This window comes from Agelaius tricolor, unplaced genomic scaffold (assembly GCF_023055355.1).
Source record: "Agelaius tricolor isolate 1412-34295 unplaced genomic scaffold, bAgeTri1.0.p SCAF_9, whole genome shotgun sequence".
Taxonomy (NCBI): Eukaryota; Metazoa; Chordata; class Aves; order Passeriformes; family Icteridae; genus Agelaius; species Agelaius tricolor.
This window is the reverse complement of record NW_027269269.1, coordinates 3,842,192-4,130,549: the sequence shown is the minus strand read 5'-3', so window position 1 is coordinate 4,130,549 and position 288,358 is coordinate 3,842,192. Positions and strand designations below refer to the sequence as shown.

General features: G+C 37.5%; 2 protein-coding genes across 8 annotated transcripts; one reads left to right on the top strand and one right to left on the bottom strand.

Annotated features, from left to right (window-relative positions):
- Positions 1–97,524: 97,524 nt before the first annotated feature.
- SGCG (sarcoglycan gamma) lies at positions 97,525–202,249 on the top strand. 5 transcript variants are annotated; one of them, XM_071434072.1, is made up of 10 exons: positions 97,525–97,827; positions 128,806–128,897; positions 130,703–130,831; positions 149,885–150,079; positions 162,257–162,358; positions 165,976–166,063; positions 176,353–176,472; positions 182,184–182,256; positions 199,288–199,411; positions 200,934–202,249. In XM_071434072.1, the coding sequence occupies exons 4-10, from the start codon at positions 149,885–149,887 to the stop codon at positions 201,105–201,107; spliced, it is 876 nt and encodes a 291-aa protein (XP_071290173.1). In that variant the 5' UTR covers positions 97,525–97,827; positions 128,806–128,897; positions 130,703–130,831; the 3' UTR covers positions 201,108–202,249. The 5 variants fall into 5 exon arrangements, with proteins under 5 accessions (XP_071290173.1, XP_071290170.1, XP_071290172.1 ...); XM_071434069.1 differs by having other exon boundaries at positions 149,882–150,079; XM_071434071.1 differs by having other exon boundaries at positions 130,648–130,831; positions 149,882–150,079.
- A 1,897-nt stretch (positions 202,250–204,146) lies between these two features.
- Positions 204,147–262,179, bottom strand: SACS (sacsin molecular chaperone). Of its 3 annotated transcripts, XM_071434066.1 has the most exons (11): positions 261,924–262,179; positions 261,065–261,105; positions 245,713–246,251; positions 239,096–239,246; positions 236,343–236,430; positions 233,282–233,367; positions 230,849–230,960; positions 229,586–229,732; positions 226,838–228,320; positions 223,821–223,912; positions 204,147–219,891 (listed from the first exon to the last, which is right to left on the bottom strand). In XM_071434066.1, the coding sequence occupies exons 3-11, from the start codon at positions 245,733–245,735 to the stop codon at positions 208,331–208,333; spliced, it is 13,743 nt and encodes a 4,580-aa protein (XP_071290167.1). In that variant the 5' UTR covers positions 245,736–246,251; positions 261,065–261,105; positions 261,924–262,179; the 3' UTR covers positions 204,147–208,330. The 3 variants fall into 3 exon arrangements, with proteins under 3 accessions (XP_071290167.1, XP_071290166.1, XP_071290168.1); XM_071434065.1 differs by lacking the exon at positions 261,065–261,105; XM_071434067.1 differs by lacking the exons at positions 245,713–246,251; positions 261,065–261,105; positions 261,924–262,179 and adding an exon at positions 239,503–239,610.
- Between the last annotated feature and the right edge of the window lie 26,179 nt (positions 262,180–288,358).

Here is a 288,358-nt window from a genome sequence, read left to right as displayed (position 1 = left end):
GCTGTGGGTAGGGACACCTTCCACTAGACCAGGTTGCTGAAAGGTCCATCTAACCTGGCACTGAACGCTTCCAGGGATGGGGCATTCACAGCTTCCCTGAGCAGCCCATTCCAATCCTTCACTACTCTCTCAATAAAGAATGTGTTCCTATCATCCAGTCTGTTTTCCCCTGTCCTATCACTATCTGCCTGTGTAAAAATTTGCTCTCCCAAGTACTGGAAAGTTGAAATAAGGTCATCCAGGAGCCATCTCTTTTCCAGGGTGAACAACTCCAGCTTTGTCCATTTTTTTTTTTTGTAGGAGAGGAACCCCATCATTCTGCTCATCTTGGTGTAGATAATGAAGGAGAAGATTGTCTACAAAAATGAGTAAATAACAACCCTAAAATTGTAAAGGCTAAAATGAAGAAAAGTGTCAGGAAAATCAATATCTAATTAACACCTCTATAATACATATAGTGTAAGAGAAGGTTCTGTCATGTATTAATTACCCATGCAACCTTAGCAGATGAGTTAGCATAAACACTTCACCTAAGGAACCTAGGCTAAATACAAAGTAATTGTGTGAAAATTAGGATAAAAAGAAGACCAAAGTGGGGTTAAATCTTGTGTTTCCAGTTCTAAAAATTGAGCCAGATTATTTACTTTTGAGAGAGACTGAGAAGAGGATAAGGCAAGCAAACTTTCAGGCAAAATCTGGGTTTTCTCCTGTATAAATTATACCTTCAAATTCTAGGCTTTCTCCTGAGCATATTAATTTACAAAGGGGAAATGAAATGGCAGCAAGAAATAGATATTTAATGAAGAAATACTGTTTTGTCTGTAAAGACTCAATGTTATTGTCTTGTGCTGTTTTCTGGGATGGTTGTGCTAGGCTTTTTCTTTTAAGTATCAGAAGTCACTAGGTGTGAGTTTTTTAATTGTAAGTTTTACTATTATTCATTATATTTCATTACTGGAAAGCTCTAGTTTATAACCCCAGTGGGATGTGGCAAATTGAAAGGAAATCATGCAGTTTTACACAATATACCACTACAGCAAATTGATATACACAAAACACTCTCACACTAATTGAAGTTAGTGGAAACACACCTTGTTATTTCCTTGGCTAGTGGAGAAGTCACAAAAAATATGTGAGAAAAACAAGAAAATGTAAATGGTTATTCTCTTGAACCTACTTATGAGGGTCTGGGATGCTGTCACATGTAAAGATTTGGTGACCAAAGTGCTCAAAGCCTGCATGCACTTCCCAAAACCTAAAGTAAACTAGGGTTGTTTGCTTAGTGAAAGATCAGATTTGTACATAGTATTGTCATGCTAGTTTCAGTTTCAAGAACAGAAAAAATAATTTTGCTTTAAGTTTGGCTTTCAATTAAGGCTTAATATAGACACACTCTTGGGTGTTACTGGGGTTACTACTCTTACAATACTTAACTTGCACTTGTCTTCACTTTCTTTGCTCAGTTTTCCACCCACTCTCAAAGATGCACCTGCTTTTTTACTCACACCAAACAGGATCATTGCTCCATATTTTTTGCAGTCTCTTCTCACAGGAAAAGGGTAAGAGGAAGCTATACAAACCAAGCATATACAAAGTAAGGTAATTTGAAAACACAAACAAAGGTGGGAAAAGTGCTTTTTGAAATTTGAGCCTCATTTCGCAATTTTTGCTGCCACAAGTTTTACATAATTCAGGTGGTCTGGACATGCTGGGGAGAAGTTCTGTACTCTTGCAGCTTCAAGTTCAGTGCTAGGGTAATGTGACAACTCTAAACCTCCAGAGTTCCAATGTCTTTAAACCAATAAACATTTTTTGTATTTTTTTTAATAATCTTGCTTTCCACTTCTCTCATTGTGGATTTTTAATCAGCCACTTTTGGGATGTTACCATGGCCAGACGCTCTTTGTGCAATCTTTTATTTGTTGCTAACTGGAAGTGAGTTTTATGTATCCTAACTGACCTCTGGCTGGGTTATTTTTTGACTTTTGTTATTCTATTGTTTGATAGTTGCTTTCCTTGTAATCCAAAATCCTTATACTACTTTTTCCTCCGCAACAAGAGATTACCATATTGCATTCGTATAGTTCCTGCTCCTTCTTTAAATGTTTTTTTTCCTCTATGAGAAAAAAACTTGGAGTGTTTGCTCCTTTAACTGGAATTTACTCTCTGATTATGCCATCACCTTCCTACTATGAGTCCATGTCTAAAGAAAATTACATAGAAAAATGTCAAGTCTATCAACATGAGAAGCTTTAGCACTGAATAATTTAGTTCAGATATTCAGATAATTCACCCCCAAACATCCTCAGCTGCTGCTGCTGCTTTTTGTCACATTTTCAAAAGATGGTAGGAACTGGCATTTAAGAGCATCCAGAAGAACAAAAAAAATATATCTGCATCCTCATCTGTACTTAGGGCAATATGTAAAGCAAAAGGAACATGCAATTTCGAGAAGAATTTGTGACCAAGCAGATAACACAGAGTAATTAATTGTATTAATTCAGCTCTTGCAGCACATTCAAAAGCACAAGTTGACTGTCACATTCTTCAGTTGTTCACATTTTGCAGACATAATATATATATAATTACACAGGTACACTTCAGCAGCACTGCTTAGTTCAAGATTGATCACTCTGGTCACATAAAAGCACTTTTGTTCCACAAAAGCATGAGTGCTACAGGAATTCCAGCACAAATCCTTCCAGTTAGAAAAAAAAATATTAGTTATCTCAGGTTAATTTACATCTTTCATAAACAATCTCATATAGTCTGTCACATCACACTTTCTGAACTTGAGAGTGTGGTGTTCCAGTGAAGTTGATGCTAAATTTTGAACAAGTTTCCTTTTACGCCAGTTGTCTCCAGTCCTTGCTATGCACCCCTGATGATCACCATGTTTAGGACATTTTTCCATGCATGCAGATGAACTCACTGATGCAACACAAAAATAACCCGTTTAATACATGTGTTTTCCTGCCTTGAATGCATTGCCAACCTGCTAGTAATACACTAAAGCAGGCCACTTCTGCAAACAAACCTGGGGGGCCTAAAACTATCAATTAGTAGCATCCCATTATCCCAAACTTCTGAAAGAAAATAGGCTTTTTAGTGACTTGCCTTAAACTGTGCTCATTACAAATTATTAGTATTATTTTAATTACATAAATGGCCTTTTCTTAAAAAATTCCCTCCACTTTTTAATAGCAAAGCTACAGGAAGATGCCAGTGTTGATTGATCAGAAATGTTTATAGTAGAGTCCAGCAGGATCTGTTATTGCAGTAGTCACAGAACACAGCAGGCAAAGCACTCGAGCAGTAAATACAACCCCAAAACCCTGCTGGGGAAATGAGCCTTTACCTGGAATGGCTCAGATTGTCCATTCTCAGTAGTGCACTATTAGTTTTTATCATCTCCTTAGCTGTCTTACCAGCAAAGCTTTTAGTCTGTTGAAAAAAAATCATCACATTTATATATATATATATATATATATATATATATATATATATATATATATGTATATATGTATATATGTATATATGTATAACATTTCATTTTGTTTTAAATCTTTTATGCTGAAACTTATCTAAAAGTTTTAGCCCACATCTAAAGAATTCTGATTATAGTTGAAGAATTCTATAAGCTTGATTTAGAGTTTACTCATTTAAGCTATTGACTGTGTCAATAGGAATTATGTCCTTTGGTATTACATTATGTGTCCTCGGATTACCTGGTTATAAACATAGTAGCTCCCAGAGACCAGAAAAAAAGTCACCAGTGGTTGGAGCAAGGGAAGTGCCACACCAATTTTTAGAAAGGGTAAAAAGGAGGCTTCTGGGAGCTAGCAACCACTCAGCCTCACCACCATGCCCAGTAAGATCATGGAAGAAATCCTCTTGGAAGCTAGGCGGAAAGATGTTGAAGACGGGGAGGTAATTAGACAGCCAACAGGGCTTTGCTAAGGGAAAATTGTTCCAAAAAAAGTTATGACCTCGTATGACAAAGTGATTGCAACAGAGGACAGAGAAGAGCTGTGGATGTTATCTACCTGGACTTCTGTAAGGCCTTTGATACAGTCCCTCCCAGCATTCTTGCCAATAAATTGGAGATTATAAGGGTTTGATAGATGGACTGTTGATGGATAAAAAATTGGCTGGATGGCCACATCCAAAGATTTACAGTTGGTGCTTCAACATCCAAGTGGAAACCACTAACAAGTGGTGCCCTTTGAAAGTCCCCACTGTGACAAATATTATTTAAAATGTTCATCAGTGACATAGTAGGATGGAGTGCCCCTTCAGCAAGGCTGCACATGACACCAAGCAAAGAGGTGCAGTTGATTCACACGATGAAAGGGAGCCTGAACCAACACACATTTCCCACAGAGTCACTGCCTCCTTCAGGCACTCACCTGTGCTGGTGTGGGGTCCCTCAGAGATTGCAGGTGGATATCTGGTCCACCATGGATCATCATGGGCTGTAAGGGGGCACCTTGCCTCACCATGGTCTTCACCGTGTGCTGCAGAGGAATCTTTGCTCTGGCACCCAAAGCACATCCTCCTCCTTCTTTACAGGCCTTGGTGTCTGCAGCGCAGCTTCTCTCACACATTCTTTCTCCTCTCCATGTACATTCCCCCACACCCCTGTCCTGTTCTTAAATCTGTGATTCCAGTGGTGCTGCCAGCATCACTGATCAACATGGCCTTGGCCAGGGGCTTGGTCTGTCCTGGAGCCACCTGATGTTGGCTCTGTCTGACACAGGGGAAGCTCCTGGCAGCTTCTTTTGTCCCCTGCAACCAAAACCATGTCATGCAAATTGAATGCACAACTGTCCAAACATCTTCAAATATGAAAGTGTGCTGTGCTGAACTCACTGGAATATGACACATTTTTACAAGCTTAAAATAAATATGCAGCATCCACAGAAAGAAATGTTTATTTTTTTTAGAAAAAACTTATTTTTAAGCATTAGAAGATATTTTCAGTTTAAAAGTCTCATATCCTGGCTAAAAGCAAGAGCTTGGGCTGACACATAAGTTAGGGAAAAATAATTTCTCATCAATGCTGCTATTGAAATGCTTCCCTTGATTTCCCGGGGAACATGAAGACAAAACTTCACTGTGTGTATTCCAGGGAGATCTCTACCTATTGTCCACCAAGTACTTCTGCAGGGGATTGATGCCATATGACCTGATTTACAGGACTAGTGCACAAGGACTAGTGCTGCCAATAAGCTTGAATACATGAAGGTTACCTCATTTTACAGCTTTATCTTGGAAAAAATTTAAGAAAAAAGTGAAACTGGTGGGCTAAAGCAAGGGTCAGTGGAGGAAAGATCTCTGTTCATCCTCTCAGTGGTGAGTTAAGGCTACAGGCTGTACTTCTGGAGTGTCCAGATTAGAAAGCAATCTTATTATTTCACTGCTGAAGGCAAAAGAGGGAGTCAGTTCACTTCATGCCTGAAGGACTCCACAGATCCAGCTCCTAGTCCAAAAAATTGTGTCTCTGTCAGTGTCAAAAAGTGAGGAAGAATGCTAATAGCAAAAGGTTTGAGAGACTTCTAAAGGTGATCTTTCTCTGCAAATACTTAGGTGAATGCCCATAGGTCCCTTGAAGAGCCATAGGGCCTGCAAAACCTGTATCAAAGTGTGTATCACCTTCAATGGGCTCTGAAACTAATATCACAAGCCCCTTTACAGAGTCTTCAGGCCCTTTCCTATGGGTCCATGGTGTTTGGGGGACCTACTGGCCCTTGCTGGGTCCTGTGGGATAGGCTTTGATGGGTGGGAGCAGGAGGAGAGGTTCAGTTGGAGTTCCCTCTTACTTGAGTGAATTCTCAAAAGGAGGCCATGGGTCACCTTCCAACCTTTTTGCCCCCTCTGGGCAGCACAAGAGCAGAGTTTAGCCACACTTGGTGGCCTCCTGCCTTCTCATGGTCTCACGTGGGCCAGGCTCTCCTTTGGGTGGGTTGCTTCCACAGCTGCCTGACAAGACAAATATGCACAGTTTGAGGAAATGGCATTCAGTGCCTCTTCTCAGTGCACAGCATAAGTGCATGGTAAGGGTCCTTCCACCAGGGAGAATGTTCCCAGCCTTGGTAAGCTGAGTTCTCCTCTATGCCCACAGTGTCACCCACTGCTTGTTTTGGAGTCAGAAGACTTTTCTCCCTGCTGGGTAGAGAGGTGTCTGTTGCCTTCCCTCCAGCCCCTGGACCTGGAGCAGATGTCTGATGGGATGAAACATGGCTAACTCTTGTATGTTTCTGGTCTCAGCCCTCCTCCAAGAAATTCCTTCAGGCTCTTGTCCCTTATGCAGAAAGCCCAGTAGGGCTCAGCCAGGCCGTGCTTAAACCTTTGGTAGGGCATTAGACTCTTCTTAGGTCCTCCTACTGCTATCAGGGTCCTCCAGGCTTCATCCAAGCTTCTAACCACATCTTTCTTGTACCTTGCTTCTCTCTGCTCTCCATGTGGGATTCAGAAATACTGATTCATGTCTCTTTGGACCTCCTCAAGGTCATTCCACTAGTCTTTTATCTGCAAGTAGCTTCAGTGTGAAATAAGCCTTTCACAATTTCCTCATTTTTAATCTGCTCTTTCAATCTATTTTTTTTTTTTACTGGTTCATTTTAAGAACCATTTTGATTCATCATTTTATGCTATGTTCTAGGTCTGCTCCTCAGCTCCCAAAATCAAGGACAGCCTTTTATTCAACCTATCATCTTTATGAGGAAGTCAGGAATGTCAATGTCTAGCTTAGAGAGAAGAAATCTCTGGCAGGTCTGTAGAGGACAAAGTTTGCATTAGAAACCTTTGTAGCTTATGTCAATCCGAGCTCCAGAGTACTGCAGACAATTATTTCCTCTACCTGGTCACATTTCACACCCACTTACAAAAGCCTTCTCCATAAATTTGTCTGCTTTCTTTGTGTATCTATTTAATTTTGGACTGGCTACTGTTTGTTGACAACAATCTCTGTAAATTCGCATATATTCTATGAAAACACTTTTGGTTTTAGCCTCATATCACTGCAGTTCACTGAGTTCCTCTGCTGTGATATTACCTATTCACCTTTTCCTTAACATAAAAGATTTTATAGACTTCCAAGCTGCAATGGACTCACTGCTTTCCTAGAGAAACCATTCCAGATGTTTCTATTGTACTGGGCTGAATCCAACACTTCCTCTCTTGTCATTTATGGACCTTAGGATGCATGAAATGTGTGTAAATGTAGCACATATGATGCAGGACCAGAAAGAACCTACCTCCTATGGGAACCAGACATTTCATGAATCCTCACTTTCCCAGAAAGAGTGTCCTTCTTCATGCCTTCTTACATTTCAGCAGTGCCTGTCTGCTGTTATTAATTTGGGTTCTATTTTTCCCTCATTTTTTTTTTTTTTTCCCTGGTTAGAGATTTTCTTTAATTTTCTAATTCCCTTTGTACATCTTCTGAGTAACACATGCAAGATAAAATTTAAAAATGTTTTTTCTGGCCAGTGGCGTAGGGAAGGAGTTATGCATAAATGGCCTGGCAACTCTAGTAATTATTATGAGACCATCTGCTGGTAAGCACATATATGGAATCACCCTAGACAACTGGCCAGTAGTAAAGAGATATGGATAGTCTTTCCAAGCAGTAGACAGGCTGACACCAAATTGATAACCAAGGGGAGGGAGGAGTGGATGTTTTAGCTACTTCTCAAGAAATGTGATTCCTCACCATCCTCTGTTTCATTAGAATAATTCACAATTTGATTACCTGTTGGAAGCTCAGAGTAAAGCTTATTATATTTATTATCAGACTTTACTTTTCCAGGTTAGGATTGCTTTAGCCTACAATGATTATTTATGATAGCAATAATGTTATTGCCCAGATCTGAGGGAACTGTTTGATTTCTTCAGACAAGAGGTCCAGAGTTTAAAATTTCCATTCAAAGGTTAGTGTCATGTTCCAGAAATCATACAAAGGAGAACACTTCATAAATCAATTCTTACATATATGACAAAATAAGCTGTGCGACAATTTTTAAAAGGCATCCTTTAGTCTATGAACTCTTCTAAACCAGAAATCTATTTTTTTTCAGAAATTAAAACTACAAATATGTTAGTGAAAGAGCAAAATGCTTGAATTCTCATACCAATTTTCCATTAGCATTCGAAGTCCTATAGAAGTGCTTAATGGCCTCTTGAACACTGTACTAATTTGAGTCCATTAGTGTAATAGGCAGGAATTAAAAGCAGAAACAAAGAGATCATTAGCCATGAAAGTTAAACACATCTGTTCATATTCCATCATCAAAATGACAAATATCTAATGAAAAAGAAATATAGATCTCTGTATAGGAAGATTCAGTATAAAATCAACTCAACATAATGTTCTGCCAAACTTGCACGTTGCTCCGAGGAGGAATTTTATAGCATCCTCCATCTTAGATGCCAAGCAAAAGTCCTAGTACAGTTTCACCTACCGGGTACCACAAAGGAGCCACAGAAGTCTGCAGTACTTTGGAAATGAAACCATGAGTTCAGAAGAGTCTGTTCTGCATCTTCTTGCTGTGTTGACAAAGTAAGAAAAAGCTGATGTCCCATTTACAGTCCCTGAAGGCACAAGCTGCTGGTCTGCAATATAAGACATTGATGTGCTCGTGATGTGGAGGAGCCTATTGCACTGACCTAGCCTCTTGGATCAGCAGCTCCTAAACTGATTCTTTCAGCCTGGGAGAAACAGCCCATCCCAGCCTCTGTGAACCACCAAAACTTTCACAGCAATGAAACACCAAAAAATACTCTAAATTTTTCTATTCTTCGAGGATGGTGTACTCCACGCTCATCCTTTCACCTTGGAACTATATGTAAATGGATGAGGTTGTAGAAAATGATAAATGTAGGCTTCTGTAGAAAAACTGAAGGTTTGTGCAATCAATGCTACCAAATGGAAAAAATACAATGCGTAATCAGGTCGTCTCTAAAGTTAGTGCATAGTTTTATATTTCAGCTTGTGTCACAACAACTTTTACTGAGAGTCCAAGCAACATCCTAGCATCACTTCCCAGAACCAGTTCTTTTATGGTTTAGTTTCTCAGTCATTAGTTACTCAGTCCTACGTCTTAACTGTTCCCTTTCCCCTTCAGTCTTCCCCATACAACTATTTATAAAACTTTTTTAACACTCTTCCTTCATCCATATTTCCTGTCATCTAGTAGGAATCTGTATTTAATAGGATAAATAACTTATTAATTAATTAATGATCAACTAATATATAAACAATTACTAAATCCTAGAAAATGATACTTCTATTTATTTTCCCTGTAAACTTGGGAGCTGAAGTCCATAATTCTCCAACTCCTTGGTAGCTTTAGTGAATTTAATCTTTTATTGTAAATAGAGAAGACCAGCAGGTTGGAAGGGTTGCATTAATTAGGAGTACATTGTCAAGGCTGTAAAAATCATGGGTTAAGTAAACACTTAACGTAAATTTTAATCCATGACCTCATTAGCAGGACACCAGCCTTGTGACACAGACTTAAAAAAAGGTTCTAAAAGTCTGTAACTCTCTTGTATTTCATTTCTTTACTTTTTCATGCCAGCAATATTAGGGGACTCTATTACAGAATGGGAAAATCATATTCATTAAAATTACTCTGAACACTAAATTTATTCATTCTAATTTAAATTCTGAAGGACTTTTCCCATTGCATCAAGTGCTTTGCAAATGTTAAAGAGTGCAATAGAATAAAACCTGTTTATTGTACTTGGCTTAAAGCAATCTCTTAATTCCTAACATGTGACTAGCTGTACCTTTCAAGCCTGAGCACATGAAACACAGCTCATCACACAGCTGGGCAACAAAGTTCAAAGCTGGAAACCTTCTGCCATTGTCCTCTTGGGTGAAGTGTCGTCCGCTGCATGGGAATTCATCTGTCCATAGTGGAGAGTAATCCTCACTTTTAAAGTGATGCTGCTCCCTTCATGAAGTAGGTATCTGAGTAAGTGCCTTTTTGTCTTCACTGAATGTATAAGGAGCTCACAGTCTCTGGCTGAGGTGTGGAAATCTTTTCATTAGATGTCAGAATCTTCATTTCCAGCTGACTGGTGACAGTTGTCCTGACCACCCTTCCTTGGGCAGCATCCCTTTGGAAAGAGGTAATTGCCTGACATTGCTTTGCCTGTTGGTTAAAGCTGCTAGGAGAGAACCATCCGTGTTGAATAGCCTCGTCATTCTGTTAGCTGATGGAGTGAGTGATGAGGATTAACAAAATGCTATTAAAAAGGTTGATGCACCTCCATTTTAAAACACATTGTGACTAAGGATTGTGTTTAGATAAACAATGAGAATTTCAACCTTTACAAAGCTCACAAGGAATAGCAGGTCCCTTGCTCACTTTTGTCACCACTCTTCTGGCTATCTCTGGTGACCCTTGCTCCCAGATAAACTTTCTTTGTGGAATATCTTGTTTCTGGAAACAAAAAGCAGCTGAAATCTTATTAGATTATGTTTACATGAATTTTCCAGTCCAGTAATGCATATCCAAGTACCTTGGATAATTCAGATAAGTGTCTGTACTAAAATCTAAATTAAAACAAAGTTAAAATTGCTTTGAAGGGTTATCAATCATTAGACAGATATGTAGCCAAAGGATATAACATAGAAAGCCATAATAAATACAAATATCCACTGTTCTTTTTATTGTATTTCTGTTCTTTTTAGCCAGATAACTCTGCAGTAGGCTGATGTGCAACACCTGTATTATTTTCTATATCTTTTCTCCTAAACAGTTTCAGCTGTTAGACTTTTTGTGTTATATCAATAACACAAAAAGGCTAACAGCTGAAACTGCAGAAGGTGAATGCCTTTTGGGAACAGGTTTATGGGGTTTTTTCTTTCTCTTTAAAATATAAATCCACCAGGCCTTCTCCCAACATTGAGGAAGGCTTAATTTATGATTTTAAAAGACCTGTCCCTTTAGAAACAAAACTATACACTGATACAGAGGATAGGACCCAAAAGAATCTTGTGATACAATCCCAGTTATCATAAAATCATAGAATCATAGAAAGGGTTAATTTAGAAAGGACCTTTAAGTTCATCTAGATCCAACTTCTTGGCCATGGGCAGGGACACCTTCCACTAGACCAGATTGCTCAGAATCCCATCCTGCCTGGTCTTGAACACTTCCAGAGATGGGATGTCACAACTTCGCTGGGAAAACTGTCCCAGTGTCTCACCACCCTCAAGGAAGGATTTCTTCCTTATAGGTAAACCTGCCTTCCTTCAGTTTAAAGACATTCCCCCTTGTCCTATCTCTCCATGCCCTTACAAAACTATTCAACAGTTTTATAGGCCCCCTTCAAGTACTGGAAAGCTGCTCTAAGGTCACCTTGAAGCCTTCTCTCCCGACTGAATATCTCCAGCTCTCTCAGACTGTCTTCATAAGAAAGGTGTTCAAGCCTTCTGATCCTCTGGACCTAATCCGACAGGTCTGTGTCCTTTCTTTGCTGAGGGCCCCAGAACAGAACACCACCCAGACACTTCTCTAAAGAGCCTCTCCCAAGCTCCTCAAATGATAACTTGAAAGTAACTCCATTGCTGACTACAGATCTCAAATCATTTCCACCCTGACCATATTTATGACCAGTTTCTTTTTACACCAGTCCTGTTCTTTAACTTTAGGGGACACTTCTTTTCTACATGTATTTCCCATGTATTTAAAGACCACATTCCAGTTTGCCTTGCCACTTAATCCATGTTCTTTCTCCCTCCTGGCTTCCTAAAGTTTTCCACTCCACCTTTTGTCACAGTATATAATTTCTGTACTAATTCAAATATGAATACAACTTTTGGGAAGGAACTGGGAATTTACCTAGGAGTCCAGGTGTAGTCTCATCAACATCATTGAGCCTTCCACAGATTAATTTTACTCTCCAGAAGGTGATTTGCAAATAGTATATCTTTCAGCCTTTGGCTTCCTCAGTCACTTCTAAATAAGGACCTAATTTTTCATTATCTTGTTATTAATCTTCAGATACTTATCCTTAAAACCATTTTTTCTTGGATCCCTCTTCTGGAATTCCTGCAAATACAGCAGTAGTCCATTCATTTGATATCTCAATCTTCCTTTTGTGTTTATGATACTCCAATTTTATGCATGAACTACTTGGTTTTAAGTCAAGGTCAATAAAAAAATTAATCCAAAAATTAATCTTTGAGAAAGTCCAATAGCAGCTTCCCTTCCATCTGGAGTCTTATTTTCTGACACTGTCATCTACTGTCTCCCTTTAGTCATGGTGATACATTTATACTTTTATTAGAAGTAGAAGTGTACAGGGTATTTCATTAGAATCTAGATATTGAAATCAAAAAAAAATATGGAACTGCCCAGTGTTTCTTCTCAGGAAAATTGATTGCTTTTTCAAAGAAAGTTTCTTGGTCTGATCTCATCTATATTTGGTGGGTAATGCTCCCTTCTAGGGAGCTCAGATCTGGTGGTATGCTTATGGTGGAAGCTTTGTCTCTCAGAAAAGTCAGAAAAACCTGTGCATGTGAGTAGATGTGTACCTAGCATAAAGATGAAGGGAAAACTTCTGTAGGTGTTTTTCTCACTGAATTCCAGCTGAATTCATTCAGTGTTGACTCTATTTATCTGCAGGGACTGTTGAGCACTATCACATCTGAAGATTTTTTAAAGTGTTTCCTTTCTTACTTCAATTGACACAAGAAAATCAAGGCAAGTTATGGAAAATTAAAATGTTAGTGATATGTATGAAGACTTCAGTAATCAAATTGAAATGCTGTGGCATCTGTAATAATTCTGCTGCAAAGAAAACCCCAGTATTTGGGTTAAAGTTTAAGTCCTTTTAGTCATGTTGTTCTTCATCCCTTCTCAGACAGTGATTTGTTACTAAGGAGACATCCTTCAGAAAACAGTATCTTCTTTTGCTGTAGAAATGGCATCTTCCCAGACCATTTGTTCCATCTTCGGCCTTCATTTGTCTAACTCAAGGATAGAGAGAATGTCTCCTTGGAAATCATTATTCTTTATCCATTTATCAACATGCAAATACTTTTCAGAATAAAACAAAATGGACAATTTAAATGCAGTCTGCTTAAATAGGACATTGTGTTTCTCTCCAAATGAACATTACATTGCAATAACATGAGCAATAAAACTATAATTTCTAACTAATTCCTAAATGTCAACTATCTTTTGGAAAACTAATGAGAAATTTAATTTTTCAAGGCCAACTTAGACAAAACTTGAGGGAAAAAAATGTCTCTATGGGCTGTAAGTTGTGAATCTTATTGAAATAAATTATTTTGTATACTAAAATACATTAAAATTATTAGGCAGATGGCAAAACACCTGAGTTTTACTCAGAGTTTGAAATAGACTATTTTGCCTGCTTCTGAAACTACTTGGAGGATCCAAAATTCAAGAAAGGAACTTGACCTTTTACAACATTCATTTCGGTTATCTTGCTCATTTACCTTTCGTCTCAGTTTTCTGTCTCCCTCCCATGCCTAGATTTCTCCCCAGCACGCCCACACTCAAGAACAGAGGACTCCGTGGTTTTGCAATGCCAGCATGAATGAGATAATTCATGATATCACATGGTAATGTCTGCCTGGAGCTGGAATTCATTAGTGTCACCGGGACTCTTGTAATATAATTTTTCATATAATCAGTTAATTCTCCAAAAGACTAGCAAATACTATAAAGTAGGATATGCAGACCTGAACTAGAACTCAGACATGCTTGGCATGTGAGTTTTGCCCTTTATATCAGTTTGACTATAACCAATTCTTATTATTGTAAGTACATGCAGGTTTTGTTCTAATATCTCATATCTTTGCTAAAGTCCTCCAGCCTCTAATGAGTATGCTCAGGTACTTGAAATTCTGTGGTGATAATAGAGAGTGCACCTTTTCCACTCAAGTACCCTTTTCCTTGTGACAAGATGTGAAAAAATCCTCTTGACCTATACAAAGAAAATTGAGCCACTAAATGTTAAATGGAAGTATATTGAAAGTTCATGAGGAAATAAGTATTCTTCAGCTGTTAGAAATTACTACTTTGAGATTTCTATGAAGTTTATAATGTATGAGATGGTTAAAAATAAGATAAATGATTGGCATATGCATTTATTGCTTTTTCCTATTTCAGCCTTCTCCCTAAGCCCATGCAAATTTAGTATGGCACTGTTTTTTTGTACAAGCCATAAAAGAACACAGACATTATGTAAATAGTTTCAGTGAAGAAATGAAGTGGAAAAACTCATTTTGCCATAAAAAGAATAAGTGGCATTACTTATCATTCCATGGGGCTTTAAACTACTGAGCTTTAGAAATGTCTGATAATTTCCCTAGGCTTTTAGGTAAAAAAGGAGCTATGAATTTTAGCCAGTCCCTTCCTGGACACAGCATCTCACCCCAAAGGAAGTAAAAGCAGATGGTGAAAGCTGGCTCCAACTCCTGGTATACAGGAGCTGGCTCCAACATGTAATACACCTGTAATACATAATGAAGACAAAGAAAACAATCATCTTCAGCAGAACTTGTCTAGGTTTTCATCAGAGTAAATAGAATAGAATAGAATAGAATAGAATAGAATAGAATAGAATAGAATAGAATAGACCAGACCTACAGCAATCATCCAGTTCAACTGTCTGACCACTCCAGTGCTGAAGAAAAATTAAAGTATATTGCTAAGTGCATTGTCCAAAAACTTAAACATTTTCAGGGTTGGGACATCCACCACCTCTTTAGGAAGCCTGTTACAGTGTTTGACCCCCTCTCTTGGTAAAGAAATGCTTGCTAATGTTCAATCTGAACCTATCCTGGTGCAGCTTTGAGCTATTCCCACACATCCTGTCACTGCACACCAGGGAGAAGAGTTCAGAGCTTTTCTCTCCCTACCCCCTCCTCGGGAAGCTGTAATTGAGAACAAAGACCTGATTCCAGTACTATTTCAAGTTTATGTGTGCTAAATGCTGAATTTTTCAAGAAGTTTTTGTACAAATTTGTACTAATTTGAAATAAGGTCTCTATTTCAATTTAGGAATTTAAGATCTCTTTTCTTTTTTGCCTCTGGAATGTCAACATTCACAGGAATTATCAATAAACAATGAATAATTTGCAAACATTTAGATTTTTTCAAGGTCTGGTTGTGCCCTCATAAGTAGTCTGGGGTGATTTTCATTGACAACATTGGATGTTGGACTAAATCTGAGTGGAAATACAGGTGGAATTAATTACTGACAGTACAAATATTGAAAAACACAGCTGTGAATGACCAGCTGGTACCATGTGATAGAACTGTTCTACTCCCATCAAAACTACAGGAAAGTTAAAGAATCCTAGCTGGGATGCAAAGCTGGCTTGAGGTGGTGGCAGAGGTACCAGCACCAGTTACAACATCAGTGCCTCTTGGGCACTTCTGATTTCAGCTTGAAGAGGTGTCTGTCCGCTGGGGATTTCTATTCTGTGAATATGTGGCCAACTGTCCCCTTGATAAAAATTTGTTGTTATAACACTGACACTTAATTGGATTTGTGTGCAACTTTAGAAGGGGAATACCTATGTAAAAAATGTAATCTGAAAGATGTCTTCATGCAGAAGGTTGTTCCATCAGTTTTAACAACATCTATGATTCAATAATTTAGTCTCTACTCATTTTACTCATTGTACTGATATTTTTTAACATTTCTCAATTAGTGTTAAAAACGCTCAGTAGGAAAATTCATTCCAAAAAGGTAAAAAAAAATTCATACAGCAGAGTCATTATTTTTATTATGTTTCCACTTCTAAGGTGCAATGATGTTTCATATTATTTTCCATGTACAGCTAATTTTAAAACCAAGTACTTACAAATATTCCATAAACCAGTGTTAAAGTTACATCAATCAAAAATCAGACAGTAACAAAGCCAAGGAAAACCAGATGGAGTATGGAAGGGGTTATGAGAGGCAAAAAAAGATTGAAGGAAATAAAATTAGAGCACGAGCCATTTCTGCCACTTTAACTTGCTGTGAAGAATTGCTAAGATAATTAAAAACTCTGCCTGAAATCACTTCTACCCTGAATTATACAGATCAAATCAATTCTTCAACTGAAAACTGAGGAAAATAAAGAATAACGTAAGAAAATTCACCTGACTTTTCACTGATAACATCCCCAAAAGCTCTTAAATTTTATTTCTTTTCAATATCTATTATTTCTCACACAAACATAATCATTTGCTGTCAGAGGACTGATTTTTAGTGACAGAACTAAGGACCAACATGGCCAGTTGCTTTTAGAAAGAAAAAGTGCCTATTTTAATTTAAAATCAAAGGAAAATGCAAAATAGTTAACATATAATAAAAATTAATGTTAGAAAGACCTGCTCCACTAACCTTTCAGAGTCTCTTTAATTACACTGAAAATTTTCATATGCTCCATGCAAAGGACAGGGAATTTGGGTATAAGTTCCTCTGACCTGTATTTGCACTTGGTTGTCTTATCAGAAAGGAGTCAAGGAGGTGGGACTCATAATAAGGAGCATTGTCAGGATATGAATTGCTAAATAAAACACAAGATGTTCAGCTTCTCAAAAGGGATTGAAAATTTTCTGAGTTATCCAAGAAATTAGGAAATAATAATAAAAATTGTACCATCACTTGTAAGACACCCTAGACAATTTAGACAGTCCAGTGGTTGAAAATAGGATTTAGCAATAAAAAAATCTATGAAGGGGAAAGTACATGTTTGTACTGGTTTCTCTTGTTTATCTATCACCCAAAGATTCTTTGCCTCTTAGAAGGAATAAAAATAGAGCTGATAAAATACAGCATAGTTTGAATCATTATGCCTCACAGTTGTGACCTATCAGGAAAAGAAAAGAATGTTCTAGGGATTTTTGAGTCTCCTGGGAATATTCATGGTGTCAAATCAACAAATCACTTTTAGTAACCCAGCATTATTTTACACCTACACGGAAATGATACTTACCCAAACTAGATTTGAACATGGAGGCTCCAGATTCCCTCATACCACCTTGGCAGTTTAAAGGGTTTAAAGTTGGTTTAAGGTGCTGTACATCCATGTCAAAACCCCTAAGGAATGCCAGCGATAGGTGAAATATCTCCAGTGCAAGTGCCAGACCTTGTGCTGGGAAGCTGCACTCTCTGTCCCTTTCCCTGAGGAGTTAAGCATTTCCTCAGAGCAGTAGGAGTTGAACATACCCAATATTTTACAGGATCACACTTCACCTTGGGTGAATTCTATCAATTCTGCAGACAATTCAATAATGCAGGATTCAGTGATGCCCAAAGATAATCAGGTATGCAAAAATTAAAATACTCAGAGCTAACTTCCAATTCTATTCCTCGGGGATGGTGTCTAATATATGTTAAATCCAATCAGTGCCTTTTAGCTTTCTTCCCTGTCACAGGGTTTCAGTTTACTAATTATAAATGTTCAGCTGCAATTCCTTTACATCACTTTCTCACAGGGTAGAATTCAGCACCCTCTGAGAATCAAAAAAGATTACACCACCATTTGTCAAGGTCACAGCAAGAAAGGTTTTTCATTAATTTTAGATTGGCAAAGAATAAGAAATACTGTAATTGCTGCATTTAAACCATTCACTGCAGCGGGTCTCTTTCTACTTCACAGCCAGCCAATTAGGGACTTTAAAATGTATGAATTGCACAACTGTCATTAAAGCTATGATTCTGAAGAGCTTATTTGCTTTCTTTGATGAAAGTATTACAGAAGTACAATCATTTTTCAGGACAGTGACTCAATCATTCAACATTTGGTAAATAAAAATGGCTCTCAATAGATTTGACCACAGGTGGAGCCTCCATTAAAATGAGTGCTTTGAAGGTACATTTCTGCAAGGCTCTGACTGGCCACCGTGCCAACACTGACCATCTGCCTCCTCAGCTTGACCTGGAAAACTCCCCAGAATGTTACACACTTTTGGAAGCAAAAAAACCCAAAACCACAATCAAATGCTCTTCGTTTGTGAAAACTGCATCTCCAAGGAATGATGCTGTTAGTGCAGCAAAACTGTGACTCACTTTCAACCAAGCCAGAGCCAGAGCAGTGAGAAGACCACTGGGCTTCCCCAAAGATGGTTTTGGCTGTCTCTAGTATCATGCATGATTTCTGGAATTAATGTCCTCCTCACAACAAACAGCTACACTTCACATATTCCATCTTTTGGACATTTATTGAAAATAAGAGGTATGGTTTTATTTGTTGAATCCTTTCCTTTTTGTGAACCTTGTCTCAAAAACTAAGTGTTAGAATCTGGGTGACATGATGCTGCCTTCAGTAGCATTTTTTCATGGTTGTTCTTCATCAGTAAATGCATCTTTCAGGTGGGAATGCTGCTGTAGACTGTAAGAGAACAAGAAGTTTATCTTCCTCAGGACTGTGGGACTTTGCACTGGAAACATAATTTTCTGTCCTGATTTTGTCAAGAAAGATTTGCTTTGTCATGTGATAATATGCTGATCCTCAAGCTTTCCTTAGGATACACAAAATCATCCATCATTTTATTTCCTCATTGAAAATATTTTTGTTTATTTCTTTGGGGGTTTTTTTGAGAACAAAAACCCCCTTTGTTCTACTTGTACTGCTAGCCATATATTAATCACACCACATGGACACCTGCTCTCATAACATAGTAAATGTGTTTTTCCTGATTCCCAAAAGCAGGTGTGTAAATGAGAAGCTTTCTTACCACCTCATCTCTCTCCTCTTCTCCGGTCATTAGGACTACAGGATGAGATATTCAAAACACAAAAGACTACATGTATAGAAAGATAAGCTATTTCTTTCTCCCTCCACCTGTTTCATATGAGTTTTATTTTCCAATGCAAGCATGTGGAAAATACAGACGCTCAAAAATCCTGTGTGAAGAAAAGAAGTTCTCACAAATGCATCAATTGAAATTTTTTATTGCAATTCACTATTGTGCCTCTTTGGTTATTGGATATAGAACAAGGTTCATTTCCTGATCATTGTGGCCTTTTTGGATTAGCATCTGATACTGCATACAAAGGAGCTATGTTAATCAGATTTTTGATTTTCCAGGTCCATGTTCATCAGTCCATATCCAAACTCCACATTGAGTAGAAGTTCAGATGTAACAGAAGGTATCACTGGCTGCATTTCCTCAGATGTCACTTCTCAGGGATTTAAACTGGATAGTCAGAGGACAAAGGGACCTGTGCAATCCAGTAACAGCCAGCAACAGACTGGCATGAACAGAAGGGAACTCGTGCCCAAACAACCTGATACCCTTCTCTCATGAATTGGCTGGCTTGGTCAATGGGTGGAGAGCAGTGGACATTGACTATCAGGACTTGAGAGTTTACTGAAAACAGGCCAGTAAAGACTATAGACCAGATAATGAACACTGCCCACTGTAAGATCCTCATAGAGAGGATGATAAAGAGGTTGGTGATTTGTGGCACAAAGTTTGGTTGGAGGTCAGTAACTAGCAGTGCACCACAGAACTCATTACTGGGTCCAATCCTGTTTAGCATCTTCAAGGTGATAGGACAAGATGACCTTCAAAGGTCCTTTGCAATTTTTACCAATCTGTGAACAGCATAGGATCCCAGTGCAACCCAGGATCCAGCAGGAAAGGTAATCCTACTGTACTTTAAAGTTCATGGAACAAAATTACCAATATAGAAATATAGAACTTTAATGTAAGTAGAATTCCATTGAACTCTTCATTCACTACTGTGTGGTCTGTCAAGAATTACGTATGTTCCTCAGAAGGCACACTGAAGGAAAATTTAAACTCTCTTAGACTAAAAGTCAAAATTCAGAACCATAAAATATAAAAATATTGCCTGAATTTCTTTTTTTTTTCACCTCATAGCTTTAGGCTGTGATGGAAGGACAGACTCAAGGTTTTGAACATTCGAGCTAACAAGACTAATACAGGAGGTCTTTTTCTGACAAGCTTCAGCACACCTAACAAAATCACCTCTCAGAGTCCCCTGTCTGCACTATTATACAATTAAACTGATAATCAGTATTATAATTGTCAGATATTGTGAAACAAATGATCCCTATGTCAGTTAATGGAACGCATAGCATGAAAACTAAGACAATTTTAATAACTTTTGCCTTTCAGAGCGTTGGTGACTAAAACTTTGCTAAAAAAAGGTGAAAGTACAGAATGGTTGTCCTAGGTGTGACCTTGGGGAAGACTGTCCTACTGTTTCCCACCAAGATCCTGACAACCTTGTCATAAGCAAGAGAAGACTGAATCATAGAGGCAGCAGTACTGAGAAAAAAAGCTGTGATACCTCCCAGGAGAGAGGCTCTGAGGAGGCAAGAGAAACCAAAGGTGGTCATGGATGGAAAGCTCACACTGCTGTCCAGGGGCAGAGTGGTTTCATGCCCCTGGTTCTGAAGACAATGGAAGGGAAAACAAATACTTGCAAGGAGGGGAGGATATTTGACCCATTGCCCAAGATTAGGCTAATTATGAATGCTGATGACCATAGCACTGGCTGCAAGGGACATTTATTTCTAAAGTAAGAGCAAAGAAATGTGTATCAGAGAGAGACTATGTTCCTTCTCAACCCAGGAATTCCTATTTTTGATGACTGCTTTTGATTATGAAATCTCACCCATACTACTCAAATTGCAACCAATTTTGAGTAGCTTTTAGAAACACCACTTGTCTCATTTTGGTTTTCCTAAACATAGTTACTCACTTGATTAGGCTATTCTTGCAAGAGCAGTAGTGGCAAAGTAAAACACACATACATGCAAGTTTTCTTCCAGGATGTAACTGACATCAGCAAAGTCAGGGTCAGATTGAAGTGGATTGCCAGTAACACAGTGGGTGTAGCCTCTCTGTGGAACATTGTGCAAATTAAACTAGCTAAAATAATTTTCCCCTTTCTCAAACAGGAATCAACTGTATTTACAAATAGTACTTTAGGCATGAACAATAAGGTAGAAAAATAGACCAATCTCAATAGATAATTTTAAAGAGAATAGAATAGAATAGAATAGAATAGAATAGAATAGAATAGATAGAATAGAATAAATAGAATATTTTCACTTGGAAGGGACCTACAGGGATTTTCTAGACCACTTCAAGGCTGACCAAAAGTTAAAGCATGTTGTTAAGTGCATTGTCCAAATACCTTTTAAACATTGACAGTCTTGGAGCATCCACCACTCTTCTAGGACTCTCACAGCATTTGGCCATCCTCTCAGTAAATAAGAACTCCCTAATGTCCAGGCTGTACCCACTCTGGTGCAGTTTTAAACCACTCCCACGTGTTCTGCCACAGAGTCCCAGGAGGAGGGCTAAGCACTTCCCTCTCCACTTCCCCTCCTCAGGAAGCTGAACAACAAAGTTTCCCCTCAACCTCCTTTACTCCAACTAAGACAAGCTCAAAGTCACAGGACAAGGACAGTCCTTCCAGCCTTGTTGCCCTCCTCTGGATGCATTCAAAGGCCTTCTTCAACTGCAGGGCCCAGAAATGCACACAGTTTCTTGAGGTGACACCACACCAACACTGAATACAGCAGAACAATCCCCTCTTTTGCCCAGGTCGTGATGCACCTCAGGATAGGATTTGGCCTCTGGGCTGCCAGGGCTTGCTTCTGATTCACTGAGTGACTCCCCACCAGCACCCCCAGATTCCTCTGTGCAGGGCTGTTCTCTAGCCATTCCACTTGAAGTATATGTTTGTGCCTGGTGCTACTTTGCCCTAGGAGCAGAATCCAGCACTTGGACTTGTTAAATTCCATTCCAGTAATCATCGCCCAAAGCACAGCTGTAAGAATTGCAGGGTAGTGCTCTGTGGTCACAGACAAATGTCACTACCTGCCATGTAGGAAGGCTCATTTCTCCTTGCTTTGGTTCTGTGAGCCTTTTTTTTTGGTGCATTCTGCTCTCCTAGCTCCTGGGTTGACTGTTCCTATGATTTCAGTGCTTGGCAAGCATGCTTATATCACTGAGGGCTTGTGCGGGGCTTGCCTAAAGAAGATTCTGAAACAGCTTCATCTTTTTTGAAGATGACAGATGACCCTTGGTTTTAGTCTCAGGCTATAGTTCTTGCACCTAAGTGCTGGTGGCTGTGATCACCTATGTCAGATTCATTTAAGCAAAATTAACTGATGTTAATTTCCTTGTGCTGTTGCAATAAGAAACCTTTCTACACTTCTTTTATGTTTCCTTTAACAGAAATGTCTCTCAGGTAACAAAGCTGAACATGCTTTATGTCTAGCAGGATTCCCTTTCATTTGTTCCCCATTCTCCTACAATTTTTTTTGTGGGCTGCCCAGCCATCCATGAACAGAGTGGAAATGTTTCACTCTTGCTTTAGGCCAAGGCAACTACACTTAACATAAAGATCTAAAAAGCAGTAAAAAAAATTAGCAGCCCTGTAAGGAATCAAGACTTCAGCTATTTCTGAGTAATACCATTTTCTTAAGATGCCTGAATGACACAGGTTCCTTTGGTTTTTCAGCTAACAAAGACACTGTGGGTGAATGCTGCGAGCCAAATAATTGTGCTTTAGCTGGCCAAAGATATCTATTCATTGCACCTGCAAAAGAAATAGGCAGAAAGAAGCAACTGGTTTGCCCTTTGGTCAAATTAAAGTACCCAACAGAAGATTTGGTTTCTATCTTCTATATTTTAAAAATAAATTTGACAAAGAAAAGAGACTAAAATGTGGAATCTCACTGAGGTATATTTCTGCTCAAAGCTACTTTCTTGTGAATGATGAGTAACCATTTACACTACTTGAGTAAATGGCATCATTTACATCAGAATCAGGTCTCAGTTATTTCAATACATTCCCAGTAATATATCTTCGAAGTTCAAATAAGTCCAGTGAACTGAATAATATTCTGCTCAACTTCTATAATAATGCATACACTGCTTCTGCTTCCTATCAAAACCTGAAGGATACAAGTATTTGACTTTAGAGGTTGTTATGAAAAATTGTGTAATGAATTTCTGAGTCTTCCAGGTGGAACACCTTATCTCCTCTACTGCTTATTTTAAAGGTTTGCTAAATATGGCAGATGGCTCTGGGTGTAGCTAACAAATTCTTATGCTACCAACAAGTATTAGGGATTATTTCCTTGCATTATAAAATATTTCTATGGAACTTTTCTAACCATCTCTACAAGGAAGTATTAAGAAAGAAAATATCTAATTAGTTAAGAGGATTTTAGTTTTGAGAGGTGCCTCCAGTGACTTAATCTTTGACATTGGTTACATTTTTTTAGACTTAAAAATATATATTTAAACATTGTATCTAGTACACATTATATATATATACACCAAAAAAACCCTTCAATTTTTCAATATATATCACTTCTCATGCTCAATACACCAAAAATATACCTCTCAGTTTGCTTTCACACACTGTTTGTTGCTCAGGTAGAAAAGGGAGAGGCAACAGTATGAATGGCAGTATTCTTTAAATCCATATGCATTACTCTTATCTTCAGGTAGGTTATTAGTATGACTACAGATTTTGAAATCTCCTTTTCCTTATGAACATATGGCATTTCATTCATTCTATAAAGCACTGAGATACTCAGCTGAGTATTCTTAAATACTCTTAAGAAAGGTTCTTTTACATGATGTTGCAATTTTTAGGACGTGAACATTTGGCTACCACTTCCCCATAGGCTCATTTTGAAAGATTTTTCATGTGGGAGGCTTAAAAGATGTTTTATGTTTGCTGGGATTCTCTGCAACCTTAAAACCCAAGATTTACAAATGTAGGTGATACAGAAAATGTGTTTATGATGTCAACACACTCATAAAAATGCTTTCTGCTTTTATTTTTTCTGTGAGGAAAAAAAGGGGGAAAATGTACTTAAAATATCTCTTTCCTTTCTTTATAAGGGAACAATTTAAAAAAAGGCTCAAATGCTTCAGTCTGAGCAGGATGAGCATATACTCCTAAAAATGTGGATCATACTTATCTCACCAGTGACAGTACCATTTCTTCCAACCTGTATGTAATTTATGATCATTGCTGCTTGTGCCCAGGAGCAATATGCTATTTAAAACGATAGTGTGTGATTCCATGACAACTGGCAGGTGCCTTACAAAGCCTTTCTTTGTTCAAAATGTGCAGGTGAGTTATTATACTTTAAAATAGGAGAAACAGAGCTCTGGTGGATTTTACTCAGTGCATGTGCAACCTGCAAATAAAGTCAAATATTATTTTTATACCTATCTATAGGCTTCAAATTGCAACAGCTGCAATGGAAAGTCAAATAAAATACACTGCCCCACATGCTGTTGTATAAATATAACAAGCTCAAATTTTTAGCCAAACTGCTTTCTTCTTTTAGATGTTGCTGACTACAGCAGAATCATGAGTCTGTGTACTGTCCTTTTCTCTTTGCTAACAAGTCAGGGAAATGTTTTTTGAAAAACAAAAAAAAAAACTAACTTGCAGAAACTTTTCTCTCCTTTTCCATTTAGCTAGTTCATTTGTTTTAAATTGTCTCATTTGATAAATAGTGAAGAATCACTTGGTGTTATTAGATATTTGAATGTATATGGAATCTAATTTTCCAATTAGCAGAAAGAACTCAGAGACTGTCTTGTGTTTGTCTGGCTCCTGGGATCACTGGTAAAAACTGATGTCCCTGTTGCCTTTGCCCTCTCAGGAGCACAAAAACCAGTGGCAACATCTTCAATTAGCATCTATTTCAGCTTCTGAAGCAGATCTGTTTCCACCCAAACAGCTGAAAATGTAGCCCCACCAAGACTGGATTCTACATATGCAGAAAGCCTAATTTCTTTAGATCAAAAAAAAGAAGTTGTGATCTTTTGCAACCTGAAGTATCAGATCTGAATATAGCACCATCATCCTTGGCTGTAAGAATTTAAAGCTTGATTTAGTGTTCCCTGAAGCCAGTGGGAAGACTCTTATTGTCTTTGGCTTCCTTTGGATCACTCCAAAATCTCACAGTCTGATTCTGCAAGCCACAAAATTTAAAGCACTCCAGTAGCACCTTTTGCTCCCTTTGAAGGTTGGTCAAGCTTGGGGAGTAAGAGAGAAATGACAAAATGACAAATTGGACAGATGATTTAAAAAAAAATAAAAACAGCTTCTTTCATCTCTCCATTTAAATTTTGCAGCACAAAAGAAAGTTTATTTTTGTCATTGAAATGTTGATGTATTTTTACAAAGACTTCACCTGTCTGGAGTTGAACAGACACCACGATTTGAAGTGAGCAGTTCAAAAGTTTCTTGGCAAAAATCAGAAGGATGGAAGAGCTTGATCTCTTCAGTATATTGATAAGGGTTGTCATAAATGGGAGCAGTTACTTAGCTCCTGCTCATGCCTGATAAGGACAGTCTCATCACCTGCTAGCAATAACCTGAGTTTTCATAAGCTGTATTAGCACTGCTTCTGTGTTTGTTCACTGTGTGACTCCACAAGGATGCCACTACCTTTGAAAATACATGTTGACATTGGGAACATTTCTGTAATTGTGTTTTCAGATCTTTCTGTGTCTTACCTACATCCTGCTGACAAAGGTTCAGCCACCTGGTACAAAATAGCTTAAGTCATTACTGGATACCAGTGTCTCTGTGCAGGAAAGCACACAGGTTAATCATGGGCAGAGACCCCTCTGCTTGGAATGAGAAATCCATAGCAGCTCCTCTTGCATGAGCAGAGAAAGTCATCAGAGGTCAGGGCTTCAGCTTGTCTATCATGAGACATGCAGGGATGTTTTGCTTGATTGTAATGGCAGGAAGCCTTAAATTTAACTCGGGTTGAGAAAGGAGGGCCTCAGCTCCAGTACCACTTCATAAGCATTGTGGTTCTTTCCTTGTTCTTTAGGGGAAATTTGCACAATCCTATTCTAGCTCTGCTTGTCTGCCTGTCCTCCCAAATAACATCTCCCCCAAAGCCACTGGCCAGTGGCACCCAAACAAGTGGAAGTTTTCTGGTTTCTAATGCAATCTGCTTCTTACTAGTGCCAAGCAAAAAAAAAAGGCACCTGAGGCAGCCTGTTAAGGACCTGCACTGATGAATTTGGAGGTTTAACCTTGATTAGACATCAGAGGATCCACATAGGGTGAGCCATTATTAACATTGTCAAGAAGTGAAAAGCTCCATTCATAGATCTTGCCTGCTTAGACATCAAAGTGAACCAACCTCAAAAGAAATCTGTGGGGAACCAGGCATCCTTAGTTCTCATATTGATCATACTACTTGTTCTGAAAGTTTCACCCAAGCTCTGGCAGTGCTTGACCTTGCAGAGGGAACATCATGTACAAACAATGCAAAAGCCTGTGCCTGCTTTCTTGTTCTTAAAGTTAGCACCAGGTGAATAATTGATATAAAATCATATATTCTGTAAATAATCTAGTTTTCTGCAAATAACATCCCTAAACAATTACATTGGAGAAAATTATATTTAGTTTTCTAATATGAGTCACAAAATCTTGGATTAATCATTTCTGTGTCTTGCAAAATGTTTAGTGTCTGCTGTTCATATATCAGAATAAAAGCTGGACACAAGGTATAAATTTTTTCACTGTGGAAAACAAATCTATGGATCCAGCCAAAATAAATTTTTAAATTCAAATGAATCTTCCAGGCAGTTTCTAGGCAATATATTCCCAGACCTTATCACAGACTAATAAAAGGGCCTCAATGATACCACCTTTCTCTTCAAGGTACACTCTGTCTCAGAAGGCATCTGTCAGAAAAGGCATTTATTTTGTTTGTGGAATTCCTATGGCTATCACTGGGAATTCTTGTAAAGGTGGGAGAACCAATCATACAATGAAATTATCCATTGCAGTCCTTTAACTATATCAGATAATTTAAAAATTATATTATGTTTTCTTAAAGGTTGAGATAGGGTTTTCCATCAACTGTTTTTAGGATTTCAAATAATAAACTCTAGCTGGAAGAAGACAAAAAGCTGCTCCGGGAAATATGGTGTGAAATGTGCATTTCTATTTTTTAAAATTCTACCCAAAGTTTTGATCCTAAATGCAAAGCTGAGAACTACTGATAGCGTGGGAAAAATAAATAGAAAATATATTGAAAATATTTTTTTGTATTCAGAAGTCTTTTACACAGGTTAAATTTTAGAAATCATCCAGAGAGACTCTTCACATTGTTTTAAAATACTGACTTAAAGAAATAAAACTACCTGCAATAACAATTATTTTCTTTTAAACTAGGCAAAAGAAAGAAAGTAGGGGAAATGACAAAGAAGCCTTCAGATGAGGAGAAATGGCTATGTAAAGAAGTAATCCAAAGTGTGGGAGGAGACACAGTTGGGAGCCCAGCTGACCAAGGGGATATTCCATACCATATACAGTCATGCTCAGCATATAAAGCTGGGGGAAGAAGGAGGAAGGAGGGAAGACTTTTGGAATAGTGGGTGTTTGTCTCCCCAAATCCCCATTAAGCAGGGTAGAACCCTGCTCTCCTGTGCATGGCTGAACACCTGCCTGGACACGGGAAGGGGTGAATGAAATCCACATGTCACTTTGCTTGTGTGTGTGGCTTTTGTTTTCCCTATTCCAGTGTCTTTATCTCAGCATCTGAGTTTTCTCCCTTTTACCTTTTCTGTTCTCTCCTCCTCCCACCATGGTTGGATAAGTGAATGACTGTCTGGGCCTTGATTGCCAGCTGGGGTTAAACCACAACACTGTTTTGTTCAGTCTAATCTGGAATGCTTGAAGAAGAGATCAGGACTTGCATGATAAAAGATAAACTTTTAGTCATGGGATTTTATCAGCAAATGCATGTAATTTTCTAAAACTTACAAAAGTGGGAACTGAAGAACCAAGGTGAGCCCACCCAGCTCCCTCAGGCAGGGTGAAAAGAATCACTGCAGCTTTTCCCAACCCCACGGGGCAGCCGCACCCATGGGGAGCCACTGGAGATGCCAGCCCCAGGGGCTGGAGCCACAGCAGAGCATGGTGGGACACCAAACTACAGAAGGCTTCTCCACCTCAGGAGGCAAGACAGCTGCTCCAGCCAGGAATGTTTTGACCAGCAGATTTGTGTTTAGATGCTGGTCAGGCAGTGACTCCTTTCTTTCAGAGGGCACTGACCTTTCTCACACAGAGCACTGGGCAAGTGCCTCCTGCTCCAGAACAGGAACGGTGCATTGTGCGTTTGGCTTTAAGTCATAAAAGATAGAGGTGGAAAATTTATAGAAGCACAGGGCTGTGACCTTATCCATTTGTGCTTTTATGAGGCACCTAACTTGGTATTTACAAGATGGTAATTATATTATTTTAATGTTGATGGCTAATGGTTACAAGAATGCAGCTATTTGATTAATATAAAGTGAGAGATTAAATAGCCCGTTTACTGTAACCTAAATGCCTAATTAAATAGCAAGAGAATATTCTTTGGATATTATGGTCTAACAAATGTGAGCATTATATATTAATACTTTAAAATACACTATTGATGTTGTACCTCATTAGTTAAACAGTCCCTCTGTTAATATGGTTTAACAAATATGTGAGCATTATATATTAATACTTTAAAGTACACTATTGACGTTGTACCTCATTAGTTAAACCATCCCTCTTTTAATAGCACTTTAAAAGTACTTACACTGTCAACAGTCCTGATTCCTAATTTATATTACCTCAGTGCTGGTTTATTTTACCCTGTTTACAGATCCCCAGACATTTACTCAAAAACCCAACAAAATATAACATTCAGTTCCTGGCTGTCTAACTTTGTGGAAATAAAATGCAAAATCATTCATTTCATGGGCTTTTGAAGTTACAGTCTAAGATACAAAAGCTGATCTTGAAGTTATCTGAAAATTTCCAATGAGAATAAATATGGAATTCCAGAATCTAATTGAAATCTAATAAAAACACTTCTTTGAGATAGATATTTTTCTAAAACAATTTCTGCTTTACTAGTTGAGGTGCTGCAGTTAATTAAATTTCTTCACTAAAACCCTCTTAAAATATATTTTATTCTTTGTTCTCTAATATTACTGGGAAGAAAAGGGGGAAATGCTTGATGCTTTCATTTTTATATAGGATGCCTTGGCATGAGTTAGGGAATTACTACATTCATATACTCAATACATTGTGCTTATATCTTTGGAATAAATGAGATCCACAAATATTATATGTCCTTACCTCCCTACATCATCACACTTTTAAGCAATACTTGAGGTCTTGAAAAAAAAATCTCTTTCTTAATACCTTGACTAATATATGTTAATAAACCTTTAGCATTTTTTGCTAAAGGTGTTGTGAAAAGAGAAGGTAGTAGTTACAAATGTGAAATATGAGGCATTTAAGTATTTCAATTGTATTTTTTTCCCCATTAACTCTAAGGTGATTTTATGAGTTAGGATTTTCTTTTCCACCCTGTGACAGATTTCCAAGATGATGATTCCTGCACAGATTATTTTCATATGAGGACACCATTTTACAGATTATCTTTTTCAGTAGAAGTAGAAGAAGAAAAGCAAAGATTTGCTGGTGATTTCATACAAGTCCGCTTTGTATGAGGCTTCTTGACCTTCTCTGATTGATGGCTTTTTTAAGAACTATGACATTCAGTTTACAATCAGAATATTTACTCCTGAGAACCAGTTACCGATAATATAACAATGATAGTATTTATATCTGGCAAAGTGTTCAGCCCATGTGCTGAAATTGGTATCATAGTTCTTTTGCTTTGATAAATATTCAATATTAAAATCCCTAAAGATTTTATTGAAAGCATTGTCACTCTAAAGCATTTCTATCTTGTTTGCATTTAAACAAATCCTACCTCTCCAGATCTTTTCAGGTTTAACAAGTTCTAATACCATTAGGGAAAATTTCACTTCTGACTTATTTTTCACATTCTCCTTTTTTCTTAAGGCTACACTGAAGCATTTCCCTCTAGTCACTTGTGGTCTAAATTTCTTAGTATCAAGATTTCCTTATGTTTTAACTTGTCTGCCTCAACAGCTAAACTATGTAAATATTTCTGACATTCCTGCTTATTTCAGTGATGTTAAATTATCAGTATAGCACTGCCTACAAGGCAGAGGTTGCAGAACTTTCCACCTGCCACTAATGCTGTGCTTACCAAACCCTGTATTTCATACAACATAATGTTGTTACCTCAACACCAGGTAATTGGCCTGATAGTCCTCTTTTATCTTCCTGGGAACCAATCATCCAGTTAATTGCAACTTCAGTCTTGTCATGAATTTTCACTCCTCTTTCCCTGGAGGATGTACCTGCTGTAGAGAGAAGTGCAAGTTCTGTCATCTCTTCCACCAGAAAAAAAAAAAAAAAATAAAACAACAAACCCAAAAAGAACCAACCCTGGTAATTTAATCTATTCATAAGCAAATATATCCTGTCTGGTGAGTGACTAAGTTAATGATATAGTAATATTTGCACTGATAAAAGTTTCCTTAGGTCACGATAACTTATGACATGAACAACTCATCAATTCCCCCTGGAAAAGTCATGAGAAAAGAGTGGGATTGATAGAGCCTGAGATTTTTCATCACAATCATAAAGACCAATAAACCATGCAATAAACCAGAAATCCTTGGGTAGGGTGGGAGATTCCCACCTTAATTCCACAAGCTAATTTTCTTGACAGATGACAGCACCTGGATCCCACACTTATCAGCTTTCAGAAGAAACTATGGGGTGGCCATGTGACACCTCCACTTTACAGAGGCAAAGTTTTATTCTTTCTCTACCCTCTCCTATAATGTTGAGTTTATGCTTGAGATTTGGGCTTAGTATCCATGTTTACCCAACGCTATACTAAAAATAAAGCTTAATTGGGATAATTCACTTACTCAGTGCCTGCTCATTTTTCTTGCCTAAGACACAAACCAACCACTTGCCAAGTCCAAGTCTACCCAGCTGCTCAAAGTTACTCCCTATCAGAGGAGAACTTCACATTAAGCAGTACAGCCGTATGTTCAAAGAGCATTAGTCCTTTTTTGCCTGGTTAAGTCCAACAGGGTAAGCTCCAGAGGAGTCTGCTGCCCTAGGCACACTGCCCAGCCAACCTTGCCAGCTCGTGGAAACAGTACCTGTGCAATTGTGTTGCCCCTGGAAACTGGCTGCCCAAAGCATCCCCCATTCCCTCCCTGAGGAGGGTGCTTGCTCCCAGATCAAATGTAATTTGGCAGTATTGTGAAAATCTCTGGGTGAAAAAAAATGCATCTTCTCAGGGCTCATTAACTATTTCGCAAATGGGAAATAGAACAAAAAAAGACCAGCAAGCAATCACTGTATAACTCGTTTGTCCCAATGAATGTTTCCAGATAAAATGATTTCCTACCAAATTCTCAAAATGTCAATGCAGATGCGCACCAACACTAATTATATGACAAGCTGTGGAAAGGATTAGTCCTACAAAATATTTCATGCTGGGAAACTAAAGGACCACAAAGAAGAGTAATTTTTATCTAACCACAGAAATTTATGTGGGCTAATGAGCCTCGTATCAAAAAACCAAAACAAATCAACAGACACAACAACTGTGAAAATTAACTTTTATGTGAAGTTATAGAAGAACTTTCTGCACAGTCCACAATATTTTTAATTGGTTTTTGTTTTTCTTCTGTTACATAACCTGGTTTCATCATCCTGATGTTACCATTTAAATTACATTTCTTATTCATTTAAAGTACTTTCAGGGCTACAATTGTGCTACTTACCAGACTTCTGTGTCCAACATAATTAGATGCTGTTGCCCTACAAATTATTTCTAGATATGTTTCAAGCACTCCAATTACGCTCAGTGCACCGCATTGCAAGGAAAACCATTGCTGCTTTAATGTCTAGGATACTGTCCATGGATAACACCACCTGCACTGAGGGTGTTTAACTGCAGATTCAAGAAAGTGACTGCACAATAAACTCTCCTAAACTAAAACAGAGAAAATGAACTTTTTTAAAAAAATTTCAGTGTCATTTTTCACCAAGATAAAGAATTCAAACAAATGTGTAGTGACTATATAACTTACTGGCTAAATAACTCTGGCCATCTTCTTATGTGTGTTTTGTTCCAGATATTTTCAGGAGGAATGCCAAATTAGACCATTGCTCCATAAAAGTTTATAAAGGTGGTGTCACATCTCTCTGCCTCTCCTCTATTTGCACTGGAAAAGAGAAATATCATTTTAATATCAAGCTGCTGAAAAATTGCTTGTGCATCTCCCACCATTGGAAGTGTTCAAGGTCAGGTTGCCCAACATTTGAGCAACCTGTTCTGGTTGAAGATGCCCCTGCCTGTGGCACCTCCCACTAGACCAGGTTTCTCAGAGCTTCATCCAACATGGCCTTGAACATTTTAGGGATAGAGCAAACACAGCTCCTCAGGACAACTTGTTCCAGTGCCTCACTGCCATCATAGTAAAGAATTTATTCCTAATATCCAATCTAAACCTGCATTCTTTCAGTTTGAAGCCATTCACCTTTGTTCTATCACTACAAGCTCTCTCTGTAAATAGTCTCTCTTCAACTTTTTTGTGGGCTCCCTCCAGGTACCAAAAGGATCCAACCCTAAACCCATTCTATGTTTGTATCAAATTCAAGCCTCACCTGTTTTCTCCATTTAGAAAAATATTGCCCATAAATCAGTCAGTACCACTGGTCCCATCTCTCCATATATCTGCCAAACTTCTGTGACTGTTCTACTAGTGAACAGTTCCATTTATATCCCATCTCTCATGCTCGTTGTCATGAATGGACAATAACAAAATTTCAGATACTTCAGATGTCCTCACTTAGTGACAAAGTAGTTGATACCATCTATTTTAATTCTTTTTACTCTCTCTGGGTGGGATTCTCATTTCTGTGTCCAAAGAGTAGCTGTCTGGATTCAAACTAATCATCCTTTTTATAGCCAGCCAAAAGAAAGAGGTACTTTCAGGGTAGCCTTTATCTGACCTATTTTAAAGGCTTTTTAAAGGAAGAAGTGTTCCATGCCTTAGAACTGTTTATTTGTTGCTCAGGTAAATCGTACCTTGTGCATCTAATCAAGTTCTTACTGCCATCAGTGACTTTGTTTTTCTAATGCATCTAACACTTATCTCCAAAGTAACAAGACTAGAAGTCCTGATTGTTCAAGATTGTTCAAATTTGTTCAAAGTAAATCTATGCAAAAGATCTTCAAAACTAGACCTGGGACTATCAGGTTGAGCTTTCCATCCTGCAAGGTTTTGAAAATTTTATCTCTAACGAAATAGAACAAAAAGTTGAAATGTTGACATTTTACCTGACTCAACTATATTAAAAGAACAGTAAAGCTCAGCTACAAAAAAGTTGTTCTTAATATATCTGAAAAATTCTTTCTCGTTTTCCCTCTACTTAAAAAACCCTTCAAATCTTCAGGAAAGTATTATATAAAATTTGGATATGTATTGAAATTTTTATTTTAAAAGTTGAAAGGGCTTTCAACCATGCCAGTGCGACATCAGAAGGCTTCAAAGCCCACTCCGCTCTCCTACTGAGTTTTGCTTTTGACAGATAATTATTTTCTGACCTCAGAGTCTCGCCTGAAAATTCCTGATGGATTGAAGGTAAAGCAAATTTAAATTGAAAAAAAAGTCTTAACATAGATCAAGGTAGGTAAAGCCCACATTTCATATTAGTCCTAGCATGTCTGTATTTATTTCATACTCATTTTTACTTAATGTAGTAAAACTGAGAAACTCAGCTTGGTTAGCAGTTATCACAGATGTTTCCAGATTGAGGTGTTATGAGCTTGGTTCAAAGCCAAAACTCACTTCAAAGGCGTGCTGGAGTAAAGCCATCTGTCTTTCTAAGGCCAGCACCTGTTCCAGGCAGCTTTCTAAACTTCACAAGATTGCCTACATAAACGTGCTCCTCAGAGGCCCCTAACAGCACAGGAACACTGGGCAGGACAAACATTGCCTTTGTGGTGTCCTGGTGGTTGGATGCCCACAGACATCACACCTCTTGGAAGTGTCATGGAGCATCTAGGAAAAACCTACGTAGTAGGGAATGTGATCTTGTTGCTGCAGCATTCAGCAGTGTTGGGACCTAATCTGATTTTATTCTGCACTGTCTAAAATGAGTTTAGAAATATAAAAGTAATTACTTCCCATTTCAGTTTGGCAAGAGCTGAATTTTTGATAATTTCAACAGGACTCACCTGGCCATCTGTATCTTCCTCAGCTTTCATTCTGGAGAAATGGCTGGCTCTGAGCACAGACCCTGCTAAATCTAATTCATACTAGACTACAAAAGATCTAACTGAGGCACTAGCAGGCCAACCTCTTCAGTTATTCTAAAAACTACAGCTCTGAAATTACTATGGAAAGACTTCACTACCAGAAAATTAGGTCATCTGTTTCCCACCATATCAGCATTTTTTTTCACTGCTTTTAAATGCAAGAGTATATCTTCAGTGGCTCAAAAAAACCAATGTGGCCAATTTGAGTAAATGTCTTTGTTCAATCTGTGCTATAACTTTTCATTTTTGAGTTAATTCCCTGGTCCCATCAACTACAGGGTGGTCTCAAGCTTCTAGAAATGCCTTTCTTGTAGTGCCACTATTTCAAACTAAAAATTCCTTCCTGAATCAAAGGATCTTTAGGCTGAAGTTTCTCATGTTTTCACTTGGCTCAAATAACAGGTTTGGAAATATTAGTCAATTCCATTTTACTGCTTGAGATGGAGAAGTAAAAAAAATAAAAATCTCATGTTTTAAGAACTTTCAGATGCTATACTTATATGTGAATAATTGAAAGCTAGTATCTGCAAAAGCACATATACAATTCTCTGTAACTGTGGACTTAAACTTGTTACATTTGATTACAGTTTGTTACTAAAAAGAAGAATAAAAGTATAAGTGTCAAAATTCTGAAGAATTTGGTGTACATATGCAACTACATATGTACATATATACACATGAAAAATAACATTTGTTAATTGGATCCAACTATTCTGTGTTCTTTATGCTGCAGTAGAAGAGCTATTGCCTTCTTATATTGGTATTGTCATTCAAGAGTAAACAACTCTATCACTTCTAGAGTTAGAAGGGGTTCACTTGAGAGCTCCTTGTTGACATTTAGATCAAAGCAAAGCCATAATTGCTGGTAAAAGCTGGGATCTACCTGCAGGATGCTGTGTCACGATAAACTGGAGGAGTTCCTCCCTGAGCCCGGGGATTTGGCAGCCCAGCACAGGGCTGAAAGCTGTGGCTGTGCTTGGGGTGACTGCTCTGTGCACCTCAAACTGCTCCAGGTGTGACAGTCTTCTGGTCAGGGTCACTACAATGGGGCAGGACAAAGCCTTGTTTTGTCACTTACCTGCAGTTTCCGCAGGTGTTTCTCTATTTCAAAGGGCAGAGAAATGACAGAAGAAATTCACACTCTTTTAAGATAATATGTGACACAGTTGGGATGAATTGCACTAAGGAGATATCTCCTGCAAACAGAGCAGAGACAACCAGCTTATATGAAACACTGAAACACCCCGTGTCTAGACAGAGAGAGATAGGCATGGTGAATGTCATGTCACGTGTCAAACACTTGAAAATTAGAGTAAAGCTGTGGAAAAACCTGTAGAAATTTTGATTTAATGATGGCATGGCAGAGCTGCAATAACGCTGTTTGCTCTTACAGGTTTAGAGTGATTGTCAAACACTACCAATTGCATACTAACTGTGACTTCATACATCCTTACAGCTGTTTAAACAGGTCTCTGTGTGCTAAAACAGAGAAAAGATAGGCTAAAAAGAAAGAACCAGCATGACCAGTGATGAGTCATGATCCAGTATGAGAGTAGAGAAATAAAAAGAGGAAAACCACCCAGAACAACTTGGTGGTACTTTGTCCCTAACACAGGTGACACCATAGGTAGGAAATTTACCTCTTCTATAATGCGAAAGAAACAGTTCACACATCCAGGCATAATGACTAGAAAGTTATAGCTCTTCAGCCATTTTGAGTTCATTTAGGTATTTTCTTTTTTTCTTTTTTTTCTTTTTTTTTTCTACTTGAAGAGGCTGCAGAAGAGGCAGAGATTGGAACAGAGTACTCTAATGTAATTCAAAATCAGTATTCTAATGTTACAGCCAAGCCATATTCATGTGTACTCTGTACGTACATACACACAAAAATCCTCAATCTCTTTGCTAATACTGGCTAATTGTATTAAACATCCAAAGGCTTTCCAGGCTTTTTGATAAACTGAATGTGTCTCCTTCTTTTAATGGAATGGCTTCTAATTAGCAATATTAAAGGGAAGAAAACACTGGAAACACTAAAATATCCTTACTTAAATTATTTCACCATTTTTCAAGGGATGTGAAAGAGACTTTTCAGTGGACATTTATTGCTTTAGGGGGGAAAAGAAGACACACTTGTCAAATGTATATTTTTAAAAGCAATATGTTTAAGAAAAAGATATAATTGGTCTTATTAATAGGGACATATGTCAGTTATTAGCAACAATAAAGTACACTCCACATTAAAAAGAAAGTCCATATTAGGCGTTTCATTGAATTACTGCAATACTGCAATCATGTCTATAGAAGGATTTCAGTTGTGAATCTTTTTATTATGAAAAGACAGGAAGCAAAAATATATAGATAATGAAGCATTTAACATTTTTTTTTTCATAGCTTGATCAATCATTCATACTAGAGGAATAATAATGTTTAATTTATTCACACTATACATTTATTCCATACTAGCTTCTGAATTTGTTAATGAAGTGGTAAAGATCCCCCTATTTTAGCATGCTTGGATCACATTGTAAGTGAGATCTCATTTTTAAGAAGCTCCATCTTCTCCAGGATTGAGATTCACTTGTAAAAAACTAGAGGACATTGCTTCCAAATAAATCATAAGAAGAAGAGAAAGAAGAGAAGATCTTCTAAAGGATGTTGTAAAACAGGCTTTGACAGTCAGCTGATAAACAGAGCTGAAGACAAGTGAAAACTAGGACAAAAGATAAAATGTGCAAGGGGTTCACAGGAATACTGATGCAAAACAATATATTGAGAAGTCACTAAAACTGGAAGGAAACAGCATATGATGACAGAGACCATTAGAAAACCCCTTAGGCATACAAAACACTTTCTGAAAAAGGAAATTAAATTTGCAAGTTATTGATGGTACAGCCTAAAACTACTCAGGAGCTATCTCTGATTTTATATACAAAACCAACTGCTAAGGGTTATTTACAATCTCTAACAGAGTATATGCTACTTTTGTAACTTTTTAAGGAGAAAATTCTATATATCATTATTCCAAGAAATGAGAAGAAAATTCTAGAAATAACAAACTTGCCAAAGCAATGTGAAACTTGGAAAGGAGTAATACAAAAGAAGATCTCCTGAGTAAGACTAAGTATTCCCCTAGCCCAGTTTCTTGTCCCTGGCAATGACTAATGGTGAATGCCTAGGAAAGAGCAAAAAAGAGGACAAGCAAACAGTGATATCTCCTGTATATATTCTTCTCACATCCAAAAATAATGGATTAAAGGTTTCCTGAGCCAAAGGTTTGATGTATTTTATTGCTGTTTTTATTTAATAGTCCTGTGTAACTTTTTCTTCCTTGCATTTGTCTCACTTTTTTTTCTTTACTCAGTGTAAGCCTCTGCAAGTTGTGTTCCACTCTTTCTTGCACCAGAGGAATTGCACAGCTCTACCACCACTTGTGTTTGCTTGTGTGAACAAATACTTCTTTCTTGCAATAATCACCTTCTGATTTCACTTTTCTTCAAAAATGCAGAAAATATTTCTTTCTCCATTTTTGGCATCTTTGCCACTCATTATTTGAAAGAACCTAATGGTATTTTAACTTGGCCAAACCTTTTACAAGGGGTAGAGTCCTAGTTGGTGTTGTTCCCTCTATAGAAGCTTCTCTATATCTTTGATCATCCTTGTTTCCTCTTCTATGCTTTCACTAACAGTAATTATTAACTTGAATCAAAGCTGTCTTCACTATTGCTGAGCAATGAGCTAACCAAGGAAGCCTTGAAGGAGGATTCAATACAAAGCCTGGCAAAATCCCAGAAACCTGTTTGTTTTCCAAGTACATTTTAAAGTACTCTAAGTAAAACTTAGTCCATATATGGGGTTAATGGTATTATTATACTAGTGAAAAAAATTCTAGTTTTGGACCCCTCATGCCACTGGGAAAAGCCTGAGACACTACTTGAAAATGTCCTTGAATTAATCTCTCTGTTCAAAGACAAGATGACATAATTTGGGATAAGAGAGTTTAGTATAATCAATCATACCAAGTATACCAAGCCATCTCATCTGGTCCTACTGTGGTTTGATTGCAAAAGAAAAATTCCTGTAAACCAATTGGTTAGTCTAGAATTTCTCTAATCTGATTTAAATCATATTCTCAGAGTGCAGAAAACATGACTGAATCAAAATCATGAGGATCAGAAAAGGTAAGATCACATTGAATGATTATTAGAAACTTGGAGAATGACAGACCAAATAGAAATAAAATTTTGTTTAATAAATGAAGAAGCAATTTAAAAAAGAAAGTTTTCTCAAGGACATTTTTTCCTTTTACAGTCTCTTCAAAATTATTCCAGATAAAGCAAAGGATGCCATTGGGCTACTTAAAGGAACACTGACACTGACCGAATAGAGAAGAGGATTTAAATACTATCTGACATTATCAAATCAACCGCTTTAAAGCAAAAGTGAATTGAAAGTACTTTAATCCATCTCTTAAATTTACGAGAAAGGTTATGTAAAACTTGCAATATGAATTTTATTTTTTAAAATGGATTCTTCAAATGTATCAACACATTATTAGACAAAAGTTATCTCTTCAATGTCAGTAAGAAATAGAGAAAAGAGGTATTATTCCAAGTGGTTTACCTCAAGCTATAATCCCAGTATTTAAAAATGAGAGTAGGACATTGAATAGCATGGGTCTGTGAGCTGTTCCAGGAGGAATATTGGGAGCAAAACAATTAATTCTCTTGTGGTAGAGAGGAGTAATTTTGCTATCATTAGACTTTTTTTGCTATGCCCTATCCTTGTCTGAGTTTTTGAGGTCAGTCTCAGTAGTCAAACTTCTCTTGGCATGGCCAAAATAAGGAAAAGATAACCATTTTCTTGCCCTCAATAGATGCAGGACACCCAGGCAAATCCCCTTCAGCTGCAATTAATGCAGCTGTACCTGGTAGAACTGAGTCTGTGCCTGGCCACAACACTTTCTCCTGGGGTGACAGAGGCCCAGCAGTGTTTGCCAAGGCCATGGGGAAACTCTGGCCTTTCAGTTTACATCTGCTTCTTTTCAGTGTGTCACTGTCATCCAGCTTGGGGTTCTACCTTGCCAAGTCTGTATCTGGCTGCTCTTGCTGGCCTGTCCCACACCAAAGTCATCATTTCACTGCCTACTTGATCCTTCAGAAGCCTCTTTCTGTGTAACACCAAAGCAACTAGTTCAGCAGGAAGAGAAACAAGTCATAGAAATAATGCAGGTGTTTCTCACCTGTTATGGGGCAAAATAATACAGCCTATTCATACAGTTGAATCACTGCTGTTCTTGACATTGAAGTCAACAATTTGCTGGGCAGATAAGCACATCTTCAATGAAAGATGTTACCATCTGTGTCAGCAAAGAATTTTCCTCTCAATCTAGGAAGACAAAAGTGGAGCCAGCAAATAACTGATAAGAAATGAAGCTATCTATTAGCAGAACAACCAAGAAATTAGTATAGAAGAGTTACATTATACTGCACCCTCTATTCAGTCTGATCCTTTATTATGCTGGGGTTCTCAATTACTATTCACTTCAATAAGAATCTTGTAGCACATTCACAGCTCACAAAATCAGCATTGTGATAATGTGACTGGTATGCAAATTGGTAATATGCGAGTATATTAAACATAAATTAAACTGTAAGGGGTTTAATCTTTGGTTTGGAAGTGCAATGAGTGGGAGTACCTATTAATAGAGGTACAATTCTTATCAGATGCATACATGTATGCAAATACCTTCTTTTTTTCTTGCCTTGAGCCAACATAAGATTAAAAAATTCTATAAACCATTTTGTTTCCCAGAAGAGAGCTGGAGGAACACAATCTTCTCATCATCAAGTTTCCAAAGTGTTTCAGTAGGATTACAGGCTGGACAATGGGTAATGCTTGTCTTGTAACAGAGTGATGCTGCTATTCCCCACATCATTGTGAGGCTGGAATGCCCAGCCTTTTTAGTCAACATTATTGCAACATTTCCAGACAAGAAGAAAACCTATGAATAATACTTTGGAATTAAGATAGATTTCAGAAAGATATTTTTATGATTAATGTAATTCAGAACATAAAGTGTTCACAAAATTAAAGTCAACTGCTCTTGTGAGCTTCAGTGGACCTGACATTTCAAGCTCTGAGATGAAGAACTTTCTTGCTAGTTTCCAGTTTATTGAGCATAATGTGCTTTATTCCCTGCTATAGCCATGTGGGTAAACACTTGAGTGGGCTTGTTGGAACAAATTCTGATAGAATGGAGATAAGATTCATTCAGATTCCAGTGAGATCAGACTGAAATTGTTACATCTAATTCAGTCCTGATCCAGCTGAACATCTAAGAGTGTTCTTGTGCTTAAGGCTTACAACCATGGACATAGGTGACTTTTTCTGATCATGTGAGTGCCCTGGACTTGGAATTCCCTAAGAAAATCCTGGAGAAGGACTTTTCTCAAGGCCAGACCACCTTTCTATTCTTTCTTAGCCATCTGGTCTGCTGATGTAAGTACCAGTGCTGTACTAAGACCACATCACTTAATGGTCTTCCATATTTAACTACAGTCACCCCCAGTTTTACATCTTTCTGCTGCACAAAAACTGACAACTTTAGCTGTTCATTTATCTTGGTGTAAATGTGAACTTTATAGTATTACAGTTGTGAATATGGAAATAAATACACACATCATCCAGAGCCTTACATTTTCTAGACCTTCAGCCACCAGCCAGGAAGGCTGCTCCTTAGGTTTACAGTGAAATTATAGAGTAATACCAACCTGTTCTACTGAGTAAGGAAAATACTGGGAAATACTTAAAACCAGCCATTTCTTTGAGTCATCTTAGCTATATTACTGGTTTGCCAAAAATATATTCAGCATTTAATTTCTACTGTATATTGCATCAGTGTTTATACTATAAAGCAAATCTTTGAGGAATGATGTTTAAATTACCTCTGTATCCATTTGTACAAGTAGCATAATCTTGATTTAAAGTTCCTCCAGCATTCTGACAGGCAAAAAGCAGAGTTACAAGCACCACAAGAATATTTACAAGGTAATACCCATTTTTGTTCCATTGTATTTCGGAAGTCCCTAACAACAAAATACCCTCATTTAGTATTGAGCGAAAATTAGCAAGGCCTTGGAGCAAGGAAGTAGCAGCAGCAGCAGGTGTACTTCTCTCTCTCCTTACTCCCTGTCCTTTGGCTTTTAAAGCCAACGTGCCTGAATCACCTCCACTGCCTTTCCAGGGCTGGGCAGATGACTCCAAGCCAGATCTGCCTACAGCCCCTGGCATCAGAGCCTAGGGTGGCATTTTGGCCCTGTTTTGTACTCAAGCCTCTACACTGTGCACTCACAGACCTTCACACTACCTCCCACCACTGAACACACACAACTGCACAGAAACACAGGCACAGACCTGGCACTAGGAAAAAATGCACCAAACCACTCTTCCTGTGAAGAGAAAACATATAGCTACTGTCCTGGTAATAAGTCTGTGCTGAAGTAAGAGATAAAAGGGAAATGCAAGACAAAACAAGTTTAATGTGATGCCCCAAAAATAGCACCTGTATCCTCCAAAGTGACACAAAAAAACCCCCAGAGATCTTGTCAGAGAAAGCAGTTCCACCCACCTGGGAATGATTTTTCAATATTAATAAGAGATGGAGACATAGAAATCAAAAGAGAAAATACAGAGATATGCAGAGGGACTTTGCTGAAAATCATTTAAAAAGAAAAAAAATAGGTTTAGGAATTGGCTTAGCTTTATCTCAAGGAAATGTGGAGGCTGTAAATACATTGACTGGAAAAATACCCTGAATAAATCTACTTTTCCTGCTATTCTGGCTTGCTGAGAATGACAAATTGCTTGATATAACCCTTATTCAATTTAATACACCTTGAAGAACCTAATAAAATCTTTTAAGCAGAGGAGAAGCTTTGAAACCTTTTCTGCAATTAGAGGGGAGGATGCCCCTATTATGCTTAGAGATGAGCTGGACAAGTTTAATTTCCCTTTATGATTAAAGAAAATACTTGGATATGTTGCTGCAATGAGAGACCTAAAGTCTACTGTATATCACAATGGCATATTTATGAGTAACACAATGTGATTCTCTCATTTGCTTACAAAGGGAATTACATACACAAGCCAACAGCAATCCCAGACCTCAGGGGAATCACACACTACTTCAGCTTCCAGTTTGGTGAAAATAAATCATTTTAATCTGTAAAAAGTGTTACAAAAATTTAAATAAGTGAACAATAAATACATAATATTAGGACTAATTATTCCTTTTCTCTGCCAAGATTCTCAGTTATGATAGAACTCAACCAGGCTTTTAAAATAAAACTATACTAAATACTTACTACCATAAATTTCCTTGAAAAAACTAAAAAATAAAGAGGACTAAAGCCCATAGTGAAAATAAACGGACCAGATACTGTCTTCGACTCCAACCCTTTATACAATCCTGTCAGTGTATAAGGCTTGCCACCTGTGGAGTCCTTGTTCCCACATGATTCACTCAATCTGCTCTAGAGGATTTCCTCAAGCATCCCTTTCCTTAAACACCTCCACCCCCCGAGCTGTATATCCTGTTCTCTCACTCTCACGAGAAGCAGCAAAGAATTTAATTCAATGTTTCTTTGCTCCCAAACTCCTGATGAGAATAGGATTGATGACCCAATCAGGATTTTCCCTGCTTTCCCCTACTATCAACAATTCGATAAGTTACACTCAGAACGAAGGTTGGAATCAGCAAAGTTCCCATCCTGCAGCTCAGCCCAGCCAAGCCTTGGCTGTCTGGCCTGCTGGGGCTTGCTGATGTGCAGGTCTTTTAAGGGTCTGTCACCAATGTGCTCCTGTCCTCAGACAAGTACAGCCCATACATTGGGTCATTTAATGTGGTTTCAGCTCACATATCACAATTTAAATTCCCTTATATAGTACACATTCCTCAAAGTAATAGATTTTACAATGGAAATGGCACTTGTAGACATCCTAACAGAACACTCTATTTTTGCTATGATTGCTTTGGAGGACACCAGTGGATATGGGAAATGGAATGAAACACAGCACTCAAAAAAGCGGTGAACTTCTGAAATCTGTTACCTTAACTTTGGAAATAAATTTCTTTGGAAAACTTGTCAAGGCCGCTGCTTTTTAAAACTCATTTTCCACTTCTGTATCCTTGAAACACTTTAAAAATGTTTACTTGATTAAAAACTGACCACTCAAGCTTGTCAAATGCTTTTCCTGCATGTAAAGACAAAGGAATGCATTGAGCTAGTAAATTATAATAATCCCATAATCCTAAGAGCATGTTTACAGAGTTTTCATATTGCTAATTGCCAAGGGAGTTGGCATTTAATTACTTTCTACAATCTTCACACAATATTTCTCTTTTGTGCTAGCTTTTTAGAATATGCAGTTACCCTAAATAACAAAAGAGGTTTTTTGTCCAGTGTGATGAAAGATTTTATTTATCTGTCATATCTGAAATTTAAATACAGTTTTAATTTATTTTACATGTTGAGATTTCATACAAGTTTGCTTTTTGACAATCTTATTATTTATTTTGTATTTTTTTTGTTTTCTTTCAAATTTATGCAAGATTAATCAATATATCTCTCACAGTATTGGCAACTTTCCAGATGATTTTATTAATTTTCATTCTTACACCCCATAGTAGCAGAAAGTTGACCTTTTCTTTCCTCCTCCTTGGACCCTTTCCCAAATTTATATTCAAACAAAACTCACATTAAAGCTAAGAAAGAACTGCTGCGATGATTTTAAAGATAAAGTCAAAACTCTTCAAGGCATAAATAAACTGCCTGCACCAATATTGCTTCTCTGTTTACACATTTATTTCAAAAATAATGGTATGAAATACCTTTTCACATAAAATGTGAGAAATATGAAAAACTGTTTAAATGGCTGAAAGGGAAAATGAAGCAACAACACTACATGAAAAAGTGTTCCCTGCACCATTTGGGAACATTTTCTTCTGAAAAGCTGGAATTTAAAATAAAAAAAGTAACTTTGCTGATGAAAAAGTAGAGCATTTTATTTTCCAAATTAATGCCTGTGATATTTAATGAAAGCACATAAACACACAAACAAAACCACCAAACCAGATTTCAGTGTAGGGTCACATACCGAGGAAAAAAACTGCTTTGGTACTAATTCCTTACAATCCTGTGCTCTGTGTAAAGATTTTTATGATTTTACAAAGTGTTCAACAGATCTCAGCAAAATATTAGTTTGAAGTACACAAGTAATAATTGTGTACAATTATACAAAGAGTTACCAAAACTGATAATGCTACAAACAGTGTTTGCTTAGTATTTTCAGATAAAAAAAAAAAGAAACAGATACTTCAAAAATCTTAGCTATTTTGTTTTGTATAATGTTTCTAACTTTGATGTCAACCTAAGAAATTCTTTAAAGACAAGAATTTCAGAGTAAAGAATTTTTACTTCAACTCCTAACACAAAATATTTTTTGATCTTATTTTTGTTGTCTGTTTGTTTATTTGTTTGTTTCTTTGGAGGGGGTTGTTCTTTTGTTGTTTTTTGTTGTTTTGTTTGGTCACAGCTGCAAATTCTGTGGTCTGCACAGCTCAACTGGCCACATTTTGCCTAAAGCAGTAGGGAAGCTGCAAGGAAAGCCAGGAGTGTCTCCAATTCGGAATACTTTTGGTTTGATCTGTAATGGATAGGGCACATCTTTGATTAAAAACATTAATGGCAGCAGTTAGTAAGATTCAATCACCAAGGAATATACACTATTCTCTTCAGAGAGTCTCCAAAAATTGTAGAAGTTAAATGAAAAATGAAATATTAAATTTTTCTTCTATAACTTTACCCTCAATTAATTTCAACAATCCTTAATGCATTCATGGTTTGGGGGTGAATGTTAACAATTAGCTATTTAATCGAATTGTGGGGTGTACATGTATAAACAGTTAACCCAAAATTTTGAATAGATCTTCTTTAAAGTATTTTTTCCAAATGACACTGATCAAAATAGTATCCTTTCTTGCTATGATGTCATTTGGAAAAAAAAATTGTGCAACTGCCTCATCACTGAACACGGCCATGAAAAATCCTCAGACAGATTAGAATTAAAATTCCTTTTAAACTTTTCTCCCCTTCTTTAGTAACAGCCTTCTCAGCATGTTGAGCTTCAGCTGGCCAGTTCCTCACTCCTGTGCAGTTCCTGCCACCTTTACTTTGGAGCAAAGCAGAGCCGTCGTGTACGATGGCAGTACCTGTGGCACTGATGTGACTTGGTCTCCAGACATCAGGGATGAGGGCCACCTTTATGAGCTGATAATTTTTGAGTAAGACATACCATTTTCAAAAAGAGGAGGAGAGGGCTCGAGGGCTTCTTCTCCTGTGCATCCCTGCAGGGATGAGATGCTGCTGGGGCAGCCCCTGCGGTCACTGCATCGCTCCTCACTGCAAGGATGGAAGAGAGATGAAGCCATCATCTTCCAGTATTTCCTTAGAAGTCTGATTTATTGATCTGTAATGATTTCCTGCTTCACAGGAACACGGAGCTGACAGCAATAACAGCTGTTGTTGTAGCAGATCACCAGAGATTTACAGAGTTCCTTATTTCCAAGGAGTATTGGCGCAGTGTGGAGGTCACGGGCCTGACAGAGAGCCGGCGCACGATGTTATACGACTTTCACTGCCGTAAAACTTCAAATCTAAACAAATAAATGTGCCCAATGCAATATAGTTCTCTTTTATGTCCTGGGCAAGACTGCAGTTTCCATGGTTACCAAGGGGCAGCCTAGTAGAGAAACAATCCACATCTTCTTTCAACAGTTATTTTTGGGACTATCCTTTTGAAAAGTTGTACAGAATAAATCGGTTGTAACACATATCCACATCTCTTGAATTTGCTGTTTATTTAGAAATTTATGCAAAAATCAATTGTACAACTTAAAACATATTAGACAGGGCAACTTTGAATATTCCTTATTCAAAACCAGTATGTCTTACAATGTGCATAGTCTTTATTTACATAGCTTACTGTGTCATTCCTTTTAGAACTTTTAAAAAATTATTGTTTGTTATTTCACATTATTTTTACATTATTTAAATAAATCAAAACTATAGTTTTAGAAATACTTCTGTCCACCAGGATCTGTCTTCATCTGGAAGACAAATGTAATTACACGTGCCCCCCACTCTCTTTTTTCTTGATTTTTATTGCTGGGCAAATGCCACAAGTGGTGTAACATACACTTTGAATAGATCTTCTTTGATGGATTTTTTCCAAATGACACTGGACAAAAATTGGTAATCAAAATACTATTCCTTTTTGCTATGATGTCATTTGGAAAAAAAAAAAATTGTGCAACTGCCTCATCATTGCATCATCATCATGTACTTTGAGTCCTAAGACTTTGGGCTCACTATCCCATGTCTGTTTAACAATCATGTTGAATCACAATCTTACTATACCAATACCAACACCAACACTAATAGTAACAGTGATAATGAAGGATGTTCATTTTACAAACATCAGGTATTGACATTAAATGTTGTCATCAAAGATTACCAACAGCATTCAAATATATAATTTCAAAGTGACAACATCTTCATTGTTGCATCTGATCTCTCCAGATTGTTTGGAAATCTCAGACTGGATTGTAGTCACATGTAGGTTGCAGTTTTGACTTCCCAACATATACTTTCCTTTTCATATGTATTGCTTTTCTTTTTCTCTCAGATGCCCATTTTAAAAAACCATCTCCATTCTTAGAGAGCTCAGAGTGCTTCCCAGTGTTCAGAGGGTTGTTGAGGGGTTACCAGGACAGAAAACGTCAGATTCTACCTCAGCCTCATCCTGGTTCTTGCAAATCAGAGCAGGAGTAGAGCCCCCCACCAGATGAGAGCTGGTCTCACTAGATTAAGCAGTTTGTAGCAAGGCATCCCAGGCCTCTGGGCTAACCAATGAAATCTCACAGAGTCTTTGACACCTTCTTTAACACTCTCTAGTGGGAGAGGTGCTGGGCCCTACCCTCTGCAACATCATGCCCCACATTCAGCTGTCCAGCTTGGGGAAGCTACTAGCTGTGTCAGGTGCAGGGAACTGGAAAAGGAATTAATGTTGTGCAGGAACCTAAATTTTCCATATGTAGCTGTCTGGAGCCCTTAAAAAGCCACATGCACAGATTCACATGTGTTAGAGTGACCATGTGTGGCTTTACTCCACTGAGCCAGGACCTAACACAGCACTGCAGACCCTGACTCAGTAACCACCTGGCCAGAAAGAGCATAGTGAGCTCTTCCAGCAGCTCCTGTTGTAACAGTCTTTGCTCACAGTTATTTCTGAATTCATTCTATTTTTTTTTACTTTATTTGTTTAAAGAAAGCCCCTAAAATAAAGGCAGAACTTGAGGGACTGCTCTGATAGAGCTGTGTAGCATGAGGCCATCACCAGCTTACTGCAGGCTTACTGCAGCGGCACGGAAAATCTTCATCTATTTTCTAGGTGTATTGTGTTACAAATTAACATATCATTTGATGCCCTCTACTTCCTCTGCTTTTCATGTTTCTCTCATATTAACTATCACAGGCAATTTTCAAGCAGATCTGTTAGCTCACATTTCTCTAATAAGAATTCTAGATTTTCATTTACTGAACATATTACTACTTCTGTATTCTCATGTCATTTTTGCTTTCTTCTCTAAAAGTAAGAAAAGCTCTGAGATTGGTATCATCTTCACATTTAATTAATGAGATTTCTATTCCCTGAATAAGCTTCCCTGGCACATTTGCAGTTGATGCAAACTACATTCACATTGAGTAGACATTATTGTTAATGTACTAAGTGACCATATACTATTTTAATAATAGTACTAATAATTATTACACTGTTTGCTGCCTACACAAACACGGGTATACAGAAGAATATATTCAGTGTTCCCAATTCCTTAATACTGCCCAAAATATGTCTTCTTCTTTGCTTCTGAGAATTATTAGCTTTGGCTGTTTTATCTTCATTATAGTTGTCACTTTTAGCTCAGCCAAAAACACCTTTACTCAAAAGCTCTGATAGCTACTTTTGAACTATGAATCCAATTAGGTGGAGAATATGAAGTTTGATTTTAAAGAAATCAAACTACTATTAAGTGTTTATTTGGAAGGACCTTATTGCCACTGTTTACTTCATGGAAGTAAAACATTGATTTTAAAATTATAATGAACAATTAATAATGCAGTAAAAAATAAAACCAACCAATATGCTCACAGATTTAAATGCCAAAACTTCTATTATCTCATTATGAGAGCTCAGGTATGAGAAACTGTTCTGAATCTTTTTCAGCCAATTTGAAATATCACCATTCCCTTCTTCCTGCCAGGAAAGCAGCTGAATAAACTGCCAGGTAAACTCCCCAACCAAAGGGTATTTCCAGCATTTCTGGCAATGTAAGACATACTGCTTGATATTTTCATCAAGATGTTCACATTCTGTGTTGGTGTTCTTCAACATAGAATGTACACAACACTGAGATCTGCAGAATATCAGTTGCTTTCTGATCACGGAAGAAGGCTACTCTACTTCCTTTTTTCCTGGAGCTTCTCAATTTTCAAATCAAGACTAATTTCAAGAGATAATGCACTTATTAAAGCTTATTAAAAGGGCCCCAACTGGGTGTCTTTTTTGGTGTCCAAGGCACCTCCAAAATTATATAAGGGTTCAGGGGTTTTGTGTCACCTTTTTGGACATGATCCCCACACAACATTTTGAAGTAGAGGACATTTGACTGTACTTGGATTATGAGTGGTGTCAGCTGCAGGGGGGATCCTAGATGTACAGGACCCTCTGGAGAGTGGCTGTGTGCCTGTGGACAGCCTCACCTCCTTCAGTTCTCCTGTGAACTAGGAGCTGGCTTGGCTCAGGCCTCCCCTCGGGAAATGGCCACAGGGATCCAAGACATCTGCAAGGCTTGAAATGAGTTGCACATGTCACTTTCCAAGCAGTTGTTTGAGGACATAAATGTTGGAGTTTAGATGTGGTACGATTCTCAGTCTGTGATCACAGAACAAAAGGTAAATTGCACCTTCAATTGTTATAGAGTTATAGAGTTATAGAGTTATAGAGTTATAGAGTACAGCATCTATTTTTTCGTGCCAACAATTAATATTTAATATTACTGGTGAGAATATAATTAAAGGCCAAGCTAAGGCCCTTCTGGTATGTTAGCTTATAAATTCATTTATGTATTTAGATCTGTGTAAGGATTTCAGGGTAAAATGTTTCTCTGCTGATGGACACAGCACTAAAAAGAGACACTATTTGGGATCCTCCCTTCAGCAAATGAAACCAGCCCTTTTGAAGTTAACTATGCTAACAGCTTTTCATTAGCAATTTATTACAATTAAAGAGCCAAGAGCAGAGAGTATCTCAAAATGCCCTGTAAAATCTGAGATGGGACAAACTCTTGGATTAAACATCTAGAGCAGTGGGAGCACAATTTCCAAGTATTTTAACTCTGGAAATTTTTGTGAGATTTACCCAATATCCTGAATTAAAAATAAAAAAAACCCCAAAAACAATTCTGCTGAGTTTAAGAGGAAACCTGGAGAAAGGAAGCCTAGGGGTGGTCTTATCAATGTGTACTGATACCTGTTGGGAGGGAATTAAGATATGGGAGCTGGAATCTGTTCAGTAGTTCCCAGTGCCATTTCCCTCTGTATTCAAAACCCAACAAGGCACAGTCCTGGCACCTTAATTTAGCTGACTCTGCTTGAGCAGGTGGGGATGGGCTAGAAATCTCAGGAGGTCTCTTCCAACCTCTCCTACTTCGTGATTTTTTGGAAACAATCTTTGAAATAAGCATCTTCTCTGAAGCGACTTCTCCTTATTTTATTCTAAACACTGTGCAGGTTTTGAAGTAAACCCTAACACCATAAAAGAAAAGCATGGGAGATTTAAGTAATTTAGGGAATTTCTTTATCAGATTTTAAAACTTCATTTTTGGCAACTTATGATAACATCTTTCTATCTAAAAATATTCTGTATTAGAGAGAACACTTTATTAACCCAATACCAATTTCAATATCTGCATCTGACTATCAAATATATCTTTGCTTTAATGCTTCTTTGATTTGTCTTTTAATGATGAGTTTATTTGATCTGCAAGCTCACATTTCATTATACTTATAATGAAACTGTGAATTATAATTTTTTAAGATGATTCCACTGTTTTACAGGAAGATGGATTCCACAACTCTTTCCCATTTTATAACTAAAAGCTACTTATTCAGTGAGAATTTTTTTTATAGCTCCTAGTCATTAACATACAGTGTATTTACATTTTCTTTGAACTAAGGTTTCATTTTTAAACCTCTAACTCTACAAAAGAGAAAATTTCTTTAATCTTCAGCCTTAAAAGCTTTGTATAACTGTCCATTTCCCAGTTGTCCTGTTTACTTGTCCAGCTGATGCTGATGGATGTGCTGTCCTGGGTCAGGCTGTTATTTCTGTTGCAATGATCTCTCTCTGTCTTTTCTACTGATAGTTGTAAAATGCTTCCATATTATCACTTACTATACTGCTAATACAATTACTAATGTAACTTTAATGTTCCAAGATTTTGATTTATGGCTCCCCATTGCATTATCCTTGCCTCTCCTCATGACTGATATTTTTTGATCCTAAGATAACAGATGTTCATAGAGAAATATATTTCTTTATTTGATTGCTTTAGTAAGTATCATTTTTGCCAGCATATTCAATGGTAATAGGATAAGCATGTACCATAACTGGCCTTAGCCTGGCTGAAGTGTTATTAATCAGGTACACATAAAATAACTTTTTAAAGACCAGTGATCTGAAGCTGCTCATAGCCTTGAATGAGTCCCTCAAGGATAAATTCTAGAATTGTTGCTCCTTGGGGTCATATATTAGTGATGCTGATTTTGTCTTTTTTAACTCAGGTCCCAAGTGTCATCCATCTGTAGAAGAAACTGTTATTTATGGGTTCATGAATACCTTTAAATGACTTTGATCTTTTTCTCTCAGTATTGTTTTCAGAACTTTCGAGATTAGCTTAAAATTAATCTGGTAGCTATAATGTCACAAAAATACAGAGACTCAGATTATCTCTGAAGAGCAATGTTTGGGTGCAGTGGCAGATAGCACTTGTTTTGAAGGGCCTTGCCCTGAGGCTGCTCTGTATCCTGAGTGCTTAGATGATGTGTCTAAATGAAATCAATCTTTGACACTTGAACTTAGGTCTTGTGCTCCATTATGGCAGGAGTACTCTGCAGCACTCAGATCTCCTTCTGTTTCTCTCTGACTCTGCAGTACATTGCTCATTGCACAGCCCTGCAACCCAGTGGGAGAATTTTATTTATCCACAGGAGGAGCCTGGGCAGCACATCCCACTGTGGAGCAGGCAGGAGGCTGAGTACCCCAGTAGTGATCACACTTTGCCTGCAAAGAGCACTCTGTCCTCATTAGTACAAAGGCTTTCAAGTGTTTCAAAATGCTTTTGTAATTTGAGATAGAGATATCCTGACACTTGATGACATTTTCCAGATTTGAATGCTACTTGCTGACACCACATAAGAAAAAAATTGATCAGTGCTTCTTTTAATGAATCATGTAGGCCAAATTCTCAATGTACTCATCTAATGGGAGATGTCCAGAGTTTGTTTAAAGCTGGCTACTGTAGTGAATGAAAATAAACAGAGAAAACAACTCTGCTGGTGAACTTGATGCAATTTGCATTAAGTTTTGAATTAATTATTTTCCAGGAATGCCTACAAGCAAACTGGCAGTTTGTCTGTAGTTGATTGATTGATTGATTGATTGATGGATTAATTGATAGGAAGAGCATGATTTATAATAGTCCAATGGCAGTTGCAGATTGTATTTTTTATTATTTAGAAATATTATGTACATATTCCCATATCATATTTTTAAATGAGAAGCAAGTCTAGCAGAAATTTATTGTGATGAAGAGGAGTTGAACTCTTAACATCAGAGTTTCAAATGTACACAGAAACACACACCCTCCCCCTTCGAATTGGTTTTGTCTGTGACTAGAAGTAAAATTTATATGCAGTGCTGTAATACTTGCTCCATGCATGCACAGAGCCTGAAATAACTACCTAGAGATATGTCCAGGTAGACAGAGACTAAGACTCAGCTGAACTCAACTCAATTTTCAAGGTAGTGTGAACACTTGGAGGTAAATGAGTTGTGTTGACTTCAATGGACAGGCCCACAGCTAAAGCGCCGTGCCGTACTTTGTAACCATGAAGTTTCAAATTGCTTTATCTTTCACTGCACAATCCTATCATTTTTCATTATATTTCTGTGCATTCCTTTCATGAGAATTATTACATTATCAAGCAGAGCAGAAAAATGAGACATAGGAGTTACAGTTTCCTGCAAAAGAAGTGCCAGATATAATAGTTTTCTCTTTATCACATTCCCATTTTTAGGCAGCCTGCCAGCTATTGTCTTTGAATGAACAAAGCTCTGGAAAGGCTTCAGAACCTGAATAGATCATTTCCAAACAACTTTGTTCATTTAAACTCTTTCTGAACATTATCTATTGCATTAACAATAATGCACTTTCAGATATTCTTCTGAGCATCTCATTAGGCTGTACCTAATATCTAGGTGCTTGGTAAATGATCTAATTTTTCCCATATTCATAAGGCTACTAGTGCTTTAAGCATGATGCAAGACCTATATCACAGCTCCCCGGTGAAAAAAGTATTTTAAAACAGACTTCTTCTTCTTCTCATTGGCTGTTTTAATCTGCTTGGTTAGGGGAAATTATTGCATCCACACACAACAAGTCACTTTTGCTCCACTAGAATATTTTTAGGAGGTGAGGTTCTCATTGCTAGTTCTCTGCATGGACTTGTTCTTATTTATTAGATGTAGTAATTAATAAAGTATCTCTACTTCATTAATAGGATCAGTTTTTCATTTATCTATTTAATGGGAGAAAACAAAGGCTCTAATAACATAGGAAAGCATCCTGTTAGAGATTTGGATTCCTGGCTGCAGCAAAGCACACAATGCACTAGGCAGGATGTTTTCTGGATCGGTTACACTGCAGATGACTAGCAAAATATTCCCAAACAGCATCAAAATCCTTAGTCTCCCCACTTTCTGCTTTTCTCTGAGGCATCTGAGTCTGTTCTTTGTCCACACAAAGCAGTTCTGAATACAGCAACACACTTGCTATGAGTTAAAAGCACCCCAGACCTTCAGCAGCTGAAGTACTGATGGGAATGACAAGGGGAATGTGTGGCTCTTCACACCAGGTGCAAAGATTTCCTGGTAAAGCAGCTGTATCGATCTTTCCCTTGATTGTGGAGCTAGGGAGATCTCTGCAGTTCCTGCGCTGATAGGCAGCCCAAGAGGGAGAGGATTGTGAGGGGGAAAAAAGGTAATTTTTTATGGGTTTTTTTCCAAATTATTAAGTAGCTTTAGCTGAATCTGATAAAGCTGCATACATTCACAGCTGTTTAGGAAGATTCCACTGTGGAGTCTGAAAGATCCCTCAGATGAGGCTGGTCTGAAACTTATATAGGTTTTCCAGCCTGCATTATCAGATTCTTCTAAATTTTTGTTGGTCAATAGAAGAAAATGTCACTTCCAAACTGTGTCTTGAATTGTGAAAATTGTTCTATGCAGAAGAATTCTTAAGAATATGTAAAGCAAAATCCAGGAACGTTTGAAAACAAGTCTTTACATAATAGCATACATTGAATAATCTATTTCAAAGATGTGGTGTGTTTTCATTTACAGCAATTGCTAGAGATCATTTGCAGCAACAAAAATACTTATTTCTTGGTTTGGAACATAAGAGATGTTACTTAAAACACTTGTTCTGAGGAAATATTTCTTGGTGAGTTGGATCTAAAACAAGAACGCTGAGAAAAGAACTACTCAGTATTAGGAAGGAATTACTTATCAGGCAGATTTTCAGAACCAGTCAGGCACAACCTGTTCCTTTGTGAATGCTTTTTATGTCTCTATTGGGTTTGCATGGCAAGGTTTTGGTAGTGGGTGGCTTCTGTGAGAAGCTGCCAGAAGCTTCCCCCATAACCTAGAGAGCCAATGCCAGCTGCCTCTGAGACAGAACAGTCACAGACCAAGGCCAAAGCCATCAGTGATGGTGGTAGCACCTCTGGGATAACAGACTTAAGAAACAGGGGAGAAGTAGCAGCAGAAGCTGGAGAGGGGAGTGAGAATATGTGAGAGAAACAGCCCTGCAGACAACATCATGAATAAAGAGGGGCAGGAGGTGCTCCAGGCACCAGAGCTGAGATTCCCCTGCAGCCCTTGGTGCAGAACCATGGTGAGGCAGCTGTGCCCCTGCAGCCCATGGAAGACCATGGTAGAGAAGAGATCCACCTGCAGCCCATGGAGGATCCCATGCTGGAGCAAGTGGATGTCTGAAAAAGCTGTGTCCCCCACGGAAAGCCCACAGCGGAGCAGGCTCCTGGTAGGGCTTGTTAGCCTAGGACTTGCTAGCCTAGACCCACACTGGGCAGCCTGCTCCTGAAGAACCCACATTGGAGCAGTTAGTGATTGGAGCAGATCTGCAGCCTACGGGAAGGGCTCAAGTGGGAGAAGTTCATGGAGTTGGCAGTTTCCTATGGGAGGGACCCCAGGCTGGAGCAGAGGAGTGTGAGGAGTTCTTCCCTGAGGAGTAAGGAGCAGCAGAGACAACATGTGATTAACTGACTGCAGCCACTACTCCTGGCACTCCCATTCCCCCTGCACCACTGCTGGGAGGAGGTAGAGAAGTCAGGAGTGAAGTCTGTGAATAAGGAAGGGGTAATGGAAAGATATTGTAAAATTTGGTTTTCTTTCTCATTATCCTACTCTGACTTGATTGGTAATAAATCAAATTAATTTTCCCCAGTTCTGTCCATCATGGTAATTGGTGAGTGATTTCTTCCTGCCCTTATCTCAACCTATAAGATTTTTCTTTTATTTTCCCTCTGCTGTCCATCTGAGGAGGTCAGCGACAGAGCGGCTTTGGTTGGCACCAGGCATCCAGTCAGGGTCAATCCACCACACTGTGACTTCACAGTGCAGTGATTTGAACAAAACAGATGTTTTATAGCCAGCATTGTGAAAGATCTTTAGCTAAATTTGGGGCCCTAACGCTATTTTTGTAATTTTAGAGATATACTGGTTTCTTGCATATTTGCGTTTGAAAGTATTGTTTTTAATTAGTCAGGGAAATAAAAATTAGATAATGTAGGTAAAAGTAATATTAATATTTAAACCCTTTAAGTGGACACTTTATTCCACTTATATTATACTTGAGCCAAGTTTTTATAACAAGGAGAAAGTTTTTTCTGTCAACATTTATTTTAATTTAAGCTATTTCATAATTATAAACCATATTAAGTTCTGTTTATTTTCATGTTGTTCTTCTACTTCTGAGAGATCCTTTTATTTTCTCTACATCATCCCTGATTTTGGAACCTTAGGCTGATACTTACCTTCAAAGTGTGCTGATGCTGCCACTGAGTGACATAATCAAGCATTCCATAATTATTTTCTCTTAACAGGTTTACAGGCTTCACTACCCCTTTTTTATCCTTTTAGTTGATGTTTCTTAGCACAAAGAAGACTCAAGTGGCGTGAAATATTTCCAGAAATTCAGGCTGGCTAAAAAGAACAACACTTCAGGTATTTTGGTCTGAATAGCAAAAAGTGTAATTTTTTCCATATACCGACTTCATATGGAGCAAAACAACATATCTGGGCAGTGGGAGATGAGGCATCATTAGGAAATAATTTCACTACAAGAAGCAGAGATAAGACAGTTGCTTTTTTAAACATTGTAATGTACACAGGGTAACTTTGACATTCATCTTTACTAAAGTAGGTCAAGACTAAGAGCACAGGACTATGTTTTTAACCCTAAATACTTACTAGTATTTTTAAAGCGTATTTCAGAGTGCATCCTAAAAGTGCATTAGATATGTTCAACTGGCCAGCAGAACAACGTGTCTGTGATCACCACAGAAGAAAACACTATCCAGTAATCCACCTGAAAGAATTGTGTTTGTATTCACTTGAAAACTAAATCCATTAATGTGGAGGTCATTCAATGTTGTTACATTTCCCTTCAGTGGTTGGTAGTTATATGGCCATTTCTAGTAATTTCTTACAGGCAGAGGCTGCCTCTGTTAAGCAGGACTGTAGTCAGCAAGATGCTGGGCTGCAGTCTCAGGAAAAGCAATGTCTCAATGTGTGACCTTGGAGGGTCAATTGCCACCCACTCAGCATCCATCAGTCCCCTTGGAAAATTGATTGAACAGTCTCAGGGAAAATCACATTGTGTAAGCACTGAATTTTCATGGACAAAATTACAATATTTTTAGGAAGTAGAAGAATATATAATTTCAATTTTGTTGATTGTCCCTATGTACAATCAGTATTTTATTTTTGTACATATATAAATATATATAAGTGATAGCTCCTCCAAGAAGAGAGGAATTTAGTTCTAATACCCAGGGTATGTTTATGCAAGTACCTAATTTTGCACTTAAGGGGTGGATTAATAGACCAAAAGAGGTAGTGCTGAGCCCCCTAACCCCACACAACTCATGGCTCATAGATATTACCTGGTTAGATATAGTCTAGTCTCCTGGATTGAATATGGTTATGAAACATGCAGATTGAAGCTGTTTGAAGATCTTTTTGAAGAGTTTGAAACTTCTTGGTTTCATATGCCTGTGTGCATTTGTGATTGCAGTGCATGTGATGTGCCCTGGATAGGAGATTCCTACTGAGTTTCCACCAAAAGACATCCAGTTCTCACTCCCAGAACTTCTTTGTAAGTTCTGAGCTGTAGGAAATGAGGATATTCAGGACTTCCCTACAAGCTCACACTGTAGTTCCAACCTGAAGGCCTAATGGAGATGAAGCCACATCATCTGAGTGGGATGAAGGCCACTGGAAGTATCTCCCTTAGCTTTGAAAATAACAGAGAGACACTTTATTGGGTTATTACTCAGAGTGACAATACTATGTTTTGCATAACTGTAAATCTTGAAAGTGTAAAAGATGCCATAGTCAATAAATATGCTAGCACTACCAGTGAGTCAAAGGTGAAAGGGAAGAGTTAATCCAACCACCAAGAAATATTTCACAGAATTCAATATTTTTGCTGAAATGCTTTCCAATTTCTTGCATACAGACACCTACAGAGGAGGAATGCTGGGCTCCATGGGCAGGGAAAGGAGTCTGGTAAGAAAACATTTCACAGTTAACTCCTACAGTCCTGTTTCTTTCTTGTGACAGCAGACGAGCACATACATGGACTCTTCCACCCATCCTCTGGTCCTCCATCCTTCCTTCTACCTCTTCTCAGCAAACACATGAAGGAGCCTAAGGCTGACTTTCTGCTGGGAGAGATATTGAGACCTTCAATTACCACCATAGCTATTCCTCACCCATGGCTTAAAACATGAGACTGTGACCATGGTCACAAGGGTTTTCAGGATGAAGAAGAGACGAGAATGTTGACTCCATGATCAGAAGGCTTGATTTATTATTTTATGATATATGTTACATTAAGACTATGCTAAAAAGAAATAGAAAGGAAAAGGTTTCTTCAGAAGCTAGCTAAGCTAAGAATAGACAAGAATGAGTAACAAAGATCTGTGTCTCAGACAGAGCAAGAGCCAGCTCTGCCATGAGTGGTCAGGAAATCTCAACATCTACAGGAGACCAATCACAGGTCTACCTGTTGCATTCTACAGCAGCAGATAACTATTGTTTACTTTTGGTTGCTGAAACTGCAGCTTCTCACAAGGAAAAATCCTAAGAAAGGATTTTTCATGAAAGATATCTGCGACAGAGAGACAATATTTAGGACTATTCCTTTTGAACTGAGACTGAAAGGTTTGGTAAAAGGAATCAATTATTTTCTGCTTTTTAAGATTGATTTTAAGAGTTATATTCATGTTTACCACTGTTACGGTTCCCACATAATACTGCCAGGACAGTCATTATAACAAAGAGTATGATATCATCTTAATGAAAATAGAGTTGCCAAAGGAAAAGGAGATTGGAGTTGAAGCTTCAGGGGCAGTTTTCTTCATGTGTTTACAGAGCAGAATTGACTGCTTACCTTATTTTTTTTCTCCAAGTCCTACCATGCTTAAGGAAAATTACATATATTCACATTCTAAATTACTGTTCAATGAGGTGAGACAGTATAGCATTTTCCAGTGCTTCATACTAGTTTTTCAGAGAAAAATACCAGAAGGAATTAAATACTTACTCTATTGCTGATTTTCTGTCTTTCCATGGTTATTTCACTTAAAAAAAGGAATGATTCTTAAAGAGTAAAAAAAGAAGTCATTCTTAAAGAGTAAAAAAATTAGCCTAGAATTTTAAATCACAAAATAAAGAATAAGACCAAGGTAAACTGGTACCAAACTTCTCATTCCTGTGCAGACATAGGAGAGAGAGGGACACTACTTGAATTTAATGGTGTACATGAGGCTACTTCTAGGTGTCAGAATTTAAATTTTCAACCAGGATAAATCATCAGGTCTTACTTATTTAGTAATCTTATTTAGAGATAATCTCAAATTTGTCCCTCTGAGTGTTTTAGTATCTTCTTTACAGAGCTTTCTCTTGCACTTAAAAACAGAGGTTTTGTTGGCAAAAGAAGATCAGTTACCTCTGAGGAGATTTGTATTCAATCCTGAAGTTCCCCAATGAACTTGGACCATCTTTCTGTACTGTCAGTAGCCAAATGTGATTCAGTGACTGGACAGTAATACTTGCCCAGGTTTGTTGAGCATCCCAGCTACAAAGCCACTGAGACACACGACATCACACCCCACATGCCTAAGGCAAATGATCAGGCCACCAGAAATAACTTTCCATTTAAAGCTGCTTTGCTATCAAGTTTCCCTGTCAAGGTATGTTGTGTCATTTGGAACTGCTGAGTCTAGAATTGTGCTTATTTGTGCAGATGACAAGTTACCAAACTTACCCTGTCTGTCAGACATTGGTGGCTTGGCATGTCTGGGCATTTGAAGGTCAGAGGAGCCACCCAGAGCTGACCTCTCCAATACAGAAGATATATTGGTCAGTGCTGTATTTTTCTTGTCATCCCCCCTTCCCTGCAACGGTTGCTACAGACTACTGAACTCAGCATAACACTACAATTAGTTTAAGAGAGTTTTGGGTTTGTACTTTGGTTATATTCAAGCAAATGAGAGTTTTCCTCATCTTAATCTGAGGAAGTGAACCAATGAGAGTGGCTGTGCAGTGCAGCACCACAGTGACCTTCTGGACAAAGGAAATGGGGCCTCAGAAGTTGTTCTGGTGCTGTTGGGCAATTGCTGAATATTTGCAGGGATCTGGGAATGTGGGTTCCTTACAGTGAAGAGGGTAAGAGGATACGTCCAGTTGCCCTGTACCTATGGAACAGTCCCTTGCAGCCCCCTGCCAAAGCTTCACCTGTGTGTGGGTAAAGTGGAGTAGGAACACAGCCATGGCCTTGACTGGGACTTTGGAGAGGGTTGAAGAGGAGCACACAGGTGGGACCCCCACACCTTACCTCTGGGAGCAGTATGAGATCCCTCACTCTGGCTTGGGGCAGAAGCACAGTGCCTAGCTCTCCCACTTGCTGTGAGATGCAGAAGCTCCAAACAGCCCTGGTCCATGCAAAGCCAGACCCCAGGTCTGCACCTTCAGGTGCAGCTGGAGGCAGAAGGACATCAGTGAAGGATGAGGGACTGATTGTGCCAGGCTCACTCAGCCATGGATGGGGCATGCCAGTGCCACCACAGAGTGTGACACAGCCTCTCAGGGGAGGATCTGTTAAAAGGAATCAGAGTTGTCATGGCACAGCACTACAGGACAGACAAAGCAGAGACACCCACTCCTGTCATGTGTCGTAGAAGCAGGCTGTACCTTACCAAGCAGACTGAGGGTGTCAGAAGTGTACACAGAGAACACATCCAATGGCTTGTGAATGACAGGACATCTCCCTGCAGAATAGGGCAGTTCTCCCATATGTCGTATTTACATAATGCCAAAAAAACCCCAGAACTACACATGAAACTTATATCTCTGCTTGTGCATAAATTATTTGCTTTTAATAAAATAACCATTTCAGTCCTGAGTTTGATTCCCAGACAAGATGGAAGTTGTTGAACTAATGTCTTCTTTTCTGTATCACTCTTATTCTATGCCAATGGATGGAGGATCAGTAACACAAACTGCAGAGATTTGCTCCTGCTGTAAGGGCGATACTTTAGCATCTCCTACATGAGTGTTGGTACTGGCAGAATAGTAATCTGTGCTCTTCATCCCAGCGTATGCAGAGACAGTAATCTTCCCTTTGTGTATACAGTCTTGGTAGTTAATCACTTTGTCTTTATATAACCTTGAGAGTATGTCAGATTCTAACTTTCTAATTTCTATACAATTATTGCATTCTAGGAAAAGTCTATTTAGTGTTTATCCAGCTGTCAGAACCATCAAGGTATATATACTTGATGAGAAATACTGAGAAACTTCTTAAAAAGCATTTTAAATATTCAGTTTACTGCTAGCATTTATATATGAAACATATGTAAAAAATATTGCCAGTATTAAAAGAGACAGGACATTTGCTGTTGCTTCCCCAGGAATAATCCAGAATGTAGAATCATGAAGCAGTATCTCATTTTACAAGATGCCTCAAAATAGTTTGATGGAATAGTCTTATAATTGTTAGTACAAACCCCCAAAAGATTAGGTAGACAGCTTTGATCTTTTCATTTCTTGATCCTAAAATATGACAATTTTTACTAATTTGTAATAAAAAAATTAACGAATTTTAGATAAACCAGCGTGTGAAAAGGTTACAAGCTGATACATTGTAATTTTTGTATTAACACAAAACAAAAAAAAAAGTGTGAAAATGGTAAATAAAGAAAACGTGCAGTGAACTTACAGTGATCATAAGTACATACGGAAAGCTGCTTCTGAAAAAAATCGACTTTTCTACACTTGAAAATGCAGAAGGTATAAATTAGTAGTTCTTCATTGTATACAAAATGAGCCAACTACAAAAGATTTGTATGATGTGACTGACACTTTTTATACCTTTGAAAAGAATTTCAAAAATATCTAAATTACTTACATGAAGTCACTGGTAATTAACCTTCATCATTTCTTGCATGCTTTTGAAAATACTTAAGGATTCAGGCTAGAATTTTTATGAGCTTAGAACTCATTCCTGGAGCTAGATTCTCTGAAGAGGTCAACATTCAACTCTCACAGAAATGCTAGAATAAACAACCATATATCAAGAGTTCAAGAGGACAGCAAGTCAAGCTCTGCTAGAGCTTTCAAAGGTTATTTGAAGCAGTGGCAAATATTTCTCAAACATTTTAATTAAAATAAAGCAAGGAAAAAGAAATTTGTTGGGAAGGTCAAGATTAAAGATAATCTTGAAAGGTCCTCAAAACTAAATGAACACTTGCTTCACTTGTCAGCACAGTTAATTATGTTGAATTTGGGGGCAAAGTAGGACCATAATGGGAATGGAAATTATCTCAATATAAGTGGAGACAGAACTCCAACATACTAGTGAATTTTGTCCAAAGCTTTGTTAGAGCTGCCATATCAACTTGTAGTTTCTGCAGTCAGGTTTTACCAACATTTTATTGCTCACCTTGTTTAACAAATGTTTACTATGTTTAAAAAAAAAAGAAAACCCAGAAAAATCATTGTTTCATCTGATTTGTTTCGTTGCACTTGAAAAACACTAACTTTTTGCCTTTACTACAGATCGTAACATTGTTATAGAGAATTATTCTGAGGAACGGTGGTACCGATGGCATGGTCACAAGTGGAGCAACAGTTCTTCACCTCCTTCTGAAACGTCTCCCATGCTACTAACCAAAATTAGAAGTACTGATAGTGTTAACCATGTAGCCCAGTGTTTCATATCCATTGTCTGGAGAGCGATGTCCTAGATTTCTGTAGGGCACTAAAGGTACTACCCATACTTAAGAGAGAATTATGCCCCTCCCTGTCTCCTTTTATTGACTCTGGGCGACAGACTTCCTCAGTAACTGAAGTGAGGTGCCTGAGCTGAAGGTGGTAAATACAGACCTGTGTACTGAGTTCATTCCCTGTGATCCTTATCACAGTATCACAGAATCAACTAGGTTGGAAAAGATCTCTGAGGTCATTGAGTCCAACATGTGGGTGAACACCTGCCTGACAACCAGACCATGGCACTGAGTGCTACATCCAGCCTTCCCTTAAACACCTCCAGGGATGATGACTTCACCACCTCCCAGGGAAGTCATTCCAGTGTCTAATGACCCTTTGTGTGAAGAAATTCTTCCTGATGTCAAACCTAAACCTCCCCTGGTACAACATGAGACTGTGTCCTCTCATCCTGTCACTTGTTACCTGGCAGAAGAGGTCAACCCCCACCTGCCTACTCCTCCTTTCAGGCAGCTGGAGAGAGCAGTGAGGTCCTCCCTGAGCCTCCTTTTTTCCAGGATAAATAGTTTGGAGATACTCTCTCAAGAGAAACTTATGCTATTAGTTAGAAGGTAATGAATGCAAATTATCATGAGGGGAGGTAAAAATAGTTATTTTTTATTTGTGAAACAACAAAATACAACACCAGGAAGCATTACCTTCCTAGTACAGGTAGTGAAGCATCATTCCTGTTGTAGAAAGAGCTCATGACACTTCGTCTTCAATACGACACAAAACTTACCACCAATGCTCAAGAAGAGTGACTTTGACTTGAAAAAAGTAAATAGCATCATCCAGAGCATGAAAGCCTTTACTTGCTTGGTTTGACAAAATACAGGCTCATAAAATTTATGGCTGCTAATGACACATATTGGGTTAAACGCTAAGAGGAAGTAAAACTGTTTATGTTGAATAATAACACTTGAACAAGAACCACTGGGGGTGATAAACTGATCACAAGTGTCTTTTAACTCTGACCCTGCAGAAATAAACCTACCCACTGACCTGTCTGGAATAACTTTCCAGAAATGGTAACAGGAACAAAATATTTTTTCTCATTTAGAATTGAATTAAAGAACTTTACGAAGGGAATTTGTGCATCCTGTTTGTCTGCAAGGGCAGAGAAATGTCTACAATGACTAAGGAGATCATACCTTCGGTGCTAAGCTCTTCTGAATGTCAGTGAACATGTGAATGAGGGTTGCTGGTTGCTGAAATGTCTAGGAAATCTATTCAAGCTGAGTTGCTGAGCTGATTTGAAAAATCAGCCTGCAATTTAAAAATGAAAGCCTGTATGTCCTTTGATACTGAACTAAGATCAGACAAAAATGACAGTAAAAAGCATAAAACCTCCTGTGCATGAAGGTCAGGATTTCTGTCTGGATTTGCCATTCTAAGGATTGCCTCTCATTCAAACTTGGGAACAGAGACAGTTTATCATGCCATTGCTGTAATGTCACTACCAGACGGCTAACCTGTGATCTGCTTTGGCAGGAGTGCATGTGAGGAGAAAACTTCTAATTCTTAGGTCTCTGGGAAATGAATCATATCATCCAGGGATAACAAAAATCTCCATCATTTATGGGCAGCCGCTCTGCTTCCCATACTTACTGCCCTCCAAAAAATCCATGCATCCTTCATGGCATATGGCTACCATGTGAAGAAATTAGATTAATTTGAATTATTAGATGATAAAATACTTTCCATGTTCAGAATAAAAATTGGTGTTGTGGTCTCTCTCTGATGGCGTTTTCTGGTTTTGCTTTTTTTATTTAAAAGCCAGGACAATGTAGGGAAGATAGGATTTAAGGGAGTTGGAAAGCTGGGGATACATCTTGGGGAATAAGTCTGCGCTAGAAGTAGAGGAGAGGTGCAGTCAAAATATTTAGGATACATAAAAAACCAGAAAAAACTGGGAATGAGGTATAGTGTTAATCACACAGAAATCTGCTTTAATTTAAAGAGGTGCTTTAATCCTCTTTGTAGTGTTCTGCCTTTTAGACCATAAACTCTTCAGGGCAGGGCTTTGTCTTTCTAGTGCTGCAGTCAGATTTTTTCAGAGTAATTGAATGTATACAAAATGGGGAAAAATAGCAGGAAACTTCATACTTGCCAAATAAATTGCACAGACAACAGTTCTTTTATTATGACTTCATGATGTATGAGATCTCTCAATACTATTAGGGGATATACACTAATAACATGTTTCTTCTAAAAAAACATTGTGTTCTATGAGTTCGACAAGGAAATTTCATTCCAACATTGATTTCATCTAGTAACTACAGCATGAGACAGTTGAGAGCCTTTTTTGCATGAGTGAACAATTTAAAAAGCATAAACAAAATATTGTCTTGAGGTTTCTTTGAAAGAAAAGAAAATAAATATCTGTAATTTCTAAATTTGATAACTTTATAGCTTAAGCTTTGGCATTGAAGACTTTGTATTTATATTATGTTGTTGCTATTTCATATTAGCATCAAAACAAAAGCTCCTCTACTTATCTGGCCTTATGAGAAAACTTTGTGCTCTGCATGTTGATGTTTTTCTGTATGAAATCCTGCCTAGGACTGGTAGCTGAAGTGCTAAGCTAATGTCCCTTTTTCTGCAGAGATAATAACACGCTAATAGAAACTCCTGACAAGTGACTTGTATTATTTAGCAATTAGCAACTTCCACTGTAATAGAATTGAAACATCAGCAAGGACAAAATGTGAAAAACAGTACTTTTTTTTCTTCCTGGAACCATTGTTCTGTTGGAGTGTTGTGCTCCTGTGAAGTAAAACCTTTGCAGGGTTGATTTAATGAAGACATTTTGAAATATACAAATGCATTCATTTTATCTTTCCTCATCAGTAGCTTCAGATAGCCCAGGAACATGACTGAATTTCTCCAAAATCTGTGCTTGTTAGGAAATACAACAAAGGAGATCATAAATATAACTTTGTGGCATAGAAAGCACTGTTTAGCTGCAAACTGTCTTTCTTTTGCTCAGCATGGAAATTCAGCATTTTTCTCCCTTTTGCAGGTATGTTAGTTTAAATTAACCAGTACAAATGAATGGAGGCACAAGCACAGCACAAGAACACAAACCAAGTAATTAATTTCCCTCAAGTTCATCTCATATTCCAGAGCATTTTTTCGTGCTGAAAGAAACATGGCACACCAGCAGGACTTGACAAGAAGAACAGAGACATCATGGAGAAAGCTTCTACTTCAGCCAGTCACACAGGGAGGAGAAGCTGCTGCCTCCCAGCAGCTTCGTGCTGCTCTGGGTCTGGGTGTGAAGCACCAGCTGCAAATGGCACAGAGCAGCACCACTGCACCAGAGTGCACCAAGCCCAGCAGGAACATGAGGTCAGCTCAACATAATGTGATAGAAGCCTTTCATCTCTTCTTTTTAAATTGTCCAGTTAAATACATATGCCTTTTCTCAAATAACAATGCAGAATTTGGTCTCTGTTGCTCATGTCAGCAGGGGGACCAGAACAAACAGGATCTTTGTCCCTATGGTAACTTAAATAATGACAGATCAGTTCAACATTTCCCTTCAAAAAGATTTAGGCTTCTGATCAAGAAAATAAAAAATCCTGTTAAACTCTCAATGTGCTTTTATCCTGACCCATCTGATCTACACATGTTTTTGCAAACTCTGCCACTATTTATGTATCTATGTATCTTAGACCTTACTTTAAATATTTCATAGTAGCAGCAGATCAGCCTTTTGCTGACCAATGTGCTTTAAACTGGCTGCAGACTTTTGCAAATTGAACATCTTTCTTTCTCCTGCATGGAAGGAGCTCCATGTAAAAAGCCACAAAATCACCTCCTTGTTCTCCAACAAATCCTCCCTTCAGTGCCATGTTTACACATTGAAAGTTCCAGACATGAATTAGACTGCCAATGCATTTGATGCCTGCTAAGGTCTATGATGAAGCAAGAGAGCCCCAATGTTTCTGTACTGCTCTTTTAATTGCACTCATCTGTTGCATTTCCTCCTATTCTCATAGAAATCTAGGGGTGGAGAAGAGATTTTTTTTTATATTTGTGTTTATGGAGGGCCTAATGTATGCAGGTGTCTGCTTATGGATACAGATACTAAGTGGTATAGAAATAGAAGTAATTTATGGGATTAAAAAGAATACTTGATATCAAACCAATTTTTATCATTAATGAAAAATTTCTATCCATAATTGCCAGTTTCACAAGCTAAAAAGGGAGCTCTGCTGTGAGGAAGGTAGATCCTCTGTTCTCTACTACATAATCTAAAGGTATTATCTTCAGAGGCACAGGTTTTCTGGTGCTTTCTGCGCTGCCCTGTTTGGGAGAAAACACAGTGGTAACTGCTGAAATGAAGCAGGGCTTGAGTCACAGTGTCTCAAAGGATAGGGCTCATATATATATATATGTATATATACACACACATATAAATAACCCCAAGAAGAGGCATTCTATCAGGTTTCACTAACACCAGCTGGAATGAGCCTTTCCAAATAAAGCTTGTGAAAAGGAAAGATGATGACAAGGCCTACGTGCACTGAGGCATCACTGCTGCTTATGGGAGTACTTATAAAGAAAACTTCCAAACAAATGGACGCTGGGAAAAACAAATTAAGGCTCTTCTCCTTTTCTTATCCAAGCAGAGACATTAAGAAAGGAACCCCTGTGTTCTAGTTTGTGAGAAAGATTTTCCTAGTTACCAATAATTTAGTGCTGCCAGAGTAATGGCAAAAATGGAGATAAATGATGTGATATAAACTGACACGATATTAAAAACAGTTGATTATATGTAGGCAAAAAAATAAAGGACTAAAGAGATCTTAAAACAAATAAATGTAATAGTTTGCAAACAGATATAAAAGAGAAACAAATTTAACAGGTTTATTATGTTGGTTCTTTGATTTTAAAATCAGTAAAAATGCTTCAATAATTATAACACATTTTGCTGTCGCTCCCTAATAATTTTAATATCAGTAATTTTTCCCAGTGGTTGAAATTTTATGATGGTAGGGACACTAAAAATTTTCTTTACTAATAAGATATAAAAAGATAATTGGAAAGGCAACAAGAAAGGGAAATATGTTATGTACAATCGTATCTTTGGAATTTAAATTGCTCAGAATTAACTATGCCATAGACTACTCACTCATAAATAGCAAATAAATTTGCTAAGAGGTACAAAACTTCTTCTGGCTTGCAGATAACCAAGGGGGAAATCTCAATTTTGAAATATTACATATCTATATGATTTCTATATTAGAAAACTATCAAATTTACAATGAAGCTGTATCTAGAGGATTTTTAGAAGTGACCAAGAGGGAGACAAAACTGTATTGTATATAGAAGTCCTTGGAGAAAAATATGGAGAATCTGTTAATTAGAAAATGCTTAATCTATCCTGATGAACATAGACTATTTTGATGACTAAATTGTTTCAAGGGAGAAGGCTGTTAATTCCCATATGACAACTATAAAAAAGGAAGAATTTTGAGGGACTGTGCTGTCACAGCAATACCCATCAGCTCAGAAAGCCTCAGATGTCCAAGTTTGTGGTGAGCAGGCTGGAATTTAATGTAGGTGGGACAGAATGAATGACATTCACATTGCTCAACTTTAAATTACTAAAACATACACACTTACTTCTGAACTACTTGCTTTCAGATCATTTAAAGTCATGAGGAAGAACTAAGGGCATTTAAATCACCCCAGATCAGCCCAGTCCATGTTTCTTCTTTGACAGCGAAGAAGGACCTCTGTGGCCAGCTCAGCTAGAGCCACCTGCATTTTATCACAGGAATCTATCCTGCTCTGTGTCCCTTTTACTTTGTTTTAAATCCATTTAAAACTCTGAGTCACATTTAAAAGTTTGAGTCACATCCTTTGGCAAGTAAACTTTCTTCAGTTTTGAGAATTCAGTGCTCCGTAGTTCCTAGGAAATCTATGCAGATGCTGATGTTAAGATTGCTAGGTCTACAACTAAGAAGAGGAGCCCAAAGTTTTGGTCAGGTCAGATGGATTTCTGGATTTCTGTATCAACTGAAAGGGGTCCACTTGAGGGCTAGAAAGGATCTGGAGAAGGCAACACCCTGTTAGGAGAAAAGCTGACCTATACAGCAGGAAAAGATGGCACAGATATCTCCTGGTGTATGAGTTTCCTTGCTAACAAAATTCCTGCCTTCCTCCTAGATCTCCAGTGAGTCAAGCAGAGCCACTGGGATGAATTAACAGTTTAGCTACTGGTACAGACAGCAACTGCATAACTGTCAAGAAGAGATGTGAAAACAAGCACCAAATTGTGGCATGAAGTCAGAATTCCTTATTTAGAACTCTGAGGCTGCCCCCCATGCAATGAGGTTAAAACCAGACCTTTGTCTCTGTATCCCATTTTAATATTTCATTATTATATTTGTATTTGCTTTTTTATTGTGTACATTAGTGTCTTATGAGTAGCATGACGCATCCTCTGAAAATTTGTTTCTAGATTTCAGTTGCTTTTTGTTCTTTTTGGACAGAAATACTGAAGTAGTGCAAGACACTAAACAGTCCAGTGAAATAAAGGAGTTCATTTGTCACTGATCCAATTTCCAGGAGCAGGCAGCAGCCTGCTCACAACTCTTGAGCAACCAGACTAATCATCAAAGCAAATGAATGCAGAGATCACTCCACAGACCATTCCCCCACCCTATGCTGTCCCCGAAGAACTGAATATCAGGGGGAAAAACCACAAAGAAGCATCAGCATCCTTTAGAAGAAGCATCATGTCTAGCAAATAGATCACAATACATAAAACTATCCTCTGCCAGAGAGGAAACAGCAAGCCCTGCAGAGTCCCTCTGCTCCTGACTGTAATGTAATGTCGTTCGAAGCTGCAGAGGCATTTTCACAGGATAGACAGGGAAATTAACATATTGCCTAGGGCTACTCATGTTTAACACCTCTCTTATTTCCCTGCTATAAATAAAGGATGGCAAACACACACTGCAGCAAGTTATCATGTGAACACACTCTCATATGTTTATAAAAATTTTAAACTGTAGAAAGATCCTAATTATCTGTTTCAAATTCCAGTCAGTGTCACAGAAAGAGCACTGAGTCACAGGGCAGAGGACTCTGACACTCAGGTCACTTTCCTCCTCTCAAGAAAATTTACGCTGGCTGGCGCAGGTTCTTCATCTCAGTGAGACCAGAAAGAAACCAAGCAATACAGGAGCAGTAGGGAAAAAATCTCCCCTTGTAGAGGTACAAATAATGCTGTGTTTACTAGACATTTTGCTTAAATCTTTTCCCTATCAGTGTGAGAATATTATTTAGCAGAGATGAGCAATCCATGTTGAATATAATCAGTCCAGCTTGCACAGGTGGTTCTTCTTTTTTGGTCAACTTCTCTGATTCATTTTAGCCCCTCTATACTCATCTTTGAGAATTGCATTCATACTTTTTCCTTTGATTTTCCATTAAAACGGAAATCTGCTTCACTTTTGGACCCCATTGTAAGACTACAGAAGACATGAAAAACTTTGTGACATGGTAATAAAATAAGATGTTGTTCATTCACTTCAACATCAGAGTCTTTGAAAATAGCAATGATATCAAAGCAGCATAGTGTGGAATTATAATTGGGAAAAATTGATGACAATTCCAAACTTTCTTTCTTCTTTCTAGAGGAAGGAGATTAATACAGAGGCATTGATACCTTAAAATAGTTCATTGTAAAAATTTTCATTCATAGAAGAATGACTGTGATGATAAGAGAGATAAAGTACCTATTTTTTTGCCATTAAAAAAAAGATGCAGTTTTTAATTTTATTTCTGATGCCTGTAAATTTTTCTTTACTTGCCAATTTGTCCACTTGTAATGCAAAATAATTTTCAGGTCTTCAGCTTTTCTTAATCTCTATGTGAAAGAGGGTGTTTTATAATTGAGGTTTTGTGGTGGTTGCTGTTGCCAGGTAAACTGCCTGATAAACTAATTTAGAGACCCATCCTGCAATTAATAATGTGTGAACAGACTGATGCACCCTTACAGAGCTCCACACATGTCTGCAGGACTTCTTGATGCTTTATCATTCTACAGCATGCTGTTAGATCAAGACCTTGAAAGGTTAAGCTGGAGCCCAACCCATGTTATTTTGATAATGTGGACTACTTTAAAAACTGTGTTGAAAACCTGAAAAAGGCTGAGTTTGGGTCAGTTGCTGTATTTAATTGTCATTTGGAAGGGATAGCATATCAGTTTTGATTTCTTGGGGGTTTGGTTTGGTTTGGTTTGGTTTGGTTTGGTTTGGTTTGGTTTGGTGGAGGGGCTGTTGCTCTTGTTTTTTGTTTTTTAATTTAAACATTAGAAGGGGAAAAAAGTGCAGTATGAATAACACCTTGAATATGAAAAAGACTAAACTAGGAATATAGAATGCTAAATGTTCATACATTCACAGGAACCTTCCAAAAATGGAAAGGCTGCTACCAGAGCATTACGGTACTGCAAGAGGTAAAGCTAACAGATCCTTGAAGGTTACCAAGATTCCCTGGGTTTTGAAGTGGTGGGAAAAGCAACACTGTATGAAAAAAGGAACAGATTTTATTGTTTCACTGAAGTTATTAGTCATTACTGCATTTGAAATCTGCAAACTATTTTTTTTTTTGCTAGCAAAATATCTTTGATTTGTCTATGGTACAGATCTGGAAACTTACTTGATTCTTGTAAAGAGCTGTTAAAACTTTGTTTTCTTCTGTTTAATTAAAACAGTAAATTTGGTCTCATGTCTGTTTCAAAACTTACAACAGAAGATAACAGATTTTCTTTAGTAAAGGAAGAAAATTTAAAATCTATGATTAAAAAATGTGAAGGAAAGGGAGATGAGGCTAGCACTTTCTATTAGTGTATCTTTTATAATTAATTAGTCCTATTTTGTTTACAAATATTTTATATTTCTGGCAATATTTTCCTTGTCCAACTGGCATTCTTCTCTTTTTTACTGAGCAACCCACCAGCTTTTTAAAAAAACACTTTCTCACTTCATGAAACTCTCATCTGCTAACTGTAAATATAAATTCACATTAAATGTAGCTATAATATTACAAGCTGGCACTATTCTCTGGAGACCATTTTCCCATATCTTGAACTTTAGAACACATTTCCAATATCTGTAATCCTACAGAAAGTCAAAATTATCTGAAGTGCAGAAAAAAAAAATCATTTTGACTTCCTTTGGGTTTTGTTCATCACACATGACCAAAGCCTCAAATACTGACTGTAGACTTGCTTCCTATGTTATCAAACCCGAAGATAATTAGCAAGTCCGAATAAGTGTTTTCAGGGGTGGATCTCTGTTACTTGAATTTTGGAGATTGAGGCTGGTGATCTCTCTGGAAGGGATCTGTTTCCAATGAGAAGTTATCAGTTTGAAGCAGGACTTCAGGTGCTGCTTCAGAACTGCATGATGTGGGTTGGGCAGTCAGATCAGTGCAAAACATTGTCTCATGTGCCATTGGAATCTGTGGGGGAAAACCCAAACTTTATTAAAAAACAGTCAGAGTTATATACTATCTACTTAGTTTACTAAATCAGACAATTTAAAATATTTGAAAATTCTCTATTAAACTATTATTAGATTTCTTGCTATTTACACATCTCTTAATAATATATAAGTTGCTCTGCTCTCAGTATGTGGTATTATCAATATAAGAATGTTCTGTCTGGATGACAAACTTAGACACACTGCTTTGTTTTGCAATGGTACAGAATTAGCATTTTCACAATCAGAATTGGTTCTGTGGAAGTCAGTTCTGACTCAGGTTATTTCATACGACATCAAGACATTTAAATCACAACTTCCTGCAAAAAAAATTATCACTTTCTCCTTGAGAACAAGGACATGCAGTGTTTGATTTCTCCTGTCTTTATTCACATTCTATTTCTTAAGGAGTAGCAAAAGCTATTTATTCTTCTAACCCCTGTGTAAGCATCATGATGATTCAAGTGTGGCTTCAGCTCAAAAAAAACAGGGAGAAAGAGAGGTGACAGGCCAGGTTCAGGGAAATATGTTGTTCTCTTGTATTTGTATTCTACTGATCCATCAGTAGACAACAATACCACATCTCTTTGTGTGGACTTGAGACAGTACAGCTGGCATCAATAAATGCTGCACTTCTAACAGCAAACAGAGCAGGAGATAAGTTTAGGTGAGAAAACACATTTCATCTGCAGAAGCAGAGCCAGAGACCCTCGGGAGATGCTACACAGAGCACAATTTAAATTTTGAGGGATTCAAATAGCTTCATATAACTTTCTCATGCTAAACCTGCAGTTTCTGTTCTGTCCTATTCTGAGCAAGATTCCTGGTCTCGCTCTTGGTACATAGGTAGATACAGGCAGTACAAGGGCCAATCCTTATATTCTAGCCATGACAGCTGCCTTTCTACTCTACAGAAAGAGGCAGGACAACTATTTTAGGGTAGAGTTGAGGGGCTAAAGAACTGGTCTCAGAACTCCCTGCTCCTAAGCACAGCAACATCTCGGAACGTAACTCTCCAGCTATAATTAATATAAACCTCACAGATGAAATGATAAAGAATCAGTAAGAACTGCAGTGAGAATAATTTAGCTATTTGAAAGCTTTGAAACAGTTTCACTTCATCTTTGAAGTCTAAGGAAGCAAGACTGTGTGAAGTCCTGCTTTTTAATTTAATTTTCCTTTTGTTCAATGAGTCATCTTTTCATAAGCCTTTACCATCATTCTGTAGCAAAAATAATGTATCAGACATCAACATATGAGGTCAAAGATGAGCTCTGATGACATTTGAAATTTGAAAGCAGTCTTCAGTAATTACAGTTTCCATTTGGATTAGCAGTTTATTATATAACGCTTCATATTTCAGAAAAAAAACTACACTTGATAATTATCATATTTAGCGACAGCATATTTCAGAGAACTTTTAGCAAATTTTTCAAGCACATTTGTAACTTTCAAGTTTAAATCCCACAGAATATTTATAGCTCTTATGCTACTAAATTAGAGATACTTAGTTTGAATTCCTCATGTTTATTCCAATAGAAATTGAAAAACCCAGCTGGTTTTAGGTGACCACAGATTTATTCATGCATAGGGTATTTTGGTAATTTATTGTTGGGTTAGATACCTTTTCTAAATGCAAAGGTTTTTTCTGTTGAAGGCCAGCTAAGACCTATGCACCATGTTAAAAAACTCAAATTAGGATTGCTTTGGTAAAAGTATGACTTTCACCCAGAAATATTTTAGCATTTATTAGTTAGGATTTAAAATTAATGCAAGCAGCATACAAAAATGCAGTAGGTCTAATCAAAAAGGAAAAAAATCCCAATTATAATCTATTATTTCTCTACAGTCACATACATTAGGCAGTCTACAGACATACAGCATGAAAGCAAAAGGCCAGTTCTGTCAGAAATGTGCTGGTAATTTGATAAATCAGACCATAAAAGGGAGTAAAAGCAACTTCACTGGGATTATGCTAGAGGTAGCTTTTTTGGCGGATGAAATTTTCATTAGCTAGAACAAAAATAAACACTTAAGCTGCTGAACAGACTCCTCTAAATAAGTTTTCTAAGTAGACTTGTCAAGGGTGATTGTCTGGAATAAGACTGGACTGGCCTCAGTTCAGTGGGTCTCTCCCACCTCCTAACTCAGGTGTACCAACTCAGCAATGTACAAACAAAGATTCTTCCTGTTTTTTTCTGTCAGGTCCTCAGAGTATCCCTACTGGCAACACAGCCTGCCACTGCAGTTTTTTGTAATGATACTGTGAAATACTGCTCCTTTGCTGCTTGAGACTACAGCTCAGGCACTCAAACCACCTTTTCTGGCATGCTCAGAGGAAAATGCACGATTTGTACATCTGCTTAGTTACACAATAATATCACAATTACCTTTTCTCCCTCTTAGACCATTGTACCTAAAGCCTCCAAGCAATAGACCCGTTAGAATGAATCAGTTTCTTTTTCATGTATAGCTAGCACACATATGTAGACATAACATACATGTAGAATTTGTTCTAAAAGTTGGTCTCAAAATGGAACCAAAGCTGCATAATTGACTTGATTTTCTCTTCAGAGAGTATTTTCACACAAAGGTCTTCTTTTTCATTTTAAATTATACAGACTACAGTGAAGTCATTATGTACAATTTCAGTGCACTGCACGAAGAAAAATAGTCTTTTTCAGGAAAGAAGAAAAGCCATGACATTGTTTTGATGATTTTGAATATTGCAGAATTTATTTGAATAAAGGCTTTATTTGAATAAAACCTTTGTATAAATCTACAGTCAGATAGTTGGAAAATGATTGAATAAAATAATAATAAAACACAAAAACTAATTAGAGTATTTTAAGAAAGTTACTGATTAGCATGTTTCCAGGATTATCTTGTTATTTGGAAATATTTGGGGCCTGAAGAACCTGACCAGCACATGTAGGCAAAGTCAACAAGAAAAAAGCACTATTTTTTCCTCATTCAGTTCTTTGTACAGACTTGGGAACTGCTCCTCTGAGAGAAAGAGAATTGCTTACCAATAGTGCTAAAGAGACTTGGATGACTGTCCTATCTGACCTCCTGGAAGTAGAACTATGACTCTGGTGGGTATCATCAACAAAGGCAGAAATCATCCCCTGATTTCCCACCACACCTCTGCTCCCATGACACGCAGGAACTACAACAGCCTCTATTTCTATGTGTTTCTTTTCCATTGCCAAATTAGCACTTTGTACTCAAATATTTACATAATATTATGATTACACAATCATTTCTGAAGGAAAAAAGGATTTCTTTTTCTTACCAACTTTTATGGTTTGGACTCTACCCACAGAAAATCTTATTATAAACGAAAAAGCTGTGACTGCTTTCTTTGTGGAATGTTGGCCATTTAATGGCAGTGAACTAATTTTTAAACAAGATCTACCTTAGCCTTTTTATCTATTAGATAAAAGGGTCATATCTAAAGTCAGTTTCAACCCTTTCTTAAAACTGATGATAAATTACACAGTTGTATTGGGTTTGCATGGCCAAGCTTTCATAGTGAGGGTGGGCTTCAAGGGTGGCCTCTGTGAGAAGCTGCCCGAAGCTTCCCCCATGTCCAGAAGAGCCAATCCCTGTTAGTTCCAAAGACAGATCCATTGCTGGTCAAGGTTGGGCTGATTAGAAATCGTGGTAATGCCTCTGTAATAACATATTTAGGAAGAAGAAGAAAAATAAAAGTTACTGCACAGATGTAATTGTGGTCAGAGAAGAGCAGGGTGAGAACACATGAGAGGGACAGCCCTGCAGACACCAAGGTCAGTGCAGAAGGAGGGGCAGGAGGGGCTCCAGGCACTGGAGCTGAGATTCCCCTGCAGCCCTTGGTGCAGAGTGTGGTGAGGCAGCTGTGACCCTGCAGCCCATGGAGATCCACAGGGATGCAGAGATCCACCTGGAGCCCATGGAGGAGCCCATGCTGGAGCAGGTGATGCCTGAGGGGAGGCTGTGGCCCGTGGGAGGCCCCTGGGGAGAGGAGCCCATGCTGGAGCAGCCTGTCCTGGAAGGGGCTGCACCCTGGGGAAGAGTGACCCACGCTGCAGCAGTTTGAGGGGAACTGTTGCTTGTGAGATGGACTCACACTGGACAAGTTCATGGAGAACTGTCTCCCATGGTGCGGCAGGGGAACAACTCCTCTCCCTGAACAATGGCAGAAACAACATGTGATGAACTGGCAATAACCCCATTCACTGAGCCACTGGGGGAAGAGGTAGGGCTCAGGAAGGATGAAGGGTTTGGGGGACGGTGTTTTGAAGGTTTTATTTTTCATCTCATTATACTGCTCTGCTTTTGTTGGCAATAAATTAAATTAATGTCTCTAATTCAAACCTGTTTTGCCCATGACAGAATTTGGTGAGTTACCTCTCTTGATCCTTAGTTCATGAACCCTTTGTTATATCTTCTCCCCACTGTCCAGCTGTGGACAGGAGCATTAGAAAGGCTTTGGGGGTCAGCCATGGTCAAGCCACTACAGCAGTTTATAATTTCCTGTTACATATCCCTAGGACACTTAATAAATTGCTTGTGTTTGGACTTCTTCCAAAGTTTGAAAATCCCTTCCTCCAAAATGGACATTCTAGATGTTTTTAAAATATTCATTTACCTTTTCACTCTATTTGCCTCTTCCCAGAACCACACATTTTGTTCTCTTTCGAAATCCAGATGACATACAACCTAAGTTCCATAGAAAGTCTTGCAGGTTTTCCAAGGATACCAAAAAGAAAATTCTTAGCAATAAGATTAAATTTGAATTATCCAAGAAACTTCTGTACTACAATATTTAAATAGTCTATTTAATCCTACTTAGAAGTACATTAATAAAATAAAAACTTATTTGCAAATAGTTTTCCTGAAAAATATTAAGTAACTATTTTATATATGTTACTTATCTTACTTTTAGATAACATATGCATATGTTATCTAAAAAGGCCATGAATTTTTGAAGGGTTTTTTTTCTGAAGTCTCTGAGTTTTAAATGGAAAACTGTACACTCTATAAGCATGTATTTTGAAGTATGAGGCACTTTTTTTTCTTCCTGCTAAAAAAATTCAAATTTGAAGCATTGGTTAAAAAAATATCAAAAGAACAATATTCTAAATAGTCAAAGTATGAATGTAAAGTTTAAGAAGATATTATAAGCTAGTTTATATTTTTCTACCCTGTTCAGATCTGACCTCTTGCAAGAATAATATGAAACTGCATTTTTCACCCAGGGGTGGTCTTCTATGTCTGAACTAATCAGAAGGTTGAAAACCTGGTCATCACACTGATTTCTAACACTTTGATTTCAGACAAAAGGGCACTGTCTATAGGCCATCAATATTCCTATTTGGAAACAAAGTTTTCCATGACAGATACATACATTCCTAGATTGTGTACCAGTCAAGTGTGAGTCCATCTATCAAAAGCATAGGCCAAGGCCAAACACCCACAGGTAGCTCAGAAACTTCATGGAAAACACCATTATAATAATAAATGAAAGGGTTTTCCAAGTTCATACCTTCTTACCAGTGATTGGCTTTAATTACTTTTCTCCTTTAACTAGATAAAAACTGATGAAGAAAAAAGTGTTTCTTTGATTGGAGACTAAGCAAAATCCATCAGAGACCTTTATTCTGAATTTCAGATTTCAACAAATTATATTTCACCTTCTCTTATACTAAGATGAGATTATTATAATTTATGGTTAAAGAAAAAAAGAAAAAAATGAAAATAATTTATTTTCTCTTCCTTAGCCTGCACCACTGATCCCACCCAGAATTGTGTTTCTTAGCCCTCCTGTGAGGTACCTGCAGGGTGGACAGGAGGACAGCTAGACAATGCACTCCAGCTCTGGTGTGGGCAAAACTGACCGGGTAGGCATACAAGGAGTATCACATATATTCAGAAAACTGCTGCTTTTTGTACTTGCTTTGCATTTATAACTCTTCAGCAGTAGTCAAGCTTCATCACTGGGTTGTAAATTACTTTATTACAATATTAACAAAGGCACTAGCATGTGGCAAATCCAGAGGTTTGTTTTCATTGTATGCTGTAATCAAATGAGAACTGCTTGCATACAGTTAACAAAGCAGACAAGAAAATTCTGAGACCTTGAACAACTATGTTAGGTGATTTTTATAATGCAGGTAGCAAACAATTTAAAACTCTTTGACTACAGTAAGGACTTTGGGATGGTTATTATTTCATTGTTTCAAATTGTAAAGATTTAACATCTTATTCTAGAGCAAGATAATGGGAGTGAAAACACTGAAAGGCAAAAAGCTATTTTTATCAATTACTTCTTCTCCTCTGAGTATGTAATCCTCATTTGAAAGAAACTCATAAGTGGAAAATAAATCCTTCAAAACAATTTTTATAGCTACTCTCACTAGAATAATTTAGACTAAATACCTCATTATATTAATGCAAATTAGTTTTTACCATACAATGGATACCTTTAAATAAATCCTTGTCATTTAAATAAATTCAGGAACTATCAGAACACTTCAGGAATGTACAAGTACCCTACACACAGGAAAGGAAAAATGAGCTTCATAAATCTTTGGAACTGAGCAAAAATATATACATAAGTGTAGTTTAAATTTTGAATGTAGGTTGTGTTATTAATGCAGATAACAGGGCAATGGCTGTGGAGCTTCTGAGATTTTCCTCAGCTCATGCTTTAACATGGATGTTTAATATTCATTGCCAGTCTAATTTTTAATTTCTATTTGACCATTAAAATATTGAAGGTCCGGTGTAACCTTAAATATATGTACAGCCCTGTTCTGAAGAGCTTGCTATAGAAGAGGTCTTGTTTGTCACACATGCATTTTACCCCTAAATGAAATGCATTTGAAATGTTCATTTTTGTTCCAAGGGCTTCTCATTTGTCTTCTGTTAAGGACTGATATCCATAAGAAACAAAATAACCTTCTATGTCTTCCATGAACCCCTCAGGAATTTTCTTCTTGTATTGCACATGGGGATAATAGGAATAGCTTAAATCCACTGCAATTATAATGTTTAATTCCAACACCATATCTATTCCCCTAGTTTATTACTTTTTTTCAGTATTCCTGCTATATGATATAATCTCAAGTCTTTAATGAATTGCCAAACTACAATGTAAGTGCTAAGTATACTATATTTTCTGTCTTCAAGAATAGACATCTTCAAATACAGTTAACAGTCTTCCAGTACTTTAAAAATAATTACAGCATAATTGAACTTTAGGAGCCATATAATACTGTTCTGTAAAAACAGACAAATAGGCAACGGAACTTTTTTATTATTGCTTTAAGAGAGAGGATTCCTCCTGAGAAGAGGAAAATAGACAATTAAAAGACCACAGTCCTGAACTTCAGAAGAGCAGATTTTAATCTGTTCAGGAATTTGCTTGGAAGGATTCCCATGTGAGACCATCCTGGAGACATGAGGGGTCCTGAAGAGCTGATTGAATTTCAGGAATTGCCTCTTCCATGCTCAGAAGTGGTCCATCCACATGCACAAAAACTCACACAACTGTGGCAGGAGCAACTTGATCTCTTTGAAGAAGTTCCTGCTCACAGAAGGGGCATTGGGCTAAATGACCTTGAAAGGTTCCTTCCAACACAAACTATTCTATGGTTCTATGGTTCTATAGTTCTTTGATTGAAGAGCCACTAGTGAGCTTTGAATGGTGCTTAGAGGAGGCTCATGAGGTCTGTAGAAAGGAAAAGTCTTTCCTATCATTCCTCCTCTCAAATCCCTAGAAAAGTACTCCTGGCAGCCAGTTCCTAACATATGAGAGGCAAGATCATGACTGGGAGAAGTCAGCATGGATTTGTGAAGGAAAAACCTGGCTAACCAATGTAAGAGTATTCTATCATAAAATTCTATCATAAAACATATTGAATGTTTTTTACCTTGGCCGTAGCAAGCATTTTGTTGCTGTATGTTATAACATCCTCGTGGATAATGAAGTACAGGATAGGGAAGTAGAACTGAGGTGGACTGAAACCTGGCTCAACTGCCACTCTAAAAGCTTTGTGATCAGTGACAGAAAATCCATCTGGGTGCCAGCCACTTACAGAGTACCCCAGGGGTCAGTGCTGAGCCAATGTTGTTTAACAATTTCATTAATGAGCTGGAGAACCGGACAGAGTGCACCCTCAGGTATAAAACTGGAAGAAAATCTCGATACACCAGATGGCTGTGCTGCTATTCAGAGGGACCTCAACAGGCAGGAGAAATGGGCCATTGATGCTTTCTTCCATCAAAGCAGATAAGAAGCATCCTGGCTGCTATTAGGAAGAATGCGGCCAGCAAGGTGACCACAGATGAGACCACCTCTGGAGTGCTGTGTCTACCTCTGGGTTCTCCAGCACAAGGAAGGCATGGCCATACTGGAGTAAGTCCCTTGATTCACCATGAAGACAGTTGAAGGGATTTTTAGAGATTGCAGCATCTAACCCACAAGTGACTGAGAAAGGATGCTCAACTTCTAGAAGAGGATGTTCATTGAGAATCTTATCCATGTTTATAAGGACTTGATGGAGAGTAGTAAAAAAGGCATAGCCAGATTCTACTCAGTGACAGGACAAGAATCAATGGGTGTAAATTAAATTCAACAAAGTCTATTTGCATTTATGAAGAAGCTTTCTAATTATGAAAGTGGTCAAGTACTGGCACAGGTTGTCCAGAAAGGTTTTGGAGTCTACATCCTTGGAGATACTAAAAACCTAACTGGAGATGGCCTTGCTCTTGCTGACCCCTGTTGGACTAAACGTTCTCCAGAGGTCCCTTGCAACCTCAGCTGTTCTGTGACTTGGTTAAATGTTAGTTTACAAACACTGAGCCTCCTTTCAAAATCAATCATAAGTGTGAAAGAAAGCCAAACTACATGGTCTATCTGAATATTTCACAGACTAAAACAAAGGGGAGTGAGTATTCTCCTTTGTGAAAAGGAATGAAGTTCAGCTGAAGTAAACTTACAGACAAAAGTTCACAATTTGTTCTATTCTTCTTAGCCTTGTTCTACCATTAAAAGGCAACAAAGCTGCCTGTTCAGATTTAAAATGTGATGTTCCTTTTGAAGGCTATTCAAGAGCAGCAGCTGGTAAGGATGGTTTAGGGCTCAGTGAACATCAGGCAATATATATCACAGCTGTGAACCCTGGAAGACTATTGATTCAGTAGCCTCTTCTAATTGTTAATGGAAGTATGGATACCCTAACTGACATGACACTAAAACTAATAGCTTCAGGCACCTGTAGAAACCTCAGAGATTTCCACTTTACTGTACACTCAAAAAATTTATCACAAGCATGGGAGCAAATCAAATCTGTCATAAAAGTACTGAGAAAGTGGCACTTGATTAACACACATATTATTATTTGTGGGACTTGCAGGTGCCTTTGAGAACCTAGAGAGTGGTCTTCTTGAATAACACTTTACCCTTTTCCATAATACTTTACAATCATAGACAATGGGGATATTTATGGATTAAAGAAAAATCAATTAGAAACTCAGTGCTTGGTTCTCCAGCTTTTCTCCCAAGGTCTTCATGCTACAATGGTTACTATGAGGATTAAAGATCAAGATTTCAAACTAATTTGGTTTGGGTTTCTTTTTGATAGATGACTGATGGAAAACACTAAAATCTGGAGAGTTAATATATTGAGTCAACATTGTAAAGTACCCATGTTAATTGGAATACTAAGCCACGATTTTCTCAAAAGCGATTTAAGGCCAGATTTGCAAATACATTTAGATAAAGACAGAGGCAGCCATAAGAGATTCATACATCAAATAATAAAGTAGTATTAAATCCTCATATACCACCCATAAATATTTTAGGTAATTATACAACTATTAAAATATGCTCCTCAGACATTTTGAAACAGAGATTTGGTATGATATCCAGATGCATGCAAGGGATTCAAGAGCCTTAACTCCAACAGCAGTCTCCAAGACTATGATTTTAAATCACTAAGTCACCTTGTAAAAATGGGACAGGCTTCAAAGTTGCTTACATGCTTTTGAAAAGGCCACCCTTTTAGAAAATGAGTTAACATTTACCCAGCCTGGTCACAATAGCCTGAAGAACATTAGATTTCAGAACCACAAGGATAGTAGGATCTTATCTTAAAAATCTATTTAGATATAAAAATTAATGATTATATGTGGGGCTCAATCTGAACTCAATTATGCAATTTAAAAGCAATGCTAAAAAAAATTAAAACATTAAGTCTGCAAAATTAACTATTCAGAGATTAGAAAATGTTAGATTTAAGATTTTGCTGTGTAACTTTACATTTGCTTTCAGGTGCTTGGGTGCCTTATTTAACTGTATGGTCATAAAATACTTTTCTCTGAGGATCTACTTCATTCAAGGAATGACAGTGCCCACAAAACTAATCAAAGTTCTGTACTTAATGAGTCTTTAACATGATTGCATGCAAATTTATATGCAAATGGCCAGTTGTGCATCTAAGTGGCTACTTGTATATGTCATTATCTGATTTGCATGCATAATAACTGTAATTAGACACAGATTTAAAATGTGAAACCACAGTGTGTGCTGCTGAAAAATATGACTTAATTCATGTATTAGTCATGTCTATTAATCAATCATTTACTTACAATATGTTTACATTAATCAGCTGCTCTTTGCATAACTTACATTGCCTCCTTGCCTACAAGATTTATCCTGTTCCTTTTACCTAATCACTGTTTCTGTCATTCAGGAGGCAGACACTACAGGAACCTCTGCCAAATAGCAACCTGCCTCTCTTATGGCTGCAGTCTGTGATCTATGGAATCCTCACTCAGTTACCCCATATGAACTGAGAACAATCTTAAACTAGGACAGATCTATGCATCAGAATTGGTTAATATCCCCCTTTCCAAGTAGTATGAGGTTTTATTCCTCCCATTGACATCTAAAGAAATTTTCAAAAACTCTATATCAGTTCTGAATTTTTACTCCTAACTGGCCCTTCCCCAGTGCAATCCAAGATTGAAACCACAAATTTTATAGGCCAGAAGCAGCAGAGTGCAAGGAAAGCATGAAGACATGTTACTCTTTATCAAGCAAACATGTTGCATTCAATTTGGATGACCTGCTAACCTCATCTTATATTTTCCATTCCCTACATACTAAATTCTCAATATAGGCTAATCTATCTTCACTTTTATGTGAAGTATTAATGGGAGGACTGGATGACCTCTATATTCCGCAGGGAACAGGCTGCTACTCTTTTGTGATCCATATGGCAGTCTGTTCTGCTATATTATGCCTGTATAAACCATTACCTGTATAAACACCCATGGATGAAGGAGAAGATATCAGCAAAGCATACCATGCACGAGATGTTCCTTAAGTCTAGGGAAGCAGAGCAGATAAAGTCTGTTACATGGAGATCTTTGCCATACCACAATTATTGCACATGCATTAATCAGAGAAAAACTGAAATGGAATAAAGATAGCAGCAACTGGCACAATTTAAGATCTCTGAAGGCACTGTGAAGCAGAAGAGTGTTCAGTGTTCCATTAGGAGTCCTACAAAAGAAGAGCTGTGCATTAAAAGGGCTCTCTGAGGCCATGAAGCTCAGTAATCAGTCAGGTACTAGTTTTCATAATAAATTAAAGTTAATTTTTAAATTAATCTAGTCTCATACCAACAGCCAGGTGGCAGCATGCTTCTTTGATGACCTTTGGTGAGACATATCAGTGATACCACTGGACTGTAACTAACACTAAGAGAAAGACAAGGTGGTCTGAGAAAACAGGAGGCAACTGCACTGAGCACCACTGCTCCACAGTTCTCATAATTAAGCCGAGTCAACTCCAAAAAGAAACTATGGAGATGAGAGAGTTACTTTGAGACCATTTGACTGTGACTATGCTTTTAGTGCACGTGTTTAATTAGATTGTTACAATTAATGTCATGCAGCATCTGTCAGCATAATCCTCATGACAAACCTTCTTCAGGCTAACTGTATGAAGCTGAAAAAGAGTACTCTCCTTGTTCTTTTTAACCATTACTCAGAATGCCCAAATTAATGACAATGCATATGTGGAAAAAAATCATCTGACTGAGAGCTTTCCTGTTCAATCACAGGAAAATAAAATTAGTGGGGTTGCAATGGGTCCCTTGAGCTAATACTGTTGTTACTACTAACATGATAATGCTAGCAATCCTAATCCCCACAAACTTTGCCTTGGTGGGACAAAGTGGGCATGACAGAACAGCACAAAATACCATAATTTTGTTTACATTTTTATGACAACTATGGAGGCCTCACAACATCAACGTCTCACTGGCAGCAGTGCTGCAAGTAAACATATTGAGGATTAGTCATGGATGTCTTATGGAGCTATATGTTAACATATATGCAAACTTCAGCCAGCATAAAAAGGTCTTGCTTTTTCAAATATTAACAGTATAAATATTTTCTAAGACAGCTTGACACATTGCTTAAAATCCACATTTCCTTGTTTTATTCCCGTTTATTAATCTATCCTTACTAAAAACCTTTATATAATCCAGGTCCTCTCTCTAATCAATGGAGAGAGATATTAATTTACAAAGCAGCAACTAATTCTGCCAGTTTAAGAAAAATGAACTATTTTGTATAGTTCCACTTGTGCTGAGTCATAGCAAAATTTCAAACTGAAACCACAGTAAAAACCTGTCATTTCTGAATGATGGCTGTTTGCTACTCACCCTGAAATTACTGACTACATTACATACATCTACAGATTCTCTTGTATGCTGCTTTCACCCCTTTTATTGTTATTTCCTTTCATCTAAGCCATAAAGGAAACACAAACACTGTCTTTCTTCTCCACTCAAATTAATTTCCATTTCCATTATTCTATCAGCAACCTGATAAAAACACTCCTTTAACTTGTGAAAAGATCTATGCAAAGCAGGAAGAAATAATAAATCTATTTGAAATTTAAAGATAAACTAAAATATGCACATGGAAGCCTCCAGGGCTGATTCTTAAGGAACTGATGGAGGGACTGCCTCACTCTTAACATCTATTATGTGAAACTAAATTAATTTTTTTTATTCTTTACAAAGATATTCATAAATCCCATAATGCAGAGAAGCATCATGAACATACAGGTGAGCTGGGAGGCAGGCAGATCAAGAATAGCTATGTGTGTGTGTGTGTGTGATACAGGGCTGCTGCCACCATTGAAAGGAGATGGGAAGCAAGGTGCAAGCATTGAAAGCAAGGTGCCTTTTCCTGTCTGAACACTAGGAAGAAGTGTCTTCCTCTAACCACTTTTTCTGTAATCATCTATATTTGGATAAAGGCTTTAAATTTTTTTTTTTGCTAAATGTTTCTTGAAAATGAGCATTTCTTTCCTCTCCCAAAGATTAGAAATTTCCCAAGGAATTTTGAAAACAAATTTCTAAAATGCTACTGAATCCTGTCTTATATATCTTACAAAACCAGCCTCCCTGAAAATTATTAATAAATCTAGCTGTTTTATTTTGCAGAGATGTTTTATTAAGTTTATTATGTTTTTTATAGATGCTTTTTATCTTGTGAACACCTTGAGGTATGACTTGTATGTTTTACTTCTCCACCAAACCAGGCACCCTGGACAGACCCTTCCTACAAGAAAGTTTGCATCTTCTATTTGATTATACTCCTAAAATATTGATCATAAAGCAAAATTAAAGAACCTTTTTCACTCTTTTAGAACATCTTTAAGTATGGTTTGATTCTTGAATACCCTAGTCTTATTGAACACATCACCAGCTGAATGTTTTGCACTGAATATTTTATAATTGTATGAATGTTTCTTCATGACAGTAAAAACTGTATTCATAATTATGCAGACTGAGGTGTGGCAGATTCAACTCCTTGCTGAAATGAGGAAATAAACCTGTAAATATTATCCACAGGCAATCAAGTTACAGTCAATCAACTAATGAACACTTTTCCTGTGAGCCTATTAAGTGCATCCCTGCATGAATGAGTATGAATAATACTGTATCTGAAGCAGATGACAGTTGAAGCAAGGGGAAAAAAGTGAAGACAATTTCCCAAAAAAAGTATTTTCAGCTTCACAGTGAGTGCTTTTAAAAGAAACCAAGTGTGGTAGACAAACCTTGGTGAATTAAAACACAAGGTTCTTTACTTTTCCACAAATCATGCAACAATGATAAGAATTTCACTTGGAGAGCTTAAAGTATGTTATGCCAGCTGAAGATTTTTTATTTCAAGTGGAGAATCATTGAAGTGCTTGATAGGCATACATGAAAGGAAAGGTTTTCCCTTCTGGTTTAAGGTTCTATGTCTAAAATCTATGGCTCACATTCTGAGCAGTGTCACCTTCAATAAGAGGAAAAGATCCATGCCAGTTTATGCCAAGTGATGATCTACTTTCTGCTCCTCCTCCCAAAATGGTATTGGATATTCAGAAACACTCACTCCATTTGCTTCTAAAAATAGATGCATTGCACAACAATTTCTATGCAATTGTAATGGTTTTAAATATCTCTATGTATATATTTAAAAAAAATTGGTGGAGGTCAGACAAGGAATGTATTAGGTTACACCCCTTTACCTCATTGAAATACTATAAATTTATCTATTACGTACTGCTTGAAGATTCAGCTTATCTTCCTTTAATAGTTAATATAAGTAACTATATCCTAGAACTCTATGTTCAGTTTGCTAAAATTAATTTTTTCTGTCACCAGGCTTTGATGAGACTGTCAGAATGTAATTTTTTACTATACTTGCCGTTGTTCACATCACTCTCAGAGGTTTGCACTCTCCCCCCACATACAGACCCCAATGAGAGCTACATAAAACTTTAACGCTCAATTAATAAGTTGTTGCTAGTTGTAAACCACATTCTCAGATCAGGGAAGGGTCAAGAAGAGAGGCCTGCTTGCAGGACAAGCAAGGGACAAATTAAGTTAGGCAGCACAAACTACAAGTAGGTAAGAGAATCCAAGCTCAACCTTTCAGAAAGAATTAGGTGCCTCTAAGTCAGCTGAAGGAGACTGGATGGGAAACAGCTTCAGATCAGCTCCTCTCTGATTAAAGTCATTTTATCCTCGTTCTACAACTAAAGAAAACACCTTATTCATAGTTAAATTACAGGTTAGGATCAAGAGCCATTAGTTCTTCGACTAAAAATGCCAGAATTTTTATGTTCTCCTGCCATATGAGATACAGAACTTTTCAATAACACTGTGTTGATAACAGCCACAGAAACTACAAAAATTTTAGCAACCCTTGGGAAATGGAAAACAGGAAGGTTCAATCAAAAATGAAATCCCAATAATGAGCTTAATACAAGATCCCAGCCTAGGGAGTGAACCCCATGCAGACAGTACTTGTTTTACTTGTATTCCTCTTCTGCAATTATTCCCTTGCAAATTACTACATTTTGTGTGAAACCTCACATGCTCATTAGCACAGAAGCTGACAGGGAACACCACCAAACTCCAGGCAGTTGTGTGCATGCTGGAAGCACGCTGTGTACAGACTTCAGCTGGGGTTTTTGCTGCAAACTCAGACAGCAGTGGAGGAAAAAGGATTCTGTTAACACCACTTTTCCCCAAGTGTTTAAAGACAGCACTAAGGGCCTTCTTATATATATAGCTTTTGCCTTTGTGGTTTTTACACTGGAAATGCAGATTCAGTAATGGCTGCATTCTCTTGTTCAGCATGGTGGCTGTTTTTCTCACATCACTGAAGGTTGGGTGTGGAGTGCTTGAAGTGAGCAAGCTTAATGTCCCTTCTGCCAATATTTTTTTAAATCCTCTATATTGTGGTTATTACACACTACATGCAAGTATGTATTGCTGCAAGCAAGTAGTTAGTTTTCATTGTCTCTTACTATGTTTTTATTCATAATTGTCTTCCTAATTCATGATGCTGTCTAATTGGTTTTGTATAACTGGAATGATTATGTAAAATGTTCCAACATGCATGAAATTTCAGTGTTATAAAAATCTCACATAAAAAGCAAAACCCAGATGTTAATTCAAAACTCAGTGTAGATTTCAGACATTTGCATTGTTTTTCTCCCTAAGCATATGGCCACAACTTATTTTGATATACTCTGTTTCTCATACAAATTTTAGAAATTGAAAAACAGCTATGATTAATAAAAACAATTTTGAATAAAATTACGATGCCTGCTGAATTTCTTCTTGGGCATGTAAGCAATGACAAATCCATTTCTAGTATGCTTTGTGACAGCTGAAAGTAGCTGTGCAACCCTTAAGCTGAAGCAGTTTAATTAAACCTTGGCATTTTAACAGAATAAAAGAAAATTAGCTATCCTATTTCATTTCCCTATAGTGTAAACAGAGTGTATGACAGGCATCTGTGTGATATATAATTAATCCCACCAGTCAAAAAATTCTTTCAAGGATAGTTATGAAGACTTCAGCTCATGTATACAATAAAGTTTATATCCCAAAGTTGCTCATTATGTATTCCTCAAATTACTTAATGAGATGATTTATTGTTGTACACACTGTGAAAGAGAAAATTATGATTATATATAAAAGTAGATGCATCATACATTCATATTTGTAACTCCAAAGAAAGATAACTAGAAGCAACTGCACCTAACAAAGCTAGAGAAAAAGGTCTGCAAAGTACATTTCATATGCTACAAAAACTGTGTATAAGGAAGAAGTACTTTTCATTACTTTTTAATAAAATATGTAATAAAATATTTATTCATTGGTTTGAAATAAGCATCAATGAAGTATGAAAAAAGCATAGCATCTTTACTAATAGCATTGAATGACATCAAAGTATATTATTGAAGAGCAATTTATGTTTAAATTTATTTTAATAAGCATGCAATTCATAATCAAGCCAATTTTCAATTAAGTGATAATTGAACAGTGACAGCAGGGTGACATGCTGCTGCATGGTGGAGCAGAAGCAGCAGAAAGGGTAAAAAATTTTCCACCTATATCCTAACGGGATGAAAGAAATAAGCACATAACAAGTTCTCAGCTAGCTAGAAAAGGTTTACTGCAATTTCGGTTCCAGTAGGGTGTTTTAACTGGCTTCCAGCTGCTGCCCCAGAAGGACAGCTGTCTCCTACAAATCCCATCTCACACCATTTTGATCCCATGGCCGCCCAGGATATGCCAGAGCACAGCATGCCCACCTGGTTGTGTAAGCAGGCCCAGGTCTCCCCTGACAATAATGGGAGTGTAAACCTTTAGTTTACAGTTAGATATAGATGGGAAGTTGTGTGAAGGTTTCTAAATCTCAAACTGAATCCTATTCTTAGGGCAGGAGCCAAAAAACACGCAATGGGGATAAGCATATATCCACATACAAGTGTCTAACGTAGTTTGAGTTGTCTTACGTTGTCCAAGAAACTCGTATGGGACAAAGGACAAGGAGGGAAGGTGCACACTGCAGGATGCCAAGTAGGATACCCCTAGGGCATATCAAAGACCACTGGACCCTACAGATGACCAACTGACATGTTTTATAACATTTATATTGCTGTAAGACAAAACTGTAGCTCAGTGGTGCACCTAATCTTACAGGGTTCCTGATTTGATGTAAAGCCCTCTATTCACAAGCAGTCCTGCACCTACACATACTCAGAACAACTTGGCTTCCACAGCTCAGTGCCACGATCCCACCTGACCTGGAGCGAGATAGATCAAACAGCCCAAAGGACCCAACATGCAAGTTCTGCACAGAGAACTACAAGTGCATCTATTAGAGACACACAGCAAAAGCAGTGGCTCTGTTTCACCCAGTAGCCTGTAGAAATAAATGGACTTCTGTCTCCCTCATCACTTTAGAATATATGCACTAATGTGGATTTATTATAGTGTTTATGCAAGTCAAGTTGAATTCACCAGTAGGTACTATAAAGAGGGAGACATGCTTTTCTTGGAGGTGAACTGGGGTGGGAGGAGAGGAAACAGACACAGACTGGAACACAGAAAATTCTGAGCAGATATTAAGGGGATAAAACTACCTTGATGGTTATCCAAATTTTGAACAGAGAGGTTGTCTACAGACTCTGAGATGTTTAAGGCTCAGCTTGACGTGACCCACACCAACCTGACCTAATTAGACCTGCTTTGAGCAAGGAATTAATGAAGATGACATTCAGAACTCCTGTTAGAACAGAACTACTCTATGAAGTAATAATTAATTAATTTAATTACTTCATTAAAAAATAATGAATGAAGTAATTACTCTGTGAAGGTAATTTTAAGAATATGGCTTCAGATATACACATACTTCATTGGCACAAGAATGCATCAGATTTCATAGCTAAAAGAGACTATATCTTGGTCTGAAATACAGGAACTTGCTTTAGGTTCCACAAGGCACACACAATGTGCAATCAAAGGTAGGATTCTCATAATGAAATCCAAAATTACACAGAGGTTAAGCAGAGAGCTAAGAAACACTGCCCACAGAAGGTTATCTAGCCTTTCATTCCTTCACTCTTCAGAATTTCTAAAGAATTAAACCACCATGCTCACAAACTCAGCAGTAGGAATGATCTAGGCTGATCCTAGAAATAAGAAGTTATTCAGGAACTACATTTATGCCTATAATAACACTGAGGATTGAAAAATTTGAACCAGAATTGGGAGTAGTAGGAGTTTATAGGAGATTTTAAAACACTTTTCCTACATTATATCTGTATAAGTAACTCTCACCTCTATTACATTTATCCTAAATGAATTTATATTTTGCAAAGAAAATTTATATCCTGCACTAGTTACACAGAATCAGGATCTATTAGGTTATCTTTTTCAAAGCCATAACTGTATTTTGTTTGAGAAAAAAATTATGTTTAATACTAAAATAAAGCCTGTGATAATTTTTTCTTTTTTTTTTTTTTTTTTAACTGAGAAAATACACTAGAGAATTCTATGATTTCATTATGCCTTTTTTCATGGCTATTTCATCTCAATTACTGTTCCTGAAAATTTTTGTATTTTCATGGAACTGGGCTTCAATTTTGCAAAGGTAGCCACAACTCTAAAGTAGCTATTTTATTCTGGTTGCCATTTACTGTAATTCCTTCCTTTTCAATGGGAAATTATCTGTGCCTCTTCATCATGTTTCAGAATGACAGAAACAGAGGACTGAGGGCTCTCAGAAAATCCTGTATTCCTTTAGAAGTCCTACATGACCTGCAACACTGGAATCTAACTTCAGAATCTTTCTGAACTTCTGTAAGAACATAGATTAGCAATTTTTCTATAAGTAGATAGGGGACAATTTAGGGTGAACTCTGTCAAAAACATCTCATAGAAGAATAGAGTTCCAAATATCATTATAGCCTCAAGACTGAAGGGTGAAAGTTACTTTAAATGGGAACAAGCAATTTTGAAAGATTCTAAATTGTTTGGGAATTTCATAACAGTCCAAATTTTTCTTTTTTGAGTTGGGACAGAAGCAGTGGCACAGCAAACAGGGAACATTACTACTCCATGTATGAGATTGTGGAATAAGACCTGAGCACTGATTCTCATGGACTATTCTAAACGGTTTTATCTACAGGTACTATTAAAGAACTTCCCTATGCATTACTGAGCACAAAGTAACTGTGCACACTGTAAATATTTAGCCACATATATAACTGAATATACCCAGTACAGCAGCTGAAGAGAGTAGTAGACATTCCTAACAGCCTACAAATAGGATTGAGTTTGCAGCCTGTTCATGATAGTATTATTATATATTCATTTGTCTCTATATGGATGGTTGTAATCAGCAATATTTTATTTCTTTATTGTTATTTACCTTCCTTGTGCTCCTTATTGGGACATGTGTTATCTATATGTTTTAAAGCAGAAAGTGAATATAAACTAAACTTAAAATTTTATGATATATATAAGACGTGATGGCTGAGGTAATTCCAGCACAACTACTGCACAGTAAAAGAATGATGTAAAATAACATTTCAGTGTAGTAATACAGCTAAAGCACCAGATTTATTACTACCATTACTTAGTATGCTTAAAAGACACAGTGAGCATGAATTCATCTAGATGAGACAAGAACTAGTGGCTCAACAAAATTTTTCCTCTTCAGGGCCGTATGACATTCTTGCTAAAGTCTGAATAACAGCACAAAAGAAATTTCAAAAGTACTGATTACTATTACAAAGCCTCCAAGGAATTCACATTTCCATAGTGTCATGAAAGGACATTATTCAGCTGACAGTAAAGATTTGAAAATAAAATTGTTATGCCACATGCATGTTGATAGCAATTTGGCAAGAGATATAGTATAATTTAGATAGAAGGAATAAAACCAGAACAAAAGCAAAACAGAAAACCCCTGTTAACAATATTCTAAACCCTGCTTTTCAGGAGGATATTAAAGAGCTTGTTTATAACCACTGCTAGAATATCTACAACAGTGTCGCAGACATCTTTTTGTGAAAATCTTTTCTTAGGATTTTTTCTCTTCTGAGAAGCTGAGGCCTCAGAAACAAAATGTAAACAATGGTTATCTGCTGCTGTGGAATGCATCAGGTGTGTCTGTGGTTGGTCTCCTGTGGATGTTTGGATTTACTGACCAGTCACGGCAGAGCTGGCTCTCGCGCTCTGTCCGAGCCAGCTGCCTTTGTTAGCATTCTTTGCCATTCTATTCTTAGCTTAGCTCGCCTTCTGAGAGACGCAACCTCTTCTTCTATTTCATTTTACTATAGTTATAATGTAATATATATATATCATAAAATAATAAATCAAGCCTTCTGAACATGGAGTCAACGTTCTCGTCTCTTGCCTCATCCAAGAACCCCTGTGAACACTGTCACACAACAGAGATCCATCTTCTTTGTATGACTACAGAAGGAGATTCTAATAATTTCAGGAAATAGTCCTATTAAAAAAAAAGAAAAGCCTTAGTTGTCATATTTGACCAGTTAAAATATAATACACTATTTTACCATACATCATTGTGAGACAATTATGCTTATGAAAGAAAGCTTCATGCTTATGAACCACCTTTACCATGACACTACCAAAACACTTATCCAGGTACATTGTATCACTGACTGATTTGGTTTAAGCTGGTAGAATTAAAAAATAAATTTTAAAAAAATTGTTAAAAGATTTACTTAGGGACAATGCATGGCCTACAAGACATTTTGTGACAAAATGGGTCCTAATAAAAGGTTATTTTTAATGAGTAATACCTTATTTAGAACTGCAATATGGCATTTAAAATCTAATTAGTTTATCCTTTTCTCCACAGACAGAGGGAAAAAAAGAGATAAACTAGCAACTAAGAAAATAATACAATATAAATTGGTACAAAACTGGTAGAAATGAGAACTGTGTTCATTCTGCTAACAGTGCATTCATATTGGTCATATCTAAAGGGTACAAAAAGACAAGCAAAATGTGTAGTCTGAACTAATTACATTGCATTGAAGCAAGAAATCTTTGGAAGTGTACATTCAAATATAAGAGGAAAAAAATCTCAACAGGGGTAAGGAGGAAAAAATGAGGCACAGAAGGCATGCAAAAAACTGTCTGCCAGGAATGACCAAGGAAGCTATCCTGTCTGTGTTTCCTCTTGGTTGGATCTAGAAGGTTTGCAAGGAGGCAATACCAACACTCTGGGGCCACTCAATGGAGAAGGTGCCAGAAAAGGCTTCAGATCCCAGTTTACAAATGAATCCTGATATTATTGCCTAAGTGGCTGTTGAGTTATTAGGAGTAGCCAGAAATCTTCAAAAACGGTCTTCAGAATGCTCAGGATGCTTTTTGTTGACTACACAAAGAGCACCAACAACTCTGAGACACAATCATGGATTCCAGATGCAGTATAAGGAATAAAATGGGCAACAGAAAAGCGGAAGAGGAACATGTATGAATTTCTCAGGAGCTCAGGGTTATAAGAGGCACAGCGTACTTCACAAATGAAGGTTTCCCATGGGCTCCATTCCTCTGGAGCTTATATCCAGGCTGGGCTCTTTTCATGGACACTGAGTCTGAATGTGAAGAAATGCCTTGTCATTCTATCCTTGGATTTCAAGGAAAGCTCTTACCAATACCTGACTATGGAACTCAGAAAAAGCCCTGGATTTCTTGAAGGGGCTAATATGCTATCACGGGCTTGCTTTATGTTTTTTATAGGTGCTCACAGAAAAAGCAGGTCATACAACACATATCCACACAAAAGCTGTTGGATCCTTTAGCCCTGAGATAGACCACCTTCCATTTTTCATACTTGAATTTACACAGTTGGATGGTATCCAGGGAGATGGCCTCATAAAACAACTTAAGATTTTTCTTCTCAGAAGGAAGCTGATCACTCAGGCATAATCCCTGAAAATATTAGGAACTCTAGGGGTATTTTTTTTGTTTTGTTGTTAGGGTTTCTTTTTGTTTGGTTTGGGATCTTTTTTGGGGGGAGGGGGATGTCATTGCTCTTTTTTTAAGTGCTTAAACAATGGTATCAGACTTGCAGCATGAGCCACAGAGATTTCCCAGAGACAACTGGGCTATTTCACAGTCCAGTATACAATTTTTGAAGGGTAGGGCTATGCTGGTGAGTTAACATTTACATGGCAGATGATTGCACAGTGAGAAGTCACAGTGTAACCCAAAGGCTGCATCTTTGGAGAACAATGGCCAAGCTGCTATGAGCCAGCTGAGTACAGATGGATCCATGCCGTCAGTATGAGCTATTCCCAATTCTGACCTTGAGTTTCTTTATTGGGAAAGCTATTTAGCTTCTGTCAAGCTGAGTAGAATTCCAAAAAAAGACATAAGCAACATGGCCAGTGAACAGTGGATGGGGGTGTGGACAGGTGAGGGAGGAGAAGGTGAACTCAACTGTTTACATGATGGTATAGATGCCACAAACCTGAACTTATCAACATGCTAGTCAGTTTGCTACAAACCCAAATATCTTTACATTTATATCTCACTCACTGCTTATTCCACTGTACAAGCAATCTGCCTTCAAAAAGAAAATAGACAGTCACTCAAAATAAATGTGTTTTCTTCAGGGAGTTTATAGCTGGTATCCATAATACAATATTTCATTTTCTATGGAATAGATTCTTATGCAGAAGTTATTAATACCATTTAATCTAGGTGATCAACATATCCACTTCTAATTCTGTCCCAGTGATTAAAGAATCACTGTTAGAATGTTACCCATACCAATAATTTTTAAACAATACTTTGGATTTACAAATCCATGTACATTATGGATTTTGTTAGCAATAGAATTTGTTAACAAGTACATACTTTTATGAAAATGAGTGAATTTTCCACAGATTTTGATTAAACTTGCTAGGGTATCCAGGACAATAATTTGCAGTACATTATCTCAAATTGAGACACAACTTCTAGTTCAAGGAACTAGAAGAGATTTGTTACACACAATACAAGCTGGTAGCAAACAACTACCAGTAGTCTTTCACAAAAGATTTCCTGATTAGCTACAGATTTTCATAATGACTACCCAAAAAAAAAAACAAACAAACCAAGGGCTGAAAAAGCTCAGAAATAACTTGAAAATGCTGATCTCACCTTGTTTCATATATACTAGATTTTTACCAGTCCTGAGCAGCAGCTCCACAGGCAACTTCCAGAGGACTTTCAACTCCTATGAAAAATCAGCTGAACATTTATTTTTAACCATCATTATTTTCTCCAATACTACAACAGCACCTGGAGGTCCAGATTGGCATACCATTTTTATGCAAGAGATGGCTACCAAAGTATCATTTGCTAGATCTCTGTTAACAACTCCCATAAAAATTTCTACATACACAAAACATGTACAATTAGTTTTAGAGATTACTACAGTGGTTGGATTGATGAGCCACAAGAAGAAAGAAGATTCTGCACAATAAAGGGCAGGAAGCAAAATGAATAGAGAAAACCAAAGGGAAAGATACAGATTACATAGTCCTACCCAAAGCAGGCTAGGATACTTTTTTTTTTTAATCCAATCTATACCCTGACTAGCCTGTGCTTACAATATTCTGCTTATAATCACTCATATAACGCCAGCCTTGTGCCAGACATAAATTTAGTACAATTCACTACAGTTATCGCACAACAGCTGAGATTCAAGGTGTTAAAATAGACCAGAATAAAATTCTAATTAAAAAAAAAAAACCCAAGAACTACTTCAGAGTGTTGTAGGTCAAAAAGGAAGGAGGTCAATGAAAGAAGGCATTATTCCAATAATAAATTACCCTCTGAATGAAGAGATTAATTTGATGTTCAACATTTTTTCCTCTCATTTCCAAAGTAAATACTTCAATGACACATTTCAGTGTACACACAGTAATTTCTACTCCAGTTGCATGTATCCCAGTTTGTATCCCATCATATCTCACGTCATTTTCAACACAAGAGGCAGTAGACATTCCAGACACTAAAAGCAATGAATCTGCATGCCTGTACATTCTTCAGACTGGGCTGGCTAAAAGCTAAAGCTCAATTCAGTCCTCCAAGGACTAGGATGATATCAAGTCTGTAGGGAATACTGCTTTTACTGCTAGTCCTGGCAGGTCAGGGTCCACTTTGCTACATTGGTTGTAAAGGTGAGTTTAGTTTGGAGAGTTTGAGTCCAACGCTCCACTAACCATGTGGGATGGCACGATTTGCCAGAAAATGGTGAGATATACTGCACAATTCTTACAGAAGTTGTTTCTGGACAGGGTTATTTCTATCGCATATAGAAGCAATACTGCCACTCATTTCAAACAAGAACTTTGTGCCTTCTGCTCAGATGCACTAGCTATTTCAGGCTGGGAATTGTTCTTTTGATCTCAGAGTTCCTTCTTACCCTGCAAATCCGGCAGTGCTTATTTCCTACTTTTCCAATGCTTCCACTTGAAAATATTTCCCCTAGTTAAAATCCCTTCTAAGGTAAAATCACTTCCTCAGTGACCTCAGTGACTCATTTTACTAACCTCTAGGATAAAGTCACTAACTTCTCTGTACCCATCATCTAAGTTTCTCATGTATTTCCTGCCAAGCCAAGTAAAATTTTGGCTTCCTCCAAATCCTTATCTCCTTAGTTTCTTCACCTTCCCAAAACCTGCCTTTGACGACATATATTACACATTTTCTCCTTAGTTGCCCGACAATCCTTTGCTACTCCTTTCTACTCTTTTGTTATCCTGTTGATATTCACTCCTCCCTGCCTTTCTGAACACCCTTCCTGCAAAATTTATCAGGAAAAAGTGCATTTATCACTCATCTTCCCAATCCGCATGCCACCCTTCTTCTCTGTCTCGTTCAGTTTCCCTCTTTTCTTCCCCGATTCCTTTTTCTTCTCCTGAACTGTGCAGACCTTATTCTCACGATCTCCTCCAGCATTCGCCCCCCAGCTCTTTTTGGGCTCTCCACCACATCTGTCCTGCCCCGGCTCCTGCCACACATCCCGAAGCCTCCCTAGCCCGTCCGTCCCACCCTGAAGCCGGCCCCGAACTCCATCGCCGGCAGCGGGCGGGGCGCGGCGAGGCGCGGCGAGGCGCGGCGGTGCCAGCCCGGCCCGGCCCGGCCCGGCCACCGGTCCTGGAGCCGGCTCGCTCCGATAAAGCGCAGAGCTTTGGGGTCGGGGCGCCCTCCAGAGGCACCACCGAGCCCTGCCCTGCCCGCCAGAGCTGGGGACACCCGGCAGGGACGCGGCGCAGTGAGGGCTCCGGGAGCCCCCGGTGGCTCCCGCAGCCGGGGAGCGCGGCCCGTCCGCGGCTGCTCTACGTCCGCTCATCGGCGGCCGGGGCGGAGAGAGGGAGGGCACAGCTCGTCTCCCGCCCCCTGCTCGCCTTCTCCTTCTCCTCCTCCTCCTCCTGGTGCCCGCCCTCTGTTCCTCCTTCCCTCCCTGCAGCGCCGGGGAGACCGCGAGAGCGGCGCCCGCCCCTCCAGGGCGAGGGAAGGCGGTGCAGCCCGCGGGCAGGAAGCTGGATGAGGACGTGTGCGCGGGCAAGGCAGCCCCTCGGGCATGAAGGGGACCGCGGAGACGCTGCCCTGCCCTGCAGCCGAGCGGGGACATCAGGTAAGCGCCCCACACGCCTGCCCGGCCCGGCCCGAGCCGAGACACTTCCAATACCGGGAGAGAGCAAGCGTCCCCTGGAAAGTTGTCCTGCCGGCGCCGTCCGAGGGGCGGAGGGCAGGGGAGGCGGGGTAGGGTGGCACATCGGGGTGTCCGGCAGGACCCGCTGCGTGCTCCGGTAGCCCGGCGCGGTGCCCGAGGCTGTGCCGCCCCGCCGGGGCGAGGCGCGCAGCGCTGCGAGTGCGGCCCCGGCGTCCCGCGGCCCCGGCGGCTCGGCACTGCTGTCAGCGGCTGTGCCGCGCCCCGCGGAAAGTTTCCAGCGGGGTGAGGGCAGAGAGAAGCGGGAGAGCATCACCGCGGGACGGGAGCGAGGCGAGGGAGAAGCAGCCTGTCTGTGTTGCCGCGGGCAGTGGGTGCCGCAGCTTTCCCCGGGTGGAAGGAGCGGTGCTGCCAGCGGTTCGCTCAACTTGTTTCGTTGTTTTCACTCTGGTTTGTTGCAGTGGAGTAGGATCAAGTATCCCTGCAAGTGTAATGTCGACATCTTTGATGGCTGCATCTTACTCTTCTGTGAAATTTACCTACTTGCTTGTGTCAGTTTAGGTATGTTTAGGAAAAACAAACTGCTAAGTCTTATCAGACAGGGACGCACAGCAGTACGCCTGAGACTTCAGTAGGTTTGTTATGTTGTGTGACGTAAGAGTAAATGCAACTGCTGCTCTTTTTGATTCACATTTCATTGGGGCTTTTTAACTGTACATTTGTGGATTAAGCAGAAACTTTGAGTAAAATATGTGAATCATCATAACACTGTTGGAGATCAGTTTAAATGTTTTGCAATTATTTTCTTCCCCTTTTGCTCATAATTCAGATAAAGGACAGACTAAAGTAGTTTGCTTAGTTCTTCTGAAGTAACTTAAGGAATCAAAAGTGAGCAGAGTTCCCCACAGAGGTTGTAGGTACCTTGTAGGCTACAATCTTTGGTTGTAGGCAAACCAAAAAAACAACATTGAACCACTTTAAGGAAAAATAACTAATCAAAAAATCTGTACCTTGGGAAGCCTCCTTCCCTCCCAGCCTGAACAAAGATGTGTGCATTGCAAACTGCACTGGGAGTGGAAGGATTCAAGCCATTTCCAATGAGGCAGTTTCCCCTTACAGAGAATTTTCTGCGCTAACTCACTTGGTTAATCGGAGACAGTCTGCAGTTCTGTGTTTCACTTACGCGTTTTCAAGTACTGAGGTAATTCCACCATATTTGTTGCAAAATCTAAAAGAAAAACTTAAGTGCAATGAACCTAGTTTCATTAGATCAAAGCAGTACAAGTACCTTTTTGGTTTGGAGGTTTATTTTCTTGGTTTTGAGGGTTTTGTTGGTTGGTTGGTTTTTAATAGAACAAATTTGAAGCCAGATTTAGGGGAGCATTCAAAAGTAGCCTAGATTTCACAACGTACATCTGTTGCTGCAGGTAATGCCTGAACATAGATAAGGGACCGTACTTAAGGTGATTTTCAGGTTAGGACCTTTCTTAATAGGCTCATGGATATATCTCTTGAGAAGGTCTATCACAGTTAATGACCCAATGCAGCTCTAAGACTTCTTTACATGTGCTCAGGCTTCTATTAGTGGACTTTTATATAACATTAAGCTAAGAGATGGCTGAGGAAATAGAAGAATAGACATGTAAAAACTTGAAATACTTCCCACTTTTCTGCATTTTGTTCACTGGTTGTGTTTTTTGATTTTTTCTTATTCATTGGCAGCTTCAAATACAATAACTCTGGGCTTTCATGCAAGCGGCAGGTTTTATTAAACCTATGATACAATTTTCTATTGTAGAATGTTCTGTAGTTCTTACTTCCTTGGAAAGATAAGATATGACTAGGGAATTATCATTTTTCTTGACAGCATGACAGTTAAAACTTGGTTTGCATTGGAGTGAGCATGTGTAGTGTATTAAAGGAGATGTCATTCTGAACTGTCTGACAAACTTTTCAATGTTTCTTTTTTTTATATGGAGGTGAATATATTGCTTGTAAAATCACTGCTAGGATGTAACTAAGATGTAAGGATGAATTGATGTAGTGAGTGATGTTGGGTCAAACTTAGGATTTTTAGTATGGTTTTAATATTTAGAAGCCTATGGATTTAGTGCTCAGTTCTGTAACCAGATATTTGAATTAATTTTATTCATATCAGCATCTTAGTTAAATTCACACAGAAGTACTGGTACTTAAGCTATGCAGAGGTAGAATATGGGTAGAATATACTGAAGCAAAATGCTTTGTTTGCTAGTAAGATATCTGTTCTGATAACATGTCCAATTTGTATATAGGAATTGCTATCAAAACCCGAACTCATGTTAGAAGTCAGAAGCTTAAATGTGACTGGGTGTCCAACAAATGTTCTTTTACAACATGCAAAATCTTAAGCAGTGAAAATGGCCAGGTGAAGCAAGGGGGGGCATAAAAAATGCCATTAAGGTATGGAAGTGTGGAAAGCTAGGTAAAGAGGAAAAAAAAAGAAGGAATTTAGGAATTGAGGGTTTGGGGTTTTATTTGCTGTGATGGTTTTTTATTTGTTAGGGAGGGGGCTTGTTTGTTTGGCTTTTTAGTACTAACATTTGCTCTAAAAAAAAAAGTTACCTCTTTTGAAGGCAATACACACCTTGGGTAAAGGTAAAGGTGGGTAAAGATGTACATGAAGGATTTTGGGTAAAGGTGTACATGAAGAAACAGGTGAGGTATTTGCTTTTACCTGAAAATGGTGGCTGCATATACAGCTTTTTTCCTTATAGTTCTGTTTGCAGACCTTGTACTGCTATATTTAAAGGCATCTCTTGAGCCATAATAGAAAACTTTTTACTTGGTTGTTAAACCCATCTGGTGTGCTTGGAGTAGATAATACCATTGCAGAACTAGTTAACTGTTTAGTGCTTTTACAGAAGCAAGAAACTGATAAAAAGTGGAATATACTGGCTAAAGAAAATTGTGTCTTAGTTACAAGTTGAATTCCCAGGTACTGAGAAGTACATATGATAAACCTGTAAAAAGACAGGGCTAGATTTAGGGAAAGGATTTCTTCTGGTCACTACAAACAAGTAATATTCCTGCAGAATGCGCTTTCACTTTGCATGCACATTCTGGCTGTCGGTTTCCTCTCAACTGAAAGACTCCTGATTATTTAATTTTTGCTTTCTTTGCCACCTTTTTTAGACCTCTGGTAGTTAATATTTTCTGTATTTTCTGCTGAATTCCTCTAATTTCTTCCTTTATTCAAAAGGTAGAGAATTTTCTGTACAGAAATTATAGCTGTAGCCTTACCAACAAGTAAACTGTAAAGATTAGCTTCAGTTCAAGGTAGCATGTTGTCTTTTATGCAAGAGTATGGTATTTCTGATCATTTTTACTCATGGTAACTCTAACCATCAAAATACCAGAGTAAGTACACACTGTGTGTCCTCATCCAGTATTTTCTCACTTGGTTATTTTTACTTAACTATTTACATTCTTTAATTGCATCTTAATTTTCTCCTAGATCATGTTTGCAGTTTAACATCATTATTCTGAGTTTTAGTCCTGTATACCAAGATTTCTAGTCCTGGCTTCTAGATCTTCTTGGCCTAATGTCATGCTTGGATGTAAAAACTATACTTTGTTGCTTCTCTTATTAATAAAGTGATTAATATCTATCAAGAAAGACTAGGGGAGCCTTCTCTTAATATGGTAATGTAACCTGTTTCTTAATTAACCAATATAATGGGTTTCAGTCCGCGGGTATTATAAGAGTGTATTAATATGGGTATTACTGTCTTTTAGAAACTATTATGAAGTCCAAAGCAGGAGTAGTATGTATTTGTTTAAGAAAGGTTTTGTTGCAAAACATCACAGTGTTAAAGGAAAGGAAGTGCCTTTTAATTTAGAAATTCTTTTTAATACAATTGTTTTACTGAGTGACCAAATACCTTTTCTGAATGTCAGGTCAGAATACTCCTGGGCAGTGTCCCTTGCAATCCTATCATGTATCCTATTTGTAATTAAAATGCTGTACAAAAACCTCATGAAAATTAACAATGTAACATAAGTGCTAGTTTTAAATTTTAGTTTTTGACAATTATATGTAGTAAGTAACTTTAGTTACCAAAAGTGGGGAATAATACGTCAAATTATTGAGCTGTTTGATTAACTACTATGCTTTAGATGATTTTTAAGGGTCATTCAAGTTTCACATTTGCACATATTTATGAAAACATTAGAGGAAAATTAAAATAATGTTATGAAAACTAATTTTCTTTTAGAGACATATGGCATTGAAAATCTTAACAGTCTTTCATGAAATTGCCATAATATGAAATTTGTTGTTATATTTTCCTGTTTTCTACAAATATGTAGAGTCTTAGGTTTAACAGAGTGATTCTGAACATCTAATTATTTTTTTCCACTTCACTGAATTGACTCACTGTGATATTCCAAATTAATATATTTGTCAATATTGCTGTCAAGTCACGTTACATGTATCAGCTTCTGAAATTGAAGAATTACTTTTGGAAACTTCAATATATGTGAGTAATATACAAGTACCTAAATAAATTCCTTGCTTGTTGTTGTGCATTAAGCATTGTATACTTCTGAGAATGTATTTATCATAAATAATTCTGAAAACTTCATAATATCATGTCTGTATAAACCTGGAGAGAGAACTTCTATTTGTTTTCTAAGAGTAGCACTCTGGAATTTGGATTTTGTGTATTGAACATCCTTGCTGTTATCAAAGATACTGTAAAAACATGTTTTTCTATGTTGCAGAAAAGTAGATTGCTTTTCAAATTGGAGTTTTGAGGAAAAAGTTCCAAGATTCAAGAAGTTGCACAATGGGCACCAAAAACTCTGTTCATTGATCTAAAATTGACATAATAGCATATATATATTGATTCTAAAACAGCAATTTTTTTGATTTCAGAAACAAGGAATTTTTGTCTGTAACTATCTGTCAGTTTCCACAAATTATTTATGTGCTAATGAGGAATTATAAACTAATGTGCAACATTATTTGAGAAAAATATATGTGAAAAATCATAACATGATACTGGTTCCCTGACTTGATTTTCTTGGATGCAGTGCTTTCTCAGGCCGTGAAGTTTTTTGCTCAGAAATTTGAAGACAGCAATATTTTTTATATAGAGAGATGCATATGCACATAAATAAAAGGGACTCAGATTTTTTCTGATGCTGACTACAAAACTTGGGAAGACTTAAACAACCAAGGAAGGAGAAACAAAATGGAAAGGTCTGGCTGATTAAATAAATTTCAGTGGAATCTCTCCATCCATTCTCAAAAACAAACTTCCCCAGATAATTTGAGGAAAAAAAATGTAATCTGTCTTAAAAAGACTGCAGTAGCTGCCATTGTGCAAGTCCAGAGACATACTGCCTCCTCCTTGGTATCGAAACCAACACTGGTTTCTGAAGCCTTCTATTATTTAGGAAGAAGATTCAGTTTTTAGTAAAACATTTGCTGTGTCTTGGCAATGGTCAGAGTTACTTTTATGTCTGAAGTGCAAGGTCAAATCACTTCTTTAGTTGTTGGATGAGCTGTGTTCTTCATGGATCTAGAAGGAAGTCAAGAGGTCTTCTCAGCATCTTTTAAGGAATGTGATGAGCTACCAAGCCTTTAGGCAATGGGATCTTCTTCTCTTAGTTTACTCGCTGGCTAATGCAAGATCCCCCAGAAGTAATAGAATTGTAGAATGGCTTGGGTTGGAAGGGACCGTAAAGATAATCCAGTTCCAAATCCCCTGCCATGTGCAGGAACATCTCTTACTACACCAGATTGTAAAAAGCCCCATCCAAGGGGGTGCTAGAACATCCCAGAAAGAGTTAGGGATCATACAGGAATCTCTATTATTGGAGGTAATCATACTCATAGTTAGGAATTGGGATCTGTGTAGAGAAATGTGCAGATTTATGCAGGAATCTGAGTTCCAGCAACTAATGTGGCAATGGCTGTGACTGTGCTGCCAATGTAATTACTAGATGCAGCAGGCACAGTGCTGTGGGAAGATGTGTGCACTCTATCTACTTATTGTTACTGACATAGTTTTAGTGAGTGACACCAGGACAGAGCCTTCAGAGAGCCTTTTACTGTAGTCTAATTAAATCATCTTGTCAATTATGGTGTTTTATTTCCAGAATGCTTAATGCTTTCTTCTTGTTCAGTCTGTGTAGAGAAAGTAACAGTATGGCCTGAATCACTTATTACACCTTTGAACTTAAGCCATGTTAAGTTGTGATATTACTTGGTCTAAAAACCACTTTAAAAGGGGAAAAAAAAAATTGTGCTTTGGAGGATAAGTACACTCACTCAACATGGCTTTTTCAAGGGTGGAATTACCATGAAATTTCAGTCAGGTTTTGCAACAATTGACCCAAGGTATCATTAAGGACTTTCTCTGTTCCAGAAGATTATTTCAGGTTAAGCATTGCAGACATGCTGCAATTCTTGATGCACCTGAACATAGCTTTGAAAGCTACAGCAATATTACAGTGTTGCACAGGTCTTTATCGATTCTATTTCAAGGGAATACATTAAGAAATTGCAAATGCAACTAAAAATACTGCATTTTAAGGAGTACAGTTGGTTTCATGTTACATTTGAGCATTGCATTTTTAGGATACACTAGACTTGAAGAGACTGAAACTTTGAATTCTAACTTCTCAGTGGAAAGGCAAAGTCAGCTTTACTTAGATCAGCAGAGAAAATTTGTGCCTGTCCTCCAACCAAATAAACAGGCCTTCAAGAAAACTATATGCATTTATGGGAAAAGGTATTTTTTATCTTCTTTAATAAAACCCTTTTGTTAGCATATGCTGTCTTCTTAACAGCACATTTGATTGATAGCAGTCTCATCAGGCCTGCCTTTTTAGGGGAACGCATTATGCTACTTCTGAAGTGTGTGCAGTAACCCATCAACATGGGTTATTGGGTTCTTAATACTGTATAATTGGGATATATGTATGATTCTGCTCCTTGTCCAGCTTGTTGCTTGCCTTCCTAATCCTATTTAGAGATTTGCCAAGAATAGGAATTGCTTGTATTTTTTTTAAACACTAGTGTTTGAGTAATAAAGGAAGTAAGGAGGATTGTAAGGAAATTTTCACTGTCATTGCTTTCTTATTCCCATAAGTGAAGGTTAATCTTAAATCTGAGACAAATATCTGTGCTAAAAGGAGGCATCCCTCCCCTTTTAAGTATGGTGCTGTGTGTCTCTTATCTGCTAGTTAAACTTAATGATTGCCAAACTCTTCTCAGTTTTGGGAGTGCTTTGTGGTAATCTCTCTGACATGTCTTAATATTTTTTCTTGGGATTTTTGCTGTCATACAACGTCTCATGCACTACACATACTGAATTTCTTGGAATATTTAGAAATTATGTGTTAATTATGGCAATTTTTGTCAGGAGCTGTATTCAGATATTTTTGGGGTTTTTTTGGTTTGTTGTTTTATTTTCTTGTTTGGTTTGTTTGTTTGTTTGATTGGTTTTTTGTTTGTTTGTTTTGTATTTAAATAGTAGGTTAACTTGAAGCCAGTTGAATCAGTAACCCAAACTAAGCATCCATTGTTATTGTTTGCTCAGCTGAGTCCAAAAATATGCTAATAACAAATACATTCAGTCCTCCATTCCAACAAAAAATGCAAGTGTGCCTATGCATGCCAGTGAATTCTTGTCTCAGGTTGCTTGTATAGTTGGCACCTATGTCTGCACATATGTCTTTGAGCATGGCAGACCTTTATCTGTGGTGAATGCAACACTGATTGAAGACACTACACTGGTAGATAATAAATTTTGGACATTCATGCTGATTCATATATTTTCTATAGTCCTATCATCAAGCTGGTGAGCAAGCGCAAAAAATTTTGCCATTTTTCCAGCAGATATTTGCTGCATCCACTCTTGGCTGACAGGCTTACCTCAAGGTCCATGCCTATCCAGAAATCAGCCCCTCATGCAAATATCCAAGAGTTGAGGCCATCTGTAAAATCTGCTTCTCATCTATGTATCATTTTGGATTTATTGATTGTACTGTCATTTTCAGGTATATTCTCTGATCAGGGTCAGTCTCTTTCCCATGGCTACTGTAACTGTCAGCCCTCTATGTAAATGATGAGCATGGACTCAAGGAGTCTTTTTGCAGAGTGTGCAGAAAATCATAATTAGTAGCAGAAGTGACTAGACTAAAATAATTTTTATGACTGCATGTAAAATCCTGTTTTTATTTTAATTTCAGCTCCATAAGGTTTTGGAAAATTTAGTTGAGCAATGGGAATACACTTTTGGTTGAGTTCACTGCACACTTACCTAACAGCATTGTCTACAATTCACTTATTTTTCCAGGCAATTTTTTCCTTGTTCATGTGGCAAAATATTCTTAAGAAGTTAGTATAGATTTACTAGTTAGCACAAGATTATTTCTTGGCACTTGAATTTGTCTTGGCAGGTTGAACTACTATGTGATTTTTTCCATCTCTTACTAAGTTGTGGCAGCATTTTGCAAATACAATGCCTTCATGAAAGTAGTAAGTTTAAAATCATCCACAATCATACTTTTTCTACTTTATTGGGAATTGTGAAAAAAGAAGTAAATGCACACCTGACAATAAATAGCTTGACTAAAGTTGGTTATAGTAACAGTCTCTTCAATCAACTGCAACAGACATCACCTACAAGTAGCCCAATGCTGATACAAATCTCCTGATAGTTGACTTTGGAAAAGTCTGGAAAATGAATTCCTTCTTTCTGTTCATCCTTTTGAATAGCTTATAATCACAGACATTATTCTAAAGGAGATGCTGGTATGTCTTTTCTTCTTGTTAGTTTTAGATGTAAACTCATTTGGTATCAAGTAGAAGAATTACACTTTTTCACAATCTAGGTCTTTGATGGGAAAAAAAAAAGTCATGAGACGCTGTCATGCTCCAGACCTTTGTCACAAAAAACCAGTTGCTCCTGCATGAGGAACAGGGACAACTGGTGATATCTTCAATTGTGATAATAGACTCTGGAAACAGAGTGATTTGAATAGGAAGAAAATATTATCTCTTTTTTTTCCCCTGTAAAACAGCCTTGCACCAGATCATTATTCTTTAGGATCAGTTGACAGGAACAAATGAGAATCTTTAACTGAAACTGTATGTTAATGATAGCATGAAAACAAATGTAAAGGTGTCTGAAAGGTACTCAAAGCAAGTTCATTTATCTACTTATAATGGATATTAAAATCATAACAATTTTCTGGTAACAGTTCTGGGAAATGGCATACTCTTTACAGTATGTGAAGTAAGTCTCCTGCAACATGGGAGGAGGTCTTTATATCACAGAAGGGAATCATAAAATTGTTTGAGTTGGAAGAGATCTTAAAGATCATCCAGTTCCAACCCCCTGCCACAGGCAGGGAAACCTTCCACTACGCTATGCTTCTCAAAGCCCCATCCAGCCTGGCTTTGGACACCAGTACATCCCAAAAAGAGTTAGATCATACAGTAGCCTCTTGGAGATTATCATATTGATAGGTAGGGATTGCTGTCTGCTTAAGAACATGCAGATATATGCAGGAATCTGAGTTCCAGCAACTAATGTGGAAATGTCTGTGACTGTGCTGCCAATATGATTGTTAGATGCAGCAAGCACGGCGCTGTGGGAAGATGCGTGCACTCTCTTTACTTATTGTTATTGAAAGTTTTAGTGAATGACACCAGGGCACTAATACACATGACTTTATTTGAAGAGAAATCTTCAAAGAGTTTATGAAATCACAAGAACTAATTAAACAACTGGTACAAATTCTCTATTTCTAAGCATATGTATTTGGGAATATACTTCAAACTTTCATCTAATATGTTCTCTATTCTGATAATTTATATTCAAGAACTTCCTTGGGCTGAGAAATGCATGCATTGTGAAAAGTTTAGTAAGAGGTTCTAAAACTAGATTTTGAATTGTTAGTAGAGCAGCTAAAAATGGAAAAGTTTAACTTTTTTTTTCCTGCATTGTTTAGTATTTCATTATAAATAATGTTTTAAAATAATCTATGAGGATCAAATGTTTAATTGAGTTATTATGGTTCTGTATGAAAATTGCATTTACAATACTTATGAACATTACAAAAGTTCTCAGATGCTAATCCAACAGAAAATGTAGAAATGCTTTTGTGTCCAGGGAATAGCAGGACGCCATTTCCTGTAGGTGGACACAAGTGAGTTTACTGCTACAAGCTTAACAAAATAATAACTTTTGTTTCACAGTAGTTGAGTATTACAATATGCACTGTTTGGTTGAGAAATTAAATAGTTTTGGTGATACTTCAGGACTCCTTCAGTTCTTAAGGAAAGTGGAAAAGTTCTCTAAGCTTACAACAATTGGTAGTAGCAAGTACTTTCCATCTATCCTGTGAAGTAGTAGACATCAGGCTATTTTTTGATGGGACACTCCTGTTGCTCTCTGTTCTGTGGTTTACTGTTGCAGATTGTTTTTGTTGTCTCCACCCTTTCTCAGTCTCTTTTATTTTGTTTGCTTCTCTTGTCATATTTCTTGATTTCTTTTTTGCATGTCATCCCTATGTCTTCATGTCTCTTACCTCCTATAAAGCCATCTTATCACTTCTCTTTAGTATAGATACCTCTTCCTTTCTTCCTGAGCATAAGCCAACTGAATTTTGAAAGTCCAGTGAAAAGCTGTCTGGCCTCATTGCATAGCAAAATTCCACAGTGAGATCCAGGAACTGGAAGGAAAAAGAAAAGAGGAAGTTCTGATTAACCTAGTGAAAGATTTGTCCATAAGCAGTTCCAGGAGATCATGACAGATTAGTTTTAAGTAAAATACAGGGGAAACATTATTGATATGAGTTTTCTTGAGCTTCAGCTTCCTGAGGAGTCACTAGTGTTGTTAGTGTACATCGTCTTTCTCATCACATTTGTCAGAAGAACCTAGATTTGTTTTCATGATTTTGATAGTTCTAGTTTTATGTGTTCTCCATCATCATTTTGAATGATTGTCCTTCTAAGACATCTTTGGACTTTTGCCATTACAGAAGTGTCTGAACAGACAAAGAGAACATTTTACTCACTTGTGCTTCTTCACAGAATTGAACAGATATATTAAAGCTATGGTACTGGTGACTTACTGTTCCTGAATAGCTCAGTTTTCTCTCTGAGACTAACACCATTTTGTGCCATTAGGAGTGCCTCAGGATATTTGCCTAACATTTAAAAAGCAAATTTAATACATATTTTATGTAGCTAGAGTAATGTGTTAGTGAGAAGTGGTACTCCACTTATTTGTCTAATTTTATAATAAAATCATAATGTTCTAACTTCTGTAAATAACAGACTAAATCAGGCCCATCTTTCCAAGTGAATGAATCTCATAGCTTACTCAGTGACAGACGACACATCCCATGCCAGGTAACCTTTCGTTCAGTGGCAGAAGGTATAGCCTTACTTAGAGGTGTCACACTATAATGCAATCATGTAAGAATCCAATTATCTTTTTTTAACTATTCCCACTTTCTTTTTGTTTTTATGACCAGCCATGCTGAAATTTTAATGAGAATTCTCAGGCTTACCTCAGCAGATAGATGGCAGAATGAACATTTTTATAACTGGAATAAAAGCTGTTATGTTTTATCACAAGACCCTCCTATTGTCTAGTTTCCCTTTTGGAGGATAAGTAAACATTACCTCAGAAGAAACTTCAAGGAGCACCCCTAATTTTGTTATGTGTATACATAAAAATTCGCACACATACACTTTTTCAGTATTACATCTGCATATTTACTTCTCAGCTAGACTTACTGTTACATTCTGATTATGTAATATTTCCTGGCTACACAAATCACTTTTTCACATTTTCATTAAGCCTGAGTTCACAGTAACATTGAGGTCATCGTGTTTTTGTAACACAACCATGGGAGCACCTTATCAAAACTCCTCGTTGCTAAAGCAGCTTGACCTTGCATTTAATTTACTAATCAAAAGCAATCCTAGCAGGCACTTCAAACAAAAATACCCTATCTTTGTTTTCCTTTGTAAGTAACAAACAAGGTCACAGTAACTGGACAAGGGGAGAGCATTTACCAAACTTCTTGGGCCTAAATTTTCCCCTTACATTGATGAAAATAAAATCTTAAAAGTAATATTTAAAAATTCTTTTTTCCCCAAGCTGGAAATACTAGGCTTACTCTATATTCACTGTAGACTTTCTGTGTGCTACTCCAGGTAGTTTGGAGTGAGCTGCTGCTCTCAAAAATAAGTGATTAGCCCTGCTCCTGAGCTCTTCCTAAAGTTCTTTGTGGGCCAATAGGGAAAGGCTGTAGATCATTCTGTTATGGCTGTCCAGTGCCAGTCAATATTTTTTTCTGAAGATTTATGGATTCTGCTTTGGCATGAGATTGCATTTGCCACTGTGACGGGAAGTAGGCTGTTTGGTCCTTAAGACGTCTACTCACTGGAAATGTGCCACCATCAGAAGGGCTTCTCCAGTATAGTCCTCAGTTTTGTCCCAAGGATCCTGAAAAATAAAGTACCAGTAGTGGATTGGCTTGCTATTGCTGATAAAGTTAGTTAATCCAATGGCCTGGCGCTGAAAGTTCTCTCTAAAAGGTGGTAGCTGAGAGAAGGCTAAATCTGAAGTGAATTGTTGTCGTGTGCTGCTAATGCACTCTACAAGAAATTGTAAAAGCAGATATGTAACACATGTTACACAGGCAGAAAGACAAATTTTGTTTTGGAGTTCATTGAAAATCAGTCTTACTATAAATCCTATGGATTGGTAAGTATTGGATGTTTGGAACACTGCTATTCTTAAATGTATCCCACCTGTTTAAAGTACAGTGAGTACAGGATACATACATAGGTAATAATGGAGATTGTAAATATTAGCAGATGTCAAGGACAGGTTAAATGCTAAGTCCAAACAGGGGAATTTGTGATCTTTGCAAATACCTCATGTGCCCAAGCTGTCATTCTGAAAAATTACAGGTCACAACCAAATGAATGTTTCTTCACAGTGATGTATTTTGACAGATTGTGTTCAGGATTTTATGTTAAGAATTTACATTGTATATGTGGGCTGTGTTTCTTAAAGTTATTGAAAGATGTAAAAAGAATTGCAATTTACCTGCTGCACGCTGAGTAAAAACAAGCCAAATATAATCTAATTCTTCTAAGATTATAAAAAAGGAAATACTGTTTGTAACACTGAGCTTTTTGTGTACAAACTTATAAAATGCACAAGACCAAATATAGTCTCATAAAGAGGGCTTACCTTTTCACAACAACTACCAAGGGTACTTCTTATTGGGAATATTTTGGGAGGCATTTGCATGTAGTAAATGTGACCCACTGTGCAATAGGTCTTTAAAATAATTTATGATTTGGTGTATAGTGCACATACAGTTAATGTAAAATAGTGCAGTGGCTATAAATTTTACAAGTCAAAAATTCTGTCTCTGGAGCAGAAGCAAAGGAGTTGTTTTACACAGGAGAGTCCTGAATTTTATTTAATGTAACTTGGAAAAAGCTATAGATGACCTAGCCACATTTTTGATTATAGACTAAAAAAAGGGACAGGGAAGTGGAAAACCAAATTCAGAAAGTTACTAGCTATGGAAGCATACTACTACTTCACCTTACAAGAGAATGCCTTAACAGCCAGACTGTAGATTAATATTAGATAGGTTCAGTCTCAAGCCAGTCTGTTTCATGTTGGATCATTGCGAAGCAAAGAGTAATAGATTTAGATGTAAGAGGTAATAATAACAGGGGACATTGTAGTATAATCAGAAAAAGACTTCAGAGAAAAATGTGTCCACTGACTACATCTGTACCTTGAGATGATTAGTGGGTACTTGCTCATGTCCATTCTTCCCAAGCCGGAGACTCTTCAGAAAGATAAGTTGCATCCCTGCTGCATATAAGCAGGAGTGTAGATGGTGTAGCAGCTACTTCAGAATGCTTGGGATTTTCACAGCATAGGCTTCCTTGTTCTTGAGATACTTTATCTCTTGAATGTGTTGTGCTATTTATAAAGCCATTGGTTTGTGGTAATTGCCTAGATGTGGTGTTGCTGTGCCATTGGTGAAGCTGTGATCCCAGAGTGCTTATATAGGGTTATCCTGGTTTATGGAATACAACTTAATGGGTTAACATGAAATGTTGTAATTTGGCATCTGTGATCCTATTATACTATGAAGTGTGAAAGAAACTGCTGTCTTGTGAAGGATGATTCTTTGTGCATTTGCTTTCATCAAGAGTTAGTCCTCACTATACAGAATGCTGGGAAAATTGAACTCAGTTGTCTTGAACTGAGATCAGGATTGGGTCTCGAATTTTGCTGTCTAGAGCCTGGGATATCTGACATTTGGTCTTCTGTTTTCTGGACACTTGTCCTTATTGAGTAGGAGAATGATACTTTTCTTAAAGTGAGCCAATCCCCAGCTCATACCTGAGGAACGACTTCAGCCTGAGTAAAATCTGAGTCTTTTCATGGTCAGTTGTAGAAAATATAACTGCACATCATCCAATGGAAAGCAACCAGGTTTATCGGGGATATGTTCAAGGGGAGTTCCCATTTATCTTGGGGTAGTCAATGGGGTCTGTATATGTGGCTTTGTCTACATAATGTTTATAACTGGCAATTGCCTCACATGGGTGTCTACAGAGATTTGTAGATAACCAGGGAAGATTTGTGGATTCCTTGACTTGTTCTAAGAGCTAAATGTATATTGTGTAGGTCAGACTTGTTCTAATGTTGTGTATAGCATTCTTAACCTCTCCCAAGATGCCATCTGTTTTAATCTCAGAGTATTGGTCTACATTGTGATGGTGCCACACAAGCCCTGCTCCCCATTGCAAGTGACAACTATTCTTTGATAACAGATGCCAGTACAGAGACAACAGCTCAGTCTTGAGCTCTTGCAAGTAGAAATGAATTATGTCTTTGCTCCCCTTAACATAAAAAAGAAGACTTGAGAGGTGTTCAAGGTGCCTGTATCTCCAGTGCTGTATTTATGATAAATTTTGGAAATACCTCAGCTCCATCTTGCCCAAAAGTCTGGCTTTGACAGTACCTCACAATAAATGCCTAGGAAAGAATACAAGGACAGGAAACATCATCTTTTAGTGATATTTTCCAAAATATTCTCCTACTTTCTTTGAGTATTTCAAGATTTATCAGAGCCTGTTGTCATGCTTTTATATATGAGTTTTAGACAGATTTCCAGGAATGTATCTACCTTACCTTTTCAATCTGGCAAAGTTCTTAGCATGTGGGCTGTCTAGAGGCGTCATTGCATTTGATCTGTTTACATTTTGCCCTGAAATAATTCTGTGCTCTGACATGTTTTCAGTAATTTCATATTCTAGGAAGTCCCTATGAAAACAGTGAAGGAAGTCATGCCCAGTCCTTTTCTCCCCCCTTGCTCTGGACCTGGAGTTCAGTCAAAGAATCTTTGTTAGGCCCAGTAAATTTCCTACCATCCCCTGGAAGTCAAACTATAATTCAGTCTGAAGTCATTGGCCAAGTCTCTTCCCGTTAGATGGACTAGCACATGGACATTGGACACTGGCCAGCCATTGTCTGAAATGTGATTGGAGTCAGTGGAGGCAATAATATCAAACACTTTGGTAGCTGGACTCTCTTTCCCAGGCTTGACATCTTGAAGCATGCATAGTGAAAGAAAAATGCTGCAGTTTTCCTTGTGGATATTTAGGCTGGAGTCATTCCATCTCAGATCACACATATAAAAAAGATAACCTGTGTACCAACTGGTGGTAAATGACAATCTATATTCCTGATAGTGATGGCAGGAGCCATATTTCGGTGGTTATGAGGAGAGGGTTTGGGATTATGTTTTTGTTTTCATTAGGGTTTTTTTTTTTGGGTTTTTTTTTTTTTTTTGTTGTTGTTGTTGTTGTTGTTGTTGTTGTTGTTTTTTTCTGAAACACTGCATGTGGAGGAGGAAAAGAGGCTAAAAGGAAAGAACTGATTTCTGTCTTCTGCCGAAGAGGTACTACTGGTCTAACAGCTGTCTGTGCTTTTGTAGTTTACCTTGAATAAATCAAAAAGTTGTATTGCTGTGGATCTAGAAGGTACCTAAAAGAAAGAAATGGAAAGAGCTCCTCTATATGCATGTATTCACTAGTCTTTTCTTTACCTCTCCTAAAGAATTTCTTGGTATAGAAGATGTGGGTTTAGAAGGAATTGAGAATACAATGAAAATCACTGCCCCTTCCCCCCGCTTTTTTTATTGTGCCTAGATCACTATGCATAGGTTGCCAAAATAGATTTCAGAATTCCTTGCACTGGTTCATTAAATAGGTAAATTAACCCTACCTGACTTAGGTAGAATGTTTCTTCACATTTTAATTCTAATTACATGTTTTTTTAATTTATGGGATTTTGTTTGTTATGACAGCCTCTTCTTCCTCTCTGTAAGATGCAAGCTGCTTTTTCTTAAGAACTTTTCTCTTTGTAATTTAGTGTGCATCTACCCATGTAAACCTAAACATTTAAGCTGTTAATTTGCTCTTATTTGACTTAAAAAATATCTGACTAGTTTCTAACACTTTAAAAGTAATCTTTCTGTCAAAAATAGACAGTTTTCAACTTTCATTTTAATACTGCAACCCCTTTGATAGTTGTACTTTAATTTTCAGGAAATTGAATCCTAACTAAAAGCTTCTTTCCATTCTGTCAGTCTTCAGCATTGTCGCTTGTAATTTTGGTTCTTTGATGCATCTGAAAGCTTTAGATGAAGCTTTTTGACATTGATTTTGTTGTTCTTGTATCCTGAGAAGTTAAAAAAATTAGATGAATTTTTAAGCTTCTGCAGTATGTGTCATGAAAGCAAAGCAGCTATGCAAAGAACCAGGTAAAGCAGATTGCTTTGACTTGGGGTGTGGCTAGATATTTTTGCTTTCAAATTTTAGATCAGCCTTTTGAACAATTCCAGTATTAAACTTCATTCTAGCTGTATGACATCATGTGTCCCTGCACATGTAGAAATCAGTAAAAATTCTCTTGTTGATTCCTCAGATTTCCTCAGGAAACTTTCAAGATATTCCCTAACCAGAAATTTAAGAAGCTAAGCAGCTGTGGCACAAGGATTAGGGTTATGGAAGGATAAACAGATGGCTAAATCTTGGGAAACAGGGAGTAAAAATGCATACTGAATTTTTTCGGCAGAGAAACATTGTCTTTGTAGATATGCAACAGTTTGTGCTGAGACTTGTCCACATAACACAGATCTTGCACAATGCACATCACACATCTTTTCCATGATAGCACATATCAAAAGGGCTGTGTTGGGGTTTGGAGCTGTGATGTTTGGAGAGAAGTTAGAAATAGGATCAATTGAAAAGCTCCAGAAGAACCTGATTCTGAGTGATGAGACAGGAGAATGGCAAATCCAGGTGATGGAAATGTAAGGTATGCTAGAATAGACTAGAACAGCATACTTCAGTCAGATGGGACCTTCCATTGGTCATCTATTTCAGCTGTCAGGTTGTCCTTTGGAAAGACAAAAAATCCCTCAGTATGTTTCCTTGATGCTTTCTTTGCTGCATCAAAATACTATTAAAGTTAATTTAAGAAGAGTCACCCCTTGCCTTGGTCTTCTTTGTTGGCCTTAAGCTTCTGAAGCTAGCTCTGTATTACATGTTCAACATATAAAAAAGGCATGTTCTTTCTTTACTTTTGCATGTGTAAGCCTTACAGAAAGTGTCCCTTACTCTTCATTCTCTCAGTGGGAAGTGGGTTCTGTTGTTCCAGTGTAGCAATTTGCTCTCACATATGTGGTGATGTGTTTGGAACCAGTTCTGGCACCAGCATATGGTACCAGCCCATGGTGGGATCTAGATGATCTTTAAGGTCTTTCCAACCCAAACCACCCATTGCAGGATTTTAGTGGTACTTAGTGATCTCAGTACCTGTGTTCTTTAGCATCTCACCACAGGCATCTTACTGTAAATCCATTTATCAAGCACAGCAGCATTTTCAAAGTCTACAGTTGTGTTTTCAATTCACCATTGTTTAATTGGAGGTTGGGAAGTGCCATACCATCAGCTGTTGTTACAATACTTGTGTGAGCCCATCAAAGAAGGTGGGGTAGAAGAGGCAAGTTTTTCTGTGTATTCTCTGCATCTCAAGGAACTGATCAAAGTGGTACAAAAATGGCAGTGGGGATGTTCGGTCTTGTGCAATGTTAGTGGAGCAGGGATTAGAGCATTCCTCTCATGGACGCTGCAAGAGGAAACTTCATTTTTTTGTGATTAGGATAAATTTGCCCTTTGTTAAAATGCACTTAGGAGTTATCCAAGGAAGGAGCACTATTACTGGTCAGGATAATTTTCCCCCTTGGTTTTGAAAGCTGCATTCATGAGAAGAGGCTTCAAAATGCAACTAACCAAGAATATCAGGGTAAAAGGGGGATTGGAGATACAACAAACCTTTCAGTTGAGAAGCTGTGTGAGGTGTTGGATGGCATTAATAAAACCATCAGATGCTTTGTTTCTCTTCCTAGCTATGTGTGGTGTTTATGAATGCTGATAGGAGAATTCCCCTATGTAATGCTGAATTAGAGTTTCACAGACAGGAGCTTGATGAAAAGAGAGTTTATTTTTGTGGCTTGAATTAAGTCCTGTGGTAAAAAGCTATGCAGTCCTCCACTTTAATGACAGGTGCAGGGAAGATAGTGAATATTTTGGTTTTATGCTACATTTTTTTCCTTTTTTCTTTTTTTTTTTTCTTTGTAAATTAGTTGAAGCAGCTGGAAAGTAAATATGATATGAGAAAATTTTATCTCAAATGGAGTTCAATAGCTATTCATAAAATCAAATTCTAACATGGAAAGTAAAGTATTTATAGACAGTGGAAGACAATTTCTTATTTACAATTTGGGAGATTTCAATGAACTCACTTTTTAAAAAAAGCTTTTCTAGGAAGTTAAATACCTTTCCAAAGGGACTGTTTGTTTTCGTTGTTAAAAAATTAGTGTCATATTGTAACTCTGTATGGTCCTGCTGTTTCTTTAATTGTTCTTGTATTGGGACTTAGATTCTAGCCCCATGCTGAGTGGCCATTAAGACAGTAAGAGAACTGGCAGGGAGATTGATGTGGTACACCAGGATGCCATTTTTTCCCCCATTACTTGTCTGTAGATACCTTTTTCTGCTTTATAGGCTTACAGCAGTTTCTTTGTCCAGGCACATTCACAGTTTTCTCTGTTTGGGCTCTCTTTAAGTCTGTTGGTGTGAGATTCTATGATTGTCTCACAGCCACAAAATCCTTTTCTGCTTTCACCTTGATTTCATATTGCTAATAGAGAAAATGGAAATGCAGAAAATATTCTATAGCTGCTGAATTCTCTGCATTCTTACAGTTTGAGTCATTTACAAAAAAAATTAGTTTCTGAAAATGTTTCAAAGCATCTAATTTGTAAAACTTTCTTTTGGAGACTATTCTAGTGCACATTTTCAGTGCCTCCATAAACATCCCTCTTTATAAAATCAATAGCCTCCTTTTAAATATTTACTTTATTAGGTGAGATTTTCATGTAGTTTATTCAAAAAAAGGCTATTGTTCCTGATCATTAGCCCGGATTAACATAAACGCACCAGGCAGACATTTGTTAATTTCATTCTCAAAATTATACTTTACATTTTCATTACTGTCCTTGATAAGAAGTATCTCAACAGTTCTGTAGAAGTCAGGATTTTCTAATGACTGCAAGTATTGTTCCTTAAATTCTTTCTTTCCTCTTAAGATTGAATCTTTGTTTCACAGTGCCTAAAAAGATGACAAAAGCAAGATGACAAAAGCATCCATCTTTAAGAAAAGTTACAGATACCTCCAAAGGCACATCACTGGGTCTAGCTGAGGTGGACTCAACTCCCCAAAAAAGTTACACTATTCATATTCAGAAAAGCGTTAATTTGTGGAATTGTATATTCTCTCACAAGGATGCTATTTATGGATCCTTCCTAAAGCAGGTGAAACCAAGAACTGTAATGAATTGCATGGGATTGGCTTAGGAATGAGGAGTGGGAGTTGTTAGTGCTTGACATTTTTACAGATGCTGCATTGCAATCCACAGGAAATTGGGAAGCATCCTTCAGAGATAGCCAGTTATCAGTAGTGCTACTTCTGCACCAAGCACATTAAATATGTATCTCAAAGTTTGAAATTGTTGGTGATTTTGAGAAAGTGACACAGAACCTTCTCTGCATTGCTAATTATAATTACTCTTTCAATAGGAAAAAAAAATAATAAAACCCCAAAGCTCATTTATGCTTAGTTACCTTTTGGGAATGCAAAATAAGTATAAGGTCACTTTAGTTCAGAAGAACTTGACACACTATTAGTTACCATGTGTCCATCTGTTTGCCTTGCTATTTTTTACCTCATCTTGCTAATCAGGGCCTTTGCCCTCCGCTGGATCTGTTCCCTGGGCCTACACAGAACAAGTAGTTGAATTTATGTGGCATTTCCAGTAAAAATTTGAAAAAAAGTATTTTAAGGTAGTTATATTTTTCACAGAGGAATGTAAGTAAGCATGTAAATTTTGCTGTTTACTAAATGTGGAAGTTGAACTATGAATCTCTTTTCTTGTCATATTTAATTTTGTAGTTTCTGAATATGCCATTTCAAAATTTATATAGCCTAAAATATTTTCTGTTATTTATGTTGGCGTTTTTTTTAATTATAAATGAGTGTATAACACTCATATAAATATTAATTAGGCTGATATATTTTCTCCATTTTTTAACCATACAACCATTAACAAATGCAAATTACCTGATTATCTTACTGCTGTAAGAAGATTTTAAGTGGAGCTATTTGACAGTGTATAGACCATGTACAAGTCATTGTTTCAACTGTTGATTGCTTGAAAAGAAAGCAAGCTACCTAAGGTATAGACTTAATATAAGAAAGATGTAGAAATAATGGTATAAAACAAAGCCCAATCTATTCTTTTGCAGTGCAAGACAAGTGAAGACTTCACTTGCAGTGAAGACAACATCCTTGCAATATATGAGGATATAAAATGCTACTTGAGCAAAGAGATACCATTTAATGTAGAAGAATCTCTTTGTCTTTTGACCTGTTCTGTAGAGGTTACATTGTATGATTCAAACAGTGTACTAATTTCCTGTGTCATCGTGTGGAAGTTGCTGCTGGAGAATGTTCAGTGTGTACAGTTTTTTTGCTCACAGAGGTAGTCTTTTTCATCTTAAAGGCTGTTCTCTTTAACCTGTAACTTGCACATTAAGCATCAAGAGCAGAAGTGGTTGGTATCTTTCTGTTGCAGATTTGGTACTAAACCAGCAGCCTCAAAATGCTCCTTCTGTTCAGGTTCTGTCTTCTGTAGGATTTCCTCCATCATTCTCTCTCAGAGTAAGGTCAAACTTTCCTACAGTACTTTACCAGCTGCTCATCCTGGTCTCTCAATGCATGGCCTTTACGTGAAGCATTGTTACAATCTGCTCCAAGCATTAAACAACCTCCCTAGCAACGGTGCAAACACATTTTCATTCAACTCCTTCCAGTTCCTGAATGTGTAACCTGAATGTGAGTCATTGTCTTCACTTTTTCTCAGTCACTTGGGTATCCATTTCACTGTAGGAAGAGTATTCCTATGTGCTGTTGGATGCTAAATATCACAAATGCAACCCTCAGTGTTTGTCTTCCCTGTCTTTCCAGTCTTCAGCTAACAATGTGCCCGGGAAAGCTGTCATGAAAATCAGTATGGCTGGAGGCAACTTCTCTTCTAGCCTCAGGTGTCAGAGTGCCAATCCCTCCTTGATTCAGTCTTAAAAACGTAAGAAGAACATAAATATACAAAAATATTGCTTCTCTTCCTATGCCATTCTCAGGAGGAAATCTGAATGTAGTCTTGACCAGACCTTTTCTCCCCAAACTATTTCAGTAGCAAACAAAACTGCTGTCCTTTCCATTTGCTCAGTCCTGTGGCAAGCAGTAGAGAATTGTGGGGAAATTTTGAGAGATACCTGAAAGTATTTTCACATGCACCTGCCAATGTATTAGGCTATATATCTGCTTTTAAAATGCATCTTCATTGATTTTTTTATTATTTTGGGAATATTATATAGAAGACAGACAAGGAGCAGTAAATTGTATAAGAAATAAGAGCTGCTAGGTATTGATAGTAAAGCAAGATGCCCTTGACTTAAGGACAAGCTTAAAATCTAAGCACATCAAGCCAAGTTAATGAGGAAAGAGAAGTACATCAAGTGTCTACTAGAATTCCTTGAGAATATAAAAGTGAAGTACTCTGGTATTGATGGTTTTGCCAAGCCCAGAATTAGATTCTAAGGTTCCTATGAGGCAAGTAAAATCAGTTAATTATAAAGTCTAACAATGGCAATTAAAGAGAGAGCCCAAATATATGTACACGTTCTGAAAATCTGAAAGGCTTCGCACTGACTACTTGTAAGTTTCTGGCTATCCTCTAAGACCTCTTCCTATCAATATTCTAGGAAGTATCAAGGATACTTCCTTAGAAAGTACTAGGAGAAGTAGAGGTAGTTCTAAGACATGGTTAAACTGGGTATGCAGCTAGTTATACTGTGCATAAAGGGGTCCATTCAGTTTTGTACAAGAGCTGACTAGAACAATGCACTTTTAGACTGTCTTGGTGCTTATCTGCTGGATTAATACACCATAACAGAGTAGGTGTGACAGCCCACCCTTAAGGGGAATTGTCAGTCATCACAGAAGGTTGGAGATGGTCAGACACCTTTATCTTAGGAAATGGACAGTGAATTTCTGGAATTTGTTTTCTGCTGGAGGGCTGATCTGTGCCTTGGCTTTGAGTTTAGCCATGCAACCATTTTCTAACAGTCGATGGACTGAGTATTTGACTGCGCAGCTGAAAATGAAGCAGCCTGTTTGTGTAGTTATCCAGACAGTAAATGAGATGATCATACCAACTAGGATGCAGCTGTTGTCACTTCAGCTGATGCAAAGCCAGTGAAGTGTGAGAAGTAAAGATGTGACATTAAATGTTTTGAGTAAATAACAGGGGAAAAGACTTTTAACCATCCATTCTGATTATGGTTAAAATGAATGTATTCCCTACTAGTCAATTACATTGACTAGTAATTGTGAAACTATTATGAATCACAGGTTCACTAGAGGAGAAACCTGGGCATTTGATAATAATGTTTCTTACTAAAATCAAACAAATTGTCTCCTATTTTGCACAACTAGAGCAGCCAAGTTGAACCTACTTCATTTTGTTGTCTATTTCCATACTACTTTTTTCTTTATTATTTATTATTTTTCAAAATAGCCTGTTAGAATGGAATGCCATATTGTAATAAACATTGCTCCAGATAGCACTACTATATTTCTTATTTAAACTGATGCAACCCTATTTTGCAAGTATATTGAAACTCTGCTCAGTAAGTTGGGATGTCATATTCTTAAAGACTGCCAAAATTTATCAGTTTAAATCTGTCAATTTTAAGTCAACACTTCCACTATGGTTATTCTGCTTGCTGTGGTTGCCTACAGCTAAGCCTCAAGGATAACCCTTCAAAATACTATATAATTACACTATTCCCATAGTTAATTTAAGCATTTCAATCAAACAGGAAATAGCTTGTAGTCTGTTCACTGGTTGATTATAGTTTCTTCATATTAAAAGGGCACCACTTAACATTTGCTTGCTTATGCCAGATGGCAAGTTCCTAATTAAATTCACTTCTCATGTGCCTAATTTTCTGCTTGCATTTTGGCAAAGCTAAAATCTCAGTAGGGCAAACAGATAACTGGGATATACTAACAACATTACTATTGTTTTTTTTACGGTCTTTCTTATGAATGGTAGCTCAAAAAAGATCTTATGGATCAAGAGCTGCAACTTAACCTTTGGTACTAAGGGTCTGCTTCATTACAAGTTCAGAATGTCAAACGAGATTCTTAAAAATTATTTTGTCTTCCTTTCTACTGTTGCTCTTTAAGGGCTGTTCAATTTCTTTTTCCACAGAATGAAGGAGCAGAAATTGCTATTTTGTTATGGTGGTTGATAAGAAGAATTACTTGTCCATTTTCTGCTTCCTTTACATAGGCTTTCTTTTTGTCTTCTTAGAAACATTAGAAGAGGTAAAAACTCCCGAGCTAAGTGCTGAGCTTCCTTTGTCTGCCTGATAAGGACAATCATCTTGATCCAGAAAAGTGACTCTGAATTAAATACTTTGGTCTTGTATTCCTAAATATGGTTCAGTACAGATTCTTCATGGAATGATCTTGGGAAATCATCTAAGTTTCATTTTTTAATGCGTGGTGGGTTCACTCTGGCTGGATGCCCTGCACCCACCAAAGCTGCTCTATCTCTTCCCAACTGGACCAGGGGAAGAAAATACAGTGAAGGTTTTAGGGGTTGAGATAAGGACCAGGAAAGATCACTCTCACCAAATGCTGTCATGGGGAAAACAAACTTGATTTGGAGATATTACTGAATTTATTACCAATAAAATCAGAGCAGGATAATGAGAAATAAAAACAAATTTTAAGAACACCTTTCCCTACCTCTCCCTCCTTCTCATCTCTACCTCCTCCTTCCTAGCAGTATAGGGAGATAGGGAATGGAGGTTACAGTTAGTTCATCACATGTTTTTCCTGCCACTGCTCAGGGAGAAGAGTCTCCCTTGCTCCAGTGCGGGGTCCCTCCCACCACAGGCAGCAGTTCTCCATGAACTTCTCCAACATGAGTCCATCCCATGGGCAACAGTTTTTCACAAACTGTTGCAGTCTGGGTCACTTTTCCGAGGGGTGCAGTCCATCCAGCCCAGCCTGCTCCAACATGGGTCTCCCATAGGGTCACAAGTCCTACCAGGAAACCTGCTCCGGCATGGATGCTTCTCTCCATGGGTCTGCAGGTCCCTGCCAGGAGCCTGCTCCAACATGGGCTTCCCATGGGGTCACACAGCCTCCTCTCAGGCATCCACCTATTCCAGTGTGGGCTCCTGCATGGATTCCAAGTGGATCTCTGCATCCCTGTGGATCTTCATGGGTTGCAGGGTCACAGCTGCCTTACCACACTCTGCACCAAGGGCTGCAGGAGAATCTCAGCTCCAGTGCCTGGAGCCCCTCCTGCCCTTCCTTCTGCCCTGACCTTGGTGTCTGCAGGGCTGTCCCTCTCCCATATTCTCACTACACTACTCTTTGGCCACAGTTACATCTGCCCAATAACTGGTTTTTCCTTCTTAAATATGTTATGCCAGAGGCATTACTGTCATTCCTGATTGGCCCAGCCTTGGCCAGCTGCACATCTGTTTTGGAGCCAGCTGGCATTGGCTCTGTCGGACACTGGGAGGAGCTTCTGGCAGCTTCTCACAGAAGCCACCCCTGTAGCCCCTGTGCTATGTAAAGCTGTTCATGCAAACGCAGTGTGTAACTGTATTTTGTTAACCAAAGATTTCCCGGGCCTTCAAGGTGTGAGCTGTTTTGCTGGGTTGACTCTGTACCTCCACGGTACATGTGTTAACTATTTCTTGGGAATTTAAAAGTGAGAGACTCCGTTTCGCAGTCAAAAATGGAAATGCTATAAAATATTGTATAATTCTAGTTTCCAGAATAATAGAATAACTTCTAGTTTCCAGAATAATAGCCCTAATATATCTGGGGCTTGGGCTGTTTTACTCTGTAGCATGAAAAATGCTTTTTATTGTGCCTTTTCTCACCCTCCACCCCATTTTTGGCATTTTAGAATGCTAGGGCTTTTTTCCCCTGGCATTCTTTAGTGAGTCATAGGGTGTAGCATGATTTTGATTGCAAAATTAATAGTAATCTACTTCAGAACAGCTTTACAACGGGAACTTCTAAAGGAAAAATCATTAATCATTCAGCATTTTATAGCATAGTTTTAAAGGAAAAGTAAAATGCTTTCTTTTTCTTGGCTACCAAAAAAAACCACAGGAGATAATCAGTATTGGATAAAAGCTTTTCCTACATTGACTGCAAGACATTAATTCTTGGGGTTTTTTTTTGCCAGTACTTTTGATATTTTGTGAGCTGAACTTGTGCAACAAAAGAATTTAAAGACGTTCTCTTCAGGTCTCATAACAAATTGTTAAGAATGTGTTCATTTATTTATACTAAACAGCCAGTCTTACTTTTTCTTTGAGCATACATGCTGGTCTGTAGTATGACCATCCTAGAATAACTTTTCCCTCTTGTTTAACAAGGAAGAAGTGCTGGTTTAATACTGTATTTTTACAGTATTATTATTTTTTCACTTTTTTTGAAGACTGACGTTTTAAGAAAATTAAACTAATGCAGATTCCTTCCATAATTTAATAGTCAATGGTTCCAAATATAAAATTAGAATCCGCTAAATTCTGAGCATTGGGTCTGTCAAGGAATGAGTTCTGGGACAATGGTTCCTGTTATAGGGTTCTGGCCAGAGCACTGTAATTTCCATGGTTTCACTTCTCTTCTAAATCTTTTGAAACTGGAATAATTTTTCTTGTGCACCCTAACTTTCTTTTTTTTTCTTTCTGGGAAGATGCATAGTGGTACTGAATGAGAATACTATTCTAACTGATAAGTAGACACTGAATAACTGTATTTAAACAGAGTTTTATGTCCTTCATATGCCTTTGTTTCAAATGCAAATTAGATAAAAGCTTGCTTTCTCAGAGTTAAATATATGCTGTGTTACTGAAATACAACATTTAATAATAAAATGGCAGACTTTTATATCTCTTGATCACCAGTACTTCTGCTCTGTCAGTGAGTAGGGAAGGAAGCAAGAAAAATTAAAGAAGATAAAAGAAATAGGAAGAAAGCAAAGGAGAGCGGTAAAATCATTCTCTTCTTTAGGGTTTGTATCTGTACAAGCCATTATATGATATGAGAATATGGGTAGAGAGGCAGGGCTTCAAAGGCCTAACAAACTTGTTCTACCATGGAGGGACAGTCATTCCATTTTCTGTTTCATACAGCCAACTGTACTGAGTGATAGCCATGTGTTTCACTTGAATGCCTCAGAATTCAGATATCCCAAGGCAGACTAGACCGTCCTGCTCTGGACATTTAGAGCATTTGGAGTTTTGGTTTTGTTTTTAGTAAAGACCAGATGATGTACAAGGAAATGTTATGACCAGAGAACATGAAATGTGGTTCTCTGTTGCTTGTCAGTGCTGTTGACGTCTGTTGTAGAAGTGTATGGAACAGAATTGTAAATACACTATTCTGCCTGTCACAGAGTGCTTGCTGATGGAGCTGTGAGTAGGTACACAATGAATCATATCCTAAAATAAAAATCCCAGTGCACAAAATAGCACCTATTAAAAAGTGCTTTGCTCCACCCTCCTGTCCAGAATATTTGTGAGTGTGAAAAATGCATGTATTTTATGATTGGCTTTTTGCAAATATTAAAATGAATATTATATGTGTTGTGTTAGAAGGTAATGCTGTATTAAATCTCTTAAGTTCTGTGTTAAATATAGTTTTAAAAATTCTTAAAATAGAACCTATGCTATGTAGGATACTTTTTTTAAAGAAAGGACTCTCAGCGAGATAGCAGCCACAGGACACCTCAATCTTTCAGAGAAAGAGAATTTATTGCCCTCTTATGAGAAGAAACGAACTTCTTCCCACCTCAAAGGCACTGTTAGGATTCAGAGGAAGAAGTTGACAATGACCAGACAGAATCCTGTATTTGAATGGGATTTATGCATCATGTATGAAGTGTGTGAATATGCAACAGGCTATTGCTTTTAAGGGTTAATCCTCTGTTAAGGGGTGTCCTTTTTCGGGCTCATGCTGCCCAGAAGAAGGTACCCGGACGTCCATAACTCTTTGTATTTGTTGTCTCATATTGTCCTAATTCAAATTGTCCAATTATTACTCTAATTGTATTACTATTTTTATAACCATTTTATTACTATTAAACTTTTAAAATTTGAAAAAACAAGTGATTGGCATTTTTCACAGTGAGTTTCATATGAACCAAAGTATATGTTTCTGTATGCTTTGGTAAGTATACCAAAGAAAAAACATTTCTGGTTTCCTTCCTGAGAAAAAGCTAACAATTAGCTTCCTCAAGCTAACAGTATTTGCACTTCATGCCTGGGAGACTACTTGAATTATACCAACAACTCAACAGGACAAAATCATTACAAATCTGCTTGGACATTTAGTGTTTGGTGGGGTTTTTCCTCCTTGATACTTAGGTAACTTTTTCTGCTTTTAAGGTCGTGCTATAGCAAGGTTACTCCATTGTGTCTTTCAGTCTGCAAAAGCTGTAGACTCCAAATTAATCTTTTCAGCTGGCTCTTTGCAAGGGTCTATAAATGTTAGCTTTCTTGTTTGCTCTTAAAAGCTAAATTTATCCCTACTTACCTATATTCCAGGACAGCTGTCAGGCTCATCTTTGCACATAGTACAGTGGTGAGCACAGAGTACACATGCAGCTTTTCACTTGTTGCTTCACTACATAATCTCTTTAAAGGTTCATGCAGAATTATACTCACAGAAATGAAATCTTTTTTAATCTGAGTGTGTGAAGATGCAATCCAAGTAGAAGATACCATTTAACACATCCTTCCCCAGAAAAACCATTATCTAGCCCTCTGTGACAGTTTGAAACAGTTCTGTATAAATTAATTTTGTGTCTATGTGAATTTGAAAAGAGATGGACTAGAGCTGGTGAACAATTAGCAAAAAAGATTCTTCTTCTGGATCCACTGAGTGTACTGGGAAGGAAAGGTGACAGAACACATCAAAAGTGGGGTAGAGGAAAACTGTGCGGCAGCAAGGAACAGAAACCTAACAGCTGAAGCAGGGATTGAAGAACTCTTGGGGTGATCAGGCAATAGACCCACAGCCAGCTGTTCATGCTCAGAGATGAAAAAACTTCCTAGAAACCAGACCTGCCATGCATTGACACACAGGGCAGTTGGATACTTACAAGTTCTTTAATTTTTGTATTGTCTTGCATACTACTTTTCAGATTTTTCTCTTTTAGTTTATTGTTGTTCATTCTCTAATAAAACATAGATATTCCACGTTTCAAAGCTGTTTTGAGCCTTCTTATAGATATCATGTAATGGAATAGTCTAAGCAGATCTCCCTTAAAGCCTTATATTTTTGGGTTGTATATTTATATTTTAAAAGGTTCCTTTTGGATTATTTTCCACTTTGGAACTCCTTAAAACAATTGCATTTTTGTAGATCTAATTGATGTAAGAGTAATTTTCAAGTGTTTCTCTTTGTTTATATGGGAAAAATATAAGGCTCTCTTAGCTCACTCTTATGCTCAGGTTTAGAAGATTACATTCCATTTTAAACATTCACCATAGCCCTGTCCTTAGGAGGAGGCAAGGTCTAAATCTATCAGTAAATGAACAGCTGTCTTATCCCTTAAAAATTTATAAAGCGCATTAAACATAGAAAATTCAAAAGGCTTTGGAGGGAAACACTAGAAAAATTCTTTCCAACACTTCTTCCTTGGTATTACAGTGGAGTCTCTAACGTAGTGGGAAGTCAGGAGAACAGGAAAACATTGTTTTTGAAAAGGTGCTTTTTCTGTGGCATCAGTATTCAAGCTCATCAGTAACTTAAATGCCCATGAACAAGAATAGAGAATACTTGGGCATTTCTCCTCTGTTATTGGTAGTCCAGAGATTTCTGGAAAGTAATTACTTTTAAATATTTTCTGGCCATTATTACAGTTATCCCCCACTTTACTTGTTTTAGAATTTGGTTAATTTTTGGTTTTACATTCATACTTTTTTCCCTAAGGTTTCTGCCATATTATCTTTAAATTTGCTTTTGCTATACTACTTGACCTTTCTGAACCTTTACCAAAGTATCTTTTAATATTTCATATCTCAAAACTCCTGTTTCATAGAATCTTTTAGGTTGAAAAAGATCTCTGCTATCATCTGGAGTTACACATCTGTACAACCTAATTTTAGTTATTTTTAGTGTTTTCCACATAATTACAGTATTTCAGATAAATTCCATTTCCTATACCAGCTAGAATAGTCTTGTTTCCTGAATACCCTTTGCTTACCAAATCCTTATCACCACTTAAATACCCTTTGCTTTTCACTGCTTATCACATTCTTTAAACAGCTCACAGACTTGAAAAATATCTGACAAGACCAAATGTCTTCTATGTCCTTTCTAGTTGGATGAATTACTTAAACTGATACCTGATAGTGTCTTCTCCAGCACTGTGTTGTTTTGTACTTTGAGAAATAAGCAGATGTTCTTGAAATCTTACAGGGATATATCAAACATTTGTTACAAACAAAAAAAAAAAAGAGGGAAAAAACGTAGAATTAGTTAAAGTAGCAGAATATTGAAACCATCATTTCTGTTGGGTTTTTTTCCTGAGATGAGTTTGCAAGGGCTTATAGTTAGTCAGGTGCTGCTTTGGGTGGACTCTGACAATGTGGAAGATAAATATGTTAGTTACCTTTCAGCCATTGACTTTCAAAATTGAATTGAAAAGGAAGTTTTCAGTTTTGGGGTGAGGAATAGGATATCAGCATTCTTCAACTGTGCAGAAAATTAGGGGGGAGGGGGAGAAAGATTTGCATTTGTACAAATGCAATGTAACCCCAGAACTGAATTTGTTGTTCATTATACTAATGGATTCCAATCTTACAATTGCAACAAAACTATTTTTTATTATTTTGCACATAGATTTTTGAATAATGTTTATTTTGCATTTACTCTGCTGTCATGAACATTTGCAGTCCAAATAGCTCTTGGGTGTGCAGTGTTTCATTTGTTTGTGTCACATTGTAAGCTGAGTGAATTTTGGCCTATCACTTGAAAGATTTTGTCAGTTGAAGTAGCGAGGAGGGCAGCTCATGAATATATCTTATTTTTTCTCCAAACTCAAGCAAAATTTTGCTTTCTCTTTCCCTTCTGTGCATTTAAATAGGAGGACAGCTGCCTTCAGATGGTACAGAACTCACTGACAGTTGCTCTTGCTTCAGTCCTACTTCATGAGAACTTCAGAAGTTACTAACTGAGGTATTTATTTGTTCTTTTCATTTTTTCAAGTTTTAACTCTGCAGAAATTAGTTATGTGGAAGAGCAGGACAAAGGAGACATCTAGACTAGTGAAGAGAAATTGTATATGGAAAATAGCACAAAGTTCTGTCATAAAGAGAGCTACTAGGCAATAGGATCTAATCTTTCAGTAGCTAGGTACTATGTTAGTCAATCTTTTTTATATGTTTAGAAATCAACTAATTACAAATATGTCAAAAGAAAGCATGCTATAAATGCAGTTAAAAGCATTGGGGTTTTGAGGGTCATGTACCCAATTTGATCTGATCCTCTGATTTTCTCCAAGAATGGGCAAAAGATTTTGCAGAAAATCCCTAGACATGAATACCCAATTACGTAAATAATGACTAAATAATGAACCTTTCAAAACTCTCCCATCATTTATAGGTTTCTTCCTCTACTACTTAAAAGGAATTTCAATTAAAGAAAAGCTTTGGTATTAACACAACACACAAATCCTTTCCTCACACTTTCTTTCACACAACCCTGAGATTAAATACAAAATCTGTTTTAAAAATATTGATAAATATTTTTATTGGAAATATTTCTCATTTTTGGCAGATAGCAATGAATTAATTTCTTTGCAGAGAAGAGAACACCATTTGTATATGTAAACAGAGTCTGATAAAGGATTTATGGCCACAGAACTCATGAAGGGAAAAAAAGTTTCTTGTAAGCCTGTGATCAGCTGGATCTGTGTCAGTCCTAAATTTATGATCTGCAGCTGTTAAATGTGTGATAGGAGCTTTGTCTTCTAAAGCGTGATGACAGTGTGAGCACAAGGCTGAGAAAAAGAAAACATAGTGCTTTGAGAAATGAGGCTGTCAGAACGTGGGTGAGGATTGCAATGCTTCGCATAGCACAAACCTTTTATTCTGTAAATCTTACATATGTATATTTTAATGCTTTTTAAATTGTGGAAAGCTACTGGCACAGATTCTAACGTATCTGAGGTTGAACAAGAAGTCTGCTGGTCAATGTTTGTGTAGGTAGTGTAATGTAAGCAGTGCCAGTCTGGAATTCTTTTTCTGCATTTGAGAGCTCAAAGCTTTAATGATACTGCAAATAAAATGAAAAAAGGATGTCTTATAACTCCTATAATGTCTGAAATCTGAAAATATGTAATATAAGCACTTTTTTTTATATAGCTCCTAGTATTTATGTATGTGTCTATGCATATATATGCATCTGTGTTTTAGATACCAAGATAGGCTTAACTTCTTGGAAAGATTGGTAATTGTTAGTATGGTTCTTGTATAAAAGTTATATGTGCTATTATAGCTATATTACAATACCTGTATTTCCTTTTTTAAAGAGACTTTTTATATGCCAGACAGTATATATTATAGCTAGAATAATGTCAACCTTAAAATGAAAAGTTTTCAGAAAATGAACTCTTAAAATTCAGTTGGGATGTTACATACAGTTTCATAAAAGAAAGCAGAAGTCTTTTTTGTTTCTAATTTTGCATTGAGTGCTGTTAGCAGCCAGCTCTGATAATGGTTTTTACGTGCAGGTTCTATGGAGTGCTCACATTCTCAGATTTTAATAAAGAAGTTGGCGTTACGTGACAGGTTGAGTGATTTCACTGCACATTATGGATTGGTTATGTCTTACCATAAGTTCATTTCTGGAGTCAGTACACAACTGTTTTAGCAGGAGAATTAACCGCTTATGTCACAGATTATAATTAGCTGTGTCTGTATGCCAGAGCAACAGGATGGAATGCAAAACGTAGCCAAACATGTGAACGAATTTTCTTCCAGTGATATTTGGCCAGACCTAAAATATCTTCCACTCCAGATCTGAAAGTAGTGGAAAAGTTAGACAATTCTCTCTTGGAAAGAGACCAGTTGTAGTTTTTTCACAAGTCCACATTGTTTCAAATCTCCAAGGTAAGTAACAATTTTTAAAAATCATTTTTATATCTGTATTAAAACATTAGAATGTTAAAAAGGAGGGTTTTTTGTTGGTTCTTTACTTGTTACATGGTTGTAGTGAGCTTCTCCCCTGTCTACATTTCTGTGTAACATTTCAGACTGATTTTGTACTTACTTAAGGATCATTTTGATGCTTATGTGATTTATTTTAGGGCCTAAATTATGTGTTCATTTTTAACTATTATTATTATTTTTGATTCAGATAGTTTATTTATATTTGTTTTTGCAATTAAAAGTTACATAGTTTAAACCTGCACTTCTGTAATACTAAGAAGCTAAATTAGAAATTTTAACTTTAGTAACTTTTAAATCTTTTACGGTATCATGTTACTGTACTTACATAAATATCTGATTTGCAGTAGTAAACCTCTGATGCTTGTAGCTGTAGATTTCTCTCAGTTTATTTATCAAATACCAAAAGTTAAATTTAGTCAAGAATGGATCCATGGTTCAACTTCTGTGAACCATACTTAAATTAATATAGGGCATATAATTATCTGTGTACAGAACTTGTTTTGCACGTTTGTAATCTCTTTAAATTCAAATACATTTTCTAGTGGATAATTTCTCTTACTGAAAGAAAATTACCAACTAGTTATCAGTGAATTACTGACTCATTATCAAATGATTTATTGGATGATACTTGGTGTCTTGCCACCAATAGTTGCTTGCACTGCATGCTTAATCACGAATCTGATTGAGCACAGAAGTTCCTAAAACAGGATATTGCCCAAGTGTGGGAATGTGATTTTAGTGCATCAACACCAGTCAGCTAGGCTCCTTTTACTGAGATATGGGTGTTTTTACTGAATCTGTCTAAAATCTCCTCTTACTTGAGGAGGACGTGACTCATGTCCTAGAAGTGTCTGTCTTATCTCCATTTTCTGTGGAGGGGGCCTAGGTAAATGTGACTGATGTTGTCTGTGTTTGGAGTGATTAATTTTGGTCTGCACAGCCACTTCCAAGTGAGTAGTCCATTTGAGTGAACTATAGGAACTTTGTACCATAAAGTTCTGGAACTTTGCCATGAGTTATGATTTTGGAAGTTTTGTTTGTGATAGTCACAAATGATGCCACTTTGGCTGAGATGGATTTCTGATTATCTTCTAAACAAATGTTCTGTTAGCTACACCCCTCCTTTCTACCATGTAATGAAGAAAAAATGCTCCTAGAATACCACCAAAGGATAACAACAAGTGCATGAGGTTAAATTAAAAATAAAAGAGTCTAAATTAAGCCCAGCATTAGAGGGAGCTACTTAAAATCTCTTTTCCAAACCTTCATGCTTTTGCTAACAGCATGCAGCTCTTTTCTGGTTGAAAACTCAGTGGTTTAAAGCATGTTATATTTTGAGTTTTATTCATAATCATAAGGCAGATAAAGTTATATGTACCACGATCTTCTTGCTTGAATAGCTTCATGAGATTTTTTTTTTCTTCCCATGGAAAGTAATGCCTTGTACATGAAATACAAATCCCAGGTCCTAACCTCTTACTGTTTTTAATTATTTTCATGACTTGGAATTAAGTAAGCTGGATTTCCTGTGGACTTATTTCTCAGAGTTGATTGTCTTAAATGTTTAACAAGCAGTGACTGAAGGTTTTTTGTAACAGAGACATTTACAAGCTCTTTTTCTCACATCCGTTTTCTGATATTTTATAAGGTCTTCATGCCCATTGCAGTCCCTCAGTTAAGACATAAATGGGGGTTCTTATTTTCTCTGTTATTTCATTTTCAGACAGTTTGCAGGAATGTAGTATTTGAGGCATCTGCTTGTCTGTTGAATTTTCAATTGAAATTGGCCAAGAAACTCAAAAGCTATTGAAGGAGGTAGGGAAAATGAATGGGAGATGGATGGTTTAGACATTGACATAGGGTTTGGTTGCTTTTTTATTTATTAAACCAGGCTAAAAGAATCATGGCAGTTTGGATAACAGGTTAATTCAATATCCTGGTCAAATTTGCAGCTTGGGTAATAGTATTCTCACTATTTAATTCATCTTAGCTTTGGCTACCTGGGCCAGTCTTCTCATTAAACCTTTCTGTATATCTGCCAAAAGCTGTTAAACAGTTGCTGCATTTCATGCCATGGTTGGTTATGTTTCTGTGGTGGATGAAGTCTGTCTAAGACTGTGAAGAGAAATATAAACTAAAATACATAAATATTTTTTTAATGGAGTGTGGTATGTACTGAAGTGTTAGATAGTGCTGTTGGCAGCCATAAAACACGTTTTTCAATATGTTCCTTTGTGGATATGTATATCCTGAAGGTTGCCTGTAAGAATCAGGTATATATGTATTTTCAATAAAGGGATGTAGGGATCCTTGTAGTAATGACTGTTAAAACTCCTCAGTTCCTCCCCGTTTATTTGCTGTGCTGTCAGTGCTCTGAGGAACAGAAATTTTAGTACCTTTGCTTCACATTACCTTTTCCCAGTATTCCAAGTGCCAGATACTAAATTTTATACAGACTTTTTGCATCCTTGCTTTATTAGTTGTGGATACTAGTTGCTTTCAGAAAAGGCTGACTGTGGAGTACAACAGCCTGTTTCATGTTAAAGTTTCACATAGGTCCTACCTTGAATTTGCAAGCTGTTAGACCTTTCTGAGAGAAGCATGCATAAAATGGAAGAGTTTCTTAAAAAATAAATTCTCTGAAATGAAGCTGAGTCAGTAGAGCAAAGTTGTGGTAATGAACCCTAACCACAGATCAGGCTATATTAGCAATGCTTTAGATATCAAGCTCCTTCCAAAGGCTTCTTCCAGTCCAGCTTTGAATAGACTGGAATAGATAATCTCCAGAGGTCCATTGCAGCCCAGTTTTTTCTAGGATTCTCGGAATTTGTTCAGATTTTCATGACTATTCACTCTTTTGTTATTATTAATTACCTACTGGTTTTGTTTAGTCACCTGGCTGTATTACTAGCTGGTCCAATCGGCAGTGCTTCAGAGTTCATGGAAGAGGGCATTTAGTTTTAATTTAAACAATTTAATAAATACGTGAGATTGGTATTGAGTGGTATTCTCAAGCCACGTAAAGTTGCTGTATGTCAATGAGAATTAACTGTAATATTTGACTTTTACTTGGAAATACAAGGAAGGAAATAGATGGATTCTGAACTTAAAGCCAAAAAACTAACAGTGAGTATTACTTTAATATAAGCATTCCCTATGAGATGAAAAGCCATGGGAGGATATTTGTACGCCTGGCAGAAAAGGTTGCTGTTATTGATTTCCTGAGTGAAAGTTTTCACTGTAGGGATAATAAAATGGTAAGACAGATTTCAGCATGTGTAGGAAGAAGAGGTTGATTTGAGTTTGGCCTGAGTGCTAAACAAGAAAGCAAACATGGTGAACAATCCCAAAAGCCAGCACAGTTGAGGCTGAGAAGGCAGTATCAGGTTTGTTCCCTCCACATTCACCTGACAGTGTCCTGATGCACATTGTGCCTTTGCAGTATACCTCAAGATTTCCAGCATATATTCTGGTGCTACATAAAGTTGTATTTGAGGGCTGAAGTGTGGTCCAAGTTTACCCAGAGGGTACTCAGAGCCAAGTTTATGTAGTATGGATGGGGGTGGCATAGAATTTTATGGAGTGGAGCCAAAACCTTTGTAGGGTGGGCAGCGTGACCAAGAAAAGACCTGATAGTCCTGTGATGCCCGTGCTACTTTTCAGGCTATTTTTCTAGTCTCAAATGCTCAAACAGACCTGATGTAGCCTGTACACCAAAAAACTTGCCTTATTTTCAGCCCTTCTGTTTAGTATAAGAAAAGAATTTTGTTTTCTGGCCCCAAAACTTTTTTTCTCTGTAACATTCTACTTCTAGTTTCGTTCTGGTAGGTATTTCCCACTTAATGAGAATACTGATGACATCTGCTGAAATCTGTTATCTTGCTTAAACATGGAACTGCATTACAAAATAGTGTATTTCATTTTGAATTATTTCATGAGTTATTTGATAATTGTGTTCAATGCATGTGTGAAGACAGTGCTTCCAAAAACAGAAATGCAGTCTTATATTGACAAAGTTGTGTAAGACTATTAATGTATTGTCATAACAGAGAAAAAAGCATTTCTAAGCTATATTTGATAAAACCACTGTATTTATTTGAGTACCCTCCATTCTTTCTGAATTGAATATTTTGTTGAAATTCTGTTAGTAACAATTTTCACAATCTCTGAGAGTACTTTATAAATATATATTCTAATTTTATTGATTTTGCTTTTAGTTAAACATCTGTTGAACTGATAGTATTGTGATTCATGCTTGGTGATTTGTTTTAACTGATTTTAGTCACGTTTATGGAAGAAAAAGCTGTATCCCTTTAGTCATATTGAAAACATCTAAAATACTATTTAAATTGAGAGCATTAATATGACTGTCTTCCTGTATCAGAAATCATAAGGCGCCTAAATAACAAATGGCTTTAACTCAAGAAAAATTCAAAGCTAGCATTCAAAAAATTATGTAGAAATAAGCTTTAATTTAGGATTGTTTGGTAAGCAAAGTGTATAAATGGCTAGAATGCAAAATAAGGTAAAGGCAGCAGAAAGCAAAATTAACCTATATTCTTTTACATTACCAAAAAATTCCATCTTTTAGTACCTTTTTCTTCTTTTCTTTTTTTACTTTCTTCAGCATTCCTAGGTACTTCCTTGTTCTCCCCATATTTTACAGTCTCCACTTATACATCTTGTGTTTGTTTCCTGACTGTACTCACTACTTAACCTTTTTCTCTTGACTTCAAGTATCTACTCACAGTGTTTATTTTACTGTAATTAAAATGTGGAGACTTTTTTACATATCTGATCACATATTTTGTTAATTCACAGCTAAAAAGAAATAAAAATATTTTTAAGACAATTTTCCCCTGACAAAAGAGATCTCCACCTTGTGGTAGATTATCTTAAATTTCAGCTGAATTTATCCAGCATTTTCTTTAAATTGAAATTATAGATTCTAAAGCTTTGAGGGCACTCTGCTTATGTACACCAGGGCCTGACAAAAATCTCTCAGTTGTCCTTATGTGAACTAAAGCTTTTTGGAAAAGTGATTACCTTCCAGAGATGTGTGTGACATTGTTCTCCAGCTGCCAAGTAGGAAATCAAGATCTATCCTAGGCAGAGTTCAGTTACCCAGTTGGTAGAGAACAGTCCAAATCACTGCAAACCTGGACTAGGTGAACCTGCAGGCACTAAGATATAGCATAGTTTATCTTGCCATCAGAATCTTGCATAATTTTCCAGAATTTGAGTATAGGGAAGCCTGATTTGCAGCTCTTGGTTCTCTGATAATATCTCAGGCTACAAAAACTGATGGATGGGTCAAGCACTACTGTCCAAATCTGAGGAACAAACAATGTCTAACTGAAGTTTAAAAAGACCAAGGTATACTTGTGCTCTGTGGATGTCTTTTCCTATGTATGCCTAAAGAGTAATTTTAGAAACTTCAGACATACTTTCTGCAGAAGGTAATGTGCTTGTTATTTGATTCAAATAGGAATTGTTTTTCAATTACTCAAATTAGAATCTTTAAAATGAAGAAATCTTCAAAATGAAGAAAAATAAAAATAAATCCTACATTTCAGATTATACTACTTGATTTACATCAGTAAATATTCTCTCAACTAAAGGATTTTAGTAATGCCTGCTGATTTCTATTTTGGAGTAAATACTTTGTATGGAAAATTCTGCTTTGAAATACGAGGAGTGTATATGTTATGACAAATAAGAAATCTTTTAGTTTATCTTGGAATGCCTACATACTTAACAGGCAATTTGGGTTTTGCTGATGCTTCATTTGTTTTTATAGTTAACTGAAAGATCAGCTATGTCTTTCATATAGGTTTTAATCCAAGAACTGGTATACTGATCCAAACCAGTATTTATACACTTGCCATGTTCTTCATTTTCTGTTTCTTGCATTGCATTGTTGCTTTGTCACAGTTGCTTAGAAAGAAACTTAGAGATGGTTGCTGCCTAAACAGTTGGAGTCAACATCACCAAAAAAGGCTTCTGAAATACAAGTCTGATGATGTCCTTATGTGTCTAATACACGTTTAATGGGTTTTCCCCTGTGTAAGTAAAAAGAAGTAATACAGTTGTTATGAGCAGGACTGCAAAGCAACAGGAACACATCATTTTGTAGTCATTGACATTTAAAATTCCTCAGGAAAGGACAGAGGTTTAAAGTACGTAATGAGACACAGTATACATAGGAAAGCATTTTGCTTCCCTTGCTACTGAAAAATGAATTTCGAATCTTTAGTTTAGCTACATGTGACTTATCAAAAAAGGTACAGTTGTTATTTTCCAGATGTGAGGTCAAATTATTCTATTGTATTTTTTAAAGTATGTATGTGATGAATCACTTGAACTTGGGAGGGAAGACTTGATTACATCTAGTTCTATTCCTCCTTTTGTCTATTTCTATATCAATTTTCAAAAAAAAAAAAAAAAAAGCTTTACAGACTATTTACTACCTTTTACTACCTGAAATCATATACCAAGATTTACCAAGGCTAAATAAACTGCTTTTCAAGGTCCACAGCCAACACAGGAAAGCATCACAAAAGGGAGTTATTTTGTAATTGTGTTGAAGTCTGCTAAATGAACTGGAAGTATACTTCTCAAGAGGTAACAGCATTCTACTACAGCAGTGCTTTCATAAAAGCAGCAGCAAGACAAGGAAAAAGAGGAAAAAGTTATGTCAATATGTATGTCTTTATGTACTTAAATAGAGCTATTTGCTTTCACTCTCACCTCTTCCCACCTCTGACAACATGAAATACTTTTCCTGCAAACAACATTGAGGACAGTGTTAAAGAGCTTTTGCTAAAAGCTCTCTGAAACAGGACTTGCTTTAGGAACATTCTTTCTAGAAGATACATTTTGGCCTTGCTGCTGGTAATCATTGTGGTATGATAGGAAAGCTCTTCTATCACACACATTGAAAATAAAAATAATTTTTTTAAACTATTTTTAAACAGAAAAATATGCAACTGCTTTTTTAAAAAGTATCTAAATTTATTCTTTGTCTGGTAAATATGTATACAAGATTATGACACCGGAAATTCTTTCATGATTTGCCTCCATCACAGGAATTACTTTAATTTTCTTCACATTTATTTGGAATTTCAGGTCTTTTGATGTGTTTTCAATGACCCCAATGAAGATTATTTTCCCATTACTTCCCAAGTTAGCTTTGCAATTCTGGTCACTGTGTCACACTTCAAAGTGCAACAAATTACCAGAAAAAGCATGACAAATGACAACAATTTTTTTAAAAAAATTTTATGCCCACAAGTGTTTTGAGATTTCTGGTATTGTCTCCAGTGAAAGAAAATTGAAGGCCACAAAACAGTTCTTATTTGCATTTAATGGCACTTAAGAAATGAAATCTTGTTCACAGATTTTCCTATTTTTTGCTGCAACTCAAACTGACTAGCTGCCAGATCCTGTCTGCAAAGTTTAACTTCAGTGTGTGTGAAAGTAAAACTTTGTAGTTCTGTCTTTTCTTATGAGACTCTACACTGATGATAAAGGAGGAATTAAATGTAATTAGGAGCATCCAAGTCTTACAGTAACAATACAGAGCAAAGAAACATGATTTAGAGTAACAATTTAAATGGCAATACAAAGAGCATGGGATGTATCCATTTTGTCAGATACTCAAATAAACTTCTCTTAATTTCCAGGAAGCCCAGAAGCATGAAAACCAATCTAAAGTAGCTGGAATTCTGTTTAATCACCTAGGTTAAGAGTAGTACTGTTGACCCGTTATAATACAAGTTTGAATTGATGACTTAAGGGGAGTTCTTATATGTTATTTCCAAATAAGTAATATGCCAAATAAATGGTCTTATTTATCAAATGTTTCACATTTGCAAGAAAAGAAATTTTATTTTAAATGTAATCTGTTTGTAAAAGCTGTGTAAAGTGTTGGTCTACAAATGGTTGCTGTCTATTGATATTTCGTTCTGGTAGAATTTTCTTCTTTGGTTTTTTTGGGCTTGTTTTTTTGTTTTTTTAATTAAACAGACAGAATTCAACTTACTGTTGGCTGTTGTTTACCTCAAAGTTGCTGCCCACCCCACTCTCCCCGCTATCTTCTTTGACTTTGCCGTCAAATTTGAGTGTGATAAAATAAAAGCATAGAGGTTTTCAAGGTAATTAAATATTTTTTTCAAGTTTACTGAAAGTGTCTTGTGAGATAATGCCCTCATTAGAGGAAAACTCTGCTGTAGTACATTCTGTTGGCATGTGAATAATATCTACTGGGTCAGAATACACAATTGAAGCTACCTAGTGCTGATGTGTGTTATATTTCGCTCAGGAAATTTTTATAAAGCACATGGATAGAGCAAGGGTAACAAGATTACTGTGTTAATGTGGGTGCTTGACCAAAAATACAAATCTGTACAGAATTGGGCCTCATCACTACTTCTGGTTACACTACAAATTGTTATTAAGCTTTCACTGTTTCTTTGCTGCTTTTAAAGGATTTTTTGACACAATTGAAAGCAATAGTAAACACACACAGGTCTTGTACCCTAGTCTCTTTTTATTCCCTCTGTACTTTGCTACTAACTTTAGTTTCATCTTTGTTGCTGATTTAAGTGATGAACACAAACTGGGCTTTGAGTTTGCCCTTTCTCAGCGCTCTTCCCAGATGAAACAGTTACCTTCCAACACAAATCCTGAATTTGTTTTAGAATATTATTGCTGTGTACATAAAAGATGTCCTATATGTTCAAGTACCATGTGTGACCTGCTTCACGATCAGAGATAGTGAGGACCAGTCCCTCATGTCTTGTGTCTTTTTGTAACATCTAAGAATTCCTGTGCTGGGATGCTCTGAGGTATCACAAGTCAACTTTGGTAGGTATTAAATTAGTATTTAGACTGTAGAGACAGAAACTCTGCTCTGTGGTACTTCCTGAATGACTTTGTATGTACCTAGACATATGTGAATCACTGTCTTGATAGTGATTTTTTTTTTTCCTCCCTGGATTTTAGCAAAACAGCCAGAGAAGGTAGACTTGAATACCTTCCTACACAGAAGATATGCAGAGTTGGATAACTTCTAACAATCATTTATCATTGGTTTTATAAATTATTAAATACAGTAAATAAAAATTTTGGTGATTGATGCTGCAACTGTCTAACCTGATACTTTACAAAGACTGTGTTTGTGCAGTCAGAAGTCTTCATTCAATTCCTTTGTGGGCTAGGGTTTTTTTTTAATTGACTTGTATTTGTTTTTGAATATCAATACTATATATTTGAGTACTGGATATACACTGAAGATTTGTATTTTGAGTGCCTGAACAAAAATATCCAAAAGAAAATCCTAAAGGAGTTAACAACAATGTTCCCCACTGAGGAGGTCTGGGAAATTTCTCTGTACACCTTTTCATTCTGGAGGATGGCTCTGAAGAAATGTCCCAGATGATAAAAAAATCATTAGGAGATATTTTGGGACAAATCAATACAATTGATAATAATGAGTTTTCTGTCATCAGGACTGGATGTTTTTCAGAAGGCAAAAATTTTACCTTTCTGGTAAAAGAAGCAAGATAGCACCAGACATGGCTTCATCTTAATTTCAAGGACTAACGATATATTTAGGTATTGCTAATTGCATGGTTTTAGCTTTACTACTGCAATATATCCCCACTGTTCATTCTTCCAAGAGCTTGAGTACAGAGTAGAATTGTGATGGGAAACACACATAAATCTTCAAATATTATTCAATTCCTATTAATTTTTATATTAATACAGGAAGAATTTTGTCATTGTCAGAGAATACTCCCAGGCAGATTATCCCTATCTTCATCTTTTGAATAAACAAAAGAGCAATAATGTCAGTTTAAGCCAAAATGTAACCTTTGTTGTGTTTAGAAGTGATTATAAAGGGATTGTAAAGGAAGAGTCACTTATGAATAAGTAAAATGTAGAGTAAGCAAACAGAAACTATCAGATGTTTGCAATCAATTGGGGAAGAATGTTTTAAGGTGCAGCCATTGAACAGAATCATTTCCAATAAGCTTAGAATTTCCAAAGGTATAGTGGACATCTCCATAGCCCATTGTAATGCAATGCGAAAAATGTTTTTTCTTAAAGAACAAAGGCAATGTCTTAAAACCACGTATTTTCTGTAGCTGTCTCTCAAGTGCTGTGATTTTCTGGACTTGCCAATGATATTGTAAATTTAAGTGGAAGAGTTTTTCTCTGGAGGACAGTAGAGAGTTTAATATACAATTGAGAATACAAGAATACTTCTGTAGAGCAGTCTTGGAAATGAGCAGCATATTCACATATTATTTTCTGTCCAGCACTTTCTAGCAGGTCTGGATGTATTGCTTTTGCAGACACAAGAGCTTGTGGTATAAAAATATGGTATCAAGAGTAAAAATTTGAATTTCATCAAGTGTCTTCATTTGCCAGTCTTCAAATTTCTAATACAAAACAGAAATATATCTCTAACAAGCACAATATGTTTTATCTTTGCTAGAAATTTCAAATAATTTAACATTTGGAGTTGTTGATGAAAAGGCTATAGCAGGGAATTAAGAAAAATTAATCTGTAAATATCAGTGTACAGTTTGGATTTTTTTTCAGTTGTAGTGACGTCTTTTGTGCCCTACATGCAAATCTAAGTAAAAACATACATTTTTGTTATATAGCCCTGTAGAGCAATTTCGTGATGTAAAACAGTTCACTTCCTCTGTACAGGCTGATAAAACATTTTATATTTCAAATGAGGAACTATCCCCTTTCATAAAAGCAATAAGATTTCTCTAAGAAGATGATTTGAAATTGTATAACACATGGCATTCTTGTTCTCCACAGAAGGATTTTATAATCATAGTAATTTCCTTAAATATGATTGCCTTCCTTGGGTAGGCAGATATACAGCAAGATGTTGCTAAGTCTTGGTCCTGGTAAATATGTAGTTTTAATTGTGATGTTTTAACTTCTTATGTCAACTGACTTTTGTCTTGCCTGACTTAATTTTTTTAGTAGTAATAAAATATTGGAAGTCTGGTATAGATCACATAGGATAACTCAACTTATATACTGTAGTCTATAGCCGTCACGTCCTTGTTTGGTATTAGATTTTGTGTATTTGAAATTTTAAAAAATTCTATCATTTGATGTTTTATTCAAAATTTTGGTCAACAAGTTACTTGCTAATGACCTTCAGAATTTTATGCCAGACTTTTACAGTAATTAACTATAACAAGGACTGAATGGAAAAGCTTTATCTGCATACAGTGTAATGTGCACATCTCTTCTGAATAAGGAAATAATTTAGCTGTCACTGAATGAAAGAACTAAAATGCTAGTGAACAAAAACTCCCTGTGGTAGATTATAGCAAAAGTTCTGTAAATTTGACAGCCACCTTCTCTTCATTTCTCTCCTTGAAGTGTCAGATTATATGTGGATTACTTTGTAAAGCTTTATTACTTGCGAGGAATGACAACTCTAAGGGAAACCTTCCACTTTCACCTGAAGAAAAGCCCTTTGACACCTGGAAGGATCAAATGATCAGAATAAGAGAGGATGCAGTGTTAAGTAATTTTATAATTCTTTGAAACTATCACTTTATAAATTAGAGTAGGAAAATTTATTAAATCCCCAAGACATCTCTGTGTGTTTATTTCGTCCTTCTTAGTGAGAAAGCCCTTTATAAGGAGATTAAATGTACATGGTTCTTATTTTTCATAAAGAAAGGATTTTTATTAAACTATAAGGAGACAAAGAAGAGTGATTCTCCTAGCCTTTCCATAAGAACAAGATGGCTCTCAGCATTCCTTGCACATTAATATTTTCCTTTCTTCTACCTGAGCTGGTGCTACAGAGCTCATGGTACTTTTTTAAAGACGGGCCCATACAAACACAGGCAGGTAAAGTTCATACCTAACATAGTTAGAAACACTTTCTTAAATGCACAATTAAAGAAAAAGAGGGATCTAGGGGAATTAATCAACTCTGGCTTGTGCTTCAGAAAGAGAAACCTCACAACCAGAAGACTACAATGATTTCTGTTCCTCATATTCATGGCAGTACACTATGTATCTGGTGTACTTGCAGTCCTTCAAGGAAAAAATAAATCATGTTGAAGAGCAGCTGCTACAGGGGAAAAGTGTATTGGACTGCAGAGGGCAAAATTTATTTCACAGTTAGGTTCATTAAAGCAAATCGTTCACTGTCGCATTTTTATCCACTACTCAAGGCCCATGAGATATCGTCTTCTCAAAGGGGTTGGACAATAAAAACTGTACTAGTAAGAACAGATTAGTTACCTGTTACAAGTTTGATGTTTTAAAATGTCTTTGTGGTAATAAACTCTATTGAAAAACACAGAATGATATTCAACAGGACAAAACAGGGTTTTGAAACTATGAAAGTACTATTTCATAGTTTCAGGTTTTACACACTGAAACTATGAAATAGTACTTTCTACTATTTCACAAAGAGTAGTAAGTAAGGAAACACTTAAATGATCTTGACACCATTAATGGTTCTCAGTCTTTAATTGTTAAGTGAAAACAATGGCTGTATAGACTGCTCTTTTCTCACTTCTTCTGTGTGGTCTTTTAATTCTGGTGGGAGTAACATGATTTTATTTTTTTTCTTATTTGAATAATATTTTTTGAATTTTTAAAGGAGGAAAATAAATATAATTGAAAGATAGAAAACAAATTTTAAAAAATTACTGTAAATGAGATTCAACAGTACGCATATTAGACAAAATATTTTATATAGCATATTATATTAATATTAATAATATGTTCTAATAGCAATATGCATATATTTATATAATATTAATAATTATGTCATTAATATTTATATAATCTTGTGCTGTGAGGGACTGCCTTTCAGCTCTACTTAAAAATGTGCAAAGCTGTTAATTGCGACCATGTCATAGTTATAATGCCAATGTGCATTGCAGGGTATGCAAACAATTAACTAGGCCATATAAATTTCATCACTAGTTTCCACAAATTACACTGCAGGGATCTAGCTCTTTTCAGCTGATGACACTAGTTTACAATTCAAATTGAAATATGCTAGATACCACGAAAATTTCAACAAAGCAAGGTAGAACAAGATTAAATACAATATGATGGAAGGGCTGAAAGTAATTATAAAATTTTCACCTAATCATGAGAGTTTGATTTTTCCCTGTCTTTCTGATTTTTTTTGGAAAGCTTTTCCACATAGAGTCCAAAAGTTTCTCATTTTTTTCTCTGAACAACAGGATTGCCTAAACTGTCTTTCATCTTTCAGGAAGATACTCCAACAGCATCTCTTTGCTGTTGGTTAATCATTGGTCTGCTTCTGTGTTCACAAAGACAAAAGTGTGCATGCCTGAATGCACTAAAGTGTGAAGCCTTGGTGTACTTCTGATGTTCATATTATAGTAATACCCACCTAGCCCAATACAACACACACAAAAAATGAGCATAATATTCCATGAAGATACCGTATGTAGATCATAAAAGTAATTTTCACTTGCCTTAGCTGACAGGTTGTTTAATTTCAGTTTTCAGTTCGTATACAATGGCACAAGAATTTAAAGATATTAAAATGGTCTTTTCACTGTACTGTTTTTGTTTAGCACTATCACCTTTTTCATGCCCACACCCATTGTGAATTTTCTTGCATGTGAATGAATAGACTTCATGTAAAGTGGTGTCATGGTTTAGGGATGGTTGGTGTCCTCCAATTCAGTATTCCTATTAAAACCATGCCGCCACTTGCTCCCCCTCCCCTCCAATTGGAAGCACAAAAGGCAAGGATCATGGGCTGAGATAAGAACTGTTTGCTGGAAACAGCAATAAGATAAGAAAAGGAACAGTAAAAGCAACAACGTTAACAAGAGAAGGTATAGCACAAAGAAATTACTTGCATGGAAAGCCTGCAACAATAAAAAAATACCAATCAGTTCTTCCCAAACGTGTTTTTCCACTGAAAGGAATGCCCTTTTCCTCAGAAGCTAGTCCCTTCTCCCCCACCCCTGGCAATGACCTGCTGGGGTATAGAAAAACATCAGGGTGCTGGACACACCACTTCAATAATGTCTCCTTCCAGCTGCTGCAAAAAATTAACCTTGTCCTGACCAAAACCAGAACAAGAGGAAAGAGTAGATGTACTGATGACTGTTTGTGAAGAAGAACATGCATAGTACAGGCACCAGTGGTGCAAATTTCATCATGAAACCTCACCAGTTCTTATGAACTCCAATTTGAAAAGGTTTTATTGAATGTTAAGCTTTTTGCTGAAAATATAAATGCTAATAATTACATAATTGTTAATGGAATGACCACTGGTTATGAGTATTAACCAACTAAGTAGTGCTGAATTTAAATTGTTTTCTAATTGCATGTTATTATCAGTTGCTTTATGACAACATGACAAAGTACTCGAGTAATGTGGTTCAGAGCTATTTGTAAAGGGGTGTTTTATTTAAATGAAAATTACAGCCATTTATGAACAAAAACAACGAAAATATATTTTTACAGTTGAAATATACTGAGATTACTTATTTTAATTGAATTTTTTCAATACTGTCTTCAGTATTTCCTACAGATAAGTCATTCCTGAAAATAGTAAAAATATCATGCTTTTATTCAGGCTTGCTTTCCTAAGCAGGCTAAAGGATAAGTTTTCAAATTACTTTTTAAAAACATAGGTGTCTTAAGTGAATATTTCAGAGCTGTCAGAATAGGTTTTGAACTTGATGCCCAAACTAACCTCAGTCCAACAGTAACATTTGTGATAGACAGTTTTTCAACGTCTTTCATAATTAATATTAATATAAAAATCTCCTGAACTTCAGAATCACTCAAATGACTGAGACCAGTTTCCAAGTTTTATATCAAAGAAGGTGCATTATAGCCAGGGAAATGTTCTGTCATTATTATATATTTTTAGAGGACAATTATAAGTGCAAAGAGCATACAGGTCTTTCATGGGCATCTCATATGTATTATTACAGGCATGAATTTCATGCCTTACATGCAACACAGTGTCTGAACACATGGGAAATCTCATGAGGTCAAAAATCTGCAGTGTTACTGGTTGCTCACAAGTTTGATCTATCATTTAAAATCTGTGAAAAATCTTTTGGCAGCTAATTAGCATTCAGTATCTGGTTTAATTCAGCAAATAGCCAAGAAGTAATTTGATTTAAATGGATCCCTGTAAAATCGATGTTGACAATTAGAAAATACTTCTAAATAACAAACTATCGTGATAGAGCTCAATCCCATGAATTATGGCCAAATCTACAAAAATCCATAGGGAATGTGCTGATTGTGTTGTTCGTTGAATAGAAGCATCAAGAAATTCCACTTCCAATTAAGTAGTTTATTTGTAGTAGCTTTTTTATTGTGGTACTGCTGACCTGATGCAAATAAGATGTTTTCATGGCCCATTTGAAACATGTAAGAATTTTCATTCTGAAACTCAATTGCCATTTTATCTGCACTATGGCTTGCCAGTGTTTCTTACTCTTAGTCACTGTGTGCTGCTTCCTTGTAAAATAGTTAACAGAGAAAAGATAACATTTACCAAAGTCATTGTGCATTCTGCAGGTTTCTTCCTTCTCCCAGCACAACTAACTTGTGTACATCCAGGTTCTAAGTCACCACTTCCTTCTTGGTGCCTGTTTAGAATGCTCCTACACAACCAGTTTCATGGTTATTCCACTTACAAAACACATTTCTCATCATAGAACTAAATACCTGTTGTTCTATGAATCTACCTTGGATCTTGGCTGACTTCACAACACAACTATCAGGTCTGCCTATCTAAGGCTTTCCTTTCAGCCCACTTTTCTCAAACATGCCAGACTTAGAAAAAGATTTCTTTCTGACTTCTCCAGACATGTCAGAGATTTATTTTCCTATGTGATTTTAGCTCGTGAACATACAAGTCAGTAATATGGAAAGTTGATTCTCCCAAAAGAAACAGTCCCAGGATCAGTTCTGAAAGAATTTCCACTGTAATTATGTAATAGTAGGACACTAAATCTCTTAAAAATCATGAAAAATTCTGTAAGGGAGAAAAACTTAATCCTTCTCAAAGCATTCAGTTGTCTAGGCAAGCACTGCCTATTTACTATGACCAAAGCAATTTTTGGCAGTATTAATAAATGCTCACAAACAACAGAACTGTTTTCTGTCAGGAAAAAATAATCCATGCAGGGAACAATGCTGTGCTGGGAGATGTCCCCTGTGGAATTTCTGAAGGGCTGAAAACAATCACAAAACTCATAGGCTTTTTGCTGAAATGCATAATGGATTTTGACCTCACCTCATTAAACAGCAGTACATAATACATTATGTATAAAACACTCAATTCACTAAGTAAACATTTTACAACAGAGTAAAAATGGAACAGAGAAGAAGAGGAATTAGAAAAATCCTATCTTGTTGTGAAATTACATGCTTTGGAAATCATTCTGGTGGAAATGTCTACGACATATAGGCATACACGTATGAGGAAGTCATCACTGGCTCTCCTTCTTTCTCTTTTGATGGAGAGAAGTTAAGCAGTCCATTCGATATCTAAAATTCACATCTAACATGAGTCAGATAACTAATTCCCAGCAGGGAGACCTATCTCCATTGACCATAAAGGGAGTCCAGGTTGACTGGCTCAGATATTCAGGGCTAAATTGTTCATATCTGATGTTGTGAGATGAATTCCAACCTCAGAGACCACTGTAATGAGGCTGCATAAGACCGTGAAAATGTTATAGTTAATTAACTCTTCTGCAAATCATCTCTACTGCAAAATTTACCTTGCAGGCGTAGGGAACAACAGCGCAAGAACAGGCAAAGCAGTCTGCCTAGTGAAGGGGGCGTAGAAGAGATGCAAACAAATTCATGTGTGAGTACTCACCACACAGAAACCAGCAGCACCCCAACCACTCACCCGTGTCCAGCAGGACAAGGAGGGATGCCTTCTCCCCTTTCCTTCTTCCCCACCACGCCCTGCGCATGGCAGGGAGCTCTACAGGGTAACCTCAGAGTCCTAGCCATGCCTATCCTGCCTACTGCAAATGTTAACCATGTCCCAGCCAGAACAAGGACATAGTTGGACTACTCATGGGCAAGAACTGCACAGCTTATTTCTCAAAGTTTGCCTCTGGTTGTTACCAGATAAGAGTTACTGCATCCTGTTCTGTAAGTTATGTGTTGAGAAGAAATTTGCGTGGAAGTAAGGGTGAAGGTTTGTCTAATCATCTTATGGAACCTGTTGTATGTATAAATGTCCCAATATCTTATGGCAGCACATGGTAACAGAGATTTCAGGTAAGGGGCAACCTCTGTATGGTTTACTATACAATAATTAGGTAGAAAACAGAAAAGATGTAGTGTTAACTTATATTTAAACAGCATTCTATAATGAGTACTATGTGCTTGAGTAATACACAGAACTAAAATACATAATCTGATATTTTTAAACATAGTTCATCTGTTAAATATTAAGAAACCTCTTGTAAATCTTGTAAATGTTTTGCACTAAGATTAAGCCAATTTATTTCAGAACCTATAATTCCTCAGTAATAAATTGCTATACTGTTTTCAACAGTGAAAATATTTATATACACAGTCTATGAGCAACTGAGACTGATAGCAGAAAAAAAAATATAATATTTTACCATAATGTCTGTAAGCAAAATTACATTATGAACTGCCAATTATTTGGTCTCATTTTTGAATATAAATAAACAAGAAATTATTTTCTTCTGGTGGAAGTGCAGAAATAAGATGACTGCTGCATATATACAGGGGGCTAATGTATAGGCTTCTGTTCAATTGTAAACTTATATGGCATTCTCTGTCTTGCTAGAAAGCTAAAGGAACAAAAGATGACATCTTTCTAAAGATAAGGGTTAGAACTGAGAGCCACAAGCGTGTTACAGACATAGCATGGCTCTGCAGAAAACTTGAACAGAGACAGGGGTGTCTTTTGATCATGTTTTGAAAGCTGTGTGAGCAGAGCATGGTGATCTCATTGATAGGAGAAATTCAGAATTGAGAGTAGACCTTGTGTGAAACCTTTCTGAAGGCACTCTCATTTGGGAGCATTATATTATGGGAAAGTGGACCAGTTTTTGGATGTAAGATGCCTGTGGACATACCTGGCTCATGGGAAGGGCTTGACTTTGCAATACCTATTTTGTTTCTGACATCCATGATTGGGTTAGAGTTTTTTTGCTTTTTTTGCTCAGTGTAAATGAGATACATATCGCCTACTGTTGTTCTTGATAGGCAACTTCAGCTGCTGAGTTTTCATTCTTTTGGCCAAAATTGTAAGCTTTAATGAATGGTTTGAATTGTTGGTGGTCTCTGTGCTGTAAATGTGGAAGTTAGTGAATATTCTCATGTTTTAAGGAAATGCAAGCTTGTAAGATTCCTTTAAATTCAAACAATGCTTCTTTAAGAACTATAGTAAAAAGTGAAATTGTTTAAACCCAGTAGGCAGTGTTTTTAATGTTGATATATCTTTAAATATGAATATCTGATTAATTGAGAAATCATTATTTCCTGTACATCATAAAGAATAATTTAATTTCTTTACATACGTACTCTGAAGCCTATAATGTATTGGCATTCCAACTGATACATACTTGTGAGCTGTAGATTATGATATGATCCCATGAAATATTTTATGATGAGAGAATTAGGCAAATGGGAGGAAAGTTTTGCCATTCTTTATAGGATGAAATAAATTTAAGCCTCCTGGAAACAGCAGTTAATGCAGTTCATATATTAAAACATTACGTTGAGTGTATCAAAAACTAAGATGTAAGTTGAAAAGAGCAGAATAAAAATGCTTTCCAGGTAAAACTTCATAAAGTTTCTAGTTCCTAGCTATTACAATTGTATCTTTATATTTTCCTTGAAATTTTATATAAATATTGCCACTTAAATTAAGCAACTAAGCAGTTCCCTTTCTTTTTTTTCTTTACTTAGCAGATGGTACGTGAACAATACTTGACAACAACACCAGGCACGAGCCTAGAGAGGCCGAAGAATGAATATGTCTACAAAATTGGAATTTATGGCTGGAGAAAGCGTTGTCTCTACCTGTTTGTTCTCCTCCTGCTTATCATCCTAGTTGTGAATTTTTCTTTGACAATTTGGATTCTTAAAGTGATGTGGTTTTCCCCAGTAAGTGTCCTCTTTAATTTTCCATTCTTGACTTCTCTTCCCTGCCTTACCCCTTCACTTATTTTGTATGTAAACCAGCTTCTCTGTAGGTAATGGATGGTTCTTTTTTCTTTCTTCTCAACTGTGATTTGCACTTTGGCTGAAAGTATGTTAGAAAAATCTATCTTTGAATGTACTTCCTCATATATAATTTCTGTATTAGTAATAATTTTTGAAATACTGAGGTTGTTGATGCTTTAGATTGCAGTGAATTCTAGCCATTCTATGAGAATGCATTTTGCTCTTGTCTCATAATCTCTGTTTAGTTGATAGTTTATAAATGTGTTTGTCGTAATTTTATCTCATACAGAATCCCTTAGTTAAAATATTGCTGACAGCTGCTGTGGTTTTTAGCTTATTTCTCCTATTTATCAGCATCTAAAATTTAACAATTTATTTGCCCAATTAATTACAGCTTGGAGGCAATTATCACTACTTCATGCTTGAGGCCCAGCAGCTACATAATTCAGAAATGAATTTAATAACTTTCCACTGTCATATATATATTTTAATATTTATAATGGAATTTTGCATGTAGTAAATTAAAATGTAAGTTTCAGAAGTCTGCAAGATGCAGCTTTAGTCAGGATGTAATAAAATGCATCAGTGAATATTGAAGCTAAGCTAATTTGCTCCTAACATGCAGTTGTGAGACACAGATGATTTGAATAGACTTGTTACAAGAAGAACCATAATAATAAATTTCTCCAGCTCTGCCCTGGCTACTGAAGAAAGTTTCTGTTATCTATTGTTATTGCACCTCTGTAATTAAGGGAAGACCGCTTTATCTTAACATAAATATTTCTATGCTCACTAAAAAGAAAAGTATGTTAATTTTCAGTCCTACTTACTAATACAGTTTTTAGTGCTTGAATTCCTGTGAAGGGTCTTCCCCTACATGAATTCTTTACAGCACTGTTACTGCCATACAGATTAGAGTGCAAAACATCTTAGATCACAGATAATTTTTCTCTTATGCAGCTCACATGGAAGATATGCTTTTAGTGCCTGCCTGTCATAAATCACAGAGAACATGAAAAACTTATAATTGTTTTCTGTGTGGCTCAGGGTTCTATTTTTACAGAGTTTAAAAAATATTTTTTGTTGATTTGATTTCTACATATGAGCTTGGGTATTTCTTCTCTGATACCAGTGAGGATTTAAAAAAATTAGAAAGTCTACTTATAGGAATGCCCATCTCCTTGTAGTTCCTGTGTGGAAGATGCCAAATGCCTTGGTCTGCTGAGGGACAGTGTTTTGCAGCAAGAGCAGTGGAGTAACAGCTCTAGCAGTGCAGGTTTACATCCTTCCACAGAGTGAAAGGGCTGTGAATGCCACAATTACAAGGCATTTCCTAATTCTGTGTTAAAGAATCTGTATGCCTGATGTGCCCAATTGGATAGTGACTTAACTGTAATGCCTTCATTAATGTGGAATAATTTTAGGGAAATACTGAAATTCAGATAAATATCAACTGTAAATACATTCGTGCAAAGTGCACAGGTATGTCACAATCCTCAGCAAAAGTGAATGTGATGTTGTTAAGAGGAGAGAACTTCTTTTACTGGGTGTTGTTTTAATAGACTACATCTCTCAAGACAAGAAGTAACTCTGAGGATACCAGAAATCTCACCCAGAGAAGCGCTGCTAGCCACTGAGTCTGAGAAGGATGTTTAGTGCACATTCAAAGTCTGGAAGCATATAACTGAAGCATCACAGTTCTTTTCTGTGTCAAAGGAAACACCAATTATGAAGAATTAGTGTAATAGTTATAAGAAATTACCAATACTATCATAAAACCCTTTTCATGATGGAATTAAGCATTTATTTCTCCATGTGTTTTGTTGCTGTTTGAAAAGAGAAGTATCAGTATAGTGTCAGAATTAGATTTTTATGATTTGTGAGTTCCAAGCTTGACAAGTATTTGCTGTTTAGGAAATGAGTTGATTGATGTATATCACACTTATCCAATTAAGAATTCCCATGACTGGGAAGAGTTTAAAAGTAATTGTGAAATATTATCCTAAATGCAATCATCAGTTATTTAGCAAATATTAATCTGTCAACTGTGATAACACTTACATTTATTAAATGTATTCTAGGTATACTGTGTAGTATACCTAGAATACATTTAGAGATTATAGGACTATGTTTAATATTCATAATAGATATTGTATTTATACAAGAAACAAGTTATATTGTCACTAAGGCTGATAATCGTACTTAGAAAAAATGTTGCCAACATTTTAAAATATATTTTTATAGTAGAGTCCTGAAGAGAGTGTATGCTGAAGGAAAAATTCAAGCATAATATGACTGCAGTATATAATTTTATAAGGAAAACAGATTTTCAATAATAGAGGTGTTGGTGCTTTAGTGATTGATTGACGTGATTCTATAGCACAGCCCTTTAATAAGCCCACTCAGAGCTGACAAACTGGTTATTTAGACATCAAAGTTTCCTTAGTTGTATAAAAAATGTTCTATTTTTCTATGAAGCATCCTTGACTCTTTCATTAAGTAATAACTTGCAGTATACAAAAATCACATGCTATGTCTATTCAGAGATCCAGATTAAAATAATAATGAAATTATGAACAGAGCTTAAGCATTGAATTAATCCATGCACACATGTCCTGCCTTAACCCCCATAAAACCAGACAGTGTGATAAATACCAGCAAAGAAGCTAAGCTGATAAAAGAGAACATGAACCAGACACAGATATGCTGCAAGATGAATAGAGTTTGATCTCCTTTTACAAATTTGGAATGATGAAAGGCAGAAACTTTTCTAAGCTCTATTGTTTGAGAGGCCTTTAGCATCAAATGTAGATGACTAAATGGAACAGAATTTCATTGTTTCATTTCATTTCACTTCATTTCATTTCATAAAAGCTAGACTAAAAGAGAACAACCTGAACAGAGAATATATCTCTTTTCTCATGCTGCCCAATTAAAAAACATACGGGCATCTCCAAATTGTGCACATTAATTCAAAGGTATCAGCTGTGCCTCATTCATTTTTTTTTCCTTTTCTCTCTTGCAGTTCAGAGGGACAGGGTCTCAAGTTTTTTGTGGGAATAAGCAAAGAAATTAGTGAATTCATTATATTCAGCTGTTTCAGAGAAGACAAATAATTATGACTTGAGTTTGGTGAATATGGTGAAATAGAATAATTTTAAAAATACCATTATTTTTGCATGAAAATCAGTTTGAAAAAGGGTTGGGTTTTTTCCCCTGGACAACATATCACATTTCTCATGTAATGGAAATTTCAGATTCTGTTTTTAACATAATGAGGCTTTCTGAGCACTAAAAGGGACTGCTAGTTTTAAGAGTTTAGAAAACTAAGAATCTTAAGGGGTTTAAGGCTGCAAGGATGTCAGAAGTCCTGTGGACAATTCTGAAGGATCTATTAGGTCTGAAAGAGAGGACCTTCCATGTCTCTGATATCTGCTGTAAGACAAGTGTGGCAGGATGGAAGCAGTGAAGATTTCTAGAGGGTGTCAGCAACAACTTCTGAAGAGGACAATTAAAGGTGGCGCACAGCTGGATCTGCTACTCACAGGATCCCATGGGAGCCAGATCTGAAGGGTAAAGTTACCCAGAAAGGCTTGATCAAGTTTAAGGACTGTATCCTCCAAATGTAGGATGGATCAGTCCTGATAGTTAGATAAATTTCCTGGCTTAGCTGGGCAGGTTACTTGTGATGGAGCTTCAGTGAAAAAGTAGTATAGAAGAGTTGGAAGTAGATAAAGGCTACAAAGAAGAAATTTCTAAATAATGTCTGGGCCAGGCTTTCTGTGTGAGAAACGCCAAAGCTCAGCTTCAGTTAAGAATTACAAAGGGCAAATGGCGACAAGATGATGTGCATCCATTGGTGCAGAGAGAACTGATTCTCTTGCAGAGTCACCCTCTACAGTGTTTGAAAGATATTGGAGACTGGGGAGATCCTTGTTGGCTGGAGGAATGCAAGTGTTGCACTTGTCTTTAGAAAAAGGAGAACATGGGTTTACCAAGAGTGAATGATGCCTGACCAATCTGATTGCCATTTTTTGATAAAATGTCCAGAATTATAGATGATGGGAGGACACAAAATATCATTTACCTTGGCTTCAACAAGGCTTCTGACTTTCTCCCACAATATTCCTTACCCTAGTTAGGGTATTACAGCCATGAGGAGTAGACAAACAGATAAGTATAAAAAGTAAACTGCCTGGGTAGTTGGGCTCTGAAGGTAGATGCTAATGTGTTGTGGTCTGTATGGAGGGCAGCAATAAGCATTGTAATTGTCCTGTCCTGGCTCTTCTCCTTTGCAAAAACTTAATGACCTGGAGGAGGTGACAGAATGCTTGCTCACTGAATTAGCAGGTTATATCAGTGTGGGGGTACCATTCAAAACTTCCAAGGCTCAGGCTGGAGGTCACACTAGCTCCAGGCCAGGATTGTCATGCTAGGTCTCTTGAACTCAGGTGTGAAAAATGCACCTGATCAGGTGATTACCATTCCTGATGCTCTAGCAAATCTTTTTCAGAAACCCCTTATTAATTCAGTTATTGTATTATTTAGGTTTTGCCACATTATCATAACACCAAGAACAGTTGTATGCCAAAGATTATTTCTGAATTTTTTTGGCCTCTGATGGAGACACCCATGTTTTCCATGGATTTTAGTGGATACCCCAGCTATCGTGGTCTCCTGGAATAAGAGAGGAAATTGCATTGTATTTCATTTTGATAAGGACAGATAGTAATGCAACTGCAGTGTTTACCTGGACAAATTGTTGCCTTTCTTCAGTGTGGAGTTTTTTTTTCCTCTGACAAAAATTTTAAGCTCAGTATAAGAGAAGTAGACAGGTCTTTATAGCTTTAGATGCACTGCTAATCAAACATAGTTCAAATCTGCACTCAATCTCAAGTTCTCCTGCCATCCATATCAAACCTTACTTGGGTTTAAGTCTAACAAGAAGAAAGTCAAGTCCTAATACTAAGCCTTAGAATAACCCCCAGGTCACCTTATCATGACAGGGAGTGACTTGGGCTGTGGAGGGCCAAGTCAATCAGTGTCCAATGTCCAATGCATATCCTAAGCATGGTTCTTCCTAAGAACAGGGTAAATGTTTGGCCTGCTCTTCTACCTGCACCTCAGGTGGACATAGAGACAAAGGAAATGAGAACTGTGAGGGTTTCTGCACATTTAAGATAGATTGCGGGCTTTTACTTTCTCCATTATGCACTTAAATTTCTGGCACTGGAATAAATAGGGAAATTGCCACAGTTGTACAAAAACATACATGGTTTTCTAGATATTGACAGGTGTTTTCTTCTTTTGGCCTACTTTTAATTAGGGAGTACTCTATCCATGTAGCCATTTCCAGAAACTTTTATCACTGACATAGCACCCTTCTAAACTTCTGGGGTTCCCATTAAAAATGAATATAGGCAAAGCATTACAAGTTCCCTTTTTTTTTCCTTATTTTTAAAAGTTTTCTGTAAGGCAATAGTAATTTGTTGATAGTTCATTTAATAAGACGTTGAAAAGCAAACTATATATAATCTTACTATATATATATATATCTCAGTTGGTGGCTAGTGGTACATCTCTAAATCTATAAATAGAATAAATTTAAGTAAATATTCTATAAGTACAATAAATGTACTTTGAAATAAAAAAGTGATTTTTAAATAAAATACTTGTGTAAAAAACTATTCAAGCACTTGATAAACTCAGGCAGTGAAGATGGAGGGAATTACTTAAGGAAATATAGAAATATGAAACTAGGAATGTAATGAATTAAGAAAGCAAAATTTTAACTGAAAATCAGTTAACACTTTCTGACAGTGAGACTTAATAGACTGTGTAATAGCATACCTTATTAAATTGGAGATGCTCCATTTGGAGCACCTAAAACCAGAGCAGACAGCAATGAAAAGGTACAGTAAAGAACACTTAGAGCAAGAGATCTCCTTTACCATAGACATACATTAGTGTACTTGTACAGCCTTTCCATGCATTTTGTGATTAACAGTGGGTCGTCAATGGAATTAGTTGTCATTTTGAGAATGTTGCATTACCTTAATAGTTAAATAAAATAAATTATTGAATATTTCATAAATTTTCACCCAAATTTTCATGTCAGAATATGAACATGCCATAGTTTCTATTCTGAATAATCTTAAACAGCTGTATTTTGCAACCTCTCTAAATATTTTATGCAGAGAGTAATAATTGAGTAGAAAGATACTGAGATACTTACTGCAGGAAGCTGTTGCCAAAGAAAGACTTTTCAGTAGTGATACATATTTTCATTTAAATATATTTTCTTAAAGCATTTGATTATTCTGAATTATATAATGAGTCAAATCGTGTATGTAAAAGGGTGTTGAGGAACACTTAAGTGTACATTTGGAATAATTTATAATATTAATAAAGAGTTATAAAAATCTGAGTACAGTGAGATTAGAGTGTACATGCAAGTTTAAGACTGGATTTAAGAAAAACCCTTTTGAGAGCCTTTGCAAAGCAAAGGAAAATATTTAATTCCATTTCTTAAGCTAAGTTGCATAATTACAAATGTTAATATAATAAAATCAATTACCCAACTTATAAAAACCTAATTCCTGAATAAAGACATGTAGCAATGGGAGTAGAAGTTTATTTCTTCATAGTCAGTTTTTCTAACAAAGCAGATGTAATGCCAGATGTAATGGCATTTTTTAATATCTGTGTGGTACAGAACCAAAGACAGAATATGGTCCTTGCTGAACAAGGAAATGAAGCTAAAACTGAATCTGTTTTGAGAATATATTCTTTCCTCTTGAGTAACACCTGTTTTAATTAATACTTTAAGTAAGGAAGTCTGTTATTCTGTATATCAGGACAAAGATAAAAGAGGACCTGAAAATATCTTGAAAATATGCATCTTAAGTATGAATCCTATTTTATGAAAGAAATGTTATAAAAATAAGCAAACATCAGTGGTTTGATAATTTGCATAATTCATAGCTGTTTTCTTACAAATCTGTTGAATTCAAAGTGGTCATCTACTTTTCTAAATCTTGAAATATTATCTACCCACTTTTCACTCTTGTCCACAAATGCTGTTTTGGTTTGTATCCAGCCCTAAGCCAGGTGAGACTAACTTCTGTACCAGGAGTGCTTGCTGTTGCCAAGGGCTCTGATTTGACCAATGTCTTTGACTGGAATTACTCCACTGTCATCTAAGCAGATGAGTCAGATAACCTCTGTCTGAGCCCAGCAAATAGAGTCCTTGCAACTGAAAATTAGATGAGGCATCAGTAACGTTATTATACCAAGCACGTACTTAGCTCCAAAATTGATATTGTAAGTCAAACAGAGAGTTTCATCAGATTCATTACCAATCCTGTTTTGCTGATTGCTCTTTAACAATCTCTACCCACAGTCCTATTATCTCAATGAAACAGTACACTCTTGTTTGCAAAGCAAGTTCTCTAAATAGTAATTGCTGCAAGAAGTGCTGCAGTGCAAGCTGGATCTATAAAGCCATTAATTTAACTATCTTTGGGGCACAACAAGTGGTGTCTTGGTCTGAACTTGGCAAGGTCCTTCCCTGATCTGGCCTGGAAAGAGGATGTAAGGATCCTACAAGAAAGAAAAGGATTTAACTGAGTGGAAATGCTGTATCCTTTCTACTCTGAAGTTAATATCATTACTGGTTTCATTCAGCCACTACAGCGTGTGTGGACTTTTAATATATGGAAAAGTTGAATATTCAGGGAGCAGATACTGCAAATCAAACATGTTTTTGACTCCTGAGACGGAAGCTACTTGATTTGAATTGAATATGTGTTCAAAATTATGTTGGAATCAACTTTGAGAATTTTTTGGTTTACCTATGCTAGCATACGGGTCAGCCTCTTTCCATTATTTGATCTCTCCCCAAAAGGAGAAAATACACATCTTCCCTTGCAGCTGTTAGCTGATACACGGAGCAGAAGTTCAATTTCACTTACTCAGAGGAGCCTGAGGACTTCATTTGAGTCTAATGCTGAGAAGGTACAGAAACAATGATGATGTGATATGGTATGACATACGATACGGAGAGTGGTTGACCAAATACAGTGATCCAGTGTGTATCAGTTTGAGTGTTGGTAGGAAAATAAAAACTATATTATTCATCAAATTTAGGTGACTAGAAATACTCATTTTTAAACTGAATGGACGTTCCCCATGCCTCATGCTCATTTCTAATGGCCACATGCCTACAGCAGCAGACCTACATTGTCATAATCCTGGGAGATAAATCCCAGATAAATCACCTGATGCTCTTTTGCTTCCATATGACATAGGCAGCATGAGACTCAGCTACCTGAGTGCAACTCACTGTGAGTGCAAGAGCCCTAGAGCTGCATCTGCTTGTTTTCCACTCCTGATAATCTGGAGTCTGTTTAGAGTCTTAAGAGAATAAGACATCCAAGATGGTCCTCCCATCCAGATGTTCCACAACACAGTGCATCTTACCTAGAATTTTGCAGTGGTGGCTACTCATTTCAGCTGGTTTTGGAGTATCTATATAGATAATTCACTGAAAAGCTAGATGTCAAATGTCTTTTAGACCAGGACTTCTCAATCAAGTAGTCTTGATGATCTTTTATGAGGATTCAGAGATTGAATGTTTGTGGTAGAAGGCTTTGTCTCTTTTTCTCCAAGCACTTACCTGCTTGGGAGCATTTTCAAATTATGAAAAAATGTTTCTACTATAGTTGAAGACATCCTGTTGCTGCAGTTAGAATAAGTCAAGCAGTTCTGAAATGAATACTGGTCACACCTGTGTGAACACTAATGCTAAGTTGCATCCTTGGTACACAAGAGTTTGGCAGCTGCCAGCAGTTTCCATGCTAGTCAACTCCTTGCAGCAGTAAAACCTGATTGCTGTCTGCAAGATGCCATTTCATCCTTCCCTGCTGTACAGCTGCGTCCCTGCCTTGCTGAGGGCTTTGAGTAATTACAAAATGTGAGTCTCAGCTATATCTGTATGTACAACAGTGCGTTACAGCTCAGGGCCAGCAAACTCAAGCAGTGACAGTCACCAGCATCAGGATAACCAGAATTCACACTTGCCATACATTTCCTGTCTTTATGGAGCACTTTTTTTACCCCCCACCCTAAGCAATAGCTTGTTGTACAACTGCATCAAAGTCCACATCTAACTAATAGATAGTGGGTCCCTTTCCTCAAATCAGTAGAAATATATTCAAATATTCAGTTATTTGAATAGGAACAGAATCAAATGCTTGAAACAGAAAGTATCACATTTGTTCATCACTGAGGAAGTCGCAATACTCAGTAAAAAGCAATTGGTAATGTAAGAAGCAGAGTGGTTGTTGAGAGAACATTATGTGTAAATATTATGCTTTGCCTTTTCATGGAACTTAGTATTGGATCTCAGTGCATTGGGGTGGTTGTTTATTCTAAATCCCTCTATTTTATATTCTATGTAACTTCAATTTGCCAGTTATAAAAGGGACATAATAGAATTCTCCTATCTCTCTGTACTGCATAACTCAGTACTTTCACAATCTTAAGATGCTCATAGTACTAAGAACATAATAATTGTTTGCAGTCGCAAAGGTAATAGAAGTGAGGATCATTATATAAAATCCAGTTTTATTGTTTGCATGCATGTTACACAGTTTATGTTAGTCCTCACCGATAGTCTTTTATGCACATAACCCAAATGTAAATTTCCCTGGGTTTGCACTTCCCAAGTGGTCAATGAGAATTGATAATGAGGCTGTTAGGCAAATATGTGAGAATGTGAGCTTTGTGTCAATGCTTAGATTAAATATCTGATATAAGAAAATACGGCATACTGGAGGACATACTTATACAAAGTAATCCTGAGGGATATTACTGGATTTACTGAAAAAATAGGAACTTCTAGATAAGTTGAAAGTGCTGAGTTTTACCATGTGACATACTATTTTTTTTGTCAAAGACATTTCTTTGTCTATATAGCATTTTCACAATAACCATTGCTGGGAAACCTGAATCCATTAGAAAGAGTGTGCTGAGTAAATTGCATAACGTTTTTCCACAAAATTTTTTTATTCTGTTTCTACTAAAAATTTCTTCCTGCCAAAGGCAGGACAGAGATTGCTACCTAGGAGTTTGTTAATTTTCTCCAGTCTGCTTCAGAGCAAGAATTAATTGCTAGTTCTTCCTCTGCCTTCTTAAATTTCAGATTTGTCAATGTAATTTTTTGTGCTTATTCTAAAATATGCTACTTATTTAGTTCTTTTTATTTTAGTCCATAAAAATACAAAAACTCAGTTTAAACCTGATAGCTAACATAAACTACTTGCACCTGATGGGAAAAAGTATGAGCTCAGAGCAAATCATCAGACCCTAAATTTGGTTAATAAAAGAGGAGATACTTGTAAAGGGTATTTCTTTTGAATATCCTGATATTTCACATCAGATTTTTCAAGTATTTTCCTTAAAACCTAAGTGTCTTTATAATGTTGGTGTTGCAACATAGAAGAAACTGTCCATAGTCTTTGCTAGAAAAACATAATTTTAAATCAGTCAGTGCTGGCTAGGAATTGTCATTATAAAAGCTCACCATAGTTATTTTAGTTTTGCCTTATGGGATGTATCACTGTATACTGAATACTTTTTTAAAAGCTTGGCAGTGGTGTAGAATTTGGAAACTGTATCTGTTTTCACTGAGAAAAGTCAGTACATTAAATATTTCAAAACAGTAAAATATTTGACCCTGAAAAACAGATTCCATAAATAGCTTTTCTAAAAGCCTATTTCCTGAAGCAAATCCTGCTGAAGAAGAATTGTGGTTGTAATCTCCAGTGGAGTGAATGAACATTTCTTGCCCTATGGAATTTAAGCAAAACTTGTTTCTCTCTTTGTCTCCCTTCAGGCCTGCTAAAAAAATAACTATGATTTTTTATTGAAGGTTGGTTTGATATGTTACTTAGCATTACGTTATACATATATAATCTGATTAGTCAGAACATATATTTGAAAGCAATTACCATCTCTTCAATTATAACTTTTCTCAGTGGCAAGCATAATTCATTAGATGAACAATTTATTGATGTGTAATTGTTATCTCTTCTGCTTGCATCAAGAACTACCTGAAAATACTTTTTTGGGTTTATTGTTTTTTTTATTTAGCTCTTCCATCTGTTCCTTGTAGTTTGCAGCAGTTGTCTTGAAATATTTTTATGTGGCCTAGCTGAAAGGCTGTTTTTTTGGGTTTGTTGGGGTTTTTTTGGCAAGTTTTCTGTCACACTTTATGTCAGGGAAACCAGTGAATCCTTTACAAATTAGCTAAATACCTGTGAAATACCTTGCAGCTGAAGCCTGCAAACCTCAGATGTACTTACTGAAGTAATTCCTCACTCATTTTTCACATTATCAGTTCTATGATAATGATGAAAGGAAGTAAAAAGAAAGAAAGAACAGAGATATCAGCTGGAAAGAATAATTGGGCTGAAAGCAGGAGGGACTGAGGAAGAAAGGATGAGAAAACTGAGAAGCAGGTGATAGAGAAAAAGGTGTATGATAATGAGATATAGAGTCTTGACCTACAATTGAAGGAGAAAAAACTAAGCCAATGAATTAAAATTTAATTAAAAAGAAGTTATTGAGGAAAATGAAAGCAAATAAATATCCCTCTTTGTCTGTTCTGTAGGCTTATATTTTTAATAGAATGAACCCTGAGATGTTAATGTAAGTTTTTTTATGTGAGTACTCATATGTCAAAGTTTATTGTTCATTACATTTTTAGAAGGCAAGTACGAAAGCTGTTTCAGCATAGCCAATACAAATGCACTTCTTTTTAATTTAATGACTGTATTTCCACTCCACACCCTCCCCCACCCAAAAAAAAACAAAAAAAAACCAAAAAAAAAAAAAGTTTAATAACTTAATGAATAATGAAACCTGCAATTTCTCACAGAAAATTACTCCTGGGAAAAAATAAGGTGTTCTCAAAATTTTAAATGCATTACTATTTGTATATTTATCAGTAGACTTGAGGCAGGCAGTTCTGAAAATGTTTAATTCATGAAAAGAACACAAAATAAATACAGCAACAATAGTAAATTGTGCATAATTCTCACATCTTCTCCTCAGACTGGAATGGGACACCTGCGTGTTACAAAAGAAGGCCTTCGACTGGAAGGGGAATCTGAATTCTTATTCCCTCTTTATGCCAAAGAAATCCATTCGAGAGTGGTAAGTGGGTAATCTTGCAAAAATGCTAAATAAAATGAATGCACTTCTGAATAATTGAACTTTCCATGATTTCTGTCATGTAAGAAAAAAACAAACACATATATATATATGTATGTTCATGTATATCTGTATATACACATATTTCTGCACGCTTTACAAGGACAATGTTATGATGCTTTGTCAGAATTAGCATTTATCTCTTAGGCATGTGATAAGCAGCTCAAACAGGAATTATAATGGTTATTGTATATAAGTAATGCTAAAACTTCAGGAGTGTATGAAAAGGTTTTCTTTATTTTTACTGAGATTATTTTTTAATACAGACTTCCCCAGGAAGCTGCTTGTTCTGTTTATTCATCCACTAAAGAATAGTTTCAATATCTCTAAAATTAGTGGGTCCCAATGGAAAAGTTATGATTTCTCTAAAATATGTAGCTTTTTTCACTTCAAGGATGATGCCATGAGATGTCTGGCATGTTTATATATTTATGTATATAAAATTTACAAGTCTAAATGGAAAGACTTAGTATTTAATCTAGTTCACCTAGACATAAAAGTTTGTTGTTGTTATTACTAGTGAGGTAAAATAAGAATACCAAACTTGGTCAAATATTTATAAAAGTTATTAACTTTAAAATGTCACTGAGAAAGGGAAAGGTGCAGAAGTTGTAGGTTTAGAAAAAGGAAGAGAGCATCTGATGTGGATTTTAATTATCCAGGGGGACTCTGAAACTTATTCCAGTGAATTTTTTATAGGGAGATGTCTGCTTCTGGCTAATAAAATAAATATTTTCCAGAACTATTGTCCATAGCCCAACATCTCACGAAATAAATTTTTATGTTTTGTAAATATTACCATCAACCACTGGGTCATTTCATTGAATAACGTACTATTCAATGACAATAAAAGCCAAATATGGCTCTTTCATATCTTCAAATGTAATTGAGAAGAAATAGGCAGCCATGTGAGTTTTCTGAACCTAGGAAAAAAGTTAGTGTGTATATATATTGCTATATATATTGCTATAGCAAGAGAAAATGTAAATAAATTTATCAGAATAAGGTTGTTAACATGCTTGATTACTAAAATTTAAGTAATGCAAACATATTTTACTTATATTGAGCTTTTACTTTTCTCTAAATATTTCTAGTTTCAGGAACAGCTCTTAATTAAGACAGTGAAATTCCATTACTGTATCTGTGTTTCCATTTAGCTTCTTATGCTGTATTCATTTCTGCCTCACAGACAGTGAGAAAACTATTTATGTGCTTTGGTGAATTTCCCTTGAGGTTTTTTATCCAGTAAGACATGTAACTTTTTAAGACCACCACAGCTAATGTTTAAGAACTCCCTCTAGTCCCAAAGATTGTTATGCAGTGTTAAGCTACCATTTGTGCTCTCTTAATATTCCTTTCAGCTCTTTCTACATTTAGCACAATATAGGAAAAAGAGGTGTGGCAGCATCTAATATAAGCTTAGCTGTCCAATGATCCGTCATGATCATTAGTAGCGTGCATTAATTAGAGCCTTTAGGCTACTGCTTCTCTCTGCCTACTGCTAATTCATCAGAGGATTTTTGTTTGTATCCTTGCTTCTTTTAAATATTTGAACTCTCTAAAGGCTTAATTGCCTGAAGCTTGGTCTCCTGAGTTGCCATTTATGTGTTTATTCTCATAACATTACTTATTTGTTAAGCTTTCTTTTTCTAAGTTTGTCTTGGAGAACTGAGCCCCTCTCAGCTTTCAAAGCAGCTTTCTCCCTTGCCTTAATAGTTCTCTCCTTGCAGTCTCCTAACAGATTTTCTCAACTAATGAGGTCTCCAAAGTGCTAAGAAAATATGTAGCAGAAAATCCACTTGCTGTGCATTGTCTCTGGAGCCTATAACAAGTTTATGCCTTCATTATGAGTCCCAACGCAGAGCTGTGGGCAAGACCATTGCACCTTTGCTAAAACGTCTTCATGGAAAGATAAAAGATGAGCATTTTTAAATATGTTACTAGATTTTAATTAGTAAAAACCACATCTGTGGCAGCAGCAGGTCTAGAGTACAGTTTATTCACACTTTCATTTGATACCACAAATTACTAAAATATTTTTTAAATCAACCAGTGGCAATCAAATAAATGTAATAAAGATGCCCAGCTCTGTGGGTCATTTAGCAGATGTACTTAAATGTGCTATATTTACCCAATCCCCAATCTTTGTTGGCCTTCCTTTTCCACTTCATACTAACTTACTACCATTAATGTTCATTCTAACACATGGCTTACTTTTTTCCCAAGACTTTTCATTATTTGTGTTAATTCTGTGAGCTTTTATGTCTTCCCAATATAATTTATAAAGTGTGATTCATTTCTTTTGCTCACTTAATGACTTATTTTGAAAGAGCCTTTCTACCTACTTGTAAGATACTGTTTGTTTTCTTTTAAAAATGTGTAAGTTTGAGTCCAAATTGTGTATTACTTCCATTTCATTACTTTTTAATCAGGTTTGTGGTTTTGTTACTAAAGAAGTGTTTGTAGTAAAATTCATCACATAAAAAGTGTTTAAAACTCTCAGGTTGTCTCATACTCTAAGCATTAAATTCAGATGAAAACATGCCTTGGGGTTATTTTAGGGGTTAGCCCTTCAAGGTAATATGTGGTCTCCGGTGAGTCCAGAAAAATAACTAGAAGCCATATCTGTGAAAGAGGCTGATCTTTTAATAATATTCCAGTAGTTAGAAACTCATTTATTTAGGACTGGGTATCTCCACTGAGGTCACAAGCAGGCACCTTGCTGATCCTCTCTTCACATCATGTATTCCCTGATGCTTTGGCAACTGAGATCTGCATAGGCACTTCTTATTACTTACTGAGTTCTTGTCCTTCAGAAACAAAGTGTGCTTTAGTATGAAAACACCTGTTCTGCAGAAAACTTCCTCCCCTTTTTTTGAAGTCTACAAGTGTATTTATAGTTTGCTGATCCAAATGAGTGATAAGATTTGTGTACCCAGATAATTTTCTGATACTTAATGTCAAGTAAAGATAGTGGCCACTATGATTACCCTGAAAATGTCATCTGTTAAAGTCAGCACTTATCTAGTCAGCCTGCCACTCTCTCCATCACTCACTGTTAGAGCTTCTGGAGAGTCAGTGCCAGGTGCCAAAATTAGGCCACAGCCTACAGATTGCATGGACCATTGAGGAAGCAGAATGCAAATGCATGTTTCTCACCAAGTTAGTACAATGGTATGAATTCTCAAAGTGGAGTGCTCACATTCAATTAAATGGCTGTCTTCTAGGAGTCTCAGTTATGTACTGACAGGTACTGAATCTAGTACTAAAGCATTTTTTCCAAAAGATAAAATGTTAGCAGCCATGTTCATTGGTCCAGTAACACAGGTTTTGTTCACCTGACATATTCCCTTTAATTATTTTTCTTACTTTAAATCTGATGTAGTTGTAGTAATCAGAAATATCTGCCCACATTATTTGATGAGATCCTGTGGACAGTTTTGTAGCTGCAAAGACCTTTCAGTGACCGAGTTGATACCAACACTAGACTAAACTTTGAAAATGGTTCACAATTCTAATTGTACTGTCCAACATATTTTTTTTCTTTCTCCATACTTCAGGACTCATCACTGCTTCTCCAGTCTACTCACAATGTGACTGTGAATGCTCGCAATTCAAATGGGGAAGTCACAGGCAGATTAAATGTGGGTAAGTCTGAGTGATTATTCCTTGTCCACTGCTTTGAAAACATTGTAATGAATGTTTTTATAGAGATTTGAGAATATAAAGCACTAAACACATGATTATCTATTATTATTATGGTCATATTTGAATAGTTCATCTGCCACTTAGTAAAAAGCAGCAGTATATATTCAATTTCTCAGTTAAGCAATAATTCTTTAAATATTTGAAGCACTTCTTTATTGCAGAGTTACGCAAAAAAGGTCTCTGCAAAAGTTACCCTTTTTCCTTGTGTAAATACCTATTGATAATTGCAAATCAGTTTCTGAGAAAATTCAACATGTAAACATGGCTGGAGTCTCTCTTTATTTCCTAGTATTCCAGAAACTAATACATTTAAGCAGAAACCCTAAAAAAATTCAAGTTCAAAACTCAGATATTTATATCTTTTACATTCTGTGGTAGCAGTAAAATACATCGGTTTACTCAGGAAATCAATAGATCTAGACAGATACAAGTGAGAGATCTTGGCAGAAAAAATAACCTGACCCCTTACTCTTTAAATCATATTTTAAAGGCAATAATGGCAACAATATGTGTGAGCTATGACAAAATTTTTCTTAGCTTTGTTACTATTTTTCAACCTTTATTTGAGATTGGAGAAAAATGTAGCAAGTTATTAACGCATTTCTTACAAGGTCCTCAGGCAGCAAAGCATAAATTCCTGCTCGTTTAACTCTAGCCTAACCTGATATGTTTAAGTAGTTTGCTAAATTGGGATCCAGCAGAGCATTGAGGAGCAACTTTTCAATGCTGTTGAGACTCTGTAACTTCTGTGACAACTCCTGTTTGAAGAATTACCATTTCAATACATATAATGTTTTGCAAGCTTCACTGTTTTCAAACAAAAGGAAAAAAACTTAAAATATATAAAAGAGCCTGTTATTCCCCTTGAAAATGTATAATTATACAATTAATCACACTTCAGTCTTTAAATGTTTTCAGATTCCCTTTTTTTAATTCTGTCAATCATAAAGATCTGCATGACTTGTCTTAAGAAAATGCCTCTAAATATTTATCAAAAGGAATGTGGTAAATAGGTGTGTGGCATACTCCCTTTATATGCACAAGCCTTTGCTAAAGAGTTAATATCTTCCACAATTGCCAATATACTTGAATTATGTCTTAAAACTCTAGTCCTCTTATAAATAGGACTACTTGCAATTGTGAAGGGGTCCTATAGATAAGCTTGGAATTGTTCCAGAGATGACAATATAATATAGCATCTCTCATAAGATTATAACAAAAATACCTTTTAATTCATGGAAATTGTGATTCAAATGATCTGTTAAAAGAATTTAATAAGTTACTAAGAATGATTTAAATACCCAGTCTTCAACAGAAGTAACTCACATGAGAGATGTGAAACAAATCTTTACTTGAGTTTCTGTGAAATACCCCCTATGAAGATAATAGGCACATATTATGCATTCCTTCATGAATCACAGATAAACAAAAAAGACATAAAATGTGAGCAAATTCCAGCATGATTACTCTGGCTTTAAAGCTTCTACATGCCTCTCAGTTCATCTGCATGCAATACCTCTTGGAGGAATTGTTTGGACATTGTTTTTTTAAATCAAAATGCTGTAGATGTTAAGTTTTTTACTGTGACCCATAATTACACTGCTTTCAGAAGTCTCACTAAATGCAAATACTTCAAGAAGTGCTTGCCAGGGAAATAATAATTTCAAAATAATAGAGACCATAATTAAAGAAAAAAAGACCAATTACATTCTTTACTCGTTTTTTTTTTTACTTCAGTGGCTCCCTGGATGACAAAAACACCCATTTTGTTTTAATTACTTTTTACAAATAAACAAACAGGAACAAAACAAGGCATAAAAGGAAATAAGATTTTATTTAAGTGAAGTGATCGCTTTGTTAATATTTCTAGGAGAAATGGGACTCAGAAGGATATTGGCCAACAGGCAGCAAGGAAGGAATCTAAGCAAAGCATAGTTCTGGGAATGTACAGGCTTGATAGTCATAGGGAATTAAGAAAGTTGTGGAGAGAGTTGCTTATATGCAAGGCAACAGTGTGTACAAAACAGATAGTAAATATTTTCATTAGAATAGCTCCTCTCCTTAAAATCATTCATACAATTCAAGTGTCATTGTTACAGCTTGCTTATCAACTTTCAAAACTGAAATATCTAGAACTTTCTTTGGTAATCCACAAAAGTGCTAATTACAATTTCCAAGATTTCTGTTCTTAACCACTTCAAAGCCTTATTCAATCCTAGAATAAAAGAGCAATGCAGCACTTTTGATTTTATATCCAGAGCAATAATAAATCAACTTAGTGCAAAAAATTTGTCAAACTTTTTCAATATTGATTGGTGATAAATATATTATGTATAAAAGAAGCATTTAGACTGTATAGTGAATTATGAAATCTTTACAGCAACATTGGTATCAAATAGTAAATTATGTTTTACCTAAGTAAACATAAACTTCTATGTACAGCTTATCAGCAGATGAAAATAATACAGTCAGCTTTTGCAGTTCTGGTTCAGTCATGGATAGTAAGTCAATAAGAGCAGCATGTTTGCAACAGTCTCTGCTGAAAAGTAGGACCAGATTTTTAAGATATCTGGCTTTAAAGGATTATGTAAGGAGGTTTCAACCTACAGAAGATCCTAAATTCTCCTTGTAATATGTCTTTTTCAGGAGAAAATTTAGGAAAAAAAAATTAAAACTTTTTTAAAAAAAGAAAAAAGGTTTCCAAAGTCATGAAAGTTTTGTGAGAGCAGATTCCAGTAGAATGGGTTGCTGATCCTCGTCGTAGTTCAATTTTTTACACCAAGTAATAGTAACATCAGTAGTTTAGGTCAGGGGTTCAGTTTAAAGTGTCTAAAGCTTGTAGGAATTTATTTAGATAGTTGGACTGTGAAGCTGTTCTGCATTGTTAAGCATGAAATCAGCTTCACTCAGAAAGCATGGAAATATGGTGAAAGTCAAAATGGCTTATGCAGTGTGAAAACAGAATTACAGTCAAAATTCTGCTTAGAGACTATAACATTAACCTGAACAGCTGTTACAATGAGAGTATTTGTGCTATCTCTTTTTTCAGACTGGAACAACATTCTGAGGAAACAGATCAGGGTCAGTACCTCATGCATTGCTTTAGCACTGATAATTGCCATTTAGAAAACTACTGCTTTCCAAAGTCAAATCATGTAGGGGTTTCTTATCAGCATTTTAATATTTCTTTTCAAGTGATGGTAGTTTTTCATAAGAGGCATAGGAGGAAGAAAACAGTGCTAAGGAAGCATGATGACTCTAAGAGTTTGATCTTGTTTTCACAGGGAAAACCCCGAAGCCAGTTTCATAAACTTAATGACATTGTAAAATCATTTAGCTTTTCCTTCTTTATTTTTCCCAGAAGTCTTTCATTAAAAATCCCATTTTTGTCCAAATAAGTTTTCTTATCTCTAAGATAAAAGGCAGACCGTATTCCTTGAAGATCTTTGTCTGCAAGATGATTATTTGCACAACTTTAATTGGTGTCCAGCTGGGCTATAAGAAAGGAAGATACAACATAGGAGCAATTAATTGAAGGATAAATCTCAAAATTCACTGAAGTATTTTTGAGGTGATTAAGAATTTCTATGATCAAGAATTTAGAGTATTTATTCAAAGGGGATTAAAGTAGGAATGTTTACTTCCTAAAGTATAAGAATTTTAGCTATCAGTGAATCTGATCATATAAAGACATACATGCTAGTTTATGTAAAAGTAAAATTTGGTTAGATGGATAAATTTTACAGAATTGACAGGTGGCTGCTAAAACATTCTACAGACCTTTTGACCAATTCTCCTTTTTAAGAGAATATGCGTTAAATGCAAATGCTTTTAGTCTTTGTTGAGACCATTGAGTATTTGAATGTATATCATGTTGAAAAGAAAACAAATAACAGAAAACAGTGAGAAATAATCAAGATATGTCTAAATGAGACCTAGTTAAGCAAATCAAACTGCAGTTTAATACTTAGCCTCAAAGGAAAAGTATCCTCTTCTGAAAAAAACACCATTGATGGTCTAAATACCATATAGAGTAAGGTACTTACCGTAGCAAGATATGCGCACCCTGTCCCCAGATATGATAATCTTTGTGAAGAAATTCACGATGATGTTCACAGTCAGACAGACTGCCTTAAGCCAGAATTAAAACATTCTCTAGGAGTTAATCAGATAGTTAATGTGAGGGTGGAGGGGCACTTGAACAGCATGCCCAGAGAAACTGTAGCTGCTCCATCCCTGGAAATGTTCAAGGCCAGGCTTGGATGGACCTTTGAGAAACCTGATCTAGTGGAAGGTGTCCCTTCCATTTCAGGGGGTTGAAACTACACATTCATTAAAGTCCCTTCCAACCCAGACCATTCTATGATTCTATGATAAAGTGCATTGCCAACTTGTTAAACAGGACAGCATCACATTAAGGGAAAATTTAACCTGGCCCAGGGGACTTGAATCCTGTGCTGTCACTTTTCTTCTCACTTAGTCTAGAAGACGACATAATTCTACAGAGTTGGGCTCTAGTAGTAATTCTACAGTAGTTGGGCTCTAAAACCCACTAGTATTTGGGAAGCCATTTTTTATTTGGAAAATAACCATTTGGGGGTACTTGTCTCTCATCAGAGAGCAATTACTCATCTGAGTAGCTTCATTGTCTCTTTATTCCAATGGGAGGAAATAATTCAAAATAAGTGAAAAAAGGGGAAATATTAAAGATTTTATAACCTTCTCAATTTTAACAATTTCAATAAATTTCTAATCCCAAATATACTTTGTTTTCAGTGGTACAACAATCATTAACATAAGTAATTGGGTGGTAATTGGAAAGTAATAGTTACTGCTAAAGATGAGGATAGTTTCTGCACCAAAAATAATTGAATTTTTGGCAGTGGTTAATGCTAGATGAATTCGTAAAGGTCAGCTTAAAGTAGCTGAAATTTACTGAGACTATAATCTAAGATAGAATTTGGATAATTAAGTATATCTAAAATCCTAGTCACTTCAAATGCAACAGCAGTTTTGAACTTTGATGGCAGCTACTGCCCAAAGGAGGAGCCACACCCCTGTCTTTGTGCAGCAGGTGTGCAGAAGACACCCCCAGTCCTGATGGACAGCTTGAACATGTACCTGCAGTGTAGCCTTGTGGCAATGACCACTAGGAGCACACTGGGCTGCACCATCCCTCATGTGGGAGGCGGAGGCTGCAGCTGGAATACTGTAGACCCTCTCCAGTGGGATGAAGCTGCGAGCCATCCAGGGAGCTGCTCAGATGGCCAGGGAGTGGAAGCACATGAAGTGTAAGAGTCTGAAGAGATTGTGTTTGTTTAACCTGCAAGAAGAGAAGGCTTAAGGAGAACTTCTAACAGGCACCTGATACTAGGAGGGCTAGAGACAAAGTAAATCATAGTTGAATCAAGTAAATTAAAGTTGAAAAAGACCTCCAAGGTCAAGTCCAACCTTTGACCAAATACCACCATGCCAACTAAAGCATATCAGAAAGTGCCACATCTACTCATTTTTTCAACACTTCTGAATCCACTTCCCTGGGTAGCTTGTTCCTAGGTTTAACCACTCTTTTAGTGGAGAAACTTTTTCCTAATATCAAACCTGAAGCTCTCTTGGTTGAGGCCATTTCCTGCTGTCCAATCGCTAGCATGAATCCAGACTTGAGGTGCACAGCAAGAGGGCAAAAGGCAATGGTCATGGTTTGCAGAGAGGCAAAATGCAACTGGATAGAAGGGGTGGGTGAGACTCACCACTGTTCCATGGTTAACCGTGGGAACAGATTGCTCAGGGAGTCTGATAAATCCCCTTCCTCAGAGATATTAAAACTTCATCTGGACAAGACCCTGAGCACCTTTATCTAACTTCCAACTGAGCTGACCCTGCTGTAGTTAGGAGGTAGGACACAGAGAGGTGACCTCTGGCTTGCATTCTTCTGTGATTCCATCTTGCCCAGTCTTCACCTGACATGCTGGAAGGGCTCACATTGCGTACAGACCCCATGTCAGACTTTCTGGTCTGATATAGAAATCCTAGACACTCTAGGACATCTGAAATAAGCTGAAGGCCAGGCAGAGAACACAAAAGAATGTATAATGGTACTAGACAGCAGTTGTGAAATGAATGTTGTGAAATGAATCATGCTCCATCTGTTCCGCTGATCCTCTCACACTGTCCTCTGCCCAGATCCAGTAGGTAGGCTTAGAATACTGCTGAAACACAGTGCATGAGTTGACCTTATGAAAATACACTCATGGATTTCTTTTTTTTTTAAAAAAAAGGAAAAGAAGAAGAAGAATATCCATTATACAGACGATAAAGTAAAGTACTCACTTAGGAATGAGAGATCAGCTATCCTCTCTGCATACAGGATATTTCATATTATCATGCCTCATCTCCTTTAGTATTTTCCTTTTCACCTTATATGTCTGAGGACTGTATATTTCAGCTTTTCCTGTGAAGTTCTTCATGCAACAAAATTTGGATTCATTAAGCCTGTGAGAAAAGGTGACCAATTTTTTAAGATCTCTAGACCTGTGTTCAATCACAGATCACAACAAAATGTAAACAGTGGTGACAGTAAGGCACTTCTACTTTGATCTGAGAGGACATAATTGTTTCATCCATTGCATAAAAGGAGAACTGAGAGAAAAAGGGGAAACAGGAGCAGCAAGTGTTCTATTAATGTATTAGAGTTGTTGTTCAAACCTATGAGAGATGTATGTTACAGACAGAAAATGTGTATGTGCAATGTGCACATTCCCTGAAGTAATACCTTTGTTCTAATGAAATACCATACCTTTCCATATGAAAATATACCTAACTTTATGTTTCTGAAAGTAAGGACTTTACATTTATTGGTCTTGTATTCTATCATACATGGAATGAGAACTGAATCTGTAGGAGTATTACATTTTTAATACACTTTTAATGAGATCTTATTTTAAGTAAGGTGCTTTAGGTTAATAAAAATTAACTGGAAAAGGAAATTGCATAGGAATATCAAAGAGCAGTCTGGATTTTGGTTTATACCCAATACTTCAATGATTCTAGGTGGTAGGAGAAGAGCAAAACATACAGAGTAGCTGACAGCCATAGGTTAATTAGAAATGGCAGATAAGAAAAGAGAGCAAGAAAATAAAAGATATTAAATTACTTAATGATAGAAGTAAATCCAATGTTGGAAAGCCTTTTCTTCTGAAAGATCTAAAGACACTAAAAATGCTTAGTATTTGGCAGAACTATTTGAAGAGTCTGCCTGCTGGTAACATGTAGGCAGACTCTTCAAATTTCAGACTCCTCAGATTTCATTGGCATTAAGCATTTGCAGATATTTATTTTATGGCTGGCCCTGTTTTTGACAGAAGATCCTTTGCTGTCTGGTACATCTATATTTGTATTGGCCTGGAATTCAAAGGTTGTGTAGCAGTAGAAGACAGTTTATTAAAACGCTTTTCAACTGAAATGGAGTCACTAAACAAGAGCTTCCTTCCCCGGAAAGTCTCTAGGGAAGTAAAGAGTGAGGACAAATGAAAATGAAGACTGTTTAGCAGCATGTCAGTTTCTTTTTGGTAAAAAAAAAGTTCACCATTTAAAGCAGCATCCTCAGTGTCAAGAGTATGTGATGTGAAGATCACTTACAAGGTCTGCTTCAGGACTGCACATTAAAGGAGGAAACACACAGAAACAATAGGCAATAATCAGCCTGATTAGCAAGAATAACCCATTGACCTGGAAATTCGTGTGACACATCTCACAGCAAGCAGAAAACAAATATTATCTATAACCTGCATTCAGTCAGGTTGCATTTTTAATCATAGGATTTTATCAGCAAATATGATTATATAGTATTAGTTGATTTATATGTAGTTAATATGCTAGAGTGGTAAACAAAACACATTTAGGCATTAGTAGATTACACTTTCAGATACTGATTTTGGCTGCTGTTTGTGAGTTGAAAATTAATCTCACTGGGATTATGATACAGTTAGTGTTATTGCAATATAGCTAGTTTATAGTGTGTATTGTGGAATACCATTAAGAGAAATTAGTTGCTCCTTTTCATTACATAAACTTTTTTCCATTTATGTAAAAGTCTATTATTTCTTTTTGAAACCCTGAGATATCTCATCTCTAGCATGAATAAAACATATGCTTCAATTTTGTTTACCCTAGCATTCCTTCTTAAGATTCAAAATACATCAATTATTATTCATACCATTCTCTGATATTGAAGATTATCTATAGGACAGTCCTTGTCTCACATTAGTGGGGCACTTGTGTTAAGAAAACTGCGGACCTAAAGATTCTTCTTAAAGATTTATTCAAGTGTGCAAGGTCCAGGATCAAACAGTCTGAATGCAAATCCAGCATGGGCACGGCCATGAGTTGGAGTTCCAAAGAGAGACAAGTTGAAGTACCTTTGTAACATACAAAATGTTCAGTAAGTGCTCTCACACTGCCTGCAGAGTTTTTCCTTAGTTAAGCTAACTTTTAAAATCATGGGGTTGGATGAATGGGAAGGATGAGGGACCAGCCCCTGGAGCACTGGTAAAGTTGATAATATCCATTTTACTCAGGCCTTTGATTTGTTTGAAAACACCAAGTATCTAGCTACACTACATAAAAGGCCAGTTTCATTATTGTTACTGAGCACAAACAGGAACAATCAATCACTAAACCATAAAATTGCTCAGGTTGGAAGGGACCTTAATAAAACCTTAACCAAGATTCTCTAGAAAACCATTGGCAGGGATCCATCCCTGCCTCACTTACCCGGAACTGTTTCTTTTGCTGTAAAAAATTTTTTAAAAATACTGTTTAAGGCATTTTCTCTTGACAAAGATATTTTCTGATCTCACTTTTTGCAACATACTTCTCAGAGATAAAGTCTTGGGCTTCAGAACAGCTTTAGAGAAGAGCCATATTGGGGTCCATAAGGCTGTGCTTGGGTGCACATGTGCCGCAGAGCATAACGTAATGCAGAGCTCAGCCCTCTATCCTCATTATTTTCAGGTAGAATCAGTATTCTTGAAATTGTTGCCCTCATTTAGGACATTATGGCTTCTCTAACTCTTTCTTTGTGTTTGGTGGACAGTTAAAATCAATGTTTTACATCTGCTGAGTGAAGCAATAAGCAATATGTATGGAGCCTCATGGTGTGCTTCTCTCATACCAGCTACCAACCAGATTTTGTGAAATGCCTGCATGTATTTAATGCCCCTTTAACATAAAAGCTAAAAAAAAATCCCATTTCTTTTGAGAATTACTACCTGAAATATATTTAACATTTATGGGAGCAGACATGGGAAAACAGGTTCTTAATGGGAAGGAAGCAGTTCAGTGCCTCTCAGTCCTGTGGATAGTCTGTGAAATAAATTTATTAAAAATTGCTGAAAAGGAGTCTTAACTGCTTTGACCATTCTCTGTAATTTTAATTCTGAATATAGATTTATGATGACAACTCTGTGTAATAGATATTCAGGCTCAATGTGGTGTGAATTTTAATTGATCAGGTTGTTAGAACAGGGAATATTAATGGTTTGATTTTTATCTGCTTACCAAGCCAATAGTGTAGAACAGGATGTTTTAGTGAATTTAGGATCTGGAAGTATGCACAGACTGTCTTGCTCATATTATTTTCATTTTTGGAGTACCAGAATCAATTGCAAATATTCTCTTAGTTTCTTGAAACCCTTAAAAACATAATCAGTAGCATTTGTTAGATAAGTGGAGCCAAACTGGCATCTGTTAGGAAGAGCTGAGGTCCTGCTCTTACATGGGATGTTTGTTATTTTAAAGCATTTGAGTCTCCCTAATGAAAAGGGATGATGCTGCAAAGACTTTGATAATTAGTTTCTGTTTCAAAAAAAAAAAAAGAAAGAAAAAAGAAAAAGAAAAGATAGATTCATTTGATCAAAGCAGTTTCAACACCAAGGACATAAATGTTAGTCTGGATCAATTTGTGTGGGATTTTCTAGATTCCCTGGAAACCCAGCTACAAAGGAAGACTCCAAGACATGGTTTTGAGCAACAAATTATATCATGTAAATAGACTTAAACAATTTCAGAACTTACAAGTTCACTATCCGTAGAATATCTGAGTGCTTCATGCCCTTCAGTGTACTTAAATGAGTCACTACATTGTTAACACACCAATTAAAATTATTAATTTATATATAAAATTGAAGAAAAATGATGAAATTATTCCATTATTCTACTGTGTTTTGCAGGTCCTAAAATGGTAGAATTCCACAGTCAGCAATTTCAGATCAACTCAAAGGATGGAAAGCCACTTTTTACAGTGGATGAAAATGAAGTTGTAATTGGCACCGATAAGCTGCGAGTCACAGGTTTGTAATGGTTTAAAAAATGCTCAGATAACACTCATATGAAAGGAACAATAAGAATGGCATTTTTAAATATGTTATTATGTGTGAATGCAAGTTCTTGTTTTACCTCATTAGGAAACAGAAATATGAAGATAATCTGACCTTTTTCTAATCAGCAAGAAATTTATATATATATATGTGTATATATATATATATATAAAATGTATAAATATATGTGTGTTTCATTTTAAAGCCGTTAATAGCTGGAACTGTAGTGGTCCATCTTTTTATGAATTATTTAATGTTTCCAGTGCACACTGTCTGAAGCTGAAAAAATTCTAGATATTCCATTCTGAGTAGTAATGAGTCTGATCTGTAAAAACTTTAGGGGAGAGAAATATCTCTCTGATATTTTTATACGGTTTTATCTTTCAAAGTGAAAGCTACTGTATTTCTGTTCTGTGAGTAGCACATATGTCACAGGAAGATATTTGTAGTATATCTTAAATGTCACCTGTCAAGAGAAAAGTTTGTCTTAGGCTGTTTCTTCAAATCACTGAAGTACTCATTTACAAAGTAATATGTCAAAGTTATCACATGAAAAGCTACTTCCTTTCATACAACCTGATAAAGTCAACCTTCATTTTCTAGGTGGTGTTAAAATAGATACATCAAGGTGTGATTTCTCTTTTTGAGCAGAAGAATCCATCAAAGGAAATATTGAAATTATTCTGTAATTTCTTTTCAATTAAGTTTTTAATATTTTTTTATCTGATTGCAACTGTCATGTTTGGCCTTCCCTAATTACTGGTCCTCTGGAATCCTGAGGTCTTCATTTCAATGAATAGATTCATATTATTTCACTGTCAAAACTATAAATATGGTAGTAACTATACAATTAGTGTTTCAAAACGAAAGTTAAGTTATAATAATTGTGTTAATAAATTTTGTTTACGCCAGAGGGTCTTATCTTAAGGTTTTTTACTTTTTAACCTAATTGAAATTACAACTTTGTTTAACCAGGAAACCATATCAAATAATTATTGTTTGCCCAAGGGATGCTAAACTTTAATAGAAAAGCGTGTTTAACAAAGATATGAAAAACTGCATAATTGTTAACTGATTTGGAAAAGGTCTGTCTCTGCTCAAAGTAAGTAAAAATCATTCATACACGAGTTGAAATTGTTATGCTAATATTAATGACTCACTCATCCAATATTAATCTTTACAGTGCATTAATAATTATTTACTTCAGCAGATATTGTACTAAGACACATTGCCTGGTTTTTTTTTACACTGTAGTAAAATTCAAAAGCAAATACATTAGTCAGTGAGGTTATTTCAGTGTAAAATTAATGTAAGTGAGAGGAGATTCATGCCTACTTTGCTTCAAATTAATTTATTAAAATTGTGATTTAAATGATACTATTAGCATGAAGGAGAAATTATTGTGATTTTAATGATACTATTAGCATGAATGATAAATTAGTAACACTAATATATACTGAGACTATTTTTAAACATCTTAGATAGAGAATAAGATCAATGTGAAATAAATTTTGAAAAGTTCATACCATGAAAAACAGATAATCATTGGCTTAAAATACACAAAGAACATTTTTCAGTTTTTTATGTACTGTGTAGTGAACTATTTGATTTTACTTCTCCTTATTTATGTGAATGATGAAAAGCTCAGTAATGATTTTTAGAAAACCTGACAGTTTTCAACTAAAATATAATATAGCAGAGAGCAAATATGTATGATTTATGATATTTCAAGACAAAGGTAAATGTCTAAGAGTAATATAGTCCAACCCAACATCTGTCATTTTCCTGCAATTAGTATGTTTCAACTCATACTATTTCAATCAGACATTCTCTGGCCCCTGTGTAGAATAGAACAGTGCAAATCAAAGAAGAACAAATGCCTGGGCAAAGCCTCAACCAGGAACATGCCTCCGATACCCCACAGGGTCACTGTGACTGTGGTCACAAGGGTTTTCAGGATGAAGAAGAGACGAGAATGTTGACTCCATGATCAGAAGGCTTGATTTATTATTTTATGATATATGTTACATTAGACTATACTAAAAAGAAATAGAAAGGAAAAGGTTTCTTCAGAAGCTATCTAAGCTAAGAATAGAAAAGAATGAATAACAAAGATCTGTGTCTCAGACAGAGCAAGAGCCAGCTCTGCCATGAGTGGTCAGGAAATCCAAACATCCACAGGAGACCAATCACAGGTCTACCTGTTGCATTCCACAGCAGCAGATAACCATTGTTTACTTTTCGTTGCTGAAACTGCAGCTTCACACAAGGAAAAATCCTAAGAAAAGATTTTTCATAAAAGATGTCTGCGACAGGTCACTGGCAGGTCTGGGTGGTCACGCTTCCCTGGAGCACAGAGAGATGCCGGCACCAGTCCCGGGCAGAGCTCTTGTGCCCACCAAATGCTCTTCTCCCCTTTGGGGAGGGCTCCGGGGCTTGTCATCTCCCTTGGAGGAGAGTGGATAGAGGCTGAGCTCACATGCTCAAACATTGACATCCAGCTGCGTGTGAAACACCCTGGGCTGTGTGAGACAGACACCACATGGTATCACTTTATCTCCAGGAGATGCTTCCTGTGATTGTGGCAGCTGGAGGCCAGGCAGGCCACACAAGGGTGTCCCACATGACAGTAAGGACATAGGAGGAGGCAAAGAAACACTGCCTTTGGCTCATCTGTGACATCTACATCACAGACACATCTCAGTGTATATGAAACTGAAGCTGAGTTTAGCCCTTTGTGAAAATTACTGCTCCTGAAGGAGCATGGACAAAAACTGCATCCTTTTCAATATTATTTCAGTAAGGATCTGTATTTTGCAGGCATTTATTATGTTGCTGTGGCAGTACTGAACATCTATGTTTCATTCTGGGAAGGTTTTGTACATTCAGCTGGCACTGGTGACAGTGAAACCACCTTGTAACTGTATTGACTGGTTCTATAAAGTCGTCATGGCAGGCTCATAGAAACATAGAATTTTAAAGGTTAGAGAAGATCTCTAACATCCCACCATAAACCTAACACTGCTATGTTCACCTCTAAATCACATCCCCAGGTGCCACACCTACGCTTTTTTTCCTTAAAGGAAAGCTGGCAGGGCAGAGAGGATCAGTTTTTTTGCAGAGAAGCATATTTCTGTCACCCTTTCTCCAGTTTACTACTTGCCCTTCTGCTTGTTTGTCTTTTATAAAAATCCCCTGGAGTATTTGCACTGTTCTGTGCAAAGGATTTCAGTTTGCGTAGCTAATGCTGAAGTGCAATGTGACAGTGAGTGTTTAATTTAAACACTTCTGCTCAGAAGGTAAGTTAAGTAGGAGGCAATTTGAGGGTATGAGTAAACATTCTGTTAGGCTTTGAGAAGGCAAATGGTCCTTGCTTGATAGGGTGTGTGGGGTGTTAATGAATCTTGCTGGCTTCAATCCTGTCATGGAGAAAATTAGTATCTTGTTCTTGTGTATTTAAGAATAAATTACAATATCTTAATAAACAGTAGCCTAAAAAACAGTAAATATAGTAATAGTCATATCACAGTTAAACTAGGAAATGAAGACAGAAAATCAATTTAGGACCATTTTCCAAAAAAGGTTGCCCTGAGATTTTTTTCTTTTAGTGGCATACTGTTAAAACTTAATGCTGTTTGATGAAGAAGTTTTACTCACATTAAAGTCAAGGTTTTATTTGTGCTTAGAGGTGACAGCTCTAGAATATAGAAATAAGCCTTTTCATTCCATTTTGCACCATCTGGCCAGTGCCCAGAACATTAACACTGATGTTTCCTGTTCTCTTTCTTCCATTAGCCCCTATTTCCATGAAACTGATACTATCTCTGTAACCACTTCCTTGCTTTATAGAATCATGGGATCATAGAATCATTTATATTGGAAAAGAACTCTTGTGATCACCAAGCTGAACCATTAACCCAAGACTGCTAAGTCTACCACTAAATCTTGTCCCCAGGTGCCACATCTGCACTTTTGACGTATCAGTATATCCCTGCAAAATATCTTAGTTGTATCAAATTAGCATTTTCTGATAAACATTTTTAATTCCTTAAGCTGCAGAATATTCTTAATGTTAATGAACGTGAACTGAAATGTTAATGAAGCAGGGTTAATGCTCTGTCTGAATTAATAAATTTTATATTTTCCAGTATTATATTCATGCCAGTTTGTAATTTACAGAAAAATTAATCTATTTAAATTTATAAGAGTATCAACAGCTAAATAAAATTTAAATTCAAACTTAGTAAATGAATGATTGCTCAAAGTGGTGAAGTGATTTAATATGGTAATTCTTGTGTTCTTCTCTTCCATCCAAGGAGATTTCATTCTAGGAAATCGGGATTTCAGCTAAAACTCTTTTCAAAAAGCGGCACATTTTATGCCTTCTCAGGACATCCTGAGAATTTTCCTGCAATCCTCATGAAGAGACAGTCTTCCTATCAGTTGGCTCAGCAATTAATTTTAATGTTTTTTCTTGATTTCACTTCTTTTCTTTTTACCATGCTCTCTGAGGTTGCCCCAACCAATTTTTAATTCTCTTTTTCCCTTTATACCACATTTAATAGAATCTAATACCACATTTATACAATCTACCCCATACCTTTTAATCCTCCATTGCCATTCTCTGTCTAGACAGAGCCCAAATCCCTAACATAGGGATTTCTACAGCTCAGAATTCTTTCCAGAGAGTAATGGCATAAAGAGCAGCCAGACAAGCCACCTTGACTAATATCCTAACTATTAAAATATATTGCCTTGCTACGTATTCACCTCAGTGTGCTCAGGTATATGAATCCTCAAAGCCAGAGAAGATCTCTCAACCTAAGACCTCTCCATTTTTGATGAGTACACTCAAAAAGCCAAGGAACAGAAGTTGAGAGGCTCCACCCTTGCTGTAGGTGGTGGTGTTCAGCTGCTTTTTTTGAGCTGCCTCTGTTGCTGAGGGGCTTTTGTCCTACGTCAGCTGATTTCCTAATCCTAGTGGAGTTTAGGTGGAAGGTGGTCACCGGGTTGGTGACACTGAAATAATGTTAATACTCAGGAGAGCAGAAATCGAGGTCCTTGGAAGATTTTCAGGTCCAACAGAGACCTGAGCAGGCTCCTGGTGAGGCTGGGTGCCCGCTGTTTCTTCCTCTTTGGAATGAAACTACACATATATCAAGGTGTAAACTATCTGATCCCATTGTCATTAACATCTTGCTAGCAGAAACACCATTTCATATTCAGCAAGTCTGCCTGTAAATAGGGGAAAATCTTTGATGAAGCTATATGACAGAAATTGTGATGTGCATGGAGCAGTCTAAAATAAATATGATTATTTAGGATTGTAGCATTTGCAAAGATTTTGTATGGGTTTAATTATCTCTAGTAACTGTATTGAAAGTTACATTGTATAAATCTTATTTATTTATTTTATTTCTGTAAGTAGTTTAAAATTTATCTGTCTTCAGACCATTTTAATAATTTAAAGCTGTACATTTACATTACTTCTATATTGTATTTGTCCAACCAATACTGCAATGGTAATAACATAGCTGTATTTCAATTGTCTTTTAATTCTTAACATGTGTTCTCTTGATGTCCAACATCGAAATGGCCATATTAAAAAAGCCACTCTTGCTATTTTTGTGTTATATTTGAGCTATTACATTACAATGTTTTTCATCTTTTGGTTTGTTTTGCAGGACCTGAAGGGGCACTTTTTGAACATTCTGTAGAAACACCACTTGTGAAAGCAGAAGCTTTTAAACAGCTTAGGTAAGAATTTATACATAAATCTAAGAAGTAAATGTTATTTGCTATAAATATTCACATTTTTTGAACACATGATTTTCAACAGAATTGCTAATAACTTTTTTTCTGGTTTTTGTGACAAGTTACTGTTTTGTAGGAAAATCATATATATTGTTCTGCAATTTTGAATTATACTATGAATTGTTTGTTGCTGATGGCAAATATATTTAAAACCCCTGTGGAAAGATTTTCTGTGAACTTCTATTTTGCAGTTTTGAAAGACTTTGAAATATGACTTTTTCTACTTAGTTACAATATAAGTTGCTTGTCTGTAGTAGTTCATCAACCTGTAATTAGATTCAGGTTTTTGAAAACTAGTATCTGAGGTAGCAGACAAAGAAGAAAAGTTTGGAAATGCATGAAGCTCTAATGTATGAAGAGAATTAAAAATTGGTTGGGGCAACCTCAGAGACGATAGGGAAAAGAAGTGAAATCAAGAAAAAATCCATTAAAAATTACTAAAAAGCAGTTTGGGCTGAGAAAATCATAATTAAGTACTTTGTATGTTTCAGAGCTCCTTAATTCAAGGATAGGCTTTTTTTGTGCATTATTCTATTTAACTTTGAGTATCCCAAATTAGTTTATAATGTGCTGGTTATGATGAGGTAATAAAGTCAAATTATATTCTCTTCATGAACATGTTACCTTTCATTTATATGCCAGTTCAAAGAAAGGTTAGAAATGAAAGAGGATGTCTTTAACAATTGTATTTCTGTCCTTTCATACCTTGGCAGTTTGCTACTTTTTTGTCATAATTTCTCTTTTTAGTTTTCCTCTCTAATAGGGATAACTACTAGAGAGTAGTGGAGGCTGATGAATGCTTTCAAAAACACTGTCTGTATCTTGTTGATTGAATTTTCAAATTGAGAACGACAAATGAGAGAGAGACTGTTAAGATAATTATTTTGATTATCTCATTTATATTTAAGATTTACTTTATCTTGTGCTTGCATTTGAAGACAGTATGATTTCAAGGCATAATTTTTAACATATTGATGTCCACTTTCAAAAATGTGTTTCTTCTCTTACGGTAGAATTTGGATGTGAGAGACTTTGACCAATATTCTGCATTTTAAGCGTACATTGTCTGGTTTTGTAGGAAGTGGATTCATTATGTTGTAAATTTGACATTTTCTGTGATTATCTCAACTTCAGTGAAGTAGGAAATGAAATTTCTTAATTGCAAAATCAAGAAGCTCTCTGCAAATTTTGATTGGATACGTATGTATTATTTTCTATGGTTGTTACGTTGCTTCAAATTCAAAATCAATTAATATTTTAATAGGATTAATATAGTTTTATTCTACATCAGTTATAAACTGTTACATTATAAGTTCTTATTTGCACTTTTGTTTAACAACAGTTGCAATGTTCCTGACTATATACAACTATTGTTAGTATAATTTTTCTGCCTCTTTTTCAAATAGGATAACAGTAGGAAGGAAAACACTGAGCTTAATTCAAAGTGTTCCTAAAGTTCTCCTCCATGAATGAATTTACCTCACAGCTTACCTCTTTAGTGTTTCTTACCATGTCAACTATAAACAACTATTTTGATCTGGAATGTTGCTATTTGTTAGCAGAGCTCAAATGTAATACATAACATCCCACTCAGTTCTGTCTTTGATTAAGTTAAAGTAGGGGGAAGTACAGACTTCTCCAGAATTAACAGAAGTTTGCTAGTAATTATTGTGATGTCAGGGAACTAGCGACATGGCCACTGACACACTTGTGACTGTATTTGACAGGAATCCAGAGATGCTAAACACCTGTGCTAGGAACTGAGTTAGCTTAACCCTAAGAAAACTGATTTTGTGGGCATTAGGCTGTGCAATGCATGCACTACGCACTTGTGCCAGCATAGAATAGCTTGGGCTGGAAGGGACCTTAAAGATCATCAAGGTCCAACCCTTCCTGCCATGGGCACCTCCCACCAGACCAAGTTGCTCAGAGTCCCACCCAGCCTGGCCTTGGACACCTCCACCATCCACAGCTTCTCTGGGCATCCTATTCCAGTGCCCTATTATGCTCACAGCAAAGAATTTTTTCCCAGTATCTAATCTAAGTCTTTCCTCCTTGCTCTATCACTACATGCCCCTGTAAAATATCCCTCTTTTCTCTCCTCTCCTGGTAGGCCTTTACCCATAGAAGTTCAGGATACCTCAATCCTTTAATTTATTTTCTTTTTCTGTCATAATCAGTGTCAAGTTTGAAAGCAGAGATGGCAATGATTTCATTTTTTCATGAAGGGATTCTGGGAAGGTTTAAGAAGGAAATGTACTGGTCTGCAGTGCAGATGGTAAATGAAGATGTAGGCAGAGAAGACCATTTTGTCAAGATGGAAAAAGGTTACTTTCAAGGGTAACCTTAAATGTCAGCATAAGCAAAATTCATGCATTCTGTTGTGAAGGAGTTCAGACAAATTTACCAAAAAAATTTATATAATGCTTCACAAATACTCTGTTTCATTCCACACAGTTAAATACAGGTACCTACCCACTGAAAAGTACTTCAATATGAAAATTTAAAATGCAATTTTAGGTATGACTTTCCTATTTCAGATTTGAAGATGCTTCCTTTCCAGATTAGCGTAGTGAGCACAGAGTTATAGTTAATATATTTGCTTACCTTCAGCCTTATCTCCACACTTTCACCATCTATTAATCTTCTGCTATTTTTCCTTTGTTTTTCCTTCAGTGGTTGTGCTATGCCATGTGAATGTGATATGCTGGATGAATGTGTTACAAAATGCCATGGTCTGAAGCATTAGATGTGGGGAATAGTGTTTTGAGAAACCCTATCCACTACAAATGGAGTTGCAGATTTCAAGGAGATGACTGGAAAGCTGTTAATGCTCGTAATTTTTCAGCTCGGTGTCATATGAATGGGGGCCACATTCTTTCTCTGTCATTCAGATTTAGAGTAGGATTTCAAACAAAGCTGACACAAATGGCCTCTGAATTACACATTCTGCTGGCTTTCTTGTCCAAATGCCGAATTTCAAGATAGACTGCTTTTTTGGAAACAAAGAGATGTGTGTGTTAGAACAAACGTGTCTTTTTATAGCTAACTTATTGAGATAGAGCAGTGCAATTATACTGTGGTCAGTGACTGTCTTTTCATTTGCAATTTGAAGGAAAATTATAGAGTCCTTTTCAGTCTAAAAGATAGAATTTTTGACTCACTCATAAAGAAAAAGAGATGTGCTCGCACTTCCAACTGGTAGGAAGAATTAAAACAACAAAACCTACATTTCAAGATTGTAGCTTTCCTAAGTTTAAAATAGCACTGCCTACTTTTTAATTCCTTTAATGGACTTCCTATATCTAAGTAAGATCCACGGTTTTCATTTACAAAATTTGTTAAGACTTTAGGACCAGGTGGACACCTAAAAACGGGGCCTTGCATGTAAGAAGCATCCAACGGACATCTCAAAGACGTGTTGAGAGTCACCAGGGAGGTTTGGATATATCCAGGAAATATCCTTCCCTGACAAATACCATTGAGGAGGCACCTGGTTGAAAACAGCCAATTATCATAGTGAGAACAGAAATATGTCAGTGATTGCCATGATCCAGCTCTTTATTCCTGCCAAGCTATTTTTTTAGCGTTTTCCATGGCTCTTTGTGAGGCCTTGGACTTTGGTATGTATTTGGCACCTTGCCTCAGTCAGGTCTCCTGGTGCTTCCTAAGAATTTATTTAGCTGACACCTAGAACTGGATCACAGCAAAGATTTAATGGAAAACAGAGATTTAACGTCTTCCTTCCCAGAAAAACCTGAATTTAAACAGAATTAGGAAAGCTCACGTTCAGACACATACCTTGTGACCTAAAATGTAGGTCAAAAATCTGTAACAGCAACTACTGGAAGTAGATGCTGTAGACAGAGACATTTATAACAGTTCCCTAAAAGCCATCTTTTCCCCAGGTTCCATGTTAAGCACTGGAAATAGCCTCCTCTGATATTATCCCGAGTTTCACGCCAACACACATACCTTTTTATATCCCCTGTAATCAAATAATATTCTCTGTGAAAACTGGTGCCTAATTTTAGACATTTTTCCAGTCTGATGCTAACATATTTTTCTGATAACTTAAAGCAGCTTAGAATATTATTTAGTCTATTCCTGTATTCCTCCTAAATTTTTGTATCCTTGAATAACATGGAGTTCATACATAGTTTTGTCATTTTTTTACCGTTTGCTTCTTGTGGTCTACCTGGCTTGTGGTTTTCTAAGGGAAAACAGTGGATCAGCAAAACTCTTTAAATCTCAAAACAGTGTTTCTGAGCTGAGCATTTGCATTTCCCAAACTTAAAAAAAATGTGCTTACAAATGTGACATTTTTCCATTTATCAACTAACTGTATACTATGAATAATGAATATAACGCTTACAAATTAGTACTATCTTTGTTCTCATATTTGCTGTGTATGACTGTCTGACTGCCAACAACTGTGCCTTCTGAGCACAAATCTTGTGGGAAATCACTTTTAGTACACTCAGCCTGTGGTATTCAGACTGTCTTTTAACTGAGGGTTTACATCCAAGTTCAGAATGATCCACATCATTCCACTATTCTTGATTTTGGGAAGCTCTATAGCAGGAATGATATCACTGTTCCAGAGAGTCAACTTTTGCAGAGTATGATTATAAATTTATAGAGAGAGATATATGTTACCAGAATATGGGTATATTTAATGGTTTATGGGTATATACTGAAAATATTTCAATATTCCCCAGGGAAACTGATGTATTCTAAACAAATGTTTAATATTGGTATTAAATAAAACTTTAAATGTGTAACTAAGGAAGCATTGTTTTATATTTAACTGAAATATCTGTCCCAACACTTAAAAGCATAAATATATATATATACAGATATGTGACTGACATGTTACAGAATATTGATAATTTGAAGGACAATTATATGGTTTCTAGGTATCTGGTTAGGCTAGATTACTGTACTAATAGTAGACTTTTCCCTGTCTATATATTCATAATTGACATACAACCTTTAATTTTACATCTGTTCTGTGGCATCCAATAACTACTGATGTACTTACAGTTTCTACTTCTCTCAGATTCTTTCTGAAGTCTTATTTTTATCCTTTCCAGTCCCCATTGATATTATTTTTTCCTTTTGCACTTGAAGTATTTGCTATGGTTAAACTATGTAATAAGAGGGAAAGCTGGAAACTGAATTTGTCAAGTTTTATGGTTGTATGAGTAAGAATTATGAAGGAAATGTAGAGAAATGTATAGGAGGCAACCAGGGGAAAAGCATTTGCCAAATAATTGTTTAATCATATTTGTAATACTAATGCTTGCATGCTAATTGCTTAAAAATACCATCTAACCAATTGACGTAAAGTCATTTTGATTTGCATTCATTATGAAAATCAAAAGCCCAGTCAGTCAGAAGAGAATGAATTACATAATAGAAAGTAGGAATATGGTTATGATTCAGTGTTTGCAAGGCACCTCTGCTCCCTGACTAGTGAGATATTTCTACTGCAGTGTGATTTTATGAGCCCTGGCCTTAATTTGATGGATATAAATTTGCATTCATATACTTTTCGTAATCAGGTTAACTAAGAACACCATAAAATATGTATTTTGGAAGCTTTAAAGAATTTATTTCCATTCATCTGATGGACTCAAATGTGTAAAAAAGTGTCATTTAGAAGGATTGGATAGTACAGGGCATCATGTTGATCATCTTTTCAGAAGCATTTCTGACTTGGGTATTTTAAAAAAACTCTTTTAGCAAATTCTTGTGTATTGCATCACATCTGGTTGTCTTGTAAGCAGTGATTTTACCTGTAAATGTTAGTGAAAAGAATTTTGCAAGCACTGTCATAAATGACTTTCACTTCCTCCAGTCACATGGCTGATGTCTTTCCTAAAGCCTCGGTTTTTCAGAGATGTCACTCAACACATTAAAACCAAAGAAAGTTGTTTCTGCTGTAGAAACAGAAACATGGGGCAGCCATTTAAGTATTTTCCATGGCTGCTTGTGTCAGTAGCACAAATAGCAAAGCTGTGATGATTACTGCACCTGTTGAACTGGGTCCCTGACAATGTCAGACTGCTCAGTGAGTTTGCTACAGTGAACTTGTCACCAGTAATTACAGCATATTCCACCAGAGCACAAGCCACTGTGAAAACTTTGTTAGTGATTGTCACAGTTTTAGACACCACCTTGCAGGTGACCACCTGGAGCCCTGTTTGTAAGCCTGATTGTGCTGTCACTGATCCAAGCTGTAATACTGAGTTGAGCAGATCATGCCTTACATTGTCTTTCACCTACATACATTTCTGCACATATATCAAGAGAACTGAGGAGGAGGCAGGAAACAGGAGACACCCACCATAAGGAGGTGGGTATGGGAAACATTGGGAAAAGAAAAGGGAGCATTTCCTGCTAAGAGTAGCTTTTCCAAGAGGCATTGCACATGTACACCATCACTTCTCACTCTTTCCCCTCTCCCTTGGACTGTGTGCACAGTTGTGATACTTCAGTTGTGAGGAATCTGATGACAGGGTGGCACAGTCAGCCACTGTACTAACAATCACAAGAAAGAAAGGGTATGACCTGCTTTTCAGTGAAGCCTCTTCACTTGAGTGTTTGTTTTTGTGGAGAACATGTGGACACTATGAACAGCATTTACTGAAGAACTCCAGTTACTTGAAATCTTGCTGTGTTTCAGCATATTAAATAAAAAATTGCTTGAGATGCGTATAAAAGAAAAGCATGGCAAATTTCAGCCTGGAAGGTAGTTTTATGAAACTACTCATAAGGAAAGTGCTAACCCCATTTTTTATAACAATGATGCAAGTGCTGTTATTATATGAGATTAAAATTTTATAATACAAGAAGTTACTTTATAATATTATTAAAGTAATTTGAAAAAGATAGCTATGCTGGAAACATCTGTTATGTGACAGATTTAATCACATTCACTGGGGCCTTGGTCATTTTTAATTACCTGGAGAGTCAGCACATCATAAAATTGAGGTCATCACAGAGACCTCTTTTGAATTAGCTCTTACCACTCTTCATCACAACTGTCAGTCTTGAAAGAGGCTTCTATTTTAATCATGTCTTAGTCTTATCTTTAGTCTTCATTCCTTCAGCGACTCTGCATTGAGTGACAGTAGGCAAACAGGAAAAAACACCTCAATATTTAAAATGGATGGAGAACTAATAAACAAATAAGTACACTGCGATAATCATATCTGCTGTGTTTTGGAATACGTTATAAATGTTGTTTTAAATTGCTTTTAGAGCCTTTTCAAAGTGCCATTAAAACTGGGAACTGTTTTATTCCTTTTTTAAGAGAACATGTAAATGCATTTTTCCTAGAACTTTGAGCACTTCTTTTATGTGGCCTACATTAAAAAAAAAAATCTGTTAACCAAAACCTTGGGAGCTGGAAACATCTGTTATTCAAATCTGGCTTTGTAATTGTGCTTGTGCACAGAGATCCCCCCTAAGCCGTAAACAGTGTTAGTGCCTGCTGTACTTATGCTGAACAATTCCCTTGAATCCAGAATCTCATAACTGAGCTTTACTGGAATCATCTGCTGCCACGCATTTCAGATTTACAACATAAATACACAACTAACTTGGAACGTGTTCTATTTCAAGAAATAAAACTATGCTAAGAATTTTTTATTTAAATTAAAGAAAAAAATGCTGAAGAAAACACCAGCTGATACCTTCAAGAGCAGCAGATACTCCCAATATTTAAGAATGGCACCCCAAAAGAATGCAGGGCTTTGGGGTTCTGCCCTTGATCATTATCCTCGATCATTTTTAGCATAAGTCAAAATGAGCTTAAAAAAGCCCAGTAGATTTATTTATTTAAAAATCAGCTGTGTTTCCTATGCATATGGAGTAGCACTAAAAAGTGAACACATACAAAAACCTACAAAAACCCCTTCATCTGCATTTGCCTAACATTTTTGCTGATTCTAAATTGTTTCTTCATTGTTCATGCATGTGATTTAGCTGATGGTTCAGCACACACTCCTGGTTACCATTCATCTCTTACATATTTAGGCTGCATTCATGCAACTGAGTCCAAAGCTAGAGGACCTCTGTGTTCCCAGAATAAGCAGATGCATCTCAGATGTCCATCCAGGTTTAGAATACTCCTCTCGCTGCAAGCAAAATCATTCATTCATTCATTCTCTGAAGTGGAAAGGGATCCTCCCACAAGCCACCCACACAGAAACTAATATTCCTGGAGCATGGCCTCAGGGATCTACAACTGTTTGGGTAGGTGTTCAGGTTGATTAAATTTATTTGGACATCTAGGTGAAGATATGTGTATTGCATCTCATCACTTTTGGTGGAAGGCAACAGGTATTGTGAGGGCATTTTACAGAGATATCTAAAACAGAACAGATTATTTATGCTCTAGCACTACTTTTTTTCTGTTAATTTTGAAGGAATGGGGGATCAATGGCATTTCTTTAGGAATTGTACACTTGCCAACTACACCATATTTGGTTAATGTCTGAGGAAATGAAAATTCATCATAAGAAATCAGGCACTGCGCTAGGAAATGTTCAAGTTGCAGAATAAAGGCTTTCCACTTGGAACCTAGTATTTCATAAATTCATCTAAATTGCTAATCATGGTTTCTAGAACCATGTGACTAGGATTAGAAATGGCTGCCAGTTACTGGTTCTTGTTTGATATCAGGCATGAGGTAATGAGTCCTTCCAAGCTAATCATTAGCTTGGAATGCTATGACTTTTCCTTTTCAGGAAAGTCATGACAACATCATATTTACCTAAAAGAAGTATCTTTTCTTAGTTGGTAAAAATCCATGGTTGTCTTATACTCACTAAAAACTTGGAGAATTTCAAATAGTATAAGTGTTTTCCTTGCTATCAAATTTCTGAATATCTTCTTCCTTCAAAACTTCCTCTATATCTTCTGCATGAAATTCAGATTTCTTTTTATACCAGTCTTGATAACTGTGCACCCCATGTATCTACATTTATATTTATTATCTCCTACAGTTCTTCCCTTGGCTCCTGTAATTCTTGTTTTGAACATTTTTCTGGTTTTCTATCCTACACTGCACACTCATCTCCAATGCCCTCCTTTACCTGACTTATTTCTTAAAGCTTATGATTATTCAAATATGTATCAGAAAAATAGCACAATCTCTCTTTTCTTCTAATCTGAGGTCATCAGATTGCCCACAGTTTGAAGCACAACAGAATAAGAAAGCCTTTTATTGTTAGTGCTTTTCTGTCATAGACTCCTTAGCACATACATCATTAGAGGAACACAGTCCAGGTTGGTTTCCTGGGTCCTGCATCTCTGATGTTGGAATATGTAAAAGTTAGACACCCTGCTGCAGCACTGGGGCACATAACAGACTTGCCTCCAAATCCAAGATCTTGGAGCTATAAGCTTATATTAAGTCCATGGATAAAATTATTTAAATATAGGCATAAATAAGGATAAATGGATTAATTTATCTACAGAAAATTAAACTTACATAGAATCTGATTAATTATGATTTTATTTTCTCACAATGATTGTCTTAATGTAAAAAGCATAAAGAGTCTAAGATCCGTTACTGCCATTGCTCAATATTCCGAAAGGTCATTACAAGATTGTTTTAGCTTTAGATTGTTTTAGCATTCCCTATAGGTTGCTTATTTGAGCTTAATGACTATTTGTGATCTGATTTCATTGTTTCTCCATTACATGATTTTGTAATTTCACAGTGACTCCCCTTCACCCCAGCCAAGCTCAGTAAGCCCAGCTGTGTTGTGTATGACGAAAACTCCTTCCCAAGAGTTAGAAGGAAGGGAAATATGAAAGTGGTTCAGTGAGGTTTTTTTAACCTCCAGATATGAGAGCTCAGCCCTGAAATGGTTGAGTAATGAAGTGCTCCTAGGCCTTACCAAGAGAGGCTTCTGGGAGGGGAGTCTAATATACATGAAAAGAAAGGATCCTGCAGCAGTATTATACGTGCCATACAGAAGGCCTGAACTGCAATTAGTAATGACTTGCTTGTGTTTCATGACTGTCCTTGTGCATGAATGTGATTGTCCAGAGAAAGAAGATTACCAAGAAAAGCAGAGCCTACTACAGCAGTTTGTAGTTATTTCAGGGAACTTCTGCTGTTATGAAAGTATTTGGGATGTTTCAGAAAATAGACATTTCTGTCTATTTTCAGAGGTGTTACAAGCTGCCAGCAAAGCACAGCACATTTTGAGCCATCCCCAAGTGATTGGAGGCAAAATGATGGACCTTCCAAAATGACATTTTCATTAATGCATTTAAGCAATAAACAGAAAAACCAAAAAAAACAGGTTACTTTTTAAATCAAATTAGAACAGGTTGTTCTATCATTTTATAGTCTTTAAGTTACAATATGGGATCACTGAAGACTTTTTTTTAAAACGTCAGAATTCCTGGAAAAATTACGTGCTTTATGAACAGCTGCTTATATTCCAACTGAATAATTTTTCTCTAATGGAGTTCCTGTGCATGTACACTTGCCTCTAAACAGATGTTTTCATAGTATGTATCTCTGAATTCACTTGTACCCTATGTGTTTTCTTACAGTGTTATCAGACAACTTTTCTCTATTTTCACAGGAGACTGGTGATTTTTTTTATTACAGCCACAAAACCTTTATTTGAGTTAATAGTTTTGGCATGGTTAAGTTGAAAGCACAATTTTAATATTAATCTGTATCTCATGCTACTCTTAAGTTTTCCTGTAGGTTTTTCTGCAATGGAAGAGCCAGATTCGCTTGATAGAAAATTATTAAATGTTCCTTACTTTAAATTTTGAGATAATTGCTGTTAAATTTTGATTCATTAAAAATATACTGGTTTGAGTATTACATTTTATTGTGGCATAAATAATAAATTAACTTAGTGTTCAGTATATAGGAGATGTAGATATTGACATTGGTCTTACTAAAACAGAATATGTGTCCTAGTTCAGGCAAGTCCCAGAGGCAGTAGTCCTTGGAAAATTATTTTTTTGAACTAAGCTACAAAAATTGGGAGATAGATTATAACCATTGACCAACTAATGTGCTTGACAAGGAAAAATGGATGCAGTTTTTCAGTCAATTTTTCTCATTATGTTTCATTTAGTTTAAGTCAGTGAAGTTCAGACTCAGAATACCAAATTGAATGAAGGCAATATGGAAGACAATACCATCCAGGTGGGAAGTGATTATTCCACCTCGTAATGAAGGAATTCAATAGGTGTGATGCAAAATGGGACATTTTAGAAAAAAAAATCAGTCAGCATTTGAAAGATTTATAGAAGTTATGTCAAATCAGAATTTTGTGCTAAAGCTTGACTAAGTAACTGCTATATTTTCATTACACAGAAACTTACCGGGGAAGATTTAATGAGTCATTAGTATTTGCTATTCTTTGACATTCAGTAACAGCTATCACAGCTTACTGTTGAATACTGATACTTCCGTGTCCTCAAGATAGACACAGTTGATGCAATATGCTGTGAAACTCATTTTTCCTCTTGCAAGGAGATGTAATTTTAGGAGCTGTTCCAAAGAAAATGCTTTTACAAAATACAGAAATGAGGCTTATAACGAGACTGAGATCTCAGTCGTGCTGTTTTGTCCTTCTTTGCCTTTGGACCATCTGGCAAGCAGCCAAAACCACAAGGCAGAACACCAAGATGCTCAAGTTTGGGTAATCATGTTCTTGCAACATCCTGATTTCCATCCCCACTCACCTGACGCCAAAACAGCAAGCTGCTGGGAGACAAGTGAATATGGGTGGGGATTGGCAGTAGTCATTACTCCATGCCTGCTGCTCACTCTCCACCTCTGGAACTCCAGCCCAGTTTTGCTCAGCTCATGTCAACAGGAATCCAGATTCCTCATAAAGAAAGGATATGGTTTGAAATTGCGTGTACTGCACCATAAATAAATGCTGACAATCTCTTTTTGCTGTGTGACTAGTGCATGCTCTGCCTGTGGTTTACTCTCTTACAATGTCTAGCTGCATGGCTGGGGAATTGGACTGCTTTCAGACTAATCAAAAAGTCAATATACTCCTATTGCCTTTTAAAGGTTAATGTACATTCAAAAAGCAGGGATCAAAGCAGACATCTACAGAGAACCAAGGCCAATTAAGCCCACAGAATCCTCTAGGTTGCTTTTTTGCCTTTCAAAACAGTAGTTCCTTGACAGGTTAAAGATTTTCCTTTTTCCCCTCTTTCCCTCGTGGGTTTTTTTTTTTCCTCTTCATTTCTTGCCTTTTCTATTCATCCTTTGCTCCATGACCTCTAGTCATTTCTTAATAAAAAAAATACTATAGTTATTTATTGTTTAATCATCATAATTTAATTTCTGTTTCCCTTAAACCTTTACAAAGTCAAATGAATTCTGGGGCAGGTGTTCATGGCAGGATTTCTTTTTGTACACCAAAGGTATGTGAGGGTCTCTTGCTTACCTGATGATGTGAGAAAGATGTTTTGATTATAGAATCATAGAATGGTTTGGGTTACAAGGGTCCTTAAAAGTCATCTATTTCCAGCCCCCTGTCATGAGTAGGTACACCTTCCACTAGACCAGGTTGCTCAAGGCCCTGTGTAACCTGACCTTGGACACCTCCAGGGATGCACAATTGTTGGGTTCACTACAAAATTAGAGCTAGTGTTGATCCCGGACCTGTTCAGTCCAGTTACAGTAATCCTGATCTTCCTTAGACAGGTGCTGGGAAGAATGCATACAGATGGGCAACTTCTGTCTAAGGTCATACTACTGAATTCTCTTCCCATTGAATTCAGGAGAGATGATGACTCCTGAGCTGGAAAGGTCAAAAAGGGGTCAGAAGGAAAGAATAAACAATTACCCAAGAGCAAGCTGATTCCTCAGTCCTGCTCTTAGAGGTCAAGCAACCCCAAAGTGCAGTAGGAAACTTGAGGTACTCTTTCTTCAGTGCTAGAACTAGCTTTCTAATACCTTGTGGTACTTTAAAGATCTGTAAGGCATCCTTCTGACTCCTGCCAGACCAGGATGAAAAAAGAGATCAATATTCCTGCAGCATGCACAGGCAGTGTCACCTGCTTCTTTACCAGAACTGCTGCAGGCTGTCCCTGCCCTCACATCCTCCCTAACAGCCAACTGAGCAATTTCAGGTGATCTGACATCTCCACAAGTTAGCAACATGCTTATAGGAAAAGGGAACTCTCCGAGCCTTTTAGTTGTTGGGATGGTTTCAGATCCAGAGCCTGGATGCTGTTGAGGTTCCCTCAGAATATTTTTTCACACAGACCTTCATGAATTATTTAGCACATCTCAGCACCAAATTTCTTTGGCTGCCAGACATGACAGTATAGTTGACTCCTGGAACTCTTACCAACAAGTAAATATTATCTTTGCTGTAATCAATTGCAATGGACTGTGGAGAACCAATATACAGCAAATGACAGCTGTAAAATATTACCAAGGACCACCTATTCTCTCACCCTTCCCTGGCTTTCAGAAGCTGACATGGTGCAGTTTCTCAGGCTGCAGGGATCAGGGTGAAGGCAAAGTAACTATTCTGCAAGTGGGCCCGGGTGTGGCTTGCTTTGCCTTACAATCTGTGGGTATGTGTACTTGGGTGTCTAAATTCAAATTAGAAACACGCTTGGGAGAGAAATCTCCCAATGGCCTGTTAGTTCTCCACATCTTGATTTTCATTGTGAAACTGTTTGGGAGACATGGACAGGGTGACATTTGTGTTAAACTATTCTGAACGCTGTGATCTCATGGAGAACACCTGATGTGCTCTAACCTTTCTGGGCATCCAGTTGGCAACCCCTAGTCCAGAGTTCTCCTCAGGACACACATAATGGGCTGTCAGGTCCTTGGCATCAAATACTGTGCTGCCCAGATCAATTTCTCTTGCACTGCACCCCTTGCTAATTGACCCTGGCAGCTACTGCAGTACCTAGAAGCTACTCATAAGTACAGAATCCATCTTCCCAAGTGAGATAGAGGCTGTGACAGATGTCACATTTAGGACAGCACATTACATAGATTAATTCCCCTAGATGGAAAAGATCATTCACTTCATCCCCTTAAATGTAATTCATGTGTCTGTAAGTTTAAAAAAAAATATAAAGTGATTGGTAACAATATATTCCCTCATCATTCTAATGCAAAAATTCAAACAATATAAAGTGACCAAAAACTCTTAAGACAATTAATTTCTTCCCTCTTATGCTCCAAGCACCCTCCATCATTTGCAAACAAACTGAATTCTTGTTGTGTCAGGACACTTGAGAGACGCACATCAGTGTGGGGGCTGAGAAGGGACATTCAAAGTCAAGGTTCAACTTAGGCTGTTTCTACACTAGGTGCCCATTTCCCTTTGAGTGCATCTGGACTCTAGACACCAAACCTTTGAATACTGTACAAAGAAATGCATCATTAGTGTTATTGACTCTTGCCTTTGCTAGAATCTCACATATTACAGTTCACATCTCTGATTCACAACATTTTGCATTGCCAGGAAGCTTCAATGACGTGCTTAATTAGGCAAATCCAGGCTGAGTTAATCTAGAAATAGGACCTGTATAAACAGCAGAAATTTAAGTTTGTGATTAATATAGCAAATGTAATTCTGCCATGCAATTTAAATTATGTGTATGTCATATCATAAATCTAAGTGCTTCCGAAGTCTGTAGGCTTCGTGCCAGCATTAATTTTTGTAGAAAGTAAGAAATATTTCTCTTGTGTTTGATTGCTTTTTAAAGTCCAGGTCTGATGTACTCTCTGAAGTTTGTCCCAGTCTGCTGTCTTGTGATATTTAATGGAGTTTAAAAATAAAAAATTATGCCTACGTATAGTTTGCTTATGTAGGTGAAATGCATTACAAAAGAACATAAGGTATTTCAGACTTTAAAGTTTTTTGTTAAGACAAACTATGACAAAGTTATATTTAACTACTTTGACACTAATTTATGAAAATACATTAAATTTTAAAGATTGAAAATAGAAACTTTTTTTAATTTTTCAGTATATAATGCGTACAAATGCGCCCTGAAAGATATTCCCATGAAGCAGACCACCCACATTAATCACTCAGGGAAGAGCTGATTTTCTATTTCATAGAGGTATAAATTTAGAGATCTAAAGCAAAAATTCATACCAAAGTTGTTAAATTCCAAACACTGCATAATAAAGATTACTAATACTATATTGGTTGTCTGATTCAGAACTCATTCTCATGACCTGGTACACAGCATAATCAGGCCTGAAGTTTGTGCTATCTCAGGTTCATGGGGTGAGGCATTAAATTGTTTTGTGGATATGGTCTCAATATGGGGCCATGATGCATTTACCCATTGTTAGTATTTTATTTATTTATCAGTCTGGAGTTTAAACTAATTAAAGGTGATGAAGCCAGGAGGTGTCAGGGAGAGGCAGATCATAGAAATGTAAAGTTGTTGAATGGTTTAGGTTGGAAGGGACCTTTCAAGATCAGAGAAGATAGAATCTTCTGCTAACTCTAGCCAGCAGTGATAAGCCAATATTGCTTGAGCTATTTTCAGATTTGAGGATAAAAAATGAAGTTTCAGTGACTGTGCTTAGATATCATGGATTTAGGTTTTAAGTTATCAGCTGGATTTAGCTTCTTCAGAACTCAAAAGTACAACTGAACTTTCACACAAGCACAAACTGTCTTCTTTTACATTCTGGTTTTAATGAAGTAACAGGAAAACAAAAAGAAAATGAAGACTTGAGTCTCAGTAAATTAGACAGCTTATTCCTGCCAATAATTTGCAGTCAGAGTCTGGACTCACTACACAGTGCATTCCCAGTAAAGGACCTACTTGGGCACAGCTTCCACTCTCCCAGTCTGGCAGCTGTGGAGCACCTGTGGAGCCAGCACAACATCTGCTGGGAGTGCATGCACACTCACCCCTCTGCATTTCTAGAAAACACAGTGGCTTGGGAACAAATGTGTCTGTTCTGCAATGTGGATGCAGCCCACATTCTTTGGTATGTGTCCAGAGAATAGGAAAGCACATGTAAACAGGGACCACTGCTGTCTCACTTTCTCTAGCCTTCATATTCACCTGTTTAGTATTGGCTGGTGTCTTCAGGAAAGGTGAGTGAATATTCATAAGTAAAATCTAATAGGTATCAATTCTGATCCTGCAGTGCCTCCAGATGAAGCAGTTCTAGGTAATGGTCAAAAGAAGCAACATAATCACTAGCTTTTTGCTAGGATTGGGTTTTTTCTTTCCTTGTCATGATTTTTAGTTAGTACTTCTATCCCTTCTACTTAGCATGGAAATGATACCAAAATTGTGAAGAAACAAAGCCTTATCTCTTTGAAAACTAAAAATCATTATTCCTGCACAGCTGATCCGACGAGGTGATTATTCAGATAATACAGTGCCTTCCTGCCATCTTGTGGCACTGCAGGGTTTGCAACTCCCTGTTTGTTATACTGTATAATTTTTATATTAACAGTTAAATTAAATTAACAGTTTTTAAGTTTCAGATGTCATCTAGTTAAACAACACACACACACACACAAAGAGTGAAACCTCACTCTAGCTAATTGCAATGTCAGAAATCTCGTTGATTTTAAAAAGTTCCAGACTGTATTAATTGTATTTATTTCAATGCCTTATTATGTCAAAAATGAAAACAAATTGAAACTAATGTAAAACTGTGTTTCAGGTTAATAGATTAGGTTACTGTTATACTGAAATAATCTGCAGTTATGTATGAAACAATACCTTGCATTTGCATTATGAATTAATCTGTAGTTTTCATTTGGGATACTTTGTTGGTTTTCAAAATAGCTGCCTCCTTATTCAAGTCTGCCTGAAGGACAGGAAAAATGCATCTTTTGTAGGACTTCAGAGCCTGCAAGAGCTTGTTCAATGTTTACTTATTTTTCTAAAATAAAGGAATGTATGAGATTGTGCTACTGTCCAATTTTCTGCTCCTACTTTCAGGCTGGAATCACCAACTCGATCTCTGAGCATGGATGCACCACGAGGAATTAATATTAAAGCACAAGCTGGGAATATTGAAGCGCTTTCCCAGATGGATATCAAACTACACAGCAGTGATGGCGTGGTGAGTACAAGCCCTTCTTTTACATAACTGTGGTTGATCTTCTGTGTGACTGTAACTTCAAGTCTTTTTTTTTCAAGTTCTGTTAATTTAATTCCTCAGGTTTTAGGTAGCAGGATATTAAAGTTATTAGTGCCAATAATAAAAGTTTTATTTATGCAAATAATACTACCAACAGACATAATGTTATATTAGCTTAGAGAGATGCTTTCTAATGAAACTTGGACACTGCTTAGCTCCCTACTAGCACAGTGATTCCCAGGCACCTCAGTGGTGAACCTTGGCTCGGAAGCAGACACAGCCCCAGAGTGGCAAAATTAAGGAGTGAAGCTCTGCAGACATCATTAACAGCAGGCAGCATGCAGCAGCCTATTTATCCCCTCTGCAAGGCTGTACTGTGCCAGTTCTTCCACAGAGGAACTACAGACCAACCCACGTCCATCCATAACCAGCTGGCTCCATGGTGAGGCCTCAGCACTCAGGCCAGGATAGATCTGGGTCCAGCAGCAGTGCTTGTGTCCTGCTCTTCTGTGCACAGGCAAGGACCCTGTCACTTACCTTAGAGTCATAGAGTGAATTGTGCTGGAAGGGACCTTAAACATCATCCAGGTCCAATTTCCCCTGCCATGGCCAGGGACACCTTCAAATAGACTAGGCTGCTCAGAGCTCAATCCAGTCTGGCCTTGAACACTTCCAGGCATGGGTCATCCACAATTTCTCTGGACAACCTGTTCTGTGCCTCACCACTGAAAGAAGTTCTTTTTTATATCTAATCTAAATGATAGTTTCTTTCAGTTTAAAACATTCCAGTATGCCTCATAAAGGGTCCCTCCCCAGCTTTCTTGTAGGCCCTCTTTAAGTACTGGAAGGCTGCAATGAGGTCTCCCCAGAGCCTTCTCGTCTCCATGCTCCAGTTCTCTCAGCCTTTCCTCATAGGAGAGGTGCTCCATCCCTCTGAGCATCTTCGTGTCCCTCCTCTTAACTCACTTCCACAGACCCGTGTCTTTCTTATTTTGGGGGCCCCAGAGCTAATGCAGCACTGCAGGTGAGCTCTCACTGGAGCAGAGCTGCATGGGCAGAATTCCCTCCCTTGCCCCTGCCCATGTTGCTCCTGTTGCAGCCTGGGATATGATTGATTTTCTGGGCTGCAAGCACACATTGCTGGCTCATACATAGGTTTTCATTTGTCAATACCCCCACATCTTTCTCCTCAGGGCTTCTCTCAATCCATTCATCACCCTGCTTGTATCCATTTTGGGGATTGCCCCAACACAGGTGCAGGACATTGCACTTGGCCTTGCTGAACTTCATGAGTTTTCTGCTAAGAAGAGGATGGGCACCAGCTTATTCCTGTCCTTTGTTTATATCTGCCAAGAGCCTAGAGCTCAGAGAAACTTTGTATATAACAAGTCCTGTGTAAAAGGCAGTTCTTAAGCCTCTGCCTAGCCAAATTCAACTTGTCTCATGGCACATTATTGCTTTACCATCTCTAATAACCTCGTTTCTCCTGCTTTTTCCCACACAGCTTTTGCTGGATGCTGAAACCGTGCGTCTGCCCAAGCTGCCTGAGGGTACAAGGGGTGGATCTGGGATTTCTCAGGGGCTCTATGAAATCTGTGTGTGTCCAGATGGAAAGCTCTACTTGTCAGTGGCTGGCATGGGCTCCACTTGCCAGGAATACAGCCGAGTCTGCCAGTGAGGCACCCAAAAGGCCACACACCTCCTTGGGCATCTGGGTTTTGTATTACTCCTAAAGAGCATTACTGAAAGCATATTTTTCAGCATTTTAGAAACAAAGTACTTACAATTTAGGAAACAAATCTACATCTACAGTTCTGGAATACAGGGTGTAAGGGGAAGAAGAGCACAAATGACATTTCCACTGCAGAAGAATGACCTGACTCAAATTACATGTTTTGTCAGAAACACTTGGAAAACAGCCTTACAGAGAGTATAAAAAATAAAACAAATATGTTTCCTTGCTGAACTGTTATTCAGTCAGATGATTATGTCGTTGTTCATATTTTTGAGATCCATGGGTTTTTCCTCTCACTACATGTAAACACTTACTGGGTGAAATGAAATTGAGGGAACTACTTGAATTATTTGTAAGACAAAGCATTATTTGGAAAATTCAGAAAGTGCCAGCAAATGGTCTATGCAATTTTGTTCTTGCAATAACACAAGATAGAAAAATGTGGTATTTGTGTGAGTTCTGTGTAAAAGATGTTAATTTGTTGATAGCTTTCTGTTTTAATTTGGCAACACATATGCTGATTTGCTTCTTACTGAGATTCGTATAAAAATACCTAATGCAAAAAGCTCCAGAAGTCATGAAGGCCTCTCTGTGTCTCAGATCCATTCACTATAAAACAGAGAAGTATGTTAGTGTATTTTATTATAGCATTGTTTGTTCTACTGCCTGTACCATCATATTCAATCAAATCCTTTTTTATTTTATGACATGCTAATTCAACAAGGCAATCTGTTGTGCCAGCTGGACTAGTAAACAAAAAAAAAATATGTCTTCAGATTGTCTGACCTAAGGAACTCTTTGGGCAGTGGGAAAAATTCCTTTTATGCAGCCCACAGATTTCAACTAAGAGGAATATTTCATTCCCATCTGTACCTGTTTACTGGTATTTCTGATCTGTCAGAGTGGGACTCCACCACAAACAGAGAGAGTAAAACTGTTATTATTTTTTACATTAGGATTTTGGATACAAAATAAATGCTCACCAGAGCTGACAAACCGTTTATTGGCCTTGTAAAGAAACACAACTGCAGACCCATTCCCCTGTACAGTGTTGCACTGAACACAAATAAATTGTTTGCACACCTCTGGGTAGCAAGATTTGTATTTAATAGTCTGTTGTTTAAACCTCATGGGTTTTAAATTCCTTTGATGCTGTTTTGTATATACTTTATGGTCTTATTATCCAGGAAGGAGCTATCACATAGTGCCTTGGTGTCTATTTACTGAAGGATTTTAACTCATAGTGTTAGTAAACCACAAATGTCCACCTTTTGGAAAAAAAAATAATCACCATCCTTAAAACAGAAGAATCAGGACAAAATAACTACTAACAAACTTGCTACTTCAGCTCTGGTGATCAAGGGAAGAAAACCAGCACTTGGATGAGATCCCCAGGTACACACAAAAGCCTGAGCTGAGAAAGAGTCCCACGTTAATATTTTCCGCTATTATTGTGGAAAAGCCCAGGGCAGTCCTCGCTTCAAGGGCTGCCTTCGCAATTTCTCCAAGAGTCTGATGTACAGAACTGAAACTGCTCTTCAGCAGCAGGGTGGAGCCCTCAGCAATTAATGCAAACTCCTAAGAACTCCAGTAGAGCAAGTAGGAAACACTTAAGGTGAGCTCAGGCAAGTGAAGCAAGGGTTCACATGTTATCTGCAGAGTGCTCCAACTGCTCTTACACTGCCTAAAGGAGAAGTAGGAAGCCACACATCTTCCCCATCTGAAATTGACTTTTCTTGGGCTAGACTCATTCATTTACTCCTGTCTTCAGGAGTGAGTCCAAGGCTGTTTGCTGTAAGGAGAGAAATGTTTATCTCCACAACTGTATCTCTTGACTATATCTGTCTCTAAGGCTAAGCCCTCAGCTGAGGTACACTTTAACAGAAACCTGTCTTCAGTATTCCTTTTAAGTCAATGTAGATGGTCCCAGCTCCATGCACAAGCTTTTACAAACCAAAACACAAGCAGACTTCATTGGATAGAAAGTTTGAGTACTAAAATAAAGATCAGCAGATGCCCTTGCATGTGCCAGATACCTAAAAACTGCTGCTACGAGTAAGTTGGAGAACTGTAATGTCACCAGTCTCTTACAGGTGTAGTATTAACAGCAAAACTGGGACTTGAGTCCTTAGAAATTTCAGCCATTGTTCTGACATCAAGGAACATATGCCCGTTTCCATGGAGTATCAAACAAATAATTCACTAATCTAACCCCTAAATGTTAGCTAGATACTGCAAAATAGTTCAAATCTCCTTGTTCTGCTGGCAGTAGAATCACAGCACTTCAGTTAGACATTTTAAGCTTTTGTTTTGTAGGCACATTTTCAGTTGTGATTTGCCAATTAATTCACAGCAGGGGACTGAACTGAGGCTTTCCAGGCAAGAATAACCTGACCCCTAAAGAGCTAGGAAAATCAGGGTGCAGTCCCCTGGCTGGTAACACTATTAAGCAGGATGGTGCTTCATTTAGACACTGCAATAACTACCACCTTTCTTGTGGAGATAAATCTTCTGGACTTCTTTCATTTCACAGGTGGAGTCTAAGTAGTACCAAAACCTAAAGAGGTCTGCTGTACCCTTAGCACTGCAATCACACCAATGACTAACTTGATCATTTTCATTGCTTAAATTTAATTCTTCTTTTCATTATGCTACAACACTGACATCAGAAGTATTGTTCCAGTATAGAAGTTGTGCACATAAAGCATGGCTGGCAACATCTTGTCGCTTTTTCTTTTAGGTGTGGTTAGTAGAGAAACAAAATTTATGCTAACATTACCAGAGTATTATCAGCTGATGCTACCATCTGAATTGCTGTTAATCTCAACATAGGTCATACATCACTAAATTATAATTTTTGATATCTCTATGTGGATGTCTATTTCCCCCTCTTTAATACTTCAAAATTACTGTTTCTACTTGAATCAAACTACAGTAATTAGTTAGAGTAACAGAAAATTATGGCACAGGGAAGTGAGAGTATGCAGTTCTCTTAGTTTATTTCCAAAAGCATTATTCAAATAGAAAAAAAATCACTACCAGCATAGTGAACTGATTTGTTTGCATATTTACTCCCTCAAAAAGAATTATTTACAGCTGTTCTTGCAACTGGTTGCAATTGTTACACAGTGGAAAAATGATAGAAAAACTTCACTGGTGATTGTGCAAACACAAGCTTTTTTTTTTTCCATTTCACAGTCCTTTAGTATTTGCAGTTGTCTATCTTTATATAGCTTTATGCAAAAGGAAATTGCAAGAATTGGAAACCAAGTTCTTGAATAAACTTTATACATTTTGAACAATCTGCTTCTGCTTTTGTATTCAAATGAAACACAGCTTAAATGAATGTTTTCATTTTTAAAACAAAATTGTTTATACAAGACTAAGAATCTGAAATGTACTTTATTTAAAAATATGAACACAATTCTTGGTCCCAGCTAAAAATGTACTTAGCAGAATTTAGAAAATGCTTTACAATTAGGTTTCATTGGACATCTAGAATTCATTTGTCTTAATCAGTAGTGGGTGAAAGTAAACAAAGAAATTACTGCAGTGCTACTGAATTAATCGTCCAGAAAACAAACCAAAGAAAAAATAAACAGTTTTGATCAAAATTCATTGACAAAATCCTTCACGTGTCAAAAAAAAATGTGTGTCTTCTTCAAATGAAAGCATTTAATTTGGCTGCCAGGTTTAGTTATTTTTGAACTATCAGTTCTTCCTTTGTTCCCCAGGACCAATCCAGCCTTTCTCAAAGGGTTTAGATCCAGCAACAGAAAATCTCAAAGGTTACCACCTACATTCCTCTACTTTAATTGGAGCAATTACAATAGATTTAATTATAGCCTTTTTTAAAGCAACCCAAGTATACCAGTTCCAAGTGAATGCAGTCCTTGTAGTAAATTTTAAACCCTATTTCACAAATCATTACAGTAACTTTACTGATAATGATTTGAGTACAAATATTGGAAAACTGCATTTTTTACACAATAAACCATTTATTCTTCTGGTAGTCAGCTACACAAAAAATTATGTGCTTAACAAAAAACAACAACAAAAACAAAACAGAACAAAACCACTAACAAACAAAAGATATTTTTTCTTGTCACTAATTGTTGAGGCAAGTGTCCTGTGCTTTTTAGAATAGCTGTGTAACACTTCAGTGTTTGAGAGGAAAGCTTTTAAAGCACAAGATAATAACAAGACTATCAAGGCTTATTCCAACTGCAGTTCCTTAGATTTAAGCTGCTCTGTGTATAGTTGAATCAGCTTCCTAGACCACTGACTTTTTATTAAACTACTCAACTGTAATTTTGGGAGACAAGAACTGAAGCTGCTTTTCCTAGATAAACTGGTGGTACCTGTGGAAGGCAAGAGATAGACCTGAATGAAAAGATATTTTCTCCAGTGAGAAGTCATTTAATGTGCAGAATTACTTGCTAAATGTATTTTTGTGGAACCTACATGCTAACATTTACTTCTACAGATCCTTAGTACAGAATCATCACATCCTAACTGTTCTTAGCCTCCATACCTGTCTTAGACATATTGTCAAGTCTCCCAGCTGAGCCAAAAGGAAGAATCAATTAAGCATTTTATTTATTTATTTTTAATCAGGAATTAAATGGCACTTACAAAATCATGTTCTGTCCGAACATGGTTTCCTGGTCTCACAAAGTCTCTTTATTTATGTTAGCTGTTACAGTGAGTTAAGCAAATAAGAAACTAAGAGACTTCCAACTGAGACACCTCTCCTGCCTGTCCCTCTGCAGTCATCTGTAAATTTTATTGTTAGTTTCAATTCAGGAATAACAGAATTAATTCATTCATTTTCTGTGCCATTCCAGTTTTCTTTCTCAACTTGGCTCAGGCTTTAAAATTGTTTCAGACCATTAGCTTCTTAAGAACTGGGACTATTTTCTTTCTCAGTGTCAGTGCTCAGCAGAATATACAAACTAAACAAAACTAAAGTTAGAATAGTTTAGTGATTCTGCACAGCCATTTTAACAGTTCATAATAATAATACTGGTAAGGCAACATAAGTTGCTTATAAAACACAGTTATACACTTAGAAGATTTTCTTCCTCAAGAGCTCACATTAAAACAGGAAAGTGTTCATGGTGCTCCTGTCACACTTTTGCATGCTTCCATGAGACCTTATGTTTTAGCTTCATTTAAAATGAGAAGCATGAAAACTGTTTCCATTTCAAGTATTTTGTATAGCCTGAAGACTATTCACCTGACTTAATGCGCACAAAGCAAGAACCACAAAGGAATCTATTTTAAAAATATAGGAAATTAACTAAACTGATTTATTTCATGGCAGACCAGGTTTTGTGTTTTACTTACATGCTATTTATTGCAAAAAAAACCCAGAAAAATGTACAATTTGTTTGAGAAAACTGCAAACATATGTCATTGCAAAAAAAAAAAAGGCAAGTTAACTTTTCAATAGTATTTTAATATTTGTACAATTATTTAGAATTAATCAAAAAAAGATTGTGTATTTACCTATATAAAAGCTTCAAATAATAGGTAAAGTTAGCTTACATTATAAAACCAAAACACATCGGACTGAAATATTTGTTTGCATTTTTCTTTATTAAATTTATGGCACTTAATTTAATAGCAAAAATAATAATAATAGGTCTCCACAATCAGAAGCAGTATCATTTTCCATTGTCACATTTCTTCGAGATCAAGGCCTTTATAATTTACTCAAAACTGAGGCAGACCTCATTGTGATTTTTTGTTTTTGTATTACAACACTATCACAGCTATATCAGCTGTATCAGCAAGCTCGCTGTTGTTTATTTTCCTTTGTATTCTGTAAGTTAAATTGCAGTTTCACTGTGCTGTCAAGTAGACAGTGTAACAGCATGCCACTGGAAAATGTTTGAATTTATGTTTAATGTGGCTGATCCAGCAAAAAAAAAAATCCTTTCATTTAACATTATCCTTCCATTTTTTATTTTTAAAAATTTTTTTACAAAAAGCTAATGTTGAACATACATGTTGAGCATGACATTACCAACAGTATTACAAACTATAAAAGAAAAAGTGTGAACTAATAATCAGATTTCTCAAGGGCTGTAGTGAATAACAAAATAAAACCAGCATTACATTGCAGCACCTTTAAACATGTAACAAAAAACAGTGCTCTGTGTACACCAAAAATAAGTTACTGAACTGTACTATTACCAATGTTTGTGGAAAAATATATATATATGTACACACACAAAGGCACACACGCAAGGGAAAAAAAGGAACTCAAGCATTTAGGCCTCTGAAAACTTGAGTTTTGGTGTTCCAAAAAAAAATCTTAAAACACCATATAATAATTCTGTTCACAGATTTTATATCATCCACATGCTTTTTCATTAGACAAAAGATGACAGACTCTAAAAGAAAAAGTAAATGAAATACTTAATTATTTTATAATAAAGTAAATGCAATCAATGCATGATGTGGCATGTTAAATCAAGTATCATTATTCAGCATTTAAAATAACTGTACCAATTTACATGTACTAAACTATCCTTTGAATGTTTACAGTGTGATGCTGCAGCAAATTTATAATCAGATCCAGCTGATAAGAGTATTACTATGGGTGACATGAATGTCCACAGAACGCAAAAGAATACAGATAATACTTTGGAGCAGTTTCTCCAAAGTTATTTTAACTTCCATCCCATTTCCCATTTCATTGTATGTCCAGTCTTAAGATTAGTACATTGAAAACTGACATTACCCTTTCAGAAACATTACATTAAATGAAATAAATCTAATAAGGAGTTACAATTACAGGCTTTATCTAACAGAAAGCTAAGCTTTGGTTATATAAAGTGCAGTTCAATAATATGCCAATTCATCACAATGTTGTGCATACATCTAATTTTTGCAGCTCGATTTCCTTGCAAATTCTAAAAAATATTCAGGTTTTACAGTTTGCTTAACAGCAGGCTCAGTTAAGAAAAAAAAATCCCATTTAAGTAAATTTTAGTTCTAGGTACCTCGGTACAATCCACTTTTGTTCACGACACTTCTAAACTGCTTGGCACCATGCAACCTCTTGGATGTTCCATAATCTGCACAATTGCATTTGTATGCCACCACTTGAAACACCTAATTCTTGATAAAACAGTTCCCTTACCTCTTCAAATAATTTATACTTTTTGTTGTATGAAGTTTTCAAGTTTTATTATGATGCAAGCAGTACATTCCATCACTCTCATAGCAACTTCTGAAGTAAACCTATCATTGGGAATCTGTGGAAAAGGAAGTAAGTCAGGATACCTAGTTTTTAAGCTATCTACTCCATAAGCCTCCAATGTCTGAACGTCATTTGAAAGTCCTTCAAGTTGCTGACTGTACTCCTCTATTTTTTGTGCAAGAGCTGCTGGTTTTATGTCTTTGTCTGACTTGCCCTTCACAGCGTAGTCAGCTGCAATCAAGGCTAGTTTAGTAGAAAGGTAGCACTTAAAGCACACCCATTCATTGGCATTTTTATGAAGGTCGTTCCGTGCAGCTGAGAAGTTGGCTCGGGCCTGCCTAAGCCATCGACGCGCCTCCACAGGATTGCCAACGGACCTGAACGTAGGGGGGACGAAAAAGCGCTGGGAGTAAGAGGGCCCTGTGGAGGAGGGACACTTTTCTTTATACTGCTGTCTTTCAGATTTGTGGCTTGTTGCTTCCTGATTCCATGAAGTGTAAAATCTCTGAAATGAAAATTTATCTGACTGAAATCGAGAAGCAGAAGATGAAAATGGTCTCCTTGAGGCTCTGTCCATATTTTGATCCATAAAGGCCTGTTTTTCCATCCTGTTAATCTCATTCTGCAAATGTTTGAAAACCTCATTTGCTATATCAAGATTCTCTGCATTTTTATCTGGGTGCCATTTAAGATACAGCCTTCTAATAATCTTTTTTCTTTCTGATTCTGGAAGCTTCCAAGCCTGTTCAATCACAGATGTCACTTCTCTTAATATTTCTGGCAACGAGTTTGACTTTATCTTTTTTGGAGAGTGGTGTTTTGAGGACATTGTTTTGTGGCTTTCTCTACCAGTGAAGATAGGTGGAATTGCCCTCGGTCCATGTGCTGGAAATTCTGTAGGACTGGTTGGGGTAGAAGGTGTGCTATCCCTGCCTTGAGAGCTTTCCTCTGGTCTGGAAAATTTGTACAAGTCTAGGGAGCTCACTATTTTATATTCACTATATCCAATATCAATCTGGTAAATCTTCCCTAGAAAACTGGGGCTTTCATCATCTTCTCTTTCTACTTCTTGCACGATGATTGCATAGGTGTAAGTAGGCTGATATGATCCATATATATCACCACCTTCAGAATCAACAAGGTAACCAACATATTCACCAGGATAAAATACATTCATTGGATCCATTAGAAGTGTATAGTGAATTTCAGCTGGTATAGGAGTGCCAGGTGTTGGTAGTTCAAGTTTTGATGGCTCAGAAGAGTCATACTTCACGCCTAAGCTGTCAAGCTTCTCACTGATCCGATAAATATCATTACAACCCAGCATGGCAATTAAATATGAGGTATCAGAGATCAGGTTGTCAGTTGCAGATTTTAAGGTCATGGCTAATGCTAAGAGGAAATTTATGTCCTTGCTGTCAGAATGCTGTATGTAAAGCAATATTACTGCATTTCCATATCTCTTCAAGAAAGCAAATGTTTCACTTTTGCTGTGGGGAATAGGAGCAAACCCTTTAACTCTTAATGTTGTTTGCAACTTCTCAAAACAGGAAACTTTCAAACCTTCTCGCAAAGCTTTGCAAAGTCTTATTGCTTTTTCTTCGTTAGCCAGGAAAGCATTGTCATTTTCATGCTTCATAATCCTAATGAGTCCTGTGATGAACTGCTCTGAAGACAACAGTAACTGTAACCTTCCCTGCAAAGAACATAACGCTCCAAACTGACAAATTTTGGGCGACTCCTCATCTAACTGTTCTTCAAGTATACTGCTAAGTAAGCGAGGCCTCAGCTTCTGAGGGAATAACATTATCAATTTAGTGTGAAAGCCATGGTCTTTGCCTAAGTAACACTGGCTGAGATCAACAAGCATCTGCACACCAATGTTACCTTGGATTCTGCTTTTGTAGTGGGGTGCATCATCAAAAACTAAGATACTAGACTTTACCAACCTACCATCTTGACTGGGAAGGTAAAGGGCAAAATCTCTCATATTCTCAAGGTCATTCCTAACCTTTACAGAATCATTCTGAAGACTTTTGAACAGGCCTGAAACTACTCTTTTAACTGTGCGCATTTCATTGGGATCCAATTGCTTTCCTTCCGAGCTCTTATATATGCGACCTAGAACTTCAACATACTGCTTTGTTGAAATTATGTCTTCAGTGCCCAAATGTTTAAATAACTGATGGAAAGTACCAAGTTCTAAAGGAAGCTTGTAAAGATAAGGTTTAAAATCAGATTCATACTCAAGGTTTATTACCACCTCCTCAGGCTTAAGGAGCTTCCAACCTTCTTCCACCATTACAAAAGAAACTCCTCGAAGCTGAAAGCGGAATTCCCTCTTCTCTGTACTAAGAAACTCATAAATGCTTCTTAGGACCTTGGCCCTAGTTTTCACCATGTCCTCATCCAAAGTTGTTATATTGCATATGTTCCTGCAGTTATTGATAACTTTGTCCAGAGGAGGGTCCAAATTAACATTCAGCATGGCTAAAACTTGCTCAAGCTGTTCTTGTGCACCAAGACTACTCCCCTCTTGTTCTTTGATGCTTAAAGGTGTTGCTTTCTCAGGAAGAATAGGACATGATGTCCACAGCAACTGCAACACGTCGGTCTGCTTGAATTTAGGGTTCACCTGTGCCCCATTGAATCGTATAAGTGGAAGAGTTCCGTTAACTTCTTGATACTGAGGATGAAATCTCACAAATTCTGCTGGCGCTCGCTCAGGGCACAGAAAAGGAATTAAAGACAATTCTTTCAGAAAATTTCCGGAAAAAAGGTCAGCTCTTTCTTGAAATATATGATGGAGGAGAACATCAACAGTATTCTGCAGTGTTTCTTTAGACCAGTTTTCCGTATTTGCTCGCATGCTGATTTCCTTAGCAAACTGCAGTAACTGCTGCTGTGAGATGTTGAATTTCAAACCGATATGTCGCAGAAAAGTTACCCACGATGGAAGGAACACCGCTTGATTTTTTGGTTTTGTAAGTTGCTCTAGCTTCTTAAAAAAATCTTGAGGTATAAAGAATTTTTCAGGCAGCATAACTTCAAAGACTTTTACAGTCCTGTCGTAAAAGTACTTTGCAGGTTTTAACCTATTGCTTGCATCATGAATGATCAAAATGCTTTCAAGCTTTTCAAACAGCTGTTCTTTCATTTCTGAAGTTTCTTCAATGCTAGTTAGCCTATTCTTTAAGTAGATCAAATGTTCTAATTTTGCATCGTAAGACAGACTTTCAATTTTTGGCAAAAGATGTTTCAAGTACACTTCAAGATCATCGACAGAGACACAGCCAAGCATAGTATACAAATCTTTCAAATGAACCTTCTCCTCAAGAAAAGCCGATGAAGTTGACTGTGTCCATCTGTCTACTTCTACTGATGGGATGCTTTTTGTGAGGACATAGCACGTCCCATATTTTGCAATGCTGATGTATCGGCCACTGATTGATTTGTAACATGGAAGAGACTTTAAAATTTTAATGTCATCCTGAGATGTCAAATGACATAAGTTGCAATTGAAGTACATTAGGAGAGCCTCAAAGTCACTTTCTGCTAACTTTTCAGTCTTGAAAGTTGATGTCTGTACCATATATTGTATGGCTTTCAGAATGCTGGAGGGATTATCTATGTTTGCTGTACGTCCCGACAACAAAGGCACTAAAGCACTGTCTTTGGAGCAGATTTTGTTCAATGCCAGCTGAATGCAACCCGTTTTCATTAAAGCATGGAAGACTTTATCACTCTGGGCATTTGGAAAGACAGCTATGTGCATGATGCTGAGTGGCAGCAAGACATCACACTCTGGCACAACCAGATGATTGGCTGAGACAGTAAACTTTACACCTGGGAGCAAAGTCCAGTCCTTCAAAGTTTCAATAACACCATCAAATTTTGCTTGTGTATCTTCTTGCTCTTCCTTAATATTTAGAGACTCACTGATAAAATGCCAAGCACTTTTAAGCCAAGATTCACTTGCAAAGTTTTCCTTCCATTTCATACAATTTTTAGTTTTATACTCTCTCGGCAGCACAGATGATAACAATTCAGCAAAACTTCTGATATCAAAGACTTTTGCTACTTCACTGCTGAGCAGAATATTGTTGTATCTCAAATACAATGTGTTCATAAAGAGATCCTTCCGTGATGGAATCAATTCATGGTATGTTGTCAAGAACTTCGGTCGCTTTGAATCAAAAACTTGCAAAACATTGTCCAGAGTAATGAGGAGTGGCAAACCCTCAATTTGGATTTCATTTTCTTCTGCATCTTTGAAACAGTAGTCAACCAGGAGTTTGAGGCTATGGAACAGTTTCAAATTTGTCTGCTGAAGACGACAGGGTAACTTTCCAATGTGGCAATTAGAGTCTGGAAAAGAAAATGTCATCAAAAACAATCGCACATCAGCAGGTGTCACATAGGTGACAGGAATATCTGCATCTACCAAGCAGTGGTAGAGATTTGCAGTCTCATCACAGTTGTATACCAAATTAAATCCAATTTCTAAGAGTAAATGCTTTAGTCTGTAAACATTTTCAGCCACTGTCTTCCGTGTTGTGATGTTGTATTCTGTATTTTTGAGGTGCTGCAATTCATCTTGTAGTAAATTGTCAAAGAATGGTCTGCCTTTGTTCACAGTAGACATGTTAACCCATGTGATGATAACAGCAGAATGTAAATCAGAACCATCAACATTTGGAGCTCTCATAACAGGTAAAAGACGCTTTAAATCTTCATAAATGCAACTGTAAACTGCTTTCACTAAGCAATACCAGTCTGGCTGAATATCAAGTCTATTAACTGGGAAAAAGGATAAAAACTTTTTTAAAGTGTCTTTCACAGCATGAATAGGTGTGTTTTGCAGCACTGATACTGTAGGGTCAGTGCCTGGAAAATACCTCTTCTTCAGCTGAATCAGCAGCTCAACATAGGCTGGTGCTATCAGTGCTGTCATTAGACTACTATTCCAGTCACTTCTTACTCCAACACCATTATCATCACGCCACAGATTTCTTCTTGCAGAGTCCAGAGCAAAGTGTCCATTCACATGGAAAGGTAATCCAGTTTCTAATGATAAGGGTAAGAAACAGAATGCTCTGTGGGGTTTTTTGTAATTGTGAGTAATGCAAGCTGCTACTCCACCACGAGGGAAAAGAGTAATGTCCTCATTCTTGTGGGCTGAGACCACACTTTTGGATACCTTTTCCATGGCAGAAAAGCCTGACCTGTTACAAATTAACCAAGTGGTGAGATTTCCTTCAGAGTCTTCAGTATCCATTGTGTAAGTAATCTGCTGTACAGGTATTTCACTTAGCTGCTTCTTTTTAGTTACACTGTCGATCACAGATGCATGGAATTGCTTTCGTTTCAGTCTGTCTCCATCAGTGATTTTGCCTTGTACAGAATACAGGACATTCAGTGCTCCTGTTGTTTTTTCTATCTCACAAATAGAAATTTTTTCCATATGGTTCAAAAACATTAGGAGTTCTGCTCCATCTGTACGCAGCTTATCCAAAAGATTTTGGACCATTCTATCTGAGCACGGAACTGACGAAATTTCTGATACTTTTGCCATTTCTCCATTTCGAAGAGGAAACCTAAACATTGTACAATTGTCCAGTTTAAAGTGATTTCCTAAGTAGAGATCCAGTACGTCTGAGAACTGTGTTCTGAAATCTGCATCTAAATCTCTAAACATGCGGCCAGGACTTGTTGATGTTGAACCTGGTGCATATCTCGCATGAGGGTCGAAGATGCAAAGTATATCGTTGCCAGACAGGAAAGAAGGGCAATCCGTAATGTGATAAACAGAATTGAAACCTATACCATATTGCCCAGTTTTACAGGGATTCCCTACTTTTGTACCTTTTCCAAGGTTCTGGATTCCCCGAATATCATCTTCTGTAAAAGGCTGATTGTTGTAAACACAGAGTGCTGGTCCTTGAAGTGGTGCCCATTTCTCATCAAATATTCTATCGGCTGGATGCTGTCTAGGATCAAACACAAAACAGATCTCTGTAGCTTTTGCATCATCTGCATTCTGAAGGAGCTCTTTCAGCATTTCTTTTTCTGAAGGGTAAGCATTCAGAATGCTTTTAATTCTACTAGTCAATTTTTCTTTCTGGCCAAATTCCGTTCCAAGGGTAGTAAAACAGATATTAGATGCATATCTTTCTAAAGCTTTATGGCGTTTTGGTATTGCTCCAAGCTTCACTGCAACTTCTCTTGGAATATCGCCATGACAATATTTAACAGTTGTGTCTTTAACTTTTATCCACGGACAGTCATTGTAACACAAAGATTTTGCAGGCAGAAGTGCAAGACGAGTATCTGGCAACAGTATCTCACCATACTTTTTCTCACAAAATTCCTGCTTCTTCTCTCTAATGAGGCCCCATATTCCTTCACTAATTATTCTCCTGCAGAGCTGAAAGCTGTCTTCTGTTAGTTGTTTGGTCCCTCTCTCCTGATTTATTGATTCCAGAACTACAGCAAAGTCTTCAACTGTGAAAGCCTGTCTTACACCCACACTTTCAAACAGCTCACGGAAACTATTTTTGTATTTGTTAGGCAATTGATAGAGATAGGGTGCTGCCTCAAAATTCAAATGAAAAGACACTTTTGATGGATCAGCATACACATTCTCAACCAAAATAAAACTACAGTTTGTTAGCTGTTCAATTATCATGGCTTTTGTTGATTCACTCTCTAACATCGCCTCATGCAGGTATTTGTAACAAGCATTAGTGATGTTTTCTTGATACAATGTAATTCCATCAAACGACTTTGCAACTTCTTCTAACTGATTTATGACTAAATTAACAGCTGGTTTCTTAAGTAAACCCAAAAATTCTTTGACAGCTAATGACAAAGTACCACAACCTTTAAAAGAGTGGGAATTTTCATTAAGAATTGGTTGTATGAGGCAAACTATATCTTGATGATCAGCAGTGAAAAGATCATTTGCTGAAAACATCGCTTCAGGCTGAAAATCACTGCCTTTCCAGTGCAGTGAGAAGCCCGCTGGTTTGCTAAGGAAAGGAAGGAAAGGAATGTTTTGACATTTTGCAGCAAATTCTTTAGCTCTAGGATCTCTAGATTTTAATTTTTCATCAATAAGACTCAATATAATGCTGCTCCTGAGACAAGCTGAAGCGTGATCAGTCTTGTTAATTTCAGCTACTGACTCTGCACGTTCTATCAGATCTTCCCATAAGATATCATCTTTTGCCATTCCCAACTGCACAAGTTTAACCAAAATAACAGGGTTAAGATAATCCTGAGTGGTACCATAAGGAAATCTTCCGTCCTCAGCATCATACAACTTTGCAACTCTTCCTTCAGGATGGATCAGTCTTGATGGTGTAACTAATGAATGTCCATCCAATGAACAGGGAATACATGGAGTAGCACGAAGAATTCCTGAGAACTCCTCAAGTTTTTCATTGAGAACATAGCGCATCAGAGGATCACGTAGCTCTGGATCAATCTCCTGAATGTTAGGGAAAAATACCTCAGAAAAGAACTGTTTCTCAGAGAAAGTGTTCTCCGATAATATGTATTTGCATCCCGCTTCTTCAAATCCTGTCCTTACCCAGGATGGAAGATCTACAGCACACAGATTTTTGGAGCCAGTTTTTTTAAGGTACTTCAGAAAGATCTTGAAGGCTGACGGCCCAACGTCTGGCCGTTTCAGTATGGAGTCATCTAAAAACCTTACATTCTTCATGGAAACCCAAGATGAACCATCAGAAAACACTTTGATCCCTTCTTTGCTTTTCATATGAGCTATGTCCTCATAAAACCCTTGACAAATAACAGAAAAATCATCGTGAACTGAATCGGGATCTGGCCACACTGCACAGTAACTGTAGTCAACTAGCTCACCATTGATTGCCATGTCACGTAAGACACAAAGGGCTTCTATGTAGGCTTTTACAATAACATGCCTCATGAATACTGTATTCCATCTTCCTTTTGTGTCTGTTTTCCAGATTTCTTTCCGATTTGAAGTAACTGCAAAGCAGCCATTTATGTGGAGAGGTAAGCCTGTTTTTATTCGCAGAGGTAAATAGCAGAATACTTCACCTATGTTGTTACAATTAGGTTTCACAATCCATTTTTGATCCTGGGTTTCAGACAGCAACACTCCTACACCACCACAGGGAACTAGGCCTAGTCTTCGTCCACTTTCATGCAAAGAAAATTTCAAAGCATCTCCAACATCCATGCAAGAACATATAAGCCATGTTGTTGAATCTACTGTTTTCTGTGGCAATTCATCACCTGATCTTTTCGTCTGTCCTGATTTAGCCATTTCAAAGAAAGCAGCTGGATCTTCTTCGGTACCTCTGAAAAGTGGAGACTGTAAATCAGCAATCCGCCTGAACACATGGTGAAATTCCTCTACCACTATCTGCAGGATACATGATGACTTTGGTGTTTCCGTGGGAAGCTTTTTAGTACTGCTGCTGCACACCTTCATGAGTTTAGCTGCTTCCTTTAAAACACTTACATTTGGTGCACTCAAGGCTTTGGAAGAACACAGATTTTTTCTGATAGTGACAACATCTTGTGCCACGCTGGGATCATCTGCTTCAATTTTCAAGTATTTCAAAACCATTGAATTTACACTCTGAGCAAATATTATCAGTCTGTGACCGCAAATGCTAAATTCATCCACAAGAGAGTAAATGTCTGCTGTATTGTAGGATGCACTGCTGACTTCACTCACTTTAGCTTCCTGCTGAGTCCTAAAGGACAGCCTGAAAAGTGTCCCTTTGTAGCTATAGGGAGATTCTACTGTCAGTGGTAGCTGGCAACCAAAAACTCCTATAAATGGCTTAAACTGATTTGGAAATTTTCTCAGTCTCTTCTGTTGCTTACTCCAGTTGATTTTGATGCCAGGGTTAGATTTATCTCTGATATGCTTACTTATGTGGTTGACATTTGGATCAAACATAATCATGAATTCCCGGCTCAAAATAATAGGAACATCAGTGATATGATAAACAGAATTGAATCCCAGTCCAAATTTTCCTACTTTGTCAACTTCACTCCTTTTTAGAGACTCTCCTAATCGAGTTATATTTAGGAAATCAGAGTCGGAAAACTCAGAATTATTGAATGACCACAAAGCTGGGCCATGACATGCTGCCATTCCTGGATCCAGAAGGTTCTCTCTTATATCCATATTTCTTCTCATGTCAATCAGGAAATTACATTCCGTTGCATTAGCATCATCAGCATTTTGAAGAAGCTCCTTAAAGATATCTGAAATGGAAGGGTATTCTTCCAATATGTTTTTAATTCTCACAGTCAGAGGCTCTCTTTGCCCAGATTGCTCAAACCCCATATTTTCTGGATTAATCAATCTTGTGCTAAGGCATGGGACATTTAACCACTCAGCGGTTTTCATTGGTATGTCTTCATGCACCAAAATTATGGGTTCAACAGAATCCTCAAGCAGATCGTTTAAGTCATCAACTTTGATGTCACAGTAACAGCACTCATGAATTGGCTTCATTGCAAGTTTATAAGGAAGTTTGCCACTGTACAATGGCATGGGCGTATGCAGACTCGCGGGGATCTGATTGCTGTACAGCCATCTTATGATGCTCAACATAATGTGAAGGCTTTGCTTACTCTCTTGTTCTGAGAGAGACTGCTCACTCTTCAGATATATTTTCTGAATGACCATAGAAACATGGTCTGGCGTTAACTCCTCAATTGAACCACAACATTTAAACAACTGGTGAAACTTTGCCATAGTTTTTGGAACATAATGTAGATAAGGCTGGAGATCAAGATCAGGAACTGATTTTATAACTGCTTGTGTGAGGGAACAAAATGTTTTACCTGTCCAAACCCAGGGAAATTTCAGGGCTTTAAAAGCTTCTTTCCCTTCTTCTAGATGATCATGCATAAATCCATAAATCTCAAGCAAGATATGCTGAAATTGATAATAGTCCTCATCACTGAAGGTTTTAGAACTATGCCAATCAACTACCACCTTGAAATGTTTCAAGACTGCTTTTATGCTGGGCTTGGTGGGGATGCCAAGTGCTTTCTCTATATCCAACAGTACATTTTCCACAAGAGGAACTGAGGAACCAACTAAAATTGCATGTGATATATCACACATTTCTGGTGGTGAACACAGATTACAGTGATCTCCTTTCCAAACCAAGGACCCTGGATAATTTGGAGGCCTTTCCTTACTTGCAGGAATCCATTTTATCTTTTTCATTGCAGCTTTTGTTTCAGATGATTGAAGCAGCATATGGTTTTTGTTCAAAATTGTTAAGAGAGTTCTAGCTTTTCTTAACAGCAAATCATGATCGGTGTTGGAGTCAGCATGCAAACTTTCAATTTTTTTTGCCACTCTCAAGATATCATTTTCGTCAAGATTTGCTTCATTTTTTAAGCCTATTTGTCTTAGTGAATGAAGAATATCTGAGGATGTAAAAATAACAGGGGGGAAGCAACTTTCCTCCTCAGCATAAAACAAATATTGCAGAAGTTCTACCTCAGGATCAAAGAGTTCGTTTGCTGACATTATCTTTTCCGGTGAGATCCGAATAAACTTTAGTGGTGTCAGCCAATCTATCACATCTGTATTCTCATTTTTCAGAAAAGTCAGATTTTCAAGAACCCATTGCATGATCTGTGCTGTTTCATCATATGAATAAAAATCACTTCTTATGTCTTCTATAACAAACTTCAAGCAGTCTGTGCTCTTTAGCTGTTCTGTTTTCAGCAAATTAGCTAAGCGAATAGTTGCTTCATCACTGCTGTCAATTATTGGAACAGAAAACCTTAGACCAGGAGGAATTTTGGCAGTGTGGTGTAAAACCTTACTACCTTTTAGCCCAGTAAAAACAGGGACACTTTCATCAGACGATTTTTCAATTTTTTTAAATATTAGCAATTCCTGAATAATTCTCTTCTCTTTTTCATTTGCATCTGTTAAACTAGCTAAGAATGCCCTAAGAGCATCTTTATGTGTCGGTGGGAATGACGCAACCTGATTGCATAATTTCTGTAAGGACATTTTTTCCATTATTTGTAAAACAGCACTTGGCAATGGTGGATGCACATACTTTTTTATAAGTGGATGTTGAATAGAAATATCCAGTTTCTTAAGTACAACTCCACCAATTTTCTGAATAATATCAGCTAAATATTCTGGGAGCTGAGTGTCAGATTCATCTTCCAGAATGATGGGTGATGGATTCCTAAATCTAACCAGTTCCACCGATGTTTGATTTTCCTCCAGCAGTGTCTTGGGGATAAGCGGCATTTCATCAAACACACTCAAGTCATGAGAAAAATGTATGTATAGATTCTTCCAGACCATCTTCAGCCAGGAAACTGATGGGTGCTTTTTTTCTTCCAAGCCTGGATACCACTGTACAACCACATCTCTCCCAGGCCACACACTGTTCATAATTTCTTTAATGAGCCGGGCAAACCTTTCTGGGTTCAGGAGCTGCAGCTGAGTGCATGGCCTCCCTGAAATTACAGCAAAAGGGAAAAGCTGTGAAAATCACAGAGCAGAGTTACTTAGCAAATGGCTTCAGGGGACAAAGAAAAAAGAAAACAAGGAATAAAAGTCTAATCTGTACCCTGTATTTTGTAGAAAAAAAAACGTTTGTTAACCAGGACTGCAGATACCAGCTTCCTTTACTTTCAGGAGTTAATTAAAAGAAAATACATTCCATATTAGTATGAAAATATAAACAATTTGAAACTTATCAGTATGTTATTATATTTGTTAGTTTAACACAAACGTTCTCAGGCAAATATAGCAACTAGAGATTTAGAACTGAACTACAAATTATTTTTTTTTTAGTTAATTCTTTACCCAACTTATTTGCCTAGTGGTAAATAAAAATCTAATCCTTTATTTGTCTATAGCTGGAAATGTTAAATAGATTTGAAAGATTATTTATTAGATATAGCAAAGTGGTTCAGGTGCAGCTGCTCTTACAACTAAAACTGACAATAAATAAGACTCAGGTAGGAAGTGCTGAAACTAAGTCTATATGTTTATTCTTATTACCGATATTCTATATATATATTCTTATTACTGATGTTCTCACTAAAAGAAATATGTCTTTACACTCATGTCTTAATTATCATTAGGAAAGTTTATACTTAAAAACTACAGAACTTCTGGAAGAAAAAGAGCACAGAATAAAAAAATATCACTACCTCCCAATGCATCAGAAATGATGACAGAAGTGAAATAATGACAGAAGTGAAAGCAAGACATCTTTTTGAATTTCAGATCTTTCATCACACATCTAGTTAACATTACTATCTTCTTGAAGGCAACAGTCCAAATAAAGATTGAGAGCAGTTATAGACATCCTTCAGAAAAAAATCTTTTTTCTTTCACTTAATGCCTGCAGAGCTACAGACTGATAGCTCTATTGAACACAAAACCAGGTAAACACATCAGCCCTGTAAAAGTGAGGAAAACTTATGGAAAGGGCCCATGGAAGATAAGAATCTACTTAAAAGCTCAACTTAAACCCCATTGTTTTAATTTGAGAAGTTAAAAATATGGGTTTTAAAAAAGAGGAGGATTACCTCCTCTTTCTAGGAAGACTAGAAATCTTCCTGCAGGTAAAATTATTAAATATATATAAATAAACCAACAAAGATATTGATAATTTCCATGTAACATAATCACAAGGTTTTCTTCATCAATATGCATTTTCCCCTCAACTGTATTTAGAAATATTTTTCTAATTATGTTAGTTGTTATGTCTTGGCAGCACTATTCGGCAAGTTTTTTTACAAGAAAGCTGGGGCAATGAGAAAAGCTAATCACCAAATTCACACAAATATCAAGCTTCAGTCCAAACCAGTACATCTTCAATTAATAACCATACCTGAAAATCCCCACAGAAGCTGTTGGGCTAGAATATAATCAAATCCATTTTTAGAAAACAGCCTGTGAACTACATATTAAGACACTAAGTATAGAAACAGTTACTAACTAGACAAATACAGTTCACATTTTAGGAGAGTAAAAGTCAGATCTGTTTGCCTTTGAACAACACAATAAAAACAATTGCATCCCATCTCAAAGAAATATTATAAAAAGTTTCTATTTCTACAATTGTAGCAGAAATCTCTCTGATGTAATTTCTACAGCTCTATAAATAAAATTTTTCACAGATTAAGATTTCTACACCTGTCAAAACCCCCTCTAATACTTATTATTTATAGTTACATACAAATTTTATGGTAGTGCAGTTGTACAATTATGCAGAATCATTGAGTGAAGAATAATTTATGAGGAGGAAAAATGAAAAGTAGGACACCTTAATCTTGTAAAGGATTATCTAATACTATTTAATAATTCTGAGAACATTTAGAAGAATATTTGCCATATTTATTTACAAAAATATGTTCTTCTAATGAATGGGAGGCATACTACCAAGAACAAGTCCCTAGAAAAATATCATCCAAATTGCCAGAATAAGAGAGAGACTTAAATGCAATAAAAAGCAAGACTTAAATGTGACCTAGAATTTCCCCAGTAACTAAAAGGAGTAGAAATACTTCATTGCAGTTCTGAGACCAAGCCTGCAAGGAAAGAAATGTCCTAGAACTCAGCAAGGGACTGGTTTAATAACATACAGGGGTTTTTCTGTTTCTGTCACCTCTGTATTTTCTGTTTAAGATGTATTCAAGCACATACTGTATTTTGTTTTGGTTGTTTTGCTCTGTTTTTTAATTTAAGCCTGCTTTTAGACCGCTTTGTGACATTCACTCAGAGGAAATTGTCTAGGAAAGTACATTTCAACAATCAGCTCAAGGTTTCATCACACAGAACAGCCATTTTTCAAGACTAACATTGCTGTCTTACAGGAAACCTTCATCCATCTAACTCACTGTCATTGTCTTGATACTTATATATCCATTCCTTAAAAGGTACTATAAACAGTAGCTCCTTTTGGTTCTATACTAGATCACAAACATTCCCTGTACTTTACATCCTCCTTAAAAACAGCACAGAGGGAAATTAACAGTAGAGAAAAAAAAAATTAAGCATATTCTAGTGCATTAACAGACACAGTATCCATCATGTAATATGCTGATAGGACTTTGAAAATTCTGCTTTTTAAAAAAAGGGTTTTCTTTGTAATAATTTCAAACTTGATGTCCTTCATATTCAAAAAAGTCATGGATTTAATATATTTAATACATTTTATATTAAATATTTACATGTTTTACTCTATGCAAAAAGTTAATAGATTATTTTATTTTTTTCACAAGTGCTTTGCTATAGTTTAAAAATTTATCATCTTGCCTCAGGATTACCTTATTTTTCTTTTGTGTTTGATAATGAAGGAATGATCAAAACATGGAGAAAGGAGGAGCTTTAGAACTCAACAAAAGAATAATAAAGAGGAAGGATTTAAAGGATTGAAGAGGGAAAAAAAGGTCAAAACATAGAAGAAACAGGGACTAAATGACTGAAGATCATAATAAAGGATATAAAGAAAAACAAATCAAGACTGTGAATAACATCATCAGACTAAGAAAGAATTCTGATGAATCAAGCAATTGAAAACAAAAAAAGATACAAGAATCTTTTCCTGAAAAGTACATTTTCTAGACATTGAAGGACCGCTTACTTTTAAATAGTATTAATATATGGTGAACTAAAAAGTGGCTTGATTTGTGAATTGTGTTTAAATGAAAATATTTCTGAGATTTAGGCTTCAAATTTATCAATCAAATGGTAAACACAAGGGTGGAAAGGTAAATGCAGATGAACTTTGAGAAGAATAGGTACCAGAAAAAAATTTGTGAAGACAGTTAAACATAGACATATCTTATCTACAGATAGAACAAACTCCTTCACCATGTCTTTTGATCATGACTAGGAGTATTTCAGTAGGCCCACACTGACATAACCATAAACCATGAATTAAGAATCAGGGAACACATGATGAAATTATTTGATCTACAGTATGCACGAGCTAGATGCTTAAACTGATTTAACCTGGTTTAAAACAAATGTACTGAAGTCATCACTTGCAATTGTGAATTAAAAGATGATCCACAGTACTGAAACCATGCCACACCTATTGCATATGCAAATACTATAAATATAAAACAGAATTAAGACTGTCTTAGGTGGAAGAATACTATTTGAATAAAATTCTTCATCCTTGAATACATTTTACTAAATGTTATCACAAATTTTAATCTTTCTTCCTTTGCCTTTTTGTTCATTTATAATTTTCATTTGTGTCATTTCAATTCAAAGAAGTCTATCATATCTTAATGGGTTTTTTTTAGATTACTGTCTTATTTATGGGAAGTCAACTTCCAGAGACATTACTTTAAACTTGGGATTAGAGCTAGTCTGCTTGAACCATTAAAAGTTCTGTAAGAAAATACAAAAGACACATTACCTCGGCTTTTGGCGGCTTCTTTCAAAGAAGCAAGGACCTCAGGCTTCAGGTCATCAGAGAGTAACCTTCCCTCCAGGCCAGGAAAGAGTGATCTAGCACACCATGAAAAAAGAGAAAAAGAATAAAAAAGAGGCCCCCCACACTTAAGCAAAGCCTCATTTATTTGTGTTACTGTATAGACATCACCAGCTTGGTAACCATCATGGTAGAACAGAGTAGAATGCAAAGCAATCGTGCATATGCAGACCAGGGCTTTCAATGGGTATTTTCTGACAAATAAAAAAGTTATACATTTAGAGGCAGAGAGTAGTAAGAAAGTACTTTTTCCAACTACTTTTCAAAGCAAGTCTAAGGAAGTTTTCTTTGATAGAAAAACTGGGATTAAAAAACTACTTTCACCTATTTGTACTCTAACAAAAAAAATAGCACCTACTATTCTATGTCTCTTAGAATTCTGCTTGAAAAGTTTACATAAACTACAACACATAATTCTAGAATGTCACACAGACCTGTGGATTTGAAAAGATCTGCAGATTTCAGAAGATCTGCGGTCAATACTTAAAATTATTGTGCCAAGAGTCAGTCTCATCCTCCCCATCTCTTACTTTGGCACTTAAAACTAAATCAGCTTTCAGGGCTTTGGTCTTTGTGAAATCAAAAATAAATATCCAGTTTAATTCTGATTGCAGGTGGGTTCATTAGACATAAACCAACACAGAATCTTGTTCTTCCACAGTTAGTAGAAAGAAAATTTCAAAGAGCTCATTTTACCTTCTTAGCAGGGTCCAAATTTGAATAAGAACCAATCTCCTGAACTGAAAGGGTTTTGAAACATCTAACATGCATAATTTATCATACTTAAAACATTAGAATTAAAGATACTTGATGTAGACAAGAATAGAGGCAAAGAAAGCATTACTATTTGAAATTCCTGTTTCATCACCACTAGCAAGGAGCTTTATGCCTGTTAAAATATGCTTTTGTATCACTTTCACAAGGCTAATCAAACCAGGTCCATTACCAATGGAGCATGAACTGAATAAGAAATATTGGTATCCTTAAGTTTCAAAAAAAGTATCTTATGACTAGTCTGAAGCAGGGCTCTAATTTGTTATTCTCATCATGGGAATGTTTTCTGTATTAATATACTTGCTGAGCTTCTGGAAGGATTAACAAAATGAAAGAACAACAAAAGATAAATAATCTCACAGTCAATGCTAAAAAACTTTTTTTTAAGAAAAAGACACTAGAATCATAGGCCCCAAGTAGCTTTAATCCCTTGACAAATAATCTGAATCATTTAGAACAAAAAAAGATTATGGGTCTTTGTATATGGGTTTAAATTTATGGAGCTCCTGGAGTGGGTCCAGCAGAGGGCTACAAAGATGATCAAGGCATTGGAGTAGCTCTCTTATGAGGAAAGGCTGAGGAAGCTGGGCCTCATGAGCCTCAAGAGGAGACAGCTGAGAGAGGACCTCATCCTTGTCTGTATGTATCTGAAGGGAGGGTGACATGAGGGTGGAGCCAGGCTCTTTTTTGTGGTGCCAAGGATTCAGGCAATAGGACAAGAGGCAATGGGCAGAAACTGATGCACAGGAATGTCCAGCTGAGTATGAGGAAGAACTTCTGCACTGTGCAACTACCTAGTACTGGAATGAGTACTGATTGCCCAGAGAAGTTGTGGAGCCTTCCTCACTGGAGATACTCAAGAACTATCTGGACACAACCCTATGCCATGTGCTCTGGGATGGCCCTGCTTGAGCTGGGAGGTTGGACCAGATGACCCCCTGAGGTCCCTTCCAACCTGACCCATTCTGTGATTCTGTTTAGAATATAGCAAAAATAGAACAGCAGCAGGCTTGAAGATATGCAAATTGTTTGCAAGAAACATGAGAAGAAAAGTTACTTGCATCCAACTACTTTTCTTTAAGATTGGCTGTCTATATGTATAGTCAAAACACAATTTACATAAGGACCTCACTTGAAGCACTTTTTACCTTAATAATACCTATATGGGCACACCCCAACCCACCTCTTCTTCCCTTTTAAACAGTCCATAGAGCAGTAAAAGCAACAAAACATATGCCAAGTGTCACATTCTCTCAAGTTGAGGGTCTGGACATTAGTGGAATTCTGAGGCAAAGGAGAAGGAGGGCTCATTGTAATCATGCATAGGGGTAGCACTTTTTAAGAGGAAACATCTGATGTGTCTGAGTGACTTCAAGCCTTACGTCTTTAGACATTGTGTGCAGAATGGTCCAGATTTAACAAGTATTTAATACATGCATAATCCAGTACGGACATAAAAAGCAGTAGTCATGCTTTCTCCCCAGTGACCCCAAGCTCATTCATTCCAGCTAGCCTGCCCTTTGCTATCCCCTCCCCAGTGTCAGTGCAAGCTCTGGTGGCTGATGAAATGAGAACCAAACTGGAGCACTGATGCAGCTGGGAAATAAGCAAGGAAGAAAAACTAATTGGAGAGGGACTGGAGAGAGCAAAGGAAGAGCAGATGCAAAAGACAGCTCATCATAGTATCGGCTTATTTTCTGAAACCAGTTTTTAGTACTACCTCACTGAAATTAAGTGTTGTGATAAAAAATAAAAGCCAGACATAATCTCAAGGCTTAAGTTTAATAAAAGCCCTTAGCATTATCTAATTTAATGAACTTCCTAGTATGCATGTTGCTAATCTCCTCCTATTTGTAATTCTAAAAAGAAAATGAACTGGAATTGTACCCTGAGGTATTCTCTTAAAGCGTAGATCATGCAATGCTTTTATAAAGGGTTAATGGCAAATGGGTGTCAAACTTTTCAAATGAGGCATATGCACACAGATATATACATATATACAGAAAATTGAGTTCTATCTATGCCTTATTTCATCACAATACAGGCTGCTGCATACCTTGTTTGTTGACAAGCAAAGGAGTCTGAAGCTCTGTTTTAACATATAAATTTTAAAAAAAGAAAAAACCTGGCAAAAACCCTCCCCACAGTATTACAAATATTAAGCATACCTGGGATATTCTTCTGAGGTTATGTAAACTATATCCTGTTCTGACACGGATGAGGAAAAAGGAATAAAATTCCCATTCTGTAAAGGCAAAAGCTCCAATCCAATTAGTTCACTGTAGACTCCATCAGAAAGCACAAATTCTAAAAGATGAAGCTTTTCTTCAGCAGGTCCACTGTGCCCAGATTTCCTTAGGACTTGCCGCACTACAGCAGGAGTCACTTTTTTCACAGCTTTAGCAGCAGAAAGAGTAAGATGCACTGCACTAGCAATATTTGCTGGTACCTTAGCAATCTGCTTCCCTGAATTCTGGAGGTAGTTGAGAACAGACTGCGTGTACTCCAAACTCTCATCCATTTCAGAAAAGTGCACCTGTTCCACCTTTATCCACTGATTACTCACTGAGTAAATAACTGTATGCTGGAGCAGGTCTTTAAAGAGAGGTACTACTATTGGTTTCCAGGGTACCCTGATTTTATTCTCATCAGGCCATAACCTATAAATTCTTTCAGGTGACAATGGAAAATCTGAACTCTTCTCAGTCTCCATTCGTTTGATAGCTTCCAAAATAAGGGTGGTATATGCCTTAGGCACTATATTTACCACAAGAAGGTCATTCCACAAAGCTGCTGGATCTCTCCACTGATCCAACTCTCGCCATTTGATACTCCTCCTGTTGTCTGTGAGACCAAAGAAACCACTAACATGAACTGGAAGTCCAGTTTTGCTTTCTTCACCCGGAGGCAAAGGCAGAAAACAAAATGCTCTTCCTGAAAAGTCTGCTACAGCTCCATTTTCCTCCTCGTTAGTCGCTAAAGACATGGCTATTCCAATAGTAGGAACAAATTTCAAGTCATCAGCTAAAGAATCCAGTTCTGTGCACATTCCTCGACCACCCACACAATTACACACTAACCAAGATGTTTTCTGTGCGTCCTTAACACTCTCGTCTTCTACAACTATATTTACATGGTATGTCACACATGTTATGCTATTGCTTGGAACTCCCTTACAATACTGATTTATTGCAGTTCCCAGGATTTTGATAGAATTGGGTCTTTCATGTTTCAAGGCCTTGTTCTCACTGGCAGTTACTCTAAAAACCAGCCTCTCTGTTCCATCAGCTTCCCGCACGTGCAATGAAACATCCTGAACACTCTTCAGGAAAAGCAATACTGTGTCTGCATCTGCTCTGAAGGATTCAAACAGCTCCAAGACCTTCTGTTTGTCATAAACATTGCTGCTCAGTTGGGAAGGCTGCAGACGAAGTGGGAAACGAAAAAATGTACCAGGAAAGTTTCCATTCTTAAAGGTTTCCTTAGTGCTGCCAAATACACCAATGAAAGGTGCAAACTGGTCCGTAAGTTCATTTATTTCCTTGCTGTCTTCTTTTAGATTCCAACACTGGCCTGACTCGTGAGGTCCAAAGAGGGTTTGATGGGGATCAAGCATTCCAATCTGGTCACCACTGAAGATGCTAGGGACATCTGTATCCATAAAAACCAACAATTACTAATAAACCTAAAACAATATACTTTAAAAATACAGTGTTGAGGAAAAAATTTTTAAAAGGTAAGAATAAAATATTCTAAAACTGTGATGAATTGAGTACAATCCCCAGGGAAATGGCTGAGTCACCATCCCTGGAGATATTGACAAGACATGAAGATGTGACCCTTAGGGACATGGCTTAGTGGACTTGGTACCATTAGGCTTATGGTTGGATTCAATGTTCTTAAAGGTCTTTTACAACCTACATGATTCTGTGATTCTGATAACATAATTCAGTGCTTACTAACAGGGAAGAAACAAGCATACACCTATTCTGCAGCTGAATACATAAATACTCATTCAACCATTTGAATTGTAACTGACAATGAACAACAGGAAGTTGCTTTCAACTTCCTTCAACTACATACTTTTATGTTTCCACTATTTTCAAGAAAAAAAACCAACTAATTAATTTACTACGTGTATGTTCTACTAGATTCATACTTTGCAGATCTTGAAGGCTGGATCACAGTAATTCTATACGTTTAAAAGCACAAATTCGCAGAATTATCAAATGACAGAATGTATTAATTTTATTCATGCTCAGCTAGGTAAAACATATTTTTAAAATATCATGTGTCTTACAAATTCACTTCACAAGGTAAAAATTTTTACCTTTTTTTTCCCCCTGCATTGTTTTTACTGTGGAGACTGTAAGCATTATTTATGCTTCTTCTGTACAACAATAAAACATTCTGGAAGAATAACAGATTTCAAGACTGAATATTAAGAGTTTGCAAAACAGTATGTTCTATCTCTTTCAAGTGTAAATGTGCATATGCCTCTATTACATATCTTTTCTAGCAATAAATAAAAATCACTACTATCCAAAGAACCTGCAGAAGACTTTCGGTCTAGTGAGTAGAACTTTCACACTTCTACTTGGATACCTATCCTGTATTATGAGTCTCTATAAAATGAACAGCAGTGTATAATTGAAACACCAATGTAAAGAAATGTTCATTTCAATGTAAAGGACTAAGTACATGATTATGTTAATAGAAATATCTTCAAAAACCTTCAAAATCAAACAGATACCTTATAGGATTACAGAAAAACAGGAATGCTTCATAAGAAAATCTAGCCATGAAGTAATTTTAAAACACATTATAGAGAAAATATTAAATGTTTATGAATAGCTAAAGTAATTTAACTATTTTAAAATTCAACACTTTCATTTTAAAATAACTACTAAGATTACCTGTTATATGATAAACTGAATTAAAGCCAATTCCAAATCTTCCAACTTTCAGGGGATCATCCTTCTTCCTGCTTCTTGCTATTTCCTGTATACCATGCCAGTCCTCAGGGGTGAAAATTGCATCATTATATGCATAAAATGCTGGCCCTATAATAAACAGGCAAGAGTTAAAAAGAGGAAAGAAGAAGAAAACTATTTAATGTTTAAAATTTCTAGGAAAGGAACTCACAGACCTGAGAAAGCATTTCTTTGAAGTATATGCATGTGCAAATTTAATGGGGAAGCTATGACTCTAAGCTGACAACAAATTATGCCTGGTAATGAAAAAAAATGCAAAATGCAAAAGCAAAAGCAATGAGATTAATTTACCTCTATAAATGGTACTTAGATTTATATTCTGATGTGTTATTTAATTCTTACATCCTCATTTTAAAAGAATGATTCTGAAAAACTGGACAAAAAGCAGAAAACAACAAAACTTCTGAAAGAAGTGTCATGTGGCACAAGGCTTAAACTCAATCTGTTCAGACTATCAAAAAGATGTTTGAAAAATGTACTAGTCACAGACTGAAGACACCTCTACTGGAAGGGAATATAAGGCAAGATAAAACAATAACCTGTGTCTAGAAAGTAAGACAAATTCATATTAGAAGACATAATAAGGCTGATTAACAACTGAAAAAAAGCCGGAAGAAAGAAGTAGTGGATCATCTGTCATTGAAACTTCAAATCACAACTGAATGCCTTTAGGATGACTATGCAAACTAATTTTAAATGTAATATTAATAATAATTATTAAATACATAATTGTCCTTTATCTCACAAAGCCATAGTAAATGATGTAAAAAACCAAAGTTTCAAGAAGCTGGATTTGCAATATACAGACAACATGGAGCAAAGCTGGGTGTACAGTCAAGGGAAAAATGGGATGGGGAAGAAAACTGAACTGCCTGGAGAATGCTGAAATGTAAAGGGCACGGGTAATTTTTACTTTAAAAACTGGTGTGCTGGCTTGGGCTTCATGGTAGCTGGGGGCTGTGTTTTGGATTTGTGCTGGAGACAGTGACAATAACACAGAGCTGTTTTAGTTATCACTGAGCAGGGCTTATGCAGAGCCAAGGCCTTTTCTGCTTCTCATGTGGCCCAGACAGTGAGTGGGCTGGGGCTGCTAAGGAGCTCAGAGGGGACATAGCCAGGACAGCTAACCCCAAACAACATGCATATGGAAAAATAATGGCCAAATTTAATAAAACTTATACTTACCCTGATATTGTGCCATGTCCTTTGACCATAATGTTTCTGTTCCATACTGAGTTTCATCATATAGAAACCTAACCTCTGTGGCACCAGCATCTTCTGCATTCTGTATCAGCTCCTGAGGCAGAAAAAATAAAACAAAACAAAGTATAATGCAGTAATACATATTCTAGCAATGGCTTTTGAACTTATACAGTAGAAAATAACAAGCAAATTTCTCAAGAATAACTGTTTTTATACGTTTCAACCAAAATGGTTTTATCCAGTTTATACATGAGAATAGGTTTTCTTATAAACAAATATTCAGACAAATACTATAAAAATGATTTGAATATGGAGCTCAAATATCATAAGAAAGCAGTTATACAAAGTTGAGAAATAAGCTATCAAACTATTACTAGTATATTATCCTAAGAATCAGAGCTGTAAAAGTCTCAAAACAAGGCAAATGTGAGAAGAAGAAAAAAGAATTTTATATTTATCAAAGTGTGTTAGGTAAGTCCTTACAAACAGGTGTCCAACAACAATGAGGCACAAATGGGTAATGCACAGCACTCTTCTTTACATCAACTGAATTAGGCTGAGGTTTACATTTCACAGTATGAAACAACCATTCCTGGGCCATGGTGCTCATGCCTCTAACACCCCTGCAGCAAAGGGCTGCAAAACAGTTCTGACCAGTGGCTCCCTAAGTCATGAACCAACAGAGCAGCAGCCCACAGTTGAATGAAACCCACAGACTAGAAAGAGGCTTATATTAAGACTGAGTATTTGCTAAATAGTAGTATCAGTGGTGAGAGCTACAGAAAACTCAAATGTCAGTAAAGCAGTTCTGTAAACATGACCATTAATAAAATATGCCTATCTAGTCCTGTTTTCATCAACAGTAGACACGTAAGCGTGATTATAAATACCTAGGGGATTACAGCCTCACACAATGGTCTATTTACACTGAATCATCACAGTGTATCAGGGCTCCAGACACATAAACACGTGTGTATGCTTATGTGGGTGTGTGCAAGCTTGGCATAAGCAAGTATTTCAGCTGAATTGAAAAGCAACGCAGATACATCACATGCAATGTATTCACATACTTTAATTTCATTCAGTTATACATAAAAGACTTGATAGCAAGATGAATTTCTACTTAAAAAACACATCAACTAGCAATCAGTATTTCAGATTAGGTTGCATTCAAGTATACTGTTGAGACTAAAATAAGCTCACTGTTACCTAATATCTGGTTCCAAAATTATAACCCTTTTATTTTGCAGTTTTTGACAGTATGTTCAGTCTATAATGCATATTATATTGTTACTTCTACATAGTTTTGAAGTATTATGAGATAGCAAGAAATACACCTACAGTTAAGCATAAATAACAGATGTTTAAAGAATCTTTACAAGATATTTATATGCAGTTCTGCTTCTAAAAGAACAATCATGACAGTCTTTCATGAAGACACTAGGCTAGTAAGATAGCCTAAAGTTTCCGGAAATATTAAATACTAAGTAGGGCAATCACCATGAAGTCAGACTTGCAGTCATGCTGTAGCACAAGAAGGTAACTACTACATTCAGCAGCAACACCATTGTATCTGAAGATTCAAAACACTGAAATAAATTTTAAGGTATCAGCAAAACTCCTGGTAGTAATCTCTCTCTAACAATCTGTTAACCCTAAATTGTAAACTACAAAAACAGCATCATTTCTACTTTTAGATTTACCTATCTGATTTCTAAGGACGTTTCCTTATTTATTCATATTGGAATGAAAGTTTGGGTTTAAAATATTGAGGAAATTTGAACCCTTCTTAATTCAAATGCATTTTACAGATGCAACTAGTACTGAGAATTAATAAAAATGTAAGCACCCCTCCTACATACAGACACTGCTCAGAACATACCCAGGAGGCAATTTGCCAAAACAGTTGAAGTCACGCTTATCTTGGGCATTCCCACTAAGCATAATCAGGTTCTAGTTCCATGGTTGCAAACAAGACAACAGATAGGAACTGTCATCATCTGTCAACATTTGTATTTGGGTGTTTTGGACGTAGGCATGTATAGATAGATAAGATATATCTGTATCAAATCCCATTAGTTAGAACCTAGTATTCCCATACACAAATAAAATTAAGTTACTACCACCCATGTGATGAAGTATGCTGTATTAGAAGTTTAACATCCAACTAATCACCCCAGATGCTCTTTAAAAAAAAACAAACAAACTGCCATCCTCAAAGAAAAAAAAAAAACCTACTAAAAACCACACAAAGCACACAACTCATTTTCCCTTGTCCACAGAAATGGACACTTATATCTTCTGTAGTACAGTGAATCTAAGATAAAACAACCACAAGATTTGCTGGGAAGTGTTAAACTTCAGCATTATGTCATGCACATTAAATAACTGTTAAAAATACTATTTATTGTCTACCTTAAGAATCTGTCCTCCCTCTGGATATCTTCTTAATATATCCTTTAGAAAATCAACAAGTGGTGGAGTTGTTTGTCCAAAACGGCCTAAAAGCAAACAAGTAAATAAAAAGATTATTATTATAATTATGCTGTGTATTATGCTGCTGTGCACCTAATTTCAGATTTTAAAAAAATACTAAACAATTACTGGAAACAATAATTTCTTAAAATTAACTCAAGGCCTATTATTGTAAAATCTTGTATTTCCAGAATCATCTGTGAAAATCCTACATTACAAATATTTAAATTAAAAAAGGTGAAATAGCAGTCTTGATGTTGACATCAATGAGCTGTTTCATATCTAGATGAAATAAATCTTGGGGCTAAGTCTTTGCAACAGTTATGCCACAATTCCAATTACTTGATGCTCAAAAGTAGCAATTTCTAAAGGACTACTGCTTTTTAAGTAGCAGGACAGTATTCCAGGGCAGCAGTGGCTTTAACTCTTTTATAGCCAGTGATGATCCCTAATGACAGCTACACACAGGCACAGAAGTTTTTGGCTCTAGTGTACACTTCCTGTTCTGACATACTCTGGCCATGGACCTGCTGCCAGCCTTGGTGTTGCCAGGGCCTAATGCTGGAGAGAAAAGAGTCCCACCATTATGAACATCTGCTCCAAGAGAAAAAGTCTATCACAAAATGAAAGTTTCAATACTATTCATTTCAAACTCCAGTCTGAGACTAAAGGGCAGCTCCCTAAACCAAACCTCTAAAACATAGGCTTCAAACAAATAGCAATGATACAATCCTCACAAGGAAAACAGACCCTAATGATGCCCCATTTAAAGCTTTTTTTTTTTAATTGTTAAGAAGTAATTATTCTCTCCCTCTCTTCTGCATATACATGTTTATGAAGCACACAGATTCAAACCCACATATTATGTATATTCTGAAATAAAATACTAGGATAAAAAAGCAAAGTGGAAAAAGGGGGACAAATAAGAGTTCTATTTGCTGAAAAAGCATCAAGTAAAAACATCAAATATTTTGTCTTTAAAATTTTCTTGAGTAACTTTATTTACAGTAACTTAATAACATCAATGAAAAAATAAGCAAGAAATTGTAATGGACAGCTGAATGTGTGAAGTATTTCACAACTTCTGTTACATTTGCAGTATACAGAAGTATATGAAAGTCAGTATGCCATATGCATACCTCCAAAACTGATCAACAGACATTACCTAAAATGAAGAAACTGATCTTCTCTAAGTTGGACAGGCAGGTGGAAGTGTTTTAACAACACATTTCATTCACCATGGGAACCACCACAAAAACAGAAAAATAACTTTCCAGTGATAGGAATGAAGATAGACGTTGTTCTCTTTAAGAGCAGAGCTTTGTGTATGTCACAACAATTATTCTGGCTACAGGTTATTATTTACTACATCCTATGAAAGGCTAAACTGATTTTTCTTCAGTATTAGAGCTAGTCATATTTGACACAAAACTGGTACCACAAATTTAAAGGAGAAACTCATTCTACTATAAGAGCAGTCAAGCACTTAGGAGCCCAGAAATCTGTGCAGTCTCCCTCCTCTTTCCAAGCTCAATCAGATCAACCCTCCAGTGACCCAGACTGACCTCAGAGCTGCCCACACTCTGAGCAGCAGGCTGAAGTAAAAACCTCCTCATGTCCCTTCCAACATGAATTACTTCGTGATCATATGAAAAGATCATGCATTATTTGATAGCAGCAATGAATGAACACAAGGGGACATGGATAATCCTCAGAGTACTTCAGCAGTCCATGTGCTTGGTCCTATTGACCATGCACTTCCAAGTTAGAAATTCAGGGCATTTCTTGATTCACATGCTGTAAGGAAAAATCTGTGAACTGGAAGACTCCAGAATGAACACTGAAGACTTCAGATGTTTTAAATTTACTTACCTCAGAACTGTGGGCCAGAAAAAGTTAAGCACTTTATCTAGACATAGATTGCTTACAGTGAAATCTCTAAGAAAATCTCCAATCCTAGGCACAAAAATACAGCAACAGTTTCTCTTTCCCATGGAAGATTTCTTAGGGCCACTACACTTTATTCTCTATATAGTTGCCTGGTGGAAAATAAGACTCCTTTTATTTAATCTACCACAGCCTACACACAGCAAAATATTAGAGCAAACAGTCAAGAATGACAGAAAGAAAAATGTTTGATACCAGAACCATGAGGTCATAGAAATGAGGTCCATTTTCATAGGTGTTTTCTAACCACTTCAGGTTCCAGAGAATGTGAACATGAACTTCTGGCTAATATAGAAACTTCCCTCTGTCACTAAAAATCCACAATCCAGTACATACATGCCTTGAACAGGCTAAGAAATACAATATTTTATGAGACCAAATAAAATATCTGCATGAAAAGAAGGGTTTTCTTCTTCATCATGCCATCTGATTAGCATTTATTTCATTGCCTTACAATAAAGTTATTGTGAGAAGAATAGTAATACTAGCAGACAAATAAAATAATTATGACAGATTTTAATTAGAGCATTTCTGAAGATATTCAGTTATCAAGATATTATGTGAAAAGACAGGCCTTCAGGTTTTTTTTAATAAAAATGTAAATAACAGAATCAAAAGAAAATCAAGTTATCAAAGAAAAAACTCTAAAAACAACAAAAGAAATCCAGAAATTTTTACCAGTGTTATAATTTTTTACCTGGTGGTTACTGAAAAGATATCCTTTCAGTATCAGAATTGTTTTCAAGTATCCAGCTTATTTTATATGACACGAGGCAGCTACAACACTACTGAAAGGCAAGTCTTATTTATTCCAAAGGATAGCAATAACCTAAATTCTACACATTATATCACAGGAAAAAAATAAACACCAAGGCACTTAAAAAGAGAAGTTTAATTTTTCTAGAGCAGAATGAAAAGAACAAGTGACAAACCTAGGACTTACATGAAAAATAATCGCTTCCCATTTAAAGAAGATAAAAATTTCAACTAACTCCATATTGCATCAGAAAATGCTTTGAGCTTCCACTTTATAAACAGAAAATATTTTTCATACCTCCTCCTTTCAACCCTTTTGACTGAAGCTCTAGAAAAACTTGATTTTCAGACTTCTGAAGATCCACAATCTTGATACCATCAGACAACTGAAGGAAAAAAATAAGACAGATCTTGGTCAGAAGTTTCAGTTTGATAATAACAGGACAAAACAAATCAGGTGGAAAAAAATGCCTATAGAAGCATACTAAGAGCAAGCCATGGCCTCCTGTTTCTACAATTGAAAAAGTTTTGTATTCAGGGAAGTTCTGGAAGCATAAAACTAAAACAGTTATTGTTCTAAGGTGCATGCCCACAAAAAAAATTAACATATACAGGAAGTACATAGTCTGTATACTCCACAAATACATCTGGGTATGCAGTTTCCTAGGGGACTTAAACTAAGTAATAGCAGCTCAAAGCAGCAAGAAAGACACTGTGTAGAGGCAGAAGTCTGTCAGAGAAACACCCTTGAAGAATTTGATAGCCTCACCCCCCATTACCTCTACATGCAGACCCATCACAGCATGATCAAGGACCACTGAAAGTCACCTAATCCTGCCTCCAGTGCCTCACCAGAAACACTACAGAGAAACTGAGGCAAACTAAGCAACACATTCCTTAGCAGCCATTGGGAAAACTATTACGTATTCATAGCACATAAAGATTTTGTTGCAATTCTAGTTTCATGTGATGTGTCTCATTCATATACCAAGTGCTGCTAGAAGATTCATATCTGACCCATGTTATCCTGCACACAACAACACATGCAAATTTAGAAGGCCACTGTACTAATTAGAAACTAGGCTAAAATATTATTATGTGAAATTATATTATTATATTAGTCTCAGTTTGTAGTAGATTTTGGGACTACTTCCTCACTTTGATGGGTAAAAGCAAATCACTAGAAAGCAGTTGGTGTTTACACAGACATAGATGCTTACAATCTAACTACACTTAATAAAAGACAGCCCTAGTCCAGAGTACATAATCATTATTTAACATCATTAGTAAGAAAAAAAACTTACGTTCTTTTTTACTTTTATCAGTTTTAAATAGTGATTAAAACAACAGCAGGTTTATCGTAAAACTGCAAAAATATCGTACTTGAGTTGAACTTTCTCAAGACGTAAAATTGGGTTATAAGTATTCTGAAACCACTAAAATATAAAGCAATCCACAGAGTGCTGAAAGCTATCACCAAGCATTAAAGGGATACAGTAACCAAATATTCTAAGGTAGGATTTTTGTATCAAGACACCACTAGAAACTTGGAAGGAAGTTTCTACAGTAAGGAACCATGAAATAAAAAGATACTGGACTTTACTTAACATCTATCAATTGCACATAACAGTTCTAATAGAAAAAATTATTCACAGATTAATATTCTACTATTCAAAAACATTTAAAATCATTTGATCCCAATAAACAGGAGTTCAAAAGTTTATAAAGGATTTTCAAATTTGCTACAGTACAGAATAAATATTCCCATATATATTCTAGTGTATTATATTTAAAAGACCCCAAACAAACAGAACAGCAATTACAGTCTGCTTACTGACTGTTCCCTGCAAAAGATAAGTTTTCTGTGGCAGTCAGATCTTTGCTTCCAGGCAAATTTTAGAAAGTGATACAGAGTTTGTCCTCCAAAAAGGGAAGGCCTGGTGAGAACAAAATCAAGGACACACAAAAAAAGATAAACTACACAAGCAGTTTGCTTCAAACCTGAGCCCTCAAAGCCAACTCATGCTGCCCAGGTTCTTAAAAGCTTCCAAAGCAATACAACCAATATGTGTATCTTTCCTTGTCTCACAGAATGGTTTGGGTTGGAATGGGACATTTGAAGACCATGTAGTTCAACTCCCCCTCCTACCATTGCCATGAACAGGAACTATATCAGGTCTCTCAAAGCTCCATCCTACCTGATTATCAACATTTCCAGTCATGGGGAATCCACAACTTCTCTCAGCAACTTGTTTTGGTATTTTATCACCCTCATCCTAAAAAATTTCTTCCTTGTCCCCAATCTTAGCTTACCTTTCTTTGGTTTAAAGCCATTGTCCCTTGTCCTATCACTTCAGGCCTTGGCAGAAAGTATCCTTCTATCTTTCTTATAAGCCCCCATTACATTTAGAAAGGCCACAATAAGGTTTTCCTAGAGCCTTCACTTCTCTACACCTTTGCAAATCCCCTTGCCCTATTTAACACTAACTTCCAGCCTCCTCTCTCTCCCCTTCTTGTCTCTACTCATCCCATCCCACCAGGTCTCCAGGTTCCCAGTCCCCAAGAGCACAGCTAGAAGCACAGGAAGCAGTACTGAAAGACTGACACCAGGCTGGTGCCTTCAACAGAACAAGGTCATTCATTCATTCATTCGACTCTCTCCTGTGCCCAGACCTCAATTTTCAGCTTGTCACTTTCATCTCACTGTGATGTCAACTCTGCTCTCGAAACTGACCAGAAAGGCAGGAGGGCAGAACAAACACATCAGCACTCTCCGGTTAATTTCTGCTCTCCCCAACAACTCCGCAAAGAAATTAGGGTAAAACACACGGAGAACTTCAGGGAAAGAAAGGAAAAAAAAAAAACACACAAAAACTCGGATGATAAAAGCTGGCACCATCAAGAGCGGTATGAGGGTCGTCCAAACGACCTCCGTGCTTCCCACGGGAGGAACACCTAAGGACAGGCACACACCGCGCCGCCCACGCACGGCACAGGAGCATCCGGGTGGGCACTTCCCGCGGAGGTTCCGCCGCCCCGCCCGGCCCTCACCTCTCTGCCGCGGTGCCACAGGCGCTGCTGGGCGAGAGGCAGCCCGGCCTCCGCCTCGATCCGCCTCTTCACGTCCCGCACGGCCGCCGACGGCGGCAGCTCGAAGGTCCTGCAGCCCAGGCAGTCATGGAGGACGGTCACCCGGGCCAGCCTGCGGCGACACGACAGACACCAGATGAGAAAAGGCTCGCCGCGCCGCCGCCGCCCGCCCGCTTCCCCCTGGGGCACCCGCCCGCTTCCCCCTGGGCCCCCTCCGGAGGCCCGAGACGGACGCCGGAGACCGCAGGGAGCAGAGATGGGTGGGCGAGCGGGCGCTCGTCCCGCTCTCCGAGGGGAAGCGGCGAAGTCGATCCTGCAGGCTCCCCTCCCCGCCCAGCCCAGCCCGGCCCGGCCCGGCCCGCACTCACATCCCGCCGCCGATGCCGGCCCACACAAAGGACCGCTACTCGCCCCGCCGGCGGCGCTCCCCGCACGGGGAAGGGGTGGGGCCGCGCCGCCCGGAGGCCCGCGCCGCGGAGGAGGCGGAGGAGGAGGCGGAGGAGGAGGCGGGAGCGGGGCAAGTGCCGCCCTAAGAGCGCCGGTCGAGGCTGCGGAGGTGCGGCGGGGCCCGGGCGGCGCCTCAGCCTCGGCACACGGAGGCGTTTCCCGCCTCCCAGCGGTCCGGTGTCCCCAGGGCCCTCGGGAGGGAGAGCCCGGTCGCCCGGAGTGAGGCAGAGGCTGCAGCTTCGCATGTATAGCGTGAGCTGTGCCTGAGGATGAGATCTAGAGACGGTACCGCAGGCGCAGCCCTCCTTCGGCAGGGAGGCACGCTGGTGTTTCACGTAATTCACAGCATTCAGGCACCTCCGTATGGAGTACACATAGTTACTGCTGATAAACTTCATTCTTTCTCAAGGAGGCAAAACACAGAAGGAAACATGCCTTTTCTGCTCTCTGTCAGAGAGCCTGGCAAAGGTCAGACATCCTGCCCTATCTCAAAAGGGTGTATGCTAAGTCTTCATACCATTCAAGACTTAAGGAAAGTGCTCTTGCTCCTGAAAGACTGAGCCTTAGCCTGCCTGTGATCCCGATGAATTGAGGGGACACTTGGAGAACCTTATGGAGGGGGCCTGCAGAAAGGCCACTGTTCATCCTGTACAAAGTTCTGCATCCAGGACCATGAGCTGTGCATCAGTGAGGGGCTGGACAGCAGCCCTGCTTCAAAGGAGCTGGGGGATACCAGGGATACCAGGCTTTCCAGATCAAGGAAAGTCTACTCAGTGCAGATGAAGGTACTGTGACCAGAACATAGTGGTGTTTTGGGCTTGCTTTGTTCCCCAGCAGAGGATTACTGACATGGTCAGGGGCCCAAAGCACATGACCTACAAAGAGTATATGAGGGGAGTTGGGCTGTTTAGTCTGAGGATGAGGAGACTATAGGGTCCGCATGGTAACATCCTACACAGACCTGAAGGGCAGTTTCAAAGGCCATGGAGCTGAGCTCTTCTTAGTAGTGCAAGGGGCAATGGCAACAAACTAGCTTGGGAGGTTCGTGTGAAACAGCAGGAAAAATCCTGTCACTAGGAAAGGAGCTGTCTAGAGGTACATGATTGACCTGAACCAGTACTGATCCTCCTGCTTTGAGGAAAAATGTGGACTACAGACCTCCAGCCAACAGTCCCACTTCATTCCAACAGGTCCTCAATTCCAATCATGACCAAACTAAAAACATTTAAGACCTTACTCAGTGACAGGGAGCTAAAACTGATGCGTGACAGCCAAAGGCAACAGAGTTTCTATGGAAGGTGGAAAAAGACACAGGAAACCTTTGCAGAAAGTGTATCAAGCTAAGACAAAAAAATAAGCCCACTAAAATTGATATAAGGTTAAAAAAACTGCGAAGATGAGGTGGATCAGGATCCAACATGGTATCTAAGTAGTTAGGTACCAGTGCTACAACCAGATTACCAGGGCTACAACTGATTTTATTCATCAGCAATATTTGTATATTGAATTCTACAGGATCATAAGGAAATAATGTTGATCTGATCATGCTTTCACCAGAAATAATACAAAAACTATTTCAACATAAAGGAGATGTCTCTACTTGCTTTGGTTTAGGACTTTGTTCATTTTTCTATCATTTTTTATTCATTTTTCTATTGTTTTGTCCTTTTAACTTCCCATTTTGTTACATCCTCTTCAGGGTTCTTCATAACAGAATTTTTCCTACTATGTCCAAAAGGATGAGAAGGCTGCTTTCTAATCTCTTAATGTTTGTCTTTGTGTGTCTTAATACCTGCAGAAGGGACACAAATGAGGGTGACTGGGCAAAATGGAAGGAGTTGATACCCAATGCAGTTCCATCCATATTAGCTACTAAAATACTTTCCAGACATTGGTGAACGACCAAGCCGCATTGGCAAAATCTAGTTCTTCTTTTCTAGGGATCACAGGAGCGATTTAGCATCTTATGAAGCATGCACAAGTGTTTGAATGGGCCCCTGGAGAGGAACAAAGCTATCTCAAGTAACAGCCATGTCTCCTTGTGAAACTTCTCAAGTGGTGGGACACATGCAGGGCCATGGGCCATCCTGCTATCAGTGCCAGGCCGAAGTTCCCCAACCTATGCCACATCACATGACAATACTCACAAATTAGGTCCTGTGATGATTTAACATTAATATTAGAGGAAAAACACTTTGAGTACCACAGACTCTTAGTAACTGTATGTAACCCTTTAGTAGAAGGGAAGAATTGGGAAGACTGGTAATACAGAAATGGAACCTTTCAAGGTTCTGGACAAAGGAATTGGACTCTTGAGCTATTGGAATTTAGCCATGCCTGTTCTCAAAAATCTAATCCCCTTACTTTTACTTCATGTCTAAATAAAAATATCCTAGAAAATGATGAAACAGAAATCACAGTGACTGACAAAAAAAATAAAAGAGTACATATTCCAACTTGCAGATTTTTGCAACAACAACAACATCAAAAATAAATTTTAAAATCTCATCCATTTGGAGATCTAGGGTAATCCTAGAAAATTTCAAGGTATCATGTACAAATTTGTTATGCAAAACTACTAAAAATTATTTCACATGACAATGTTAAAAAAACCATTTGACTTTAACAGCAAGGAATTTTTTGACTACCCATGGTAATTAAAAAAATATATATATAAAAGGCTGGGGTCTGATTTGAGAGTTTTAAAATATTATATAGAGAATTTCCTATGCTAACAATTTTATAACTACTTTTCCAAGGAGAACAGCACTTAGATTTAAAAATACATATGGAAAATTCTCCTGTGGCTATAAATAAAATCTAATTGTTTCAGAATGAAGTCATATAAGCCATACAAGAAGGGACATGCAATAAAAAACATTAAAAAAATTAACAGTCTCTGCAACATTAAATTATTTTTATAAAATGAAAGCTATTTTCACAGTAACATTTCCTTGAAGACAGAAAATTCTGCATTGCAGAACCACCTTATATTTCCAATTATTTAAAATAAGACTGCAGTACCAGAAAAAATATGGATGCCAAGTCCCTTCCATCCTGCCAGTGTGATTAGAAAGATGGAATGGAGTCTACAAAGGGGTGTATGGCGTGATAAGAAACAGACATGACTAGGTCACTCCTGCCAGAGGAAAACCGCTGCAGCACAGCAGCTTCCAGCAGAGCAAGTAACATTCTGCAGTGCTGGCAGGCAAGGAGCAGTGACTCAACAACTTCATCTGGGTTTGAGACAGTGCACACCAAACTTACAGCAAAGCTTCCTTTGACACAACAATCACTGACCTTCATTCTTAAATTAATGCTTTAAGTGTTACCAACAGATGCTTTAAACATTGCACTGTATGTATTTCCCAGCAGTCAGAGATTACAGATTGCATTGGTCCATAGTCACTGCCAGGAGCTTGCTATGCCCTTGCTTTACTAATGCAACTTCTTTTCAAGAAGTTTGAAAATAAGCCTACCCTTTGTTGATGACACATGTGCTAGTCATTGGCAAGCCACCCCTTACTGTACAGTTTCTGTTTCATTTGAATTGCTCCACTAACAGAAAACATCTGATCTTTCTCTAGCTAGAATTCTATCTAGTACAAATGGCCAAAAAAAACCCCCAACCTATGACATGTGAAGTGTTTGATTCAAACAAATGTCTCATTTTTCCTCAGATCTGTTACACAAATTGGATAATTTGATGAAACTATTTATTTTAGATTGGTGCAGTGAGCTTACACAAATACTCCTACTTTGCACCCCTCATGTGAAACCATTATTAGCAGTTTCTAAGCAAAATATCTACAGGATCATAGCTTAGTCAAACATTGATGAACTGAAGTATTATTCCTTCTTCAAGCTGACATGTTTATAAAAGTCAAATATCAACAGAACGGGATTTTTTGAATAGTACTAGAAATGAGCAAAACCTTTAAGGGCACAGAGACCAGGAACAGATATTTATTTTCATCTAATGATTTTGATCTCTCTGGGATTTGCTTTAATGTACAAGTGAGTTCCTTGATGGCACTAAGCAAATTCTAATGGAAAATAGTTTAAAAACCTATAAAAGTTGTTTCAGTTTTTTCTTTGCAAATAAGGAGCAAAGCAAGAAGGCAAAAATAAATTACAAAATTTCAAAATCTCAAATGCTGAAGTAAAATTTCCTCTTTGATCCGCCCTTAAGAAAATACTACTTTAAGCGAAGTCCTTGAGGAGACAACTCAACTATAGAGCAGTAACCATTTCTCCACAAATTTGAATTCCTGAGAATTGCTGAGTTTTCAATTCCAGATGGTACAAATAACAAAATACCAGTACAAAATGTTTGACATTTCAAATTACGCAAAATATTATACCAAATTATAAAAATAGACTCCTCAATTACTCTTCAGGGATTGCAATAGGAGGGAGTGCAGTATTGCAAGAGCTGCTGTTGGCATACAATTTTTAATAAGCAATATGTTAAATTACTGGTGGTATTTTCTTTTGGCCTTTGGTGCCAATAAAAGGGCCAGATTTAGAACATCCACTTTAACCTTGAAACATCAAAAGAGCAGAGCCTAAATTTGCAAATTGATTTCAGGACCTAATGTAGGCTCCTAAACACCTTCATTAATGCAGGCCTAGGGTTTTTTCCTCCATTGAGGACACAGATTCATCAGGTTATCAAAGCTGGGGTTTTTCCATACTACCTTAAAACATTTTTCCTATTTTAATTTCAGAGTTAATGAAGCAACTATCTTTCCACTAAGGAAAATCAACTCATTAACTAAAATGGTCCAGATTACACATGTATTAAACATTTTAAGTAGTATTTATTGATCTCTATTTTTGCTGAATATTACATTCAATAATACTTCAAAGTTTCATAACGTTTTCTAGGCATCAGTGAACAGAGTCCTTTGTATTTAGAGAAAACTAGAATTTAGAATACAAAATAGAAGGAAATACAAGACAAGTAGTTTTAAAAATTGTGAAAAACCACAACTTTGAGCACTTCTACAAATATCTCTTCATCAGATAGTGGATGATATCCAGCAATATCCTTCCAGATAATCATAGCTCTTTTCCACCTCTGTATCAGTTCTGTCTCGCTCATAACACAATTCCATAGAGAAATACAAGCTACAATTTATGCTTCAGAAAACAGAAGGACAGGTGGCACAGAAGAAGAAACATGAGTCACATGTAAGGCTAATAAGAGGAAGGGAGGAAAAGGGGAAGAAAGCACACAGGTCATCCTCTTCTGGGTAAACACAGAGAAGTGAAAAAATCCTCAGAGATGCCCAGATGTATAAGAATTGCATTAGAAGGGCCTAGTTAACTAACCTGCAAAAAAAGAGAGATTCAAAGCCCCAGATTTTCTATCCCACAGTCAATGGCAATGGACATATATAACTTCCATGAGTTTTCACAGAGTTACCCAGGGAGCCAATGGAACAGATCCTGAAAGAGTAGTCAGCTATTGCTAACAACCACTGTCTAACACAATGCAAAGCCCACCTTCTTAACACACAGGAAAAAACAGAGGCTATACACTAAAGAACATCAAGGGGGATTCTGCAGATTGCAAGGCTGAGGGTGAAAGCTGTCTTCTTCCTGCAGGCTCACTGAAATAAGAACATTTCTAATTACAACTTTATGTTTTGTAAGTGTTTACAACAAGTAAACACTTATCTCATTAACTTTGTGTAGACATGTTGGCACAAAGAACTTGCTTTGCATTTTAGGTGTTGGCAAGAATATACATTCATCCCAGTGAAACAATCTGTTGAATTCTGAGTTAGGCAAGCACAGGAAGGAAACTTTCACTTGTTTACAAAAAGTGCTATAGTGAATGGAGACTGTAAATTGAAAGTTAGACTATGAACCCTTTAAACACAGGAGTTTTTTTCAAGCAGTTCTCATTAATTTCATGGAGACGATTCATAAGCAAATGCAGCAGAACCTGGCACCTATAGAATATTTTGTAATTTAAGAAAATAATTTCACCTTTAAAAATAGCAATTTTATACAAACACTAGCCAAGTTTCAGACTTCTTTAAATTACTGACCATGGATGTTTGAGCAAGAACATGCCAGCCTAACAGTAAATTTTTTTTGCTTGGTTGGTGTTTTTTTACCTGTTCTTATCCTTGATCTCCATTGTCTCTTTTTCTTTGATATCTTCTTGATAGGAACATGAAGCAGATATTGGATTTATAAATTAGAAAGTTATTTTTTAATCCTTTTTGCTTATCATCTCTTCAGTGGACACCAGAAAGCCCAAGCATATGAAAGTCAATTCGGTATTTACTCCATCCCTTTTCTGCCCAAGATGTCTCTGTGCATCACCGTTTGCTACTTCTCCAGTTTTCTTTTAAAGCCACTTGCTTATTTGTTCACAGAAGTTCATTCTCTTATAATCAAGAACAGATCTCAGAAAGCAAGGAGGTCTTGTTCAGTTTCTCTAATTTAGCCTGAATTCAGGCTATATTCTTGTGCTATTGATTTCTATTTATCTTCTAGAAAAGGCATGGAATTCTGGAAGCTGATGTTTCTGCTGTCTTCTTTTTTTTCTGGAAGCAGGCACAGTTGGAAGTGTATCAGTGAAGCCCAAAGTCTGACATGTCTTCTTCATCCCACCTGCTAGAAGATACTTCTTACCATCAGGTCAGGAGTTCTGGAAGAAGGAACACAAGGGAAAAGGGGAGGGTCATTCATGCAGAAAGAGTTGAGCTGAAGGGTATGAAAAAGCCATTTCCTTTGAGGGCATAGTTGCAGTTACCAGTATGGAGTGAGTCATGATACTAATTATAAACTGCCTCATGCATTGCTTGTAGGCACACGGAGGGAGAGCTGACACAGAGCAGTGAGGTTTCCTGCTTCTCCTCCAGTTTAATACCATGCAGTCAGCTCGGTGACAAACACGCAGAGATGCAAGCATGCTGGACTGAATGGGTGCCATGGCTTAATGCCAGCTGGCAACTAAGCACCCAGCAGCTGCTCACTCTCTCCCAGTGGGATGGGGAGCAGAACCAGGGAAAAAGGTAAAATCTGTGGGTTGAGATAAGAACAGCTTAATAAGTGAAAATGCTATCATTAATATTAATAAGAGTGAAGTAATGGCAATGCAAAGAAATACAACAAAAAGAGAGCCAGAAATAATATCCGAGAAAGAAAAGTGATGCACAAAACAATTGCTTACCACACACTGATCAATGCCCAGCCCATCCCTGAGCAGAGATCCATCCCTCATGGCCAGTACATCCCAGTTTATACAGTCAGCCTGACATTCTATGGTCTAGAACATTCCTTCAACCCCTTTGGGCTTAGCTGCCCTGGCTCTGTTCCCTCCCAGTTTCTTGTGCCGCTCCTTGCTGTCAAAGCACAGAAAACTGAAAAACCTTGATTTAGAGTAAGCAGCAACAAGCAACATCAGCAAGTTATCAACATTATTCTCATACTAAATTCAAAACCACAATGCTGTACCAGCTACTAGGAAGAAAATTAACTCTATCCCAGCCAAAACCAGTAAAACTGGCAACTGTTCTAGGATATATATTCCTCTACACTAGATATTACAGTCTGGATATAAAACTATGCCATCAAGGAAAGTAACAGGCTGGGCAGAGATTTCATGGAGAAGGATTTTGCCCCTCTATTCAAATGGCTTGCAGCTAGGGGAAGAGGTTAACTAGTTTGCACTGACTTTTCACTGGGAGGATTCAAACTCTTCCCAGCTAATCCCCAGTCCCAAGCTATATAGGTCAACATCTACCCTATGCTACCTTTGGGAACTATTTCCACTGAATTTCTGTAGCACCAGAACAGTGTACAAGTGAGGCAAGGTGTGTGCTGTCAAGCTGCAGAAAACAACATACTTCACTATTAAGTTATTACCCAAGGAAGATGAGTTTTAGAGAGCTGGGAGTCCTGACAATGGTGTTCAATTATTGTTCTGCATCTGTGCAAATGTAAATCCTTCTCTGAGCCTCTGACAGTGTTGGAAAGTCTTTTCATAATGTGCAGTTGCCTATGTCCCCCTTCAAACAGCAATGCACAGACATTCCTTCCTGACCCAGAAAGAAAACCAACTGTGGCTAAATTGCAAAATATTAATTAGACGTAAGCATGATACTGAAATACAAATTGTGTGAAAGAAAGGGAAGTAGAATCTGTAGCTTAGATACTAGGGTTTTTTCAATACTTAAGGATTTTACCTACTCATTAAAAAAAATGTTGAAATGTATGACTCCTGAATGCATATTTACTGTGATAAGCATTATGAAGAATTTAAGTTAACATAATGTTTTTAAGTTGCCTCAATATAAATTTCTCTTTCTGTGGATGCTGAGATGTATATCTACCTTATAAACAAAAGAAAAGTCTACCCTTAAGTTATACTTAAATAATAAAGACAGAAGCAAAGAGCCTTGCAAATCCAGCCCCATTTTCCCAGATGTGAATGATTTCAAAGAGAGCAAAAGGATTGCAGCCCAGCTGCATAATGGGTTGCAGTTGGAGGGGAGCACTAAGGGAAGCTTTTTGGCTGCAGTGGAAAGCCAGGCTCAAGAGACCCAAGCACTGTGTGTGTACCTATAGAAGATAAGGGTAGCTTATACCAGTTCCTCTAAAATGTCATTAGAAAAAAATCACACATGAAAAGTATTTCAAGTTATTTGAGCAGCTTCAATTGCCTTGAGGAACGATAAAGGAAAAATACGTTATAATAGAAAGTAATAGAAAGCTAATTATGACTTTAGGAGACAGCCTCTCCATAATTAGTGAGTGACACACTTTCTCAGACTCCATTCTATTTCTAGACTTGGTCTCTCAAAGATTGTCCTTTATTATGTTGCCCCCTTGATATGTTACTTTTCTTGGTACTGACACATGCTTGGAAAACAAATGTATCTTCTAAGATTTTTGACAATGACAACTTGTTCAGAAAATTGAGAGGTCCAAATTACCTAAAAACAGCCTAAAATTATTGATACAATAAATACTTTGCTTAGCAGAAAAGCACATTCTAGCACAGTGTGAATTGACATCTCTACACCAGCAAATAATTCCAGTAGTCCTCGAAGGTGCTTGGTCTTGCCAGCATAGATGTGACCAAAAGTTTGGTACCAGATCACGTTACAATCCTAGAAAGATTTCAACACAGTCATGTCTATGTTGTCTCCCATGGAAAGAAAGAGAGCCAACTTGGCTGCCAGATACCAGATACAGATTTATCCTGGTACACTTAACTTACTGACCTTACACTTCCCCAGTGCCTGAGCTGGTCATACAGGTTACCTTATACTTTTATATGATACTGAGCTGCAGCATCTGAGAGCAGTCTCTAATTGAATTTATTGCTATAGCCAACCATAAATCTCTCCTGGAGGAGAAAAAAGCCAGTTATAATCAACACCTATGCCAATTTTCTGCTGTGAAATTTATTACCTTTTAGGATAAAACACCCTTGCTGGAGGATTTTATGTGTGTCTTTAATTGAATTTTGGGGGAGGAGGTTTAGCAGTCAAAGTGCAAAAAAATCTTCAACTTTGTGGATGCCTGTGATTAGTTGTAGGTAGGAACCACAGGTATAGCTACACAAATACCTAATTTTGCCTCCAAACCAGGTAGGTGGATATGTGTGTATATATACATACATACATATATATATATATATATATATATATATATATATATATTCTGCTACAGAAATTTTTGTTTTAAAAACATTTGTCTGACTATCTATCTATTCACTCCTCTTCCATCCTAATTAATATTAGGATCAGTCTAAATGAAATACACTGAGTTTCTTTCCACATTGATAATGCCTAAATCAAAATTCTTAAGTCCATCCAGCAGCATAGGAAAAAAATACGGAACCATCAGAATTACTGAACACCATCCAAAGTTTTGAGTAGGAAACTTGTGGACAAAATACTGCAGCAGCTAATGCTTAATTTATGTTTCAGACAGTCTAAAAGCACAAATTGTGTCAACACACAACTTTTACTAGCTGAGTTCAAAATGAATTTCTATCAAATTCAGGACCATCACACAACTGCAGGTACCACACAAATGTAAAGACTTGCTTCTCAGAGATACCTGTTCAGCAGAAATTTGAGACAGACCTGATACAGTGAAATACAATAATGTGACAGCAAGCTATAAAAGCTGGAAATAAAGTAGATATGCCCTTAGTATGTTACTTGTCTAGACATTTTGGTGTAACAACTTCAACTGCAATGAGTAGTCCACAGCATCAGCAGATAGGAATCAATGCCATCAGCAAAATATATGGCTCTGCATTTATATTGTTGTGAATTACAGGAGCTTTCATGCTTTATCACATAGAATTTTAAGATTAAAAATATACTGAAAGCATTCCAAAATGCCAATACTTTAATAATAATTATAGAGTTGATAATATTAATGCTACAAATTCTATATCATTAATGCTATTCATATTAAAATCAATAAAAATGCTATGCCCTTGTTGATTTTTATATAGAGAAGAGAGTGCTTGCAGCTGTAACAGTGATTCTTTTTCTAGAGTGTGATGAATTCGATGCATTTGCACAGTAGGCATTGTTGCTTTTTGATGAGGCACCACAAACATACATACAAGGATAAAAATATTTAACAGATGAAAATCAGGACAGATGCTGCAGTCAGTTTTTGAAGCAAGTATTACTTGTACCTACCCTTTCCAAGGCTAAGAAGAGGAAGCAGTTATTCCTCTTAGGACCAGCACCAGTTATTCCTCTTAGGATGGCCATGAGCTGTCAGTGTGCTCCCACAGCCCAGAGAGCCAAACGTGTCCTGGGCTGCATCCAATGGTGGGCAGCAGGGCCAGGGAGGGGATTCTGCCCCTCTGCTCTGCTCAGAGCCCACCTGCAGGGCTGCACCAGCTCTGGGGCACCAGCACAGGGAGGACATGAATCTGTTGGAGTGAATACAGTGGAGACCATCAAGATTATCAGAGGGATGGTGCACCTCCCTACAAAGAAAGGCTGAGAGAATTGGAATTGTTCAGCCTGGAAAAGGGAAGGCTTCATGGTGTCCTAATTGTGGCCTAAAGGAAGCCTACAAGAAATGTGGAGAGGGGCTTTTACAAGAGCCTGTAGAGACAGGACAAGAGAGAATAGATTCAAACGGAAGAGTAGCTGTAGATAAGAACCTCTGAAGAGATTTCTTTACTGTGAGGGTGGTGAGGCACAGAAACTGTGGATGCTCCAGCTCTGGATGCCATCAAGGCAAAATTGGATGGGGTCTTGAGCAACTTAGTCTAGTGGAAGGTGTCCCTGACCATGGCCAGAGGTTGGAAATGGATGATCTTAAAGGTCTCTTCCAACCCAGAACATTCTGTGTTTCCATGATCTACAGCAAGGTTTTGTAGTTCCCTCAAGATGAGTGAAGGCCCTGTTCTGCTCTTTGCCAGCATGGCAGTCATCTGACCATCACCGAAATGTATTCTTTGTGAAAACTTCTTTACTATTAAAGGAAAGAAGACAGCCTCCAACAGCAATCAATGAAGGCACAAAGGTAAGTAGTAGTTCTGGTGTGGATGCATTTGTAGAATATACTGGAAAAGATTTCAGAGTTGCCTGAGCAAACAGAGTAGCCACTAGCTCCAAAACCAGAAGCAGCCTGGTGCTAGCAATCCAGCACTGCAGCAAGCAGAGCTGACAGCCCTGTTGTTCTCAAGATTATCTCTTCACAGCTCAATGCTGCATGAATACATCAGCTGACCATTATCTTAAGCCATGGAGTTGAGGAAATTTGTGTCAGACTTGAAAGAACAAATTAACTGGAACAAAAAATAGGTCTTGTACCAACTTTATCTGTTTCTTTCTTACAGGAACAAAAACAACACAATTCTTAAAATGTAAATGTGCTTAACACAAGACCTGCCATACTTCACCTATGGAAAAGGTGACTCAAGAAGTATGATTACATGCAACATCAGGAAAATTCTAAAAATTACTTGGAATAGTATTAATAAGTTTGATTCCATGGTATTCAAATGACCTCACAGTAACCATCTGGGACTATGTGGTTGGATTATGCATAAAGAATGCTTTCATCAAATCCTGATGAAGTAAACTCAGATACCAAATGACAATATCTCAAAGTGATTTCTCAGCAATGCATAGCAGCTGAAGGAAAAGTTTTAAAAAACCCACAAAACTAGAAGAAAGAGCCATGTGGTTAAGACCTCACTGCTGTTTTCCAGAAATGTGGGGATTTTAAGACCTTTTGTCTGAAATGATTGCCATAAAAAAGGACAAGCAGAAGGAGAACTATTTCTGCTTATTTTGGTTCTGAATCTTTTAATGGGCTTTCCAATGAAATGGGCAACTGACACTGCCCATGAACCATAATACAGAAGCCTAAAGAGCACTGCAATCACAAAGATACAAACAATGGGCTATTAGGCCGAGGAAAAAATAGCGTATGAATTATGACTTGACTGCAGAATATGATCCCTTTAGAGATACACAGCTTAATAGATAAGCTTTTCTTGCTCTAAAGACACTAAGTCTGAGCTGAACACTAATTTCTATTGTCTGAACCAACCACCATGGCAACACACTGTTCTGTCCAAACTGGCCAGCGCAAGAGTTTATGAATTTTCCAACAGCAGGGTGTCAGTCTCACAAATCCCTGATGAGAAACCAATTGAAGGACAAGATAGGAACTGAACCCTTATACTGAAAATACTAAAATTTCAGAATAATTATATAGTTTTTGTTGAACTCAGTCTCTGTAAATGATATAGAGCTGGAAGGAAAAGCAGTTGATCAAGTGCTCTGAAAATACAATTCCAGAGGAAGGAAAGGAACTGAGTACTTTTGCAGATTTCCTTGTCTCTCTTTTTGTTTTTTTAATTTAGATTTTTTTTTTTTTAGCTAAAATAAATCTCCTTCAAGCACTTTTCTTCAAGAGTAACATGGAAAATTCACACCTTAATTATTGTTTTGTGACATTACTGAATGTAATGTCAGGTTTGGTTTTCCTGAAATAACACCCTTCTTGGTTGCTTAAGGGCACTGTACTGTGCTGTACACAGAAAACCATTATAACAGATACATGTTATATGTTCTTCAGAGTGCATCTGAAGTACACTTTGCAGATAAGCACTTAAATTGAAACAATAACTGAACTTATTCCAAAGATGAACTTAGAATAGTTATATACTATAAGGTCAGTTATGCCCTAAATGCTGAATACCTAATCTTGGTATCCAAATTCCTTGTGCATTGCCTCCTGCACTGTAAGCTAACAGGCAGTTCAGCCTTATGTATACTGAACTATACCAAATAAGAATACTTGATTTACTTGGTTTAGATGTACACAAATAACTCTTTGTTTACATTCAAGTGTTTAAAGCAGAAAAAAATACACTTGGGAAATGTTATTACTTACTAAATAAATCAAACTCCAAGTAATTATAACAAGTAATCCACATATATGGAAAGTTATCCTTTCACACATTGTGTCTAAAATTATTTTTGTTTTTACCCTTAAGTGAAGGGTTTGGCTATGTCCAAACATTGTTACTGATCTAACTTCAACAATTCAATGAAAGATAGATGGGTTCAGATCTTGAAAAAAATTATCTTCAATGAAGAAAATTAATTGAAGTTTGACTTAGGGATTACTGTTCCCTGAATGCCATCAGTATGATAGGTGGCATCACTGCTTTCTCTGGCCTAGCATCTTCCCCTGCGGTCACTTTGCAGCACAGATGGCCAGGAAGTAAATATGCCTGATGATAAGAGTAGTTGTGGTTTTAGTTGGATATTCTGTCTTCTAAGGACAGTTTGGTATCAGGGTTGTGAGGGGGAGATTTTTGTTTTGTTTTTTTTTGTTTTGTTTTGTTTTTGGGGGTTTTGGTGTTGTTTTTTTTCTTTTTGCTTTCAAATGAATATCTATTATTTTTTTTGCTACCAAATCTATTTGCTACCAAATGAATATCTATTATTATATGGAAGTTCCTCCTTTTGTTTACAGTTATTTGAATTCAGGAAAGATTGATAGTCACAAAGATACTAAAAAGCCACAAAACCACTAACCTATATCAGATATACATAAATGTGATTGATTGATTTATTGATAGATTGTATGAATGTGTTTTGCAGTATCTCATTTGTTAAAGTTTGACTTAGATGGAAATTCTTAGACTACAACTCAGAAATCTGCATTTGGCTGACAAAAGCCTGATGAGAGAATTTCGTGTCTACAGTTACAGTATATTCCCAATACTTTCACGGAGGGGAAAATATTAACAATTCTCAAGGGAGCATTTATGAAGGCAAATCTTCTCCTAATACTTCTCCTGGCCTCAATTATTCTTGTGAAGAACCTTTCTGTACATTGGGTTACTGGAAAGCTTATGATGAGGTAATCTTGATGACATCATGAGCCTGCCAAGTCAGTCTGTCCTTCGGGAGGGATGAGGTATGTAGACAGCCCCAGTTGTAGGGATCTCCAGGTGAGACAAATGTGTATTGCTGACAGAAATACCTCTGACAAAACTGAGCTCTGATTCATCTTATCAGGACTGCAGTTTTGGACTGCAGGCTGTGCGCAGTGCACTTGATCACTGAACAAGGCATCTCCTACCCTGCAATAGCTTCCAAATATATCTGGGTACAATTTGAGATATGGCTTTTTTACTTAGGCAGCCTCATTCTCAAACTAGTATAGAGCAAGGTAGCAAAGGCAAGTAGCATTCCCTGTTATTTTTAGCATTCAACATGGCAACCAAGATGATATGGCTAGTAGGAAAAAAGGTGCAGAAACTGAAATTCCCTAACTGAGGTAGGAATTAAAGTTAATTTACTCTAATGGGAAGTAATTAGATCATTTCTGAAATTGCCGTTTTTGTAGGAAATATTTTTAATGAATCAGAGATTAGTACTTTATACTGGGAAAAAGAGTTCTGGGCAGTTACAGATCCTCTGTGCATTGTGAGTGGTGCAGTCATGCATCCCAGATCTGCTAAATGTAGGCTATAAACCAAATATTAATAGATACATTAAGGACAAAACACCTTAATGTGCTCTCCTGAAACAGAAACTCACTATTGTTCAGTCACCTGGCAGAGAATTTCAATGTTGATGTTGGTGGTTTTGTTCTGTTTCCTTGCACCCGAGCGTACCACAAGACTGTTCAGCTCAAGGTAGAAGAGCAAATCACATCAGTTTTGCCTTGCACCCAGACTTACCACAGGACTCTCTGACTTAGGCCAGGGAGCAAAATATTTTGTAACAACTGTTTGTTTGATACAGTAGCACTGCAGTACCAAATCTAGCATAAAGGCCCAAAATCTGCAACTATTAGAAGGAATCACATAATTCAGAACCTACAGATACATCACAGCCACCTGAACAAATAGACCATACCTGTGCAGAGAGGAGAGAAAACAAAACATTACTTTGGATCAGGCTGATCCTGACCTATGGAAAAAGTGTATCAATGCTCCCTTTTTTGCCCAGTTGGTGATGCTGTTTGATGCACCCTGGGATGGCCTTTGCCCTCGTGTCTGCCAGGGCTCACTGCTGACTCCTACTGAGCTGCTGCTCACCACGAACCCCAGATCCCTCTCTGCTGGGCTGCTGTCCAGCCCAGGTTTGTACATGTGCCTGTCATTACCTGGGTGCAGAAACTGGCTTATCAGACACACACTGTGCCCAAGGTCATAACCAGGCTAGATCTGGGTCATGTGTCCAGGGGGTAGCCCTTCTCCCAGGTCTCTGTGCCCTCTATCCCAGTGATCTTGAGAGATTTGCAGGAACTTTGAAGAAACAGGGGTTTGTTTTAGGTCAAAAGACCTAAAATAATGACGGTTCCATTGTGTAAAAATGGTACTGCTTTAACACAAACCTCCTAGCACAGACTTAACCCTGCATGTCTCCATGACTGGTGTTAAGGAGAGAGCCAGGTCCATGAGTAAGAAGTGGAGAATATTTTGCAGGCTATAGTCTTTCTCCAAAACAATTCCACATGCTAAACAGCCAAACTTCGCTGCAAAGGACAGGGAGCTGTGTCAGAAACAGACACAAGAATGAGATCAGCTCTGATGAGTTCTGTTCATATACCTGGCAAAGGGTATTCATACCAACAGAAATACTTCTGATGCATTTGTTGCATGGCTAATACTTTTTTTTTTTTTTTTTTTTTTTTTTTTAGTTACTGATGTTAATTTAAAAAAAATCCTCTTTCTCTTCATTTCCTCCAATTTCTTAATAAAAAAATCAGGAAGGTATTTTTATGATCACTATCTACTTGTACAAGTGTGGGCAGGATTTGACAGACATGACCAGAAGTGTTTTTTTCTTTATGTCATTTGTCAGCCACAATTGATGACAAATGGCAGGGCATTTTCTGTCTATGACTAGTATGCTTTTAAGCAGTGAATCCATCTGTATTAATTTCTACTTGATAAGTGGGGGGAGCTTGTCTCTAAACTGGACACATTATGGTGAAAGCTTTCAGCTAGGAATGCCAAATGTTGCAGAAGCAAGGAGATGGACACAGATCTGGGTTGATACAGCATACCAAGACAGTGCAGAGGAAATATTTTAAAAGCTGAGACTATCCAAGTCATTTACAGATGCTACCAAGTGTGGAAAGCACTGAAATGTCACCTGTTTATGTAGCAGGTGCCACTCATGACAGCAACTGTTGTTGAAAAACTTCTTTAAAACTCTGCCAAGATTTGCTGTGCCCATGATTTGACACCACATCCTTCTCTTCCATTGCTTCACAACATACCCAATTCTACATAGGACTTTCTAGAGGGACATTTTAATGCCCTTTTTTCTTCCCCCTCACAATCAAAAATGCTAAAAAGGTGGTCTAATACTGAAAGAAAATGACTGAGGGTCTGAACATGGACTTTTCAACACATCAAACAGCCATAACATTATTCATAGAGAGCTATATTAAGCATCAGGTTCTGCATATATAAATAAAGCTGCATTCACGAGTGTATGCAGAGTGTTTTGAACTACTTGATTAAACTGCACCTTATTAGTGAAAATTATGATTAATGATGAGCTTATAACAACAAAGCTCTCTCTGCAAGCACTACAATAAAAAGAAAGAAATGAGAAGCACACTTTAGATTGCAGTTGCTATGCTAAGAATTAATAAATGAAGCCATGCTGAAAGGGTATGTGGAAGATTTTTATATTATAGAGTTTAGGTTGACCAAAAAAACCCAGTGCAATTTGTTCTATTATTTTTGGCATTTTTTATGAAAATGGTAAGACTTCATTGTTACTTGGATTTTGCAACATGAGAGAGATGCCAAAGATCAGGATAAAGGGTCAAGCAGGAGGCCCTGGGATAAATACACTTAAGGGAGTCTAAGCAATTTTGTTCCTCCATTATGTTCCACAAATTAAGCTGGTGGCTTTTCCATCCAGCTGTAACATTAATCCATTAGCTGAAGAGGAGACAGGCTCCTTCTCATTTTTTATTTATAAAACAGGGCATGCACAACTTATCTGACATCATCCTTGTCACAGCTAATGAGAAACTGCAATAAATCCATCTTTATGGATCTCTCACACAAGATACGAAACATCTCATATCCATTTTTCTGTGGTAGGGAAGGGCTTGCTAACCTACACAACTAAATAGATTATTGTATATGATTGTGTAGGTCCTAAAGGATGAGCTTTCCACACCATTACTGCTGTTTGAGGGATGTCTCTGTGTCCATATACGTACATTGCATAAACATCAAACAACAAGCATGAGTCAAAAAGATGTTTTTACCATTGGCAGGAGTAACCAAAACAAACCAGATATCAATTTAAATAATTTAAGTTCTCCAGCTCTTAAATCTGCTTCACTGTGGTGGGTCCACAGCATTAGGCTGAGATCCTGACTGGCACAGGGTGGGGAAACACAAGCCAATGCCAAGATCCAGGGAAGTATTTCCAACACCAGTCCAATACGAGCATGAAGGTAGTGAGCTGAAAACTGCTGGCACCTGGAATGAGGCTCCACATCACTCTATAGTGCAAAAATCATCCTCCAGTGCACATCTTGCTCTCTCTCCTACACATAGAGAGACAGAGAGACTAGACAGAGAGCCTGGCTCAGAACATGCGGGCAGGAGCTTGGCTGCACCTCTGAGCACAGAGAGCTAAGGACGTGAGCAGAATTTAGTTCCCTACCTCTTATTTAGCTGTACATCTGTGGCCTGGAGAGTAGGAGAAATGCAAGGTGCTGCCATAGCATTGGGGCAGGCTGGGGACACTGCTGTTACAAAAAACCTCATGGGAGCTGGTCAGAAGTGGTGGTTTGTGTAGGAATTGTCCTGGTATGAAGACAAACAATAATATGGAGGGAGGAATTTGAGAAGGAAAGAGAAGGTTTACAGGAGGCATTTCATGGGGAAAATGCAGGTAGCACACACAAGGATTGAGGGTACAATCCTGAAATTCCCCTTCTCTCCCAGCAGGTCTCCAGACATCTGACATTAGCAATTTCTTTCTTAGTGTGAATGATTTTATGGGGCAGGATTTGACAACAGCGAGTGTTTTCTTGTAAAGAGCATCAGACCACTCTGAAGGAACTATCACATTCCCCAGGATCTCAGTTTATATCATTTAAAAACTGACAATAATTTTGCTGTTACCTCTGCAGAGCTCCACATTGCATCATATATGACTAACAAAGAGATAGGTAAATTATCCTCTCCTAAAATGAGAAAAAGTACAAGCTGTTCCTTTTGCTTCACTGAAGCTTTAACTAAAATTGTGTGGTGGTTTAATCCCAGCTGGCAATTTAGTACCTCACAAATGCTTTGCTCACCCATCTTCCCCCGGTGGGATGAGGAGGAGAATCAGAAAGGTGAAACCCATCAGTTGAGATGCAAATAGGTTAAAAAATGTAATTAAACAGCAATAACAATAGCAATAACAATAATAACAATAATGTTCGTGCAAAGGAATACAACAAAAAGAGAGACAGAAACAAAACCCAAGTGAAACAAGTGATGCACAACACAGTTGCTGACAATTGCCCAGCCCATCCCTGGGCAGCAGCAACCAGCCCCTGCCACCAGCTTATATACTGCACATGACATTCTGTGGTAAGGAATATCCTTTTGCTAGTTTGGCTCAGCTGTCCTTGCTTTGTGCTGCCTCCCAGCTTCCAGTGCACCTCCTTGTTGGCAGAGCAAGGGAAACTGAAATGTCCTTGATTTAGAGCAGGCACTACTTAGCAACAACTACATCAGTGTGTTATCAACATCATTCTCATACTAAATCCAAAACACAGCACTGTGCCAGCTACCAGGAAGAAAATTAACTCTATCCCAAACAGCAATTGAAACACTAACATTGTTTCCCTCATGGGAAACCAGAGTGACTTTTGCTATTTTCCACCAGCTGTCATATCTGAAATAGGTGGTGATTGGTATATGCAGCCAGCTGTAACATTCTCCTGTAAGAAAAAAGAAACCAAACCTCACCACTGAGAGGGGCCTGAGGCACGTTCATGCCCTCCTGTGAGGTCACCAGAGGAGATCAAAACACCTGCCCCATTCTCTCATGAGCATTATCATCACCCATCAGAAATAATGCCTTATTTTGGGTTCACCTGGGTGGAGAAAGTTTCTACAGGTAATTTTAGGGAAGACAACTAAGCTTCATTTATTTCTAGTCTGATCTTCATGGCCACACATTTTTTTGCACATGAACACATGAAGGTCTTCACAGACAATGTGAAACCTTCCTTTCTCACAGCTCTGGTGTACCTCTATCACAACCAACAACTTGCTAAAAGTTTCAAACAATGACCATCCTCTGCTAAACTGATCAAAAAGAAGACAAAAAATGCTAATGAACTAGATCATCCCATTTAAAGATTTAGCTCAAGACTGCTAAAGTGCAAATATATCCATTAAATACACATTTAGAAGAAAAATGCCAACCTACTGTACCAAATAATTGCATGAGTTGTTATATTTCTCATCTGAGGCAGAAATAATTGCTTAATAATTGTGTGTATAACAAAAAATATTGCTGAGTGAATTAACACTTTTTTCAAAAAAGACTAGCTCTTCCAAAAAATCAAATATTTCAAAATATGACATGCATGTTTTCAATTCTATGTGTTATTCCAGGGGTTGATACATACTGAGCAACTAGACACTGTTTAAACTCTTCAATAAAGTGCTCTTTTACCTTTCAAAGCCTACACTTTTGTATATTTTAACATAAAAAGTAATACAGTATTTTAGAAACTCTGCTTTTGAGAGCAGGATCCAAGGGCCCCCAAAAATTTGAAGTCAGTGAACATGGGCTAGTTTTAGAAATGTGATATATCAGGTTTTTTCTGGAAGCCGTTGTGCTTCCATTAATGGAAAGAAAATATGGTCCAAACCAGAGAATCTAGGTCCTCTGTATTATACTTTATAAATCTGTGCCTGTTGCCTCCGAGGTCATAAAAAACTCCCATCTAAGAAACAGGAAAACAATCAAGAAAGAAGGACAGAGAAACAAAAGGTTTTTGAGTTGGCCCCAGAAGCACCAAACTCACCCCAGTGTAATTCTGCTGAAAACAATAGAAGTACACAGGAGCTGAATTTTTCCCACTGTCTTTACACAACAGTAAGCAGCCTGTAAAACTATTTTATCCAATAGTCCTGCACATTTTCAGTAGGTGAACAGAACTTTTCTATGTAGGACTGAGGGGTTTTTTTAAATTTTTGTATTCTTGCAAATGATTACTTTTTTAATCTTTGGAAATCCTGTTTCCAACCAGAAATTCTGTTTGGTGTTGAGAGGGTGACAATCCTGACACAGAGGAGGAAGGGACAAGGATGAACACTGACAATACCAAGCCTCAGCATTCACAATCACTGCCAGAGCACTCCCTAGGTAACAGTAATTTGCTATAAGCTCATTAAGGGATGAATTTGGCTTCTTATAATTCAGTTTCTGATAGCAAGCAATAAGAAGTTGTTTTGCAAATAGACAGCTGATGGAGCTCTTATACCTCTGGGAATACAAGGTGAGGGCAACTTCCAAAGCAATGATGGTAAAACTTCCCTCTGGTTTCCTTGGTGCAGGGGAAGCTCCTACATCCCCACCGAGGTGATCAGTGTGGTGGGGCAGAAGTGCATTACCTTGCAGCCCTCAGCATCAGGAGCTGCAGCTCTGCCAGGGCCCAAAAGAGATGCACAAAAGAAGGCTCCTCCTTGCAACAGCTGCCCACCCTCCTGAGCAGGCCCACACAGGCTGCTCGTCACCATCACCCCGCTGTCACCTCCCCGACACCGACGCTGGAGGGAGATCTCCCGGCAGTTTCTGCAGGAGCTGCATTAAGCACCAAGATGCAGCCACAGAGGACATCTAATAGATAGATGATATTCTCTGGCTTAGAGCAAATCACCACAGCTTTATGCAGTACTTAGGTGAAAGCAAAATTAATATTCTCATGAAATAACAAGGAAATACTCACTACTTGCATTTCTTTCACTCTGATGATATGTGTAGTTTTGCCTACAATAAAAAATTTTGTCTGATTACCAAAAAAATTGCTGAGAAATGCAGTAAACTTGCCCTAGCCCTGCTTTTTCTCTTGTTTTGAAAGCAGGATCATTACTAGATCATTAGGGCATATGCAAAATAAAAAGCAGCAAATCATTTGGCAAAGAGAAAGACATTGGATTTCTGTAAGAAAAAGGCTTATATTTAAAAATATATACATCTACTTCAGCTAGCAACAGTCCAAAGATAGGAAAGTGTACATTCCTTCGAGTAATAAATCATACTTGAAAGTCTCTTTGGGAGAGCTATGTTAAGAGCTAGTCTCCTGATAGTAACACACAGAGCCATTGAAATTTCATAAGCTTTCTTTCAACTGCATACATGAGAAAAAAATTAAAATAAAGTGCTTGGCATGAAGTAAGTTTGTATAGCAAATAATTCTAGGCAGTGTGAAAAAATGCATTGTGCATCCCTGTGCTTGAAGGCAGAGCTGAAATTCAGCAAGAGGCCTCTGCACAGGGAGGGTGGTGCTGCAGCAATCTGCCAGCACATCTATAGAGCAGAGCCCAGATAAGCCATCAGGAAAGGAGCATAAGCTCATGTGCACAGTCCTGCTCTTCACCCACCCTACCAACACACTGCAGCCTGTGAATCACTCAAAAACCCTGTAGAGACAGAGACAATACAGTTATTTGCTTAAATACACGATGAAATGAGTCAGAGTTAATGCTTTCTCCAGCTGTAAGTGCTAAAAGCATCAGGATACCCATAAAACATCTCCCACAAACAACTGCAGTGACCACAGGATCTGCTGTCGAGCTCGTACTTACATCACGGCATCAGCTGGGACAAAGCTCGGCATTTAACTATTTCTTCATAAGCTGCTTCCACATGCTTGTCTGCTCATTGTGCCATTCCTTCCATTGATTGCTTGTGTTTGGCAGCATCTGGGCTGCAAAATGATCCTTTGCCCCCTCTTTTGCAAAATCAGCAGGCTGCGGAGGGATGCGTGACCACTGCTGCAGCCGATGTATCCAAACAGCCCAATGCAGCAGAGGCTTTAGCTCCCCCTTCCCAGCCTGGGTTTTTTCTTTCTTTGTCTGTGTGGGGCTTTTTTTAAAGAGATATGGTCCTGACTAACCTCAGGTTTCAGGAGCACAATACAAGCTCCAGGCATGGACCAGTCAAACAGATGTGGAAGGATACCAAGACAGAAGGCCAAAATAATACCATTTTAAGGGATGTAACTCAAGGTGTAACAAGTATTTGAACTGATTCCTGTAACAGATCAAACTTTGTGATTGGTTCTGTTTAATTCCAATTTTTCTTGACATTTTGCTGCTTTACTTTTTCACTTTTTTCATTTTTTCAGCTTATACAATAGAAATAATATTTTTTCTGCTTATTTATTTCACTCTTCCACTCTCCTTCTGTGGCAAAGAGTGTTTACATTTAAATGTTCACAATTTGAAGAAGTTCTCTCTTAAAACTTCTGTCTGTATAGCAGTTTTAGCAAATATCTTTACTGTTTTGCCTCTGTTTTGCTAACATGGTATCCTTAAATTAATTTTATAATTTAAGGATACCATGTTAATTAATTAATTTTGTCAGTGCTGATTACATCAAAAGTCAGAAGTCTGTGGGCTACCAGTAGCATCCCAAGCTTGGTTTCATTTTTTAAGCTGGCACAGGTAGCTGTTAGAACTTCCACATTTTTAAACTCATCTCCTCATTAATTTTACATTCATATTCCTATTCATGTTATCAACTGCATAAAGCAGATCTCAGCATTTGAGGCATTTCTAAGATTTTTCATTCTCTCGCCTTGATCACTCATGTTAACTTGTCAGGTTGGCCTCCAGGAAAACCAAGAAACCTTCCCTTTGAGAGCCCTTCTAATCTCACCAGTTGTGTTTCTTTGAATTCCCCATGCAAGTGTAGAATGCTGTCCCTCCCCTTGATCCAGTAGCCTACTGACAGAAACACATCATTCCAACACTTCATTTAAAATGCTGGACTAACACAGCACTTCACAAGAGCTTCAGGACTGGCTGAAAGGATGAGATTAGGGATTTTTCCTGAGTCTGGAGCTCTCTTTTCCATCTGCAGTCCTGAGCTTCACAGGTGATGGTCTAGAAATAGCTGCTCTACAGGGTAACATCAGCAGAGGCAGAAAAAAACAAACACAAAGTGCTAATTCAGCTTTGTACAGACAGAGGTCTCCTCCTCAGACACTCCTGGACTTTACTACACCTCTGCTGCTTTTGGTTAGAAAAAGCCTGCTTTCCTGCCAAGGAGCCAAGGCTGGCTTCTGTCATGTTGAAGGTTAAAATAACATTGCAAATACTAAGAGGCTACTGCTGCATTGTATAAAAGAAAATATTACTCCTCCAAGGAAAAGAAGTCTTCTCCATATTAAAGTACCTCTGATAGTAAGTGAAGTTGTGTTATCAGAAGCAATCTACCAGAAGAGGACAACATCTTTATATTTGGAATCCTGATCATGAAAGGTCAAGAGGAACTGAGCATAAGTAAGCAAAAACACTGTCCCTACAATATTGCTTTTTGTTGCATAGAGATCAAGGAAAACACATTTTTCTGGTCATCACATCTCAGCTTTAATCACAGAAACAGTAAGAAATCCTGTCTGAGTTCAAGTAAACAAAAGGACATTGTAACCAGGCAGAGCAGACTGTTTAGCCAGGAAAACATGTAGTGCCAGTCTCCAAAACATTGCCCCACTGGATAAGCTCCTGCAGCACAATGATCTCACACAGCTGTCGTGTTGCTCCTAAGTTTCACTGCCAGAAGGATTGGCCCCGAAGCAGTGGCACTCTGAGAACGACCTTTCTGAGCAGGGCACGTGTGTCAGCTGCAACTGCCCGTGGCCATGCTGGCCACAGAGGCCAGTAGCATGGCACCAGCCCTGTTTATCAATGTCACATTCTGAATGCAGGAAAAAAATCCATATAGGGGGGTGGGAATGAAGCCACAGATGACACAGGAAGCATTGCAAGGATAGGAGGCAATGGGGGAGAGGGCGTCGAAATAAAAATGCTTTAAAAGCCCTCTCTCCCAAAGTGCTCAAATCCTTTTTAAGCAGCAGGCATAAAGAGCCCTCCTTTGAAATTCCATTCCTAGAGTGAAAATAGATTATGAACGAGTAGCATTATTAGCAATCTTCTTACAGAAGAATGTCAGCTGAGGGCAGCCCTGTGTCTGAAAACTGAGCCTGAAAAAGCAGCTGGGCTTCCCACGTGGGAAGCAGGTGAAGGGCAAATTTCCCCTCCAGGGACAATTTAAAACAAAGGCAAAAATAAGTATTTGATTGATGCATTCAGCATCCCAGCTGTGAAAATCAAGCAAAATTAGAAGGTTCATTTCTGCTGCTGCTGAGTTTGGTATGACTTTTATTGGTGCTGACATGGGTGAAGTGCAGCCAGCCAGCTACTCAAATTGGTGACCTGCAAAGCTGATACCTTGTAAAGTTCACTTGACTCCTCTTTCAGTCAGAAACATTTTTCTTATTTCTCTTCCTCTTTAATTTCACTTCCCTCCTCCTCAAATGGGACACCTCCTCTCATGCAGCACCCTCAGCATCAGCAGCTTCTCTATGTTGTCCATGAAGGGAGAGGCACAAAGACACATCCCCTGATGCCTCTTGGCATTCACTGTGGAAGTGGCAGAATGGGGAGGGCTGGGTTCCTACTGGGCAGCACTGGGCTGGAGGTAGCCAAGACCACCTCACTCACACTGCCACATACAGGGCATACTGTCACATTCCAGTACAAACAAATGGTTTCATCATCCAGATGCAGCCCACAGCCACCCCTGTAATGAGAGGAGCTGAAATCTTCCTCAAGTGGCATCTAGGTGACAGACCCAGTTCAGAAGGTACAAGAGTGCTCTGATAGCTTTAACTGTGGAAAATCTCAGAAGACCTGACCCAACCACTCTGAGAAATAAAAAACAAAATGAAAAATCTTAACCAAGATTAATTTTTAGAGTGAGCTCTATTTCCTCCACAATTCTATTGAATTTTCCCAGGCATTGCAAGAACACACTCCTCAGCTGTAGGAGAAGGACTGGCAATTTTCTGTTTAATTCTTCTCCCCAGCCCCCAGCATAGCCAGCCTCCAATTAAAGGAAATGAAAGGGAAATTTAGCCATAAAAACTTCCTACAAAATCCATGTATAAGAGACCTGCACAATGTAAGAGCAAAGATTAAGTGGAGTCTTTGAAGCCAGTGGATGTATAACAAATATCTAATCAGTGACATTTGAAGATAATCTGAATTGTTGACAATCTGAAATAATTTTTAAAATGTCAACAATAGTGGCAGGGTTTTAATCATCTAAGGTTAAATATATGGAACTGCATTAGATGGATCTTGTAGTAAGATCACTGTAATATCTGGAACAGTAACTCTTCAGCACAACCTTCTTCAGATGTTTTAAGTGCCTCAGGTGTGGTTTAAAGCTGCTGCAAGGAAAAAGTTTTAAAAAAAGACAAAATACGAGGAAGAGATAACCTAACTGAAAATTCTCCAGTATTGTAGTGCCGAGACACCTGATTTTCTTGTGTTTGAGGTTGAAATTGTGATTTCTGCATTTTGTAACTGATCATATCTGCGGTAGACCTCTTGTTAACCTAGATAAAAAGACAAAAATGTTATAAATTAACATTTCTAGGCTGTGATCCAGGATGATTAAAATACCGTCTTGCCCAGGCTATTAGTGCCATAACAATTTTAATGCCAGCAAGGCCAAGCAATTAGAGTTTGTGTGATTAAAATACCAGCCTGGTCTTCTAGAGCCAAAGTGATTAGTATGTTGCCAGTCCTAGCTATTAGTGTTAGCACCACCAATGGTGTGGAATTTTATAGTCCTTTGAGAATTAATTTAAGCTTATATTATCTTGACATGATGCTTTTTCTTTACCTAGACTTTACCTCATTGAAATATACATATACATATTTAAAATATTTACATAATCATAAGGAAAAAACCATTTTTGTTTGTTTGTACCACCATGATAATGGAACATTTAACATATTGTCTGTGTAGAAGGAGTCATGAAAAGACTGGATTATCAAGTAGGAATTCCAAGCAGGGAAATTTAAACAATGATGAAATTTGTTCACCCTCTGACTAAAACTTAAATGCCAGCTCAGTCAGTCCATGGCATGCAGCCAGAGACGTGCAGCCTGACTGACCCCATTTGCCCAGGGCAGTGGATGCATTAACCACTTCAGTGCAGTGCAGCCCTCTCTGCATCCCAAGGTGGGTGCAGAACATGTGGATGAGTTCATGGAGAAAGATGGCTTTGACATCAAATGTCCAAATTCAGGAGATGGGCCTCTTCTATGAGAAATACAAGGAACACCAATGAGGGGCAAAAATGTCATGGCAGAGACCTTGGCTTAGGCTGTCCAGGAAAAGTGGGGCCATGAAGAATCACCTTTGTAGAAGCAGATACCTACAGAAGGCTGAAGCCACGTCACAGCAAATTGTTGGGCTGTAGCACTCAGGCCATCAGAATTCAACTCAGAATTGCATCTACACCACATCTTGGGACCTGTGCAGCATTTGTATAGATGTATATCTATATACACTCTGTACTCTCTATAATCATATGTGCATATTGACCATTTACTGCAACTCTGAATTTTCTATTATTTAATCAACTCCCCAGATAGCCATGCAGTCTTATTCTGTGGCCACTTTGAATTCCTAAAAACCTTCAGCAGTGGACTGAAGTTTCTTTGGAATTCTAGGTAGACAGGATTTCCTGTATCCCTTTATGCTGCTCCTCTCAGTTGAAGTAGGTATGTGAGGTGTGATTTGCACTCACAAAAGTCATGCCTTCTCATAGTGTCATAGCTATTCATGTGTTCTCTAATTTTATTCTTTATTATAAATCTTGTGGAAGTATCCTGTTGAGATAATGAACATACCAGTCTGTTGTTCCTCAGATCCCTGTTGGACCCCTTTTTGAAAAATTGTCCCATCAGTTGCTTTCCAGCACTGTAAGAAGCAAAGGGTTTTGAAGGAGAAGTTGCAAGCATGGACAGCCATTCAGGTATTTCCTTTACGAGCTGTTAAATTAACTGATTTTTGAAAATGCCTAGACCCTGGCCATTTGTTATTCTTCATTTTCCCTACTGTTCTACATGTATTTCACTCCAAGGCAGCAACTCTGTAGTTTCCGTCTGGAAGGATGCCAGCATGGAGATTTTCCTGTGCTTTATTTTGGTGAACAAAGATACAAATAACTGAATCAGCTTTTCCTGTGATTGGCTTATGTGTTTTGTTTACCATGGAAGAGTTTGAAAAACTAGGTAGAATTAGTTTTGCACTTTTGCAGGTTGCTCATCAGCAATCAGCTCAGAGCTGTGCCACTTCCAGTCTCTGTTTATTTATTAATTCATCTCTCCTAAATGAGAAGGTGTTTCACATAAGCACTGGTAGCTAATACCTTCTTCAACATGATATCACAGGGAGTGTAAGGTAGGCCTGAGCTAGCATGAGCCACTGTGTTCAGCCATGCTTAACACATTATTTCCTACAATTTAAATACCAAAGAAATTTACTCAGGAGGCAAAGATGAAGACCCATACATAAACATTTGCAGACCCCAATGGATGTCAGTAAAGCTTTTGGAAAACATTTTAGGGGTCTCTCATCTTTCTCTCTTGTACTACTCACTGGATATCATGACAGGACAGAAGAGCAGGCTGTGTGAAATGAGGGGTAGCATGAGTCAGATTGCAGTGTCAACACTCTGCACCCTGACTCCATCCGACAGTCAGAGAAAATATTATTAATTATTGTGGTAAGTAATAATAAAAATACTATACAAAATACAGATATGTTATATTTTATGTGTTTATTCAGTAGGTAAATAAATACAAAGGATTTTTATGTGTTTATTTATAAATATGTTTCTTTCCAAAAACTACACACCGATTTGATAATCTTAAGAATTATTATAAAACTTGTCATAACCATTATCTTCTGGAATAGTGCACCCATGAAGAAGGCAAGTGTGATCTACAGGGGACAGAAAATGGTTAGTTACTAATGAGTGAGAGCTAATTACAAGATTCTGTCCAATTCTGATTTAGTCCCAGTTAAGCAGGATGCCAAAAAGACATGGAGAATACATTCAGAGAAGCCCTAGCAATACAGTTAGAGAAACAATATTCACCCTAAAAGAAAGAGATTAAACCTGCTTAATTTGTTTATCAAAAGAAGGTGAAAAAAATATGACTAGCCAGGAAACAGAATGTATTTTTAACCTACTGGACAGTACTTATTTCTTATTCACAAACACTCTTCTCATTTTTTCCTGCACTTTTTTTCCTTTTTTTTGTTTCTGTTCCACATTTCACAATTTTTTTAAGCAAAACTTATCCTTCAGTGCAAAGTTAAGAACTATTTCTCTCCCAAATAACCTTCCTAAATCAGTTTTCACAAACTGAAACTTTTTAGGAAACTAAAAACCCTTTTACCTTCCAAGGGCATATTGTGACAGAACAAGGGCCAGTGACTTTAAACTGATGGCAGTGGTGAGACACTGGAACAGGCTGCCCAGAGAAGTTGTGGATGCCCTGTGCTCAGAAGTGCTCTTCAAGACCAGGTTGGATAGGGCTTGTGAGCAAGCTGGTCTAGTGGAAGGTGCCCCTGCCCACAATAGGTGTCAGAACTGAATGATCTTTAAGGCCCCTTCCAACCCAAACCACTCTGTGATTCTGTGAGTATTGTTCCAGTGAGTCCTGCCAAGCTCATGAGGCACAAGATCAGCACTGTCAGTGCAGGGACTTTTGGTCAGAGCTCCAGGTTACACATCTGGCTCTCTAAGGTTTCTGAAGGCCTTGGCACCTCTGTGATGAGCCTTGAGAAAATAGATCCTCTGCACCATTCAGGGGTAGTGGCACCAAGTGTCTGCTGGCAAGAGAAACTGAACTGCTTTAACAGTGCTGATACTCACAAGGCTTTTAGTCACTCACAAGGCTTTTAGTCACCTGCAAGAGGAATGGAGCCCCTCTCTGAGCCACCTTGAGTCTGTGAACTCAGGAAACCTGTCTGCAGTGGTAACACAAGAGTTCAGATATTTTTTCCTGGTAGCTTTGTCAAAACAAATTTTGTTTGCTTTTTTGTGCATTCTGTGGGAACTGTTGGGCAATGACAACTGGGTAGCAAGACTTTAAATGGTGTGTAGGATCTTAGGGGGCAAAACTGGAGATTATAGCAAATGAACCACATCACTGCATCCATCAATTCAGAGCTTTCACAGTAGAGTTATAGCTTCTGAGAATCCAGGACACAAAAACAGAGCAAATAGTGACTATTTAGCTGTGATTAGCATAATCTTGATCCCAATCTATTAAACTCTGCTGAGAGGCAATGTATATTAGGTTAGGCAGGATGCCACATAAACACTTGGAGCAGAAAAGGAGTGAGCAAAGGCTGGTCTACAAAAAATCATGCAGCCATATCATTTGCCTACATGCATGGATCTACTTGTAATCAAATTTTGCAGATGACACTAATTTGGGGGGAAATTGGTGAATACACTTGAGTTCAAGCCATTCAGAAGGATGTAGACAGGATGGAAGAATGGTCCAGCCTTGTGAAATTCAAAGACAAATGCAAAGCCTTGCTCCTGGAAAGGAAGAGCCTCTGGCACCTGTGCAGGCTGATCCTGCCTGGCTAGAGGCAGCTCTGTGGAGAAGCAAGATGAGCATGAGCCATCAGTGCCCTGGCAGCAAATAAGCCAACAGAGATTGTGCTGGGGCAGAGCCAGAGACCAAAGGATGAGATTAGTCCCCTCTACTCTGCACTTACTGCCAGGCCCCAAATACAGGAGAAGCATTGACTGTAACTAGATCAAGTTCAGCAGAGGCACCCCTTTGGTGGGGGATGGAGCACTGGCTCTATAAGGAAATGCTGGAGGAGTGGGATTGCTCACCTGAGCCAAGATGGCTTGAGGAGACCTATCTGCTCCTGGTGCCAATAGGGAGGTCACTGAGGGGGAGCCAGGTTCTTCACAGCAATGAAGGACAGGAAGATGGGAACAAGCAGCCATATTTTGAAAGAATAAAAGTTTAAAATGGAGTGCTGGTTTGGGCTGGAATAGAGTTAATTTTCTTCACAGTACCTGGTAGGAGCTGTGTTTTGGACTTGTGCTGGAAACAGTGTTGATACCAGAGAGATGCTTTCCTTACTGCTGAGCAGGACTTGCACAGGGTCAAGGCCTTTTCTTCCCCTCATCCCACGCCACCATCAAGGAGGCTGAGGGTGCACAAGGAGTTAAGAAGGGACACAGCCAGTATACCTGACTTCAACTGGCCAAAGGAATATTCCAGACCATATGGTATCATGCTCAGCAATAAAAAGGTGAATGGAGGCTGGCAGGGAGGCAGCTGCTCAGGGACTTGACTGTGCATTGATCGGTGGGTGATGAGCAACTCTTCATCTTCATACATCATTTTTTTTGTGTATGGATTTTATTTTGCTTTCTCTTTGATGTTTGGTGTCCAAAGAGGTGATGCACTCTCCATCAAGGTTTAGGGTTTTCAAGCCCTCACTGAATGAAGCCCGTATCAGCCTGATCTGACCTCACAACTGGGACAGAAAGTTGGACCAGAGGCCTCCTGTTGTCCCCCCTGTTTATATTAAAGTCCTGTGATCCCATGATCCTTCAAATCCATCCTCTTGAAAATGCATCCCTCCAGTCCATTAACATTCTGGGCAGACACATCAGAGCAACAGCTCCACTTCTATCCTGGAAGCACATGCAGACCCACCTCTTGCTGTACCTTACCTTGTACTTACCTGAGATCCAATCTCATCACTGCAGCTGCCCTTCAGCAAGTTGGCTGAAACAGATTTCTTGGGTCACTGAGTGGGAGAAGTTTTTTCATCCCTCCTCATGGTAGTTCTTGGTTAAAAAAATAGTGGACAAATAAAGAAATAAACAAAACACTGCACCTTTATCTTACTTTCATACATGCAAACAAGTAAAAAATGATTGATGAGAGCCCCTTTATCTCTCCATTAAGAAGCTTAAATGAGAATCTGGGCTATCTGCCTTGAAGACAAACATGTAGGTGCATTTCCATTAGATACTCCAGAAGGTAATAAAAATCCCACTGGTGAGCAGTATGTGACTTTACATTTGTATCTGGTTCTGTTCTCAGTTTATCTCACGCATAGTTCGGGTCATGGCTAAAGAGTTTTATTCCCTGACCAAATGCATTGTTCATAAATTTTTATGAAACTAGAATCTTCAATTTTATTCAAACTTATAATTTAGGTATTTTTGATTGAAAAAAATCCAGAATGCATGAAAAAAAAAGAAATATTGAATTATATAAGTGTACACTGATATTTTTTTTATTCCACAAAACTAATGATATAGGAATACATAAAAATTTGCAACATTACTGCTGAAGGAAGGATGAAAGCATGTCCCTCAAACTGGGATGATAAAACTCTCATGTTGGGACTGTGTGTCACTGAAAGGACTGAAAATTAGATCTGCACAATTAATATAGGCTCTAATTATTCATAAAACTGTGAACTTTCATGCTATATGTTTCTAAAATGTAGGCAGGTGCTCATGTTTGCACCAGCACTGGCATTGAGTAATAGTCATAGAATCATAGATATAGACTCATAGTCAAAGAAAGCCAATCATTTCCTGGGCTGCATCAGAAGAAGTGTGGCCAGCGGTTCAAGGGAGATTATTCTGCCCCTCTGCTCCTCTCTCGTAAGATCCCACTTTAGGTGCTATGTCCAGGTCTGTGGCTCCCAATATGAGAAGGACGTGGACCTATAGGAGCAAGTCCAGAGAAGGGCCATGGAGATGATTAAAGGGCTGGAGCACCTCTCCTGTGAAGACAGGCGGAGAGAGCTGGGGTTGCTCAGTCCAGAGAAGAGACCTTAGAGCAACCTTCAAGTACCTAAAGGGAATCTACAGGAAAGACAGGGAGGGACTGTTTATCAAGGAGTGTAGTGATAGAACAAGAGCAAATGGTTTTAAACTGAAACAGAGTTGTTCTACATTAGAGTTAGGGAGAAATTCTGCCACTGGTGAGGCAGTGGAACAGGTTTCACTGAGAACTGTCGCCCATCCCTGGATATGTTCAAGGCCAGGTTGGATGAGGCTTTGACCAGCCTGTCTTTCCTCATGACAGAGGATTTGGAATGACATGAACATTAAGGTACCTTCCAACCCAAACCACTCTATGGTTCTATGACAATCATAGAATCATGAAATTGTTATATTGGAAAAGATCATCATATCCAAGCTCTGGCCAAGCTCTGCCAAGTCGACCAAAGCAAGGTGTGCCTAAGTGCCACATCCACAGATTTGAACACTTCTAGAGAAGGTGATTTCACCACATCTCTGGCCAGTCTCTTACAATGCGCAACCCTTCCAGTGAAGAATTTTTTCCTAATATCCAGACTAAACCTCCCTGATTCAACTTGAGGCCATTTCCTCTCATCCTGTAACTTGTTACTTCGGAGATCAACTCCCACCTGGCTAGAATTTCCTTTCAGCCAGCTGTAGAGAGGGACAAGGCTCCCCCAGGAGCCTTCCTTTCTGCAGGCTAAGGTACCCAGTTCCCTCAGCTGCTTCTCATGGGAACTATGTCCCAGACACTGCACCAGTTTTGCTGCTTTGCTTTGGACACACTCCAGCACCTCAACGTCTTGCGGTCACAGCGTTAATTTCTTCTCATTAATTTCCGCTTGCATTCCCTTATTCACTTCCAGTCGGCTTCCCTGGCGAGGGCAGCTTTGCTGTGGGTGTCCGGGAGCGGAGGAGCCGAGGGCTGCTCCCTCCTTTGGCACCACGAGAGGTCCCCCCAGCCCCGCCAGCCGGGGCTGCGGGCCGGGCTGCGCTGGAGCCGGGCGCGGCATCGCTCACAGCAGCTTTGAGAAAGCCACTTCGTCAGCTTGCCCGCATAAAATGAAGCACCTGGCTACGAAATTTATTTTTATTTTTTTTTCCCCACACAATGGATGCATCTGTATTGGGAATAAGAACAGGACTAGTAAGATCCAGCAGAGAGCAGAGTCTGCTCGTAGCTTATCCACCCAAGTGTGTAATGGTAGATTTATGGTTCTTTTACCTATGAAGGTGTTTAAAATAATGGTATTCACAAATTCCTGCCTCGTAGTCTCATCTTTGCACTTATACGTGCCTGTGTTTGAAAGCCTGGAGTTACATGTGTTGGTCTTTTAATAGAGTAAGTTAGGAAAAAAGAACAAAACAAAATAATAAAACTAGAACTAGGAAGGGGAAAAAGGCATTGACTAAATTTCTGGAATAATTTAGAAAAATATTCTGTGTCTGGTAAGCCCTCAAATAAACCCAGTTATTGTCTCTTGTCTCCAAAGCTACTTTTAAAATTATAATGGGTGTGCAAACATTTTGCTGTCAAGTGTGGGCTCCTGGCAAAATGATGTGTATTAAACTTTTTCACACAGCATTTGCCACTGAATCATATTTGGAGCCGCATTTTGGTAGGCATTGAGATGACTTCAGGCAGGGGTGTGGTCCAGCTGAATTGTGAATATGAATAAAGGTCTGTGGTAGTGAAAGTGACACATCTGCAATATTCATCAACATGAAAGACAGGTGCAGGCAGCAGCAAATTAGCCATCCTGTTAGGTTTGGTCAATGCTGCATCTCAATGATTGTCACTCATTTTTTAAAAATTAATTTAAAATAATGTGAGAGACTAACTCGTTGCAAATTAGTTGCTATTGCAAAAGGTAATGGGAGAGGGACAGATTGGCCTAGTTGTCCAACTAGAAAGAACCAGGGGCTAAATTGGGTGAGATTGTGCCCTAGCCTTAATCCAACAAAGCATGCATTTAATTTTAAGTTTGTAAGCAATTCATTGACATCAGTATGATTATTCTCATGTTTGAAACTATGTACCTGTAAAAATGCCATACAGGATTGGACCTCTCCCTTCAATACCCTGAGAGTGTTCACACAATAATGCTCTTTGTAGTGTCTGAAAATCTGGTTCTTCAGCTTCCTTTGCCTGCAGTGATACAGCCTCATATGAGAAACAGGTCATTTTGGGCCCAGTCCTGCCATGAGCTCCCCTTAGGCAGATGTCAGAGCCATGAAGAGTTTCTGTAGCCCAAACATCTTAGTCTGTTTGCACTAACTGCAGTGATGAATCCATGTGCCTGTTGCACTCTTTCCCCATCAAACTGAGTTTGGAAATATGGCAAAACGACTTCAGGTAATTCAAGATCATTGCTGCATCAGGGGAACAGCTTTAAAATTGCATAAAAATTAGGCAGTGCCTCTTGACACAATGCCCTGTTCACTTACAGCCTCAAAATTCTGTGACTTGTGATTAGGACACTATAAGAATACAGTCCAGTAGACTTAAATGTTTGTTTACCTAAGCTTCCTAAAACTTTTGCTTAACTCCCAGATAAAAAATGTTCAGTAAGTGTACAGCACTGTTAGCAAGCGAAAGTGGGGAGTGAGGCTGTGCTGGAATGCACAGAACACCTCAGTTTCCTCAGGAACAAACCTCAGAGAGGCTCTGCAACACACAAACCACAGGGTGTGTATTTGCATGCACTGGTCATAAATGCTTCAGCTTTAGCACTGGATGACCCAGGGGGAAATGAATTAACCTGGTAAGTGACTGATTAGAAGGGGAAAATGTTATCCTGTCATTAAAGAGTGACTGTAGAGAGGAATAAATTTCCAGTTCGAAGACACGAGCTGAAAGAATTTGAATTCCTTTCTGATGCTAAGTATATCAGGCATTTGGACAGTGGCCATTGCTGCAAAGCTCCTGTGGTGTGGTGAGCCAGGAGTCAAGTTCACCACAGAATTGTCACCAGGAGTGGGTGAGGACTGTCCATCCCAAAAGGCACTGGCACACTGGTGGCACGGACTTGTGTTGGAGCTCAGTCACGCAGTGAGTTAGAAGCTTTACGAAGTGCCAGGTTCATGCCTTACCATAGTGCCTTCAGCCACAGCACCAGCTTTCTATTTGGATCTTTTAAAGAGACAGGAAAAATGTTTGTGTGCACGTGTATTCCTACAGGCATTATATTCCATTCAGAGAAAATAGAAGCTGACCCGTTAAAGGGGATGCTGCAGAGATTAGAGCACAAGTTTCAGAAGCAGTTGCCTTCAGTCTGCCAGCTTTGTACTTAAAGAATTTAAAGTTCTGAAATTTGTGTTTAGTGGATATTCCTGACATTAATGGAAAGTGCTGGAGAGGGCTTATGATCCCTTAAGTTTAACATTTGTATTTTTCAGATTCTGTGCTGCAGTGTGTAACTCTGAGCTTCATATTAATTGTTAGCAAGTTCTCTTCACAGAGAAGGTGGACAAAACAGTCCTTTTCCAACTTGAGACCAAGGACAAACATTACAAGCTCCAGGCCAAAAAAGTACAAATGGTGAATTGAAGAGACAAAAACAAAGAGGATGGAACTTCATAACCTAAATCTGTAATTGGACAATTAATTAACTCCAATAGGCAAATGGAACAGAACTTATAAAAGTGAAACCTTTTGACTGGTCATCCATTTTGTGACCATTTTGGGTTCATCTTGGTGTAGCCCTGGCCAGACTCTTTTACTGCCCAAGATGTATCCATTAAGGCCTTTTAAGAAATACCTACTTTATTCCTTAACTCTGTCTAGCCTCTGTTCTAGGTCAGCCTTCTCAAGGCATCAACTTATATACAAACATATAAACACAGATTGGAGTTTTGAAGCCAAGTGTCTTCTAAAAGTCTTAGCAGTTGTGTAGAAAGAACTTGAATAAACCCATATGGTTGCATCAGCTTTGAAGAAAGAAAACATATGAGAATCTTCTTCTTAGGGCACACATTTCTGTGTGTTATTAAACTATTTATGATCCCACATATTTGTATAGAAGGGCTTTTAAATTTCTTTTCATATTGCAGTGTCTTACTTTACAAGGGTTGGTACCATAATTACTATAGAAATGGGAAAACTCTTTTTTCCTCTTTTTTTCTTGTCTTCTCTTCCATGACATGGAAACAGTGGTTCCAAGATGCCGTTGCTGCCATGGGGTGCAGAAGGTGCCTTCTGTCCTTTCTCTTCACCTTCTGCACAACTTTGGCTTCATATTAGGAAGTGACCCTCCTGCTGCTTTATGAAGTGTAGGACTGATTTCTCCAAAACAGACGTTTCTAGAAATGCCCCATTATCTGCAAAAAAACCCCCAGGCCCCTGAATATGTTTTTTTCATGTCATTGATATTAATTCAAATCCCATCACTGCAGTACAAATTACAGCTGAATTTGGCCTTTGCCGGCTTTGAAGCAGTAAGGGAAAACATGTGTGTAATCATTAACATCTGCGAATTTGCACATTTTGAGGTGCATTTTTAAATTAAACAAATGTGCTCTCTGAAGATCTTATTTGTTGAGCAGGAATAAATCCTACAGCTATATTGAAGTCTGAGGTGCAAATAACAGTAAAGCTCTGTCTTCAGATGCTCACAAGGTTTTTCATAAAATATTCTACATAAAATATTCTATCATAAAAACTTTCAGAAAAGCCTACAGACCATTGTGCTGAGAGTTGGGCAGATCAGAAAGAAATACATAAAGACAGTGTTTTTAGGAAGAGGTAATAAAGACCATATCTGGATAATATAGACCATATTACCTCTGTTAATATACTTCGTCTTGCTTATGTCCTTAAATGGTCACTGCTACTGTAGCACTAGACACTGCCCAAAGGCAGGAGTCTCAGTTTGAAATGCCTCTTCATTTTTTTCTTTAATACTTTCAGGAAGTTTTGACACATCTAGGAGTTCACCAGTAACCCACTTGTGACATGGCAGACATTTTATTTTTTAAAAAATCATCACACATTTGAAATGCCTAATCAATCTGCTCTATGCCTGTGCTTATTGAAAAGTGGTGCTGCCCAGAAGTGTTGTTCCCAGAATCCAGCAAATGTTCCCAACAATAGTGGAAATATTCCAACCATTTCCCCATCACCCTATTTAAAACTGTACCCACATACTGAGAAACATTTAAACATTTTAATCCTGTTAAATGTTTGGACCCATAGAGGACAAACTTATGCCCAAGCACTAGAGTTACCTTTGTAAAGTTTAGAGGGTTTTATTTTTATTTTTTGTGGCTCTGCCTGAAGCACAACTCGTTGCCAGGGTGCTTCATTATCTGCATCCAGCTCCCTGACTGGCCAGGCCAGGCATCTCTTGGAATTCACTGTAGATTTAGCCTGGCTCACATCCCCAGTTGTCCTTCCTGCGAAATCCAGGTATCCGAGGTGAGGTGACTGGTATGCACATGGGTTCACCCCAAAATGTGATCCAGACATGGCCTTTGTGCACATTCTGAGTCAGAAACTCAGATGTTTCCCAGGTTATGGTGTCTAGACATAGGCTTAGTGCTTCTGGGAAAATAATTTATGTTTTCCTGCACATAGGTTTCTCATCTCCATAGTGGAGGTAAAATGGTGCTGTCCATGTTGCTTGCTGTTGGGGGTAAGAACGGTCTCCTGAGTTCTTGTTGAGAGTTGAGACATGCACACCCTAATTTCTGTCTAGACCTTCAGCCAGTATCATAATTACCACAGGCACAATAATTTGTTGCAAAGTGTTAGGGCATCTATAAAGAGCATATCATACTGCATACTATGAGAAACCAAAAGGGCCAATTAACCTGAAGATTGATCTCTCAACGATATGTAATGTGTGCTTCTCTGCTACAGCCTGACTGTGATGATGACTGTGGTGATGCCACATACCACATAAATGCAGAATGCTTACAAAAAAAAGTATGTCACACCACCTGTTCTCATCCAGCTTTTCTTTTTTTAACTAAAGCAACTGTGAGGGAAGCGCAGACTTTCAAGCCAAAGAAACACTTCAGCCAGCATCCAATTTCAAAGGGTTCGTATTAAAATTGTATGAAGAGAAATCCAACAGGAATAACTCTGGGAATTCAAAAAGACAAAACCTGGTAGTTTCAAATTCCATTCTGGAAGATGACCTATTTTTAGAGACAAATGAAACATTCTGCTTCACTTTAAAACTGTTCTATTTCTGGAGCTCCAGCAGCTGCCTTCTCAATAAAAATGAGTAATAATAATAACTACAACATGTGAACACTGGCCTTCTCACAAGGGCTTGCAACTTTTAAAAAACATTGCTGACAGTCATTGCAGCTATTGCATCCATAAGTGAAGGTAACTTAAACTTTTGTTTAAGTGAAGGTAACTTAAACTTTTGGCAGCAAATTTTGTCAGGAATTATGCTAGGTAAATAAATTCAATTCAAGCTGTCAGGAAAAGTGTGTTTCTGGACACCTGTTTTTCATTTATAACATTGGATTAAGTTCCTCTCATCCTGAAGGCAGGAAAAGCATCATTGGAATCCATCTGACAAAAACTGAATAAGTGATAGCTTATGCAAGAATGCAGAAATTCCCTTTCAACTAGAAGTAAACAAAATGGGTCACTGGTAATTAAATTATTGATTAACTTGGCCTGCCACCCATTCCACAATGCTAACTGATGTTTATACATTTAGACAACACATATCAGCACACATTTTAATAAAGGAGCCCTGGCCATTTAAACAGGTAGTTACCTCCCAGTTAATATATGAATATTGTTTTTAAAGATCAGTGTTTTCTGGGCCAGAAGGAGAAAGAACAAAATATGTTGAGTTTTAGTTCTGTAAACAGGGGAACTCTTTGACTATCTAAAGTCTTTTCTACCAGCAAATTTTCTAACCAAACTTCTTTGGCTCCCCATTCAGAAGGGCTTTATTACTCTGAATCAATGATATACATATAAAACAAGATGCTAGTGCAGGGGTCAGGCTGACACATTCACCTGCGTATCACACACTCATATACACACACAAAGCTGTGCAACAAATTTTCATCCTTCTCTGTATGAACAAGCCATAGCTACTGCCTTCAGCTAGCATGCAGCATCCATATTATGCAGATGTCCATAATTCACAGCTGATTAATGTGCCTTCAACCAGTAAGTTTGGCAAAATAAGTAAATACACATATAAATAGTTCCAAATTAGTATCAGTTTTGCCCAGAAGTTAATAAATTACATTCTTATACAGTGAAAAAATAAAATATCACATTTTCTATATCACTCAAGTTATTTTTTCAACAAAGGATTACAACTCTCAAGTAAAAAGTCATTGTTGTCAAAGATGACACAATTGTCTCCAAAAAAAAATTAAGGCAAATCCATCTTCATATTTCCTTAAACAGTTGCACTTGTGAAGAAGACATTACTTCTGTTTGTGGACAGAACAACCTCAAATATACAAAAAGGATTGAATCTGAAGTTAACTCTATCTCAGCCAAAATCAGGACAGCCTCTGTTTCACTGTGTTTGCACCTAAACTAGTCCTTTTTCTCCTCACTACTAATTCCTGTATTGTTAGTTGCCAGTACAGCAACTCATTCTCATTACAGAAATCTAAACTGTGAAACAAGTGCAATATAATAGTTAATCAAATACTATACAAATAGAAGCATTTGTATTATGGCCTTAAGGCCATTGGCTGATTTTAGATTGGAGTTTTATCTTGCTCATCATATCATCTAGTCTAAAATTTGAATAGAAATATGAGTGTAGACATTTAGATAAGCAATACCAAAGCAACTTCAGCACTGTCTTGGTTTTGCAAAACAGCTGCATATAAGGCCATTTTTTTCTTTCTTTCTTTATTCATTATACCCTGATGTTACATAGACATACCCAGTTTGAGGTGTTTGTTCCAATTCCTTTTTTGGGAATAGGTCAAGGTGAGAAGCCAAGTACAGCTTCTGACAAGAGTAATTCAGCAAGACTGTTCTCAGAGAGAGACCCTTAGATGGGTTCATTATTTCATCCTAAGCAAAATTTGCAGCTGTTAGGTGCTGACTGAAGACCTTCCAAATTTTTCCTTTTTGTTGTGGATCTTTAGATATCATTAGTTTTGTATATGTCTGCCCAACATGTCTTGACAGCTACTTCATCTCATATTATCTGATAAGAAAATGTAGAATAATTTACTGTTATTAATTATAAACTCTCTTAAGTGCTACTTTGCAAACACAGAAGAAGCAAAGTGTATTCACATAAATGAGCAATGTGTATGCCCTGACAAGTTTTGCCTTTATTCCCAGCAAAACCTCTTTTCCTTATGACTTCACTCCACCTGGTTCTGGGGAAGGAAAGATAAAAGGGGGCTGTGCTCTGCTGCACATGCTCTGCTCAGCCAAAGGCACTTCTCTGAGCACCCTCAAACCATGCAGGCAACCCAGCTGTGGAGAAGCTGAAGGTACTCTCTGCCTCCTGGTGTCATGCTTCCCAGCACCCACAGGGCTGGGAGCATCCTGGTCTAGGAATACAGCTGTAATAATAAAAGGGGTGGAATAAAATTTAAAATAAAAGTAGCTAGGTAAAAAATCAAAAGAAAGCCAAGTTTGCCACTCATTCTACAGCTGCACAGAGGCTTGTAGGCATGTCTCTGTGCTTTGCTACCAGTGGTTGCACATCCGCCAAACCCATCTCCCGAGCCTGGCAGACCTTCAAGGCATCTGTATAAACAGAGTCCTGAGTTTAAGGGAAGAAATTTTTTCTGAGAAGAATTAAGTATCAAGTATCTCATGCTACACTAGCATGTTTGCATGGATGTCAGTCCTGAGCTGGCCCTTGTCTGGCCGGTTCAAAATGCAAGTTGCCATGCCTGCCCATACAGACACAGCACAAAGGTCTGTATTTTTCTGCTTCCCATATATTTTTTTTCTGCTCTCCATATGTACATATATATGCAGATGCATTCCTTCCCAGTCCCTCAGAACTATTTTTCCAATTAATTTAACATCACTAGCTGTAAGATAAAGCCTTCGCTTTTTTCTTTTTCATTAAACCAAATTCTCTCATGATGAATATGGATATAAACCTGCAAACCATTATTTCCTTTTCTAGTCTTTGCAGGAGAAATTCAGCTCTGGCACAGATGGCTGTATATATCATCTTGTCCTGGATGAAAAGATTGCAGAAAAAGGGACTGCAAGATTATCCAAAGTAGCTCAAACTCTTAGGGAAAACTCTCAGTTCCACTGCTTGGTTGCTGCATAGTGCTACAGCCTCCAGCAGAGAGTTTTGGGGGTGTGTTGCTGTGAAGTCAGGGATCCCCAGAGCCATGCAGTGTGCCTGGCAACAGGACATGAAGGTCTAAGTCTGCAAATGCTAAACTGCAGGCTTCTCTCTCCTAAACTCTCTGTGCTGTACCTCTAATACTGCTGCAGGAATATTTGTGATCCATCTGCTCCTGGCACATTGATCCTTAGACTTCAGAAACAGCACTCACGAGAGCCTGTGAGACCACAAATCAAAACAAACAAAAAAACCCAATTATCAAGAGCTTTCATGATCTGATATTTCAATCTCTTCATGGATTAAGCTAACTAAATGGAAGTAAAAAAGTGGTTTTGCTGCAATGACAGTTCAGCTACAAGGTTCCTGCTATTCAGCATGAAGGAGGTTTATCAAATCCTCTGTTAATACACTACAGTACTGAGTCCCAAGATAAGACTGATGGAATGAGATAGCTTTTGATTATGGAGCAGACTTTCAAATGAAGCCATAAGTGCCTAATTCTTTGCCTTGAGATTATATCTGAACATTTTTTTTACAGATCTCAATCCTTCTGAACTTTAAAACTTTACAATAGCATAATTGATTTTAATATTTCCTAAGCACTTATCTGATATATGAAACTAGATACTTTATATTGTGATTCAGCCCTCAGGCCTTAAAATCTGTAGATACAGTTACTGTGAAAAATGAAATATAAAATCAAAAATTTTATCTCTAATGACAGTGTTAGATTTCTCAGTTTATTTTTTAATACTGTGATTAATATACAGCCCCTGTGCTTGATGTAAAAGGAGCCTACAATTGTGAGAACTTCTGCCCAGTGTATTGCCCAAACCAATATTAATAATTGACTTCACTGAAACATATTGTCAAGGACACTGCTCAGCTATGTAGCAATGTTTATAACAGAATTTACAAGATTATGTTTAGGATCTTTAGCACTTCTGCCATGACTATGTCATTTTAATGTCCAGCAATGTCAAACTGCACAGACGAGTTAAATGCTTGGAGCACTGCTGTGGAATGAGGCCACATGAACCTCTAGGTGATGGGGCAAAAATCAAATTCATAACCAAAATTAGATATTGAAGTGTCCACATTACCTGCTGGAGTCTGAAGCATCTACAAATAGGATATTTACAGGAGAGCACACTGACTGTGTAGCCAAATACATGAATCAGTAGAAAATGGGGAGAGAAGGGTTAGTCCCAGTGTCAGCACCCTGCTGCCAGATCTGCTTGCAGCCAGCTCCAACCAAAAACGTGTATGGATGCCTTTTGATTAAAAAATGGTTGTTCAAAAGACATCAGAATTTTGGATTAGATTATCCCATCTTTCAAGCAAATGAAATGAAAGGTGGATTGGTTGTATTCAGCCAGACTCACTGTTTCATGTACCATCAGTGAAGCAGAGCAGGACACTTTGGAAAGTGTTTGCAGCTTTTGGATTGCCAACCTAAATTTAGCCTACTTAGACTTGCCCTCACCAGAGAACAACCATTGCTCATGAGATCCTCTACAACATCAGTACTGGCTATGACAGGAGCAGAAGTGGAGTGGCTAAAAAGCAAGAAGCTTAGCCCTACCATCAGTCTTTATGCAGTGAAGGAATATTAAGGAGCTTTCACCAAATACAGCTGCTCCACTCATCCAGAAAGTGTGAAGACAGTTGGGGCAGTCAGGTGAATCCCTCCAGGGCTCACTTGGCCAATGCTGGCACAGGTAGCTGCAATTTCAATATCACAGGTCAGCAGAGGTGAAGTGGTGAATGAATGTCTCTCCTGCTTTTAGGGCAGGAAAAATCATAAATTATAAACTGAATGTAACACCTACAAAAAGCTAGGTCAGGGATCTTCACATGATTTACATGTTGCTGACCTTAAAACTGTGCCTTAATACTGATTGAAAATGGGGGTGATGCATTCTTCATAAGAAAGCAATGGGAGCCGAACCTAGAAAAAACACCAAAACATTTATTTGTTTGTTTTCTCCGTGTTTTTCTTTTTTCCCAAATTACTCACTTTATGGCTACACCACCAGGTGCCAGTCAAGAGTGGGATGAAAGGATACAAAAATAAAGCTGCAGTTTGTGCACTTGAGGACCCAGGTGCCACTTTAACATGAGTTGTTGTATTCTGATTACAAAGCATCTCACAGGGTCTAGGACACAGAAAATAAACAGGACCAAGTGCAAACACTATGAGGACTAATTTTAGCCCTTAGCCACTTATTTCACTGTCTTGAACTGGAACAGAAACTGCAGAAAAAAAATTCCCATAAGCTTAATCTCCGTCTTGGATACATGGATATTTCTCTGTGTTATATGACACTCTCCAAACTGTCATGTTCTGCTATCACTCAAAATCATTTATAACTTGTTAACAAGGTGGCAAAGGGGAGCTGAATATTTTCCCAGAATGGTATTTACACATTTTAATAAAGATAAATATCTTGATCATTTTAAGGCCACCTAAAATAGTGCAGAAAAATAGTCTTCTTTGACAACTGGGAACAAGATCATTTGCTAGAAGGTGCTAGAATTTCACACAGAAATTACTTTAACCAATATTAGGCTGACCATTGACAGGAACAAAACACATGCCACACATTTCTTGATGATTTCATAGCTATTATTAATATATTAGAAATAATATTGTAGGAAAAACTCTGTGAAAGCTAGAGAAAACTCAGGCTGGGAAAGAATAAACTACTGTGGCCTTGATGTAGATTTCTCCAAGGAACATGCATTGCTTAAATTCTGAAGGGAAATCAATTTATGATTTTTACAATACTCACATATTTTCATCATGCTTTTGGGAAACTGCCCCAAATTATGTATTCAATTGTTGGATACATATAATGTGAGTGAATGAAGAAGGTAAATTTGGTATGTGTTGGTGAATTAATGCAGATCCAAGTCCTGTCAGCATGTATAGAAACTTAAGATGTAATTAATAAAAAACCTGTGAAATAAAGTGAGAAAAATACAAGGTTTAATGAAAAATAAAATGAATGTTAACTTCATCTCTACAGTCCAGGTATGAAAATAAAATCCTTCTGAAGAGCTTAACAATGCATCTATAACAGAACAAGTCCTGAAGCCCTGAATTAGAAGAAACTTTGCATCTGTGCCAGCATCTGCTGAATCAAAGTTCACATTGAAATGAGGTTTCCCTCTTTCAAATGTTCAGTTTTCTTTGTTTCTTTCAGCCCTCCTTTCCCCTGCACCCACCACCACACAGCCTCTTTTTTCCCTGTTTGTTGCCAGAACACAGAAAAGTACTTGAAGCATTTTTCCCAGCCCCATCTGAGGAAAAACATCAAACTAAGTGGGATGCAAATAAAAATGCCATCTGTTTTCATATCTTCTAAAGTGTCTGACTTTTTTTGTTTATAATTTAAAAATTTACTTAATTTTAAAACCTCAGACTTTAAATTATATCTTCATTATGCCATGAAAACTAGCAAAAGAACAAAGAATTAAGAAAACAGGTTTTAAATGAATATTTTCTCTTTCCCTGACAAGCTTTAACAGAAGCAGCTGCAAGGGTGAAATAGTTAGTTAACTGTATGATATTTAACCCTTTAGATGCCAACTTTGATCTACATTTTCAAAAGGAATCAACATGTTATGTATGTTTGCCCTACTTACCTCCAAAGTTAAGCTTTTGAGATAAGTGTATTCTCCTCTCCTCAGCTGACCACCAAAATGAAAGCCCCATGCTCCACTTCCACATGTGTTTTGCTACTAGTTACACTGCTGTCCCAGAATAATAACTGAGAGAAGTTAAGACCACTGAGTCACTGGCACTCCTGTGCCCAAAAATGCAATCTTTGTGAGAAAATAAATTGCTGAGATACTACCTGCGGGCACAACTGGGCACTATGAGAAATAAGTAAAGAAAAAATGACAAAGAAACAAACCAAAAAAATCCCAAGGCTTTGTGGGTTGTGTCTGTAACATCCCCTGAAGTCCAGTCTTGAGAGGATGTGTATCTGTAAGTGTGTAAAACTAGGCTGTACAATGATCACATTTGGTGGAGAGGAGATACGGGTATAGAAAATGAGTATCAGCCACTTTTCCAGTCCCTTTGTCCCAGGCTTCTTGATGGTCAAATTAATCCCCAGTACCACATATGAGTAAGCCTAATTCTACAGAATTAGAGCAAAACCACAATGGGAGGTACCACTCAGGCTGTCCCATGTCCTTGGGATCCCTGTCCCAATGGACACATATTTCTTCATGCTATGGAGGTCCCAGACAGTTTTGGGGCTTTTTGGAGCACCACATGCAGCCTGCTAGCACACAAAGGCTGAAGTAAAGACCAAAGGAATTGACCTGATTTGGGTGAACATCACTCAGGCTCCCATCTGACTTCTTTAGGAGAAGGAAACTGCAGGTCCCTTGGCGCAGAGCAGGGCTGGGGCACAAAGAAGAAAGTGGCAGTGACAAGCAGCCACAAGCCTTCCCAGGTGCCACCTCCTTGCAGAGATGCCCCAGCTGCAGGAGCCACAGGCTGCTCTCAGAGCTCCAGCCACTGCTGCTGCATGGGACCCTCATGGCACAAAAAGAAAAGCTGCCCACCCTTAATTAAGAGGAATCCTGGTCATCTCCTGGGGCTATGCTTCCTGCTGCAGTGCGGTGCAACCTGCAGGGCTGCCTGTCATGTCATAATTTGCTCTTCTTTGCAAAGCAGAAGTGCCTTTGATCCACAGCCCGGATTAAAATTCAACTTTGAAGGTTTTCTAAGTGGTGCTACATTTAAAATTTTCCTATAAATTAATTTCAAGACCCAACAATTATCTTAGAGAAAGCACTTACAAGCTCCACCACTGTGTTGCTGTGACCTTCTTCCACAGAAGCTTGGGTTGGAGTAGGATATCCTTTCCAAATATAGCATCCCTCAATCCAAATTTTACCTTGGGAACCTCAGGTAGGTCCCAAGATACAAGCTGAAAATTATTTCCCAACTGAATCCATCCCCCTCAGAAAAAGTGGGGTCAGATGGAAACATGGATGTCATCCATGAGTTCCAGCACACAAGCCTAGTGCCAGTGAGACGGGCTAATCTCATTTCTCCATGAGCATCAAATATTGCCCAGGGTCCTACTCAGCTCTTTTATAGAACAAGGAATTAGCCAGTTTTATAAGAAATTTGATCCTTTGCACTATTTTGTAGTACTATTTTTTTTTTTGCTGGTTTTGGCAATCTGTTCAGTTAAAGACACTAAAAACAGGTTAGGCTGCCTGATTTCATTGCTCTGCTAGCACTGTACATCCTTGTTGGCTGAAAACTGTTACATTAACGGCAATCACTGGGAAGCAACCTGCCAAATTAGAATAAGGTCATTACAATTTCCACCCAATAAAAAAGAAAATGTATTAAAACACATTCCCAGGAAAACACATCATTAAATGGATGGCACACAAGATAATTCAAGGGTTGCATAACCTTACAATCTAGCCAAGTACATATCCACTAAAAAAAAATTTGCTGATCATCTAAGGAACCATTCAGGAATTTTAGCAGCTTTTTAAACCATGTTACTGTTATCTGTTAGTCGTCAGTAAGCACCATTTGCAACACTTTATATGCATCAGTGACTTGTGCCGAGGAAAAGATCACTGCTGCTCCAATATGCATCATTTAATACTTTATGTGTTTCAACACCAGTGCAACTGATTTTCACTTCATTCTGACAGGAACTGTGACTCAGATTAATATGCTGATTTCTTCCCCATTGCCACATAATGTAAGCAATCTCTGACCATGCTATCTTTCTGTGTCTTCTATTTATCCTCTTCCTTCCACTCATTTCTTATAAGCACGTGGGAAAACATGTTGGGTGTTTTGGGGGATTTTTTTGTCTGTTGGGGGGGGTCTTGGGTTTTTTGTCTTGGGGGGGAGGGGTGTTGGGGGTTTTTTGTTTGTTGGTTGGTTGGGTTTTGGTTTTTGCTTGTTTGCTTGTTTTTGTTTTGTTGGTGTTGTTTTCTTTTTTCCAGAAGATAAACACTTTTTATTGTTTTCCATTTTCATTTGGCTTTTTTTACTACCCTGTTTCCTTCTACATCTTTAAGTGTTTGTCTGCCAAGATCCCTATCCACCTGCCCAGCTCGTGCTCCATCTCTGAGGCTACCTTTTTTCTGAAATAGTTTGTGATGATCTATTTGTTTCAGACTATAGCTAATTCTCCTCATTCTATGTAGACAAAGTGGGGTTTGTTAGATTAATATTTAACCAGGCCAGTAATGACTGGGATCATCTAAGCTAACTCTCTGAATAATACTGGCCACAAGACTGAATTAACTTCCCTCTCAACGGGAAGAGACCTCTAGAAACACATATGAACTTGATTTAAATGATTCCAGTGATGGTAAATCCACCACAACCCATGATAAACTCTTCCAGGGTTTAATTAACATCTCTATTAAAAATGTGTGTTTTATTTGCAGTTTGCATTTATCTGCTTCATCTTGCACCAACTGGAGGCTATTAAAGCCTAGTTCATTTTAGAGTTCAAAAAGCCTTTTCATAGTGAGTTTCTGGTTTTGATATAGGTACTTAAGCATTCATTGAGTCTCACCCTGAGGCAAGTTTTTGAGGACTCTGGTCATTACTACAGCCCTTCACCTTCTTGACTTTAGACATGAGACCCTGGGACTCTTTTTTCTCTAAGATATTTTTTCTCTAAGTTCTGTGACCATCTAAAGCCACAAACAATATTTCAGGTTGAGTTTTCAGTCTATACTCCACTGTTTGCTCATCCAAGGATAGAAAGTTTCATTTTCAACAAAGCACCATGTTCTGATGACAGTTGTCTTGAAAACTTCCTGCACAGGAGACTGAGAAAGGGTGACAAATATCACAGCCAACACCTATCAGGACACTATTTATGAATTGAAGTTTTCCTACTGGTAGGATCAAGCTGTTCTTACTAATGGCAGGTAATGGTACACTCAAGTACTGAGACACAGATGATCCTGCATTTACAATCTGTCTTTTTCATAATTTATTTCTTCCCCAAGCATCTCAATACGAGGACAAAGTTTCATATAGGAGCACTGAGAATCA

Coding starts and splice junctions, on each gene's coding strand:
- SACS (XM_071434066.1), bottom strand. CDS start 245,735: ATGGAGATCAAGGATAAGAACAG. Junction 239,247..245,712: donor GAGATCAAGGATAAGAACAG/GTAAAAAAACAC, acceptor GTGTCGCCGCAG/GCTGGCCCGGGTGACCGTCC. Junction 233,368..236,342: donor AAAAGGGTTGAAAGGAGGAG/GTATGAAAAATA, acceptor GTTTGCTTTTAG/GCCGTTTTGGACAAACAACT.
- SGCG (XM_071434072.1), top strand. CDS start 149,885: ATGGTACGTGAACAATACTTGACAACAACACCAGGCACGAGCCTAGAG. Junction 166,064..176,352: donor CACAGGCAGATTAAATGTGG/GTAAGTCTGAGT, acceptor TGTGTTTTGCAG/GTCCTAAAATGGTAGAATTC. Junction 182,257..199,287: donor GAAGCTTTTAAACAGCTTAG/GTAAGAATTTAT, acceptor TCCTACTTTCAG/GCTGGAATCACCAACTCGAT.